At 40.7% G+C, this 222,235-nt stretch overlaps 6 protein-coding genes and 2 long non-coding RNA genes across 8 annotated transcripts; 6 read left to right on the top strand and 2 right to left on the bottom strand.

Annotated features, from left to right (window-relative positions):
- Positions 1-12,228: 12,228 nt before the first annotated feature.
- vcpkmt (valosin containing protein lysine (K) methyltransferase) lies at positions 12,229-14,287 on the bottom strand. The gene is given in 6 exon segments (XM_084742407.1): positions 12,229-12,377; positions 12,379-12,476; positions 12,748-12,867; positions 13,485-13,557; positions 13,686-13,799; positions 13,995-14,287. Coding segments are annotated over 6 exon segments (681 nt in total). The 5' UTR covers positions 14,252-14,287; the 3' UTR covers positions 12,229-12,358.
- Positions 14,288-15,083: 796 nt separating this feature from the next.
- On the top strand, positions 15,084-25,626 carry msh4 (mutS homolog 4). The gene is made up of 20 exons (XM_084742381.1): positions 15,084-15,322; positions 15,514-15,687; positions 15,767-15,930; positions 16,050-16,148; positions 17,468-17,583; positions 17,673-17,846; positions 17,944-18,116; positions 18,206-18,273; positions 18,700-18,774; positions 18,932-18,996; positions 19,391-19,560; positions 19,660-19,796; positions 20,499-20,602; positions 21,173-21,297; positions 22,822-23,022; positions 23,175-23,293; positions 23,385-23,513; positions 23,781-23,955; positions 24,039-24,127; positions 25,311-25,626. Exons 1-20 carry the CDS (start codon positions 15,106-15,108, stop codon positions 25,506-25,508), a joined length of 2,772 nt encoding a protein of 923 aa, XP_084598507.1. The 5' UTR covers positions 15,084-15,105; the 3' UTR covers positions 25,509-25,626.
- Positions 25,627-26,644: 1,018 nt separating this feature from the next.
- ktn1 (kinectin 1) lies at positions 26,645-55,322 on the top strand. The gene is made up of 36 exons (XM_084741867.1): positions 26,645-26,805; positions 33,554-34,278; positions 35,191-35,349; positions 35,457-35,573; positions 35,695-35,825; positions 35,986-36,090; positions 36,190-36,330; positions 36,500-36,606; positions 37,523-37,667; positions 38,967-39,063; positions 39,174-39,358; positions 40,398-40,466; positions 40,559-40,596; positions 40,703-40,793; positions 41,127-41,195; positions 41,316-41,353; positions 42,175-42,265; positions 42,455-42,523; positions 42,619-42,656; positions 43,816-43,906; positions 44,021-44,133; positions 44,220-44,316; positions 45,151-45,191; positions 45,281-45,371; positions 46,149-46,235; positions 48,946-49,035; positions 49,431-49,511; positions 49,600-49,689; positions 49,777-49,869; positions 49,959-50,027; positions 50,151-50,234; positions 51,984-52,067; positions 54,042-54,125; positions 54,222-54,317; positions 54,428-54,538; positions 55,267-55,322. Exons 2-36 carry the CDS (start codon positions 33,555-33,557, stop codon positions 55,294-55,296), a joined length of 3,846 nt encoding a protein of 1,281 aa, XP_084597993.1. The 5' UTR covers positions 26,645-26,805; position 33,554; the 3' UTR covers positions 55,297-55,322.
- Positions 55,323-63,138: 7,816 nt separating this feature from the next.
- On the top strand, positions 63,139-82,339 carry peli2 (pellino E3 ubiquitin protein ligase family member 2). The gene is made up of 6 exons (XM_084741799.1): positions 63,139-63,453; positions 70,161-70,290; positions 74,772-74,873; positions 76,458-76,655; positions 76,832-77,020; positions 78,011-82,339. Exons 1-6 carry the CDS (start codon positions 63,377-63,379, stop codon positions 78,587-78,589), a joined length of 1,275 nt encoding a protein of 424 aa, XP_084597925.1. The 5' UTR covers positions 63,139-63,376; the 3' UTR covers positions 78,590-82,339.
- Positions 82,340-93,658: 11,319 nt separating this feature from the next.
- tmem260 (transmembrane protein 260) lies at positions 93,659-127,791 on the top strand. The gene is made up of 16 exons (XM_084742984.1): positions 93,659-94,230; positions 99,016-99,047; positions 100,575-100,726; positions 113,004-113,181; positions 113,277-113,390; positions 114,545-114,724; positions 114,871-114,911; positions 117,309-117,395; positions 118,962-119,070; positions 120,029-120,201; positions 121,672-121,843; positions 123,085-123,224; positions 123,831-124,007; positions 126,196-126,249; positions 126,507-126,591; positions 126,730-127,791. Exons 1-16 carry the CDS (start codon positions 94,122-94,124, stop codon positions 126,982-126,984), a joined length of 2,058 nt encoding a protein of 685 aa, XP_084599110.1. The 5' UTR covers positions 93,659-94,121; the 3' UTR covers positions 126,985-127,791.
- Positions 127,792-136,360: 8,569 nt separating this feature from the next.
- LOC146310699 (uncharacterized) lies at positions 136,361-151,073 on the top strand. The gene is made up of 3 exons (XR_014772334.1): positions 136,361-136,812; positions 137,028-137,067; positions 150,559-151,073. It is a non-coding gene; the product is annotated as an uncharacterized LOC146310699 (long non-coding RNA).
- A 7,575-nt stretch (positions 151,074-158,648) lies between these two features.
- On the bottom strand, positions 158,649-164,578 carry otx2b (orthodenticle homeobox 2b). The gene is made up of 4 exons (XM_084742276.1): positions 164,268-164,578; positions 161,808-162,022; positions 161,111-161,262; positions 158,649-160,223 (listed from the first exon to the last, which is right to left on the bottom strand). The coding sequence occupies exons 2-4, from the start codon at positions 161,902-161,904 to the stop codon at positions 159,600-159,602; spliced, it is 873 nt and encodes a 290-aa protein (XP_084598402.1). The 5' UTR covers positions 161,905-162,022; positions 164,268-164,578; the 3' UTR covers positions 158,649-159,599.
- Positions 164,579-165,799: 1,221 nt separating this feature from the next.
- On the top strand, positions 165,800-169,135 carry LOC146310697 (uncharacterized). The gene is made up of 2 exons (XR_014772278.1): positions 165,800-166,391; positions 168,852-169,135. It is a non-coding gene; the product is annotated as an uncharacterized LOC146310697 (long non-coding RNA).
- The last annotated feature ends 53,100 nt before the right edge of the window (positions 169,136-222,235 follow it).

Below are 222,235 nucleotides of genomic sequence, written 5' to 3'. Positions count from 1 at the left end.
TTTTTGAATGTTGTGTGTTGGTCGTGAGCCATAGTCGAGTTTGATGCTGAGCTGTCAGCTGTGACTTCCTGAGTCTGCCTTTGGTCGGGACTGGTATTAAAAAGTGAGTCTCAGTTGTTTTTACTTCAGTCAGGATGATGTCTGGTGCAGGGCTGGTGTGAGGAAATTAAAAGGAAATGTGTTCTAGGTTAAACAAATTCCTATGGTAACGCTGTTTTGTAATTTCTTGAGTGAAATGACAGTTTATGATTCACCCAGTTGCTAATGAGACCATTTATGGCACGTCCTAAACAAGGAGCCACACACAGCCATGTGTTACACTCTTTCCACATAGTTATTAGCATAATGAGTGTGTAATGATGATAATGCTACCACCAGTGGTGAAAGAAGCATTCATATTCCTTCTGTAAGTACAAGTCCCAATTTAGCAATATAAAAATACTCCATTACAAGATAAAGTCCTGCATGAAATATCCTACTTAAGTGAAAGTACATAAGTATAAGCAGCAAAATGTAGTTTAAGTATTAAAGTAAAAAAAAAAAGTGGCCCCTCTGACTCACATATGACATCATCAGATTATTAATGCTGAAGCATTGATGTGTAAGCAGCAGGTTCCTGTTTATTTAGTTAGAACTGCTTAATATACAGTTTCATGCACAGTGTCATCTGATCTAATCTTTGATTTTGGTGAGAGATTGGATCAAAAATATTTATTGAAATGAAACCATGTGAGAAATTTAGAGGTAAAAATCAGTATTTGGTGGAGCTGTCTGTGCACTCATGGACATCCAAAATGTGACCGCAACTAGAACCTGCTTTTTGTAAGGCATCAGCCATGTTGCCAATATTTTTTTTGTCGATTTCCAGCCCAATAATTGCTTAAAATATGCTTAAATTAATTTAAAAACATTACCAAATACCATCTACAGTAATCGATACAAATGAATTCATAAACAATAGCAGTTATGTTGTGGTTCATAGTAATTTTTCAATATGACATAAAACAACAATTAAGTGTTCACAAGTTTGCTAGAATGCAGACAGGAGGCTACAATGGGAGTGTAATTTTTTTTTCCATTTCTCTCCTTGGCTTTAAAAATAAAGGGACAGCTCAGAATATTACAATAATATGTTTTTTCTAACTTCAACTTCCTTGGCAGTATACCAAACTAAAGTGTATCTCCCACACATGCAAGAAGAGGAAGAGATAACAGGTTATCAAAACCTTTAAACAAATAATGATACTGTAATGTTACCAACAATTTCTGTTAAAATGAAAGTACAGATTTGATAGCAGCAGATCTCAGCAAATATGTCATATTAAAGTTGTACTGAGTGACTGGATTTTGCTCTGCTAAAATACTGACCTCATTAAAGTCTTGCTGCTGCTGAACAGTGATTTCTTCCTAGCACGAGTAGGTATAACTAGACCACGTTTTAATTGCAAAAACAAAGTTAAGGTATTTTTGTAAAATATTCCATTAAAAGTTGAATTGAATTTGACAGTCCAAAGTCTTGAGACTGACACCGCTGTGAAGGAATGTTTTAGTTTCCGTTAAAGCTGATTAACAAGAGTGTTTTCACTCCTGACAAAGACAGGATTGATGGTGACAAATGGTCTGACTACTGTGTTTAGGGCTACAAAAGATTACTTAGTATTACTCCGCAGATTTTGAAGGATTTTTCCACTCGGCACACTGAAGGGCACTGTGTCTTTGCCAGTGTTTTACACATCCACATAAAAACTGGCACTATGTAAGCTGCTCAGAAACCACAGAGTTAGCATTTTCTTGCCTTTACAAGAATAGGATGCTCAAGTATTTGCAGCATTCACTGACAATCAGACACTGTATACTCGGGTGTACATGCATCCACAGACATTTGGCTGTATAATCGTGCTGTGTGGAAAACGTGGTGCTGAGCAAGTAGCTGTAGAGGCCTCAGGATGTTTGCTTTAGCACCGCAGAGGTTTCCGTCAGACAGGTCAGGTGACACAGACAGATATGACTCTGCTGCTACAGAAGATGCTTCACACAACCCACACACCTCCTGCAGTCGTGATTTAAACGCTCCATTTATAAAAAACAAAGGATCAATAACTGAAATCATCAGCCACATTGCAAGTCGTGAGACCATCCGAGCTTCTGAGGGTATTTGTAAATACTTGCTTTCAGTATAAGGGCTTGGTCATGGGCCTCCATTAAGAGCTGATAGCAGTTTAATTGGGCTGTAATGGCCACTTTGGTTCCCACCACTTCATTACAACCATATGATCCTCACAGCTTTATTGGTAACACTGGGGCCCCTGGGGCAAGGACAGACACTGTAAGCAAGGGTTTATGACCCCCCTTCTCTGTAAAGATGAGACCTCCTGGCCCTTCTGTCAACTCCCTCTGTGCTCGGCTGGAATTCTTTGCACTTCCTGAGAGGAAAGGTTATAGGAATGGGTTTCAGGTCATTGAAGGAAGCTCATTAATAAGTTCTTTGTGTAATCGGTCTCATTCTTCTTGCTTATGCATGGTCAGCTTTGGCAAAGGAACGTGATTGTGTTCATTGCAGCACAGCAACAGGTTCTTATCTCTTGATATTGAGCACTTAAAGGGATATACTTTTAGAAACAAAGGTGCCAGTTAGAACCATAAAGGGGTCTTCAGCTTGTCCCCACGAGAGACCCCTTTCAGTTCATGATATAATCTTTCATAAAGGTTCCAGTTCGAGCCCTTTCAGACAGTTCTACTTCGAAAAACTCCAAACTCCATAGGCAAAATTGGTAATTTTACCTCACAGAATTCAGAAGCTGGAAATCTATCACTACCTCCATTGATTAGTTAATTTGTGTCATTGTGTGACCTGGACTAACCCTTTAAAACATTGAAGTCACACAATGATGCAAACAAACTAACCAATACAGGCAGTGGCAGGCCAGAAACTCCCATGTTCTGTGAGGGAAATTAATGTTTTTGGCAATGGAGTCTGGTGGCCTTGGAAAGTGCAATATTTGGCTTATATAACGTGTTTTTTCCTGCCCAAAAAAGCTGTCTGATGGAAAGGTAAAGTGGTGAAAATATTTAGAGTACACTTAAACTATTATTTGTTATAATATTGATGTTTTAGGTGGGTCTTTTTTTAGGTGGCTAAAATACATTTTTCCACAACAGTACAATATTTAGCCTCCTACACCGGGACTCCTGCTGCTTCTCCAGACCACAATCTACTGTGGGTAATACACTGACCATGGGCAAGGACTTTACACAACCCCACTTCAAAAAATCTGAACTATCCCTTTAATTCAAAACTCACTGGTGTCATAATTCACAAAATAACAAGTTGAATGACTTAAATACTTCCACTGGTTTGCACAAGAATGTGTAGCCTATGACAGATTTGTCTTCGGCGGCCAGAATTCCTGTTTGTTGGGGCCGTTCCTATGGCAACGGCCTGATGGGATCCCTGCCAGTGTGGCCTGGTGTTTTTGGTATCACATAGGTGGCTGACTGTGCTGCAAGTTTCCCGTCAGTTCCTGTGTTCTACATGGAAAGAGGAAGAGTTGGAAGAAATCGAAAGCAGAGACCCCACTCTGTGTGAGTTCTGCAGTATTGGAACCCACTCCTTTTTCCCTCCTGTGACACTGACACCTCGCCCTTCATTAGTCAACTTGACAAAGATCTGAAAGCGCTCAAGAGTAACTGTAATGACTGCTGGTGTTACAGCTGCACTCCTGGCACGCCTTTGGCCTGAACTGTGTTTGTGGTTTTCAGGGGTGTGGTTTGTTTTCCTCACTTGTCTTCACTTCCTGTTTAACTCCAGCTGCACGGTAACGTTTGCACAGGTAGCACTAATATGATACTGTCTTCTGACCATGGGTTGTGAATACAGTCATCGCTGGTTTTAATGCTGGCCTTCAGTTCAGCAGCCACACCCGGCTAGATAATCACTGTAGGATTTGTGATGCATGCAGACAGATATTCTCGTGCACATGGGCGAACACCGTTATTAAAGCGGTTTATTTATCTGCTAAATGGTAGGAGGGGAACACCTACTTCAAACCACAGTTCACACTGCTTGTTTCAGCAGCCGCTTATCCTCAAGGACAGTAGAACAGCCTCTTTGGTTATGAAACTTCTCTCTGTCCTCTGGTTAAGGCCTCTGTACCTTCAGTAGTCTCCTGGAGTGAGCTGTTGAATAATGAACTCACGCAGAGCTCAGAAAATGAGTCCGGAAGTGGCTGAAAGTTGTTTCAGGTTTCCTGCTGAGGTTAACGTTCTTGAATGCCACGCTAAAAGCTGGTTGCCTTTACACGTATGCCCTCTTTTCTATCTATACTGTAAGTGTGACTTGGGTTTGTTTTGACTGCAGGTGTTTCACTGCACATGCTATGGTTTTACTAGGGGCTACGCTGTGGCGCAGGCCAGCTAAATTAGTTGAAAAAGTAAGGTTGTGAAGTCCAAGGTGCACTCTGGGCATCGATCCAAAATACATTCCATTCATATCTGCAGCTGAAGGTTACTTGCTGTGGTGAAATTACGAATTCAGAGAACCAGAAAATTGTTATGAAGTGTTTGGAAGTCCACATGACATAACCAATTTGTTTTTTAATGGATAGATCAAGTGCGCGTACATGCATTAACTACATAATTTAAGCCACTAACCATACCGTTATGTTGGTACAGTTTCACTGGCCTATAATCATGTTTGTTTTTCCACTTTAAAAACCATCCAATCTAAGTCCCATTACATTTTCTAAGCCTCAGGGCTTCTATTTATATTCCATTATGTGAAAACCTGAAATTTGTCCACATGGTTCCTCTTGAGAATTGCAGGATGTTTAACGCAGCTGTGTGAGAGTGTGGACCAGTTTGTCCCTGGGTTCGTAGGCTGTGTTTTTCCAGCTGTAACACAGAGTGTAAAGAGGATCATAGCTGAGCGTTAACTATCTTGCCTTCAGATGTAAGTAATGTTACAGTATAGGAGAAGGAGGGCAGCAAGTATTATAGATGGTGCCGCAGTCTCTTGGCTGCAAGGAACGGAAATGTAAGTGCATCTGTTTCTGAAGCAAAATGAAGTCAGTTGTGTTTTGAGGTCGCCCCAAGGCTTATTCATTCAGTCCACAAAGCACTGACCTCTGCCATGTGGCGACTGTAGTCTGGCTTTACATAACCTCCTCAACACCCACAGAGACACTTTCACACTGGATTAATTCTAATCTAAGTTTAGCAAAACTAGGTTTAATATGAACAAATCCAGATTTAAAATTAAGCAGAGCTCTGTTGCACAATTGAAAACTCTGCATTTAGGAGATACAAGTTGGTGATTTATACTGAAATTAACTAGACTTTACTTGTTAACCCAAATAAAAATAAATAAGTACATTTAGAAAAATAAATTCAAATTTTGTTGGTTGTAGTAAGTATTGAAAAGAGGGAAAAGTTTGAGTTTAATTTAAACTGTCTTAATTTTAAGATAGTTTGAAAGTTTGGTGCAACATAATTTGAAGTTAAACCATGATTTAAGCCAGCCTAGTGGACAGTAACATAGACAGAAGTCATTCACCCAGAATCAGTAACCACCAGCCACATGTATTCATTCACAGCCTCCACATACACTCACTGACAGAATGATGAAGATCACCGCCTAGCAACCTCAAAGGCCTCCTTCAGCAGCTTGCCACCACCACTGTCACACTCCATGACTGACTACATCTGTGTATCTGACAAGATCGCTGTAATTACAGAGGAGTCAGTGTTTCGAGTGACAGTGCGTCTGGATTAGACAACAGTTTGGGGCTTGGGAGGAAATCTCAGATCTTTGGCAAGTAAGGCGCTGCTGCTCTCTCTCTCTCTCTCTCTCTCTCTCTCTCTCTCCCTCTCTCTCTCTCTCACACACACACACACACACACACACAGTCCAGATTCAGGCTACTGAGAGGTAATGACTCAGGGAAACGCTACTCTCACACACACACATATACACATGCTGCTCCCCTCCCCTCTGCAGTTCTCCCCTCTGTGCTGGGCCGCCACACATCCTAATGATGACAAATACATCATTGCACTAGAATGCTGTAGGGACAGCAGTCACAGGCAGTCAAGTCTCCACACAACCTGTGGTATTTCAAGCAGGGGGTCAATATACTATTACATTTTTAACGATACCAGGATTTCGTCCATCCTCCATTGACCTGCACACTGATCCTATATATATCACAAATATTATACACAATGTTTATTAGAACTGCATTTAACATAACTAGGGATAACCATTATTGGGATTACTGATTAATCATTTAGTCCAGGGGTGGGCAATTATTTTTCATGGAGGACCACATGAGGAATTGATCTTGCTCCTTTGGGGCAGATACAAATGTGACATAAGGTGTTAAAAATGCCTATTTTCTAATTGAATAGTCAGAAGTGTTATACTGTATATAGGGCACACCAGTATGTAGATGTCTGTGAGCTAATAACTGGCTAATGCAGTGATGAACTTCTACTGGTGTTCACCCTGTCTGAATTGCCAGTGATGGAATTGTGGACAAGTTATTTTTGTTGGCAGGGTCCAAAACATTAAGTTTTCGGTATGTCATGCATGATAATAATACTATTAAAACATGGACATAGCACATAAAGGTAAGGCCAAAAACCAACATTGAATGCCTGTGACCTTTGACCCCATCAGGCAGTCCTGCATTAAAACCTCACACAATTGTCTAAAGGATACTGCACGGGCTCAAGAGTACTTTGGAAAACTGTTGTCAGTAAACACAGTTTGTTGCTGTATCTACAAATGCAGGTTAAAACTCCATATCCATATCCATGTCGGCAACATCCAGAAATGCTGCCAGCTTCTCTGGGCCAGAGCTCATCTGAGATGGACAGAGTGGAAAAGTGTCCTGTGGCCTGGCTAGTCCACATTTCAGATTGTTTTAAGGAAACATGGACATCATGGTGTGTTCACCCCATGTACTGAGACTGTGAGTCCACTGCAGCGGCCATGGATTGGACTCCTGCCTACAGCTTTGCTGCATATCTTTCCCCACCTTCTTTCCCCCTTTCCTGTCATATATTCAGCTGTCCTATTAATTAAAGGTATAAAAAGCTTCTTCCCATTCTGTCCATCAAAGAATTGATTAATAGACTAATTATTGCAACTCTAAACCTAACACTGCTTTCAAAGACCAGGTTTACATGTTTGTTTTTTCTCACTGTTCTAGTATTTCTGTATTAACAGGAATGGAAGAAGGGGGCAAGTGTGCACAGTCTTCTCACAGTGCTGGATTTGTGTCCCCTCTCAACTGCAGCACAGCTGTCTTAACAGCACCCCAGCCCTCCTCCAGTTCCCCTGCAGGGAGGGGTGGTGGTGGTGGCGGTGGCGGTGGTGGTTGGGGATGAGGGGGGGTGGAGTCAGCATTGTGTTTCTACATGCTAGTTGTCCTGTCGCTGGCACTCTACCACCCCTTGCTTTTAAAATCCATAGAGACAGTGCCACGAATGATCGTTGTTGTACCTCATCATTGGCGAGCTGCAAAACACTAATCACATGCTCTGTTTAGGTCTGTTGTCTCTTTGTGCGGCATAAAGTTCAGTTTGTCATGTGAAAGAGAGAAGGGTGCGCTCTGTGTGTGTGTGTGTGTGGAAAGAGTGATGGGGAGGGGGACACATTTGCAGGATCAGAGGAGATCACACATTTATGCAGCCTTCTTCTTCTATTTTTAATCAGCCCAGTTTGATGTCTATTCTTGAGCCACTCCCTAATAGTTAGTGAGAAAATGAGTCTTCCTTTCTGGAACAGTGTCTCTTGGCTCCAGGCAGCGTGATGATGGTGACACAAAGGATCTTCTGTGTCACTTACTTGGCTGTGATGCAGCAGAGTGGAGCGGCACCACACACAGGCTGCATGGAGTCAGACTCTCCTCCACCCATCTGGTTTGGAGGGGGTGCTGCGCTGTGCCCTCATGTTCTCTTGTTTTGGAACAACCAGGGGAGGATGGAAGCATGTAGATTACAGAGTCCATACAGATGTTATATTGTAAAAATACTCTAATTATATCAATTATTAGTTTAGCCATATGGACTTTCAGCTGCTCTGTATCCCTGAACAATACATTGCATTGTTTGCTAGCTAGCTATGAACAATTTTTTTTGTCAACACTGCTTGCTAGCAACCTAAAAGTTTAACAAAACATTAGGCTGCAGTGTTTCCTAGCTCACTAAAAAGTAAACAAAACATTACATTTTTTGCTAGCTCACTAAAAAGTTAAACCATTACAGTGTTGCTAGCTAGCTAAAAAGTAAACAAGACAATACATTATTTTGATGCTCGTAAGCTATAACGTTAACACAACATTATATCATTTTTAGCTAGCAATAAAGTTAATAAATGTTAGGCAGCTTTGCTTGCTAACTAGTTAAAAAGTTATCAAAACACTGGGCTGCAGTGTTTGCTTCCTACCTAAAAAGTTAACAAAACATTACACTGTTTGGTAGTTAGTTAAAAAGTAAACAAAATGTTACATTTTTTGTTTTGTTAACAAATGTTTGGCAAATTGTTTGATAGCTAGCTAAAAAGTTGATAAAACATTACATTGTTTGCTAGTTAGCGGAAAAGTCAGTTTGCCTAGTTAGCCTACTCATGATTATCAGGGGTGGAAGTAACAAACATTAACTGATAAAATGAATGAAAACATGCAAATTGAAAAACAGAGGTGTAAAAATGGATGTGAAAATTAAAAGATGCAGTGACAAATTGTCAAGTGGTGTCACTAATTTAAAGCTCATTTGCTTAAAACAATTCTGACACAATGCTAACAAGAGCCATGTTTCATGATTTTTCTCATCTTACATTTATCATACATATCATTCATTGCTATTTATCATTTAAGGAAAGTGGGCTCAAAGATGGGAGCAGTAACAACCAGGGAGGATGGAAATGAGTAGATTATGGAGTCCATGCAGATGTTTCAAAAAGACAAAACATCCACACTGTATTAACCTGAGTGTTAAAGCAGTGCACTGTGTGGCCTGTTCAGCTATTTATCAGGCCTGTGTGGGTCTTACTGCAGATTTTCCACACAGGTAAGCGGTATTTCCACTAATAGCACCATCTGTTGGCAGAAAATGCCCCCATTCTGTCTTGATGCATGCAGCATACAGTACAGTACACACCAGTAATGAATGTTTATGGTCACCTAAATCAACTGTAACGTGTAAATGATAACAGATTAGAGACACCACTGCTTCACTGTGGGCTGTCCTCATTTTACTATGAGCCTCCCTGTATTCCCCTGTAGTGCTAGCCTAATTAGCCAACCACAAGAAGACTCTAACTACATTATTTTAATTATTTTTGGTTAACATTTAACACCAGAGAGACTGCAAAATAGATTTGACTGCGAGTTACTGTATGGGTGGGTGAAATGTTGACACAGGATAGTGGAGCTCCCCTTTAATCTCCCCAATAACCCCTCTGGGTCCTGTCCCTGCCACACTGGGGGGACATGGACTTAATACCAGCTGTGAGTCAAATTAATTAGCTGAACACATCCTGGTCAGAGCCAGCGGAGACCTCAATAGTGGGCTGATTGTGATTGTAGCAGTCCAGTTGCCCCAGGCACAAATGAGAGGGCAGAGGAGGGCCACAGGGAGTGATTGTCTTCTATGATCCACTGTAGTAATTTATAGTAGCTGTAAAAGGGAAAAAAAAAGCCAATTAATCTCACTCTATTCCTCTTGTGATAGGTTGTATCATCAACCAAGGCCTACAGGGATCCAGGGGTCAGATTGTTAAACTATGATTCAGCCGGATTTGAGCCAACCACACCTCCGTCTTTCTCCATCATGTACACTTTTCAAACATTTCACAATCACAGCTGGATATTGGTTAATAATGAATCTGTTATGGGACAGGAAGGGCTTTGTTCCAAGTGGCGTTTGTACATAAATGTAAGCAGAAGAAAAATATGTTTTTGCTCCCATTTCTCATGAGTTGAAGTAAAAGACGACTGTATATTCACACAAAATGTTTAATTCTCTCAAACTGTGTTCACAAATATATTAAAATCTCTGTTAGTGCGCATTTCTCCTTTGCCAAGATAATCCATCCACCTGACAGACGTAGCATATAGAGCTGCTGATTCAACAACAGGATTATTGCATAGGCATGTCTTGGACTGGCCACAATAAAAGACCACTGTGCAGTTTGATCTTGTTTAATCATCATTTTTAATCAGCATCTCTATTTGCTACACCTGTCAGGTGGATGGATCATCTCAGCAAAGGAGAAGTGCTACCTAACACAGATTTGTATGAAATCTGTGAACGAAATTTGGAAGAAATACACGTTTTGTGTGCACAGGAAAAATCTGAAATCTTTCACTTCAACTCACGTAAAAGTGGAGCAAAATCAAAAGCGCAGTGTTTATATGTTTGTAGGGTGTTTTCAAATGAGAAACAGCTGATAATGTTGTCTTTAAATGGCAATTTAGTGTAAAAAGCCAAGGCATTTGCTGAAAATTGGATTATAATGAGATTCTTGTGTCTGTTTAAATACAAAAGTCTAACCATTAAATTCAGGAATATTCATGGGTCTGAGGCACGGTGCCATCACAGATGTTCATGCCTCACAGTATCAGCAAATTTCAGGGAAGCAGGTTAGCTCTGCACTCCTGGATCCCAACAGATTAGGATGAGCAAGAGAGGCATTTTATTATTAATGCATAATGAAAACTGGTTCATTGTTCCATCTATGAAGTGATGTGATTATTTAATGGGACCTTCAGTGTGAACCCCACCCTGTCAACTTCAGCATTAACATTTTTATTTGGTCTGAGCGCCGGAGGCCACCCTGCTCATTACACTACAGCTCCTCTGTGTAAACAGAGAGCAGCATGAAAGGCTGTGAGGGGCCCCTGCATGCCTGTGGGAGTATGGGGCGTACTTCATGGTTTATGCTTGAAAAAGAGCCGTAATCTTCCAGCTAATCTGGGGCTTGGAGTGGAATTCCCCTCGCATGGAGGGCAAAAGCTTTCAGGAGAGCTGGCATATGCTATGTTAGCTTCTGTTTTAAAAACTGGGTAATCTACATAAAAATAAACATATGGATTGAGAATTTTAGTCCTGATTTGTTTTCCCACCTGTCAATGCAGTGAGTTCTAATAATGCAGTAACAACACTGGCCTCAGTGAATCAATATTTATTTCTGAGATAACGGCTTCAGATTAATAATCTGACAAGTTACTAAACATTTACACATAGTTTGATACCTTTTTGTTTTTTGGATTTTTAACAACTATTGCCCCCTAGTGCTCAAAATGGGCAATGACTGAATTTGCATTTAGCATTAACAATTAGAAATAATTCTGTAAATTACAGTGAAAACACCTGTGACAGGAGCATATGACTGACAGCAGGGGCTGATTTCTATAGAACCCAACCTCAACAATTTCAACATGTGTATTTTCCTACCTACAGAACTCAAACTGGGTCCTGACTGGGATCATTTTAAACTCAAACTGAAGCAGTTTTTGAAGACAGATCAGTTGCTGGTTTATTTTGTTATAGCTGGTCTTGCATTGTTCTCTGTATTTTCTTGTTGAGTTATGAGTTATATTTGCATTGCAAATATTGATAGTTGATTTTGTGTTTTGTACTGTCTCTTGTGTATCTGCTGCTGGCCCATCGAGAGATGAGTACAGCAAATTAGTTTAGGCTATGGATGCTGTGATGTGTGGCATTGGTTTATGCTACATAATTGTCCCTCTACATACAAACATTAAAATGTGATTGTGCATACTATCCTTATGTAATGACCTACTACACTGCATGTTTAATCATGTACAGGACAAAAAAGTGCCATGCTAAAGAGCTAAAGCACAGTCAGTCTCATCTTTGTAGTTTCTTGCTATAAACTCTGCATTAACACTGTGTTTTGCACGAAAAACATTTGCAAGGCTGCTCTTCAATCTCTGCACAAACACCATTTTTAGTCCTCTCTTTAGTCTCAGTTTGTGACCTCTCAGGCTTAAGCAACTCATTTTATTAAAGATAAGCAGTCTGTCATGTCTGTGCTTGCACACGTCTGCCATCTACCTTCACAGTCCCACAATTACACAGACAATGACACTGATGATGTCATCTAAACTTGATTTATGGTGTGTGAAAAAATAATTTTCACAATGAGCTCAATCCCTACAGCGCACTCATCAGGACAGTGTTAAATGATACATCAGAAAATAGTTTTCTTAAAAAATGTTTTTAAAAATGTGCAGGATCAAAGGTACACTGAATATTCCACACAGGCCAGTAGAGACCATAAACTGTCTCTTTCACAATCTCATTTTCATGATTACTGTACACACAACTGTCACCACACAAACTCAGACTTTTCTTCGGATGTGCAGGATGCGGATGTCTGGACTACTGAACTCTGGGTCTTGCTTCTCTGAAGGGATCTCTTCACAGCTGAAGTTTTGTTGCAGCAACTACAGGGTAACACAAAATACAACAATGACTCACTGAGAGGTGATGCCAAATATATATTTTATGTATTTTAATACATATTTTGTTGATGTTGGAGGCCCCAGTGGATAAGACAGAGAATACAGAAATAGCTGATCTTCTTGCATATGGTCTTGTTTTTTTATGAAAGTAATGTAGAAGCATCAGTATTAAATTGAGATTGTTTCATAACCAGTTAAAATCACCTTGTAGTCACTTTAAAATGGAACCGTGGAACACACAGTTGGGTCTCACCTCAAAAAACTGCCTTTCCACTTTTGGGTTGATGCCCTCGGTTCGTTGCTCATAGCAGCAAATAATGCAGGTCTCTGGTCCAGAGAGCAACTTCAAGCTCTCCACCAGTGGAACAACAGACTGTGTAAAAGAAACGATAAGTGACAAAGAGAAATACAATAATACCAGGGATGTAACAATACCAAAAACTAATGGTATGATATTGCCATGATGAATTATTGATATTAAAAAATAAAGAGAAGTAACAACTTAAAAAAAAGGCCTTTATAAAATAATAAATCAGATATGTATAGCATTTTTTTGTTTATATAAAATTCAGTTTTCCTTTTAACTAATAGTGCTTCTGCTTTCTTTATTTAATGAAATAAAAATAAAAGTAGCCAGTCACGACCTCAGCGTGTGCAAAGAACTGTCATGAATTGTCTTGGGCAATGAGTGTTTGAATTTTGAACAACGGCAAAACAAAAGCAATGCAGCGGTCAGTAGTAGTTATTTTATAGAATAAAATAAAAAAATAATAAAATAAAATAATTAGCCATGTAATATCATGGTAGATACTGTCACAGTCCAGTGTAGTATTGATATTTTTTTTTATTGTGATATTGCAATATTAAATATATTATTTAATCTCTGAGTGATTCATTTCAAGTTTGTTTTGTTTTACTGTGATGGTGATATAATGCAATTTTGCCCAGGTTTAGAGTTAATAAATAAAAATATAAGGTCTAGTAAACTACCTGCTCATAATATATGCAATCTGCCATAAGGACATAATGTGGGGGAGGCATGAACTCAGACACATCTTCACCCCTGTAAGGAGAGTAGAAATCAAAAAGTTAGCAATTGGACAAATATTATAACATTTTGAACATGCAGCTTGGATACATGACTACAATATGGTTTCATAGACTATATAAAATAGAAATACATGTACAAACCATTTCAGTACCTTGGCAGTAATTGATCCAGTACTGATGAGAGCCTGGTTTTCCTGGATGTTCACCTTCAGGAGGGTCTGCAAATCCTCCAGGTCTGTCACAGTAACCTGCGCTCTGCGGGATGTAAAACACAATAATAACTAGTTTTGGCTTTGATTTTAATTTAAAGTAAGAAATTCACTGGACATCAAGGCGGTTGTCGTAACACTGCAACCCACGTGGACAAGCTAGTAGTTCAACTGGAATACGCTGGTGATAGAAGTACATATATGAATATTTACATGACAAACTAACCAGCTGTCATCTCACCCCAGTGTTGCTGCCATCAAACCAACGACTCCTGTCCCGGCTCCTAACTCCAGCACCCTCCTGCCAGCCCACCGGTTCACTCCGGAGGACGGATCATGAAACTGTTTCGTCTCTAAATATTTAGCTAAAACTATGGCTGCATCCCAAACGACACAGCCAACGTCTCCCAAGTAGCACTGCTTCAGTTTCAAAGAACTACCGTCGTTCTTCTCAATTTTTCTCATAAAATAATGACCATCATCGGCGTCAGCCGCCATGATGACCGCGACAGGAAGTGATAGAAGACTTCCGGTTTGACTTTTCCAGCGTAAAATACACTAGAGAACAAAATTAGAGAGCAAATAGTAAAGAGTACAGCTATTCGTTATGAAGAATACTGTCTGTGATAATAAATATTAACATAAAAGTCATGGCAGACATTTAGTTGCACTGTACAACAGATTTTAGATAAAGTGATACAGTTTTTTAAAATTTATTTTTATGTTATTTTATATGGCAGTTAGACCCCTGAGACAACCCCATTCACTGGTCTGACGTTGCATTATAGGGACATTTAGCTGTTCTTTTTCTAAGGTGTATAATGCCATCATCCACGGCAAGGGTGCATAGACACTCTGGATATTAGAACAATTATTTTCTCCCAATATCTCCCCCCACCCTGTAAATATATAAAGCAAACGTGAAGTGTGCTAGCTGCTAATACTAGGATGATCCTCGGTGCCCGCGCACAAAATTTGCAGGTCGTGTCCAAAACATAGAAGGGAACCTCAGCCCCGCGAAAGCTCTCGCGAGAGTGATTATTCTAACCCAAATCACTATCTATCCCGAACCCTAACCGTGTGTTTTTTTTTTTCCTTAGACCTACCCGGATCTGAACACCAGTGTTTTCACATTATTCGTTTGTACAGCGTCCAAACTGAAGAAACAACACGTACACTCGCGAGACTTTCACGCATATCTTGGGTTCCCTTTTAGACACGGTCAAATCGGGACAGAACGTTCGGTATGGCGGTTTTTAACAGCTAGCACCGCAGTCACTGAATTTTACAGATGTAGCTACAAGTAATTTTGCTAATACAGGTCTACAAATCTTCCTTTGCCAGGTTTTAAAATGTTTCACAGCAGCACAGAGGAGGTAACGACCGGCGGTGACACCTCAAAATGTGGACATACCAGCGGGGTGTCGCCACTGGACAGAAGTGAACTAAACGAAACCACCACCTCATATGGCCCCGCATCATCTTCGTCTGGTTCATCCCACCAAAGTGTAGGTGAAGGCAGTACGAGCTCCAGCCGTGATGGTCCATCACTGCTCCGAGGGGCCTCAGGTGAGTTTATGGCTAACAGCCAGAGCAGTTTAAGCTAACACTAATGTTGGCATCTTTGACTTCATCCAACAGAAGTGGGAATCTCTCAATCCATAAATGAACACTTAATCTTTCTACTTGAGTCAGTGTAATTTGTTACATCCCACCCCTGAATGTAACTCATGCCCTGCTCATATTTTGGCTTGTCATAGGTCAGCACCATCGTAGCTTCCAGTTAGGTAGGACAAGTTCATCACTCCTTGCATCTACCTCAGACAGCTCCCCTCACCGCAGCCATGGAGGAACACCCAGACCGAGGAGGCCTCTGGGACCTGCTGGGGCCCCGGGCTCACACCCTGCACGAACACCACTGACTGATCACACTGGTACTTCTGTCCCAAATGTTTCAAAGGGACAATATGGCCGAAGCTGTGTTTCTAATATTGATTTTGTCTGCTTTTGCAGCAACAAGTTGCTCCTCTGTGACCACGACCTCTGGTGCTTCTGTGATTGTGGCCATGGTTGAAGGGCGCGGTTTGGCCAGGGGAGAGATCGGCATGGCCAGTCTCAACTTGAAGTATCCAGAGTTGGTGCTCTCTCAGTTTGCAGACACTGGGACATATGTCAAGGTAACCCACCACGCATTGTCTAAAGCTATAAACTACATGCCTGATTGACTGTTAATTACAGCTGTGCTCCAAAATAGAGGGAACTTTTCCTGTTTCAGTCATATTTTACTCTTTTGCAGGTTATAACCAAGATTCACGTCTTGGTGCCACTGGAAATACTGATGCCAGACACAGGGAAAGGGACAAAACTGTTCAATCTCATCACAGAGAACTTCCAGGTAACAATGCAGAATAGACATTATGAGTAAAACACACACTTCATTCAAACATATAACCCTTACATAGGCAAGCACATATAAATATTTTGGAAAATTAATGACTTGTTGTTTCCTAATATGTCTTTGCTAAAATTATAAAATCTAAAAAAAGTGATCTTTATTTTCCAATTTATCTCCTGACATAAATTGCCTGTTTAGAGTATAGATGTAACATTTTCATCTTTTTGTAATAGTTAATGTTACAACTTTTAAAACAGTTAATTAACGATTATTTTCATTATCAATTAATGTGTCTATCATTTTCTCGATCAATTGGTTAGTTGTTTGGTCTGTAAAATATCATAAAATGGTGAAAAAATCTTGATCAGTATTTCCCAAAGCCCAAGTTGTTGCTATAAAAGATATTTAGTCTTATGCCATAGAGAACTAAAGAAACCAGAAAATATTCACATTTGAGAAAATAAAATCAGAGGATTTAGAAATGTTTGCCATGCCTTATATCGATCAATCGATTATTGGGAGTTTAATTTAATTTGTCAACTAACTGATTAATCAAGTAATTAAACTAAAACTCACAACAAACAGCTAATTAGCTGTTGTCTTTAATGTTTTGCATACAAACTTTTAAAAAGTGAAAAAAAAAACTCAGTCACATATATTTTGAACACTGGAAATAAATCCAATTTCTGAATAAACAACCAGCTCTTAACATTTATAAAGATTTAACGTATACTATTAACTCCTGTTTCTACATGTGTCTATCTCTCTACACTGAAGTATCGGCCCTTCAGGTGGCAAAACTACAGACTTCAACTCTTTTTTCCCTGAAAACATCTGTACACTTGTGAATTAATCAATAACATACATTCAAGAATAAAATAAAAATTAATCAATATTCCACACCAATATATTTAGTATTATCTGTAGAGAATAAGCCTCAAAACAGAAGTATTTCTGTGAGTGATTATCCCTGTTGTGAAAATGTAATTCATTGTTTTTCAACAACAACATATAAAATCATCCTTAAAGAACAATTTTCTGAAACAAAATCCCCCCAAAATATAATAAACATGAAAAGAAACAGACATACATACATAAAATTCACCCACTTAATGCCACTTAATGCCACTCCCTCAGCCTGCCAAATAACCGTATCCCGGAGGATACAGGAACCATTTGCTGATTCATTCACTCATTCACTCACTCTTGGTTTGCATTACTAGGAACTTTGTATGGTGTCTCTCATCTATTGCACATTCTGTTCTTGTTAACTGTCAGTGTGAGGCAATACGTGTACATTATTATTTTTTTATTGTAAGGGAGTAGGTTTCACTGCTATCCAAAGGAAGTATTTTAACGAGAGGAAAGGACTGGAGTACATTCAGCAGCTGTGTGCTCCAGAGTTTGGCACCGTCCTCATGGAAGTGCAAGCTAAGTACGCCGCTGAGAACAGTAATGTATAGAAATAGCTATACTCTAACTTCTTTAAAAAAAATTGATTACCGAATGTCATGATTTGTGCAGGTATTATTGCCTTGCAGCAGCAGCTGCTTTACTGAAATATTTAGAGTTCATCCAGAGCTCTGTCTATGCTGCCAAATCCCTCAAAGTGAGCTTTCAAGGCAGTGAACACACAGCGATGATTGACTCAGCATCTGCCTCCAACCTGGAGCTGGTGGTCAATAATAGAGACCGTAGGTAAGAGAGCCAGACTATGACAGCATTGTCTTTGTATGTGCTGTACTTGTATAATCACACAAATGTTCAGTCTCTCTGTCTGTTTATCTGTGTATAGGAGCAAACACAGTCTTTTCGGGGTACTTAACCACACTAAAACACCTGGTGGTGCTCGGAGGCTGCGTTCCAATATCCTGGAGCCTCTGGTTGACGTGGACACCATCAACATCCGCTTGGACACCATACAGGAGCTGTTGCAGGACGAGGAGCTCTTCTTTGGCCTAAAGAAAGGTCAGGAACAGGCACAAATGATTTTTAAATACACAGAGAGATGAGAGCGTGGCACAGTGTTTGAATATTTGCTCTTTTGTGCTCTTTAGCCATCGGTCATTTCCTCGACACTGACCAGCTGCTCTCTGTTCTTGTCCAAATCCCAAAGCAGGAAACGGTACGTGCAGTACATCCATTACCCACTACACTTTAAGATGATTGTATTGCCATGGAATGTCATGTAGTGAATTTATGTGTGTATGACTTTAAATGCTTAAAGGGACAGTTCATCATAAACCCCAATAACTGCGGTTGTAACTGCAGCCCCTGCATCACTACCACAGACCTTGTTGTGAGCAGTTTCATGTAGGAACTACTTTGTTTCTACTGTAGAAAGAAACTAGATCCTACTTGTTATTGTGTATTGTCTTTTCTAATTTTGAATAAGTAAAACATTTGAGACGTTGCCATCAAGTGCCATCTACTCGATAGAAGGAGATGGTCCCTATGGCCGATATCTCCAAGTTTCAGCAGCTTATAGCTCATGTTGGTCTGTTTTTCTCTGTTTCATGCTCTTTTAAGTGCTGTTACTTTATTTCTACAGGTTCAGGCTGCTGAAGCAAAAATTACACATGTAATTCAGCTGAAACACACGTTGGATCTGGTGCCACCGTTAAGGGTCTGTGTCTGTTTGTAATGAGTTCAAAATCATCCCACAGTATGAGACAGAATGAAGAAACGCTTTTTACGCCACAAAAAAACAAACAAACAAATAAACAAAAACCCTAGATATGATGCAAATAGTAAATCCTTTAAACATTATACTTTTTGAACAGATGGTGTTAAAGAACTGCAACACAGCTCTGCTGAAGGCTTACAGCGCCTCACTGGAAGACAACAGGTACTAAACCTTGTGCTTATGACATTCACTATCATGTAGGGCTGCAGCTAACAATTGTCATTGATTAATTAATTGTATTTTTCATAAATTGATTAGGTGTGTCTTCTATAAAATGTCAGAAATTGTTGAAAAATTTTGATCACTGTTTCCCAAATTCCAAAGTGATGTTCTCAGATGTCTTCTCTTGTCCACAAAGATATTCAGTTTACTGTCATAGAGGACAAGTGAAACCACCAAGTTGAAATCTGAGATTTTTTTTCCCCCGAAAATGACTTTAAACAATTAATCGATGATCAAAATAGTTGCCAGTTAATTTAACACTTAATAATTGCAGCTCTACTATCATGTACTGTCTACAGATTCCTTCCACTGTATGTGTCTGTGTCCACCTCAGGTTTGACATGATACTCGAGCAGATCAAGACAGTGATTAATGATGATGCCACCTACCTGAAGGGAAGCCTGAACATGCGTACCCAGAAGTGTTACGCTGTCCGCCCCAACATCAACGAGTTCCTCGACATTGCCCGCAGAGCTTACACGGAGATAGTGGACGACATTGCAGGTGTTTATTCTTGCTGTTCAGTTTTTTTGGTTTTGGTTTGCAGTGTCTGTATACAGTGTGTATACAACAAAGCTGACTGACTGGTATTGTGTTGGCCAGGACTGGTGAACCACATTGGGGAGAAATATGGTTTGCCGATGCGAACCAGCTTCAGCACAGCTCGTGGTTTCTTTATTCAGATGAAACTTGAAGGAGTGGTCTTGCCTGAAGGAAAACTCCCAGCAGAGTTTATTAAGGTATAGTCCACTAAAGGCAGAGCTAACAGACTAATTGAAGGGATAGCGCTGCTTTTTTTTAAAGTGGGATTGTATGAGGTACTTATCCGTAGTCAGTGTGTTACCTACAGTAGATGGCATTCAGCATGACCCCAATTTTCAGAAGCAGCAGGAGTACCAGTGAAGGAAGCTAAGCAATGTACTGCTGTTGACAGTGTCAGCAGCAAAACAGATTTGCTAATTTGTATGTGCATTAGGGCTCAACTAAAAACAGGCCCACCTAAATAAACATCAACAGTTTTAAGTGTGTGTTGCATCTAGAATATTTTCACCACATTGCCTTGCCATCAGACAGACTTTTAAGACAGAGAACCTCCGTTATATGAGCCAAATATTGCTCTTTCCACTCCATAGGTGAAAGAAGTCATTTTACATCCTGATCTTGACACAGTGAAAGTGAAGTCACCCTGTAAAACACCAATATCACGTAATAACACAAACAACTTGATTGAGGCAGCGGTATTGGTACCGCCATCTACAGTAAGTAATACACTGACCTCATACAATCACACTTCAAATAATCTGAACTGTCCCTTTAAGAACAGAGATAGGATAGCTCTACATCAGATTCAAATTAAGGAAATTAAATTAACCCCATGTGGACAATAAAGTTTGAATCATTGAATAAACATAAATGCTGGGTTTCAACATCTCCCACCTCAGGTTACAAAGCAAGGGAAAAACTACAGCTTCACCACTGTAGACCTGATGAAGATGAATGATCGCTGTGATGAGGCGCTGAGGGAGATCTTTCACATGTCGTATGTGTAAGGAGATCATGATCCTATGACTCATAAACATGCATTAATGCACTTTATGCATCTACACTGTACTAAATACTGAAAGAAAGAAAGATTATTTTGTACAACAGCTATCCTTGACTAAAGATTTTTTTTGCTGAGTAATCATGGGATATCTTTGAGTAATTAGTTTATTCAATCTGTCAGATTGTGTCTTTGCGATTTTGTTTTACTACACAGATGATTATGATCATGCAGAATTGTGCCTTAATTCAAAACTTATCTTAAAATATTGTTTTGATTGAAGAGATGGGTCTATTATTTTTCTGTAATGACTGAGTTAATCCTCAGATAAAAAGGCACAAAAATAATTTATTAGCGGACAAACACCTTAACAACCAATTCGTCAACTCAGTCATTTGAAGGGGGCTCTGCAAGTTTGTACATTTCTCTATTTAAGTAAGTTTTCATCTTAATAACAGCTCATTTAGATCAATTTATTTTGTACTACTTTGTGTCCACTAGAGGGTGCCGTTTGTTAGATATTATTCTCCTCCAGTGCTTTGGCCCTGCAGCATCTAACCTGTCTCCATACAGGGTGATATGTCAACTGCTGCGCACCATCCATGAGCACATCCACTGCCTCTACAAGCTCTCAGATGCTGTATCCATGCTGGACATGTTGCTGTCATTGGCCAATGCGTGCACCATCTCAGACTACGGTAAGTATGAACCACTGTTGATCTCACGTCAGTCAAACTGTCAGATTAACCTGGAAGAAGTCTGATGTTGTTTGACGGAGTGCTGCTGTATGCACATAAAGCAGCACCCAGCCAGCGTCACACATGACAGCCAGAAACTGCTCCACTGAGCTGGCAGAGCTGCTGTCCTCACTTCTTCTTTTTTTTTTTTTTTTTGCGAGGGTCGTGGGCAGCACCACAGCAGCCACGTGGGTGGTGAGCGCTGGCCCTCAGCTGTCTGAAAGCGTATCTCCATAGACATGTGCTGAGTGCCTGCCCCCTTCTATCCCAGCCAGCTTGTACTCAGATTACCCTTGTTACATAAGTGTGCACTGGTGCGGCTGTATTTACCGAGACAAATCTCCCCGGCAGAGGAGCTAGCTGGCTGTAACCACTGCACACACCTCTCTCAGAAATCTATTTTCTGTTATATTGTGGCACGTCTTTCAGTTAACCAACCAGGAAATAATTATGCAAGAATTTAATTGTGTGTATGAAATCATATCCATGTGTTTTAAGACATAAAGGACACTTTATTTGTCATTGTAGGCATACAATGAAATTATGTTTGGTGAGACCAGCAGCAAGAGAAAACAAGATAAAGGATAAAAACATGAATAATACGATAAAAAACAAGATTAAAGCAGAAAATTAGAAAAATGATGATAAGATATTGCATGACAGTTTAAAGGAGAAATGTAATATATTTAATGTGCTAAATCATAAAATGACCATGATATGTCATCAGAAATTAAGGAAACATGTTCAGTTGGAAATATTTGCTTTGGTGACAACAATGCTACAGCCAGTATGTTCTTTAAAATTTCTACTCTGGTCTAGAACAACTTGTTTGGCTGTTTCAGGTTCGTTAGAGTTAATATTGATGCCAAATGTTCGCTGAATGAGTAAGTGTCTGTTTCTGTTTGTAAGAAATCATTAATAATCATTTTAGAAGGACTAGATACAGGCTGCCACTGAACTCAGACTCTGGAGTGTGTATTTTCAGAGCAGTGGGCTTTTGTTTTCAGGCTAACAAGCTTAGCTTTACACTGTCAGACAAGTAACAGTTATAAACAGCTGATCAACTTACAGTGTTGGACTCGTCTTCGCTTGTCAGGGCCTGACCTTCGGGTATGGGGAGGAAACTTCAACCACAGATCGTATATCAAATAAGGATTCAACCTATTTAATATACTGTCTATGGCTCCAATTTGCTATTTGGACTCCAGTACCCTAACCCCTTTAAATTATTAAAACAATAGTGAGACATGTGATAATAGCTTGGATGGACTGTGTTACAGTTTATGTATTATATGTGATTATTATGAAGTGTTATGAAATGTCACAATGTACTGACTATGTAGGTTTATAACAAAATGGCCAAATACTAACTCATACTATTGAGCTGCATGGAGGTACATAAAAGAGAGCTGTTATATAAACAAAGTACCAGCAAAATGAGGTATTTTTGATTGTTGTTGCTTTTTTTTCTGCTGTGTCTGCCAGTGCGTCCAGAGTTCACAGACACACTGGCCATCAAGCAGGGTCGTCACCCCATTCTGGAGCGAATTGCTGGACAGCAGCCCGTGTCGAACAATAGCTACATCTCAGAGGGCAGCAACTTTGTCATCGTCACTGGACCCAACATGAGCGGCAAATCCACCTACCTCAGACAGGTGGCGCTGTGTCAGATCATGGCTCAGATAGGTCAGCAGCAAAACCTTTCAGCCTCACATAAACGGGACAGTTCTGAATTATCTGAAGTGGGGTTGAATGTGGTATTTATTCATAGGCAGTGTATTACCTACAGTAGATTCCAGTCAGCACATCTAGATTAAAACCCTGCATTATTATTCTAGGCTCCTTTGTCCCTGCTGAATATGCTTCTTTTCGAGTTGCTGATCAGATTTTCACCAGAATTGGTGTGGATGATGATTTTGAAACCAACTCTTCCACCTTCATGTTGGAAATGAAGGAGGTATGTACATTAGGGCTCAAGTTCTTAAGTTACATTTACGAGTGGAGAAAATCATTAAATAATCATTGACTGCATATGTTCTCCCCCAAAGATCTCTTACATAATCCACAATGTAAGTGACAGGTCCATGATCATCATAGATGAGTTGGGGCGGGGCACCAGTGCTGAGGAGGGCATTGGCATCTGTCACTCGGTTTGTGAGTTCCTCCTTAGCCTCAAGGTAGAGTATGCTCCAATATAGTCCTGCACTGCCACGCCTTTCCTTAAAAGGAAAACCAGATGAATCAGATTCCTTTGCTTCATATTAATCATTTAACTTGTGTTGTTGTGGTGCACCCTTTAGGTCAACAGTAATATTCTAAGATAAATACAAGAACAACATGTGCTTTCCAGTGTTTTAATCTTTAAGGTGTGTACCATAGATATAGATAGAATTTGTAAATTTATTTAATATCAGTGGTGTGTGCTGTTTCCCCACTTTTTGCAGGCGTTCACCCTGTTTGCCACACACTTTCTTGAGTTGTGCCAGCTAGAGTCTCTTTATCCCAATGTGGAGAACCAGCACATGGAGGTTCAACACACACGCAGTGGTGACACCGGCGCTGAGAGCGTGGTGTATACATACCTGCTGAATCGAGGACGCTCTGAGGAAAGACACTATGGTACAGGAGTCAGTGAAACCTAAGTACAATCCTGATGAAATTCATCAAGAAAATGGTCACAAACCTTGTTTTTGCTGTTCTAGGTCTGAGAGCAGCAGAGATGACTGCACTACCTTCAAGCATAATCAAAGAAGCAAAGACGAATGCCTCCAAAGTTAGCGTGCAGCTTTTGGTATGGTTCATAAAGATCAGATTTTGACTTTTTTGTTCTACTGTCATTGGTGCCTTAAAGCTGTGGAAAGCAGCTTACATTTGGTCTCATTGGGTAAAGTTCCATAATAACCTTCAAAGGAATAGTTTATATTTATTTATAGTTTATTATTTGAGGTGGGGTTGAATAAGGTATTTATCCATAGTCAGTGTACTACCTACAGTAGATGGCAGTCGCCCCCAGTTTGGAGAAACAGTGAGGGGCACCAGCATGGAAGCTAAGCAATGAACTGCTGTGGACAGGGTCAGCAACAAACGGTATTTTAGCTATTTAAAAAACATCAGTTAAGTGACCACCTAAAAATATCCATTGGTTTATTTGTATGCTATATGTAGAATATTTTCACAAATTTGCTTTGCTGTCAGAGAGCCTTTTCTGACGTGAAACCACTGTTAAAAAAGACTCTCCAAACCAACCAAATGGGCATTTTACTTTGCCAACACAGGAGTTGTTGCTCTACTACTGCTTCCATTTGCTAGTTTGTTTGTGTTATTGTGTGACTTTTGTGTTTTAAAACGATAGCTTGGATTTACCAAAGTCGCACAATAACACAAACAAGTTGACAGATTGAGGCAGCAGGAGACCAGCAACTCCCGTGCTCTGCGAGGTAAAATTGCTGATTTCACCTAATGGTTATTAAGCATGATGTAATTAAAGTGTTCACAGAGAAAACAAGACTTCTGCTCCTCCCATTGGCTCTGTCTCCATCATGGAACAGATTTTCTAAAGCCTGAAGGCCAGTCATAGGTCGGTAACATAGTTGATTGTCGAGTCTCATTCCCAAAATTCACAAAGGTATTCGACAACCTGGGAAATCTCTGGACCCCCAAATCCAAAGCATCAAAAATGACACTCAGTAATCAGTTATCTTTCCCTAATTTGCTGCCCTAGCTTTAACGGGTGTTCTCTTTATTTATAGAACATTTTAGTGCTTTTGCAGCATGTCTCACATTGTGTGCACAACAGTAAAATAAGCTTTTGTTTACAAGAAAACAATATACGACCCTTTGAGAGTTAAATGCTGTGCTGTGCTGTCATGGCAGATAGCACAAATATTGTTGTGAACCATAAATAATCCTGGTTTATATCAGAGAAATGCTGTATAAAGAGACAGGACCCATATTGTGTTTTATTATTGCTCTAGGCCAAAAATCACAGTGATCCGGAAACACAGAGGCAGAGAGCAGTGTACCACCTGGCCACCCGCCTCCTGCAGACTGCCAGGAACTCCAGACTGGACCCCGACAGCTTGCGTATGTATCTAAAGGGCCTGAAGAAGCAGTATGAGGCAGAGCTGCAGGCAGCAGGGCAGCCAGCGACCATCGACACAGACGAGGAATGACTGAGTCAGCCTTACAGTAGGGAGGGGCAGTGACTGATCAGTGTCTGATGATCATTACGAGGCATATTGTGCTTATACAGTAGGTAAGCTTATTTGATATTAAATTGATTCAACTTAATCCTCGTGTTCATGAATTTTGCTTTTGACCATGCTGTTTAAAACAACATCATGCCACATGGTAAAGGGAGAATTTTTATTTTTGATGTCATTGTATTACCTACAGTAGATGCCAGTCAGCATGCCCACTGTTTGGAGAAGCAGGAGTACCAGCACAAAAGCCAAGCAATGTACTGCTGTGGATGGGGTCAACAATAAGATATTTTAATTACTGAAAAAAAAAAAGAAAAAATCAGTATCAGTCTCCTACATTTCAAATATTTTCACTGCTTTGCCTTGCCATCAGACTGCCTTTTCTGGTGGCAAATAAGACAAATATTGCTCTCTCCAAACCAACCAAACTCACTATTGTTATTGTGTGACTTGTGCATTAAAAACAGCCCTTTAAAACCCTGAAGTCACACAAAAACACCAACGAACTAACCTATCGAGGCAGTGGTTAGACTGGCAACTTTCACCCACTGCAAAGCAAAATGACTGATTTTGCCTATGGAGATGGGTTGGTATGGAGAATGATATTTGGCTTATGTAACAGCAGTTTCCTGACAGAAAGGCTGTCTGATGGCAATTAAAATACTTTGAATATAGTCTACACTTTAACTGATAATGATCTTTTTATAGGTGTAGTACCTCATACAACCTCACTTCAAATAATCTGAATTACCACTTTGATTTTTGGAAATATTATGAAAGATACTGTTACAAAACTTGTGTTATGATAGCCCTGATACTATAATAAATTAAAATAGATGTGGTTAGATCAGTAGATAAAATAAATATCCTGGAAGTCCCCCAAGAAATATCAAATACTAGAAATATGAAAGTACTTTCTGTACTCATGTGTCTAAGGGACTTGGGGGAAGTGCAATGACCACTCCCCTCTATGCTTTTGTGAATCATACGATTTATATAGCGAGGCTCTCTTGAACAGGCGGGGTTATATCGTCTCTTGCCTTATGTAATCACGTCTCCGGTCGGTACGCCCAGAGTCACAAAACAAGCGTTCCCCAGCAGCCTGCCTATGACCCGCCCCCGCGAACCAGAAACAGGAGATAGTCTGACGGATAGCGCAGAAGAAAGCCAGGCTGGAGCTGCCCCGGGAAGTCAGGAGTCTGCCAGAGTCAACGCAGAACAACGCCATTTCACCACACGCTAAGGGAACAACACACTGAAGCTACAGGTATACTCTTAGCAGCAGTTTTGGGGCGATATTGTATTTATTTTTTGTCAGAAAGCCGTTCATCCCGGTCTTAGCCCAGCTAAGCTCTTTACCCGGGCCTAGTGACGGCCCTCAGGACTTCAACGGAGTAATGAAGCAGCAGACCGGGTCAGAGATTTCAGGAGAGAGGGAGGCTGGGTCACCAGCAAGACAAGGCCCATGCAGGCAGAGGTCCACGCCTCCAGACGGGCTGGGTGTTTGTAAAAGATAAACACACTTAGGTGTCCGTGTTAACATTTTAGGTAGCTGGTCAGTTTTATCGCTGAAGACTTCCTCTGTACTAATAATTGGATTGGCCGGCTAATGTTAGCGGGTAGTACCTGGCGCACGTTAGTTGGCTAGTGATATGTCAAGAAGGGAACCCTAGATTTTAAGTCTCGCGACGTTTGTGTCAGCTGTCTCTTAATTGTGAACGTTGAATACATTAATTATGTTTTACAATGTGACACTGGCGTGGTTCAGGCCTGGTCAGAATTAGGAATTAGTATAGGTTAGGGGAAGATTATAATTTAATTTAAAATAATCACTCTCGCGAGATCTTCTCCGCGTCTGGGTTTCCCATTTAGGTACGGTTATGTTAGCTAGCTCATTCATAGTCCTGAGCTATAGCCATTCAGTGAGTGTCGTGTCAAAAAAGGAACCCTAGACCCGCGAAAGATCTCGCGAGAATAGCACAAATGATTATCTTTCCCAAACTGTGATCGCTGTGTCTTGTCCTAAATCATTCCCAGATTTTAACCACAGCGTTGTCACCCTTTAAATGTAATTAACTAGTTTGTACAACGTGCACAATGATGAAACAAGTCGTATAGATCTCGCGAGGGTTTCGCGAATCAAGGGTTCCCTGCTAGACACAACCCTGAGTGAGGCGAACTTAAGTGGCGACAAGCATTTTCCTGTATGGATTTAACTATTATAGCAACTACTTGTGGTCATGCCAGACTACTAACCCCTCGACTTTTAAATAAACATTTTTTTTGCATGTTGATGAAGTGAGTCGGACATCGACATGTGTGCCTCCTCTTTCGGTTTTGGTCTTCATATGACTATAACGTGTGACTGACTGGGAGCTAGCTGAGCTAAGTTAGCAAGGGCGATTAACGCTAGCTACATCAGTTCTGCTTTTTCTTTGCTTACAGGCTATATCCACAAGCAGTTAAGAGCAGCTGCCATTACGTATCTTGGTTCAGTAGTCTGTGCTCGGCCTGCGATTAGACATGACCTAGCATGCTGGGACATTTGGTACTCAACCATAGTGAACTGCCCCTGTTGGGTGGTGAAGTGGCTTGATGGGCATCACTATATCTTAAAGACAAGTCGAAGTGTTGTGACTCTTTTCTGGTATGTAATATTAAGAATACATGTGGCAGCCCCGCCACATCTGCAGTGAGGCATTGACTACAGATATGACTGTATGACTGTCACTGGCCCCACTTAGAGACACCTTAGTGTAGAGTCCATTAATATATTTCCAAGCTTCTCCTCTCTTGTGTCATGGTGTCAGTTCTGTCTTGGTGACACGTTTGGCAGTTTCTCTGGAGGTCTATTTGTTGATAAGCTCTTATCTAGAGTGTCTTGGTTTTACTTAATTTAATATGTACCTCACTCTCAAGTTTCCTTATTACAGTCTGACCAGGGTGAGCAGACCATTTCAGAGGACCAATACATTTTTGGTTCTTACTCGTTAATGTTTTCCAGTGTAACCAGATGCCATACAGTGTACTTTGCCACTTTCTGTTTAGTTTATTACCAGAGAACTGATAATGGCAGTGAGTTATCAGTTAGTTATCTTGACAGCTCACTATTTAGGCTGGCCAATCTTACAGTTGGCTTACCACTCTAAACTAAAATATTTTTAATTACCTGCAATCACTGAAACCTACTGGGAAAAAATGAAGTGCTTTGAGACTAAAAGTATTCCTGTAATTTGAAAGTGGTCACAGTATTAATGAAAGGGGATGGCGTGGCTTTCAGTGTAGCTCTTATTCATTTTATTTATTGGTTTATTTAAAACTGGGATGGGGTACAATAAATGTACTGCACCAGATGTAGCACAATGTTGTTGTGTTGTCTCTCTCTGTGTCCCTGTGTGTGTACAATGTACATACTTGATAGCCACATAGAACATATAAATACATTGACAGACCAGTGTACATTCAGGCATTACAAGAACTTACACAGTTAGTTACAACATGTTTTACTACCTGATTTGAAATTTTGTGTGTTTGTAACACTAGCACCATCTAAGTCTAATTCTGAGCCAGAAAAACACTGGTTACATGTAATTTTCATGTCATAAATCACACTTAATTACACAAATTACACACTAGAGCAGGGGTTCCGAAATTTTTTTCCAAGTAAAGGACCCCCACAGTGGATGCACATTTGATCGCAGACCACCAGTTTTAGAGGATTCTGTCTTTAGGATTTTTTTTATTTTTAGGTTTGAAGTTATTAAACTAGCATCACTATAAAATTACAATCAATCAAAATGTCCTATCCTAGCCTTTCTTTATTCTTCTAGCTTAAAAGTTCAAATCTTTTATTCCCCTTTTTGTTGGGGAAATCCTCCAACCCACTCTAAGGTCTCTGTTGGTCCCCACACCCTAGTTTGAAAACTATTACTCTAGAGAAGTTGTTAACTTGAATAACTTCAAGTATCTGTGCATTCCTGGGCAATTGATGTGCTTTTTAGTTAATAGTTGCTGTCTTAAAGATGTTACGTGTAGAGTGTTGCATGGCCTGGGTTGCAAGTACTGTCTGCGCTGCTTTTTGAGCCTGATAGTTATCAGGAGTTCCCTCTCTGTCCGGGCCTGCCAAAATCAGGAGGGCTAGCCAGCCAAGTGACTAGATTCCGGGGAGCCAACAGCCCGAGAGGGCTTTGTCCTCCAGGCTCATTTTGATGCTGGGACAAGGCTCAGGCTGCACAAGGAAACTCATGCACCTTCCACTCTGAGGCCTGCTGGGACTGAAAGAAAAGAAAACAAGCAGGCTTCAAACTTTTACACCACTTACTCCACCCATAGAAGCAATGTTGCTTTAAGAGTAATTTCACAGTTTTGTTTTTTCTGACATGGGAGTTTCCTGGAACGTACAATGAATGTGACATAAAGAAAGATTTCCTGATTGGTAGCCACTGAATGGTAGGAGTTAAAACCTTGTACTCCCACAGTGTTTATGTAGTACATACTGTACTATTGCTTCTTTATGTCTTTGGTCTTATTTGGCTTAGGTAGTTCATGTCGGGGTTTTACACAGGCGTAATCTCCAGGCCACTGAAAGGCCTTTTTTTAATGTTTGCATGCTGCTTATTAGACACAGTTTGTGGTTTCTGTACTGATATGGTACTAATGCTAATTATGAACGACACATTTTCTAATGACGTTCTTAGTAAGAAAACTATACAGTAAACAAGGAGAAAATAACAAACACTAAAGTAAAGTGAAGGCTATTATGTTGAAATCATTGTATGTTGTATGGGTTTTTGACTCTTTGCTGAGTTTGCACAGTGCTCTCTAAACCAACAGCTTGTTCAGCAACGTATTTTTGTGAGTTTGCTCTCGGCTGTAACCTATCGAGTGTAGAGGAAGACATGCTCTTTGACACAGATGCCATACAGATGCATCAGAGGAATGTACAAGGAAAACATACTTATTCAGGTAGCAAGATCAGCCAATCAGGTATATTCGCCAGGGCCAAAGCTCTTCAAAAATGTTATATAATGAAAACTGTTAAAGAATAGTGTCAAATGTTATATAATATGTGTTTTAGTTTATTCTCAGAGGAGAAGCTCAGTGCTTGAAAGGCAAAATAATTTTTCAGAACAAGAGCAGTCAAATATATAATGGGGCCGTGTGTTGTGGAAAATGTAATGGGGTTTTCGAGGTGTGAGTGAAACAGGGTCAACATATACACTAAGCCTGTCAGTCCTCAGGAAGCGCTGCTGTGGAAAGTTATTCTTAAATGTATTATCATGGGTAATCTGCTTAATCCAAATTACTAAAGAGGTCTGCTCTACGACACTGACTCCTACGCTATATTACTGCCACAGATCTTGGGTATAGGATGGGATTGTGCTGCACGCCAGCCAGGTCACTCACCATCAGGTTGACAACACAATGCTGCCGTCGTCACTTGGGGCTGAACAAAACAGTGGTTTCAGTTTTGTAAGAAGTGCACAAGTTTGCACAAGACATTGCTGTGCTGAGTTGGTTTTTGCTTGAAAAGAGTTGTACGTAGGCTATTTTATCAGAATTGTTTGCACTACTGCATTATTGATTGGCTTTTACTTAAGTGATTGTCACATCAAACATGCTCTTTAGGGTGTTGAGCGTTTGATTAAACTGGGGAAAAAATGCTGCAACAAAATATGCTAGTGGTTTTAAGGGTTGAAAAGTGCTTGAATTTTGGATAAAATGCTTGAAATGACTTGAAACTGTAGTTGTATTGCTTTCATTATAAATCACTAACTGACTGAATATTTCTCTGATACTGACTGAATCTGATACTGGCTTTTCATGATTAATTGATTACTCATTTAGCCAATAAATTGTCAGAAAATTTTCCTTCCATTAATTTCTCACCCTTCTGTAGAATGCTATCATGAAGCATAATTTTTTAAAGAAGCCATGTTCATGTCTGAACTGGGTGTGTGTGGTGTGACAGTGTGCAAATAGCATGTCAAGAATTAAGGAGACTTGGATTACAGCAGATAAGCAGTATGGAGGCCTTTTGTGTTTTTTTTTTTTTCCCAGTTGTTTTTTACATTTGAAAACTGGTCACCGTTCACTTCCACTGTTTGCGAGAGTCTGGAACTCTGTTTTCCTGTGAAACTCCAGCAGTGTTTTGTGGATTAGCAAAATAAACCCGACCCACAATCGGCATGAGGGTGAGTAGATAATGACTGAATCTTCATTTTTGGGTGAACTATCCCTTTAACATGGCTGCAATCTGCTAGAAAAGCTTGAAATTCTTGAGGTGCTATAATTTGACTTAAGAAAAGGTGAAGTAACCCTTTTAGTTTGAAAAAAACAAATATGAGCAAAGAAGAGGAAGATCAGGAAAAATTGCAAGCTCTCTGCCTCCCACAAAAATATATATTTTCAATAGTGCTTTGTTGGAATTGTTGGCAGTGTTTGAACATTTTTTTATAATCAGATTACTTGGCTGAGAAACTGCATTAATTGATATTTGTGCAAAATACAAGAGTAGGCTAACTGTTGCTATGACAGATAAGTCAATATCATCTTCCCAGTGTCATCTATGCATCATTTATGCCAAGAAATGACGATAACGCTTTATAGATGGTTTGGTTTTAGTGGCTTCTCGTGAGCAATAAACTTCCTTGTGTCTCATATTGTTACTGCTTTATTTTCATTGATTCCACCCCAGTTTATTCTCACTGCGTAGCCTTGAGGAGACGACACATTGTTCCTAAGAATATCTTGCTGAACAGATGCTAAACTGTTGAAGTCTCTGGACCTCTTTGACTCTGTAAACTTTGCCTGTGACGGAAGACAAACCTCTTCTCCCTTGGCTTAAAGTAGGCAGGGGCCAAACTGCAGCTGCAGCAGACCTCAGTGGGTGACACTTGCACGTGGGTGTATTTTTGCCTCTTGCAAATCCATCCCGATATGAGTTTAGAATGTCGTCCTTGTGGGGGCTGATGGAGGGAAGTGACTAAATGAGACAGTGAGCCATCTTCCTTTTTAGCCCAGTTGTCTCTCTGATGTTCTTGACCTATTTTATCCCCTTTTAAGCCAATGTGACTGAAGTTGGTGGCTTTTATTCTCCTCTAATAACTTTGCTTACCAAGCCATGTTTCAAGCAGATACTCTTTATTCTCTGTGAGCCTGTTTTAAAGTAGGAAGGATTTTAAGCTGTGTAGCAGGGGTAGTGTGTTGTCTAATTGGATCATATCACTTGGAGAGGACAGGGTGTCTGTAAGAGTGCTCTCACTAGCACCCTCTCAACACTGTTGGTGTACTAACTCCTCCTTTGCTTCCTTTGCCACTTTTGTTGGTAGAAATCACTGTTGTTGGTAGAAATCTGTCACCATAATGTCACACATACAGTCTGCGGAAAATATCGGCAGATTCATTATGTGGAAAGAAGCAAGTGTTGATGTTGACTGTAGGCCCTTTTCAACCAAAATAAGATCTGGTTCCTGAATTAGTTCTGTTCAAGATTCTTGGAAAATCACCAAAATCACCTATTCCAGTCTTTGTGCTGCTATAGCAATAAGCACTGCAAGCACCAGCAGTTTTGACCATATCCTCAGTCCAGTCAACATGTTTATTCCTGACAGAATCCTGTATGGCTTGAGTCAACCAGTTGAATATCATTTTGGTGCTGGTAAAACATGAATGTTTGCAGCTTGATAACTCGTCTGGATGACTTGGGGAGACCACTACTTACATTGCTGAAATGTGTGTGCTGCTTTTTGATGATGTTGGCTGTAAAACGGTCTATGTCACATGCCCACTTCGGTTCCCAAGGAAGACCTGCTTTTTTGGTTTCAGCTAGGAACCTACTTTTCAGGTTCTGAACTGATTTTTATTTTTGGTGGAAATGCTCTGAACTGGTTCAAAATTAGGTGACTGAACTGGAACAGGCCCAAATCTGTGTTGATGGAAAAGGCCAGTGTGTGTTTTTATGAATTTTTAGTGGCCTATACTAAACTTTTTTTTTTCTTTCCCATTGTCTTCAGAATGGCGGTGGATATCTACGACTCTCAGTACCTGCTCATCCTGGCCCCTTCCCTGGTCATCGCCCTCATGTTCCTCTTCTTCTGGCTCTTTATGAAGGAAACTTCCTATGACGAGGTGCTGGCCAGGCAGAAACGCGACCTCAAGCTACCGCCATCCAAACCAGACACCCGTAAGAAGAATGAAAAGAAGAAGAGCAAGAAGAAGGAGAGTGCCAGCGGAGGAGGAGGTGGAGGCGGCGGGGGTGGAGGAGAGTCGGAAGAGGATCTTCGGGATTTTGACGTGGCTGATGGTGCCAACAGCGCCACTATGGAGGTAGAAGAAGAACCTGCACCAGCAGTAACAGCAGATCCTTCACCACCAACACCCACTGCCTATGTGCCTGTTTCAGCATCACCTGAGGCTCCTGCAGGTCTGAGGGAGAGAAAGAAGAAAGAGAAAAAGGCCGCTAAAGCTGCCGCTGCAGCAGCTGCTGCTGCTGCTGCTGCCGCTGCAGCTACAGCTCCAGCTCCAGCTCCATCTTCTGAGGAGCCTGAAGTGAACGGCTCAAAGCCGGTCAGCCGCAAGACAGAGCCACCTCTGGCTGTGAGCAAACAGGCCAGCCCTCCCTCTCCACAGCTTGAGGTCCAGGTCCAGGTCCAAGCCTCTCAGGCTCCTGTTCAGGCTCAGACGCCTCCTCCAGTCTCTGGAAAGAAGAAGGAGAAGAAGAAACAAAAAGCAGAGCCTGGTGAGTAGCCAGTTACAAGTGGTTGAGTCACTTAGGAGGAATTTATTGAATTGAAGAGTTAGTTTCTCTTGGACAACATGGAACCTGCTAAGGTACAGTGGAAATTGGTAGAAAAATGTGTGACAAAAATTGCCACAGTTGCCACAAGGGATTAATATTTGTTCCCCAGATTTGACCTTTTCTATCCCAGGAACTGAAGCACACTATCCCACGAAATGCTGTTCAGCTCCAGGAGAAATGTGGGTTCCCAGCCTTTAGTGTATGCTATTGTTGTATTAGTAATTGATGAGGCAGAAGAATGCCATTTTCGTTAATCAACATTAAAACAAGCACAATATATACTTTGCATGCAGCTTGAGCTTTGCCATAGCTGCAAGGATGAAATACCAGATGTATTGCCTGTGATCTCTCACTGTCTGTCTGAACACACAGCATCACAAAGCAAGATGAAGTAGGCCCATTAAAGTCAACAACCACTCAAAAGCAAAAATCTAAAAAAAAAATGCTCTCACTCACTTCTTTCTTTGGGGGATTATAGTGTATTTTCATACAAAGCTGGTGGTAGAAATTGTGTTGTGTTCACCATCAGAGGATTTTGAATGCATGGTGCTTTGTGTTTATTAAATAATTAATTAAAGCCTTCAGTGTCATCTACTGGTTTGCACACACACAGCTGTTGAATATGTTTTAAGAAAGTAAACTAGGCCTACATGTTGTCTAAATATATTCCAATATGTTCTAATGTTTTTCCTGTTTTCAAGTTACCTCCTGGTCAACAGGAAATAGTTGTGATGGCCATTCACAAGAATCCTGTTTCGTGGGATTAAATCCTATTTGCCACATGATAATTGAATGTCCTCTATCAGCAGTCTCAGTGCAGACTGAGTAACAATATTACCGGTCCCTTGTCAGTGGATGACCAGCAGCCAGAAGTTAAAGCTGAGCAGGCTCCAGCTCCAGTCAAGAAGGAAGCTCCCATTGTGGCTGAGACCAAAGTTCTGGATGGCGCAGCTCCCCCTGCAACCAGTGGCAAAAAGAAGAACTCCTCTAAGAAGCAGAAGACCGAGCCTGGTAATGATGATACTTTGGTCCCACATGCTAAATTATAGCCCAATTTCTTTAAAATATCAGGACGTGCTCAAACTGAAGCCTGAAAGCCTTTTTTTCCTCAAATCCAGTAGATGAAGCCCATGTTCTGGCTGAATCTGCAGCTTCTGCCAACCACCAGGCAGCCCATAACGATGATGTACCATCCAAAGGAAGTGGGAAGAAACAGAAGAATGAGACTGACAAAGGTAAGAGGGGAGAGCAACAAGTCTGACCCAGTCTTTATTTCTTTTTGCTACCTCACTGCTATTCTACTGTTCAGCGTTATAAATAAACATCATACCCCCTATCTTGTGTGTTTTTTAACAGAGAACACGGAGGTGAAACTGAAGGAGCTGCTGTCTGGTCTGTCCAGCCTGGCTCTGTCAGAGCCCGAGGTCGTCAGTGTGATGACTCTCCTCCGAGAGAAGAGCCCTAATGCCTTGGATGCCTGGCATAAAGTGAGAGATTAATAAATTATGTGTTTGAATGAGGTGTTCATGACATTTCACATTATTTGCATTTGGCAGGAGACCTGGTATTTGTAGTTGGGCTTGCCATACCTGTGTTGTTGTTTTTTTTGTTTTTTTTTGTTTTTAATGCCATTTATCTCATCACTAGTCTGCAACTAGGCCTGACCCAGCTGCACAGGAAAGAGAGAGACTTCTCACAACCCTGCAGGAAGAAGCCTCCATTGCCAAGGACAAAGTGAAACAGCTCAGCCAGGTCTAAATCCTAGATTAATGATTTATTATTTGTGTTTCTGGAATAATTTCATGTGTTTGAGTAAAGAGCTTCACATACCTTCCCTGTTCTGTATTTCAGGAGCTTCAGGTTGAGAAGCAAAAGACAGGCCGGGTGGAGGCTGTGATGAGAGAGCAACGTGCAGCCATGGAGAAAGAACTGGGGAGCATGCAGGCCAAAGCACAGGGCAGCTACCAGGAGCTCCAGACCATGCAGATAAAGGTGAAGGCTTTGATTTCTTGCAGAAGTACAGAGATTAATTCACTTGTATCAAAAAACAAACACTCTGCGTCATCAGTGGAAAAAATGTGGAACAAATATAAAGCACCCCAGACTTTTTGGCGTTCTTCTCAAGACTGCATGGAGACTGAGTCCTGTTGTTGTTTTGTAGTTCCAGCAGGTGAGAGAGCAGCTGGAAAGCCAGATCACTCGACTGCAGCAGGAGAATGGCATCCTGAGGGATGCAGTCAGCTCTGCCACCAACCAGATGGAGAGCAAGTGAGTGTTACACCATAATACCCTGCTGGTCATGCTCTATAGAGCTTCATACATGTCTCCTCTACTCAGCTTAGTGAAACACTCCTTCATATTAGAATTTCACCTTGTTGTCTTTGCATTGCAATGTCACTTGCAAACAAACTTCCTGTTTCAACATTATCCTCCGTTTTTTCAGAGTGCTATTTGCTTCTTCCACATATTAGGCCAGACATATTCTGCGTTAACAGGCAACATAACTGTGCTCAACAGCCTTCCAGTGAACAAGGCCAGACTGTGACCAAACACTGCCTCTAAGACCATCTGAGGTTTGACGACAGGGAATACAGTATAAAGGTGGTTTTCTTGCTGGGTTTTGCTCCTGGCACTCGGGATCTGAGTCAGATAGCTGCATGGCTAAACAAGCTAAGTAGCTCACACCACTACAGTTAGCAGTCAGGTTAAGTTAACTGCTGAAGCAACAAGTAAGTCTTGCACATAATCTGTTATCACAGATACCACTTTCCCCAGAGGTGGCGAGCACCTGCGGGCACACTCACGTACCATGCTGTTGTGAGCTGGCAAACTAATGAATCTTAGCTCTGCACCACTTAAAGTTGGAGAATGATTGATGCGTGGATATCATGAAGTCAGTTGGTCCTAGCAAACATAAGCAGCACATGTCATATTTTGTTTTACAGGAGGAAAACCAGGTTGGAAAATAGGTGCACAGTATGACTGGAGATATGACTTAAACGGGTTAAAAGGGATTTTTTATATCAGAGGGGTGTGAAGGCAGAGATCCATCCTCATGCACAGATACACAATGTGAATTGCAACATACAGGCTATTTGTAGTTCAATTCAACATCTCACAATAATGCCTCTTCGACTGTTTCCACAGCTCTCATTTGTGCTCGTGTGCATTTGTTGCTTGATAGGAATTCAGCAGAGCTGAACAAGCTGCGTTCAGAGTACGCCGGGCTGATGAAAGAGCTGGCAGACAACAACAGCAAGCTGCAGCAGGAGGAGCACCAGAGGAAGTCACTGGAGGTCAGCTACAAGCAGAACGTGTCCCAGCTGGAGGTACACTAATCCAGATGCACAATGTGTTTATTTAGCCTGCGCTTCAGTTTCCCCCAGCCGAGACAAAAATGAACTGAGCTGTACAAAACCTGGGCAGTGCTGCACAGCTTCAGATCTGGCTGGCGGGGTGTGGTAGCCTTATCGGGGAAATGGGAGGAGGTTGTAGTGGAAGTCCTGGGGAGGGGTGTGGGAAATAAAACCTGGGTAGACAGGATCGTGTTGGCTTTGGAAGCTGGAATGTTTGAGGCTTTGTGCTGTGTATAAACAACACTTTTCCTGCTTGAGTCCCAGATCAGCCTTTCCTGTCTTTCCTCAGATTTTCATGACAGAAATGTGGTTTTCTTTATCGATCAGACTAGAAAAATCAAAGTCTAGAAGATGTATTGTCATTTGAGCTATCCATTAATGCCCAGTGTTTTCACACCTGTAGTTTGGTTCATTTGGGCCAGACACTGACTTTTTACAAATGAAACAGAAGAAGATACTAAATTTTCAGAATGACAGGTAGCTTTTCGACAGTTTTTGGTGTTTGTCATCCTGCATCATCAGGACTCATGTGGGGAAATCAAAAATTTCAGAGCATATTACAGCAGGATCGCTGTCATACATTTTTTACTGGACTTAAAGAATCTAAAAAGTATACAGTATGATTCAAGAACAGCAGTTTTAACAGCTGTTAGTCAGGGAAAATACCTGCACTGGCATGCATACACTTTACGCTACTAAATGATGTGCATTAAATATATACATGTCAATACGATTGCAGATTTCATGATCAGCAGATTGATTTATTTATAGTTTAACATTTGAAATTATGCTAAAATCATTTATCGGCTATAATAAAATCCTGTGGTTGGTTTATTTGCCTTCATACCACAAATGAGCTGCATTCTGCTTGGAACTATGTTAAGATCACCCATTTCTAGTGGTCTCAGTTTGGTTGTTTGGTTCGCACCAGGGTTTGATTGGCAGCCAAAATAAACTGCACTAATGTAGCAAATGCAGCAGGGTCCGTTATTATGGAACCAAACGGGTTATGTGTGTAAGCACTCTTATTTTAAGAGACTGGAGGGTCATAGGCTTACAGAAATTCAGGTGCCCTCAATATATATCGTCCTCCATCACTGACCTAAAAGTAATTATCCTGACTGTCGGAGTAAAGATGTCATGTGTTGTCTTTTCCAGTGAGGTGTGGCTGTGCACTGCCAAGCAACAGAATTTCATAAGCTTTTTTTCCCAGTATAATGTTTGGAATGATGTATTCAATTTGGTGAACACTGTTCTCCCACACAATCTCAGGCCCAACTGCAGGATGCTAAGCGTCATTGGGAAGAACTGCAGAATTTCCTTCACAATGTCAATGCTGAGAGAGAGAAACTTCAGGCCTCAAAGCAAGGTGATTAAAATTTAACACACAAAAAAAAATATTCTTTTAACTTCTACTGCATCAAAATGAATTGTCAAGTTACATTCAGCAACTAAATGTGTGTTTGTGTGTCGGTGCAGAGCTCCACAGCCAGCTGCTGGAAGCAGAGACGGAGATGAACAACAAGAACAAGGAGCTCCAGACCCTCCACAGCAGTCTGACTGAAGCCATGGTCTCCAAAGAGCGACTGGAGCAGAGAGTGAGGGAGCTGATGGAGATGTCCCAGCATAGCATGCCTGATGATTCACTGCAGGCCCGCGTTCAGGTGAGCCGCCGCAACATCAGTCATGTACACAAAATCTGTATTTTAGTACATGGGGTTCTACACAGTGTAATAAAGTATGGGATATGATTAATTTTGAGGTCTAAATAAGTATGGAAAAAATATTTGTTTCCAGACAATGGTACCTTTTCAGTTTTCTAAAACATAAAATTCATTTTTTTTTTTTTTTTTTTTTCAAGATAAATTGATCATACAGAGTTTTAATCTTCTTTTAATCGTCTAATCAGTATATTATAACATTGCCCAACTGGGCAAGTGAGTTGCTAAATTTACTAGTCTGACATGGCATTTTACTTGCCCTGGGCAAATGGACAATTCTTATAATATTATTTATTCAATATGTTCATTTACTTCCTTGGCAGGCTGAGATAATCACAAATAATCACAGATTATTATTTGACTTAATTTATAGTTATTTGTTAAACAGTGAACATGTATGTTTTACTCCATCTAAGAGCTAATGAATCAGTGTCAATGGACCTCTAGTTTCCTGGTTAATTGTACATGAACAGCCCTTCTGTTACTTTAGGGCTTGAAATTTGGTTATTTAAAGTTGCATGAAAAACTGAATAACATTGCACATTGCATTGTTTAAGAATTGCAACTTGGATAAATTGCTGTGCACTGAAATTGTCTGTAGCCAGGCACTCTCAAACAGGTAAATCAATAACACCAAACCCAGTCTTCTGGAAGTTATTTGGCAGCGTAATGTCATACATTTGTCAGTTGGATTTTAAAACCATTTATTCAAATAATTTGTTTTCAGATGTCAAATATGATCTGAAAAATCTGCCAAAAAAAAAAAGTGTGGAATCTTGAAAGGGAAGATGTGTAGGAACCCTGAGTACATGTTTGCTTGATTCAGTGTACTGGATCAGATTATATGGAATTATCTCAAATTGATTGTCACATATTTTGTGCTCTGACGTGTTAAATCCACATCAAGATGCAGAGTGAATTTCTCTGTGAAGCAGAGCAGCAAACAATTCTTGTAAACACTAACACAGTCTGTGTTTAACAGGAGCTTATGAATGAAAACAAAAGTCTTCAGGTCCAGAATGAGAGCCTGCAGGCCCAGATCTCTTCACAGGTAGATTTGTCAGCCTCATTTACCTACATTTAGTCAGATCAAGATAACAGTGTGTGTATGTAGGCTAATAAGATTCTTTTCTTCTCATTTAGGCCACCCAGGTCTCCCACATTGAGGAGATTCAGAAGCTGTGAGGATGATTTTTTTCTTTTTTTACCATTTCAAACACACTGATTGCATTAAAAGTGTTGAGCCTCTTTATGTGCTTTTTCAACTGTTCCTCCTGTTCTCTGCAGATTGGCTGACAAGGAGCTGCAGAGGAAGAGTCTGGAGGATTCTCTGAATGCAGAGAGAAGCAGTGGGGCCAGTAGAGAAACTAACATGCAGGTATAGTCACACAGAGCTCTTCCTCTACTATACTAACATCTACTTATACTAACATCATATTGGTTCATTAGTCTGCAGGAATTTAGGGTTAATGTGTTAGAGGCCTCATGTGTTGAGAGGAAATATGGTTTGAGAACCATGTACTAGCGGGAGGGCATGTTGGTTAACATTAGCAGATATTTTGGGTTCAGAAGCCAAATGGATGCAATTTACTTTATAAACAGAAGACAGAATTATGAGTGCTCTGTCATTGTTCAAACTGTCAGATCTGTCAGAGCCTGTATTGTCTTGGTATAATTGTGTTGTCTGTTTGTCTTGTCTTTTTCTGTGCAGGCCTTGCACAACGAGAACATGTCACTGAAGGCAGAGATTCAGAATCTGCAGGCACAGATTTCTGATCAGGTCAGACATGTTCTACCTTGACTGTTCTTCCAAATTTAAAAGCACCGTACAGTACATGTTTGTGTGTTCTTCAGTTTGACACTCCCTCTCTGTCTATTTGCCTTTGACTCTCCTGTGCAGGCTGCCTCCCAAATGGCTTTGGACCAGTTCCAGAAGAGGTGTGTGTGTGTGTGTGTGTGTGTGTGTGGGTGTGGGTGTGGGTGTGGGTGTGTGTGTGTGTGTGGGTGTGTGAGTGTATGTGTGTGTGAGAATTGGAACATATTTTGAATACGTCAGCTGGTTAGGCATGTTACTCCTGTTGCCTTCATGAGCTTGCCGGATGATCCCGTTTCCCTAGTTGGGAAGTTGTTATTCCAACTGCTGTGTTGTCATGAGCTTTTAAGTTGTAATGTGGAAACAACATGGACGCCACAAAGGGTAGGGTGCGGTAGGGTTGTTGTTGTTGCTGGCTGAGACTATTGTCCCAGTGAGGGGGTGTTCATGTGAAAAGTCTGGAACTCAGAAATGCACAATACCAGAAACTTAGTAATAGATACCAATACCAGTGAAATTCCACAATTCTTGATATCCAGTTCGATACCCAAGTAATAAATATTTATCTAAAATGGTAATATTATATTCTGTTGTCAGATGACACAGACCGAATGGTAAGAAGTCAGGACGGTAGCCGACTACTAGGAGCTATGGTTACATTACGTTAGCCTAAACCTTAGCCTTTAGCGTTTAGCCGTTGCCAGTGTTGTGTATTTCAACAACAATAGTGCTTTGTAGACATTAATGTAATGTTAAAGTGAAACTCACTGTACTCACACTAAAGAGGAAGTTTCTCGGTTTTCATGATATCCCCATCTGAAACAAATTTTTCCAATTATTCTGACACCACATGAATGACTTTGTGAGTATGACTAATTTATGAATAGTTCATAATCAGCCACAGTCATTTATCAAATGTCATTCTCAAACATTGTTTCCTACTCAGTGTCCTGGAGAAGGAGGAGAACATGAAAACTGTGGAGGGTCTGCTGGAGAAGGGGCTGATAGAGGTGGCTAACAAGGAAGAAGAGCTTAAGGTGTGTGTTTTCTCTTTTTTAGAAAGAAACTGCCTCACACACACACACACACACACACACACACACACACACACACACACACACACACACACACTTGACTGGCATCAGTCTGCTTTAAATGACTCTGCATTTCTCTGCTTGCCTTGTAATCACAATCCCTAATGGGCCAAAAATGTTTCCCTGACGCAGACTGTAAGAGAAGAGAATGAGGCACTAAAACAAGAAATAGAGTCCATTAAGAGAACGACAGCAGAACAGGCAAGTTGTCTCAAATCTTTCTTTGTAAAGGCGTCTCTTTTTTCCTCAACTGATTCTGATTTCATTTTTTAAAACTGTCTCTTCTCCTGATACAGGCATCATCAGAGTCGACAGTGGAAGAACTCCAGAGCAAGTAAGATTAATCAAGTTGACTCTGGTTCAGGGGTCATTTCGTTATAGAAGTTGTGTGTTCACCCTCCTATCCACAACACATTTCGTTGCCGGTCTGTGGCAGTAGCTTTGCCGACTAGCTGAGATGAATTGAGTCATAATTACATGTTATAAGTCCAAAGGTTATGACTTACTCTGTTGTGAGTCCTCCTGGCACTCCAGGCTGCTCCCCAGACACACCCCTGATAGTAAGTCTTTCAACATGTGTTTTCCACTGACACAAGAGGCTGTGAATTGTTAAATGTCCTCTTGTCTCTGGGTTAATTTTAACAGCAAGTTTTGATTTGGTTTTATTTACAGGCATTTGACTGAAATGCAATTTAGTTTTAGTCATATTTTATTCAGTCTGAAATGTTTTTAGTTTTAGCGTAATTTTAGTCAATTAAATATCTGAGATTTTAGTCGAGTAAATCTACAGTAGATTCACTAAAATGTAAGGTCAAATGTTAATATATTATGTATTATAGACCCTGCACAATGCCCAAGTCTTATTCTGTGTATAGTTCCAAAATCTACCAACAGACCATTTGCACTAAAACTTTACTCCAGTAAACCAGTCACTTCTTTGCTTGGTGCATTGTGTTCACTATGGGCGCTTTTCACAAAATTTACAGAGGGAGTCGGTGTGCCTTTTTCACTGGCTGGTCTGTCTGATGTTACAGAGCCACTGTACTTCAGAAGTGAGATGTAGCTAGTGCTGGTGTTGGCGACACTGTTGAATGCACAAGTTGAAAATATTCAGGGAATAAGTCACATGAGGACGAGGCGGAGCGGAGAGACGGAGCCGCCACTCGCCCACAGACAGCTGCTGAGCTCTGGGGAGCTCTGGAGGAATCAACGCCCCGAGTCGTATCAGATTCTTCTCATTTCTCCATAACATTTTTGTCTCATTTTTATTCATTCACTAAAGTCGATCGATTTCTTGAGTTTTTTTTATCATCATTTATTTTTTATTTAGTCGTCCTCATGTCTTTGTCAGTAAAAAAAAAAAAAGCTGTTGATGGAAACTATTATGAAAATTTAGTCAACAAAATTAACACTGTCTTACTGTGGAAATATCAGCACACTCTGTGTGACTTCAAACCACTTATGATGAACCCTTGTTTCACTTTGCTTTATAGGATCCAGGAGAAGGATGCGCAGGTAAAATCAATGGAGGAGAGTCTACAGGCAGCACAAGACATCAGCTCAGCCAGAGAGAAGACAGCTGAGGTGTGGGCTTTTCTGTATTAAATATAAAAAGTACTGAGTTCTGCTGCTCCTTGTATTGTTCATGTTTTGTTGTCCTAGTTTGAGCTCTCGTCTGAAGCAGTTTTTGTCTTGCAGGTTCTGGAGCAGCAGTTGGCTGCCCTGCAGGCAGAGATGGAGCAGCTGAGACAGAAGGAGACGCCAGAAGAGCTGACCAGTTCTGGTACCCAGCTCCAAGAACTCCAGGCTCAGTCAGTAACACACATATTTCACCACGCAGTCCTCCAGCATATCTGCCTTAAAAATCAGACTAATGATGAGCACATCTGTCCTGCAGGCTAACAGTGAAGGACCGGGAGATCCTGATACTGCATGCTGAGCTGGAGGCAAGAACTAAGGAGCTGAGTGAGAAGGTGGAGCAGGTACAGCAACAGGTGAGGAACGATCTCAAAAATGTGTTCAATACAAAGTGAAGATGTGGTATGTTTGAATCTGGAAGATTTGTCCAGTAAGGGTGCTCCAATCAGGACTTCGAGGATTTTTTTAATAGATTTTTTTTTTATCTGCCATATGTAGAAATGAATGGGATATTATGATTTTAGCATCTATTAAAATGGTTTAGTGAAAGAACAAGAAAATATTGACAGATGTATGTCTCTGTATTTCAGCAAAGAAAACAAGAAACTTTTCTGTTTTAAACAACTTTTGTAGCCATTCTAGTACAGATTTGAGGTTACAAGGTGCACCTTGAATGCACCATAAAGTCGCTGTCCCTGTGTGTGTCAAACCCAGACGACAGAGGACTGAAGCAGTGGACCCACGAATTACACTAGAACACGGTTGAGACTCAAAGCATAGTTTTTTTTATTACATGACTATTTGGTGCAAACATTTATCCGCTTGTGGTGCAAATAACCTTCCAAGATTTACTCGTCAAATGGAAAATCTGCTCACATTTGGCGCTTGGTGGGTGTTAATTTCAGACCCTGCTGCTTTGTCATCTGACTGGCTCTTCTGATTGGCTGTTATAGGGATCCCCATTCCAGCTATTTAGAACAAATATCAGACAATAACAATCGGTGGCCGGTTGATTAGAGTATCCTTATTGTGCAACCAGAAAAAATTAGAAGACCAAACTAAGTTGGAGGAAATGTGATGCAGAACAAACAAAAAAAAATAGTTTTGATCTTTGTGTCTTTGTTATGGGGCATTGTAAGAGATAAAATCTCAAAAAATCTCATTCATGCCTTTTTCCTGTTTTCAAATAGCAGTCCCAAACAGCAGTGCCAAGCCCAGAGCTTCTTACAGCGTGAGTAATGTTACATTTCATATGATGACATATTTCAAAAAGGACCCTTGAACTCTATAATAATGTTGGTAATTATTGTTGTCTGTCAGGTTGTCAGAGAAGGAGAAGCAGGTGTCAGACCTGCAGGGTGAGCTGGCTGAGCTGCGGGACTCCCTGGAGCTTCATAGGAAGAAGAACAACGTAGGTTTCCTACAACGATGACCTGAACTGTACAACACCAGTAGCTGCTCTGGTCTAATGCGAGACATCGCATCCCTCCCCCTCTTGTGTGGTACCCGAAAACACCCCCTTCACACCGGAGTTGCACACATCCATACCTCCTGTTGTCCACTGCCACTTAGTCTCACTTGTTTTGCTTTTTGTTCTTTTTAAACAGAAGCCAATAGAACGCTTTCTTTAGCTTAGGTTGTGTTCTCAACATGATTAGGCACATCAGTACAGATGTCTATTTTGATTTGGATTGCTCAAGCTGAGTGTTGCATAACAGGGCTTCCAGCCTACTCTTGTTATGCTCGCCGTTGGCCACGACTGTTTCAGCTAGCTTGTCTGTGCTTGTGGGTGATTCAGAGCATCAGAAACTCGCCTACCTTTTATTTTTCAAGAGAGGCATGTTTGATTATATAGATTTATGTGGACTTTTTCATTTTTGTATCTACCATAAAAATATCTAGACATTATCACCTTAATTTGAATAGAAGGTACTCACAGACCACTGTTACTATACATAATCTTATGTACTGTGCATGTTGCTTTTACCCACACGAGGTGCGAGACAGGGACTCTCGAGGCTATTTGTTCATACTTATTTTTAGCGGTTGGAGCATGGGTGAAAAGCAGAGTGTAGTCATTTTAAGATGAGAAATGCATTCGGTTTGTTCTGTCACTCTACCAGTCTTTATTTGAGGGTCACTGAATGCATTTCTGAAAGTAGTATCTCTCTGGAACTGACCAAAACAGGAGCTTCGGGAGAAAAACTGGAGTGCTATGGAAGCTCTGTCAGCCACCGAGGCCATGCTTCAAGGGAAACTCAGCAAAGCTGTCAAGGTTCGACACCCCACCTCAGTCTGCTTCACTCTAGTTCCAATCTGATGCATCCCCCCCAAAATGCTGCCGTTTTTTTGTTTTGCCATAATTGACCCAGTGAGATTTCTTTTTCCACCATCATTCATAACAAAGCTGCATACTCATTTACCTCCTTGTTGCTCCTCCCCTCTGTTGTTTGGCCTCAAGTTTTCAATTGGCTGTGCATTGAGCTGTTGAACTGTGCTACTTACCTTGGGAATCTCAGAATTTATTAACTTCTTTTACAGCTATAATTTTGCTTTAAGCTCAGAAATATAAAAGATTCTATGTCCTTACCCAAAGCTCAGGCTAATTCTTGGAAATGAGTGTGCAGTGAACTAGAAATGACTTCACTAGATGTCATTAGATCAAGATTCATGGTAATCATTTTGCAGCTTCCTGTCTTTCTGTCATGTGACTCATTTCTAGCATGTTCCCCCCCCCATTCTGCTTTGTGACCATACTGTCAATATCACAATTAATCATGATAATCTGTTTAATTTATTTCGATTTTAATGCAGTTTATTCCTTTTTTAAGGAAGTGTGATCCTTCAAAATGTTTAATGAATGTGTAACAGACGGTGCTCTTAATGTTTCTCAGTGATCGGTATTCACGGCTGACACATCGTTGCTCTCCATCAGGTCGGGCTGTATCGAATAGTTTGAAGCTTGAATGCTGCACAACCTTTTTTGCTTGTCTATTCATTCATTTTAACCTGGTATTTCTGCACAGCGGCAGGAAAAGAATAGTCGAAAATCCAGTAACTTGGATTTTAGGCCTTGAAATGTTTTAAATTACCTTATTCTTTTAGCTGGTCTTAAAAAATTAGCCTTATGAAGTAACGTTTATAAAATGTTAAATGTTTTTTGGGAGAAAAATTGATTTGATCACACTGCAACAAAACAAACCTTGATGTGAACCAATAAGCTTGAATGCAAACTGCATTGTTTTTCCCCAATTCCTGCAATGGAAGTCTGCAGACCAAAGACTGCAGTAACCCTGCAGTTCAGCAGTCAGTTCATACAGCAAGTTGAGTATAGCTTATACCTGATTTGCATCACCAGAGATGAACATTAAATATAAACATTTTTGTTGTTGTGAAAAAGATCTTAAATTGCAAGCTTTAAATTTGACTTGTAGAAATCATATAAATACAGTATTTGTGTGATCCAAACATTTCCAGTAACTCCAGAGCATTGTAATTTTGAAAAGTCAACACATTAAGCATTCACGGGGCGGTCTAGCGGCAATCTAACATCACCTTAAATTTGATTTGATTGATTCATGTTGATGAAACTGATGAGTTATATTCATTAAAGTAAGGTGTTGTAATAAAAAAAAGACTAACATTTAATCTGATGAATCACTTTATTAAAAATGAGGATATTGTCAGGGGCTGCAATTAACAATTATTGTCATCATAGATTACTGCTGATTATTTTCACAATTAATCGGTTTGTCATTGAGTTTATTAAATGTCACATTGTGAAAAATGCTAATTACAATTTCCCAGGGCGCAAAGTGACATCTTCAAATTGCTTCTTTTGTTCAAAACTGAAAGACTCTTCATTTACTGTCAATAAAGCAGCAAATCCTCACATGTAAGAAGCCGGAACCAGCAAATTTCTGATATTTTCGCTTGAAAAATGAAACAATTAATCAATTATCAAAATTGCTGGCAACTAATTTTCTTTTGGTCAACTAATTGATTTATCAATTATATTGCAGCTCTGTTGTTACTGTTTGTGATTTTTTTTATTTTTATTTTTTTTTTCAGACTGGTGTCATAAAATATGACAACAGACATTCGATACAGCCCTACCATCAGGACAAACAAATGTAACTCAATGTAAAGTCAAATTTACTGTGCATTTCATGTAGCTGCAGGTCTCCTCATGTAGACACAGAGTGGGCTACCAGATAGCAGGTCTATTCACAGTTAGAGTGACGTGTGTATATTTTTGCCCTCCTCCCCCCACATTAGGGAAGAGAACATGCTGAACCATCAACACAGCAGCTGCTCTCCTGCCATCTGAGTACAGTAGAAAGCACCTACTCTCCACTGAGCCAGGGAGTTCCTTGGCAGCTGTTGTGTACTGTCAGTGCATACCGGTTGTATTCGACTCTCAGAGCTGCCTCGTGTGACACAGTGTGTTAATGTGAATAGTGGTTAGAGTGCCAGCTGGCTACTGCTCGGCATATGTTCTCCCTTCAGGCCTCAGAGTGACAGTGCATGATGCTAGCCTATTGTGGGAGGACTGATAGCTACCTTTTCAATTTATTGAGGAGTTTCAAGGTACTTTGTACAATCTCATGAAAGCAGATTGATGTGTTTGTGGTTGCAGGAGGACTGGAGCGTGTGATGCGCTCTGAATCTGAGGTGGCTGACACTTGGTGTAGGTGTGGCCTGTTGAAAGATGTTTTCTCGGGGTAATTGGAAGTAGGAGTGAGACAGTGTTTATCCTAATTCTCTAAAAATCACGATCCAAGATGTTAAATGAATCATGTCTGTGACATTGATTGGAGCGTCTCCTGATAAATGATTCATAAGAAAGAAGGAAAGGTGGTGGTCGTATCTGCTCTAACGACCACTGGACCTTGTCTTCGAAGTGACTGGACTGTCTGACCAGTCGATACTGAACCTCCTCTCCTTTCTCTTTGTCCTCTTTGCTCCCTCCTGTCATCTTGTAGGAGAATCAGGCAGCACTGGCAGAGTCTCAGGCCGAGTGTCGAGATGTTCTGCACAGACTTCTGCCCAACGTGCCTCTGCCCACTGACCAGGTAGGGTAATATTGGATTTTTACCTTCATGCAAATTACGGTTTAATACCCTTCTTACCCCATCACCAGTCAGTTTCTGGTTTCGCCAGTCCAGCCTGGCGTACAAAATTAAACTGGTTTAATTGTAACTGACTTAACTGCCATTTGTTGTTATGAGACATTCTGATGTGTTAGAAACCGACATGAGTATTTCTGGCGTGAATCCTTTAAAGACATTTGTTATTGTGGACAAGAATACCTGTTAACTACATGAAAATACAGCTGGAGTCAAATTTAACAGCCACCTCACATGTGTTTACTATTAAACTGTTGGCCCAAACCTGTCTGTCATGCTTCTTCTGTGTTGTGAAGTTTCACTGAAGTTTCTCTTTACTCTTCAACTCCTTCCTCTAAAAGAACCATCAGGAGTGGCTCCACAGATTTGAGATGGCAGCTGCTGAAAGCTCAGCTGAACAATCCACCCCTGCATCAGGGGAGGTAAATAAAGTGGAAATGTAAACAACAACACATTTCCTGTTAATCTGAAGCTTTCTTTAGCTACAACTGCTTTCCTCTGTCTCGATAGGCGATGGCTGAGAAGCTGAAAGAGGCCGAGGAAACCCAAAGGATTCTGCAGAAAGACTGCGAGACATACAAAAAGGTTTTGGCAGAGACGGTGAGATAAACTTTTCTGTTTCAACACTTGTGGTTCAATGGTGGTATTGCTTGCCAAACTGAGCTGTCATTCCTGCTGCGTCCACAGGAGGGCATCCTGCAGCGCCTTCAGAGCAGCGTGGAGCAGGAGGAGTCTCGCTGGAGGGTGAAGCTGGAGCTATCGCAGGGAGAGCTCAGAGAGGTATGTATTCAGGTTTAACAGGAAACAACAGTCATATCATTGCACTGTGTGTACTTTTCATTGCATCATTCTCCTTTCTCTTACTTTAGATGAGCCAGAAAGTCACAGCTCTGGAGCAGGAGATTGAGAGACTAACTGATGGAGCCGAGCTGGAAAATGTCAGTTCTCCTGAACACACAACTTAAGCCAACACTGTCACATTTCTTCTAAGACGTATTGTAGTTCAAACTTCAGACATTTAAACTTTTGTTTCGTCTCTGAACCTCTTTTATTCTCTGCAGCTGAGACGAGAAAAGCAGCACTTGGAGTCTGAGTTGGAGCGAGCGGAGCGTGAGAGTGCCACCTATGTGACGGAGGTCAGAGAGGTGAGACAGAAACACGGCATCCTCAGCCAATTGTCATGTGATCCTCAGTCATGTCATGGCTGTTCATCCTCCTGTGGCAAAAGAAGCCCTGCTGTCTGTCACTTTCATGTTCATGGTGTTTTTTTCTGTTCTGGTGTTTTTGTGACATCCTGTACTCTGTTTATTTGGGGCATATGAAATTCACACAACAGACATCAAAGGGATAGTTCAGACTATTTGATGAGGTATTTATTAAATATATTACCTACTGTAGATGGCAGTCAGCACATCCCCAATTTGGTGAAGCAGAGAGGGACGCCGGCATCGAAGCTAATGAATGTTGTGGATGGTCAGCAGCAAAAGCCACTTAGCCACGTTAGAAAAAAGTCCCCCTAAAAAAAAAAAAACAATTTAAATGTATGCTATATTTAGATTAATTTTATCACTTTGCCATCCAACAGCCTTTTGGTGACTCTAAAATAGCCTTTTAACTGAAGGCACAAACGGTCATGTCTAGTAGGGAACCCTACATTTGCAAAACTCCCACACACGTGCACTTGGATTCAGCACAGTAGTGCTTGACACACTAGTGGAGGACATACAAAAAAAATCTTCTTGCTTCACAGAGTTGGAAATGTATCAGCAGTCATATGAGGATAAGTCTGTGTCTGAATTATTTTTAAGTACTGTGCATATGTACTCTAAACACTTGAGATCTTCTATATATATCTGCTATCTCAAGACAAACATAAGCAAATGCTGTATGGCATTGACAACATAGCATGACAACATTTATAATAACAGAAATCAGTGCACACCACTGTTGTAAATAAGTCATAAAGTGATAATCATGCTGCCGTAGGCTACTTGGCTATTTTACAAGATACAACATTCATTTATTTATTCTTTTACAACACAGGGTTGTATAATGAGATACTAGTTGTAGCCCCTTTATCCTGATCGTAAAACAGAAATGATATAAATAGATGAATAAAAAATGGTCATGGTGGAGGTGTAGTGCAATATGAGACTTTGGATGCGCCAGCAGCCTGAGGAAAGTAATGCACAGTGAAGAAAAAGCACGTACAAATCTTGTGAGTTTTGCAAATCTAGGGTTCCCTTTTGTTCGCCAAGGTATAATGAGTGATTTAGCTTATGAAGTTTGGCGGGTTTGGAGAGAGCAATATTGGGCTCATAAAATGCTGGTTTCCCAGCAGAAAAGGCTTTCTGATGGCAAAGTACTGTGGTGAGAATATTCAAAATATAGCATACACTTTAACAGATATAGACAAAGTTTTTTTTTAAGTGGCTAAAATACCTCTTGTTGCTGACCTTGTACAACACCAATACATTGCTTAGGTTGCATGCTGGTACTTCTACCTGCTTCTCCGAACTGGAGGTGTGCCAACCAGGATCTAAAATACTTAATACAATGACTAGTAATAAGTACCTCATACCACCCCAAATCAAATAATCCAATTATCCCTTTAAATATTATTATACTGAACGTACACACACTTCACATAGTTAGCTCTAGTTACACCACTGACCAGACTAACTTAATAGACTACCTTTGTTAATTTACAGTCATGCACAACAGGATCCTGAGCTTAATTTATCACCACACAGCTCTACAAATAGAAAATAGCATTCCCTTTTTGTTTAATGGCCCGATCAGGTCATATCACTTCGTATAGACTGTGTGCTAGTAGTGCTGTCCTGGACCCGACTCCCACAGACTCCCATTAAACATCTCAAACTTAATTTCAGCTCAAAGATCTGTTGACTGAATTGCAGACCAGACTTGATGGCTCATATACAGAGGCTATCAGACAGAATGAGGAGCTGAATTTGGTAAGCGGTGCTCACCCTCTAGCTAGAGCTCCTTTTAAAACCTATCCCTTATTGCACTGAGCAGTGGCTCCGGACGGACTGCCACAGAACGGGTCAGGGATTTCTGGCATCTTCTGCAGCTGTGGGTCATCATCCATAACCTCAGTGAATGTGCTCACTCAACCCTTAACTTCAAGAAGGTTTTCTCTGATTTTCAGAGCCAGGAACTTTTTTAAAGTAGCAGAAATCAGAGGTTGAGAATGATGACTCACCTTCACACTCAGTGATACTAACAAAACTAACTCTTCCTTCACTACACTGGCACGTAACCACGTCTGGCACCTAACAAATGGCTCACTAGTCACCTTGCCTTCTGTCTGCACTGCAGAATCCAAATATATGCTCCATTTTGTCCATCTTCAGCTAGAATTTTACTCTACGCCTCCAACTACTCACAGTTCTTCCCTTTCAGCCTTCTTACATACCTCGTCTGTGTGATTTGTCTCACTGTCTTTGTCTTGCCATGTCACTGGCCTGTGGTCTTTGTGAAGTGTTAGCACTCAGTAGTTTGTTTTAATAACATATTGGCTGTGTTCAGACTGACAATAGCACCATCAAAAATGTAGTGTTGGCTGCAACGGATTGCTACAAGGGCTCGACCAATACTGGCCCAATAACAATATTAGGAGTAAAAAAATATATATAATGAGTTGATACTGCAATGATCCTTAAAATGTAGTTATCTATTGCTTTCTCTCTCTCACACACACACACAGCACTGACTTTGTACTTAATAAGGCACAAAAATAAAAACAACACTCTTTAAAAACAGGAAGTCTGTATTTAGTGAGGAAACCGCAGAGGCAGGATAAAAACTCAATAGAACAAATAAGGTAAATAACTTAAAAACAATCAGTCAGTAAATACATTCCAAATATATTAATTAAAGGTTAAGAGCACAGGATAAAGTAATGAAATTGTAAAAGAGGAGATTGAAAGGGAGTGTTTCTTAAAAGGAAAACTATCCAGAAAATAAAAGACAATTAAATAAGTAACTTATAATAAATAAGAAAAGGATGTGCCAACTAGTTAAACACACTGAAATGTATAAACTCTTGCGACAAACACATGTATGTAACCGAGGCAGGATATTTTAAAGTTTAACAATAAACTTAGTAGGGTATTTAAATTTAAATCGGAATTCACATAAATTGAGCTGACCTCCGCTTTGCCAAATGTAATTAGTTTATAGTGGAGACAGATTACCTAAACAGCCAAATAAATTGGCTTAAAAATCTAAACGGTGACAGAAATTCAGTCTGAAATTCATCACTTTAAGATTCAACAAGGTAGTTGTATCTGTCATGTTTGTCCACTTTGATGGAGGCAGACTAAAAGATGCCTAATTGACAAATTTTTCAGTCTAAGAGCATAATTGTTCACATGACTGACCAGAGGTTTTGGCCTCCTAATAGCTAAAAAGCGACACTAGTTTCTTAGTTTATGCCTTTAAACTGGCAGAGAAATCAGAATTTGTATCTCCTCCTGCGTCATGCCCCTGACCCTTTCTGGTAAAATAAAAACAACTACCCTGATTTGCCTGGCAGTAAAGTACCCAGATGGACTGCTCTCATGATTGTCCACCAATAACTCGTCAAATCCTCTTTAAAAGGATCATAAACGGCATGATGACATCTGATAAGCATTAAAGCATGAATTTATTACTCAAACTGGACTTCCCAGATCGTGATTCATCTTCTCAGCAGTACCTGCAGCAACATGCCCACACCAGCGCAGCCCCTTGTACTCTTTTACACAGTGCTATTTTTGGTTTGAACATGGCCTAAGTAGGAGAGAAATGTGTTAAATCTGAGCACTTAAATGTTGGCAGGAGGCTGTGAATAAATGCTCTCTTTTTTTTTGGTCTTGCAACACTAAATTATAACGGGGGTTTACAGGTATAGAACATGTGCTGAGTGTCTGTTTTGATTCCAGTTGAAAACCCAGCTCACAGAGACTCTGTCCAAGCTTGAGACGGAAGAGAACGAGAGACAAAAGGTGGCTGGTGACCTGTATAAGGTAAGAATGAGCATTTCTATTTTATTACACTGCCGATATGAATCCAACTGCAGGACACATTGTTAACAAGTAGAACTTTCTGGTCCCTTACTCCAGGCCCAGCAGTCTCTAGATCTGATCCAGGGAGAGCTCTCAAAAGTGACGGACAATGCTGATGACCTGATAGAGAACAGCAGTCTGACGTCACAGAGAGTAAGTCTGGGACACTTTGGGCGTTGTAGCAGTTTGTTGTGGATGTCTTTGGATGTGCAGTAATTAGGAGGTTACTTTGCACTTTAAACCAGCCATTCTGTGTCTGACAGGAAGAGATTGACAGAAAAGAGAAAATGACTGCAGGACTGAACCAAACAGTCAGAGAACTGCAGCAGCTGCTACATGCCGTCAGCCGGCAACTCGCCAAGGGACAGGAAGAGGTAAGACCTGTTACTGTGCTGTTTTTATGCATATAGATATAGAAAGTTAGATAACCTCATTGGCTGCTGCTGTATGTCTCTGTAATGCAGATCAAGATCTGCTACTTAGCAATACAATAACTCACTAAATTCTGATTCATGAAATGTGTTTGTTATAAATGTGAGAAACTGAACATGATAGTCACTTCTTGGAATTAAGTGTCACTATGTGCCATTGTTCCAACAATCAGAAACTCTGCTTTAGTAATAAATAAATCCTTAATTCATCAAGTTAGATAACTTGCTAACTACTAAATTTTTTGGCTCCACATGCTGTTTTCCTCTCACTCGTACTCTTTCAGTGAGTGTGTACTTTGCCAGTGAATGAGATTGCATCGCTAAGCTGTGGCTGTCACGTGTTCTTAATGTTTTTGTATAGAGCTGATTAGATCGGCCCCAGTAACTGAATGTCATTCCAACAAGTAATCAGTATCATGTTCAGTTTTCTGTTTACAACAAACCACATTTCATTAAAACGGGTTCACTATTAAGCGAGTTACAGTTGATTTTGTAGTGAATCTCTCGATGCACATCGTATTTACTAATGGATCTTGACCTTCCCAATATGGCAGATGGGCAAACGCATGTCAAATTGTGAATGCGCCGTCTATGTTTCTATATTTGTGTTCTTACAACATTATAGTATCGTAGTTCTGGGTCTGATTTGACTTTTGTGTGATTTCCTGCAGGAGGCTGACAAAGATCTGCCCAAGGTATAGTGAGAGGAGGACAGACCCCCACGCAGCCACCCTGACTGCACTACAGAGACCACCTTTGACCTTCGGTCTCATCACTACCACCGTCACACCATACTGTCACACCCAGCCACCCCCCCTCTTTTCCCCAACCTCCATCACCTCACCTGTACTGTAGGCAGCCTCCCGCTGGCAGACTACTCCCAGTCTCACTGAGGGAGCAGGCAGAGGTTACTGTTGATTCCAAACACTCCAGACACTGTACCAAAACACACTACTCCACTCCCACCACATTCCTCTTCTTCAGCAGCATCGCCAGTTGATTTTTATTCTAAACTTATAAATGACATCCAGCATAATTTAAACTGTGTGGCAACCATTCCTCTGTTGAGAACACCTGTATTTTTCGGTGAAATCCTTTTGAATACTGCAGTAGTTTGTTGTTTATTTGTCATGAGAGGGCAGTGATACATTTTTCCAACTTGATGAAACAAACTTTGGGTTTTCAGTCCTTTTTTCTTAACTTAAAGACATGTATTGTTTAAATGTACCAGTTAGGACCTGCTGAAATACACTATGTTGTTGATCTGTTTGCCTCCTGACCAGAAAACTATCACAAACTGTGCATCATCGTGCATTCATGAATTCATAGCTCCATGCATCGCATACCTTGGCTCAGGATTGGGTGGGAGAAGGGAGATCACAAGGGGTCTCAGAATATCTGAAGGGTCACTACGTGACTGCAACTATGGAGATGCATGGACAAATTGTAGACAAGTCTGTACTGCAGCTCCAGAGAGAAGGGAGTCTGTGACCCTGGCTGTGGAGAGAGAAAAGGCCAGGTTGACAGTGTTAGAGGTTTTTAATCCTACTGCAACTACTCTAGGAATAAGCGTCCCATATCATCTGTAATCAACACTCGCTATATTGTTGCTAAGTTCATTAACACTGAAGATTTTGTTCTTTTTGTAACAGGTGATGTTAATAAAAGGGATGCTTGATAAATCTGTCCGGTGTCCTGTGCTGCGTCTTTTCCTTCCGCTGCACTTCTTTCTACCAACCACTGTGGGGCAGCACAAAACCTTAAATTGACTGGAAAAACCTGGATGTGCACAGGGAAATGACAAAGCTCCTGTTCATGAAGCTTTTGCTGGCAGGTATATTTGCTCAGCAAAATATTCATCTGACTTCCCCGCACACAATAAACATGTTTGTCATGCGGTGGTGTTATTTTAGGTAAGTGTTTTGTATGACTGTAGAGAAGCTGACACTGTGCTGGGGTGTGATCAGTTTCCTGTGATGCTTCCATGCTGTATAATCCCTCAAAACAGGAGAGTGTTTCTCAGCTCCTGCATGAGGTTTTCCAAAAATATTTCCCATCAGTAAGGAGATGTGAATGAAAGTGAGAATGCGGCTGGCAGCTGGAATAATCAAGCTTTTGTTATCCCAGCTTCCAGTTGCATTCTCACTTTCTCCATGGTTGTGATTGTTTTTTTGTTTTTTTTCTTCACCCCCTGCCAGCTCTCTGCTGGACTGTCTGGATCTGACTTGACTTTTGGTGTCTCCACAGAAAGCTCTTGCTCTCATCTTTTGCATGTTAAAAGGGCCTTTAAAACAACAGGACTGTTGTGCTGGGGGGGGGGGTGGTTGTGTTTCAGGTCAGGGGCGCGAGCAACATGGGATCAGCACATTCCTCACATTCTCCCACACTGTCATGCTGCTGTCAGCTGATTGGAGAGCTGGCTTTTACCTTCATGGAAACCTCGCGACAAAACGGGCACCGCTGTGCCTTCAATATGCTTGTCATTAAGAGGGTAATAATACAGGGAGCTACTTTCTCAGCTCACTGCTGGAGGCTGCTGCTGTATCATATGTGCACGCTACAGTCTCCTATGAGTAGATGATTATACAGCCATGGGTTTAACTGTCTTGTTTTTGGGTCTTGGAACATTGATTGAATATTCCTGCACAATGTTACCTGGAAGCTAGAGTGACAAATTCTTCTGACATAAAACCAACTAGCTAACCAAGCTAACCCTCGCAGAATATTCTGGAAAACTTAGCTTACTTCTTCTAGTAAGGTTACTCCTTTCCCTCATAGTTAAAGTCGCATAGTTATAGTTGGCTAGTTTTGTAAAACTAGCATGGCTTTGGTAATATTTCCTTTACATTGCATGGATGTTTTTATGTTATTAAAACATTATTGGAAGGTTGGTTGAATGTTTCCCCTTAATGTTGCCTTGATGTTAAAATGTCAAGTTTTTCTGACATAAAACCAATGTTACTGTTACGTTATTAGAGCATTCTTGGAAGGTTACCTGAGAATTTCCCCTCAACATTCCCTCAAAGTTATAATCTGAAGGTTTTTTGACATAAAAGTAACATTGCGATTATTGTCCCAGGATGTTCTCATTATTGTTATAATAAAAGCAGTTTTGGGATGTTACATTACACAAAAACATTTGCATGATGTTGCTCAACAAATAGACACTTGTAAGGAACATTCTGTGAAAGTTATGGGAACATTGTGTGTAAACCGGGCTGTCACTGTCACCTCCTATAATGTGTCTCACAGTTCTTGGAAAACGCTGATATATCATCCTGTGTTGGTAAATGACAAAAGATTTCAAACTGCGGGGGAAAAGCAGCAGTAAAGTCTGACTGAGGTTGCACTTCGTCAGACACTTACTGGTAGTCTCATGATTCCCGTTGAAAGTGTGACATGTAAAGCCTGCAGAGGAGCAGTGAGGAAGTTAATGGGGGCTTTGTCTTTCCTATGTCATCACTGCTCACACGGCAAGGCTCAATTGCGCAATTTATCCTGTCGCAGTAGGCCTTGGCTCTGCTCTGCATGCTTCTTGCCTGGTAACATTTGACTCCTCCTCCTAAACATAGATTTGCACTCGCACTTACACCAGCACAACTTCAGCGAAACACCCCACTCCCTGCATCTGCTCTCCATCAGTGTGGTATGTGCTAGAGCCTTTGATCCCCCCCCAACTTTACTCTGTATGTGTGTGTGTGTGCGCGCAAGCGGGAGGGTGAGTCAGACAGACAGAAAAGACTGTAGTGCTCTTTTTCACAGACAATGCCCACTGGATGAAAGCAAGCGGAAAGAGACAGTGACACAAAAGAGCAGTAAACACTCATTATACCCACAGCTTTAAGGCCAGCCCCTGGGCCTGCAGTTAAAGGCCCAATGCAGTTTGATCCTCGTGCGCAACTGCTGAAGAAGCTGGAGTTCACTCTTCTGTACTATTAATGGACAAGTATGTGCAGCTATGAACGGAACCAACAAATGCCACGGATTAATCTGACTTATGCTGCTGTCTGCCACTTCAACTGAAGATTTATATTTACTGTTTTTTGTTGACAAAATCAACAGTATAAGGTCCAACTTTGTGCCCCCATTCCACCCTTCCAATCTCTCTAGTGGTATTCCAGATTTATTAAGCCAAATTGCTCCAATTTTCATGCACAACCTTTGAGAGACAATTTCTCATCTATACCTGTCCTCTTGCCGACTTGCATTTTGTCCTCCAAATTTTTTAAAGAGGCCTGTCACAGGGACTGCTGTTCTCACTGTTGTTAACCTCTCCCTTACCTACGGTTGAGTCCCTAAGCACAAAAACGTCCTAGACCCATCTCAGAATTACCTTTCATTTGACACCCTTATGCAAGCTGACAGGGTGAACACTCTTTCTTGGCCTTCGCCAACATGTCTGCTGCCTTTGATACCATTGACCATACCATTCTCATCAATTAATTGAATAGATGTATGTCAGATAGCCACTTCCTTGTATCTATGCATAACCATGGGTCCTCATCTGTTCTGCTGTTACTGTATATGGGGTGTCTCATTAGTCAATACTTAGTCCTGCTCTTTTTTCCTTCCTGCTATATAAAGGACAGGATGTCGCTCAACTTCCTTCAACTAAATTCCGACAAAACTGAGATGATTATTATTGGGTCTGAAAATGCTACAAATGGAATTTTACAATCTATTAGTCAAGCACCCTTTGTGAAATCACAATATTAACAAAGTACTTCAATCCCGTTTTTCCAACTCAGGAATAATCCGATCCTTACTATCAGGTTTTTATTTAGAACATGTTGTTACGCCTTCATCTTTTCCCATCTCGACTTCTCTAATGGCCTTTTCATTGCCTTAGTTAAGCTGCTCTGGCATGTTTTCAGCTTGTTCAAAGTGCTGCAGCCAGGCTATTAACCACAACTGGCCATAGATCACACATTACCCCTATTTTAGCTTTGCTGTATTCATTACCTGTGAAGTTCAGGATTGATTTAAAGATTCTCGTGATTACTTACAAGGCTCTATACAGCCAAGCTCCTGCTTATATATCTGAGCCTCTCACCCTTTACAGCCAATCAAAACTGTTGCCTTTACCATGTGCCAAATGTAAAACTAAAAGGTGACTGTTCTTTTGCTGTCTTTGCACCCAGACTCCGGAACAATCTCCCCCTTCCTATTAGATCAGCTGAGTCTGTCGACTGTTTCAAACAACATCTGAACCCGCTTTTCTAGGCTGGCTTTTCAATAGTTCCAAGGTTGTGATCTGGGTGGATCTTATGCTTTCTGCTCATTATATTGTCTGTATTTTCAGGAACAGCTGCTGGCATTAACACTAAGCGGTTGCTTAGTGCCACAACCATCACCGGGGAGCACTTGATCAGTGTGACTTTTTGTTTTGCTCCCTCATATGAACCGCTGGGACACTTGGCAATTTGGTATGATGGAGACTTGCAACAGACAGAGAGCAGGAGAGAGAAAGAGCCTGTGTAGACCAGCGTGAGAATGTGTGAATATGGACAAAATGTAGACATGACATAAACTTCCTTGGATCATGAAACCTAATGTTACTCTACAATTCTGTGGTTTACACAGCAGACTGGCGTCTCTGTTGACAGTGACAAACAGCTAGATTCATATATACACTCATCTCGTCTATGAAATGCCTGTATTTTCACTGTACTGCCGTCCATGCTTTTCCACCAATCTGATGAAAAAGATCCTGTAAGTCATCATAATAAAAAACTTTTTCTCAAAATAATGTTTAAAAAATTCACAACACGAAGGCCAAGTGGCCTTGCCTCTGAAATGATGAAATTCCAAGCCTGCTCCCCACACTTTGTATGGTTTTAAGTTGACTTGCTCCCTTTAATAACTTAGTGTGTAGCCATGGTAACACAAGATAGCTAGAAAGTAAACAGCAAGAAATCAAGCTCTTTCTATTGAAAAACATTTCAGTGAAAATGAATAATCCATTTATAACTTCCTAGCCAGCTTGCCAGGTTAAAATTATTCTGGCTATGTTCAGTCTATTTCATCCAAAATCAAAACATGACTTTATTGTTGCAAGAAAAATTGGAAGGAAACATAACTAACAAGGAAAGTATGTGTGTTCATTCTGTTATAAACAGTGTTTTTCAATTTGCTAGTTACACATCTTTGAGTGTGCATTTGTACTTTGTATGTGCTGCGTGCTTTGTGTTATATTTGTCCATACTGATGTTGGTATAACTTTGTAACCTGTGTTTTAAAGGGTAATATAGAAATTAATTTTTACTTACTTACTAACAAGTAGAATAACACATCAGTGTTGTATCTTATTGTACCGTAGAATTTAGGTTGTAGTGCATAAGGGTGGGGAGGCAAGTACCTTCACAGGCCCCAGTGACCCCCTACTACCTTTTGTTTTTGTGTCAAGTGTTATTGCACTTTGAAACTGAACACCAGTTCAAACAGGAGGCCATAATTGCAGAGGCAATAGGACCAGTGAAGGGGGCCTGAAGCAGTGAGGGTGCCTCCAGCCATGGAGCTTCTTGTGAAAACAAGACAGAGGCAGTAAAATGTTGATGGGACTGCCAGACAAAAGTGGAGAAGTGGCACATTCATCAGAAAGGCGTGAGAACAACTGGACATGTGGGATGTTGGAGGTTGAGAAGTTCTTGACATCCTCACTCACATGAGGTGTGGACGTTTGGTTACAGTCAGTAAGTCATTCTCGGAAGAAGCAATTAAACAAATCATTGGTCCTTGGTGTTACTATTAGACTGATTTGCATCTTCTCACATGGAGCCAGTTGACTAATAACACCTTACAGAAAGAAACAAGCATATACCTGCAGCCAGCTAAAGGAGAAATGAAAATATGAGGCTAGATGAAAAAATTTAATCAAAATGAGAAATGGTGATGTGAAAATAAAACTTCCAGGCATATATATAAATAGTGATGTCATTATGTTGCAAAATCAATCACATGCATTATCCTACTGCAATAAAGTCATAATCAAATAAAGCTCTTGAAAGGGCCCAGGGGGTCACCGATAAAATAAGCAAATCTGATTTCACCCTCTCACTGGCTGCATGTTATCTCAGTCAGGAAATGTACCAGCATGATTATTTTCACTGCCCCACCTTCTTTAGTCTCTCTGTGTAACTTTATACAAAGTCGTCACATCTGATAACATTATGTGATCCTTGATACATTTTTTTCTCCCTTTATTGTGCAAAAGAACTCATGTGAACAAAACTTGCACGAAGGGGAGCACATAACATTACAAAAAATACATATAAAGGAAATTTACAGATAAAAATAAAATAAAGGTTAAATATAAAATAAAATAAATAAATTAATGAAAAGTGAAAAATAAGTTTGCATCACCAACTTGCTTATGCTGGGAGGCATGAATAAAAACTAAAATGGAAGCTTAAAAAAAAGTTTTAAAAATATATTACAAGCTGTTATCGTTCTGTTTCCAAAAGTGTTGAACTGAATAAATGTTTTGCTATGGCTATGGAATTTTGTCATTGTAATAATAAGATTAATCGTGCATACACTGCAAGTTCAAAATTGAAATTTCAAAATTCAGAGATGATATTAAACTGTTTTGCAGTGATGAAAATTAGATTATGTGTCATTTATTTTATGAATGACTATGTATAAAATTATTTTGGTTATATATATACATACATATATATATATACTCATAAATGTAATATAATGGGCTAAAGAAACCACAAATACAGCCATTCAAAATAGATATGAGAAATTATGTTGGAACATTACATGAACTGATAGACTAAATACTACATGAAAACAACAGAATTTGTAAAACGTTAAATATGCCTACCTTTACTGATTGTTACCTGGTACCGCTATGTATATAGTTTGCCCGATTTTTGTTTAGATACGTTGTTCATTATGATATTTTCAATATTAAACGGCTTGAAATTATACAATAGAAGATTTATTTAAAAGGAAAGTACACTAAGTGTCTTCTGTGCGCCATCTTCCAGGAGACCAAACAATACACTCATAATAAAACAAGACAAAACCCTTATCAGTACTTTCAGCGATAAAAACACATTTTTGCCAGAAATTCTTCAGAATTGGGCAGTCCTCCTTGATACATGTGCTAAAAATAAGCGACCCCTATGATGCCAAATATTTACAAGATGTTGTAACAAATATCTGTAAACCCGTTAGTAATTTCCGTTAGATATGGGAAACTGGAAACTTTGCAAATATATCAAGAAAAGTATGATCCCTTTAAGAATTCCCAGATTGTACTCTTTGTTTACATAACACAGGGTGAGATCCATGGACCATGCGAGGTGGAATAAGTAGGTAGTTATACTCCAGGTACGATAATGTTGTCTATTTAAGAATAAATTAAACATGAGATACTCTCTCCTAGTGTAATTAGCAACTTTTAAGAGCTAAATCCAGTACATTTAAGTCAAAGTACCAGTTTAAACGTAGGTTTGGTATGTCGTCCCCCCCTACACAAAGTAAAGAAGAAGAGAATGGTACAGTCCGGCCCTGCTCCTCGCTGTTTTTGTATGTGCTTCAGAGCGGATTCAACCGCCAAGTAAGTTACATTTTGCTATGTCACGCTAAAGAAGTTTGGGACCAGTGTATTTATAGAAAGCTGGATTAGTGTGGCCACAGAAATATATGTCGGCGGGATATATGATCTGAAATGAGAGCCTGTCGTGTTTTTTGAAGGGGATTCCTGGTGATTTTTGAGCCGCTGCTGTTATTATTACTGTAAAGCTAAACAGTGAAGCCAGAAGCCTCATGTTTTCGTCAAGCCAAGAGGAGCACTGCGCCCCGTCCAAAGACCCAGTGAAATACGGGGAGCTGGTGGTGCTGGGGTAAGTTTAGCACCGTTTAAACATATATTTTCGGGTTATTTGACCTTATTATACCACACAGACTCTTTTACGTCAACCTGAAAGCGAGTATTTGTCTTGAGGAAGTTTCACAAGAGACTCGCGTAGCTATCTTAGCGACGTGACTGTTAGATTTTCAAAATAAAATACTACCACTTCTAGAATTGGGGTTTTAATGCAGGCGAACGTCGACTTTTCCATATTTGTTTATGAAAAACGTCCAGCCCGTGGAGATTCACGCTCTCACTCACGTTACTCCACTAATCAGACACGTGCCCAGTCACAAATGTGTACATTTTATTTTTACAGAGTTGGTGGCGACGTTTCATTCCCTGGATAGAAACAACACATTTTAATCAACTCATGTCCACCAGATAGACACATTACGGACAAATTTAGATAACCGAGTTGAAATGAATCCCATACTCAGCACCTCTGTGGCCAGCAGGGCGCTCCTTCCTTCCTACCTTAAAGTTGGATTCATGGGGTTTAAGGAATTCGGAAGTGGTGATGGTCCCCTCCCCCAGTCCCCAGGCTTCTTCCTATTTTCAATACTATCTGCAGGCCGCACAACTTTACATCTGCAAGATACACAAGTCACACATGCACTACATGGCCATGGTTTGTGTTATTTCCAAGATGCAAAAATTTGCCCATAGATTATTGTTGCATTAAATAGTTTGAAATCAGACACCTTGCTTATCTTAATGCACACTGTCCATTTCTTTACATTCTCTAATGTCTGCTGCTCACATGGTCAGGTAAGAGACCTCTGTCAGCAAGCTTTTGAGCTACTGTAGACCAACACCAGTGTAGGAGTTGAGGATATGGATGAAACACAATCACAATATCTCTGTGTGTCCATATAATACATTTTCTCTGTAAAATAAAGCTCTGAGGGACAAATTTTGATATGGGTATAAAAATTAAATTGGCACGAAAATTGACTTAACATCACGTTGATGCAAAAGTCATATAAAAACATTGCCATAAAATTGTCCTGCTCACTGATCGACAATAATTCACATGATGCCCTGATACAACCAGAGGTATAAAAGGGAAAGTTACCACTATGCATACATTTATAGTGTCTCAGACTTTATATTAACCTGAAATCCTAAACTCTGAGTACTCTCAAGATAACATTTCTGAACAGTTGTGGTGACAATGATCAATAGGGATGCACAATATGGATTTTTTTTCAACAAAGAACGGTTCTGACTCATATATTTTTGTTTCCAGTAAAGTTCACCAAAAAACTTCAAAAATACTTTGGCTTATATAGAGTATTTTTCCTGAGAATTCAAATTAAATGCTTTCTTATAATATATCAAATGAGATAATATTTTAGCTGATATTTATCAGCTAACTTGCGCTGCTACCAATATAGCGATATGTCTGTGATAGGTCAATATCAGCAGATAATTTATCAGTCCCTGATATTTATCGTGCATCCCTACTTTACGATGACAATTTTAGTTCATTTTTTATCTCAGCGTGTTTTTGTTCATATAACTTGTCAGTGCTTTTTGTCACAGATTGTAGCATTTTTATGTTAAAATATCATAAATTTTGTGGCACTTAAACTTCTGCCAATAATCTTTTCTATGGCTGGGTAATGAACCTCAATACTTTTGGTACCAAATAAATTGTGCCCATGGGACAGAGCATTGAAAACTGTAGAGCTGTAATTTAAGGATTATTTGCTGATTATTATCTTGATTCATTCATTGTTTGGTCTTTTGGTCTGTTTTATCATTATGAAATGTCGGAAAATTGTGAAGAAGGCCAGAATGATATCTTCAGATTTTTTTTGTGGATGACCAGTAGTCAAAAACCTAAAATATTCATTTTACAAATATATAAAACACAGTGAAGCAGAAAATCCTAAGAACAGAGAAGCTTGAATCAATGACTCTTCAGCAAAAATGACTTAAACCACTGATCACATTAAAAAATGGTTGTCAATTAATTACCTGTAGATCTACCACTCAGTTAATCTCTTATTTGTTTTGTGTGTTTTAGATCATTGTTTTCAGATCAAGTACCAAATGTTGATATCAAAAGCCCTTTCAGATTTTGTTTTTTCATGATTTTATTAAATAAGTCCTGATCAAAACTTGCCCTGCCCATTTTTGATTATTTTAAGATGACAAAGTTCCTGCCTTCTGTTTATTGGAGCATTTAGCATGTGAGTACTTGGACTTCTTATGTTAAATAGAAAAAAAGGCTTAAGGTTTTAATATTTTTGGCATGGATACTGAAATGATCATATTGGCACCTGTATTTCAAAATTTCCAACAATACCCTGCCCTAATCTGTTGCTATAAAAACACACACACACACACACACACACACACACAGGGCAGTGGCATTAGTGTACGTGTCTCATCCTGCCACTGAGTAAAACCTGGTGTGGCCTTTTTTCATTGTTTGTCAGAACGATTTCAAAACCACGACTGTGTTTTTTCAGGATTTGTTCAGGTGAAATGCAGGCAGTTATCATTCTCAACAATCATGTTTATATTTATGAACTGTCAAGGGCAACAGCTGCCTGCCACAGATGATGGAAAACACCTGCTGTGTCATTACTGATTGGAGTTTGGCCAACAGTACAACTCACTTTAAAGTTATTTAACTTTAAAATTTAGATGTATGTAGAGTTTGTTTGGAGCACTTGAAATGCTCATAAAGGTTATATCCACACAGACTGGTGGAGTGTGGTTTGTCCCCTGCCCTCCACCCATCCACTCACTGCTTATTATAAGGGACAAAAAGTGCTGACTGCTTATTACCCCGGGCTGAGCATGTGGCATGTTTGAAGCTGATACTTTTGTTCTCTGCCCTGACATAAAGACACATATTTGAATCAGATGTGACGGGTGTATAATCACTACCATGACATCACATCCCATTGATAAAACTGATGGTAGACAAGATAGCTGACAGCATGGAACAAAGCTTGTTTGAGCAGCAGTTCCCTCAGTGGTTTGTTGCCATGACCGTGGTGGCTCTTATTACTTGCATGGCTGCCCCCCATCTCTGCCTGGGCGGATTGGCTTGGTGCTGGTCAGTGAGGAGGGGAGCGGGGAGGTGGAGGCGAGGTGAGGGGGGTGGCTGCGTGGGTATCCTGGAAATGAAAGGATGGATTGATCAGGGCCCAGCCTTTGCCTCTCCTCAGCTTCCTCTGTCCATTGTGGTGGGGAGACTGGGCCTATTGATTGAACTTTGAACATTTCTCCTTTTTGCTCAGTAAAGGAAGTGTACAAATCAAGTTGGGGACGTTTTTGGTACAAACTGGCACTGATTGTTGAGATCTGATGCCTTAAAAAAAACTTGTTCATCAAGAAGGGTTTTTTTTAAAATAAAGGGCATTGAATCTGTATCAGTTACTGAGTAGGGCTGGGCAACTTATTGATATTTTATCGATACCGTGTTATGAGACTAGAATATTGTCTTAGATTTTGTTAATTGTTAATCGTGATATGGCATTTCATGGCCACCAAGTTTGGTCCTCATACTGCGAGTCTTCGCCAACACAACGTTAAAGTTCCACAAACATCCTGGTTCTTTTGTGCCGTTTTATTCAACGTTGTACGAAAATGGCGTTGCTCGCCAGCTACAGATATGTCAAGGCTATTGAAGTAAGGGTCTGCTAAGCCTGCTCAAACTGTTAACCAGTCAGTCCCAAAACCAGCAACACAAAAAGGTGGACTATTTAAAAAAAAAACAAAAAAACAAAAGACAACACAATGTGTGCCACCTGCTTCCTCAATTATTCATGAAGTCTAGCACGTTTTTCATCATAAACAATGAACAAGTGTACAACAAGTGTCAGAGTTAAAAAAGGCTGTGTCAAGTTGTGTTGAATACCCTTTTCTTTATTTTTACATAAATTTGCATTTGGGCCACCAAAAAATGTACTTTGACCAGCAAACCTAGGGGCTTGATGACCAGTGGGGCCAGTGCTTGAAGATATTAGTGTACATCCCTGATTATCTAGAATATGTACAGTAAAATGGTCCCTGTCAGTTTTTTACTATTATATATGTTTTTGGATTAATACTACAGCTGCATTAATGTGTATGCTGCATTTTACTGCTGCTAGTTTAATCTACAGTGAAGCATCATTCTATAAGATCATCATATTTGAGAATTTATGGTATGCTATTTTAGACTAAATGCGTATATCAAGATAAATGTCGTATATTGCAGAATAGCCTAAAATTAAGGTACTATTTATAAGCCATATCGCCCAGCCCTAAGCAGTTTCTATTGATCTATCTGCAGCACAGACAGCCTGTAGTTGTACTCTGCAGCATCACATAACCTCTGTGCCCTTTTCTGTGACCCTTTAAGGCCCACCCTGCCTCTGTGTCATGCTAATGAGGGTTATAACAACTCAGCATATCTCCTCCTCATTCTGCGAACACTAGCCTTTCATGTTAGCATAAGAGGTAGGAGGTGCTGTTGGCTCCTAAGTGCAACCCTGGAGGATAGGTGATACGCCAGTGTCTTCTAATCCCCGCTCCTCAGTATTGGAAGGTAAATCCGCTGTCTGTCTGGCACAGGTCAAAAGGGAAAGCGATCACAATTAGTTGGAGCACGATTTTAAAGAGCCTGTCCTAGCCAATGTGACGGTGGCGGTTCCTAGATGACAGAATATTGTTCCTCGACGTATCCATGAATAAAAAGAATGTGTGGCGTTTCTCAAAGAGCCAGGGTTAAATTCTGCAGCTGTAATTCATCGTGGCGAAAATGCTAAGCTGCATGTCATCTTTTTGTGTGTTGTATGTGAGACATCCAGGCAGGCTCAGGTACCTAGCAGATAGTTCCCCCTCCACCCTGACTAAAAAGAAATCTGAATAATATATAGGCCTGGCTGCTCTTTATTTAGGTGGGAAGTTTCTAGGACAGGTCTGATGAAACTGGAGTAGAGAGTCAGCAGGCACACTGTTAAATTAGCTTCAAAAGTGTGTTTATTAATGAGAGATCATCAGTATTTCTGTCCCATATGGATCCTCTCTAGAGACCATATAAATTTGCTTTCTGTCCTGTACTCTGTTACCAGAGTTTTTAAAGAAAAGGAAAACCAATACTAGACAATAATCAACAATAGGAGTTAGGGCTGCAACTGATGATTATTGTCATTGTCGATTAATCTGCTGATTAGTTTCTTGATTAGTCTGTAAAATGTCAGGAAATGATGAAAAATGTTGATCTGTGTTTCTCCCCTATGACAGTAAACTGAACAGAAATCTTTGGGTTGTGGATGAAAGAAGACATTTTTTAACCATTTCCTTTTATAGACCAAATAAATAATTGATTGATTGAAGTTAGAAAATAATAATCAACAGATTAATTGACAATGAAAATAACCATTGATTGCAGTCCTAATTGAATTAATCAACCACTACAACTAGTCTGACAATCAGTTTATCAGTTTGAGTAATTTTTAAGAAAGAAAAGTCTAAATTCTCAGATTCCAGCTCCTTAAATGGGACTTTTTTTTTGTTTCTTTGCTTCTCTTTGACAGTAAACAAGATCTTTGGGTTGTGGACAAAACAAGACATTTGCAGACAATTAAAATAATTGTGAGTTGCAGCCCTAATTTTCCTCCTGCTGTCAGTGTATTAGTTCTAGTTTTGTCCACAGTTTCATCCACCGCCTCTCTGGCTCTCTGTGGGTGGCTTGTCCTACAGGCCAGCTTTGTGCACTGTGCTGACTGGGACCATGTGTTTCCATGCCTGGCCAGCCGTGTGGAGACATGGGACAGGTGGACTAGCTTTGGAGGGAGGTAGCGAGGAGCAGAGAGAGGCTCGTGGTGCTACTGTTGCATTTGTGCTGAAAGAGCAGAAAGGTCAGATTATGTAGCAGTTGGCTGAAAGTGGTAGTTCATTCCCTCATGATATGCAATGCAATGAAAACCTGAGGCTTTGAATAAAGATATTTGCGTTGTGCAAAGTGCCTGTTCAGCACACCGTGGTTACATGTGAGTGTGTGTGACAGAAGGTCTGTGTGTTGGATGGGAGTAGAGCATGGGGTGTCCCAGCTGTAGGAACCAGCTGGTGGATGGGGAGAGGAGCAGTCCTGCCGGAAGGGGCTTCTTCATTCACAAGGAGCTGCCTTGCAGCAGAGTGAAGGGCAAAACTGGATAAGTGAAAACAGAGAACGCTCTTAGATGCTCTGCTGTTTGTGCTGAGGCTTTGAAATCGATATCTTAAAGCTTTCTGTAACAGTGTATGAAATTCAGCTGTGAAACAACCGGTTTCAGTCACGTGAACCACTCCTCCACCCAGACAGTGTGTTTCCAAACCTGACGTGCATCTTAAAACCTGCTCCTGCCTGGGACGTGGAGCAGAAGAACAGCTGCAGTTTACACAGAGTTGGCTCGCTGAAATCACAAGTACCAGAGTGCATTATGTAATAAGAGACATTATCCAAGGTAACGCTTAGTTTGCTAATAGGGTGCATTAGATTGCCGGTGATGTAATGCATGGCAAAGCTCCTTTTCAAAAACGCATGAATGTTTCTAATTCCCCTTGTGCACTTGTTACATGATTACAAGAATTTCGCCTGTAAAATCACATTAGACACATCTTTTTTGCAGCTGGAAAAAACTGTTTTCATCAAATATTTAACTGTGAATTTGCTGTCCTTCCCTCCACCCCCAACCCCCTCTGTGACAGGTACAATGGCTCCCTGCCCAATGGCGATCGGGGTAGACGGAAAAGCAGATTTGCGCTATACAGGAGGACCAGAGCCAATGGTGTTAAGCCAAGCACTGTGCACATCCTCAACACACCACAGGCCAGCAAGGTACAGACGGATGAATTATTGTAAAATGAATAATCGTCTGCTTGTCTTTTGATGTATGTTTTAGACAAAAATGTCTAAAAGTATGCAAATGAAGAGAGTTATGAGTAATTTTGTCAGTACATTTAGGCAGTTTTGAATTCATATTGTGACCCAGGAACTCTGAAGAAAGGGTTTTTCAGTGATTTCAGTAGCTTGTGGAACGTGCAGTAAACTCCTTTACATTATTGTTGGCAGATCTTTATGTTGACATTTCCAGTACAATAACTCCAGTTCCTAGTCAGGCCTCATAGCTTTTCTTTGCAGTGAGCGGTTGCCAGAAACTGCCCCGTCGAGTATAACATGTCTGCCTTCCTGCATTCCTGCCATTGGTTCCCCAGCAAAACTGCTAAACAAGCCAGAGAGGACCTGCTTACCTCGGCACCTCTCGGGGGCCAATATTCCAGACATTTGTTAGGAGTTTAGCTTGCCGGCCACAGGCTCTCTGGTTCAGGTTACTCTCACCTTGTGGAACTTGACTCCTGATATCAGCTCAGAGGTTTTTCTCTGACAGAGGAGGAACAGATTGTGCATCATTACATTCCTGTTTGAGCTGAATGTTTTGCTGCAGTGGTCTATGAATAATGGCTAAATGGTTCTGCTGCTCCACACTAGAAAGTGTTTATCAGACAGTTTGCTCAGAAAACCATGTTGCATTGGACTTGCCTGTTTTTACTGTCATTTGTACAGTTGGTCACTATAGCTGCATATTGGTATTTGGTATAGACTGACATAGACTCTGTTAGTCTAAACACTTTGCTCAGTGCTTCTCCTGTCAAACAATACCTTGCATCCAATCCTTTTTGTACCCCAGTGTAGACATAAATTACTATTTGTATGGTTTTGCTCATAGTCATTGCATGCGTTTAATGCGATGTGGCTCACACAAGCAGCAGCTACAACCCATTAGGGATGGGGGATAAATAGATTCTTACATGCATCACATTTCTCACTTGAAAGATTATGAATCGATGCAGAAAAGTCAGTAATCATAAACGTAAAACCTGATTCTCAACATTAAGATCACCTGGCTGTAAAAAAAAAAAGAAAGAGGAAAAGTAATTGGCATAAACGTGTGCGTTGTGTTAATGTCCTAAGCGAGGCTACTTCTTGAATTTTGGTGAGGATGGCTGAACCTGAGCAACTGCAGATTGGTACAATCCAACTGTACCCCTGACTTAAAAGCTGGGGTATAGAAGCATTCTGGCTTCTGTGAAGTTGAAGAGAAAAGGGACCTGAACTAAAAGTAGCAGGTAGTCATAGAAAAAACAAACAACAACAAAAACATGTATGGATATCAAAAAGTTTGATGCAATGTGCATCGATAATCGTTTTGTAATCACATTGTAGCCCTCTGAATCAAATCGTGAGGTGCCAAGGGACTCCCACTCCTACAACCCATAGTCTGTGGTGTGGTGAAGTCGAGCACAGTGTATTTGACAGTTTGCAGTCCAGTGTGCCATGATGCCACCAAAACATTGAAACATATGGATCATCTACATATCTGTGGCATCTGATAAAAATAAATGCAGAAAGTGTGTAAGGATTATGTCAAGGATGCTTCCATTCACTTGATGGATCTCAAATGGAGTTGAAAAAAGGTAACAAATAAGAGTAAATAAGTACTCTGTTATCATTCACTTGGAGAGCACTGGCATTGATACTGGTATGTTTATCAAATCATACCCAGCTCTGTTATTCAGAGCCTGTTTCAGACATGGGAACTACTGTTCTTCTTCCCCTTTCACCACTCTTCCGCTCTCTGTACCACCCTGTAACCAGGCCTGGGATTTAGGAGGGTGAACTAAGGAGGAAGTTGTTGCAGTTGCTTGACCCTGCTCTCCCAGCTGTACACAAGGTCAAAAATAGCCATTCCTCAGAGACAAACATGGTGGTGGTGAGCTTAATTTGAGGAGAGCATTTATTTTTGCATACGGAGTACAGCGAGCCAAGCCATCTCCCCTCTTTTTTTTTTTTTTCTATTATTTTCTTTTCTACAGCAGTCCCCCATCCTGCTCCAGCTTCCTCACAGTGCAGCAGTCTCATACGAATGAACTGAGAACGCTCTGTGGCTCAGAAGCTCACGTGTCTGTGCACACTCTGGTGTTCATGACAGATAATGAGGAGCTCCCGTGATGCCACCGCCAGCCTCATATTCAAATCCTGCCCCTGCTTTCTCATCTCCCCATTTGATCTCAATTACTGCATTTGTGCATGTGTGAATGTTTGCTTTGGCAAACGTTCTCTGGGGGGTCGGATGACCCGTGGCTGTGTTTTTATTTTCACTCCTTCAACTGGGGGGGGGGGCATTTTGGGGGTGGGGTGTTGTGCTTATATAAATATATGTTGCTGTTTGGAGTGTGTACGAACTTCTCCGAACAGGTGGAGCACCATTTGTTTGTAGTGGTCGAGCAGTCGAGACAAGACTGCATGTGATGATGACATTTGTCCCCGTCTGTCTCTGAGGTTACAGCAGAGTGCTGATGACCCACTTTCTCTCTCCCTGTTTCCCTCCTGCACGTGACAAAGAGGGGAGGGGAGGATGGGGGGTTGTTTTGGAAATGGAATTCGCAGATTAGAGCAGGATGATAGTGGCATGTGGTAAAGTGTTGATGGGAGCTGGGCCTGAGTGGCTTTAACCCACCCTCAGTCACTGCACTGACTGTCTGAGGCGGTGCAGCTGGTTGGCGAGCTTGTGTTAACTCAGGCCAGTTTATGGTCAATGTCATAGGAGTGTGAGTTTGCACGCTCTTCTCTGATCCTCTGCCAGAAATTCTTGCGACAGATCTTGGGTTTTAGGAAACATGAGGCAGAAATGTTACTGTTTTAAAGTGTGCTGCAAAACAGTGAAATCCATGACAATGACCAACGACCATGACTTGTTTTAGTTGCAAATTTGATCATTCATATCATTCATAGCTTTCAGCTAGTTCCACCAATCATATCATTCCCCTGCTCCTCCTTTACTTTTTTATGTCAAGAGCAGAAGTTTTTGCTTCTTTGTGGAATAGCCCCAGGTACACTTCTTCATTTACAAATAAAGCATATTTTGTTAGAATTTTTGTAATCATGAGCCTTTTTGGTACAGCTATTTATTGCAAAAATTGTATGAAAACATTGCGGCATGCAACACATTTTTTTTTTTAGAAAGGCTGCAGTGAAATCAGGAATTAAAGGCCACAACAATTCTCAAAATAAGCCTGCGAAGTCCTGGACAGACTGAACTGATATGGAAAGGATAATGTACAATGAGCAGGTCATGCAGGACCCCAACTCAAAGCTGCTCCCATAGCAATGGTCTCTTTTTCATAGCAAGGGTCTGCTGTACAGAAATATCAGATCCTAACCGTAACCCTTAGAATGCTCTAATTGACCAATCAGGATTGAGTATTTAACAAAGTTGTGTAATAATGTTAGTGTTCGTATAGGTCATGGTGGTATATCACACTGCTAAGTGTAGTGCTCACAAATGGGAAACACGCGGCCAATACGTGACATTGTGAAATTTAGATTGGAATGTGCATCAGTGTCGCAAAACCTGATGAGTTCTTTATGTCAATATTGGGTCCTGATACAGATATCGGATTGGATAGGTCCCGTCTCTAAACACATGAAATAAGTCGTACGTTTTTGGTTTTATACACGTATAAAACAACTGTCACTATTTACTGATCATGTCTACCTTCACTTTATATTACTTTGGAAAAGTATATCACTTTTTACTCACTGAATATGACAGGAATCTCTGTTTACAGTTCCATTTGATTAATTTGCAAAAAGCCCGATGTTACAGAGCAGACAACAAGTGTCAAATAATACATTTCCTCTATATCTGAATGTACAGACAAAAACCCCCTCCTAAATCTTAGACTTTGTTAGTTTTACAAGATATTTGTTTGATTTTTTATTTATTTATTTTAATGACCTTTGGGCCCCTTGGCATGTTTGTAAGTTTAATAATAATCTTTATTGTCCACAAATCTGGAAGTATGCCTTTGGCTTCATAGGTTGGTTTAAAAAAAATACATCACTTTAAAATTACACTACACACAATAATAACAGAACATGCACAGTACAGACAGCAATAACAGGCTGAGCTCCAGTCTGAATCTTGTTAACGAGTTTAGCAAGTTATTGCATTAGCTATGAAAGTTTGTGTATATCACTTGAGTCTACGGTAACAAACTACGGTAACTATCTGTTGAAATAAGGTTGATTTAAGAAAATCTCCTCTAACTAGCACTGTAGTTGTTGTTTTTCCCTGACCTGTAATTTAACCTCAGCAACAATGATTGCATAAGGCTCACGGTAGTAAATAATAAAACACTCCTTTGTTGTTGGTGTGCTTATATTTAACCTGTTAAAATATGCATTTGCTGTGTTTAATGCTGTATGGAATCACAATGGGCGGCATGTTTTGTAATGAGCTGTTTGTTATTTTTCAGGCTGTGAACTGTAAAGGCCAACACAGCATCTCCTACACGCTGTCCAGAAACCAGACGGTGGTGGTGGAGTACAGCCATGACAAAGACACAGACATGTTCCAGGTAAAAACACAGCAAATGACACTGTTACCTTTTATGATTGAATGTGTACGGTGCTTTTGAATGACGTGTCAAATCCCCCACATTTAAGGGCTCATTTACTTTTATCCATTATAATTTCCCAGAGCACAAAGAGGTGTATTCAGTTTTATATGACTTGATTTTCTTACTGTACTCTTTTTTAAACGGTTCTTACTACAGCTGCAAGGATTTGTCAGTAAATAAAGAGAATTAGTAGCCACGTATTTTCATAATTGACATTTTTGCTTGAGTGAAACAATCAATCAAACATTTTCCCGTTCCAGCTTCTTAAATGTCAGGGTTTGCTGCTTCTCTTTAGCATATATGATAGTAAACGAAGAGTCTTTTGGTTTTGAACTGCTGGTCGGACAAAAGAAACACTATGAACAGAGCTTGAAATTAACTTTTTCTTCACAGTGCAATTGTCCCGAATTCTACTTTTAACTGTCCCAGACTTAAAAACCATTGTCCGGTATTGAAGTACTTTTGTTCATTCTACATAATAAAATAGTTTGGTTTTCCTTATTTTGTTGGTTTATTGTTTTTTCTAATTTAAACATCTAAAAATTCTAATATCTATTTCATAATGCATAAACATATTTTAATTTGTAATAATAATAGATCGTAGACCAAATGATGAATCATGAAAATGATAAGCAGATTAATCAATGATGAAAATAATCATTAGTTGCAGTCCATGTCCTAACCCAAATGTATATGTTTTAATAATTTATAATGTGAAGAAAAGCATAAAAACCTTACATTTGATTATCAAAATAGCTGCTGTTTTATTCTCTAGCTGTTAAATTGACTGAACTGTTCGATTGGCATTTAATTAATAATATTTGCAGCTATGCCTTCAACATTTTATTCCCATCTAGTTGTTTGTGCAGACAAACTCCACCAGAGTGCATGTGACCTGCATGTGTACTGTCAACTGTTCTGTCTGTAGCATTAATCTGAATGTACAGCAAAGAGATGATGACCAGAGGGAAGTCAGCACTGCAGACGTGAGCTTGTGTCCATGTGTTGGTGAACAACACTAAATAAATAGAAACCGGCGGAGCAGAGAGGGGGAATAACTATTAAAAAAAATAGGACTTTAAGACAATTTGAGATGAAAAAAGAGGAAATGAAAGGGGAAATGCTTATTTTTATCTCTGCCTGTTCAGCTTGAGAACTATTTGGACATTTTTCACTGATGAACTCTGTGGAAACTTGGATTCTCTTCAGATATGATATAACAACATTCTGTTTTATGGAACTTTGTGTACTGAAGTGTGTCGTGTCTTAGCATTTTTACCACACGCACACACACACACACACACACACACACACACACACACACAGAGCTATGTGAGCTTGTTCGCTGTCATTCAAATGCCAGACCGCCACAAACTGGCAAATGAACTGAACTGCCAGGAAGCAGAGCAGTTCAGAGTTCAAATGTGTCCAGAGAATTAAAAAGAAACTTCTTTTCATTCATGCCAATAGAGTTACAACAGATCATAAGAAACCATATAATAATATAGCATGATATTGATTAATTACTGTGTTGTTTCGTAGATTGGGCGTTCCACTGAGAGTCCCATAGACTTTGTGGTGACCGACACAATAGCAGGAGGCCAGGAGGGAGAGGAGACTCCCATCACACAGAGCACCATCTCCCGTTTTGCCTGCCGAGTTGTCTGTGAGCGCAACCCGCCCTTCACCGCTCGCATCTACGCCGCTGGTTTTGATTCTTCCAAAAACATCTTCCTTGGGGTAATTACTATTTATCATGGTAGATATACAGTGTCTATATTTACACTGCTGTCTTAATGGAAGGATAGACGTCCATTTTGTGCCTTTAAAAAATTCTAAACAGATAAACGGTCCCTTTCATTGGCAGTGTTGTGTTGTCACACAGTTTGCATGATCATGTTCTGTCTCGCCTACAGGAAAAAGCTGCAAAATGGAAGAACCCTGACGGTCACATGGATGGGCTGACAACCAATGGCGTGCTGGTGATGCACCCTAAGGGTGGGTTCACGGAAGAGTCAAAGCCGGGCGTCTGGAGAGAGATCTCTGTTTGTGGGGACGTGTACACACTGAGGGAGACCCGCTCAGCACAGACCCCAGGCAAACTGGTCAGTAGTTTCATACATATAGCAACTGAAGAATGACAGTATTAAAGGGATAGTTTGGATTATTTGAATTGGGGTTGTATAGTCAGTGTATTAGCTGCAGTAGATGCTGGTCAGCAGACACCCCTAGTGTGAGAAGCAGAGTACAGTACCAGCATGATAACTAAACAATATACTGCTGTTGACAGGGTCAGTAAAAAATCGCTTTAAGTGTACGCCACATTAAGAATTTTCCCGGCTTTACTTTGCTGTCATACATACAGTCTTTTCTGATTGGAACTGGCGTGAAATAAGCCAAATATCACTGTCTCCAAACCAAACCAAACTCCACAGGCAAAAGCAGTAACTTTACCTCGCAGAACACGGGAGTTGCTGGTCTACCGCTGCCTCCTTCTGTTTGTGTTTTTGTGTGAATTTGGTGTTTTAAAGGGTTAGTTTGGATTCAGAGGTCACACAGTAACACAAACAAACTAACAGAAGGAGGCAGTGGAAGACCAACAGCTTCCATGTTCTGTGAGGTAAAATTACTGATTTTGCCTATGGAATTTGGTTGGTTTGGAGCAAATGATATTAAGCTTAATATAAAGGTGGTTTCCCAGCAGAAACGGCTGTTTGTAAAGCGGTGAAAATATTCCAGTATATTGTAGACTTAAACTGATATTGCTTCTTTTGTTTAAGGTCAACCCCTTTTTACGTGACTGAAAAACCTTTTGTTGCTGACCCTGTCCATAGCAGTTCATTGCTTAACTTGCGTAATAATAATCCTCTCTGCTTCTCCAACATGAGGGTGTGTCCACCACCATCTACTGTAGGCAATACAGTATCGACAAGTCCCTCATATAACCCCACATCAGATAACTGTCTCTTTAAGCAAATGTACATGGTTCCCAAACAGCATGTGGTTATGATGGTTAGATGGATGTCATAAGTATTCATTTATTTTCTTTTTGCTAAGTAAAACTAAATGTGTGTCTGCCACAACACCCTCTGCAGGTGGAGAATGAGAGTAACATATTGCAGGACGGCTCCCTAGTGGATCTCTGTGGAGCCACGTTGCTGTGGCGTACAGCAGAAGGCCTCTTCCACACTCCCACCCAAAAGCATCTGGAGGCTCTCAGGCAGGAGATCAACGCGGCGCGGCCCCAGTGCCCCGTAGGCCTTAACACGCTCGCCTTCCCCAGCATGCAGCGCAGCCGCGCCCTCTCCTCTCTGGAGGACAAGCAGCCTTGGGTCTACTTAGCTTGCGGCCATGTGCACGGCTACCACAACTGGGGCCACCGTTCGGAGCAGGAACCCAACACCCAGCGAGAGTGCCCCATGTGCAGGGTGGTCGGGCCCTACGTGCCACTGTGGCTGGGCTGTGAGGCGGCCTTCTATGTGGACACAGGTGCACCCACGCATGCCTTCGTGCCATGTGGACACGTGTGCTCTGAGAAGTCGGTCAAGTACTGGGCGGAGATCCCTCTGCCCCACGGAACCCACGCCTTCCACGCCGCCTGCCCCTTCTGTGCCACCCAGCTCAGTCTCACTCAGGGCTGCTCCAAGCTAATCTTCCAGGGCCCTGTGGACTGAGCCGAAAGGTCCTGCTCCGGCAGAGGAGATTAAACAGGAATGCCAACATGCTGTGAAACTGTTCGATTATTTTGTGCTTTTGTTTTGTTCGTGTACGCCAGCTGTGGAAAGTCTCAAGTTCTGGTCATATACTGTGGATTCTGCACAACAGAGAGCCATTACAGATTGTTCAGGGCGTCTTGTGGCTGTTTGGATGGCCACCGTGGGACACAGAGATGTGGAGCACACCGGACCACAGATGCCTGGCTCCTTCAGAATGAAATACTGTTTTAGCTGTCCTGCCAACCAACCGCTTTAAACCAGGCTCCAGCAATGTGCTGTTTCAAACTACAATGGCTGCTGGTTTTCCATCAGAGGGCTGTAGAATTGAGGTTGTAGAAGGAATTTTACTCGTGAATCAGACTGAAGCAGATAACAGAGGTGTAGTTGGGAATGCAAAAAGGGGGAAGGTTTATAGTTAAATTCCTGGTGGGTCTGAGACAATGTTTTTACAGAGCCAGACAGCTGGACTGTTGGCTGGGAGAAAAGCCAGGAGAAACTTGGGGCCTAACTAGTTAAGTGCTCCCCATTGCCCTGTCGGCCCTGAACCCTTAATGGCATCTAGATCACATAACTCTCTGGAATTGGCTTCCATTTGCTGAACAAACTTTTGAGGAGGGGGGAGGAAAAGACTTTTTGTGTATAGAGATATAATCCAGTGCCTCAAATCCCATCAAACTGTGGGAATATTTTTCATAAATGAGAAAAGATATTTTGTTGAAGGCAAAGGGAGAGATAGTTTTGCAAACAGAAGACATAAAGATGATGACAACCCACATGGATTCTTCTCCACATTTATATCTGACAGAAGAGGTATTTTACTACACTGAGGCCCTTGTACTGTTTTGTAATGCAAATGTTAATATATTTTTCTCCTGCATAAATAATGTGTGTGAGAATGTTTGAAAGCGTGTGCATGCATGTGTGATTGTGTGTGTGCGTGTGGGTTGGACTGTGTGGGTGCCCTTGGGCTTTTGTTGAAATCGCCCTGCATCATTTCACCCCCAATCCCCTTTTTTATGATCTCGCCCACCACCCAAACAGCTACCAGAGAGAACACAGGAATTAAAGGCATAGTTTGGATTATTTGCAGTTGGATTGTATGAGGTACCTATCGATAGCTACAGCAGATGCCGGTCGGCACGACACCGGTTTGGAGAAGAGACGAATGGTATTTTAGCCACTCAAAGAGGTCCACCCCAAAATAATCGATATCAGTTAGGTTTACACTATATTTAGATTTTTTTTTACAGCTTTACTTTGCCATCACACAGTCTGATGGGAAACCGCCATTATTTAAGCCAAACCAACCAAACTCCATCGTGAAACTTAATAATTTTACCTCACAGAATATAGGACTTGCTGGTCTACTGCTGCCATGATCAGTTAGTTTGTTTATGTTTTTGTGTGACTTTAGTGTTTTAAAGGGTTAGTTCAGACTGACAGAAGTCACAGAATAACACAAATAAACTCAAAGACTGATGCAGCCGTAGACTAGCAACTCCTGTGTTCTGCGAAGTCAAATGACTGATTTTGCCTCTGGAGTTTGGTGCACTATTGGGCTTCTATGCCAGTGGTTTCCTGTTGGAAGAGACTATCTGACAGCAAAGTAAATCTGTGAAAATAGTCTATATATAGGGTACACCTAAACTGATATTATCTTTTTTTTAAAATATGTACCTCATGTAACCAAACTTCAGATAATCTGGAGTATCCCTTTAAACCGACCTTGCAGGGTTTGACAATGAATGTACTGACATACATCGACTCTCCTCACTGGTGGTGCTTCAGTTACCTGCTTTCTCAATGGCTGTTCTGTTAAAGGTATAGGTAAGGCCATCATTGGAGCTGTACTGCCATTATGCATCAACTGCACCTAGCTCGCTGTGTCCCTGCCCCACACATGTGTACTGTATTCAATCTGCACTGTTGTTAGCTTTATCCCATGCTGGGCCTGATCCAATGATTTGTACGCTGTCAAACCTGGGCACAGTCTCAGCAGCATCCAGAGATTATACCAAATATAAGGAGGAGCTGTTTTCTCTCCACATGCAAGATGTAACGACCACTCTCTCCGATCCAAAGTGTTTCTGTAAACAATCCTAAACCCAAACTGCTGCTATGGTGGAATGTTGACAGCTCTGGATTACAGTCGAGGCTGTTCAGTCGCTCGCAAAAACCAGCTCCATGGGAATAATGATATTATCACACGCCATGCCAAATTTGGTAAGTTCTGTTGTGTGTGGATGAGTCAAGTTGTCCAAAAGCAAAGTAGCAGATGAATTGAAACTAAAGAATCTGGGACGAATCTGTGCATTCTTCTGTGATGTTAGCTCACCAGACTGTGCCCATATGTAGAGTGTAGTTGAAGGCATTAATTCTGCCACTAGCTTATCCAATAGATATTGAGCATTAAAATTATATTATGTTGAGGGTAACGTTCCTATAGCATTCAAAATTTCTACCAGGTTGCATTATGATGAGTAAAGATCAGGTGTAGAGTTGAAGGGGGGGGGGGTGTCCACTTAGATTAAGGGCTCCCAGGGCTGTGTTACAGAAACTTGCAGATCCTATTTTAACTGTTTGGTAAACATGGTGATTAGAGACCTGATTCAGGAAAAAAAAAACATTACAGTTCCTAAGTCAATGTTCCTATCCTAACTTATTATAGGAAAAGTGTATTACACAAGCATGCCAGCATCCCAAAATCTTAAATAAACTCTCCTAACTTAAGGATAACCACAAAGCTGACCTAATTTTCAGTTTTCCCCTTTGTTAAAATACTAACAGTAGGCTTGTGTTTGCAAACAGTAGCTAATAATAGTGTTTGCTAACAGTAGTAAATGGTAGTGTTAGCTAACTTAGCCTACTCTCGTTCTTTTATCTCCCAAGTTAGCAATGTTGTAAATTTCCCAAACAGAAGCATCTTTGGATTTCTCTACAAATGTTATCAGAACCTCCAACTCATGTGTCTTGAAATGAATTTTTTGTATGTTTCAGAATATTTCAGTGATAAAAAATCAACAGTTAAAAAGTTGTTAAGCTTGGCAAGATGAGAAAAGTTGTGTTGGATGCTAGGTAACAGACATAAACCTTGATAAACAATGTTGGATTGAGTATGTAGGATTTCCTAACCTGAGAAAAGATAAGATAGGATTCCTAAAATTAGTTATGATCTGTTTCTGTAATACCAAATTAGGAAAAATCCTATCTTCTGGACGTTTCTGTAATACAGCCCCAAGACTTCATAAAAAAAAGCTATGATCCCAGCAGCAGTGGTGGACTGCCTGGAGTATTTTTCTTTTTTTTTTTGGTTCCCTCCTAAGTGAAACATAACTAGCATTCTTAAAAGCATCAGCAGCATTACGCTTCACTCATACCACAGAGTATTTTTCTGAATGGCTTGATTTCTTCAGATTTTATGTAACTGCCAAGCAGGGTCACGTACTAAAGCCACAAACTGTACAGTAGCATTCCTTTCCAACACTTTGAGCTCAAACACTGTGCCCATTGCTTAAGACCGTGTTCTGTAACAGCTGCGGTGTAGCTGCCTCAAACATTCCTCCTTGGTAAACATGGGTGGGGCCCTCAGTTCACCCAAGGGCTTGTTCTATGATTTTGTCTCCTACAGGAACTCTGTACACAAGCCATAGAACGCACTGATGCTCCCAATGCCTCCTTTGCGAAGAATAAAATATTTTTTAAAAATAACTTCAAAGTGACCCTCTCTGATTTTAAGACACCTTTTAAATCTGTTAGATTTACTCCCCCTGTGATTGTGATTCAAGGATTTTAAAAGGTATGATGAGAATTTATTCCTTTTGTGAAGCCTTTGAACTCCAGATGTCTCCTCAGCTGTGTGTGCACAACATAGCAGTGATGTTTAATCACAGTTACATATGTGTTTCATCATTCCTCAGTGTGAGCATTTCTCTGCTATCTTGGTCGCCAAAATGGCTCTGGGTTTTGATAGCTCTATCATACACAGTATTTTTTTTTTCTTTTGAGATAAGGGACACATTTTTCTTGAAGTCTATTTTACTCACATTCGATATTATATCTTATCAGCCTCATCATATTATATTTACCATAGAAAATGACTGCATGAGCAACATAGCCTGGTGTTGAGTGGCTACAGAGTGTAGTTTCCCTCTGAAGCCACAAGAGGGCACTACTTCCTCAACAATGGAGATGTTGGCACCAAGCCCACTACACCACTGAGCCTGCGGCATCCAATAGCCACAAACACAGAGAAGAGAAATGAAAGTTTGATGTTTATTATGAAAACGATTCAGTATTAAAGCATCACAAATGTATATGAAACAAGATAAATTAAATTAACTAAATTGGCATGCTCATAGATGCCTGAAAATCCTCTATATGAGCAATTACACTGCTACAGGAGATGTATGCAGGCCATATATTTAAAGTTGGACATTTACTGATTAATCTTTAACATCCCATATGTGTTTGCTTTTGCATTTTTTTTTCAAATTAATTAGACTGTTCTTAGATTCATTTCAGATTTAAATCCACGGCTGACAAATATGCACTGTTGTGAGCAATTTTTAGCTTTTATTTTTGTGTGCATGCAAAAATATTGTACGATGATGATGACATTTTCCATCACTCGCATGTGACTTCATCTCCGCTATAATAAGGGCACATGAAAGGGATTTAAATACATAACATGTCAGTTAGGCGTTTGGAGAGGAATGGAGCCGTGGGATGCCTCGCTTCCTAATTAACATTTCTGCAGTAGATGTGAGATGGGTTCATGTGTCTGCACACTCGCCTGTTTTTCTGAATGACAGAAGAGACACTGAAGGTGACAGCATGCTAATTTTGAGATCACTCGGTGGCTCCCCTGCCTTAAGCAGGGCAGGGTTATGCAAATAAAGTGGAATGATACAATATTTTTTTTTTTTTTGAACCAGCTTCCTGGATGAGGAAGTAAGGTTCATGTGCCATACTGACGCTGGTCTCTGGAAAAGACTGACACAAACCTTAGTAACTTCTATCATCACCTTTTTAAACCTAATTAACTTCTAACACTTAACAGACACTCCATGAAAGTTTTACAGCGTCGTATTTCTCAGCTGCATTATAACTGTACTAAAAAGTTCCTCTTTGGATAAATAACACACCGTAATGCGACACAAAATAGCTAACCGACCCACAGCCCACTGTGCAAGAGACAAACAACCATTGTCTGCTCTTCAAAAACTCCACCTCTTGTCCATTTAATCAGGACAGATCAAGAAAATAGTGCAAGAGATACACAGCTATTTAGCCTGATAATTTTCTTTAGGAATATATAAAATGTTGAGAGGAATAGTATGTGAATGAACACAGTGATTAATCTCTTGATATTAAAGGAGTACTTCAGCAATCTAGCATTGTGCTTCCAAGAAAGATGTGGTAAGCAATTCTGGAGGAAGATACTTCATTGCTAAGTTTGATTTTCAGGTTTTGCAGATACTAGAGGGAAATGAGATTCCTGTCAGGCTGGATTTTGCAGAACCTGAAAACAGAGCCAAGAGCAGGGGCAGAAATTCAGTCTTCTCTTAAACTGCTTGAATTAAAATATGCTAAAAGGTTATAATGGAACTTTTCCTAAATTATGCCAAAAAAATTAACTGCCCCAAAATACACGACCCCAGCTTTAAGGTGGGGGACTTAAAAGAGACAGTTTAAAAAAATAAAGTTATAAGTGAATCAGTTAGGAGAGGTTGAGATATCTTGACTTTTTGTTCCTATAGTATAGACAAATCTCCAACGCAAAATCCTACATTTCCCATAATGCAACCCAATCACATCTTTCATTAGTAACCGTCTTCCATGATGACATCATTATCGTTAGTTTTTAATCTTAGGGCTGTTTATGATTAATCATTAATTGACATTTAAAATTTAATTGATTTAAAATATATTACTCACAATTGATCAAAAGTCTAGAAATTACAGTAATTGTGTCTCATTTGACACAGTTTTCTCTGGTGGAGCTATTTGTTGAATAAGGAAACTTAAAATGAGCAAAAAGTTGTGTTTTGTGTCTTATTAATTCTTAATGTAAAATCAATCAATAGAGGCACAAAATAAATTATACAACTGGGGCACGTTCAATCTGAAAACAGTCTGCGTTGTTTTGCTGTGGTTTACAGGATGAAGGAGATGTTTCCTCTAAATTGTGTCCAACAGGCTTTGAAGTGTGTCGGGGGTGTTACCCACTGAGAGAAGTGTATATGAACACCCCCATATTACAAGGTGTTCAACATACCACCACCACAGCCCTGTTTGCACTGGTTTACTAGCACTCCTCCAGAAGATTAAAAGTGCCCCTTTACGTAGTCATGTGTCTTCCCGAAATTAAAAGCATGGAGGAAAACAGTTACCTGCGTAGTGATAATGATGCGATAAGTTTTGGAATTATTTGCACATTCCAGTGGTTTTAAAGGGACAGTTCACCCCAAAATCAAGTGCTATTTATCCGCCTACTTTCTTTACACCATAGAGAGAAAATAGTCCGCACATGAAACTGCTCACCACAAAGGCTGTGGATTATCTTCAGTAACTGGCTTATTATTTTTGCAATGAGACGTTGCTGTTGAGTTTTTCAAATGTGGTTTGTTTGTTTTTTTGGCACTTTGAGGACCACAAGCCGAGTGCCGTCTAGTTCCATTATATTGGAGAGAAGACAGACATCTCTTCAGCTGATATCTCCAAAACTTGGTAACTCACACCAAAACAAACCAGATGCATAAATCACACTACAGGTAAGAGGAAAAATATGTACTTTTGATTTTGGGTTAAACTGTCCCTTTAACCTCTGCTCTATGAGTTGAGAAAATCTATAAGACTTGCATTATAAAAACATACATTTTACAGCAAAATGTAGAATAGTGACCAAGCTATTTCCTTATGTAGACATTTTTTAGACTAGAGATTTTCACCTGACAAAAGGCCAGCAAAATGTAGGCTGGAATATAATGTGTGTTACTTAAAAGGAGATACCTTCAGTTTGCTGTTTTACAGGCTTCTGCCTCAGTTCTATGTGTTTTCTTTGCTTCCTGTCTGCCCCCAAGACCTAACATGAGAAAATGCCACAGGTGGCTGCGGGCTGCGCGCCAAGCTATCAGCAGGACACCTTAGCTGGCAAGTTGAAGGCTGTGATATTTACCTCAATTACCCAGCATGCAACTGAGGCAAATTATATGCAGATCATCATCTGTAAATAAGAGATAGTGCTCTTCCCCTTGCGTAAATTAAGTAACAGCACATACAAGCCTCAGAAGCAAACACAAGACACATTTGTCTCCCCGGTTTTTAATATAGTAAACTTGGCAGCCATGTTTTTTTATCTCCCGGCAAATTGGACCGCCATGGCACGGTGGCACATGTTGGACGGCGATGTTAATTCCTCACTATTTCTGTCTCGTGTGGTTAGTCACTATTTGTTACACTGACTGTTTACTGATATTTTGCTGTAAGTTGGGCGCACCTTTCTTTATCCACGCCCAAGGTCAAACACCTCCCTTTTGATTCTCGTCAAACAAAATCATCACTTTTTTTTTTTATGGAGGGGGGGTTATTTTTTCTGCTTTAGCTGTCAGTGAGCTTTGCAGGGGTACCATTACACAATTCAAGCTGTATGCAGTGCAGTTTGAAGAGGATTACGATTATATCAGGGCCTATTTACTATTTCATGTGGCTCTTGATGATACTTTGTACTCAGCCTACTCAGCTTATTACTTTCTCAATGAATAACAAATGAGTTGTCAAATAATAGGCAAATAAACACGGGCTAAAGAGAAGCCGATACAAATATTTTATTAGAACATATGAGGGGAAAATAGGTTTGGAGAATGAAGCATTAAATTCCAACATTAAGAGTCTACCTCCTTGAGCCTGTGATGCCCTCTTCCTCTCATCTGAGGCACATGTGGCGTCTTGCCTACTCATCCAAACAAGGGGACAAATTACTTTAATTATGGAGTAATTGCAGAGTCTTGTGTTAATTAAATCTTTATCAGTTCAAGTAAGTGGATTTCTCCCACATGGAAACCATGCAGAGACGTGCCGCTCCTCCACCCCCTCCTGCACTCTGAGAAGTAAAGGTTCCAGAAGGGTTCTTCCTGCAATGCTGAGGCTCAGGTCAGAACCAGTTGCTTGTCAACAATATTTCTTGAAGATCGGGTTCATCAAGGGTGCTTTTGAGAAGGGCTCTCAGTAGAATCACCTGGATAGGTTCTTGACAGCACCCTTAAAAAGTGATAGAACCCAGAGACAGGGCTGTGAGTGGAACCATCATACCCTTTTCATCCAAAGAACGGTTTTTGGAAAAATGTTCTTCAGGGATTGTTGAGATCCTTGAAACTCTTGGGTCGGTTCTAGATAAAACCCTTACAATATAAAAGGGTTCTCTGTAGAGACCCTTGGGTGGGTTTCTTGTTTGCACCCTTTTAAGGTGGAAAGTTTCTGGATAAAACCCCAAGACAGGGTTGTGGGTGGAACCATGACACCCTTTTCCTCCAAAGAACAGTTTTTGAAAGGAGGAGTTCTTCAAGGATTGTTGCGATCCTTGAAGAACCATAATTGTTTTTGGGTAGAACTCCCTGGTGGGTTCTATATAAAACCCTTGAAGTATAAAAGGGTTTTCGGTAGAAGTCATTTGGTTGGCTCTAGATGATACGATATAAAAAAAGATTCTCCCTTGGTGGGTTCTTGTTATCTTTATAAAAAGTTCTGCCAGGAATCAAAAAGGGTTCTCCTAAGAGAACAAGCTGAAGAACCCCTTATGGTTCTCATTAGCACCTTCATTTCTCAGAGTGTGCTCTGTCTAAATGTTCCAGCAGCACCACAGTCTGAGGCCATCTTTTCTTCTCAGCCTCACCCGGCTCTCCCTCTGCCTCACCCCTGGGTCTCACGCTGAAATGATTGGGATTAGTGTCAGTCGTGGAAGGGGGTCGTTTTACCAACTCTGTCAGTAGCCAGCTGTTTCTTAAAAACACCATAACAAACATGATAGCACCGGCGCGAGGGAGTGTCCTCCGCTGGAAAATGAGATACAAGATTTATCTGAGGTTCCTGGTGTTTGACAAAATTGAATCCTCTCATTTTAATTGCTCTCGACTAGGTGTGCTGCTGCAGGCGATGGAAACACGAGCTCTGTATGTTGTCCCTTGTTCTCCTCAGACTATTATGTTCCATTGTGCAAAATGCCGATTATGATTTGCTTTATCCTTGTCATCTATCTTATTTAGGATCATTTAGGTAGCCACATGTTACAAAGGAACAGCGGTGCGCCCTGTTATTACGTGTGTTTGAGTCCCCTGCTTCTTGTAATCAGAACAGGATCACAGAGGAGAATTAATCTCTCTGAAGACTTACTCACTGGTTCAAGGCCTCGCTATGTTTTACACAAAATGCAGGAAAATTGACTTGTTTTGTTGATTTTTGCCGCCTGAGCATTTGATCCAAAGGGTTGGAGTATTAATATAAACATTTGTCATGTGTCTTGCAGTACTTCACTTGACAGTTTTTGCCCTGAATATTGCTCCATGGTTTTCTGAGTTAAAAGAGAGGGCGACAGTTTTACAGGATAGAAGCAGAAACGCACAATACTGGATTGTTGCCTATATCTAATATGCTTGATATTTTCCAACTCATCTTGGCCGATTGCTGAAACGTTCACACGGTTTTTCCATTAGGTCTCTCCCGTAGCGCCATTAAAACATTATTATGTCTACTCTTATCGTGATGAATGAGTTCAAAATGTACACATTCACTGTTTGCCCGATGAATGTGTACATTTTTTGTATTTTATTTTAAACTGTTGCTGTCAGTTTTTCCCCACTGGTGCCAGTTTTTCTTGGTCGTAATGATCAGGATGACAGCTCTTAAGATGGGCGATCAGATTTTTAGTGTTGAAGGAATGCAACATGGTTCCTCCTCCCATGACGAACGCCAGGGGTGCTGTGATTCTCCAAATTCACAAATCCATTTGACTTTTAAGGTCACAATTCGACTTTTGATTTAAATCTATTTTTTAGCAGTGACAGCTATATCATCATTAGACTATAGAGTTTTAATTTATGTCCTGAAAACTGTCTTGCAGCTGCAGACACGCATGCAAGTACGAGGGGGTGGGGAAAATGCCGTGAGAATTGCAATCCTGTGTTTGATTTCAATCCATCTTTTGATTGAGCTCATTTTAATCAATTTTTAATTTAAAATTGAGACAGTGACACCCCTAACCGACACTGAGCAATTATTGCAAATAACAACTTTGCCATCCACTTCAGACACTTGAGAAAAACCTCCACACCAGAGACATGCAGACATACTTGAGTTGCATGTACAAAATTAAAAGGTATTCTTATCTGTCTGTCAGATCAGCAGAAATGTTAATACCAGGCTGATACGGTGTTTCATTGAGCAGGGGTCATTGAGTAGGTTGTAGGGGGTCCCCGCAAAGGAGGACTAGAATATTTTAACTTATTTTTTGGAAGTTGGAACAAGGGATGTAATATGGTTGGACATTTTGATTGACTAATTTATATGATCCTAGTATGAAGACTTTGTCATCATCAAACCTATTTTTTTTAATTACTCAGAAGCGGGGCTAGCCAATATATCGATATTATATCGATACTGTGATGTGAGACTGGTTATCATCTTTTGATTATTGTTATATCATGATATGGAACAAATAATGTCTTTCCTGGATTTAAAGGCTGCATTACATGCAGTAATGTAATTTCCTGAACTTACCAGACTGTTCTGTTCTATTATTTGCCTTCATTTATTTAGTCATTACAGTATATATATAAAAATCTTTCTGTATTGATAAATATCTATCAATATATTTGATCAAAAAACATTGTGATTGGCTACTTGATTATGTTCTATTAGAGGTTCCTTGACAAGAAAAAGTTTGGGGACCCCAGAAATAAATAACATTATTATTATCTATCATGTTTGTTATTAGTGCTAATAAAACAAAATTTGCAAATGGAATTGACTATTCTAATAGTCTACTTTATCGTATTGTGCCTAAAATGCGTGAAGTTTTGTTATTTTCTAACCAACTAAACACGGTGTCTGTTTGCAGTGGCTGCGTCACACATACACGAATGCAAACACCGCCACTTTTCATCTTTTCACATGAGTACAGCATGTGAATTTTGGCTTGTGGACACTCAGTGAGCAACTGTTTAGTAGTGAGACTGTTTACGGGACGATGAACGGGTGTAATATGGCTGTGAAGCAGATTCAAAAGGGCTTAACTGGATTACACCTCATTTCAAGGATGCTTAAGGTAAGATTAAAACAGATATGTGGTAAGTGAGGAAAATACAAAATCAAATAGATTGAATTTCACTCAGTGGTCTCTGTAAGCCACTTGTTCATGCATGTGTGGCTATCCTGTGTGTTTGTGTGAGGAAAATATCAGCAACAATCAGATGAGACAATATGTAGATTGTTAGTGTAAAAAGGATTCAGCAAAAGGAAACATACGCACATTTCAAACAACAGTTTTGCTCTGCTGGACCATCACAATTCACCATTAATGCCCTTTCTTATCTCATGCTACAAATCCCCAGAGCTGGAACATTAGAAGTCTCTAATCACACACGCTGGCACACACACTAACTGTGTGTACATGCAATCACACACACACATAATCACACACCTCACATACAATCTGAAAAGATAATGAATTTAATACCACTGCTATTACAGTCAACTAATGTTTGTTAATAGCTTGGTGCCATATGGAACGAGGGCCTCGACCATGTGGGTAATTCCTCTGTTTGGACAAGCTGTCAATAAAAAGGCCTCGCATTTTCTGCATGCATGGGGTAGAGGAGGGGAGGCTGGAGGATGTGCTTAATCCAGCAGACTCTCTAATGATTCCTCTGTGCCGGGAATAGCAGCTACAGGCCTCTGCGAATGTACCCGCAGCTGTTTTATCTCCCCTATCAGAGCTGAAATATGTGTTCATATTAACACTCCATTGAGCATTTGCGCACACTGTTCAGTCTGGCTGGGTGGGTCCAAGACTTTGGTTTCTACACTCTTAGAAATAAAAGTTCCAAAATGGTTCTTCCTGAAGGCCTGAACTTCTACCCAGAATAACTTATTTCTAAAGAACCAATTTTTTGAAGAAAGGGTTTTCCAGTTCTTTGTAGCAATTTCATTAAAAACCATATTCATTCAAAGAATCATTTTTGGAAAAAAAGAAGAGTTCAAGGATTTCAACAATCTGTTAAGAACACTCTTTTGTCAAGGACTCGTCAAGTGTTCTTTGAACTTTAATATAAAAGGGTACTCTGAGTGGATTCCTGGAATATGAAAGGGTTCTCAGAAGAGCCCCTTGGGTGGGTTCTAGATAAAACCTTTGGAATATAGAAAGGTTTTGTGCAGAACTACCTTGGGGGGTTCTAAATAACATCCTTGGAATATAAAAAGGTTCTCAGTAGAATTCCCTTGGTGGGGTCTAGATAAAACCCTTGGCATATAAAAAGAACCTCTTGAATATGTTCAAGTTAAAACCCTTGGAAATGTTCACTGTAGAACCCTTAGGTGGGTGGTTGTTAACACCCTGAGAAGATGGCAAGATTCTGGGTGGAACCATTATACCATTGAAGGGTTCTCTGTAAAACCTCTCATATAGTGGGTTCTGGATGAAACCTGTCACAGATGGTTCTGGGTATAACCCTTTATGTTGGTTACAAGGTAGAACTCTCTGAAAGGGTTCCAAATGGAGTCTTTATAAAAACTTCAACCAGGAACCAAAAGGGCTTCTCCTGCGGGGATGAACCGAAGAACACTTTATGATTCTAGTTAGCACCTTTATTTGTCAGAGTGTAATGGAAGTGGTGGTTTTAGTGAGAAGACTTTATCACGTGCCTGATTACCCCCCTCCACCTCCCCAAACTCACTCCATCTCCTCCCCACATCCCTCTGGCAGCACTGCAGCCCAGCGGATAACCAAGCGTGGATTAGCAGTGACATCACACTGAAGAGATGGCTGAGCCCGAGTGTGAGGAAGGGTGAGTACTTGGGTGTGTGTGTGTGTCAGACGGGTGTGAGCGTTGTGTGTGTGTGTGTTCAAGACTGATTAGACGATGAGGGTGGTGGTGAGAGGGAAGCGAGGATTAGAGAGCCATCCGAGAGTTGGCTAGGTGCTGACACCACTCCACCTCACCAAGGGCTCAATTTACTGAGGGATCAGACTCATTTACGGTGGGCTGGGATTATTATCAGTTCAATAGGGCAATTTCTTTATTACAGTCACCCTTCAACCTGGGAAATATGGACACTTGTGAGACATTTATGGGTGCCTGTATCTTGTTTAACTTATAATCTGGTGCTTTTCTGCTACAATTAATTGTGTATTAGCTGCTGAAACTAGTATGGTAATGTTTAAATGAAGAAGTATTACTCTTACTATAATATTTAAAGTGTCTTGGCTGCCAGTATTCCACAAAAACTACCTTTTCTTTGTTTTTAGAAAATTCTGGTCACATTAGACATCTATTAGGAATTTCAGATTAATCCCTCCATCATTCTTCAACTCGCGGGAGTTTAAACAGGACTATGATGACCATGGCGTGGAGCTTTTTCTTTTTTTCTAAAAGCTCCAAATCGGATAAGACAAGCAGCTATGTTTGAGTTTGGGTTTACCTTGGAATGTCAACACTCTTAAGCTGGCCCTCTGTATTGAACCCCTTGTAATGCATCGAGCATCACCTGATTCTTCGACAGCTCAGTCTGCTGAGAAAACAGGTTTCGCCGGCATCTGCAACAACAGAGCAATAGTGCGAAGAATGAAGGACACGTTTAGTCACAGTCAAATGTGAAAAAGTGTGGGCTGCGCCACGGTGGTAGGTTTGGACTGTGTTCACAGCAGCCATTTGACATGAAGTAGCAGAGTAAAAACAGATGTTACCAATGATATTAATTAAGATTTGGTTCCACTCAGGACAAACTTAGTCAGGGTGCTGCTGTACTGTCCATGTTGGCTCACTGGAAAGGCTCTGCTAGTTGGGCCTGAGCTCATCGGAGATGGACAGATCGAAAGAGTAAATATGTCCTGAATCCACATTTCAGATTGTTTTTAAAAGTCCTCTGGGCTGGGCCATCCAGATTGTTACCAGCACAAAGTTCAAAAGCCAGCATGTGTGATGGTTTAAGGGTGTATTAGTGCCCATGGCATCATGGATAACTGTCACATCTGTGACGCCCCGTTCACTCAGCAAGATAATTCCAAGCCACAGTATAGCTTCATAGTAAAGTCGCAGCTACGAGACTGGCCTGTCTGCATTCCAGACCTGTCTCCTGTCGAAAATGTGTGGTGCGTTATGAAGCAAAAAAATACAACAAAAGAGCCCCCAGACTGTTGAGCAACTGAAGCTGTATGTAAAGCAAAAATAGGAAAGATTTTTACTTTCAAAACTTCAACAATCACTGTCCTTATGAAATGCTGTTAAAGGAAAAGGTGATGTAACACAGTGGTAAAGATGCCCATGTCCCAGCTTTTTTTGGAAAATGTTGCAGTCATCAAATTCAGAATCAGTGTTTATTTACAAAAACAATAAAGTTTATTAACATTAAATATCTTGTCTTTGTACTATATTCAGTAAAATATAGTCTGCAAATAATTGCATCTTGTTTTAATTTACTTTTTTGCCTCCAGGGTTATATAATAAATCTGTTCTATTCTGAAATGGGCCATTCAGCATGAAAGGTACTTTTATTTTGGTATTTTAAGTAAATGTAATACATTCATAGTTTGAGTAAGATGTTGAATTCATTACTTTACTTGTAATATTTATATTTTTACTTAGATAAAGCTTCTGAGTCGTGTTCTTCTTCCACTACAGGGTATTTTAAGATGAATGTACAGTACACACAGCAGTGGTTGTGCCTGCAGGCAACAGGTACAGACCCTCCCACTTTTACTCATGTGAACAGAAAGATGAGAGAAATCTCAGCTCTTCATTCCTCACAGTCACAGTGAACCAGGATGTGCTGTCAGTGGGATTTCACAAACAACACATCCGGTCTGAGGAGAAAAACACTTGTCTTCCACCGTCGCAACTAAAACAAATTGTTATATAATCCGGCTACATTATAAATCTCACTGCTGGCTGTAACTTTTAGGAATGGCGCGTCCGGTAGTATCGCGAGTTTAGCTCGTTGTTGGCGAGACTTTGGTTGCACTTCCCGGGAACAGAAAGGTTTTGATTTAGCTAACTGTCGAGCTTGCATAAATAAGACCATAAAGCTGCATCTTTACTTGGCTTCATATCAACTTTAATCCAGCTCTAAGCTGACGTCTGTTTTCAGGTAACTGGTATTTTGCAGCTCTAGCTGCCGTCCTCATGGAGCGCTCACAATGCATGGATGCTAATGTTAGCTAGCTCGCTAGTCAGTCGGCAGAAGCAGTTGTTTGGAAACCGACGGTATTTATCCAAAGAGAAACATGTCTGCGGACCAGAGGACGAGCTGGATACTGACAGGCGCTACGGTCGCTTGTGTCACCGCCCTGTATGTGCCCTGTGTGCAGAGGACTGTCCCCGGTGGAGACTCAGGTTGGTGCTAACCAGCAGCTAGCTAACGCTGCCGTGGTCATGTGGCTTTGTTGTGTTGTCAGGCAGCCAATCATGTAGCGCTTTGTAGCGGCTGCAGCTGAACGAATGCTGTCCGTGGTGCTGCTACAGGTGCATCAGCATAAAAAACACTTGTGCCAACATGAGAAACGTAAAAAGCTTGCTTGAAAACAACAAATGAAGTAGGTTGTTTTCAAGCAAGCTATATTTTGATTATATTGATTTTAAAGTACACATACTGATTGACTGAGATGCAAGACATCCTCATGTTGAGCCTTCATTAACAGCTTGAATTTCACCTGCAAAAGCATGTGCTTGCAGTGTATAGTTCACACCACATTTACTGCTAATGATTGAATTTTGAAAGCAGAATTGAGTCTAAGTATTTTTAAGATAATGCCAGTGTCCGTGTCAGCAACGCTGAAGTATCCCCATGCAGCGAGATGTAGTTTGATCAACTTTTAAAACTGTCTTGAAAGTTGATTACAGTGCATCCGATTTTATTTCCATGTTGATAATGCTTTTAGAAGGATTTTTATGTTACTGTACTGGGAGGTTTTGTTGAAATCTAAAATTTTTTTTAATGAGACTCTGGTGTAAGAATCCAAAAATTTAGCCCACTGGATTAAGATGATTTAAGTCACCTGTACTGAAACCAAACATCTGATATTCAGTCAGTAAAATATATATAATATCAAACATTTCAGCCTGTTTCATATCTACAATAATTCCTCATTTTGCTTTGTTTTTCCTCAGAAGCCACAAGGAAAATAAAAGGTTGTCGTTGTTGATAACAGTGTTCAAAATCATACAATATTCATTATAGTATCAAAAGCAGTGAGTTACATGACACAGTAGGCCAACTTCCATGTTAGAATTTCCACATATGCTTTCACATTGTGAGACCAGTAGAACCAGTGCAATAGAGATTTCCTTCTAACTAACCTCTGGTTTAGCCTCTGCTAACTTGAATGGGATAAAATGATTTAATTACTTGGCACTTCTAGACTTCATAAATATTGTTGGACTGGATAGGTCAAATCTTGATAGTGAAACGAATCATTTCATGGTGGTTGTGATGTGTCTGTTATTTTACAGCCGTTTCTTTCACAATCTAAGTCTATAGGGAAAAAGTCTTTTGAAATGTAGAGCATTATGTGATGTTGTCATTACACACTTGGGCCATTATGGCAAACTGGCTTCAAAGCCCAGCATACCTCCCGCAAACGTGGTTAACATGAGCGCAATGACATGGGGCTGAGAGGGACTCTGAGGCATGGTATTTTGCTTGAATTAAGCTTTTTTGATACAATTTTAGCATATATGTTTGTTTGTTTTTTTTAGAAAGAAATAATTAATTAGCGAAAAGTTAAAAAAAACAAAAACAAAAAAACAACAACTTCTTAATCCTATTGGGGGCCTTGGTAGCTTGGGAGACAATCGCTGACTGTGCCTTAATGGTAAGTCTGCCTCTGACTAAAAAGGGCTAAAAAAAAAAAGATCTAAGTGCTCATTCAAGAGCTCAGTTCAGTTCAGTCTTCAGTTCAGTATTGTCCTGCCCAAAATATGGCTTGCAAGCAGCAAAACCAGACAATTTTCAGTGAAGTTTTCTGTAAAATCACTGTTGTTAATGTAAAAATAGAAAAAGAGATCTTATTTTGTTAGACTAGGGTTTTTTTTCTTTGCAATTGCATTGAAGGAGGTATTGATTTTTTTTTTTTTAATACTCGTATTGTATCAAAGTTTAAAATTCTTGTAAAACTTTACACAATCATGTTGGGTAATACAGACACCATTTCTAATGACAAACTATTGTTAACAAGCCTTGACTTATAAAATAATATGGGTTGTTTGTTTGAATTGAACTTAGTGTGTGTATGCATAAATTAAATTTGCACTCTTTTGTAACGAGGCTTAACAGTGGACCCAAATGTGTTTCACTCAGCACCTTCCTCCTATGCTGCAGACCAGTGTGTTTTCCAACATTCTTGTAATGCAGTTTATGAAGAACTGCCTTGCACAATTACAAACAGTGTTTAGAAGTGATAGCTAGGTTACAAACTTGTAAATGTGGACTTGAGGGCATGAAGGCTCTGCTTGTTAGGTTTGCGCTGCTCTGGCATACAAGCTGCTGTGCAGGGGAATGCACATTTTGCAGAATGAAAGCATATGAAAAGCTGGGCCAGATATGAGCGAGCAGAGACGAGCCGAGAGGGAGCAGGCAATTGGAGCGCTGAGTAGCCCAGCTGGTTGTGCTGCTGTCTAGCGAACGAGGGCCTTTGAAAAAATGGCCAGCCCCTTCTCCACAGTGTTTAGGGACGGTGCAGGATGCCCGCTCTGATAGTGCCAGCTGAACACCCTTCCGAATTCTCCAGGTCTCCGTCTCTGTGTCCTAATCTCTTTAGGTGTGATGTGCCCTGGAGAGGCTTGAGCACAGCCCCGCGGGTACGCTGTTGTCTAGGAATGTGGAGTGTGGAAATGATGGGGATTATGGGAAGACTGGTGTGGGTGCCCATGCTCCACTATCACAAAGACTCTTGGCACCCGTGCTGCTACCCCGTTGAGTCAATATTTTCCCTTTTTAGTATTGGGGCTGCAGAACTGCATCTCTGTGGCACTGAGATGGATGTTTTGGCTCCATATTAGTTTGAGTTTCTCTGTGTTGAATAGTGTAAAAGTGTGCCACCACTGAGGGAAAATGAGTGAAATTGAGAAAGCGATGAGGGATGAGAAAGTGTGATGTAAAAATGATGGCAGGTAGCTGGCGGCTCATGCCAGGTGAAATGGAGCTGTGAAAACATTTAAGCTGTGCAGGTGGAGGAGTTCTGACTTCATGGTCCATTAGACTGATAAGAGTTAGGGCTCCTCGTGTGGCAGAAATTTTAGGCATAATAATTCACTGTATCGACAAGGTTGCAAAATACGTGATGCAGCCAACGCCATCTGAAATTCAGCCGTTCAGTTCTATAACGGTTGATACTGGATCGTGCCCTGTGTTCTTGGTCTTTAAATGTTTATTTTGAACATGTAAAAACACTTATAGATGCTATGATCGAAAATAACCAGCTGTACATATATTTGTCAATGTAAAAAAGTAATAATAATAAAAAAAAACATTTTACATTTTTTAATGTAGTAAAACAAGTGGTATTAATAAGGATGGAAAAAATTAAAGACGTTTTTGTAGTGGCCAACTTATTTAAAATGCCAACATGTTTCGACCACTGTAGCTCTTTGTCAGGGCTTTGAACAAACATGGGCTTAACCACACCTTTATACTATCACTAGCCAATGTGAGGCAATCACATGAACCAGATGAACAGGTAAAACAAGTGAAACACAAACATGAGATAACACAGAAAAAGGACACTGTAAATGAATGATAAAGTGGCTGTGAGAAAAACAGGGAAGCATATAGAAACAAAAATAACAAATAATTACAAGCAAAAAAAAAAAAAACTTTTCTTGCAGAGTTTATATGGGTGTGGTGCTGGAAATCCTTGAAAAACTTGAAATTTAAGGTAGTGTACTTGGACTTTGGGTAAAGTGGTTGAAACTGCTCTGCACTGTAAATGCATTACTTTATTATAAATCATTACCTGACTGAATAGTTCACTTAAGATGAAGAAATAAAATAAGACATATTGGTTCAGGCAGGTTGTATAAGATGCCAAGTCTGCTTAAATACTATATATGTATATATACTACATACTATATATGTATATATGTATATATGTATGTGTGTATATACATATGTGTGTGTGTGTTTACACTGAAGGACATACTATCGTGAAACAATATCCCCTGGTTTAATGTGAAAAAAATATATATTCTGAGGATATGTAAACAAAAATGTAATTTACATCAGCTATAAGGTGCTAGAAAAGCTTGTAAATGCACCTTGAAAATGTTTGAAAAGTGCCTGGATTTGACTTTGGAAAAGGTGAAGGAACGCTGTGTTGGGTGTATTGGATGGATGAGATGACTACTCATCTAGCACCAGTAGAGGGAGCTGTCTCGAACCCAAACATTTATCAATGTCATTTAATCTGAACCAAATTTCAATTTTCATGAGTGGGAGATGCAAACATTGGGTGAGAAATCAGTCTAATTTGAAACGCTCTGGGTGTATTCTGGCACAAATGGGTTTGTGCCCAGATACATTAAAGCTTCCTCAAATAGCTTTTAGGGGTTTTCTTTTCACTTTGTGCTGTGCCGCACACAGAGCTTGTCAAAAAATTGTGCAACCGGCTCTTATTTTTACAGCTTACCTCATTCTGTGACTGTCACCAACGTTGCCTTTTCTGTTTGTGCCCAACGGACTAAACGAGACATTGAGACACTGGGAGTGTGGGAGCAGGCGGAGAGGCACGTAGAGCGGCAGAAGAAAGAGGAAAGGGAAAGGACCCTGATGCACGGGGAGGATGGGACTGGGAGCATTATTCTCAGATCAGCATATGTGTGTGTCTTTGTGTGACAGAGCATTGGAGAGGGAGTCTAATGGTTTGTGTGTGTGTGTGTGTTTGTATCTGTGTGTGTATGTGCTGGAGGAAGGGAGGGAGGCATCAGGGGAGAAGCGAGAGATGAAGAGAATGAGCGTGCCGCTTAGGAAATGTCACACTGGGAAGATTTGTAGGTTTTGATCCTGGCAAATTAATGCAAAACCCCAGTGCAAGTATTTGATTTGGGAAAACTTTGGGAGCAGACTTGTCTCTTAATAATAATTATTGGGTTTACATTAATTTCCTCCCCTATTCTCTTCCACAGGAGAGCTGATCACCACTGCTTGTGAGCTGGGGGTAAGTATTAGCTGTATTGTTTAATCAATTCACTCATTAACTCTTATAAGCATTAAGGAAGTTTAATTAAGCATGGGCAGAAAGCAGATTAATTTACTTTCAGTCCACAGGTTTTCCCCCTTCTTTTCTATACACTTATTTTACTAAGTTGCAAGTAGAGAATGCTATAATTTGCAACCCGTTTTTCAAATCCAATTAAAGTCAATGGTAAGGCGATGGCTTTTGTAGGCTTTGCCTTATGTACGGTATAAGGCTTATTATATCCACCCCTCTTTTTTTTGTGTGTGTGTAAGCCGCGAAGAATGAACTAAATCGGGTTAACAGTTATAATAAGTTTTATTATTTAATAAAGTTTATTACGCCGCTGTGATCCTTTTAGGGAGGCTGTGTCGGTGTCACTATGCCAGTAATCCTGCCGTTAGTGCTGCAGTCCGTGTGGCCTGCCTGTCTGCCTTTCAGGCCTCCCCAAGGGCCTCACAGGCCGTCCCTGGGCCCCAGGCTGCTGGCCCCCCCTTCTGATCCCCAGAGCTCCAGCTTCCCTGTGCTCCCGGTGGCCTTTGTCCCTCAGCTGTCCTTTTGCTGCACGTCTGTCCATGACACAGTCCTTCCTCCATGTGCTCTCACCTGATGCTCATGTTGGAGGAGTTACCCACCTGTCCGATGTTAAAAAACAAACAAGCTGCCTCGTTTCTGTCTTTGATTCTCTGCATTACTTCTTGTCTTTTCCTCCTTGACCTTCATGCTCCATCACCATCCCACCTCTCTGAATTGGGTGAAGTTGTCTCTGTGTTCACCTTTGCTGTGTCTGAGGTGACCGTTGAGGTAGTCACACTCTCACCTTTCAGCTCTGTTCACTTGAATCGCTGCCCCTTCTACCCTGCCTGCATGGCTCGTGTTATCAGTGCCAGGGAATGAGTCTCTGTTTAATGACTGAGCCCTTATCTGGGTGGAGGAGACTTAGCAGCTAATTGCTGTGATTGCTGAGATCCCCCAGGCGAGAATGACTGCGGCTCGGAGGTGGTTTGGGGGGCTGGGGCTGGCGAGCACCACGTGCTCTACCGCGGGCTCCAGGGAGCTGCACTGTCCTTGGGAAGAGGCCAGAGGAAAAGAAGAAGTGAGGAGAGGGAGGAAGAAAAGGGAGGAGAGGAGCGGAGGGCTCCGGTATCGTAGCAGAGTCAGTTTACGGTCATGCCAAGTGGGGTGTGTCTGCGTCTTCTGTGTCACTGCAGATCTACAGCACACCCATCTACTGAGGGCAGAAGAGCAACTATTGTATGCCACTGAACCAGAGGGGGCTAATAAACATAACACATCCTGCTGCAAATCATCCTTGTTTAGTGGTTACCTCTTATATTCTCACTCCAGTTTTGTATTCTTACTTTTATCTCTAATAAAACATCTGCACTTTGACCTTAGCCTGCCGACCAATCAACCACATCTTGAATTCTGTTCTCTTAAGCTGTGAATCAATCTCTCAGTGCATTTCTACATTTGGATTTCATACTTTGTCTTTCATTTTCTTCTTAGGTGGCCCATCCTCCAGGATACCCTCTCTTCACCCTACTAGCTCGCCTGGCTATGTATCTTCTGCCCTCATTCTCTCCAGCCCACAGTGTCAACCTTATGAGCAGTCTGCTGGGGGCTGCAGCCTGTGGTGCCCTCTGCATTTCTGTCTGCAGGTAAGCACATGCAATACCAGTTGCTAATGTCATTTGCCACAATTTGTTAATGTGTTTTTGTTATTTCTCTGTTTTGAGATTGCTTTGCTTTGATTTTAAGGAATGCACTTCAGTAAAACTTAGGGCTGTACCCAATTCAGGATTTTGTCAGATTGGATTTAGCTGTTCATTTTATTCTTTTTTTCAGTTCAGCGCCACACTAAACTCCTATATCAGCCTACATGAGTATGTTTTACTTGTAAGACTCTTCTACTGCTGCTGTTATGCTGCTTATAGTTCAGGTATAAAATCCCAGCACACTGCAGAGTGTCTCCCTGTCCTGTACAATCAGTGGTGCACTGGAGTGGCTGAAGCTGCTGAAGCTGCTGGCAGGGCATCACCTCTGCTCTTTTTCTGTCATCCCTCTCTGCTTCCATCACAGTTAGTTTTTTTAACTTGTGGTGAGTTTGATATACGTACGCTAGCTAATATATATAATAATATATATGTATGAGTCCTCTTATTAGGGCTGCACAATTTTAAAAGTATTATTATATACACTGCAGTATGACCCAGTGAAATATTCAAATTGCAGAAGCTGCATTTTTTTTGATAAAGGAAAAATGTGTGACAAAACAGCATTGTAATGAAGCACTGCAGTACTGCAAAGATGCCCTGGCCTACAAATCATCTTCTTCAAAAAAATGTTTCTTTGGTGCACTTGCCAGCAAGTGTTACATCATTATGATTTTAATAGTTTTTTTTTCAAAATTCCCACTAATTTTGAATAATATTGCAAAATCTGTCAAAATAATTTGAATATAATTTTTTTTCCCATATCATGCAGCCCCAATCCTTATAATTCTTCACTGAAATCTTATCTCTGGGCTTTTTGGCAAGCTTCTCTGTTTTATCCTGTTATTGCAAAAGCACACTGACTGACAAAAAACAACAAAAACAGCTGCTCGACTTGAAGAATCTGAGGGGTCTCTGAACAATGACTCTAATCTTCGACTTAGTAAGCCCCAGTAAAAATAACGGTGGTCTAGTTCTCTCTCATAAATGGCATCTACTCACAAGATGTGAAAATTGTGCTGGTATGTGCATGTCTCAGACTTGGATTTCAGGAAAGCACAGAGAAGCCTTCCCCCTTCAGCAGAGAAATCTGACAACATCCTTGTAGTGACATATGCATCAATCTGTATAAGAAAAGGCAAATATCTGAGGAAAGTAACTATAAAAAGAAGACATTTTTTTAAGTGGAGGGGGTCTTAAAACATTCCCCTACTGACTTTTTGCATCTTGATGCTGTCTGGAACAGAGAGTGGTATTTTTGGGTCCTGACAGACTGGCAGTGTCGTCCCTGATCCTCTGCTCAGTATTCAGGAGCAGAGCCCAGCCGCCCTCCTCTCTCCCACCGCCCTGCCCTGCCTGTTTACCCATCAGCCACCCGTTGTGAGCGTGCGTGTGTATGTATATCACAATTATCGTGCCCTCCAACCCCCACCCCTGACGTTCCTGTTCTCCTGCTCCCCCCACTGCCCAGCATGTTCCCAATCCTGACATGGCACGATTTCTTATCTCCCCCTTCTTGCCTCCTGGGTCTGAGAGAGACGGGATCACTAACTCCGCTCCTCCCTCGCCCCTCTCTTCCACCATCTATACTCTCGCTCAGTTGTGAGCACAGTTTATGGTCTCTGCACTGCCATCTACCACCCTGCAGATTCGCCTGCTGCTGACCCTATCATGTAAGGAGTATTTTACCCCTTCCCTCTTTGTGTGTGATTATCCCCCTTGGTTGGCCGGACTACCTTACATCACCCTTTTGCTGATCTTAGTAATTTTCCACATTGCATTGTTGGTGGCAGCTTAGTGTCAACATTTTTCCTTTTTGTCACTGTTTATGCATACAGGGGCATTTCCAAGCATGTCATACACTTCTAATTTACTCTCTCAGAATGAGAATTGTTGAATATGATGTAATTTCTTCCTGCTGTACACCCCAGCAGCTTGTAATAGTGGGAGGAAAGCAGGTGAAAATGAAGTTGTGTGTGTTCCCAGGTGCTCAGTACTGGGCGTACTTCCTGTGTGCTTGGCCAGTGTGTGCTAGGTGGCAGGTGGTCTGGAGTGGGTCGGGGTACTGGGTCATCCATCCCTTCTGCACTAGGGCACGGACTGGGGAGGAAGTGCTCCCCAGGGGGACTGGCCCCAAGCCTGGACTGCATCAGCCTCAGACCCTGCCCTGCCTAACTGCTTCTCAGAGGTGAATCATGACCTGCAATCTTCAACCACTCTACCCAGGACAGGACACAGGAGATTAGACCATATATTACATAGTGGACAGAGCTTCCTGATGTGAAAAGTGAAGTCAGTGTGGATTTGCGTTAAACCTGTATTCTTTCTCATGGTCAACAGGGGGCAACTCAGTAAATAGTTTCTTAATGAGTTAATGGTCTCAATTGTTAGTTTCAAGTCTTCATCAGTACAGCATGCTGCTGGTTTCTTTAATTATGGACCCATTTAGAGCACGATAGACCATAAAACAGCGTCTGCTTTAGGGCGGGGTCACGGTGTGAGGGAGTCCGTCCAGCACGATGTTCAGGGTTCATGAAACTCTGATCAAACTGTTTAGCCCATAGACATATACAGAGGTGGATGACGTGAGAGCTCCCCAAAAGTGTAACCAAAACATCGCAGTTGCTCCCTAGTTGCTGGCTGCAGTATAGGTCATAAATTAGACAGGACATGCCAAACTAAACCATCACGCACGTCCCACAAATTTTTCCCAAAGATAGTTGCTGTCATTTTAGTTAGAAATATAAAGTCAGAAACATGTGTTGGTGTACTGTTTACCTGTAAAATGAGAAACTTTGAGGCCAAGCAGGCTGCTATTATCTCCTCCTGCTGAATGGACGAACCAAAATCAAGAGCTGCCCAAGTCGCAGCTCCATGCTTTCTTTGGTGCTGAACATGCTCTGGTTGCAAAAAACCAAGATGGTGATCCCACAATGCCAAACTTGAGACTTCAGGACAGTAGAGTCGCAACAATTGGGTGACATCATTAGTCTTAATGCATTTGATGAGTTAATGGTCAATTGGAGTCAGCTGCTGGCCAGACGTTTATTTTGAGGCCAGAAAATATCCATGCAGTCTGGGTGATATTTGGCTCACAGTGTGCATGTTAACTGTAGCCCTGTTTGTAATCTCTGGGGATTTAGATCCAATTTTGGATTATGGTCAAGTAAAAAGTCATTATGAGGACCTCCAACCCCACCCACACCCCCCAACAAGGGATGATGGGTAGTGAGGACTTCAGCCAGAGCACACAGTCACACCATATAAGCTCTTAAGTATGAACATATAATCTATGCTTTCAATTTGAAAAATAAGCATAAAAGGTTTTAGTCATTATCTGCTCAGGGCCGAGTTTGGGATGAGCTTGTGGCTGTGGATCAGTTGGCACAGTCTGCCTGGTGAGGGGTTACTGGAGAGGGCAAAAGATGAGGAGGGTGAAAAAGGGGGGGAGGGCTTCTGGATGGTCAAGACCTCCCTCTCGAATCTGGCACAGAGGGCGTTGGGTGCTTTGACCATACCAGGAAGAGTGGCATAGATGTCATGCCACATCCCTGCGGGGATTCTCTGGCCAAGCCTATCCGTCAGATGAAATGCCAAAACGGACCAGTTGACACACGCTCATACCTGCTCTGTCCTTGCAGTAACAGTTTTCAGAGTTTTCTAGGGCTGTACCTGGTTTTTATTTCATTGTGCCACGCTAAATTCTGTATCAGCCTACATTAATATGTTCTAGTATGTTTTTCATCACAGTTTTGTGGTGATTCAGAGACTCAGTTTGTAAAATTTACAGCCTGCCATACTGGACAGTGACGCAGCTATAAAACAAGAGCAGAAACTTGTTTATTAACCACGTGTTTTACCTTCTCTCATCAGCTAACCATCAGCGCATGTGGTCATGTGGATTTTTTTTTAAGTGTGCCAACTAATATAAAAATATATTAATGATTCCTCTTATTTATCATTGTTCATCTTCATCTTCTGTTATCACTGTGCTTTTTTGTAAGCTTATATCTGTTTTATCCTGTTCTTCTAATGCACACTGACTGACAAAGGGAAAAAAAGACTGCTCAACACAATTAAGCTCTGAAATGTCTTTTGTTGTTTTTGTCCCTTTGAGACCGCCGTAAACTTTTTCACTACTTTTTATTTTTACGTTTTGCATCAGCTGAGAAGTAGACTTTTTCTTCCAAAACAAATCATCACTTTGTGTGATTATTTTCAGATGGCAAAATATATTGAAGTTAATACGGGTACTTGAAGGCAGTTTCTCTCAAATAGTAAATTGTAAGACCTTGAAATTCATCTGGAGTATACCCAACATGGCAAGCCTTTGATGTATCAATTTAAATTAGTCGGCCAGATTGCTGTGTTTAATGTGGGGGAATGTAAGTTGATAGGCTTGGAAGTCACTTCTCTCTCTTGCATAAGTTTAAATGTAGCACTTAGCCTCCCTTTGATTTGTCAATTACAGTTCTCTTGGCTTGATCATATGGTTTGATGGCCAAATTGCATGTCTTGTTATGTTTTCACACCAGGGCCTGACAAGCCTTTGAGGATGGTGGACGTAATGATAATTACTATCGATTGCACTCAGAGGTTTCACAGAAAGAAATGTTTGGCCCGTGGAATGCTAAAGGCCTCAGCCGTGAGTCTCTGGAGGAATGCACCCTTCATAGTGGGATAATCCAGACAGCTCGGTATTCTGTGCTCTCTCGTTTCACAGTTTATCTGCTAAAGCTGCTCTGAATCTCTGCTACCTGCGAGGAATCTCTCTCCATTCTCCGAGCTTATCCTGAGAAACCGGGAGCAGACACGTTAGCGCTCTGACAGCCATTGGAGCAGAAAAACAACCTCACAACGCTCAGTCATCAGCACTTTTTTGTTTGATCACATGATTACATAACAGGACTGTTGAGGCACACCACAACGTGTCTTGTCGTCTGGCCTCCACCCTTTTTCCCTGGCGGCCCTCGAAACAAACTGCACACCTGCGACAGGCTCCCCTGCCAAGAGCTGGCCCATGTGGCACAGCTGATACCTCAGTGGACCGGAGGGTGGGCGTGGTGCCATCGCCAGCCTTGTGCTGCGTCTCCAGCTCCTTATAAGGACCTCCACCATATGGTCCTGATGGCGCTTTCCCTCCTCGCTCAGGTGGGTTGTTTTTCCACCGAGGTGGGGTTGCGTGCATCTTGTCGGGGTCATGTCAGGAGCAATGTGTGTGGGTATTGTTTTGTTTTTCTGGACATCTTTACTGTAAGTTTTGGTATCTCGGAAACAGCTGAAGAGTTGTTTTTTGGATAAGGTTCTCACCTCTAGCTGCAGGTGGCAAGGCTGCCCCTCCCTCTCACATCTGCTATGGTTCGGATAAAATCTTCATCCCAACCGGCCATAGAGAAAACACCCATACCGGCTTCCCTCACAGTTTTAGGTTTGTCTGTTTAAAAGGCCCCAATCTCTGGACCTTTTGTTCCATTTCTGCAGTATCTCATCCGTCATATTGTAGTCCAACAGACCTCCTTTACTCCCCCCCCCCCCCCCCCCCCCATCCTCAGCATGACCAATGGTTCCCCCAGGACTCATCCTCTAATACAGTTAAACAGATGTCTAATGAAGATGTTATTTCCTCATTACTGGCTATGGGATGGGGATAGAGAGGAGGAGGGAGGAGGGCTAGATAGACAGCAGAATACAGTACCAGTTTAATATTCCTTTCGCCCGTGGGCCCGAGATTGTGTCTGCCTCGGACGTCAATATTACATTCCTCACCCACCACAGGCGGTCTTAATAAGGCACCAGGCACGGAGACGGATCAGACTCGGCAATTACAATTCACCCAGAATTAGTTAATGGAATCTATACAGCAACATTTATGTATCACTGGTGTGTGCCTAATGACTTTGTTGGAAAAAGCAGCAATAAAAATGGCATTCAGTGAATTGCATAAACACAGGATTTTTCTAAATTGTTTTTTTTCCTCCCCTCTTCCTGTAATTTTTGTGTGTTGGGTGGAGATTAAGATGGCATTCTGGGAGAAATTGTCATGTCAGTGGCTGCATTGTTTGAGCAGAATTGTGGTGATTAATTTTACACGCACTTGGAGCACTGGAGCGCTCTCCTGGAGGAGGGGTGTCTGAGCGGCAGAGCCGGGACCCTTATTTACCCTCCTCTCTGTTCGAGCAGACAGACTCCACTTCGCACACCGGATGAGGCAGGAAAGACGGGGAAGTGCTTGGTTTGGTGACTAGCTGAAAATTAGCCTGCGGCATCCCAGATTCAAATACACTGTTTTAAAATCGGTTAGGAAAAAGGATCGGGGCTGGGAATTACTGAAAGAATCAAATGATGGATATTTTTTTTACCTCAGAGTTAATCATGTGATACAACAACTGAACATTTTATTGAACAGTTTTCTTATTGCTATTGATGAATTGCTGATACATATCACTGTTGTCACCCAGGCCTATGCTGGACATTATTTACTGTGAATTTTTCAAAGAGTACTTATCAAACACGGTTATAACCGTAATTAAAAATTACAATGGTAACACTAACTGAATTTTTATTGTGAAGCCAGTTATCTTTTTATCTCTACTCATGATATTAGTTAAGAAATGTATTTGATATCAATAGGTATCACCGTATGCAAATTTGCTTAAAATCTTTCATTTAAAGCGTCACTGCAGTAATTTAGTATTGCATTTTCATAAAATTAGAGAACTTACAAGCGATATGTTTAAAATAAGAATTCAGCAGAATTAAAGCAACTGAAGCCACAATATCCTTAAATCTATTGTTAATAGTACAGAAGATGCCAAAACACAGGATCCTACATTTCCTGTTATGCAACTTAACTCTCCCTCCCGAGTAAATGTCCATGTCTTTCCAGCTCATGCCTCCAGTTTTGTTAACACACCTTCTGCTTCATATTTATAATCTCCAGTCCCAAGCAGAAATGATGATGATATAATCAGGGTTATTGGAAAGCTGCTCCAAAACCACAGAACACATGATACATCTGTTTTCACAGACTGACCAGTACTTTGTGCTCTAACAAGTAAACTTAACTTGATGTGTAAAACTGGACAAGTGCCTACTTAAAAAAATGAATTCTCTAAAATGATAAGATATGATCATATTGTAATTACATAGTTCCCCTGAAAGATGATAGACAATAATACAGAAATATTCCTTAGCCCTAGTCTATACTTTGACTGGCTTTTAAAGCACTTTGAACAAAAGTGTTTGATTTCCTGACACACATACATAACGTATCATTTAAAAGCTTAAATGTGTATATCAATTGCTGCTTGAAATTTCAAAGCAGTGCATCAGACACTTACCACTGTCATATAATAGCTACTAAGTACCCTGCCTGGTGTCCTGGCCAGAGGAGAGCCCTGGGGTGTCGGCGAGGGCCAGCTGGAAACCTCAGCCTCAGCCCGAGCAGGCCACCTCCTCTCTCGGGCTCTCTACCCTCTTCAGGAATGTGTGATTCTTTTCCAGCGCTGCCTCCCCAAACCACTACTCGGTTAGAGAACAGTGCAGCGCTGATCCGCGATGGCACAGCTGTGGTATTGTCTGCTCCCCGGGGTGGTGTGTGACAGTGGCTCCCTTGGCCAGCTCCATTGTGAAGCCTCATTCAGTTCAGAGTGCTGGTGTCGGCTTTTTGTGTGCTGTTATTTAGCACAGGCGACTGCTGCTGGCACATCTCCGGCCCGTACTGTAGAACTGAGGGGGTAAATGAGGCAGGTCCCATTCTGACACTTCAAAGTGTTTTTACTGAGCTTTTGTTGTGTCCTTGAAGGGGACATTGCTTACCAGAGCCTGTGATATCATTGTCATGTATTCATTTGTTATTTACCTTTCATCTTTCCATTTGAACCTGAATCATTTTAACACTGCAATGATTAGTCAATTAATCGATTAGCCCAGGGTTCAGTTTTTTTTTTTCTCTGTTTGTTTTCACTGGTATGTTCGGGCAAATGGGTCAGAAATCAAATTGCCTAAAGTTAATTTGTACTTGCATCTGTTTTTATTTATTAGTAGTTCTCAAATGACAACAAAGACTAAAGTTAATTGTCATGTTTAATCTAATGATTATTTTCAGTATTGATTAATGTGGCCATTATTTTCAGATCAATCAATCAATCAATCAATCAATCATTTGGTCTTCAAATGACAGAAAATAATCCAAAAAAACGTCCAGTGTAATGAATGTCTTTACATGTCTTGTTTTGTCAGAGCAAAACAAAGTATTCAGTTTAATATGTTAATAAACAGAGAAAAGCCTGAAATTTCCATATTTGAGATGCTGAAAACATTTTCTGCCATTTTTGTGTGGAAAAATTACTTTAACGAATAATTGATAATCAAAATGGTTTTATGGTTTACCTCTTTCTTAACCACTTTCCTGACATGGTATTTTACTTAACCCCATGCAAGAGTTTAATTCTTATTGTTAATCCCTGTAGTCAATCAAAAGAAAATAAGTTATGCACTAGAGCTGCAACTGATGCAATGCAATCAATCATTTATGAATTGATTCTCAAAATAATTGCCAATTATTTTGATAATTGATTCATCGTTCAAGTAATTTTTTAGAAAAAAAAGTCAAAATGCTCTGATTTCAGTTTCTTAAATGTGAATATTTTCTGTTTTCTGTGCTCCTTTGTGACAGTGAACTGAATATCTTTGGGTTGTGGACAAATCAAGAGATAAAGATTTTTCAGCAAGTGTGGACATTTTATGGACCAAACAACTAATCGATTAACCGATAAAACGATCAACACAACAGTCGGCAGTGACAGTAGTCATTAGTCATAGCCCTACCTTGATGGTCAATTTGCAACCCCACAAGGAACAACCACATCCTCCATTCTCATCATTATTATTATTTATCATCACGTATCATTTATTAATCTCTCTCCCTCCTTGTCATTATTCAGTAGCTGTTCTCTCTACAAACATACCCCATCTAATCTTACACATCTCACCAGGTTTGATTATTATTGTTCTAACTTCTAAAATCTGTGATAAAAGTTAAAATGTTCTGTTCCTCCTTTTGCTGCCCCCCCCCCCCCCCCCACAACCCAAACAAGGTCCCCTTGTAGTGGCATTGCACCATTTGTCCAATGTCGTTTTGTATTGTTATATAACACCTTTAGAAAAGGACGAGAGAGAAAACAGTTAAATGTCTTTTCTCATTTTTCCTATTTCATCATTTTCATTCTTTCATGTTTCTAACAAAAAATAAAGTTGAATCATTGGTCATTTTCTCTTCTAACCACTTCCATTACTTCCAAGTTTGTGCTTCATTCCAGGCTTTATGCATATTTGTCAGTCAGTTAATTACTGAAGTGATGACGCAGACGTTTTGGCAGCGTGGATCAGTTTCAGGGTGGAATAGTCTCGCTGTCAGCTGTGTTATTCTGCCACGTCTCAACCGGGCCATTGTCACTGAGCCACAACATTTCAGCACAGTGGCAGCATCCTGCACCGCATTGAGTCGCGATAACAGGGAACACGGCCACACTGGTGTCAGAATGTGTCCTGCTTTTATCTGCGCGCCCTGGGAGCAGCCAGCCTGGAGAATGAGCTGTGGAGAGGCTGGAAAAGGCTGAGCGGGACCCAGGTGGTCCCGCGCAGACAGACAGGTCATTTACAGCCCGCACTGTACACACATCGCTGGGCTCTTACACACTGACAAGCTCTAACAGAGAGATTTGTCAGGCACTCAGGGAGAATAAAGAAGTTGAAGGAGAGGGATGTGTGTGTGTGTGTGTGTGTGCATGCATGTTTGTGTGTGAAGATGTGACGAGAGCTGCCTGGCGATCAGACGTACTCGGTGTAATAACCTCGTCCGTGGACCCCCACGACTGCCCCAAAATCAGCCCCCCTGCTAGGTGTATGAGCTCCGGGTTAATTGTCATGCAGGGAGGTAAAATTATGGGTGCGGGGGGTCTCTGCACCTCAACAAAAAGTCCCCCATCCCACCCCACCCCGTTTTTTCCTCATCCTTCCTTCAAGTTACAACTAATTCCTGGAGCGGTGCAGTGAGAAAGACGCTGCTATCTCTTATTAAGACCCACTCCTAGACGCCCCATCAACACCCCCCACCCTCTCTTTTTTTTTAAGTGCGCGCACACACACACACACACACACACACACACACATGCATCCTCATTCACCGAGCTCGCCTTACAGTGAACACAGAGGAAAAATAGTGGCGAGAAGCAGAGAGAAAACCCAAGAAAAAAAGGGGAAGTAGTCAGCAAGCAGAGTTTTTTTTTCCTCCCCTACCATCCTCGCGCTCTCCCTCTTCCTTTTTTTTCCTGATTTACCGCGCTTTCCTCAGAAAGCTCCATTGTTCCCCTAGCCTAAGTCTCATCAGGCCTTTTGTGGCTGACTATCACAGCGGCAGGCAGAGAGCTGGAAATGTATAAATGGTATCATGCCTTGTGATTAATGGCGGTGCTTATGAGTCAGGTCTGATAACGGGCCTGCTCTCTACTCAATTTCAGATACCGTTAATGGAATCTGTCTTCTGCGATTGTAATGTGAGAGCGCCTAATTTGCTATGGAGCTTGAAGCTGTCACCGGCAAGGGATTGTGGGGTCATAAGGGACCTGGCAGCCGTTTGGCCTGCAGCTTGTATCTGCGGTGCTGAATAGAGCAGCTCTCTGCCTGTCAGTTAGCTGATAGGCTGATGAGGACTCTAAGCCACTCCACACAATGGCGGAAAGGGCCATACTGCCTGACTTCCCTAATTGTCGAGCCTGCTCATATTTCAGAGCCAGCATGCCGGGGACTGGGCTGCGTTTTTTTTTTCTCCTCTCTTTTCTCTTTTTTCCCCTTCTCTCTTCTTGAACTTTTTTCTTCCTTTTTCTTTATTTCATCCTTTATCCTGCACACTGTCTCACCCCTTTAACGCACACTTCTCTGCACTATTTTTCCTTTCTTTCCCCTCTCCCCGTCATTTGTCGCCTCTCTCCCCCCTCTCTGTCTCTCATTTTTAGTAAGTGGTGGGTCTTAGCGTATGACAGATTATCCCAAGTTTGCTTCAATTACTGCAAAGGAGATGGAGACAGTACAGGAGAGGAGGAAGGGGGGAAAACTTTTGTGCACACATTATATTTAAGAAGCTGAGGATAAAGTGCTATCTCTACCACGGTGGTTTCTGTGCCAGTCTGCTCGAGATCAACCGGCTGCCGGGGAGGGAGTTCTCATGATATGTGAATGGCCCCAATTCACTGAATGTTTTTCAAGGTCTTGTCCGAGAAGCAAACTTGGGTCGAGGGAAGATTATAATGGGTCTCCAAATTAGTCTGGGAGACGTGGTGACTGCAAAATCTTAATTTTGTGTGAAGCTGCTGACTTTGTTGTTTTGCCTTTTTTGTGTCAGTGCAGTCTAACTTGGGTCAAATAAAATAATGAAAAAAAACATATGAAGTTCTGTAGCCTTGAAAACTGACTAAGAACAAAAAGTGAAGCTAGGATTGGTGTATTTTTGGAGAGGGGCACAAGTACAGAAGCTAGGGAAATGTGCTGCCACTTAAAATGGTCCATCTAAAGAAAATCAATACCAGTTTAAGTGTACAGTATATTTGTAATATTTTCATCAATTTACTTTGCTGACAGGCAGTCTTTTCCGAGGGGAAAACGCAGTTATATTTGTAGAAAATCAGTCTCCCCACACCAACCAAACTCTGTGGTGAAATCGGCAATTTTACCACACAGAACACAGGAGTTGCTGGTTGATCAGTTGGTTCATTAGTGTAATTGTGTGACTTTGGCATTTTAAAATGATAGTTCAGATTTGATGAAGTTACACAATAACACGAACAAAGTAACAGATCAAGGCAGCGGTAGAACTGTGTTGTGTGAGGTAATATTACTGATTTTGCCAATGGCGCCTGGTTGCTTTGGAGAGAGCAATATTTGGTTTATATAACGGCAGTTCCCCGTCAGAAAAGGTCCACAGTAATAAGTTGTTTAGTTCCTGTACTGGTACTCCTCACCGCTTCTTCGAACCTACTGTAGGTAATACGTTGATTATTGATAAGCACCTCATACAACCTCACATTCAATAATCTGAACTATCCCTTTGAGACATTTTTATCACATTTATTTTAGCTTTTTAAAGTTTTGATGATTGCAGAGACCCCATAGTGAAATATTACACGTCATCAAAGAAAAATGAAGGCCAGTCCTCTCTCACTTTCAGGTTGGCAGGTCCTGGTCCTGGTGCAGTCCTGGCTGGGGGGCTGTTCGCTGTGTCCAGGCTTAGCTGGCAGTGGTCCATGGTGGCAGAGGTCTTTACCCTCAACAATCTTTTTGTTGGTCTGCTCTTCTTCTTGACTGCCAGCTTCCACTGCGCTGAAAATGCCACCCAGAGGGCAAAGGTATCTGCAGCACACTTACACTCCTTTAGATGCCTTGTTAAGATTACGTCAAAATTTAACTCACAGTGTTGTACTAAAATCCTGTGCCTTGTCAGGTTGCAAATTGGGGAGCGCTGTGCTGTGGCTTGGGGCTGTGTAACCAGCACACCCTGGTGCTGTACGTACTGGTCATCATTCCCTGGGTCCTTCACCGACTTTACTCTCACAGGGTAAGTTCTGGAGTATTTTTTGCAATTCTTTATTTAAAGGATAGTTGAGAGCATTTCACCACCTGCAAAGAAATATCCTTGCAGTGACAGTGACAAGTCTTCATAAACTGTATGACTTAAAACCCTTCCCTTTTCATTACCGTCACTTTTGGAGCAACATGCATCCTATAAAATTTCCAGTAACTATTTATGTAAGAGATAACTGAAAGAGGGTTGTATAGTAGCAAAGATGTGCATTGAGAGATAATCCAGTAAGGAGACCAGGCATAACCCATAAACTCCATAAAGTATGGCTGTGATGTTCATACATGAGAAACACATTTTGACAATAACTTAGTAAATGTATTAATTTGTAGGCAAAGTGAAAAAGTATTTTTTCCATTATATATATAGTTTATTAACTATACTTTTCCATTCCTCTGTTGTGGGGGAGTCAGGAAGCAGCCAGTGCCCAATACTGGTTTTCTTACCAGCAAATATCACAGCACCAAATAAATATTTGTTAAAGTGTCCCTTTTGAAGTTCTGGGGTTTTATTTATAAAGGCTCACATAGAACAGATTCTAAATTTGTGCTTAAGAAACCTCAAGACAGGCAAAAAAAAAAAACTGGTGTATATTAGTTGTTCAGGCAGCAATTATAGATCACACTGGGCACAAGATTTTGCAAATAGTAAAGCATAAACACCTCAGCATACTTCTAAAACTGTAAATGTAAAACGTTTATCCAAGAAAAATAAGCCTGGGGGCAGTTTTTGTGTCAGAGATAAAAAGATAAAACAATTCTTGATTTTAAGCTCAGTCTTTTCTTTGCAGACCAAAGTGGGATCAAGAAACCACTTGGTTTTCTCAGAGAGATCTGAGATGTTTCAGAAGGTTCCCAAGAAACCTCAGAGTAGTTTAATGTCTGTTTTAGTCTTATTATGGGAAAGGATGACTGTGACAATGGAGTAGGTTTTTCTATTCGTCTCCCAAGTTTTGTTGCCATCCTATCTACAGTGTCAGCATTTACCATACTGCATATTAAATATCAAGTCATGTCTAAATCTTAAATGGAGTTTCTTGGGATGCTGAATTTTTGAATGTGGGTTAGTTTTACATTCGTTTTGGAGAACATGAAAAAATAAGAACATCTCTTTTCCAAACATCTCCACAGGAGCTGTCTTTACGCAGCCTCGTGTCTCTGGGAGTGTGTTTCCTCACTGGATTTCTGCCATACATCTACCTGCCCATCTCCTCCTACCTCAACACAGCCCGCTGGAGCTGGGGGGATCAGACCACCGTGTCGGGCCTGCTGACCCACCTGCTGAGGGCTGAATATGGCACCTTCAGTCTGGTATGCGCTGCTTGTCTGGCTATAATGAAATTATAACACACCACTCTAGATTTTTTAATCGCATCTCATCAGTTAGAATATGTGCTCTGTTGACATTTTTATCTTGTGCACCAGTGATTTTTATCGTTTTTTTCTTGTGTTTACAGGCAAAGACAGAGAGCTCTGTAAACTTGACCACAATGTTAAAGTGAGTCCACTTTTGTCTTTCATTAATCTGATTCATAAATTTGCCAGTTGAATTGGATTTGGCTGTTCAACATGAAGATTCATCAGTTCATTCCTTATTTTCAGCTCAGCACCACACGAAACACCTATACTGACCTAAATGAGTGTTTTACGAATAAGATTCGTATTTTAATGCCTGTCTTCACCATCTGTGATGTGAAACATCAGATTTCCACAGAGTCAGAGAAAAGTGTACATCCTGCTGCTTATAGTTCAGGTATAAAATCCCACCGCACTGTGGAACTTCTCTCCTGCCAGGCTGCTGACAGCGCTGTCAGCCACTGCAGCGCGTCACCTTCACTCCGTTTCTATCAATCTTCTCCACTTCCATTCCACAGTTCGAGGCGATTTAAAGACTCTGTTTATAAAGTTTACAGTCTGACACACAGTTGCATTGCTCTGTGTACAATGATGCAGCTAAAAAACAAGAGCAGAAACTTGTTTATCAACCACTCGCTTCGCCTTCTCTCATCAATTTACCACCGGTGCATGTTGTCAAATGGATTTTTTTAATAAATGCACCAGCTACTATAAAATTATATTCATGATTTTCCTTATTTATCATTCCTCGTTGAACTGCAATCTCTGTGCATTTTTGTAAGCTGTTTTATCCTGATATCGTAATGCACACGGGCAAAAAAAAACAAAAAAAACTTGAGGAATCTGAAATTGACTGAGGTGTATATGCATAATTTCTGTATGCTACATTGCATTTTAGTGTAACTTTGTCTTTTAAGACTGCAGCTAATGTTTTTTATGGATTAATCTATTAACTGTCTGTTGGCAATATATTTAAGCAATTATTAATCTGTCATTTAAGCTATAAAATCCTAGTCATCACTATCAGTCTTCCAGAGTCCAAAGTGTTGTCCTCAAATTTCTTTTTTTTTTTTGTGACACATAGATATTTAATTTCTAATGACATAGTGATAAGAAAGGTGTGGGTGGATGGCATTTACGACAAGCAGGGGTTTTGTTTTTGTTTGTTTGCTTGTTTTTTTAGACTGTTTTTTGGGTCTTTGTTGCCTTTATTATAGAGTGACAGATCAGGACAGACAGGGAAGGAAGTAGGGAGGGGATGACATGCAGCAGAGGGCCTGAGCTGAAATCAAACTTGGGCTGCTGCAGTAAGACTTAGCCTTGGTGCATTGTACACTTTCTCTACCAGGTGAGCCACAGACAGCCACTTCTAAAGTAGTGTTCTGGCCTCTTTATTGAGTCTCTATGCAAACTTGGTGCTTTGTTTCACACTTAGACAGTAGATTCTGAGATGGAGTAGAAAAGAAGCACTATAGAGGAATGTTGATCTGAGGCACACTGAGGGCACACGTGGTTCTAGAGATGGAGGACGCGATCAGTTTTTGCGCTGGTTCTGGTGTTTTACACTGGTTTAACCACAGACATTCCAATCTGTTCTGCGAGCCCAGAGTCATTTCTGCAGCCCATCATCTCCCTCTGTCTCTCCGTCTCTCTTCTCTTCTCTCCAGCAGCTTTTGTTCTTCCGATGATTCCACTCTCTCCCATCAAAGCAGAACTGAACCTGCTTAGAGGGCCAAATCGCTGTGTTCTGTTTCTCCAGCAGTTTGAAATGATCACTCAGCTCTGGTGTTTAAGCGTGACAAGCTGTGATGACAGACACTGCAATAGAGCTGGAGAAATTGTATTTTTCCACTCCAGCAACCCCCCCACCCTCCACCACCACCTCCTCCACCACCCGTTTCCCTCCCTTTCTCCCCGCTTCCACCACCACCGCCACCGCAGTAGTCATCCCACTCCTGGTATCTTTCTCCAGCTGACGGGATGGGGGTGCATGTGCGTCTTAAGACCCCCCACTACCAGCCCCCCCTCTGCCAGGCACCCACCCCTTCCCATCAACCCCTGCTGCTTGATGGACAAGCACACCTTCAAGATGGGGAAGAGAGGCGAACATGACAGGCATGTCGCACTGGAGACGTAAACCCGCCGGAGAAGCTGACACACACACCCGCAAACACACGCCGGCGAGCACATTCACACATAGTGTACATTGGGAGATATAGAGACTCAATAAGCTGTCAAATAGAGATGGGTATTAAGGAAGAGGCAGGAAACTATCTCTCTGCTCTGAGCAAGCGCTCGGTGACTGACAGGCGCTGTGAGGAGAGGATGGGGCAGCGGGGGGCGGATGACACAGTCATTCGTATCTGTCAATCCGATTGAAAGGAGGAGCGTGCAGTCCAAGGAGTTTGTTTTGATAGGGGATGGAGGGCATTTAATAATTGCTGTCCTTGAGTTCAGTAGCAGGGAGGGTAATTGAGCTCGTCTTTGGTGTCCATCACGTATGTTACGTGTGTGTTTTGCGTGTGTGTGTGCACTGCAGGGCCCAGTTGGACCACTGCCTGGCAGACCTTTCGCTCCCCGCTCTGGTGCTGGCAGGAACAGGCCTCCTCCTCTCCTTCTGGGACAGGTAGGATGAGACAAGACGCCGGCGCACAAAAACACCAAACTCTGTCACACACATCTCAGCAGCCACTTCAACCAAAAATCTAATCCCCCAGGAGTAAAAGACAGCGAACAAAACCACTGACAAAATGCTGATCTTCGAGAAAAAGAATACAAAAAAACACTGAGGCACCTAACTGTCAAGCTGTCGCGATGCTCCACATTCAAATCAAGAGAGGCTGATGATGTGCATTTTGGATTTTTCAAAAACATGTTTGTGTGTACAAGTAAATCACTTCTTGTATGTATCTGCATGTGGCAGTAATTCATTACAGCAGCAGGGCCTTTTCTGGGGGTCTGCGGGGTGGAGCTGATAAAACAGAGTGGAGCCCGGGGGCTCTGTAGGGCACTGGCCACCCCTGCCTCCCCATCTCCTGGGGTGGCACTTTGATAAACTTGGCTGTATGCACACACAGATGAAAAAGAGCAAGGTCATTTCATACTGTAGGATGCCAAAGGGAAGCCATGCAAATGCTAATTTACCTCATGCTAAAGGGATTGTATAGATTATTTGAAGGCTAGTTGTATGGGGTATTTATCAATGGTCAGTGTATTACCTACAGTAGATGGAGTACCAGCATGGAAGCAAAGCAATGAACAGCTGTGGACAGGGCCAGCAACAGGGCGTATTTAGCCACCACCAACTGTACGCTATATATAGAATATATTTTCACTGCTTTACTTTGCCATCAGACATCCTTTTCAGATAGGAAACCTCTGTTATATAAGCCAAATATTGCTCTTCCAAAGCAACCAGACTCCTTAAAGAAAAACAATAATTTTACCTCACAGAACAACTGACTGATGTACTGATGACTGGGATCTAAAGGGTTAAGTGGCTGAAATGCATTTTGTTGGGACCCTGTCCACAGCAGTTCATGTCTCTGCTTCCATGCTGGTACTACTCCCTGTTTTTCCAAAGTCGGGGCATGCCAACTGCTATCTACTGTAGGTAATATAGTACACTCAATAAGTACCTCTTAACACCCCACTTCAAATTATCAGAACTATCCCTTTAAAAAGTTGAGTGGAGCTGTTTGCATTTAAAGTATTTATTTTCACTCATTGTGCATAATGTGAAGAAAACACACAGACAAAAACAGAATCTTCACAGTCTGTGTTCAGTCAGTGGAACCCAACAGATCAATGTGTTGGCAAGAAAACCAAAAGTCATTTTCTGTGTCTTGAAAGTGTCTCTTCAGGTTCAGATGATGATTTGTTATTGCCATGAGGGTACCATGTTTTCTTTTTAGTGTATAAGTACATTTTACAGCTGTACTGTAATGAGTTTGTGATTCAGCGGTTGGCAGCAGCTCATTATGACTCAGTCTGCATTAGAAAATCAATCATGCACCTCTTAGCTGGCTGGCGTATGTATTTTGCTCTCGGGCTTGTGATCTCCATCCCTGCATTAATATTTTTACAGACTTCATCAAAACAAGTATGTTTTTTTTACAGAGTAAACAGACAAATAATAAAAATGAGAACAATATTTGTTTATTGAATAACTGGTGGTGTTTTCCTATCCTAGGACGTGTCGTTCAGTGTCCTGGCTGCTGATCACCATGCTGGTGGTCTACTCGCTGTTTTTTGCTTGGAGAGCAAACCTGGACATCAGCAGACCCCTGCTGCTCGGAGTGGTGAGCTATGAGATTTCAATTCATTTTGACATCCTGTCTCAAAGCCAAAGTGTTTCTGTTGTTTTAATTTGTCTGCAGTGGTCTGAAAAGTGTACTCATACTTTATATTTATAACATTACAGTTGCAGTTAAATTTTCAGTATACGAGAAATCTGTGTAGACAGGCCACATATCCTGAAAGAAAAAAATACTGGTAACACTAATCCCTGTGAGCATTTTTCTGTTGATAAGGCATTAAAAAAGCACTATGGTATGATTGAACATGTTTTCACTTGACTATTTAAAGCCATTGTTCAGATATTTACATTGAAACCATATTTCTCCAGGATTTCCAGTAGTTCATTTTTTCATCTTTTACAATGCAAGCAATAACCTCTTGTCACTTTGGACCCTCACTAAGAAACTACAGATTTCTCAGTTGAAAAACAGAAAAAAAACACTTTTTATACTGCATCGCCTGACTTCCTAAAACCTTTCTGCCAGAAAGCTGTCTGGCACGTCTGGCAGGAAGCTTTCTCCCAGAAAGGCTTGAAGAGTTACTTTCCTCAGTACAGCAAGTTCTGGATGGTGCATATACCTTTGGTGTCAAAGCTGTAACCAGTATACCGTTCATACTTGCACATCCATATTAGGCTACAACAGTAATGTACAGACTCATTACAGTGTACTCATTATGATGTCCTGTAAGCTTCTTATTGGCAGCACACAGCCTATATAGTTCATCTAATCTGCTCTCTTTCAGCCTACAACTGAACAAATTATCAGAATGATCAAACAATTTTGTGTTTTGTGACATGTTTAACCATATTTTAGCTTGTTGAAAAGAAGTCTTAGAAATTCACACTGAATATCATCCAGTTTTCAACTAGAAATCAACATTGGGACAGCATGTCTGGTACTCACTGGGATATATGTGTGTGTGTGTCTGTGTGTGTATGTGTACGCTCTCTTCCTGCAGGTTGAGCGTTTCTGGCTGCAGAGCGATGCTGCAGTGTGTGTGCTGGCAGGCCTCGGCTTGAGCCGGACACACAGGGAGCTGGAGAGGAGGCTGGGCTGTGGGGGGGTGTGGAAGACCACAGGCTGGGTCCTCACCACAGCTCTGCTGGCACATATGGTGAGCACCAATCACAGGTGAGTGCTGCATTCAGTTTCTGTAACAAACTTCCTGTTGAAGTTCCTGTTGAAAACATAGAATACAGTCCATAAATATTAGAACAATATTGTTCTGTTTTTCATTGTTTGGGTCTGCACAGTGATCTGTGTGTCACTGGAAAACTTGACTTTGTCTTTCCTGATGCAGCCCCTCCCAAATGAAACAACAAGCAACAGATTGACATGCTGACTTTAAGTTTTAAGATATTGCATGCATTTTGGGTGAACACTGTAGGACTCACAGTCCTTTTTGCCCTTGAGATTGAAGCCAAAAAACTGCCCAAATACTTAAAGTTCCACTTCCACCATTGAAATGTTGCAGTTAATCAGCCCTTATTCGTTTTTAGAGCTAAGGCATGAAACATACTTCTGAATGTCATATTTAATTTTTGCCATATATTGCCAATAGATCCCAATGAATCTTACACACTGGACCTTTAAAAGGTTCATCCAGCCTGCTTGAAAAAACAAACTGGTTTGCAGCTGCAGATTTTTTAAAATGATGGCAGACTATTATAAAACTAAACTATAAAAACTAATTCTGTAACAGCAAAGATTGTGATCACACTACACTAGTGAACATAAGTCAATACAGATTTAAATGTTGTCTTCCAAAGCCATTTTTTTACACATCCATTTCCCTCTGAGAGCTTTATATATATTCAGTGCCCAATACCGTGAGTGAAGATTTTCCTCCATAATTATGGTAGCTCGATTGTGTTGTGCTATTATTCAATGGCTAACAGTGTTTTTGTGTCAGTTTCCTTTAGTTCTTTAGATTTCAAAAAACAATCTGAGTCTGCAGTAACTACACTGGTCCTGAATGCGCCCTAAGTTACTTTTCAGTAGTTCTCTGTAGTAAAGTTAAAGTGAAATAAGAACTCCTCTCTCATTCGTAGTTCCTTCTAAAATCCCCATGCATAAGTTTTCCCTGAGTCAACCTGATTTGTTTCTCCTCTGCGCTTCATACCGTAGGTCTGAACTCCACATGTCAGGTTTTTTTCTCTGCTCACCCCATGGTAGGGGCTAAAGAGAGGCACGGTTAGCACATAGATTCCACTCACAGAGCTCAGTCTGAGATGTTAGCTGTCCGAGAAGGCAGATTACACCAGCGTAGTGCTGGGGAGTGCCAGACAGCCATCACTGAGCGGCTTTGATCAAGGGGAGAGCATGGCCTGCGCTGTCAGACCCATCACACCTGTCTCCCCACGATTAGATAGGCAGCCAGAGCGCTCTGCAGAGGGGAAGGGGCGGGGGCACTGACAACTTACCCTCAGAGCACCTTGAAAGCATACCTACAAACAGGGACTCACACACACAGTTGTACACACACACAAACACTTCTTAGCAGGGGTAAAGATGCACTCCAGCCCCTTTTTAAATTCAAGTAAACACAACTTGTGGTTTTGATGACATACAGTATGATGGTGTCTGTGCTGATGATCCTAGGGAGTGTGATCAGAGCAGAAACAGTGTGGTGGAGAGGTTCGGCAGGGAGCTTCTGGCCTCCATCCCAACAGACTCCATCATTCTGACCAGAGGAGATCTGCCTGGAAACTCGCTGCGCTACTTATACTACTGCCAGGGTGAACGGCCCGATGTTCGTCTGGTCGACCAGGAGGTCAGAGGCGTGATTTCTCCACTGTCTTGTCTTTATTGAAGATTATATACTTGATACAAATCAACAAAAGAAAAAAAAAAATCAGCACAATTAAGGGCAGGTCAAGTTTCAGAAACAAAAAACAACTCAAGTAAAAGTTCCATCTGAACATCAGTGTTAATTTTGGCAGCAAACTGATTTAGTTCTGGCTTTTAAATCCCATTTATGAATATATTATCATCTGAATTGCTTTAGTTTTTGTCTAGTTTTAGTTGACTGAATATCATAAGCTTTTAATTTACTTTATCTGCAGTAGTTTTACATTTTAGTTAAAGTGTAATGCAGTTTTTAAATGTCTCTCTAGAATTTCCAAAGTCAAACTCCTGAAAGAAGCCCGTTGTCAACATTAAGGGAGAACAGTGAAACATAACACATCTTTAGAGTGTCAGTCAATATATATAGTAATATATATAGTAAGAAGTATGGTGTGCGACTGAAAACACACTCCTGCAAAACAAGCCTTGTAACTGCAACAACCATGACCAAAATAGTTTGAAAGAAATGTGGCAGTATTGTTGAATTGCATGTGTATGTAGCATCACAAATAACAAAACATTAAGCTTTCTGAACATGTATGAGTGATGCAGTAATGTAGTTATAAGAAAAGTACTCAAACCATTTTTTTCTGGTAATTATTCGACAACATCATAACATTCAGAATCTACACATGTTAACAGTTGAATTTTAAAACACTACAAACATCTAGCTATTTGTACTCAGATGCCAAATATGGTCTAAAAAAATCTACAGAGAACTCTGGAAATTTGAGCCTGGAAAAGTGTGGAATTTTGAAATTGAAAGTATGTAGGAAAAATGGGCAAAATGGCAATTTACCACGGCTGTGATAACAGACTGAAATTCATGCAAAAAACATCAGTTAGAGCCTGACATCTGGAAGCCTTTTGCAGGCTTTCTGAGTTGAAAACGTAGTCATAATGTACATTATATGTTTCCATATCTCTTCAATATCATAATCATTTAATAACAATAAGGAGTGAGAATAAGAGCCTCCAAATTTAGACTGTTCACTAAGGACAGAAAAAACCCTTTGAGAACCTCAAATATGGAGGAAAAGCCACTGAATTAGTCAATAAATCCTTTTCTTTAAGTGAATTGTACACTGAGTGGTAATTTAACTGCTAATCACATTGTAATACAAAGACTTGAACAGAGTTGGTGGTGCTCTTCTTTCTTCTTTCTAGATGATGACATACACGTGGTATGTGGCCAAGCTGGCACAGCACCACCCTGGGGTCCACTTCCCCGGCCGCTGGTGGGACCCGGTACACCCCGAGGAGAAAGACACCTTCAGTCTGGAGCAGTTTCTGTCCCGCAACACACAGTGAGTCACACAGGGAAGGAGCGGGGAGAGAATAAAGGGATGAGCAGATAAATAGACGGCTGTAAAATGGAGAAAGAGAGTGAATCGGAAGAGCAACAATGGTCCAAATGAACAAGTGGGTGATCTAATGAGGCAGAGATCAGTGGGACGGTCGACACAGCGGTGAGTGCAGGGAGGAGATAAGCCCGGAGAACTGTTGAGGCCATTAAAGGAGTTTGATGAACTACAGAAGTCGTCTAATCTACTTGATTTGGTTAAACAGTCTCTGATGGACTCGTTGCTGCTCCCTTCTCTCATCACTCACTCGCTCCAGGAGGAACTGAGACCCAGAAACTGTCAGGAGACCTGTTAATACCAAGCCCACCAGGGGGCAGTGTTTGCCAGGCCAACATGCCTGGCTCTCAGTGGGGCAACACTGACCTGTGGGATTAACCCTCAGGGCCTGAAGCCTTTGGTGAGCAGCCCGGTGGCTGGAGGGAAGCTAGAAGGTGTTGGGATGTGAGGAAGTGCTGGTGTTCCTGCAGCTGCCTGGGAGCAGAAACAGGGAGGATGGTAATTTAGGATGTGAATAAACCTCTTTTTGGTTGTTTTTGGTTTTTTTTGCAGGAGGGAGATGTTTGCCTGCATTGGGCTGCCTGAAGGAGACCCAAGCTGGGAGCGTACTTTCTCTCGTTGGCCCCTGGGTGTGTGTGACTACCTGGTGCCCGTCAAGAGGCAGTTTAACCCCAAACAGTGGGCCCAGCGAACTCGCAACATCTACAACTGGAGTGAGCCACACAACAGGTGCGTACACAAACGCAGAGTATCATTAAAGGGGTAGTTCGGATTATTTGAAGTGAAGGTTTATCAGGTATGTATCCATAGTCAGTGTTACCACCTGCAATTGATGGCCATCGGCAAGTCCCCAGTTTGGAGAAGCAATAAACATGTTTTAACCACGTAATAAAGCTCCACCCTAAAAATCAATATCAGTTTAAGTGTATGCTATATTTAAAATATTTTGACCGCTTTCACCGTCAGACAGCCTTTTTTGATGGAACACTGCTGTTATATTAGCCAAATATCGCTCTCTTGAAACCAGACAAACTTTAATCAGATATTTCTTATCAAATATTCCAAATATATTGAACACTTAAACTGATGTGGATTTTTTTAGGTCAACCTTTTACACATGGCTAAAGTTGCTGACCCTGTCCACCTCATTACTTAGCTTCCGTGATGGTCCTCCAGCTGCTTCTTCAAACTGGGGATGTGCTTTTACTAAGCAGAAGTACTGTAACTAACACACTGACTATTAATAAGTACCTCATGCAACCCCGCATTAAATGATCCAAACTATCCCTTTAACGTCTCTGAACAGGTATGTGTTTAAATCCTTAAATATACGGTTTCCCCCAGCTCCTCCTCTAATGTAGCTTTAAGGTAGAAAAAAACCCCACATTATTCTAGACTGTTTGACAATTACACATGTACTGTCTATCAGCTTGTTGCAGCTCTTCATTGAAGCTCTATGAGGTTTACACTGAAGGAAATATTCAAACACAAGAGTCCATGTTTTTATAGCAGCACCATTCTATCAAATGGAAATGTTTTACGTCTTGTGCATAATTTTACACACAAGTCTCCATAGTTCAGCCTGACATACTTGTTATCTTTTGAAACTTCTCAGTTGGAATATGAAATAAGATTCTGTGGGTTTGAACAATGTTTAGCTCCACAGTATGCGTTTGTTAGGACTGGCCCTGTGGCAAGTCCGTGAGGTTTAAGGGGCTGTATCAGCAGGATGTCATTTCTGGGAGCCCTACTGGAAGAATCCTTTAAAACAACTCATGATCTTTAGATGAAACTAGAAATTTTCACTCCGAAAGATAAGCAAGTGCTTCATCACCAACATCTGCTCGCCCCCTCGTCTCTCTGTGGTCTTCAGTCTTTGCTCCGCAGACTCCACAGAGCTTCCCTCAGTGAGGTTGTCCTCTGTTCTTCATGCTGTGATCCAGCTCTTTGTGAATTCAACCAGAGCAAGACATTAGGCCCTCAGCCATTTGAAATGAGACTGAAGATGAAAAATAATGAGTTTCTTATTGCATTTTGTCAATAACTGTGTCAAAAGTGGAATTAGTCAAAGCTGCATATTCTGTTGCTGTTGCCAGCAGCCCTTCATTCACTCAGATATCCACGGCTGAATACTGTGACATTATTTCCCGCACCCTCACGACAAGCGTGTCCGCCGATGCCCACAAGCCAAATATTAGCTCGGGAACCCTACTAAAATATTCTTTTGAAGAAGAGGTCAAGTGTTTACAGTCAACAAAGTGAAAAAAAGGGAAATGTGGTTTTACTCCATGTCTAATGTGCTGCCTGGTATTGTTGCTCAGTCATTTAATGTTTATGCAGCAAACATTGATGTTCAGTGTATCAAAACCTGCACTGCTGAGTGGAACAATATATTCACATAAATAATCATTTATAGTTAGTGGAACTGTGCACTACGCCTCAAGCTGTTTACATAAAGAAATGTTGGTCGCACTTTGTTTTATGGTACATGAACAAGACGTTCTTTGTATCAAATTAGACAAATACTAAAAGTAATTTATTAGACAGTATTAGACCCTTTATTAGACCCTTATTAGACTTTATTAGAGGGTAATTAGGGTCAAATTGTGCTGTAAACTAAAGTGAAATTACATATCTGCTAATTGAGTCTCCCTTTTTTTGGCTGGTCCCATATATTTGGTAGAGTAGTCAACACTTGTTTAATTAAATGGGGAAGTAGCAAACATGTGATTTCACTTTAGTGTGTAGTACAGGTCTCTTGTAATGTGTCTCTAATTTCCCTCTAATGGGGGTCTAAATAAAGAACATTACGTCTAGTTTTTGTCTAATTTGATACAAAGTGCTGCTTGTGGTGTCTCATTAGTGTACTGTAAAATAAATTGTGACTGAAATGCTTTTTCTTTTCCTGTGTAAACAGTTTTCATCCTGCGTCCTGGGAGCATGTCGCTAATGAGGAGATGTGGCAAGCCAGGTACGGTAAACTTTTTATTTCCTCCTTTGGGGAGGTTGTATACTTTAGTGTGCATATAAAAAGCTGCGTCACGATTCGTACTAACCCGCTAGAACATCTCCATAAACCAGTCTTGTGTGGTAGAGCATCTACATGTACATTCTATTTGGTATCGGCATCTACATAAATCACTCCATTGGAGTGGTGCGTCTGTGAGTGTGGATCTGCATGGCTCATCCATCCAGCACTTAGCCCTGAGCCTGCGTGCTTTGTTTCAGGATGAAGACGGCTTTCTTTCTGTTTGACCTGGCAGAAAGGATGCAGGGAGAGGGGAAAGCTCGCCTCTTTGAGCTGTCTTACACTGTGAGTCTGACCTCGACAAACACGCAACAATGCTGTTACCATGATGGGGCAGATTTAAGTGCCACACAAGGCAATGGATGACATATTCAGGGGCTTTGCGGTAACATCTGCTTTTATGTGTTTGTGTTTGCTGGGCAGCTGTATAAGGAGATTGTGGAGGCCCACACAGACTACCCTCCAAACTGGGACAAGAACTTGGCACTGGCCTGCGAGAGGCTGCTCCGTTCAGGTCACCACGGCTACAGTCCAGACAGCCTGCTGACCTGCAGCACCCAGCACTTTAGTCTGTATTTGGAGAAGGAACCCACGGACCCTCAGACACCCGCCATCCGCTCGGCCATTACCCACCTGCTCAAAGAGAGAGACAGACTCCGAAAGAGCCAGAAGCCGTAATTAAATCCAGAGGGCTACACTAAGAGTGTGCCGCAAGCCCAATCCGAAGAGCGAGACACTGAGGACAAAGTCTGAATATGCCTCCTCTCGTTGTTTACAGGTGGTGCTCCAGAAGGATAGAATGGGTTAGTGGTGTTTAGGTTTTGTCTAATTGGACTTTTGAGTGAGGGTGTTAAGAGCAGAGCTGGGACGATCCAATCCAATAGTGGTATCAGGTGTCAATACTAAAGATGTTTCAGTACCATTTTTCCTTCCTGATACCGATTCAGATACCTGAACTTTGCATATTAGCTGATGCAGGATATTGATCCAATACCAGTGTGTTAAAAAAAACAGATATTCTATTTTTACAGCTGTGTAATACTAACACTGTATGGACGTTTTATGATTGCTGGCTCAGGTTAAACCTTTTGTAAAACATGAACAAATATGTACAGAGAATGAGTGCCATAGAACATGACTTCACTATCCTAGGACAAAAATTGGTGTATATGGTGCTGCTGGGAAGTAGCAGGGTCCCGTTTTGGGGCCAATAAAATGTAAACTGTAGTAGAGAGCTGCTACAATTAGTCGATTTGATCCAAAGAAAATAAGTTGCCAACTATTTTGATAAACAATAAATTGCTTCAAGCAAGCAAGCAAGCATTTTTAAGCAAAATTATTAAATATTTGCTGGTTCCAGCTTCTTAAATGTAAAGATTCCCCACTTTTCTTTGTCATTTATGATAATGAATGAAGAGTCGTTGGGGTTTCGACTGTTGGTTGGACAAATGAAGCAAAGTGCCCAAATTAGTCACTTCCGGCACTTTGAAATTGTGATGAGAATTTATTACAATTTTTTGATAATTTATAGACTTAATGATTAAATGATAAATCGATTAATCATTAAAATATTCAGCAGATTAATCAATGATGAATATAATTGGTAGTTGCATCTAGAGCTGCAGCGATTGATCAGTTATGAATCTATTATTAAATTAATCACCAACTATTAATGATGATGATTAATTAAGTAATTTTTCAAGGAAAACGATCCAAAATTCTCTGATTCCCTGATTTGAGATATTTTAGTATCTAAACACAGAAAAAACAGAAATACAAGACGGTAATTTGTAATGTGTATTGGCAGAAAGCCAAATTCAGGTATCGGAATTGGATCAGAACTTTAAAAAAGTGGCTTGGTGCCTCTCTTGTTAAGTGCTGGTGCAGAAGTACTGGTTTCACAAAGGACTGAGAACTTTGACTCAGCCATGCTTCATTTGATGAATGTTTACAGTCGACCAGGGACAGAGCTTGACTTTGGGAAGCCTCGTCTGACCCCAATCAAGCTGTGCGTGCTCCCCTCAAACTCACACATTCGATTGCTTTATCGTTACATCTTGTTCCTTTTTTTTCCTCTCCTCTTCTGCTCTCACAGTTTTTAACGTGCTGATTATTTTGCCTTAGCCACTGCTCCAGTTCTCTTTTTCTCACATTAGGATGGCGAGGCCGAGATTGAGGGAAAACCAATTTGGGGGCAGAAATGGGGGATTAGAGCGGCTGTTTAATCTAGGACAGACTTGTGCTGTGCCACACAGTCCTCACTCCGCATAACAGGCACTACCCACCCACCCACCCCTCTATCCTTCCATCAGTCTATCTTAGATGGTCCTTTAAATGTTTAAAACTAATGGATTCAATGAGTGTTTTTTTCCTCTCTCCGTTCCTAACAGGAGGGCTGTAATCCCTCATGGATTTAAATGAAATGTGAAATGTCACAATGCCAGGGACCCTTTTAGAGGTGCATCTTCTGTGTGGAACTCGTGTGTGTTTGTTGATTTGCGTTTGCATGTTGACGTGTGTGTAAATCTCCACCCAAGCCTTTTCACTGCCCGGAAACTGCAAATAAATGTAGTCAATAAACAGATCGGCACACTGGAAAGAGAGAGAAGCACAGAGTCATGCAAACTCGAGGGATACACATAAAACACACAAAACTGTCCCAGCTCCCAGGAAAATGGACTTCTGGAGAGACAACATAGCGTGCAGACACTACGAGAGGACAAGAGTCACTTGTCTTTGACGTGTTGTCAGTGTCCAAAACCCCAGATACATGCTGTTTTTGTAAATGCTGATGTTAATGAACCTTGTGCCATGAAATTTGTCACACAGAGGTCAAACCAGTGTATTGCCATAAGCTGTATAAAACACTGCTGAAGGAGCCTGCTGTTTGAGATACCACTAGAAAGCGAAGGACAGTTAAGTGCATGTGTAGTTTTCTCAGAATGTAATCTGCCCTCTCTGTTCGCAGGCCTGGTTAGTGGCTGTCAGCTGGCTGGATGATGAGATTCAACCTGCTGTAGCACAGATGGTTTGGTTTCTCATAGAAAAAAAAAAAGGGGAACTGTCACTCTGCTTTCTACAGATTAAAATATTTCAATAAAGATTCTGTTTATTTTTAACACTTTTTGGACCCTTTTTCCCACAGTAGAGTAGGACTTTTGAGTCCCATATATTGATCATATTTGGTCAACCATTTGTTTTTGCATTTACAGTAGAGCTGCAATGATTAGTTATCAACTGTTAAATTAATCAATTAATCAACTATTTTGATAATCGACTAATCAGTTTGGGTATTTTTTTTTTAAGGAAAAACAGTCAAAATTCTCTGATTCCAGCTTCTTAAATGTAACCATTTTGTTTTTTACTCCTCAATGACAGTGATCTGAATATCTTGCTGCTGTGGACAAAACAAGACATCTGAGGACATCACCTTGGGATTTTAGAAACCATCATCAACATTTTTCAGCATTTTCTGACATTTTATTGACGAACAGCTAATCAAGAAAACGATTGACACCTAAATTGATGATGAAAGTAATCGTTAGTTGCCTCCATAATCTAATATGATGCCTTCTAAATCTGGAAATTTTGATTATAGCCAATACGTTCAAGTATCATCGCTGGTTTTAGGACTGGATACTGAACTGCAACATTTTTCAGAATTTTCTGTCATTTTATAGCCAAACAATTTATTGATTAATTGAGAAAATTATTTCCAAATTATCTACAGTTAAAGTAATCATTGCAGCCCTAGCCTACATCACAATTATTCAGTCTCTTGTCTCATGCCCTCTTGTTATTTTTTTTACTTTACTTTCTTCCTGTCCTCCCTTTTGTCATCCCTCTCTTGTCTCTCACCCTCTCATCCCCTCTCACCCTGTCTTTCCCTAACCCCTCTGTTCCTCTCCTCTCCCCTGTCTCTGAGAGTCAGTTGCCCACCCTAAATCAGCAAGCTGCCGAGGATTGTGGGAACCCATGGAATCGCCGTGACCAGGGATGCAGGCAGGGAGCCACGGCAACGCTGGAATGTGGGGCGTCTGAGGAGATAAGAGCTGTGAGCCCAGCCAGGGAAGAGGGGAGGGATGCAGCGAGGAGGGGGAGAGGAGGACGATGAGGCAGAGTGAGGAGGGTGAGACGGAAACAGGGAGAGCAGCAAGTCTGTGAATGGGAGAGACAGAAACACAACACCATAAACAGCCCAGAGAGCAAGACAGAGTGAGACAGAGAAAGAGGGGCGGAGGACTTAGGGGGGCACACACTGGAGATGGGAAGCCAGCCTTATTCCTCTTTGCATTTCATTTACATCCCTGGCCGTATCGACCAATCGGATTGGGAGCAAAGCCCAGGGCTTAGGAGGGGAATAAAAAGACAAAATGCCTTTGCTGCTCTCATCCCTCCCTGATAATACCCCTTCTGTTTTTCTTTTCTCTTTTTCTCCCGTCTATAAGTAGATACTGTCCGAAATGCCAGCGGAAAAGCGACACCTCCGCTTGCTGTGTATCTCAGATAGACCGAGCGGGAGCAGGGGCTGAAAAGACAGCTTTAGCAACTGGGCCTATCTCCTCTCCTCTCCTCTCTCTGGCTGGATGGAAGCTTGGAGTGGAGGGAGGCGGAGGGCCGGGGTGTGTTGGTTAGTGTTTGGGAAGAGAATAGAGGGTGTGAGAGGCATGATATACTGAGCTGGCCACAGATTTTGCAGAATCTCACACTCTGGAAAAACTTTGCCTGCAGATCCCTTTCCTAAGCATGAGAAACCTGTTTCAAGGGTGTTTATGAGGTGCCACCCATCTTTGTGACGGGTGCCAATGCCCGCTACCAAACTCCACACATATTTTTAGCCTGGGATTGTTGTTATTCTAGTGTACTAAGTTGCAGGTTTATCCAAAATGGTAACTCTTTTCAGTTGATTGTATGGAGATTTTCAACACAGTTGAACCTTAAAGGGATAGTTCAGATTGTTTGATGCAGGGTTGTATTACACACTTATCAATAGTCAGTATGTTACATACAGTATATGGTGGTCGACACGCCCCCAGTTTGGAAGCCGCAGGAGTATTTAGCAATGTCCTGCTGTGGACAGGGTCAGCAACAAAACCCATTTCAGCCACTTAAAAAATTTTGATATGTTCAGATATTGCTCTCTTCAAACCAACCAGACTCCATTGGTGAAATCAGTCATTTTACCTTTCAGTTGCTGATCTACCGCTCCCTCGGTCTGTTAGTTTGTTCGTTCTTGTTCTTGTGTGACTTCACTGTTATCGAAGGATAGTTTGGATTCAGTCACACAATAACAAATAAACTAACAGATCGAGGCACTGATAGACCAGCAACTCCTGTGTTCTGTGGGGGAAAATTCATTTTGCAAAGAGAGCAATTTTTGGCTTATACAACAGTGGTCTCCTGTCAAAAACCATTGTCTGACATCAAAGTTAAGTGGTATAGTTTAACATAGTATAAGCTTTTGGTTGTAAATACCTTATTTATTTGTACATCTAACCACACAAGCGCGAAAGAGCGATCATTTGGGTTATACAACGCTGGTTTCCCACTGAAAAAGGCTAACAGCAAGGTAAAGCTGTGAATATTCTACACATAAACTGATATTGATTTCTTTAGATGGGCCTTTATTACCTGATAGCTTGATTGATTAGCTTCTCTACTGGTACTCCTCTCTGCCTCTTCAAACCGGGTTAGTCCGACTGGCATCTACTGTAGATAATACACTAAATACCTCATACAGCCCTGCTTCAAATAAGCCAAACTATTCCTTTAACTAAGGTATTTAAATTATTTTTGTTTAAATAACAATTAAATATTTTCCTGTAGACTTATTAATGTGTACTGGGTGGAATTAGGCCCATTAATGTCAGGCTGTGTTGACATGATTGACTCGTCTCAGGTTTTTGTTTGCTATCACTCATGATGTGTGTGTTTCTCAGTGTGTGGTCGCTGCTGTTTGTGTGTGTCAGGTACAGTATGTTTGCAGGTTTACTGAGTGTATTTGTCCAGGTGTTTGTTGTGCTCTCCATTGTGTTCCTGTTTGTATTTGGGTTGCTTGGCATCTATTGTGTCAAAATGGACAAAGTGTTTTCTCTGTCAAAGTGTCTTTCTGAATATAAAGGACTGTGCCATTGTCTTGGCGCTGACGTCTTTGTGTAGGCGCACCCAGACTATTGTACTCTTACTGACTGGACCCGGTGCTGGCATCGCTGCTGATATAGAGCTTATTGAAAGTGATTGTTGTTGCACGGATGAGAGTTCGTCTCAATAGGGGTTCACTCAGACACAGAGAGGGTCCTTTACCTGCCTCCACCAGACGCATGTGGGAGATAAGGTCACCTTAGGACCCTGTGTGAACCCCCCCTCCACCTTCACAGCATCCTCCTCCTCTTCAGCCTACAAAACCTCACCTCTGTAGTAAAACAAACCAAACAATGGAGGCAGACATGTGAGGGATTAGAGGTCAGAGGGCTGGGGAATGCAACATCTCCATTTCCAGGATCAATCTTCAACTGCTTGGTAATCTCTGGCCCTGGGCCCCACATACCTCCAGTGGTCTCTCTGGCTGGGAGCTGGCATTGCCAAGCTGTGGGAGCTGGTTTACCTCCTGCTGGGTGTGGAGTGCTGATAGGATAGTGTGTGTGTGTTGGGGGGGTATGATAGTGTGGATGGATGCAGGAGCAGAGGGATGAGTAAGAAAAGGTCCTTCCTTTATATTGAAACTAGAACCCAATCATTGACATATATAGAGAGAGATGGACAACATTAGAGCACCCCAAAAATGAAGCAGCATCTCTATGGCCCCCTGGTGGCTGGCTGCAGTATAGGTCATAAATCCTGTACCCTTCATTTTAGCAGATAGGACATGGACCGAACTAAAAGTATCAAAGTACATCTCAAATAAATGCTCCTCTTCTTCTTTCTGTCATTGTAAGTAGTTTTTATCACACTGATGTTTGTTCACATTTTCATTTTTCTCCTCGGTTTGGTTTTAATTAGTTGTTCGATGACATGATTGACAGCCGAGCCCTGCTCATGATTGAGTTGGCCTGTTGTTTGGGCAGGAATTTGAAAGCGCAACTCCAACCCTGGTCAATCAATCTGCACTATGTTCTGTTAAAAAAAAAAAAAGTTTCCATATCACTGTATATGACAACATATATGCCGATACCTGTACAGATCTATAAAGCTGTGATAAGCCAATATTGGACCTATAGTTGCATATTTTGTGCATTTTCCTTAATCAATACTTGAGAATGCTAACAATCGATTAATCATTAATAATTAATAAGATACAAAACACATATTTTCTCCTTTTCTCATTTTAAGTTTAGTTTCCTTATTCAACAAAGGCTCTGCCAGACAAAACAATGAGGCGTAATTACTGCCATTTTTAGACTATCGATCAGTTATCAATCAGTACAATTTTTGATCATTCAAATTCTTAACAGTAATTAATTTTAACATCCCTAGTTGGGCTGATAATATTAATTGGCCAATATATCAGTCGGGCTCTATTCCAAACCTCACCTAAATCCTCACTGACAGACGTGTAAATGCATGTATGTTTGTTCATGTATGTTACACACACGATGTTAACATGTCTTTGTGTGTGTGTACTTTTTGCACACACATTTGTAAAGTTTGTTTTAATCTGTAAATTTGTAAATGTGAAATAACTTTGAGTTCTTCAGAGCGAGCTGAATATTATCCCCAAGTTGCCGTTGTTATCTTGTGTACACACATTTGTTTATTTGATACAGCCCCTCTCCACCACTGCACTTCTGTATATCAAAGACAGGCAGTGCAGAGCGCAATTGAAAATGGCTACCGTGGAGAAAGGTCTCTCTCTGCTTTGACTGCGAAGAGGCAGTAAAAAGCCCCATTCTACGCTCCCTTCTTAGATCTATTTAAATAATTGAGGAGTAAACTGACAAATTAGGCACCTTTATGGACGCCCCTGGGCTCTCTCTGGGGTCCTTCAGTTTCCCCCAATACAAGAGAGCGCCACCAGCCACAGGATAATATCTCTGTATGCTTTGAGAGGAGGAGGAGGAGGAGGAGGAGGGTAGTGGACCAGGAGGGGTTTCGCCAATCAAGCGGGCCACACTACCTCCCCCAGGTTCTAATTTTGTGCCACATTAAAGAGCTCGGCCTCCATTTAGGACACAGAGAGGCATTTTCATAATTTGCCGGGTCTCTCGACTAGCTCGGGGTGCCTTTTTTCCTCCCTCTCCTCCCTCTCGCTCTCACTCCGTGTCTGAATGGAAGGCCTGGGGAGGAAGAGGGGTAATTCATTCGCCTCCTTTCAACCAACCGGCTTCAGTTCTGCATAATGTTGCTGCTAGGTGTGTATAGCAGCTAATATTTATCTCTTTAATAATTCTGTATTAGACCTGAATATTATTTGCAGCATAAAAGCTAACACTGCTTATTGTGAGCTGCACAAAAATGGTGTCATTCACATTTTGTTGCTGCATTAAGGCTAATTCACATGCCTGTATTTAGCATTTAAAGACTATAGTGGATCGAATCTGTGACCACGCAGCCGTACATGATAAAATCTGCAGTGTAGTATACATATGACACATAATCTAGGTTAAAGTTGTTTCATTTCCTCTCGCTGACACCATCCATTCATGCACTCGAGCATGCGTAAGCATTGATTCATATGTGATTGGTCACATAATTCACAGTCTCAGGGGGCATTTCATCGCTGACAGACAAGCTAATCTAAAATCCCCCAATTTACAAATGAAAATCCCACCATCCAATTGAGCTAATAGAGGGACTTGAATGGGATAATAAGATGTGGTGTAATACTGTGTAAAAAGCCTGTAATGTTGTGTTGGTGTAAGAGCCTGTGTGACTGGATGTTTGACTGTTTGCAGTGATTACAGGGGCCTGCGGGCCTGGCGGCGGCTCCGTGGCTGGGACAGGGAGCTTCTCCCTGGGCAAGGAGATACGCCTGTCTGCCCCTTCTGCCGGAGCTACGGGGACCAGGATGTCAGGAGGGGAGAGTGCTCCCAGTGAGCTCCCTCTTTCTCTCTCTTTCAGTCTCTGTCTCTGTCTGTCTGTCTCTCATTGCCGGTCTCGCTGTGTCTGTACTATTGCAGTGCTTGCAGATGTGCACAAACAAGGGAGGATTAAAGCAAAACGAATCTAAACAGACAAATGGAATTAGAGTGATGGGTGTCGGTGGGCTGGTTCACAGTGATAAACATAATGATGCTCTGTGTGTGTGTGTGTGTGTGTGTTTGTGAGAGAGTGTGTGTTTCTGTGTCTAGGGGATTATCAGTGGTTAGGTGTGTGGTGTGTATGGCTGGGTGACTGCTTCTGGGTGTCTTTGTGTGTTTGCCTATCTGTCTATGTTTTTGTAATTATGTGTGTGTATATTTACTCGGTCTCTACTTGTGTGTGTGATAAATGTGTTTTCTACGTTGCCTCACAAACACAAGCCTGTGCGCCCGCTGCATGTGTGTGTTTATATGTTTTTCTGTGTTCTCCTGTTGGTCGGGGTCACATTTCCTTCTCCTCTTTCATAGTGTGTGTGTGTGTGTGTCTGTGTGTGTCTGTGTGTGTATAGGTCTGTACTGTACATCGACACTCTTCACTCGGTGTTGACACAATCACACCTAGAAAGATGTCTGTGGTATGTGACGTCTCCTAAACTTGTGTGTCACACCCCGCAATGTATGTGCTGATGTTGTGTGTGTACACTACAAATAAAAGTGCTAACAAGAACCATATAGGATTCTTCGGCGTGTCCCCATAGGAGAACTCTGTTTGGTTCCTGGTAGAACCTTTTTTTATAAAGCTTCCCGTCTCTAGAAGCCTTTGTGAAAGGCTCCATCCCGAACACCCTATGAGAGGTTCTACAGACAACCATTCTGTGATGATATGGGTCTTCCACAGAGAACCCTTTTATATTCCAAGGGTTCCATCTAGCACCCTCCCATGGGGTCTAAAAATATATTTCACCTGTAACTCTCTTGTCTTCCAAGGGTTCTACGGAGAACTATATAATTTCTAATATTCTTCGGAATAGACAGATTTTAACAATATATTGTTTAAATTGGGAAAATATCTCTTAACACCCATGGTTTCAACAATCTTTAAAGAACTCTTTCTTCCAAAAAGGGTTCTTTAGATGAAAAGACGGGTGCTTCAGAAGCAAATGGTTCTGGGGAGAACCTCAGTCCTTTGGGAAGAACCCTTTAGAACCCTTATTTGTAAGAGTGCGGACTTGTTTTCTTGTGGCAGGGGTCTGTGTGTTTGTGCGTCGAGGAGGTCAGGAGTGTGGAGGAGCCAGCAGGGGGCCAGTGATCAACAGCCTGGGGCTCCCCTGCCGAGGGGCTCTGGGATTAGGGCTAAACCCTGCCCTGCCAGATGGGCACAACACATCCCTAACATCGCACACCAGCACCAGCACCTTCAGGACCACGCTCGCCCTGCCCCCTTCTTCTGTGGAAACGAGGCGACTGGAACCGTGGTGGATGTTCACTGGTACGTTTCTTAACGGACTAAGAGGTCACTAAAAGTGCACCAACATGATCACAATAAATTCTATATGATGTATACCCAGAATATCCCTTCCCCTGTTAAAGAGAGTGTATAATTCCCTGTTCTTAACTTAATATTGATATGATTTTTTTAACTGCTATTAATGTTTGTTCATAGCAGCCATGTTAGTGAACGTATCATCAATCATCTCTTCTCAGGACCAGACAGAATGGCGGCAGGAGAGACGACTGAGATGAGGTACTCTTCAAAGTGTCAGCTAGTGGACAGTTTGGCCCAGTCAGCATGTTCAAGGCTATCGGAAATGAAACTTACAGGTTGTTTTGATGTGCTGTATTTCAGAGCCACAGGCAACACTGAAATGATAAAGTGTGCAGGTACATGTGTGTGGGGGTAGATTGGTGGCTCAGGAATCAGCAGTGTGTTGATTGCTTCCTGCTTGACTTTTATCGCACACAGCTGGCACTAAATTGTCTCCAATTTGGTTCATGAACCATTAGATTTGGGCATTTATCTCTTGGTTTATTTATGCATCGTTTTATGATCTTTGGAAAGCATTCATGTTGTTTAATCATACTCGAGTTGGTATAACATGGCTATGGGGTGTCGCAAAATCGATTGAAATGAGCTTTCAGTTTCAATAATTGAAATATTTTTTTCCCCAGTGTTTGTTGATCCCAATTAGCTGGTGCAATAAGCTGCATTTTTTAATTAACTATTTAAATTTGACCATTGGTACTTGTGCACATAAAAAAAACAACTGTGACAGTTATATTGCCCTTGATACCATGTAAACTTTTCTTTTTAAAGAAGAATTTGAAAATGTAAACGACAGTTGTCAGGATAATAAAACCAAAGATCTGTTCATGTTTACAAATCAAGACTGAGTAGTCTTGTGGGCTTGAAGGATCATGTCACTCCTACATGGCTATAAGCTATGATTTTATGGTTGCAAGAAGGTCTGATGGTCACTATGGTAACCTGTTGTCATATACATGGGCTTTGTGTGCTTTTTCTAAGCAGACAGAACTTAAAAAAGACGCTCCCACATAGTCAACTTGCTTAGTTTCACTCCTGGATTCCTGGATGCTTATGGGATCACGATTAAGCCGTTTTTATCACAGACACTCAACAATTGAGCCAATATAACTAAAATTTGCTGCTTTACATAACTTCAGGCGGCACCAAATACATAACAAAGGTTTGTACAAAGGCATTTATTACTTTCTTATTCTGAGTAAAGTGAGGAAAACTGACATATTCCCCATTACTACTGTATCCTTGGACTATCTCTGTAACCAAATCACAAACATTGAAGCTTTTCTATGTGATCTCCATTTGATAACTTCACACTCACCGAGTCTCCCCTGAAACTGTTCGGAGCCCCTCTGGGGAGGCGCACCTCCCACTTTGAAGATCTCTAGTTTAAACTTATCTGTCCACATTTCCAGTTCCACACTCTTGCTAGCAGACAAAAACATGTAGAGTTCAGTAATATGCAGCATCAACCTGCCATCAGTCTTTGTGATTCTACCCCACCTGGATCTGTTATCCACAGCTCCCCCAGCTTGACTTAGGAAATCGTCTCTGCATTAGTAGAAAGCAGATTACATGAGTAAAGTGTACAAACAAATAAAAGATTACAGGCTGTGAACATGTTTCAGTCTAATGCCCTTTCAACAAGCAGTGCTCAGCACAATGCCTTTCTCTCCCCGAGCTAAATTTGGATTTCCCCTCTGATGTGAAGGCCTGCTGGCCAGCTATGTCTTCCACCAAGAGCACAACCTCTGTAATGACAGTGTTCCACACGACTGGCCTGTCTCCTCCGCTGGTATTAGTTAGGCTTTGGAGTTCAAGTGACTACGGGGTTTAAACACGGATTTTTTAAAAAAAAGGGGGGAAGAAAGACTCGCTGTTGTTCTTGAAAAGCTGTGTTTATCCAGGATTAGAGACACCAACATGTTAATAATTGTTTCTCACAGAACTGCAAAGAAGCACTTTCCTGTAATCCCCTAATCAGGCATTACACCTCTGAGCGAAGCCACAACGCAGGCGCGTGGTGTCTGTGACGCAGCACGCCCACACTGTGTAATACACCCACGTCTTCACCAACACCACACCCACCATGTACAGAAGCACCTGCTCTATTCACTTCATCTTAAATCTAGATCCATTTACCACCAAAGAGCTGTAACAGAAACAATAATATGTTTTTCTGTTGTGCTGTTTTTTGATGGTGAATCTGCTGTGAATAGTAGAACTTTTAGCATATAGATTTGTCATTATTTTATGGTCTAGTAAGAGTATATTTTGTTTTTTTTAACAAAAGTAGATGACATTGTTCTTCTCACCCAGTGTGTTGATAACGTCTTTTACTCCAAAGGTGGTGTGAAGCAATGACAGCTTACAAATGAAGCTTTTTTTAACCTCTTCAGGGTCATTTGTTTTGCTTTAGATAATGAGTTTAAGTATAAGGAGTAAATGCTAAAACCAGTGCAAAATTGAATAAAAATGAGGGCAATACAGGTTAAGTTTAAAAAAAGTAAACTGAAATAAACTAAAATAGAAAAGTAGTAGTGGCAATAGTATTGAAAGTAGTATTGGCAGTGATATAGAAAAGTAATAAAAAGTAATATTGCACATGATCTTTTAAATTTTGAGTCAGATTTTATTTATATAGCTCAGTATCACAAATCAAAATGTGTCTCAGGGGACGGAGGTCATGTTAGATGTCATGTGTACAGAGCAGAACAGCAAAACTGCCTTAAATGCAAAATTTGACTAAATCTTAACTAAATTTTAATAACAAAATGAAACAAAAATTAAAAATATAAAGGGTTGATGGTTTCTTTCAAAATAAAAGCGTATAAAAAAAAAAGAGAAGATTCTGCTTAGGCCAGTTTCAAAGTGTTTTCTGTGCCCTGTACTGGTGAGATGGTGAAGAGGTGGAATGTTTCACCTCCTCTGATGCTGCCAAGGTCACATAGTTTGCTCCTTGCTGGTCAGCATGTCAGCTGTCCTCTGTAGTACAGTGGCACAGGGTCAGACAGAAGGCCACTGTACATGCTGAGATGATGACAGGCCCGAGGCTGCTCCTGGGAATGTGAGGGCACACAGGTTGTCAACATGGAAATTGTTGGTTAGCTTTCAGTCTTTATATTCAAGAAAATTCTTTAATAAGCAGAAGTTTTACTTTACATTTATTTTTTTTAAAAATTGAAGCTATAGACTGAAGATTAATTATCATGATGCGCTGTGAGGTTTCTTCTTGGGATGCATTTGTGTTCACATGTTTGTTTGGTGATGTTAGCGTCTCCCGCTTCAAACAGATGTGAGTTTGTCCACATATTTGTTTGTTTAAACCACCCCCCACCTCATGCAGTGTTTTCATTTTCACATTCAGCCTCTTTTTGAATTTTTCCATGCCCATTGTTGGTGTTGAATGTTTGTTTGTTGTTCCCCCGGTCTCTGCCCCCTGTCTCCTTGCAGGGCCTGGTGGGAGAGTGCGATGAGGGGATCGGCAGGGATTAACCTGGGGAATTTAATTAGTGGAGCTGTCGTCCCTGCCCTTAACATTTCAATCTCCCTGGGCTGGCTGGCGATGCTGGAGCTGGACCTGTGATGGCCAGCAGCTGGGGAGGGAGGGAGGTGGGGAGGGAGGGAGGGAGCGGGTGGTGTAGGGTGCAGAGGCAAGACACGTTTTGACAAACAGATTAGTCTAGCACCCTGAGTGTTCCTGGTGGGGGAAGGTGATGGAGGAGGGAGAAGGATGGAGCCGAGAAGGGCTGAAAACATGAGGACTGTCTTTTGGCCTGAACACACCTCGGTGTAGGAACTTCATCATAACTGTACATCTTAACTTTATGGCCCTGAGAGGGAGCACAATGTGTTTTTTTCATCTCTTATAAAGACTCAGTGACCCATAATGATAGTGAAAAATTGAGATTTTAATATTGCTTATTTCTTTAAAAACATATGACATTGTTTGGTGTTGTGGTCAAAGTGTCTTCTACACATGATTTTAGGTTAAATCAGCCCCTCCAGGATTTCACTGGCTGTTTTGGGGGGATTGTTGTGGCCTGAAATGCATGATTTCATGGCAGCATTGTGAATTGTGATGCATGTTACAATGATTGTAGTTGTGAGTTGTGATTTTCTCCTATTTTGTATAATTCTTTAAAAGGCATCTTATTCCCGGGAGTGTGTTCCAAGAGTTCCAAATATTCTTCCCAAAAAGGCTCAGGATTGCAAAAAGTCTAACCAAATATGCTTTATTTGTAAATGAAATAGTGCATCTGGGTGGTATTCCACAAAGAAGCTAAACACTGGAACACTGACAAACCTTGTGATTTTTTCGGTACCCGTGAGAAAATGAAAAAAAAGAAAGAAAATGCTAATAATAATATTGAAAACATTAGAAGTCGGTTCATTGAGATGTGGGATATGAGTATGCGTGGGAGGTTGTTAAGACTGGTGGAGCTCAACGGAAGCTACACTGATTGGTCAAATTTACTGAAAAGTTGCGGCGACTGGACAAATTTGCAAGGTTGTGCAAATTTATGGGGATTGGTTGAATTTGCATTAACTGTTGTGATTGCATCTTACTGGAGGGCCTGTTAAATTCATAGATTTTGTTTTTTAAATGGTCCATTTTTTAGAAAATATGTACTTGTAGAATAGAATATTGTATTTTCTGATAATATTTACTGGTATAGTATTTTGCCAGTTAAACATTAAAATCTTATTTATTTGTACATCTAACTGTCTTGTTTGCCTCGAGGTGGTGTTGGTGAGCAGTAGACGGGGCAGCCAGTGTAAGCGTGGGGTAATAACTACTCCATCTGAAGCCTCACTGTTGCATTGTAATCCTGATGCTAAACTCCCCATTAGCCCATCTGGGACCCCACCCCCAACACACATGCCCTGCAATCACACACACACACACACACACACACACACTCAGAGCTACTGTGGCTGTATGTTAAAAGTGTTGTCTGTCCCGTTTGCGCCTGCTAGGAGGGGGGTCATGTCCAGCAAATTAAAAAAGCTGCTGTAGGAATGTCGCCAAGTCCCACGGGAGCCACCAGCACCCGTCCCTCTTCCAGCGCTGACTGACCCACTGGTCACTGGTGAATCCCCTGTTTGTATTCCACACACACCCCCGGCTCTGGGGAGCGGTCCCAGCAGCCTCCTGTGGGACTGCTGATAATTTAAGTCAAACATTATGTCCCCGCTTGTTTGACACCCATTTAAAGCTTTTCAATCACATGTGTTTGCTACAGTCCATTGCCTAGCCGTGAAGTGCTCTCCATGTCACACCCTTTCAAAGACCTAATCAATTCTGTTTGATCAAGTTCCTCATGTCAAAACTATTGATTTTCTTTTGGAATCCAATCGGTGGACTAATAATTCAGAATAGGTTAGATGTCCCTTTTGATTTTTTAGCAAGATGTATATCATTGAACCCAACGGTAGGCTTATAAACTCCCCTCCCCCCAGTGTGTGTCCCCGTCTTCCCAGCATGCCCCTCCTGGTGCATGGCTGGCCAGTGTCAGTGTGTGCCACTAATTAAGGACTCTTAAAAAGCTACAGAGCACACTCATTAATGAACTGTAGCATCCTTACTGTCTACGCAGTGAGGAGGGGAGGGGAGGGAGGGGCTGGTTCAGTCTGAGGGTCTGCTGGCCTCGTGGCACGCCGTTCAGTTGGTGTCCAGAAATGAGGAATAAAGTTTCTCCTGTTGATTGTTCCAAATATTTTGGCTAATTTTAAGTGCAGTTTTAACACTAATTTTATAATTTAAATTGAATTCTTTATTCTTTACAGTTAACATTTAACAGGCGGGGTGTTGCCGTGTTTACTGTGAAATTGAAAAGATTGAGAAAAATGTAACTTTCTTCAATAGATTTTTAAGTTTTGAGACCAACTCTTAAAACTACTAGAGTGGGTTTTTAACTGGTTTTGAAACAGTCTGTTTAATACTGACCTACATAAGTTAACAAGACCATCAGTGAGAAGACTGATTATTTCTTTATAGTGATTCTTAATGTCTGCCACCTAAAGTCTCCTTGAAATCAGATGAAAGGAGCCTGTATTTACATTTTGCCACGAAGAGTTACAGTAAAAACATACGTTAGCCAATAAAAATCAATTGGGAGGACTTTTTTTATTCAGATAATTCATTTTTAATGTTATATGTTGTGGTTATTACAGTGGACATGCTACTTCTTTTGTCCACAGGAGCCTCCAAAATCAACAAAATATCAAAGTTCCTTGTCGGAGTTTTAAGTTAAGTAAAAGTTTTACCAGCTAAAAATATTTTGTTGAGATAATTTACTTTTCTTCTTCTTTGGACAAACCTGAATCTTTGAGTTTTAGTTCTTCAGTCATTCTACATATATTAATTTGACTCATAAATGCCTTATGTTCTCAATATAAAAGTCAAATTTTCTAGACAGACATAACAAAAATCCAAAACAAAACAAGACAAAATCAAAAACAGAAAGAGTCAGTTAGCTAAAAGATTTTACAGATGCACCCATATGTACTTGAATGCAGTGAGCCCTCAGTGTCCCCTGACTTGCTTCTCTTTTGTGTTCAAAGTATTGCTTATTCAAAGGAAGCAGTTACTGTCAAAAGTTTTTTTTTATTTATTTACCAGGAATTATTATGTATCAGGAGTGTCCAGAAGTTGCTCCTCTCAGTCACGTATTCCCCCCCACCCCATACACAAAAAAAACCTGCTCCAGCTGTCCCCCTCCCCGTCATTTGTTTATTCCATTTTCATGGAAATGCACAACAAAACAAATGGCTGTGTTTGTCTTTATGAAAGTAGGCCAAACAACCACTGACAAACAAGAGGGGGAGTTGTAGGTCAGGGCGCCACAAGCCATGTGTAACCGTGCCTGACGAGAGAGCATGACACGATGTAGTAAGCCACAATAGACACAATAACATACAAACACCCCTGCCAGGATGATGTAACATTGTCTAGACTAAACAGAAACACACACACATGAATAAATGAGCTTTCAGAGCGGGACAAAATAACAGGAACACCACATTATAAAAGACTTAAACGGTTACAACTGCAGCCATTAAAATCATTCTACTTCAACTGACTGCTGCTGATATTAAAGAGGTTGAATAATAAACTGTTTTGTAATAAATAGTTTTATAATGAATAGTTGTATAAGAGAGATTTCAAAGGAACATCAGGCATCTAACTTGAATCCCAAGAGGTCAAACAGGGTTGATAAAAACAGAGTTCATGAACCAACAGCAGCTGAGTCACCGGGGAACAGATGGGAGCTGCTTGTTTGAACTGATCAATTTTATTGATCTGTTTTATTGATATGAATGAGCAAGTACTATAGCTAGTGCTGACCAAGAGAAATTATAGAAAAAAAAAATTAGAATATGTTAATCATAGACATATAGTAATCACATTCAGTGACTTTAGTTTATTGTGAAATAGTGGAAATTCAAGTTGGTGTGTGGTGTTTAAACTACAGTGCAGAAGTCTAAGCTACATCTATTAATCAATTATTAATTGACTGTTAAATTAATCGCCAACTATTTGATAATCTGTTAATCATTGTGAGTATTTTTTAAGGAACAATGATCAAATTCTCTCATTTTAGTTCATCAAATGTGAACATTTTCTGTTTTATAATATCTTGAAAAAGTACTCGGCTTGGTTTAGGCAACCAAACTACTTCCTTAACTTTAGGAATCAAAACTACTTGGGTAGATTAAAGGCATAATATGCAGCATTTTCCTAAAAAATGTGTATAATAAATATCTCTACTCATCATCACTTACGACCGACTACAAGTGTGTAGTGGTGGTTATATCTGCAGAGACCCTGCTCTCTGCCTGTATTTCTTGTGCTCAGGACGCTTTACCAATCCAGTTTCTCGGGATTTGATGTCTTGGGAATGAGATTCAATAATCAGGTATCTTTCTGGTGAGTTTACAGGCAGCTCAGACAAATCCTACTGATTCTACCGTTGATGAAAAGATCATGCTTTGGGTTAAAATAAGTACGTTACTCATGTAAGTTTACGCACGCATGTAAGGTAACTTGTTTTGGTACATACATAAGTATGTAAGGTATTATAATCATCAGTTGCAACTTTATGACAACCATTCAAGTAATGTTTATGGATGGTTTATAAACTAATTATTAACCTTTAGCAAAGTGTTACAAATATATGGTCCATCGCACTATATGATGATTTTTTTAAGTGTTTACTAATCAGTTGGTATTCATTAACAAATATGTACTATTGTTTGTAAACAGTGAAATAACCCTAAACTTTACTTTACTAAACTATCAATTTACCATTTATTAATGATGGTTTATATTATTATTTTAAAGTATTACCAAATCGTCAACTACAGATTTGGATCCGTTTGTCAAATTGTGACTTTGTTTAGTGGAGTTCTGAATGATTTTTTGGGGCTTTTATTTGGACCCTGACACGTTACAAATACTCAAAAGTGCACCATTGTTCACTGTAAGGCTCAGCCAAGAGATGTTGAATAGTGAGTGGCACATTCTTGCACGTTAAAATCAGTTAAAAGCATCCAGTATGAAGCTTGTAAGTGCTTCAGTATGAATGTCATTAGCAGCTGAAGTTGACCTGTTATTAGTCAGACCACAATGTATTCAAGTGTAGACCTCATTTAATTATAATAGATGCAATTGTTTTTAAATACCCCCCTTCGTCTCACTCACACACACGTCATATTCTTTGTCCCCTGCCCCCTCGTCTGGCATAATACCTCAGGTTAGACACCCGCACACACTCAACAGATGCCCCCTGACGCTCATTCACATAAAGCGGGCACGTGATCGATGGCCCCGAGTCCACAGGCCTGCCAGCCTCATGGCATTGTGTTCCCCCTGGGCAGGCAGCCGGCCTCCCTAAATACCCTTTTGTCTTGGGTGGGATAATAACGCAGTGGCCAAGCCGCTGGTGTGGCACGCGCACAGCCACTCATCCCCCTGGTCTGTGACCTAAACAGGTGGATAGGAGGGAAGGGCTGGTCGTGGCGGGTGGATGGAGAAGAGGAGGAGGAGGAGGAGGAGGGTGGAGGGGGGAGGGGGGGAGGAGAGGCTGCATCTGTCCCCACACTCAACGACTCCCTGGGTCAGCCACTGCCCCATATGCTCTCAGGAGAGAGGGAGGCACGCAGTCAGACCCAGACTAACAGGTGGAGGGGGGAGAGGGGGGATTAAGAGAGGTAAAACTGATCGGGATGGAGGGATTTTAAAAACTGTCAAATTAGCTGTATAAGATGAAAGAGAGAGAGATTTGACTATCCCTGGAAGATTTCACTTAGAGGAGATTCTTAACCCTTAAGCCATATTAAATGTTTGGCCTGCATTATCAGAAGCACTTTTCTGGCTCTGTCTAATGGGCATATTGGCTCTCGGGCCCCAGAGCACCGTCTCTTCAACAGGCAACTGTTGCTGCGTTCATGCAGTTGGCTCCGTTACAAAGAAAGAAACTCATTTGATTTGTAAAATATGATGATTTTCTTAGTAGCCTCATATTAAGTTGTGATCTATGCAGTTTCTCTGTGAGTTCTACCTCGCTTAATGTGTGAATTTAAGCCTGGGATATTTCAGGAAGACAAATAACAACAGTGAATCATCTCCGGGCCTTCGGATGTTCTTGGGCATTTGTGAGTAAAGGTGCCAGAAGCAAATGTGCGAAAGAGTAGATTGTTTAGTTTGAATCTCAGGTCATCAAATTATCAACACTTTTGACTGGTGGCTTGCAGATGGTTGATTGTTGAGTCTCATCCCCAGGTTGTCAAATACTTGGGAATTAGAGTCAATAATCAACTAACTTACTGGCCTGTGATTGGATCTAGCAGCACCCACAGTCTAAATCAGGATCAGCAGGATCCTCTGAGCCATCAGTGGTGAGACATCAGGCTTCCATACTGAAAGTTTTTTCACAACAGACACCGTGCTTCATCATAACAGGATGCACACACAATGTTAATAACATAAAAAAAAGGGTCTGTTTCATGCACAATACATGGGTCCTGCAGCCATCATTGATTTTATTGACACCTTGCTTTTCCTGATATTAGAAGTCAAAATTTCCACGTCCATACTGAACATCTAAGTGGGCGTTCACACTGAAAATGTGACAAAATGATCCACATTGAAATATGTTTGTATGCATGCAAATTTGACTTGATGTTTAGAGTTGTTTGTCCTACTATTCAGTGCAGAACAGAAACTGAGGAGCAACTCACAGCTGGAAGAATGAATAATTGTCTTCGAAATGGTAATTTTTGCATCGCTTTTTGCCTTTTGTATACAGTAGATGGTGGAGACAGACAGAAAGCCAAGGGGGAGAAAGAGGGGTATGACATGCAACAAAATTCCTTGGCCTTGTGCTGCATTCAGGTGCTCCTCGGATGATCCCACTTCCTGAGTTGGGAAGTCGGTCTGCCAACTTTGGTGTGCTTTTAAATTGTAATGTAGAAACAACATGGACGCTACAAAGAGGGTAGGATGGTTGTTGTACTGGGTTGACTGAAACTAGCATCCCAGTGAGGATTGATGTTGTTATCCAGGTATACTGAGAGTTTGTAGCTTTATATTACAAAGTGATGTTGTCCCAGACCCTTTTGCTGAACCAATACATCCCCTAAAACCACTACAATATTGTTCTACCATACTTTTTTCAAAGTTACTGCTAATAAATAACTTTGTTCTAACTAATCTAGGTCACTCTATGTGGACAAATTGATATGCAATACGTGAATTATTGTCAACTTCCTAATTTTATCAGTACTTTGCTTGCTGGCAATATCTTAATAGCTTACGTATCATTTTCACCCAATTAGTCGTCATGTACTGTATTTCAAACCTAAACAATGTTGAAATTTGTTGCCTGTCTTTAGAATCACGGAGATGAAATACACCTCTCAGTGTTAGTCTCTGAAGTTTATGTGCTGCTGGTTGGAAAGTGTTTCAGTCTTGTGGAGGTGCTGTTCCTAGAAGTGTTTTGAACTTGTGCGATAGAGACGCCTGCAGCTTTCATGTATTCGAGGCACGTTGGATGAAGGCATACACTTGCGGGGCCGTGAATTCCAAAGGCTTAGCTTCTGCGCGATGACACCCTGAAACAGTTCATTGATGTATAACACTCAATGAAATATTGAAATAAGCAAAGAAGAGATTCTGCCTTTGGGCTGATTTGCCTTTCCTCCCTCTCTGCACTCTGCAGTCTAACTAACTGCTGTCCATTTAGGGAGGAGGAGGGAGGGTCCCTGAGCTCTAATCTGTTGGATGCAGCTAATTAATTTTGGGTTCCTCCTATAGGCCTCCTGTCTCACAAGAGAATAGTGTTTGCAGGAGATTAAGAGATAGAGTATTTGTTAGAAAGGTGTAAATTATCAGTGATGCCTCATCACATGCACCTGTGTTAATTGTTCTAATGAGGAGTCTCGTGGGCTCCTGATGAGGAGGAGAGAAGTGGGTCTTTCACAGGTAACTGCAGCAATTATGTGGCTTAGTAGGAACAGGGGAACCACATGAACTTCTAAACACATGTTAAAGAAGATATGGTAACATGTTATTTGAAGGGGTTTGCATAAGCCTGTCATTACACTTTCACAGTCATGTCATGATGCCTGTCATGAACATGTCTTTCTAAATGTTTATGACTGTTATCATTAAATGTTATTCAGTCAGTTTTGTCATTTTAATGAAAAATGAATATAGTTTAAGATGTCTTTGTTATGGCAACTTGACATGATCAAACCTTTGAAAAACGGTTTAATATTATGTTTTAACATGACATTATACTGTCACATGTGGTTGGTTTTGACACTGACTATCATGAGAGTTGCACATGCGCAGTACGAAGCAGCACTTTCCCCTGCCATGCTAGTGTTGTCAGCATCCAGCGGAGTCCTTAATGGAGATCTGAGGCCCAACCGGGACCAAACACAGCCTCCAAGACAGACAGTGGCCAGTTTCACAGGGAATACTGCACCAAAGTGGTTTCCTTGCTGGGTTTGGCTCCTGGCTCTCCAGGGCTGAGTTAGCTAAATAGGTGGCTAGCTCCACGGCTAACTAAGCTAACCTGATAAGATAGCAGCGGACAGCGGTTAGCCTATTTTAGAAACTAGTAAAGCAGCTAATCTCCATCTGTACATCAGCTTATTCTGTACGTTAAATCACTTTGGTTCTGTACTCTGTTGTCAAACTGTCCTTATAACATTTAATAACACCTTTATGACAAGTCTTACCACAACAGCTGAAATGAAGGATATGATTCATGACACCATTAAAAAAGCATCTGACAGTGTAATAAAACTTAATGACATCTTTATGTTTTACTTTATCGTCAAACTGTCCAAAATGTACGACTTAACTTGAGGTCATGGACAATATTCCCATTTATAATAGTCACATTACAGCCAATGTCACCAACCACATGTGACAGTTTAATGTAATGTTAAAACATAGACCAGTTTCCTTGTTATGTCACATTGTTATGACAAAGACATTGACAGGTTATGTTGGCTTGGTTAATGTTAAGTTGTCATAACAAAGACATTTTTGGTTTGATTAATGTCGAATTTTTATAACAAAAACATGTCAAACAATGTCAACTTTGCATCAAAGATGATGTGTTTAAACAACAGTTAAATCACTTGTAACGTAATTGAATCACACTTAATGACAACAATCATAAGCATTCATAAAGATCCTCACATTTTCATGACAGGTCCTGATATGGTTATGATAGTGTAATGACAGTCGTATGCACACCGCTTCAAATAAGGTGTTACTGAAAAACAGCATTCTTGTTGCATTATGTTGCTGGTGATGGTGAATTACTCGTAGAAAAAGCTCGCCTTTTATGAATTAATTCATTGACGTTGCTGAATTCACGCGGCCAGGGATTAATGTGAATTTAATAAATTATATTGTTGCAGTACTTTTTCTCTTTTGAGATACACTGTGGCTGTTTTTGATATACCGTGTGTAGCCTGTGGTGAGAATACTGGCAGAATGGAGAGAAATTGGCTCCGTTCACCATGAAGTCATTAAATTTGTAAGCTATTTGTGATCAAAAGGTGTGTTTGAGGCCATTAACTATGGAGTTTGATCATGGCTTACATGCAGTGTCAAATGTCAGTTGTTCCTGCTATTTCCCCCAGTTTCAGTTGAAAGTGAGTATTAAGCCACAAGAGAATATCAAAAGCTCGCTATGTAAATGTTGTTAAATACCGCTACTGAAGTTTGTTGTATTGTTGCTGACTCACATTTGATGCCCAAAATCCTCACTTTGCAGAAACTCAGTGGGATTTCAAGTGGGTTTACACAGTGGGTTATGTCCATCAGTTGTTGGCTCAGACCACACGCCCTGAAAACGGTGAAAAATGTTAATCACTGTTTACCAAATTCCAAGAAGACATCCTCAAATATTTTATTTTGTTTACAACCAACGATATTTGGTTTACTATCATAGAGAAGTAAAGAAACCAGAAAATATTCACATTTCAGAAACTGGAATCAGAGAATTTGGATATTTTTTCTTTAAAAAAAATAATCAGAATGATTAGCGATTAATTGATTATATTAATTGATCGCTTATGATTGCAGCTTCAATTTTCAATGACTTTGGAAACAGCAGCTTGAAAAAAAAATCTTGACATAAGATCCAACTTACTTTTTGTTTCCAGATCTTTCGACTGCATCTCGTCTTCTTCCTTCAACCGAAGTTGGGGGGGTAACAGCTGATACCAAGACAACTGACGAGCTCCATCCACTGAAGACGGCTGTGAGATGTGGTTGAAAATTTCAGAATCCAAATGTAAGTTGGAACATTTTTTGGAGGATTTCTTTGTCAACTTGGAGGCATATTTTGAGTTGTAAAATGCTTTATTAGCAGCAGAAATAGTTTATTCCTCTACACATTTCCACTGCAGGAATATTATATAACATATTTATTATATTGGTTGAGGGAGAGCTGCAATGATTAGTCGATTAATTGAGTAGTTATCAAATTAATTGCCAACTACTCTGAGAATCAGTGATTTGTGATCAACTGGTCACCATTTTCTTACATTTTATAGACCAAACAACTAATAGATTTGTGACAAAATGATTGACAGATTAATGGATAATGAGAATAATCATTAGCTGCATAACTGATATCTCAGACAGTGGATTTACAAACCACATGTATAAACAGAAACCAACGCGATAAATAATGAGAACTGTCCTTTGATTTGAAGCTTCATGTGGCTCTGTTTAATATTGAGTGGCCACATTGTCGGTTTGTGGACTTCAGCATTATTAATGACCATTAGTCTTCAGTTAGGCGCGATTACACTTTAGTCTTTACCATCCTGTTGTGTGTGTGGGGGGGACATCACCATTAGAACGATGCTTAATCCACTCTGAAAATATGTCCATTTTTCTCCATAAGGAGATTTTTTTATTAATGGTCGGGGAATATTTAATCCAAAGAGTTTGAAAGATCTGTCATTTTAATATGTGACAATGTGGTCCTCAAAAACATAAATTTACTGAATATATCTGTTATTTTTGTAAAAAAAAAAAAAAAAAAAGTTGACATATACTAAATGGTTTGTCCTAAACTGTCAAAATAAAACAAACTCTTAAGCTAAAACGTCCTTTTAAATGGACAGCCTCTAACTAGGTGAGCTTTAACTAACTAGGTATTAACTCGACCCATAAGCATAGTAATAATGTGTTTTTTAACATATGCTGAGATCTGGTAATCTTCTTATGGGTTTGAGGGGTTTTTTTTTCTGTGCCCCTGAATAGCTTAACAAAATATGCCTCAGTAATGGATGGTGGTATCCTCATCCATCGCCCTCCTCCCACCTACTATAACTTGAAATAGGCCATCAAGTGGCTAATGAACTGATAAGCCCTCTGTGTCCTGTGGGGCTTATGAACATCATAAGCCAAATGTTTAGGCATATTTGGTGAGACAGTTTTTTTTAAAAGAGCACTTAATGTGGGCAAAGGAAAGAAGTAAAGTCCCTGCAGTTGCAACAGGATGAGAATGTGCTCTCATGTGCGTGTTTTTTTTTCTTTTTCTTTTTCTGAGGGGAAAAAGTGAAATATTTTGAGTATTTTTGAGGTTATCTCACAGGTTCTGTGACGCTTGCTTGCTTGAAAGAATGTGTGGCCCTTTTTGCTTCATCAGACCTGCAGCTAGTCAAGCTGCTCGTATCATTATCAGTTTTGGATCTCTGTAAATCCATGGATTTGTGTGAGCAGTCTGAGAAATTAAAATAACATGCTTTTTACTGCGCTTACTTCAAATCTCTTTAGACTTCATTTTTTAAAACATCTAAATCTGTTATTATGTGGGCTATACAAAAAACCCTTTTAATTTAATCTTTGACAAGATTATCAAATTCATTGATGATGTCACAAACTTAAATAATTTCGGAAAATGTCGACTAAGCCTGGATAAGCACTTTCAAGGGGATACCGCTGGATTAGCTTAAAAAATATTATTTATTTGTGTTTTTTTTATTAGTTGTTGGCACATTTTTCCACATCGTTATGTTGTTTTGCTCTTAATTTTTTATTTTCAGTACAATTTCTAGCAATAAATACACATGCATATATCAAGTAGTCCATCAAACAAGTATCTAAAAGCAATGGGGTCTTTTTAAACTTAATTTTTATAATTTTGACAAACTGTTCTTCATTCCTGGGAAGCAGAGTTGGCCTATACATCGATATTATATCCATATCGTGATATAAGACTACATATTGCCTTAGATTTTTGATATCATTATATTGTGATGTGTCATAAGTGTTGTGTTTTCTTGGTTTTGAAGGATGTGATACAGTAATGTGATGTAATTTTATGAACTTACCAGACTGCTCCAGCTGTCCTATCATTTGCCTTTACCCACGTAGTCATTATATCCACATTACTGATGATTGCTTATCTAAAATTTCATTGTGTTAATGTTTTGTAAAAGCACTTATAGTCATCTCTATCATCAACAATATTGCTGTTGTGGTATTTGGTCAAAAATATAGTGGTATATTTTATTTTGTCTAACCCATATCTCCCAGCTCTACACTGTAAAAAAAAAATCACACAGGAATTTATTAGAATCAACAAATCTTTTCTCATTAATTTTTACATAGATTTACGAGTTTAATTTAACTTAAAATTTCTTTTTATTTTCAAAACTTATAAACGAGTTCTTCTTACTTGAAGTGTTGAAGTGATGAATTAAATTAATGTGCTGTACAGAGTTCAGTCAACTCATTAGGCTTCTAAAGAAACACAGTCAGCATATTAGCAGACTTCCCAGCATGCATTGTGTGAGAGTTAATCCTGGGACCCTTCTTTTTTTTATAGTGTGAAGAAAACATACATGGAAAAAAAACTTGCCGTGTGTCTCTAACACACTTTAAAATTGTTGAAAATGTAAAAGGAATCAAATTTGGTTGTAATATTCATCAGTGTGATCAAAAAGTTGTTGGTCCAAATTAATATCTTAAGTTTATCTGACTAGAAAAGTTTGTTTTGAATCATTACAGAAGTAGCTGAACTTGTCTCATTAAATTCAGTCAACATAAATTTGGAAGGCAGCCTGGACACTTACTTTTTTAAGTTAAAACAAATTATTTTTACAGTGCAGGTTTTTTAAATAACCCCCCCTCTCTGTTTAGCCTTCTCTTTCCCTCCAATAGTAAACTAGTTTTATTTGCCTTTTCATCACCAATACTTATATTCATCAAAACTTCAACAGCAAAATCAGATTATAGTGTGACTTGGATTTCTTAGTTTAGGGGGAAAGACATGCTTTCTCGGGGAAAACCTTGAGGCACTGACGCTCTGATGTTTGTGAATTTCTTTGCGATACTTTGTAAATCTCTTGTTCCACCTACTTGCATATAATTTTCAAAACTGATGATCGGACCACATACCCGGTGAAAAATCCCTCTCCCTGCAGGCGTTGCGGCCTTATAACCAGCAGCTTTTGAACAACAGGCCGGCGGTTGCTGAGGGAGGATGACTCGTGTTTGTGACCGACCGGACAGCCACCAGACCAGGGGACAAGGGGCGCTGTGCAGCCCGCTGTTAGACAAAAAACCAAGAGGGATTAATGCAGCGTCTGTTGGCCCCATATGCTCCTCAGCACTGCTCTGGTCTTGATTAAAAACTCATTGTATGTATGAAGTATTGTGGAGGCCGCATGTCTAATCCTCCTCATGACTTGTGCACTTTGAAGACACGAGGAGGCTCCAAGGTTACAATAACAAGCGGGACGGAGCCATTGTGTGTCATCATATTGGATGTATCAGTGAGCATTGATCAGGGGCCAAGTATGTGCATTGTTCAGAGCGGAAATTTAAAGTGACAAGGCTGCCTTAAAGCTACCACAGGGAGTTTTAACTAGTTATAAAATAGTCTCAATTAATACTGATGCCTCTGCATGACCTCCGCAAGCAAACAAGAACATCAGCGAGAAGACTTGTTATTTCTATATAGTTATTCCTAATGGCTGCCACCGGGTCGTACTCCCCATGAAATCAAATGAAACGTGTTTACATTTTTCCAGCCAAAATTACACTGAACAGCTCTTTATTGCCGGGTAAAATGAAGGAGGGGGAGAATTGTTATTTTGATAATTTTATTTTTGAAGTTATGGTTTGTAGCTCTTGTGGAGGACACAAAAAGCCAGAATTAACGAAATATGAAAGTTCGTTGTGATGGCTTTATACTTTTAAGTAGCTAGTCAATAGTTTAGGATGAACCTGACTGTGCTTTTATTTTGAAATCACCACCTAATAATTAGAGGGAAATGTTTGTGCCACTTTGCGAGCCGCAGTTTTCATACGAGATTATTATTGATTTATAGCTGCAACATTAGTCAATCAAATCACTCAATCGGAAAAAAATGCCAACTATTTTGATAATCGATAAATCATTTTAGCAAGTCAATTGATAGAAAAAAAAAGTTGCCAAGTATTCTGATAACTGTCTAATTGTTTTAGTTGTTATTTTTCAGCAAAAATGTCACACATTTGCTGGTTCCAGCTTTTCTTTGTCATTTAGGATCGTTAATGAGGAGTCTGGAGTTTAGACTGTTGGTTGGACTAAATAAACAGTTTGAAGATGTCAGTTTGGTCTGGGAAATTATAATGAGCATTCTCCACACGTTTTTGACATTTTATAGAGCAAATGATTAATTGAAAAAATATCAGCAGATTAACAGGTAATGTAAATAATTATTAGTTGCAGCTCTCTGATACTTTCAGCGAGTGTGATTCAGCTCCAGTCCAGATTTAGAGACAAATCTAATCATTTCAGTCATTTTAAGAAAAAAATTGTCAAACATTTGCTGGTTCAAGCTTCCTAAATGTGAGGATGTGCTGCTTTTCTTTGAATCTTTGGGTTTGGGACTGTCGGTTCGATAAAAGACGTCACTTTGAGTAAACTGTCATGAGCTTTTTTCACAATTTCTTTGACATTTTACAGACTGAACGAGTAATCGTAAAAAAAATAATCAATAAATTAATTGATAATGAAGCGAATCGTTAGTTGCAGCCCTAAATAATGATACAAGACTGGTGGTGGGGTCCAGTTCTTGTCCTCAGACTTTCCTCTTGATTCTTCCTCCTTTTCAGCCTCCACGTCGTTAGAAATAGGACTTTTTTTTTTCTTTTCTCCAGCTGACATTTGAAAGTGACCCTGCAGTCTGAAGAAACACTTGTTTTTTTTTCTCTCCCTCTCTTCTTTTGCTGCAGCAGTCTGGCTGGAGGAGTTGTTGACACTGAGAAGGAGACGCACCTCATGAATATTCAGGCTTCTGTCAGACTCAACTATTGTTTCCAAGTTCAATTGTTGCATTGTTTATCGCCACAACGACGTATATGCATGTTGCTAAACTTGGCGTTGCATTGCGGCGATATTATAATTGATTCTTGAACGTTATAACGCTACAAATCGGCCATGTGTGATAAAATAAATTACAAGAGCGCAGGATATAAACAGCTATTTCTGCTGCTTCACCCTTGAATAAGTTATGGATACGGGCTATTGTATAATTAAGTCTTTCAAAACTACTAAAACACACACACACACACACACACACACACACACACACACACACACACACACACACACACACACACCTATTTTTTCTGTCCACGCAGGAGTGGAATCAAAGTCGCTCTTCTCTTTAACGCTTCGATTATTTCAAGCAACGCTTTTAATTAGTGCGCTCCTTTAGCGGAGACTCCAATGAAAGAGAGATTATTGGCAATGTCAAGGATGCTAATTGAATGTTGGACTTCTAACAATTAGCCCACTGCAGAGCCATGTCGACTCATTACAGAACCCATAGCCGCTCTGACTTTATTATTGTCTCCTGTCGTCAAGCTCACAGTAAAACGGCGGACTTCAACTTAAGAGTTGGAGCGACAACAAAAAGTAAACACAAACAAACCCTCCTTTAACCGCAGATTTAACCTTCTGACTGCTCAAATAGGCTTGTATTTTAAGGAATGTGATTTTCAGAAGGGTGCTATACGCAAATAAACCCATTCATCTCATGCAGCATGTAGGTGGAAAAGTAATAATCCTGCATGTTACATAGAATTCATGTGTTTTAAGTAGACATTTGATGGGCCATATAATGTTTTTACATGAGTATTATGTGAGTTTTTTTCTTGAGTTTAAACAGTTTTAGTGCCGAGTTTCAAACCCTTGGGTGACTTTTTTTGTTCGACCTGCATCATATGCAGAAATCACCACGAACACTGCCAGCTACAAAAAACAAAACAAAACAAACAAAGAAACCCCTCAGCAATGATTTTTAGTTCATTTTTTGTTATAATATTGCTTAAGATTTAAAGCTTTCTCCTTACAGTGCGTTAAAGGCCTTTACACCATGTAATTAAAGCAAGATTTGTAGGTTTTATTCACCGAGTTTCTCCCTGGGATGACTTTCATTCATGACCCAGCATCATATTTACAAAAATTATAACCTGCACTGCCAACTGCAAAAAAATCACCAGCAAAATGACACTCAGCAGTGATTTTTAGTTCATTTTTAAATATTTTTTTTCCTACTAAAATATAAAAGATTTCTCTTCAGATGCGTCCAAGGCCAACAAAACTTGTAATTAAAGTTGATTGATGCCGTTTTGACGCAGTTTCTATTTGCATTTCTGCTTTTCGTTACCTTTTTATATTGACTTGGTTTGTAAATGTTTCCAGTTAACTCAAACCTTTGAACGAATGTGCTTTTGGTGCAGCGGTCCGTCCAAGCTGTAGTTTCACTGACTGTTTACCGTTTGTCCGCTCTTATGAGCATCTCAGACTATACTTTGGAAGATTGAGACATGAAACGATATGAAAATTTTATATTACATTTTATATGATAATAGCCCAAATTACCACGGTTATTGGAGGTATTGTTAAAATGTGCTGAAAATGTTCAAAATGTGCTCATACACACTGAAATAATTTCACCAAGTCATATTAATAAAATAATTTCTTTAAGATTAATAAAAGATCAAAGTGTGAGTATACATTATTTCTTGTGAGATGAAATATTAGGCTTCAGTATTAGAGCGCACATTTGGGGATCAGTAAGCCCACGCGGTGTGGGCTGTGAATGGGGACCACTGCTGCCCCTGCGCCCCAGAGAAACCCCCGCCGGTAAAATATTGGGATTAACATCTCTTGTTGGAGGCCGCGGGATTTAACACTGCTTTCTCCTACCGCACTCTCTTTGTTGGGAATATGTGAATTGAACTACCGGAAGGTAAAAAAGGAAGAAAACGTTAATTCCACCACCTGAGCAGAGTCAGGATAAACTCTGACGCCCATATTCATTTTTAAGAACAGCATTGCTCTAATTCGATTATAATTTTCGTTAACAAAGTTTTTGTCGCGTGTAACTTCCCTTATTTCTATGATCACTCACTATAAAAACAATATAATGTAGTTTAAATCAATATTTTTGATTATACCACATTTGTTGGAGTGACTAGTGATGCATGAGGAAACAGTTTTGTTGCGGCTGAGAAGTATGGGATATAAATATTGGCTCAATTAAGACACCTACAACAAAAATAATAGCCTATATGAAAATCAGTGAAATTATTTAGAGGTAGAATCGGTAGATTTTATTTTAGTTTTTGTTTGTGAACGCACCAGAAAGATTGTTGATTGTTGAATCTTATTCCCCGGTCGTCAAATACGGTGTTTTTGGTTGGTAATGCATCTGGGACACCGTAAAATAAGGTGCGGGGATTAAGGTAAGGAAGGTACGGGCGGAGGGCGGGGTCTCTGCGGATGCAGGTGCACACACACCTCTGGTTGGATCGCGGGTGATGATTGAGAGGGTTTATTTTCGGATGAGTCTATGCATTGTTTTTTTTGTTTTGTTTTGCCTTGTTTTTCCTACAAAAAAACCCCAAAAAACCAAAAAAACGAGTAAACTTTAAATCAGTGGATTTTCCCCCTTTTTTTTCTCACCAAATACTGAATCAATTTTTTGAAGTTAGGCCTGTCTGAAATAAAAATTAGGGCCATTACCATAGTTTTTACTTACTATATATATTTATTTTTTGCACTATTATTTTAAGACTAATTCCAAATAAACCATCTCAAAAACTACCCACGATTGGTTTTGCACACATTAACTGTCACCGTGTTCATTCTCCATTTCCCCCCTCTTCACCACACACACGCCCTCACACATACACACCACATGCACACACTCACAGATCGTGTCTTGATGAAAGAGTATAAGCTCACAGGACCTTTATTCATGTCTTTTCAGCGGTGAGGTCACACCATCTTTGGAGCCAGTAAAGGATCCACAATCACCGTGTGTTGAGATCAATGGAGGGGGAGCAAAAGTGTGGAGCTCTCAGCAGCCGAGAGTCATTTCCAGTGGGGGCTGTAACCCAGCTTGATTATTATTACTACCAATGTGCTTGGAAAAGTCTCGTCTCTCTTTGTGACGCCGCGGTAATTTAACCATCAGCATCTTTTCCAAAAAAAGTTAGAAATCTATTAAAATCACAGCAGAGAGTCTGATGCGAGGGGGGCTCACAAATTGCATACAATACAACAGATCACAGTTTCGAAGGCTAGCACAGATAAAAAAAACACATATGTACCATTTATATAAGACACACACTGATTGTCTCTTAGAAACTACATATTGATTCCTTATAAACACTTTTTTTCTTAAATAAAGTAGTGCATCCATGTCCAACACACCATCCTCATCGTCTCTCTGCCAGCAGGTGGGCAAAGTTGTGTAAGAAGCTTTTTAAAGGAGGTCTGTCCATCCCGAGCACTTCACCAGAGTTTAGTTCTTGGATAAACATTAGTTCCGTGGCTGTGGTGGACTTTTCTTTCTGTCTTGTCCTCAACAGGTGTTTTTTTTTTTTTTGACGCATAGAGGCACACACTGACAGACATGGATGAGGGGCTACAACCTGTGAATGAACGGAACAAAAAGAAAAATCTCTTTGCCAGTGCTAAAATAAATTAAACGTCTCCTCTAAGGAGGACCATCATGCCAAAAAAAACCACCCGAGGCCCCTGAGAGCCCTGAATCGCCGACACTTTGAACCAGTCCTGATGTATTTTATTGAGGGATGGCAGCAGCGCTGTGCATGTTTGATGTGATCGTCACTGTTTGTTTGTGCACTTTTTTTTTCTTTTTCAAACAGCTGATTGCTCTGTTCACAGGACCTGGAATTTCCAAGAGGACGTTTGATCCTTATAATCCAAGCAATCGGCATTGAAGTTCAGCTTCCAGGACGCCGCTTGGTCCTTATAATCCAAGCAGTCTGCTGTGGAGTTGAAGCCCAGGCTGGACGTGCCGTAGCCCTGGGTGGACAGGGACGCCGGGGACTGGTTCAGATGGCTTGTGACCGCGTTCGTGCTCATCGGACTGAGAGTCGAGCCGGGGCCTGACAACTGGTGGTGCATGGGGGTGAGGTAAGAGCCGCAGTCCATGCCGCCGAAGTAGGACGTCGAGCCGGCGTAGCCCTGGCTGTAGCTGGAGGCCTGGGTGTAGGTCATGGGGTAGGACCTCTGCATGCAGGAGGAGGAGGTAGACAGAGGGTCTGAGAGCGGAGAAATGGACGCCGGGCTCCAGATGGACACCGGGGCGGTGCTGGTGGAGATGACGGGGACCGTGGTGGTGCTGGTGGGGGGCGTGAACTGGCCGCTGGCCCCGCTCTCTGAGCTCACTTCTCTGGTCGGGGAACTTTTCTTTTTGGCAGGTCGCACCTTATTCTGGCCCCCGTTCTGCTGCTGTTGCTGCTGCTGGCGACACTTTGCCCTCCTGTTCTTGAACCAGACCTGGACGAGATACAGTTGGTACACGTTATTGTATAAATTACAGTGAAAATACAATGTTTTTCCATTAAAGCAGAAGAACAGCTAAAGATTTCCCCACTGCCATCAGCCTTTTAAATAATATATGAGGAAAGGCAAGGCAAGTTGATTTGTACATCACATTTCACCAACAAGCATTTAACGTGCTTTACATAAACTATAAAATGAATCTAAACAAAATGTGTCAGAAACATAGGACAATGTAAAAATACATTTCCAATACAGAAAAAAAGAGATAAAATAGAAAAGCAAATGTTACAGTTCAATTCAAGATATTAATCAAAAGCGTCAGACTTCATTGATTTTTTTTAAATTTGTTTTCAATCGAAATCAATATGCTTCTAGAGTTGTGCTACTGATTTAGGTACCAGTGGACTGATCTGGTCTCATTTCATTGCTCAGATTCTCGAAACAGGAATCTAACGTTAAGTGGAATTATCTCACCCCACTGGCAAAAGTTTTCCACTTGATTTAAGGCAGACAAAATGCTAAGCTTCAGATATACTGTCAGTCACGGGTTAAGATCAGTGTTTCTCGCAGTGCAGATATCAAATAGATTTTTCAACAGTTTCATTCAGCTTTTTTAAATTTTCGTATTTATCCCTCTTAAATGAGATATAGGTGCAGCCTGCATACATTTTTTTCACATTAAGATTCAATATTATTTATTGGCATTGTACTGCTACAGAAAACAACACCACGAAATTATGAAAACTTAAATTAATGTAAATTTACATAATAAATCACCGTAAGTGTCACTTATTTCTTTTGGTGTCTCTTTTTTCATACCTAAAATATTTTTACCTACATCGATCCATTTCCAAATACATCAGATGTTCTGGTTAACTCACCTGTACTCGGGACTCAGGTAGATTTATTTTCAGCGCCACCTCTTCGCGCATGAATATGTCCGGGTACCGAGTTTTGGCGAACAACGCCTCCAAAACGTCGAGCTGTGCCCGCGTAAAAGTAGTCCTCTCTCGCCTCTGCTTCCGTGGCGTTGCTGCGAAAAAAGTTGAATGTAAATTCATTTAATTATTTGTACTTATGAATACATTTGAAAAAAGCAAGCAAAAAGATCAAAAATCATCGAAAGCAGATCTGTAACACAATATATTTTTTGTGTTTGCATAATTACGCACAAGTCCCGTGAGACTTGGACGCCGGTGGCAAATTGTACCACTTTAGGATAATGTGCCAAAAAATGATGCAATTTGAGCAAAAAAAATTAAAACCAATTTGCCAGTGGTTCATTAGAGAGGGACATCTAAAATTAAAATCATTGAAGAGTAGATTTCAGTTCTCTTCAAGTTGTTTTGTGCGTTTGCGCAAGAAGTTTGTTAAAATAGCACATATAATCTATTTAATATTAATAACTAATACATGGTCTTTATTGTGTCCCACAATTTTAAGCAATTATTAGATGAAGAAGTTTTTAAATAGGTCCTGATTAGACACGTTAATATCCTCAGTACATTAAATTTGTAGCCCCAAGCCATAGCTGTTTACTTATTGCTCCTTATTTATTCTTCAAAAGTTTCCACCCACCTGGATAGCCCACTGATGGATGCAAAAGATCCATTCCGGAAGTAGTTAAACTGAGGCCATTGACTGTGTAAGGTGGTTGCTTTAGATACGACATCATGCTAATGTTTGTCTGTGGGCTGAAGTTGGAGAAAATTTTGAAAATTGATGGAGCTCCCGAGGTGTACTTGGTTGGTGTCCTCCTCTGTTCGCCGTGTGGTCCCTGTTATACCGAGCACCTGTTCCAAAAAGAGAAGAAGACATCGATGAAGATGACCAAGACCTTGTGAAGACAGTTTTAGGTCTGTTTACATGGCAGTGTAAAAATAAAGCCCTCTCCAAAACGCACGGCGCTCCTCAAAAAAAGAAAAAAAAAAAACCCACCACATCTCCAGCTGTCCCCAGCCCCTCCTCCCACAAAGAAAAAAGCGATTCATCGGCGACTATAACTGCAACAAGTCTCTTGAAACTTCAATTAAAGGCACTGGTTCCTGTACAATACAAGTCTATTTAATATTAAATATAGGCATTTAAAACTGTCCGCGCTATTTCAAATAAAACAAATAAAAACACAAATTATAATAACTTAAAACATTCAAAACTCTTATTGCTAAAACACAATTTTATTTAATTTTCGCTGTGTTTCTGTCTTTACCTCAGTTATATAATCTGTTCGTCCCTCTATTTATATCAAGTTTTCTTTATAAATATAAACAGAAAATCAGAGGGATGTGAGAGAAGAAACTGATTTTTTTTTTTTTTTTTTTTTAAATATAATGATTCTATAAAACAAGTTGAGTCAACAGATAATAATCTTCCTAATTTAAGATGACTAACCTTTTACATACTTTTTTCTCTATCCATAAGAAATCCTGAATAATAGTCTATTTTATGATGTATGATATAAGATTGACATGAATTTTCAAGGCAATTTAGAGTGCAAATTATTTGGATTTTTTAATTTTAAAACAGGAGATAATATGATGCAGAGCAGCTTTGATTCATTATGAAAAAGACACGTGTAGCACTAATAGTTCCAGATCTTTAAACAGATACATGTGCTCCGTGATGTTGATTGGTAAATGTGTGATTGCTGTCACTTCAACTTCAGTGACCCTCACCCGTCATCCCCACTGCGCGTCTTGATTAGTTGCATTTTTTTCCTCCAATATCCAACGGTTTTAACCCCCTCATCCCAATCTGTCACACTTAAAAACACACCCCGTCTACCAGTTGCACACACCCGCTCAATAATAATCAGCCTGCCCGAGAATTAATTATGATAAATGTTTTTCTGTTGATGAATTAACGAGATAATCCGAGTGGCATCTGAGTGGAGCTGCAGTTTGGTATCAATACGGTCCAATAAAGTGCTGCAGGCTCCTAAAAATGATGGCTCTTTAATAATTACTGCTGCACGTTTACGTGGGTGAATTATAATCATATTATTTTTTTAGTCTGACGCAGCACAAATAAAAAAATGAACCACAGGGGAGGAATTTAATTAGTTGAAATGTTCATTTAATTGAGCTATAAACGCCTAACGATCTGTCACCAAAACCCTGAAAACACGGGAGAAATATACAAAAAGTGTCGTGTTGGTTTATTGTCCTCTGCATTATTCCTCAGCGGAGGCTGAGCAGAGAAAAGGCCCCGGCACATTTCTCGATAGCAGGCCTATAAATCCTCTGTCTTTTCAGTGCAGCTTTCAGCCTCACACACCTCCACAATTATCCGTTTTTGCTGCATTATATAGTCTTTAGATTTATGTCCAGGAGTTGATGTGCTGTGGGAAATAAATTAGGTTTTCGTGTCAAGTGGAAACTTCGCTCAGTGGATGTGGACTCGGTGTCCTCGGTATAGCAGCACTGGCTCCACTCAATGAGAGTGTCAGATTTATGAAATTTTACCTCCAGAAATAAAAAATATCTTAAAACGACAAATGTGATATTAGAAAAGCTTTACTGTATATTTAAGTGCGCCTATATTGTCATTAGCAGAGAGAATTATAATGTAACTTAATGAGTTTGCTACTAAACCTATAATTACTGGATGCCCTGTGTGCATTTACATCATCATCATCATCATCATCATCATCGTTAATATTGATGTTAATCTAAAAGGGTTTGGTGAGCAGACGATCGCTTAGAGTCTCTTTACTCTGCTTAAATAAATAATAAGCTGAGTTTTACAGGGTTTAGCCTTCATCTAAACAGCCCAAAGCCTTCTCACTGGCATTCCTTTCAACGTTTTCTTCGTGGGTTTTATTTTAGCCCCCGTGCCACTGTGGAAACATTGTATTTCCTCTTTTAAAGAAAATGGTTTTGTTAGCCTTTTAAACGTGGTTTTATACCAGTTGTGATTTACTGATTTTCTTTAGCCGACTTAATTGGCTCTATTTCTTATTTCAATATAATTACTACTAATAAAATGAATAGTAGTCTAATAATAAATGTTAATAATTATAATAAAAGTAAAACTTACCCTGGTATCAACGACTGCAAAGTTCTTTGTCTGCTCGTTTTCCTCCAGGAGAAATAATAAAACTCAGCGCAGATTAACGTCGTCCTGGCACATAAATAAAAAACAGAAAACCAGCGTAAAGCAGGAGCAGAAGGGGCAGCCGTCTTCACCGGCAGAAAAACAACAGTGCGGAGAATGAAAGTTAATAAACGTCGAGCATCAGGTTCAGAAGCGATGCGGCAGCGGCGGAGTGATGGAGGAGGCTGCATGAACGCCTTTAGGATTTGTTGGTGTGTTGTGAGTGAAGTGCTTTGAGTTGGATTTTGTACAAACTGCCAGCCAATGGGAGCCGCAGGACGGAGCTGAGGTCTGTCTCTCTGTCTCCTCCGTCTCTCACACACCGGTGGGGAGGAAGAGGGCTTTTTTTTTTTCTTTTTTTTTTTTTTTCTGGGAAACAAATGTCTCCAGCTACTTTTTTTTTTTTGACGCACAGTCCTCAGCCAATGGCAGCGAGAGGGCGACTGACAACATCCCCATCCCACCGCAGAGAGGGTGCATTGACAATAAATAAACGGTATATGCCGGTGGATGGCGAGAAGTGGAGTTTAAAGCGAGGAAAGTCAGTTTTAGTCATTTTTTAAAAATTACATTTTATATTTGCCATCGCTGTTATGGATATATTAAACTGAGGGAAGTTATGAAAAATGCGGGAAATGTGCGCAAATAAAGAATTTTATGAAAATAAAATATATCCGCAGTATAATAGTGGTGTCATACTTTTAAAATATTTTCCAGTGCATTATTTACATTCATAAAAATAAACTAAAATGTTATTTTCTGTTTTTTCTTTAATCAGAAAATTGAAAAACTTCCAGACAATCGAGGAATATTAAAGCATCTTAGTATGAAATTTCAGGCTTTTTGAGAAAATAGTTATACGATTTTCGTGTGTATGCGCCTGGGTGTTGTATGAACGAGTTAAATATCGAAAAGAAAAATATATCAGTGACAAAAAGACAAGGAAAAAAAAAATCGCCTGCTCTCCATGTGAAGGCTGCACCGTCCTCTCACATTCCAGCGCGTCGCAAAAAAGGGGATTTAGAGCGACTTATTTTCTTAAAACTGTCCTCCCGTCCACAGAGCCAGCCAGTCTGCTCCCATCAGCCTCATACAGGCCTGCTGCTTCACCAAAAAAATTCACCCAGAATATTTTTACAGGAGTTTCCCACCGAGAGACGCCGAGCAGCCGAGGACTTCTTACAGACACCGGAGTAGCCAGAAATAAGGATAAATGACATGACATGAGGGAAATAAAGCCAAAATACAGGCCGGCTCTGCGGCTTCACTTATTTTATTTCTGCAAGAGGAAGATGTGACAGACGACAATATACAAATATGAAGGTAGGCCTGTTTTATTTCAGATCTAATTTACAAGAATGTGCATTTTTGGAAGTTTTTTGTTGCAATATTGTAACATTCATAGAAATAAAAAAATATTATAATGATAATACCATCATTTTATTTAATTTTAGTGACATATTAGTCATTTAGTTCATCTTATTGCATATTTACTGGAGGACCGTCTAAGCTACAAGAGACAAATAAGCCTCCTCTCTATGTCACTTGAATTTTGAACCTGCGTGCCCATCTCAAAATAATATGCCGAGGGTTTTTGTCACGGCTTGGTAAATGTATCATCTTAAGAGGCTTTGTGGAACACCTACACACACTCACACACACATACACACACACTTACAGCTACACACACACACACACACACTGTCAGCGCGCCTGCACGGACACACCCGCTCACTTCAAACAGATTTGAATATTGATTTAGATTTATAAACACAGGCAGACCGTGGGTTTTATGAATCGTCATTTGCCTCTCTCTGTGGCTCTGTGTGGAAGGCCAGAGAGAGTCAAAAGGTGCAGTGACAGCAGGCAGCTGCTGGGAGGACTGGTTTTCACTCTCTGAGCTGCAGCCTGCACAAACTGGTACACTTTAAATCAACTTTATACAAACTCAGTGACATCTCGTTTGACAGATTTCGATGGATGGACCTTAACCCCTGGATTTCTTTTAACAAGCAAACAGAAGAAAAGTTTTGCCCGTTTGGAGGAGAGGAGCAGCAGCACATGCAGGTATCCCTGTTTGTTTATTTTATTATTATTATTATTATTATTATTATTTTTTGTTTATGTTTATGGTTTTTTTTCCTGCTGGATAATACAGATGTATTTTGTCATCTAATATGTTGGGAAATGTGGAGTAAAATCACATGAACTCACCTGTTAATGTTGATTTTAATTTTTCTGGAATAAATTCACGTCACAGATCATAAAGGCCAGCTTCAAACGGGTGTAAAGATTAAGTCGTAATTGCTGTTTGCTTTATGAGCATCGCAGAGGTCACGGTTTAGCCTCCCCACATGTTACTGCAGCAGACTCCACCAAACTCCAGTCAAAAATCATCGCATTTAAGCTCAGGGCGTAAAGTTTAAATTAATAGAGATTTATTGCTCCTTAAAAATGAGCTCTAATCTTCTACTTTCACTCTTTCACACGTCGGCCCATAAAATGAACTTTTTTAGTCTCAGAATTTATCATAAGAATAATGAGCTTGCGGCTAAAATTTTATTTAAAAAGATGCGAGTGTTTGCTCATATTTTAGCAGCTGCATGGTAAAATGCGCCCTAACGCGAGACTTTCAAACTGGCTGCGTGGAAAATCCTGACGTGTGATGCTGTTATCTGCTGGATCTCACCGTTTAAATTGCTAAATAATTTATTAAACTGTAAAGCCAGGCCCTCCGCAGGGACTTTGTATCTTAAAAGGACGTTTAAAGGGAGAAGGAGTTAAACGCCTCTGGCGAGCAGCGCTCCCACTGACTCCCGGCTAATTGACGACGACGGCTTTTATCTCCGCCTCTGCTACACTCAACCTGAGGGTGAGGATTTCACCAGGCCTGCTCCAACCTGTGATTTCTAGCCTATACATCTTTACTAATACATTGGACAGGCCTGGCTGTTTGACCCTTGTTTGATAGCCTTAACAAGAAAAATCTTATTTCAAGATTGGATAATTACTGGGCAGGCAGGCAGGCAGGCAGCCCCCCCTCTCCCCTGCTCTGCGCCTCATCTTGCAGGCAGAACAAGAAATAATCAACACATTATAGAATGGATAAATTAATTAAATAGAGTAAATAAAAACAGAATTTAAATGCTAGCTGCTTTTTTTTAAAATGCAAAATGCTTTTGATTTGTCTGAATTTAAAGCTGTATATTTACCACCTATACATATATATGTACATTTTACAGGCAGCTTCTCTCTCCTCTCCTCTGCCTCTTTCCCTCCTTGTTTGATATCCGCATGGCTGAAGATGAGGAATGTGTTGGTGGAATTCATTCTGAGCTTTAAAAAGAGCAAGAAAAAAAAGAGGGAATAAAATCCAATAAAGCCAGTTCATATAGAAATACTCACAATCATAATCTGTACTGTCAAGGAAAGCTTTTCCTTCTGGATTTTGGATTTAAATTAACCTCAGTCAATATTACTTTCTGACTATTAAACAGTAATTTACTTTAGAGTTACTTTTATCAACTGTGTTTATTTTTTCTTCTTTTATTTTTTGTCATTAAACACAGACATTTATTATTACTACCTCAAATATTAGGTGATAAAATCTTTATCTTTGGGCGCCTCCCGACTGCTTTTAAACTAACCTCAAATCATATATCTCACTCCTTATTTTGCCTTAAAAAATGAACTTGAAGCTGTCACACATAAGTAGTAATAATCTTGTTGTTGTTTTTAATTCTTTATTATTTAATTTAGACTTGTGTGTATGTATAGCACTAAGCAAAGTTGAGGTTCCAATCCTTTTTTTCAACATGGATTTAGATTTTAATTATTTTGGATAGATATGTGGTGTGTGTCTGTGTTTGCTTGTGAGTGTGTGGGTGACAGAAAGAGAGGGAGAGGAGCTGAAGTAGGATAATCACAAGCTGTATTTTAATTAGCTTGGCAGGTTTGATGGATACGTTGCCACTGCTGCTGCTGTTGCACTGCGTGGAGAGCAAGGTGTCTAAACTGAGGGTTTTCCCCATGCACACTCTTCCCTTATCACAAAAGAAGGCTAAACCTTTGTGTAATGTAACATGTAACTGACCCCAGAGGTCATCAAAACACATTCAGACTCCTCCCCGGGGATTAAAGGGGGACAAACCCCCATTCATTGTCACTTTGGGAAGAGTTTTGTGCCACAGAGGCAGCACACACACACATCTGGGATTTTATCTCCACAATTATTCACAATGTTACTAATTTTTAGTTTTGGTTCAAAAATCTGCTTAAAATTATTAAAATGCTTCTTTAATGAGTCTGCTATCTAGTTTTTAGGCTGTTCTCACTTCTGTAATGAAAAGGTGCGCTGCTGATCATGAAATTATGGGTTTATTTTCCACACACATCTGCATGAATTCAAATGTGGTGCCTCGATAATAATTCTGCGACTCTGTGTGTGTGTTTGCCAAGTTTGCTCTTTCCATTAATATGACATGCCTTTTAATTAGTGCCATAATTGTTTGTGTTGTGTTTGTGCAGGAGTTCGCCAACAAACAAACGGATGCAATTAAACACACACTCGCCTTCAGATCATCAATGAGGAGGCAAAGTCAGGACTGACTGGTGGTGGAAAAAACGGCAAGGACGAATATAAGACGGAGGAAGAGTCTGCTGCCTCAAGGTTAAACATGAACTGTGTAAAGAGTCTTCTTCAAAGACACATCACTGGCTGTTTTTATATTGAATGTCCTCATTTTACAACTTGATATAACTCTTAATTCATGTTAAATTTTGCTGAAGAATAAAGTAAATTTATTTATGATAATTTTTCTGTTTCTTCTCTGCATACACATTGTCTTGTGAGTAATTTAAGGGACAGTTCTCCCCTAAATCAAAAGTGCATATTTTTTCCTCTGGCCTGTGGTGATGTTTATTCACCTATTGTTTTGGTGTGAGTTGCAGAATTTAGAGATATTGGCTGACAGTATTGGGAGAGTTACTTTTAAAACATATTCCACTACAGATTATTAAAAACATGCCCTGACATGTAATATGTAACATATTCTATTAGCGTACTTAAGTTAAGTAATGTATTTAAATACTTTTGATTCCTTTTGGAACACTTCAGTGTTGTCTGAATTAGTTAATACTTGCTTTAGGGCATGACCCCAATGTAGAGATCCTGTTATTGTTCTCACAAGGTCACATACAGCACTAATATTTACTAAAATAGTGCTTAATGTGAATTTTATAGCAAATAAAACAAAAATAAATACAGACAGTCCCTTTAAACAATCTATTTTAAAGTCTGGAACTGTATTCACAATACCATCAATGTGATCTGTAACAGTTACTCATATTTTGTATTTTAAATACGTGTTTTAAACCCTTGTGTTGTGGATACTCCTCAGCCCTGACTGTAGAGATGTCTGTCCTCTCTCGAATAAAATGGAACCGGATGACACTCAGCATTGTGGTGCTCGAAGCATCAAAAAAATATATTTGAGAAACTCAACAGCGATGTCTCTCTCCAGAAATCATGACCTGGTCACTCAAGGCAATCTACAGACCCTGTGAGCAGTTTTATGTAGGAGCTACTTTCTGTCTATGCTAGAATCTTCCTGAACTACCTTTTTTTTTCTGCAATAGATTCTACCGGAACTACTTTCTTTCTATTAGAAACTACTTTCTTTCTATTAGAAACTAAACTGCTCACAAAAAGGGCTTTGAACAACTGGGTTATGATTTCTGAAAGAGACCACAGTGATGAATTTTTCAGTTTTTCAGTGTTTTTTTTTATTTATTTTTTTTATTTGGCAGTCTGTGCCAAACCAGAAGTCGAGTATCATTTAGTCCCATTATATTGGAGAGAAGGCACACATCTGTATGGCTGATAAATCACACTAAAACAATATAGATGGATAAATAGCACTACAGGCTAGAGGAAAAAAACATATTTTTGATTTGGAGGTAAATTCTCCCATTAAAAAACAGTCATTTTAAGATCACCACCCTGCTCTCTGACTCTCCTTCTCTCCACCTTTAGCCACCAGTAGCCTCCTTCTCCTCCTGTGTGTGCTGAGGTGTCTGCATGACGTGGTAAAACCTGCCCTGCAGACCGGACCTCTCAAGTCTTCAAAGGAGGAAGAACTCAATGTGGGGGATTTGTTCAGGCTTATTTGGTAACCTAGGATTTGAATTGGATTCTGGGAGGCATTCATAACACATTTGAAAATGTTACATTGTGTGATTTTGTGTGTAATCCCCATAATAAATTTTAGAAATGGTCACAGCAACTTGCACAACTGTGACTATTCATGATTTATCAAATGGTTTTCTTGTCTTGCCTCTCGGGGGTGAGGTGTGTGCGTTGCCAGCAGGGAACGGGACGATCTCAGACATTGGGTTGGGAAAGGAGGCAAATTCTTCCGTTTTAACCTTTCTCTCAACACTTGTTTTGTTTATTTGACCTGAATATGTGATAAGGTCAGCTACCGTGCTTCCAGAGGGATTCTCTCAGACCCCCCAACAGCTCTGGAGCACTACAGCCTCCAGTGGATTATACCTCCCTGGGAGGAGGGTTAGTGAACACACACACTCACACACACTGTAGGTACACTTTATCAAACTCAGTGTATATTTTATCAAAGCCACAGTCATAGATTAATAAGCACTTTTCTTTGTCCATCATGCCTTTAAAGTCAAATTATACAAGACTTTCTAGAAAACAATGTATAGACTCATAACTGCTCCACTGCAGATGTTGATAATTTTATTGTGCTGTTTTCCTGAGCACTGCTGCACTTTGGGAACTGACCACCGTTTTATTTTAAGTTTGTACAGTTTTTTATATGTGTACTTATTGATTTACTAGTATTAAGGTGGTTTTATTGTGTGCATCTTTTTTGTGTCATTCATACTCTTGCCTACACTGGGACCTGAGTGCCTCTGTCTGTTTCTGTCATGTTTAACATGTCCATCATTAACCTTATAAATAATGCCTTTCAATCATCAATTATTGCCAACCAGGAGTGTGTGCTGGCAGAGACCCTGCCCTCTGCCTGTATTTTCAGATTTTCTCATTATTTTGCTGTGCTTAGGATACTTTACCAACCCAAAACGTTGGTGTTTGACATCCTGGGAATGGGACTCAACAATCAACTATCTTTCTGGTGTATTTACTCAGCAACTGTCAAATCCTAATTCTACGTTTTAAAGTGCTTCATACTTTGCATTAATTAATAAGTAGAAATATATTCAGCTATATTATTTTTATATTTGTTGCAAAGTATTAAATAATATACAAGTCTAATGAGTCCAGTTCTAAAGGCCTTTAGATAATATGTAAATAATTCAGCGCCTCTAAACATACTGTAGGCTCTAATCTTCCTACACTTGTATTTTGAGTGTATTTAATTTGCCAAAAAAGAGACAAAACACACAATAAACAAAATTAAAGATGAATCTGACTGATAGCATTGTTATTATTTTCAAATATTATATAGATATCAAGATAGTATCATTATCATGAATTCTGTCCTCGATAATTGTGTAAGAAGAATCTGATATGTCTGATATGGTTTATCCACAAAAAATGTTAAGTCACCTCGGTAAAAATTATTAAAATTACAGCTTCTTCTTCTCCTTCATTGAAAAATAAAGAAAAAAGTCCATTCTCAGTGTTTGTACACTGGTGCCTCTAAGTTTTCTTATCACACTTGTATAATTTGCGTAATGTAAAAAAGGAATAATAGAGTCTGTAAAACTCCCATGAACATTGTGTCACTATACCGCCATGTTATGTTTCAGGCATGACCCCTTCTTAAGACACCTAAAGTACCCATCCAAGGGGTCATCTGAAAAGTCATGTGAACCAAAAAAAGTGCAATAAATATAAGTGATCCTGTAAATATAATTCACATAAACAATTTACTCTGAACCGTCTAAGTCAAAATCAAACTTTTTGCATAAATTGCACTTTTGACCATGAATGGCTTCCAGACATCTGATCATAAAATCTTAAACTCAGATTTCATGTGAGCACAAAAAACTTCCCCCTTCAGCGAGCAAATTTGAAACTTTGTGTCAGACTTTGCACATACATCATTCTGCACAGTGACGCTAAAACATCCAAATAAGCAAAACATATTTTTTGACTGAAGGAGGACTTTAAACACACAATATTTAAGTTGTAGTCACACACAATTTAGGTAGAAACGAGGTTCATAGGCAAGGTAATGTTTTAAAGTTTTATTCACGTTAAGTTTAGTCACGTTCTCCGACTTCCTTCTTCACTCTCTGATATATGTGATGTATCCCATTTTTGCACTGAAAGTTATAGCAACTAGCAGCTATGAGGAAACGCACTGTTACCTTGAATAAATTATGGATTTCTTTGCATTTGAAGTTTGTTTAAAACATTTGGTATGATGTCAGAACACAACTAAACAAATATATAACATAGGTCCAGTTGTTTTTTTTATAAATCATGCCCATATGTCATCAAAATGAGTGATGTGTGTTCGCAAAACTCCTAAATAACTGTGGCACAGGTGCTTTATTGAAATAGCAAAAAGATAAGTCAAACTGCAGCATGCTGTTTTAGACAGTCCAAAAGGAGAGAATAATGTTATCCAGTGGATTAACTTTCTTTACGAACGTGCTCATCACATGGTTTGGTGGCTCCACTGCTTGGATTTCTTGTCTGCTACATGAAACTCTCCCGCCTTAGTTCGATAAGAGCGAGAGCAATGTGTGTGAGTGTGTGTGTGTGTGTGTGTGTGTAAATCAGTGTTTGTGCCCTGTCCAAACCCCACTTTGCTTTGAATGACACTTTGGCGATGCCCCCAGCTCCCCACTTCGACTTCTCAAGCGTTACCCCCTGTTAGTGCCAACTCTGCCAATTCCTCTCATGTCTTTAATATCTCTCTTTGGGCCCTTGGGTTTTGCCAGTGAAGGCTCCCCCGTGACAGTTGGACATTGCCGTCACATTTGGGAGACAGCGGCGGGTGTTTGTAGCGTTCCCAGCCCCAGGCCTGTGGGGAATCTGTGATGGCTCGCCTGTCAGCCGGCCCCTCCCCTGTAATTAGGAGAGTAAACACAGCGCCTGGCTCGGCTTGGGGGAGAAGGAGTAGGAGGGAGCGGAGGAGGGGACCGTCCGGCTCCTGTCCTACTGCTACTTGAGCTGTCCATGAGCAACTTTGGACTGACAGACTGTGATGTGCGCCCCATCACATCTCTGTGGAGCAGAGTGTCGTCTGTTCACATGCTGAGAAACATCACACTTCCATTTGTACCTTACTGAGCATCAGTGAACTGAACCTTTGTAGAGAAAATACAAAGAAAATGGATCGCTCTTTATTTTACAGTACACTAATAACACATAACTAGGTGTACTTTGTATCAAATTAGACAAAAACTAGAAATGATATGTTCTTTGTTTGACAGTTAGACCCTTATTAGACTTTATTAGAGGATAATTAGGGACACATTACAGCGGAAATACTGTAAACTAAAGTGTATTGTTTCCCACTGTTGGACCTTTATTACACTTTAATAGATGGTAATTGGGGACACAGTATAACTGTCCTGTAAACTAAAGTGAAATCACATATATGTTACTTGAGACACCTTCTTTAGATGGCAGCCAAGGGTCTAACAGTGGGCAATTATATTTTACTTTACAGTACAGTTCTGTTGTAATGTGTCCCTAATTACCTTCTAATAAAGTCTAACAAGGTTTTAATATAGGGTCTAATAAAGAACATATTTTTAGCTTTTGTCTAGATTGATACAAAGAACAGCTTGTTATGTCTTATTAGTGTACTGTAAAACAAAGTGCAACCAGAAATTGATCACTCAAGATGATCTGGGAGCTTGAAGAAACAAAAGGGGCTAAAGCACAACTCATTCATTTACAGCTTTATAAATACTAACAGAAAATTATTAAAGCTGTAAATTAATCAGTTGTGCCTCAGCCCCTGTTGTTACTTTAAAGTCTGATGTCCTCTAACTTAGAAGCACCTGATTCAGCTGCATTTTGCTGGAAGATGTGCAGAGAATCATATTTCTATGATCTGAGAGCTATGATACACGTTGATGAGTAAAAGCTATTTCCTGCTGGGTATTTCATGTATGTGTTCCCCACTACTAGGCCCATATAGACCCAGCAAATAATATAAAACAAACCACCACTAAGCCTCCGTCCCTCCTCTCTTCACCTCTCTCCTGGTTGCTTGGGGGACTGGTCAGCAGCTGGAGGAATGCGTTGTGGGCTGGAGCTGTAGCCGTAGCTTGGGACCAGCTCGGGGGGAGCGCCATCCCACCCAACCCCAGCCACTCCACTCCACTCTGCCCAGGCAGGGAGGCTGGCTGCGGGAATGCCGAGACCAGGAGGGGAGGAATTTTTCACTGGAGGACCTGCCAGAGAAATGCCATGCGGGGAGCGATGAAGAGAGAAACCTAGATAGAGAGAGTGGGAGAGAGGGAGAAAAGGAGATCTCAGCCAATTGAAACGCAGCCTGTCAGTGTCATTTTGGTTTTGTAGGATGCTTACTGATGATGGGCCAGTTGCTGAACGAGCTGGTTGCCACACAGACACAGTGGCACCGCATCTGACTCAGATCTGTCTTCGATGGCTTGGCGTTCAGTGGGAGGTAGCTCGAAGTAAAGTCGGTGTATATTAAATATTTTATTGTTTCACAGTTTCACAGTGTAAATCTTCCATCTGTATTAACCACCATCTGTCTCTCCAACACATGAGCACGATCACATGCACTAGTTTTTGTGTAAGTACATTTTAAATCAGATGGTGTGCATCAGTGTGTGCATGTGGCGGACAGGGAGAGTACAAAGGGAGGGGTGCTTGAAGGCCCAGCGTACTTGCCAAAGTCTTTACGGCGCCCAGAGAGCCATGCTGCAGCATCATGGTCCACAGCATGGAAAGACATGGGGCAGATGGGTGCAGTGTAGCAGCACAACCTCCCCCCTTCTCCTCCCAAATGTGAGGCAGCAGTGGTGGGAATGGCACAGTGTGAGAGGGAGCCTGGGTTCATGGCTGAAACAGAAAAGCTGTTGGAGGGGCATTTGGGGGCTGGGAGAGAGTGGGGGCTGAAAGCTGTTTGAGGTGGGGGGGGGGCTTTGGAGAAGTTGGTGGGGCAGGGATCCTGCGATGGAGAGGGAAAGCCAGTCCCCCCCCGTCACATCCCTTTGAAATCCAAGTGCAGGGGCACGAGCCCAGGGAGGAGTGGCAGCGTGGCCCAGCGCCTGGGCAGACAGGCAGTCACCGCACTGGGCCGCAGTCCAGCTCGCCTCGCCTGGCCCCTTCCCACCCCAGCCCACCCCGTCTGGCCCAGGCTTACGGGAGTCAGGCAGCCGACCCCCAGTGGACAGGCCGGAGCCCTACACTACTGAGCCCCATCTCGGAGCCTCTGCTGGGTCCGAAACAGCGGCAGCATCCATCAGGAGAGAGGCCCTGTGGAGATGAGGGGGAGGAGGGTGGGGTACCTCCGCTGCCTCACCGCTCCTCCTGCACCCAGGCCTCTGGATGGGGGCCCAGCGGAGTCTGCTGCTGATGATAACCCCCACCTCACCACCAGGCCATTCTGCCTTCAGGGCCTGCGCAGGTCCACACATCCCCATGGCAACAGTGGCAGGGCCGTCCACACAATGTGAGTGGGCAACAAGCCAAGAGCTGCCAAATTGGGATGAGGGAAAGACATTTTGGGAGAATGCTCAATCCTGAATCTTTTCACCTTTATTTTGTCTCTGGGTAATCGTGTTTCTGGCTCCAGTGATCTCATATCACAGACTTGGACTGTATTTGTTATTTGAACAGTGGTCAGCAGCAGCAGCAGAGACAACCACACTTTCTTTTGTGAGCTTCTCCACCACTGCTCCATGTTACTTCAATGCTTCCACCTCTCTGTAGGCCCTGGGATCCCAAGGGGGTCCTCAGAGTTACTGTGGGGCAGCTGCCAAATTATTGTTTAATACATTTTTTTTTGCAAGTTTTTTGTTTCAAAAATTTAATTAAAATAAAAAAAATAGGCCTGTGTATCGTTAGTTTCCCCCCCCTGGTGTTAAACATTATACTTTTAAAACAGTACTGGCACCTAAATGGTGCCTGAGCTGATCAAAGAAAAACTAAATGATGGTGGATGGCATTGAAGAATGTCTTTTCTTCATTACTGAGGCAAATTAGGACTTGAAAATGAATGATATATTAACTGTTAAAATTATAAAATAAATATAAAGATTACACAACAAATTCACATTTTGAGTTGGCAATCTTGACATCATACAAAGTCCACTTCCAAACTTTAGCAATTCTTTTGCAGATATATTCACTAGCCTGAAGAAAATCTTCTGTTGCAGTGTTGGAATCACTTTGAGTTAAACACAGCCACAATTCAACCCATTCAAGTCTGCATTTTAACTTACAGTAGCTACATGTTTTGTTATTGTTTTATTGTGAGAGAGATCCGTAGTGGCAGAATTTATATATGTGTGTTAAATAGCAAAGATAAATCTGCCCATTCGTATAAAACAAACCCACAACATTTAATTTACACAACATAGACACGAGGCTACCCATGAATCCTCGTGCAATCATGTGAGAAATCATCGTGCAGCACCTATCCATACTGATGAACTACTTGGCTGCATTGAGACATATTGGCCAATTAGCTGTATTATTATCCCAGGTGTACAGAAACTGCTGTGAGCTACAATTTGATCATTATGTAACTTCACAAGTAAGAGATTCTGTTATAACCTCCACGTCAGAAACCACCAGCGGAAGCGTAGAGGATGAGGCTAATGCAGCTAACATGAGCCACGCTACAACTGCTGCTGATTTAGCACCCGAAAATATTAAATTCAGTATATATAGTAGGGGGTCCCTGCCCCATCTCTCTATCAGCTCTGGGGTCCACAGCTTGAAAAACGTCCAAAACTCCTGCTTTAGGCACTAAAAATTTAGATGTACAATATATAAATTCTGCTGCTTGGGACAATAACAAATAACAACTAGCGGGCAACGGCTAGCAGGAAACGCACCATTACCTTGAATAAATTAGGGATTTCTCTGCATTTTATGACTAAAGAAAATATATAACATAGGTCTAACTTTTTTTTAGATATTTTAATGAGGAAATGTTACATATTATAGCTTAAATTGTCAATTTTTTTTGACAGGCATTTATAAAATTAGGCCCTTGGGCAGAATTGACCCGATACGTTCTGAAGGATGCGTTGTGTGTTTAAAGAGACCTTGTCATGGCAATATTAAGCCTGCGTAAACACAAGTAGTTCAATGACATTCACAGCAGCCACCTAAAGTTGATTCCCCACCCACTCTAAGCCACTGGGAAGATACTGTATAAGTGGTTGGGTGGTGTTTACTGAAAGTGGATATCTGCTGTTTGTTTTGTTGTTCTGCTTCCCGACCGTAAACACTGCATAGATTTCCTTGAGTGGTGTTTGAAACGCGTATGTGTGTGTATGCCATGTGTTATATTTGCTGATAACAGGATTTACTCAAATTGCGAATCACCAGTTGAGAAAGGTTAATTGTCAGTGCAACTGGTAGAATGGGTACACGCAATAATTATTAGTCTAAGTTGCTTTATTATTTAGGGACGCTAATTAGGCATTAACTGTGGTCTCCTTTTTGGATCACGACTTCAAATGCATGTCAAATTGCATTAAGTTCACTTTGACATCCATTTATCAAACTAAAGGAATGCTGTTTTGTAGATGTCCTTAGTGTGTTTATTATTATGAAACTGATCTGTTCTTGAGGTATTGATCAGAAAATTAGCAGAGGGATTTTCAGAAATTGCTCAACGCAGTGCATTCTCATTTTACTTGCTGCGAGGACAATGCAGTGTGTGACTGGTGTGTTTTTTTTTGTTTTGTTTTATAAAGGGTGTGCTGGTGGTTTTAGTGGTTTGGTAATTTAAGATTGCCTTAAGAAGGGTATTTGATACTTTAACAAAACACCACAAACACTTGAGCAGAGTTTTGAAGTGTATTTTCGGTCGCAGTAGTTATTAGTCGTCTTAGAAACACAAGGTTTATTCTGTGTGCCACCCATATGGACGAGGCTGGCATGAGGCTGGCATGAGTCTGGCATTAAGGTGAGGTGGAAATTGACAAGAAGAGAAAGAGATCAAGTTGTGAATGCCAGTGCATGTAAAATTAATGTAAAATTGTAATGTGAAAACTAATTATAGTTATAAATCTTATGCTGCAAAAAGTACAACAATTTCCTCTGAAATTGAGCATAATAGTAGTACTAAATAATAGTAGTACAGCAATAGTTGGACATTTTCAGAAAAGTTTATTAGCTTTCAGGTGCAAAGTTAGATGAGAAGACTGACATCATCTTTCATCTTATTGTCTATATGATAAATAAAGCAACAATCAGTTTCGTGTCATAGCTCCGACAGCCCATTGCTCCTGAACCCCAATAGTCCAAAAAATGTCCTACTGGACTGAAAGCGAGTTTGTCCAAAAGCGTCTTATTCTAAAAACAAATGTCTATTGTTCAGAAAATACACACTGTGGTATCACCAACTTATAGACATAACTAACGTAACGTAGCAAACATACTTTTTCAAAACCAGTTATAAAGTGTATTTTCAGTTGCACCAGCAGAAGTGTCAAAAGTCTCTTCTTTACTCAAGTAGAAGTACAGTGTAAAAAAGACTCACATGAAAGTAGAAGTGCTGATTAAACTTCTTTACTCAAGTAAAAGTGAAAGGGTACAGGCTCTGAAATGTACTCAGAGTATAACATTAAAAAGTCACAAAGCTAACTGAACCCCACCTTTCGTCCACACTCAAATCTCTGTTTTTGTTTCGTCTTGTTATGTCTTGTCTATGTCTTTTTGTTTGTCTATGTTGTCTTTCGTTTTGTTACACCTTTCATGTTGTTTTCATCTTGTTGTATTTTACATCATCTTGTTGCATCGTTTTCCTCTTGTTGAGTTATTTTCTTCTTTTTAGAGACACAAAGTTTGGTCTGTGTGCCACCCATGTGGATGAGGCTGGCATGAGTCTGGCATTAAGGTGAGGTGGAAAGTGACAAGAAAAGAAAGCAAGAGATCAAGGCGTGACTGCCAGTGCATGTCATTGCCCTACACTCTCATCAAATAGCCCCGTGCTGCTTATGTTGCTGCCCAGACGCAAATTAATTTGGACGCCTGGAAAGACTGCAGAGCCCAGGACTCATCTCTGCCCTTTAAAAAAGAAAAGACACCAGCGGAGAGCACTCTTCCAACAAGGGAGGGGGGCAGGGGCCAAGAGAGGGGTTTTGATGGATTTCGGTGGAGGGCAATACAGTGTCTGGAATAAGATGGGAGGGTACAGAGGACACGGTTGAATGTGCTTGTCCTGCTATGATGACAAGATGGCTCAGCCACCACTGTGCCACTGGCCTCCCCTTGCTTTCTTCCTCCCCTCTCTCCCCCTGGTACTCCCCCTCAGGACACCAGTGAAGTAGAAGGGAGTGTTGAAGGGGGGGTAGAGGAGTACTGACGGTTAGCCGCCGTTTAATCTCCTCCTTGGCTCACTGCAGATTCTTTCACTACATGCCCCACTCCCTCTTCTCCCCAAATCTGTACCTGCTCATCCCTGGGCCCGCTTTACAGGGGGGCTCTTGATCAGTGAGGTGATGGAGAATGGCCCTCGTCACACACTCCAAATAGGATCGGATTGCCTGGGAGTAAAAGGTGAGAGCTTCATGGAGCTTGGTAAAAATAGAGGAGGTGGTGGTGGTGGTGGTGTAGGGGGGTGTTTCCGCAACCAGACACTACCAAGAAATGAGCTCTGTTTGAGATGGAGTTTCCAGGGCTTGAAGGTTTTAGTGGGGTTTGTTCTGGTGCAGAACAACCACAAAACCCCCCAATGCATGTGTGTTGGTGAGGGGGTTTGGCCGAGGCAGGAGGGGAGTGAGGCGGAGGTCTTGTTCTCCACTGGCATGTCGTTGGCATGTCGTTAACCTCCCAGGGCTCAGGGGAAAATAGGCAAGCCTCTTGTGTGTGCTTAAAACTCAGGCTTCGTTTGTAAGGTGCCTGGGGAGAGCTGGACCCCCGCTGGAGGACAAGGTAACAAAACAGCAGCATGCTGACTGGAGGAGAGATGGACATTGAAGTAAAGGGTTAAATAAAAACACATGCTGAGTCACAGTCCAGCCCCCCGGGTTCAGTATTATACAGTTAAGTGGCTCAAATGAAGTGTTTCAATATGCTGGAGATCCTTAACCCTTCACCTTAATCATCATTGATCTTGTCTTATTTTTATCAGCAGCATTGGAAGTATTCAGGTCTTTTACTTAAGTAAAAGTAGCAATACTACAATGCAAAGTGAAAGTCTTAAAGTATTATTGGAAAGGTGTACTTTTATTATGTGAAAAAACATTTTCCTTTTTGAATATGTAATTAGCATTTGAAGAATGGCTGTGTTTTTGTTACCTTAGAATGAGCCGTTTTTTATTTACATAGACCTAACATCCTCTTCTACAGCCACCATGTTGCACCACCATGTTTTGGTTCCTTTAATAAATATCTTATAAGATGATAACATGTTTTGTGTGTACATTTATAATCTCAAAACTAACTATAGCAGTCAGATGAATGTAGTGCAGCAAAAAAGCTAAAAATATTTTTACCTTGAAAAAAATAAATATAAGTATTAAAGGGAAATATGATGGCCCATTATTCTGAAACCCTCCATTCAAAAGCCCATTTGTCTGATAGTGAGTTATTCTGAACACAAACATCTGGTGTTTTTAAAACACACCCCCTGATATTACCAACTTACGTTTGTAACTTAACTGATGTAACCAGTGTACTTATTTTAGCCTAAACCATGATCTTTTACTAAACATAACCAAGTAGTTTTGATTCTGTAATCTAACCAAACTGCAACAGTTTTGCAGCATGAAGCAGGTTTTTATTATTGCGATGAAGGTCACTAATAAGAACGACAAAAGACACCAGGTGAAAGTTACCTGACTTTGTTCTTTCCTGAACGTCCAAATACACTAAGATATAAAAGGTAAAAACTCCAGGGATAGTATGTATTCTCAGAGCAACAGGGCTTCAGTGCAGTGGTCTTTTTTAGGCATAACGAGTTGTTCAACAAACAGGCTTTCAGTCCAGCAGGACATTTTTTGGACTGTTGGAACGCCAGAACAACGGGCAGTCCCCCTGTAGCAGGCAGCCAGTTCACTTAGGTCAGCACAAAAAAACTGGAAACTGCTAGCCAAAGGTAACCAAATCCAACTACCAACACCTCTACATTAACCCGTTATATCTCATTTGTTAATCCAAACAAAACAAAAGTCTAAGTGCAAAAACAACCAGCTGCAGTTCTACAGGTTATGTGCCACACAATTTCTTGAATGGCAGCATAATATGCTGCAAATTTTTGTTCTTATTGAAGGCATTGTTAATTAGAGCATTTCAGAGGTTGGGGTACACAGATTTGGACAGAGTCTCCCTGTTTTCAGTCTTTGTGCTTAACTACGCTAAGTGGCTGTAGCCTAAAATTAATGAACATATACAAAGAGCACCATCAATGTCATCTAACTTTCCACTAGAAAGAAAATTAATGTATATCCCAAAATGTTGACCTGTTACTAGCAGTAGCATGAAATTTTAATACCTAAGCAAACTGCAAGTACTTAAAAATTGTACTTAACTAGAGTACTTGACTCAATATGGATAAGGATGCTTGTTCACTGGTGCACCGTTTGCACCTGCATACTGCTATGTAAAACGTTGCAGTTTGTTTAGGTTTATTCACAAAAAATAGTGGGTTAGGATTAGGAAAAGATAACTAACTAACAGTAAGCAAAGGATGAACATAATGTAAAGGAGGAGGGAGGGTTGGATACAGGAGTACACCAGAGGATGTTCAGAAGAAAGACTGGGGTTTGTTTCCCATGTGAAGCCAAGTTATTTTTATCTGGACTATTATTTCTTTCTCTTTTCTGCAATTCTTAAATATCTGGCGATTGTCACAGGAAATGGAATCTACTTGGTGTCAAACCAATCACACTGATCTTTTACATATTTTAAGGTAGCATTAACATGTTCTCATCCCAGAACAGGGCTACAGCCAAAGCTCATTATGTATAGTTGCCTTCTGCCATTTATTTGTATCTGTTTTGTATATGCCACAATATAATCAATGCCCCAGTTGTTTACACTACACACAATAAATTAAGTGCTATAGTCAGCTGTTCTTTCTCTTACCTCTTAACTAACAGGATAATGTACCAAGTATTGTTTAATTCTTCCGCATAAGGTTTTAAATGCTATGAACAAAGAGATTAGAATAGAAACTGTACTTTGTACTACAGCCTGTCTTCTAATATTGTTACTTCTAATAAGGCATGTTTACCACCAACACATAACTGTAATTAGTGGAAAAGGAAAAATAGCATGACAATTCAGTCTTTGTTTTGAGGTTCAAAGTATGTGTGTGTCAATGTGAGGCGAATTAATGAGATGGAGGCTGGAGATGGAGCGCAGAGGGGAAAGAAATGGGCAGTGGGAGTCAGAACAAGAGGTTGGTAACTCTTGCTTAGTCTTGTGATCAAACACAGTGGTGACACTACAAACTTCTATCCCCTCTTTTCAGCATTTCTCCTTTCCACCCCCCTTCTTTTCTACAGTAGTAATGCCCCTCACTATTTTTCTACATCTTATCCCTTTTAATTAGAAAGCAAATTCTGCAGCCTGGAGAGACCTAATCCCCTACTACCCAACAATACACAGAGTGGCTTTGAACAGCCGACCTGCAGCCCTCAACCCCCAGTGCCTCAAATTCCCCCCGCACTGCTGGACCTTCTAGGGGGGAAGGGGGCCTTTTTCTTCCCAGAACATTATTACTTAAGGATACATGTGCTGCCGTGTTTGCAGAACTACATATTTGCATTTTAGGAATGTTAACAGTAATTAACAACTAAGTGACACATGTGACAGAAATGATACAAGTGTATGCCAACTCAGTCTATCTCCCCCCCGAGAGATGCAGCCTCAGCTGATTTGCATATATATTAATGTCCCTTATTATATAGATTAGATCCCATTAGTTGTGGTGATTCTGGTAGAAGGTGCAGCCACTAGGATGCTAAAAGTCAGCCTGTTATTATGTTAAAATGGTGTTTAAATTGTTGGAGGGCAAGGAAAAAGAAGGGGTTATGGCACTGATGCAAGGTTAAGGGTGATTAGACACCCTGACCATCCTGACAATAGGCTGAGATTAGATTCTAAAAGCCCCAAAAAGGAAAAAGGCCTGTCTAAAATGGAACTCCATTAGCTGTCTGTGCATTTACACTGCTTGTATCTAAAATTACCAGCTTTCATTTCTTAATAAAAGTATATCTAGATGGAGCACACAGTCTGCTGAAATTAAATGTGGGCTTCGTTCCTGAGTGCCTTACATCCACTCCGGCAGTTAACATACTGTCGGTCGGGGCAAAGTGATCATTTACTGAGCTGTTTGTCAGGAGAATTATGAAGCTGTCAGTGGCTGCTCTCGTGCCATCCGTGGAAGAGAGGTCATCTGATAGCGCCAATGATGAGAGGGAGGAGGAGGAGGAAATCAGGCACACAGACGCTGACAATGGCAACAGTTTAATCTACTGATTGCTGCTCTTGATTTACAACAGAGCAGAAACATTGGAAAGTTAGATTTCTAGTCTTTGTCATGCACTGCCTCCAGTGGCCGATGCTGCTCTACCTATAATGTACTGTCTTCATTACTACAGGGCCAGCAGTCTAAACTGTTGGTAGATGTCAAGTCAGGAGGATGATCTTGCAAGTGAGCATAAGGTTTACTGGTCAAATGAAGCAGACAGTGAGGGTTTTGTAAAAGTGTTGTATTATAGCTGGTGAGTTTTCTTGTTGGCAATAACACCTTAAAGGAGAAGGTGCCATTAATGTTAGAAAACAACGTTCATTAAACCCTCTGGAGTTGTCTGATACGTATTTTTAGTCAAAGTTATCTCTGTGTATAAAGCTACACTGATCAATATTTTTACTTTAACAGTGGATATAACTGAGTGTAATGTGAAAGACCTCTGCAACTCTTCAGACCATTTTAGCTTCTTTCAGCTCATTGTTGTGGTTTTACATGCTGCAACTTTACTGTTTTAGTTGACTTTCACCACGCTCAACATGATAGTTTCCAGCAGCAGGCAGCTGTATTCAGTGAAAAAGGCCTCAAAGAAATGCTACACTTAAGCTTGCTGTGATTTATGGTACATGAGACTACAAACAAATAGGAAGTGGCATATCACCAGTGTAACCGCTGACTGCTGCTAACTGTAGCCTTAGCTAGTTATCTCAGTTAGTCATGCAGCTAGTGGCCTGGAGCACCAGGGGAGTGTCAGTGTTTACACCACAAGAGCAGGAGCTTTAGACCACAAGGAGAAGAATATTTTCAGGCCTGGTACACAGTGGGGATACAGTGGGGAATGCTGGTGGAAAGCAGCATTGAATGAATGCCAGAACTGGAACCAGGCAAGCCAGTAATGGTCCTTAGCTCAACAACCTCCCACAGGCTGTTTCCACCAACATGGAACCGGTCCTGTTCTGGTTCAAGTGCCTGTTTTGAACGCTTCAGAGCATTTCCACCAAAAATAAATTGGTTCAGAACCCCAAAAATACTAACTGCAAAGAATTTTGCAAGATTTTCCTTGAGAAGCACAATGTGCATTTTGCAGTGCCCTCTGTTGATGGCATGTTTCATTACAATGATTCCACTCAAAACTAGTGGAAATGTAGGCTGGTTTACTAGATAGTGAAAGTTCCAAGAACCTTGAGTGGAACTGGTTAAAAAAACACAGAGCTATCTGGGACTGAGCGTAGTCTCTCTTTAACTTCAGTTAGGATTGTTTTCTGCATGTGTTAGTGGGTTAAAAGAATCATGTTAGTGACAAATAATTTGAGTGCGGAGATGTTATGATGAACTTTATCATGCTAATTATAGGATACATCTAGCAATACCAAACACATGGATGTACTGGAGCTACTTCAAGTACTCATGTGAACATTTCTGAATCATTGTAAGTCAGAGATAAACTGTGAGAGAGAACTGTGGAGAAGGGCATTTTAGTTCAAATGAAAAAGATGAAAGAAAATCTCTGTCATGAATGAATAAATTGGACCTGTGTGGAGAACTTGGTAATTTGCCGACTACATTCTTCATAGCTGCGTTTCTTCATTTTCAGTCTTTCAGCTCCGTCACCTCTCCCCTCTCACTGTAACAATGTTGTCTTTGAGGAATTCATACTGTAGTTTTATTGACATAATGAATGATCTTTCAAAGGAAACACCGATTACATTAAATAACTTCATTTGGCTTCCATATTAATCATTGCTCAGCTAATTAACATTGATAGAGATGCCCTGAGCAGGGATAGTGCTCTGTGTGTGTGTGCGTGTGTGTGTAGGAGGAGTGGTGGGGTGCTGGGAGACGAGGGCATTCTCCTACTTCCACTTACTTAAGGCTCAGAGGATCTCTTTTGCATCCCGTCTCAATTAGTTACTCACGCTGTCACTCTGTCTGTCACATCCTGGTGTGTCACACTGAAACAACTGTGGAGTGGGCTGTGGCAACGAACAAACAACAAGTCTGAGTGCGAGCATTCAGCGGGAGAGCGTGGGTCACACTCTTGCCTAAGGCCACCATATTCCTTTCCTACTCAAGGGTTCAATTTTCAGAAAGCTACTTAGGTATTATTCTAATCCCTACCCAGCTTTTTTCCCCCTCAAGGCCAAAAACTCAGGTTACCAGTTTGGACACTTGATCAGACGTCGTGCTAAAGTTTGAAGTTCTGGTTTAGTTTGTCACAACACTGTGTGTGGCATGAGAAAACAACAATGGCAGGTTTGAGGTGTTCAATACATTCCTGTTTTTTACTAATTCTGTTGTCAAAATACAGGGCTGGGCTGCTTAAAAATGTACTCTGATACAGTTACTAATTACCTATTAAAATAAGCTGTCAGTAAATTAATCTAAGTATCACAATATTAAAGTCATGTTATTTGATTACTATCCATTACTTTTGGATTACCTCAATATCAAATATGGTGAAAATGTTTGCCTAATATAATATTTTATGTTCATTGTTCAGTTTATTAATTATTTATCCAACTATTCCTTCTTTTGTTATGTGTGTTTAGAGTATTAGTGATAATTATGCACATTTAAATGAACTTTTATAAGTATGTTATTCATTATTCTGTGTAACTAGTGTTAGTAGTTGGTTTGTGTAGCTAACATTAGTGGTTTGAACTGTGTAGCTTCCATCAGCGGTTGGTCTGTGTAGCTAACGTTAGCAGTTGGTCTTGCCTGTAAATGTTTCTTATTAGATGTTGAGTTCTTGAATGATGACAGTACTTTCACAGCTGAAAGCAGATCTGTCACTGTACTGAGATGCTGTTCCTCCTTTTCAGATTTAAAGACAAAATAATGTTGAAATTCCCATCCAGTGAAGAATTTTTTTCACTAGGGGCCATGATAATAAATTGACTGAAAGATTAGCTGGATTCACTGAGACAGAGTGTTGTTGTGAAACTCTTGAAGTGTTGTAATGTGTGCACACTGCACATGGTAGTATATTGTTCTTTATTTTAAAATGTACTTCAAAATTGTCTCCATTTTCACTAGATGTATCTGTAATCTGATTCGGTCTTTTCCCCTTTAACTGTAATAGAATACAGTTATCTTTTTGTATCCTAACTACATTATCCTGTTACATGTAATCTGTTACTCTCGAATTTTGTCTATGGAGCTGTCAATTAATATGTAACTGTTTAGAAGATTGTGGTGCCAATCTATCTGATGGAACAGGCGCCAACTTATTAATAAAACATCAAATCTTAATTTGCTATAACAACACATTAGCATGACAAAATCAATGGCTTTGATTTGGTATTCATGTATTTCTCACAGCATATTTGCTGATCTCTTGGGCTCGTGTATGCTCTGAGGTGGTGTTTCCTGAGGCTGCTGCAGATGGGGGCGAGCCAGCGGAGGTCATGGTGAGGGCTGTTGGGAGTTGTGGGGACGTCCGCCTCTATGGGATGTTTTTCTCTTGTACAGTTTTGTTGTCTAAATGATTTACAAACTTAATTGGCATTCCCGGGGGAAGGCTGCCAGCTGTCTGCCTGATGGCGAGGCTTTCTAATTTGGTGCATGGTGAAGGCTAGCTGCCGGGGTAGCTAGCAGAGCGGAGCAGGGCGCGCAACACGCCGCACACTACACATGGCCTGATCAAGCCCAGGGTTTGTTTGTTTTTCCCTCGTTTGTTCAGCAACAGACATTGCTTCACCAGGAAAGAGTGTAACAGCTGCTATCTAACAAGCAGAGTGCAGAGGGAGTGCTGGGCCGTGATGCCGGGGTGAGGGGCTGGAGAGAGCTGCCTGACCGTTGGTGAAGCTGGAACACAGACAATCATGGCCTGGTATCAATCCTAACTTAATCTATCCATTTCAGTTACACTTAAGTAGGATTTAAAAGTTACTGACAATGTTTCAGCAATGTCCCTGAGCTGTCACTTTCTCTCCACAGCACCTTGTGTATAACTTAACTTTTTACCTTTCACTCAGGTGTAGCTCCAGCTAGGTAAGTCTTCTCCTCAACTCCAGCCAGCCCTTTCAATTTGACAATCTGATGCCACCGAGGGATTTCAGAGGTCAAGATCCTAATTTAAAAAGTCAAACTAAGCTTGATTTCTGCTTTAAGCACTAATTCATATAATAGAGTGGAATAAAGAGCTTGGAAGTATTAAAGGTTTAGTTAAGGAATGATAAGAGGATAAGAAACTGCTGACACTAGAGTGCACTTTAAACAAAGACTTTTATTTACAACAATATAAATGCAAAGACAAAAACACATTCTATATATCTGTTGTTTTCAAAGTTAAAATATCCACATAATGAATTTATTACAAAACATACAGCACAATATTAATGTTTCATTATGCAGGCTTCTTAGATTATGTTAAGATCTTAAACTTTTTTGGGGGCCATTTTTGCCTTAATTGGACTGTATGACAATTAAGAGACCAACAGGAAACCTGTGTAAAGAGAAGAGGGTATCACAACTGTAACTTTAAATTAAAAACAAATAGCATTAAAATTGAGATATTTAAGTAAAGTACCATTACTTCAAAATTGTAGGAAATTTTGCAGATAAGTGAAGATATTTTGGACCATAGCACTGGACAGTACTCTTTGCAAATCATATACACCTACTCTATCTAGAAACAGTGGTCGATGGAGTGGTTTACAAACAGGTGGAGTTAGATCCATTCAGATTACAACACTTCAGTGCACACACACACACACACACACACACACTCATGCACACTCGAACACATACACAGATCCGGCCCTGGCTGCTTCCAGCTTAGCTAACAGAGGTGAGCCCTGCTGTAGTGACCTGAGTGGCAGGGTGGGCTGGGGCTTGCTGAGGCCAACCCCTGCCAGTGAGCTCAGTCAGTAGGACATGTTGACTCTGCTCACATTATCACCAATGCATGGCGCTGCATAGTCACACAGGATAATTGGCCTGCAGTGGCGCCACAGCAGCGGGAAATGTAAAAGTTGCTGGTTTTTCAAGGGTAAACAGGACTTTGCTTCCTGACAAGGTGGTGACAACTGAGTGATTTATATAAACATGCTCTGGAGAAGAGGGTCCATATTCATGACGGGACTCCAAGATCTGCACCAGTAGTTGCCAAATCCAGCTTCTTGTGGGAGTAGCATTAAATTCCACTATATATTTCATATATTTATTACAATGACATGACTCTGAGAAGTGCAAACCATGTGAAGAATAGCTTATCTGCAGCAGAAGTGGAATTAGATGCTGTAAATGTGCTCCTGTGGCGCTGAAATTCAAAGACTCTCAGTTTGGGACTAATATGCAGCATCTTTGCAATTAACCCTTCACTAAGCCCTGAACAGCAATTGTCCAATTATAGACTTGCGACCGTAACTAGGTTGCTGCTGCTCTGTCAAGCCTTGCATTTCTCTATATGTTGAAGTGTTCATGAGGCTATAGGATGAGTGTTACTTTGTGTGTCATGAGTTTGGATGGTGCTGTCTTCTTTTTAGTCTTTCAGAAATGTTAAACCCCAGAGCACATGTGTGGGGAATGGGTTAAACTTTTTCTTTATCTTTATCTAACATAAACTGCAAATGTGAGCTTTTCTGGCTAACTAGTTTGTTACCTGCAGTAATGTTACCTCCAGTCAAACTTGCAAACTGCATTTGCTAAACTCGTGGCTTATGCTCAGGGGTTAAATTGGGGGAGGAGGAAGAGGATGTGGGCTGCTGCAGAATCAAAGTGGGTCATCCACACTCGTTATTTTCTGGCTCGTTCTCTTAATACTTCTCTTAAGGTGAGGGTTAGCTGTTAGCTTAGCTCTTGTTCTGCCTCTCCTCCTGGGGTGATCACAGTGCGGCTGGTCTGGCTGGATTACCATCTGAAGGTCTGCTGAACTTGATCCCCATGTTCCCTTTTCTGACACAGGGTTCTCATTTTAAAATGTGTCCAATAGCAATACTAAAACCTCAGTTGGAGACTCAAGGAGTTAAAGCACTATCATTAACAACTACACTTAGAAATCTGCTCATGAGAGTCATCATTGTAGCTGACAAGCCCACTGCCGTTAGCTAGAAATGAAAAGTTGCTTTTGTTTACTTCTCTGTGAAATCAAAGACCTAGTATTTAAAAAATGACTCGAAATTTTGACATTCAATTTGCCACTGCTGTTACTGTAAACTGTGTATGTGCAGTGCAAGAACAGAATGCTTGACAGGTGTAGCAATTGTAACTAAAGAGGGTGGGGCTTAGTGAAGGGTCAGTTCTTCAACTGTCCAGGTAAACAGAAACGAAGACTGCTCCAGTGTATTTCTCTTACAAATGTGTTCCTGTGGGTCTGGGTGGTTTTTGAATTGTTTGACAAATAAGTACCCAATGAAGAGATGACTAACAGCTGCATGGGCTACTCTGCAAAGATCTTGGCTCAGCTACTCATCGACTTTTTTTTTTTTAAACAGAGTCCGGATGTGGAGGCTGTAGAGGATCAAGGGATCTAAAGCTTAGTAAGAGCGCTGCATTCATGATGCATGTGGCTGGTGGTCGGGACAGCAGCGAACATATGCTGAGGTCTTTATTGGCATTCTAGAGGAGATTGGAGGGACAATCAATTAGCCATGAAGCTGTGAGTCCCCAGGGGCTCTTGGGATATCCAAATGACTTAGTGGCCATACACACACACACTAAGATGCTAATTGACTGGGCTTGACTTCATGGGCAAATGCCATTGGGTGAATACTGCATGTATGCTGATTTTCTTGATACTGTTCAGAGATAGTTTGGATTGTTTGATGTAGGACTGTATGAGGGACTTACTGATTGGCAGTGTAGTAAGTACAGTTGATGGCAGTCGGCACACCCCCAGTTAGGACAAACAGAAGGACACTAGCAAAGAAGCAAAGCAATAAACTGCTGTGGACATGATCAGCAACAAAAGTTATTTTAGCCACTTTAAAAAGGTCCACCTAAAAAAAAAAGTGTATGCTATATTTAGGGTATTTTCATCACTTTACCTTTCTGTCAAAAAGCCTTTTCTGATGCAAAACGGATGTCATAGAAGCCAAATATTACTCTCTCCAAACCAACCAAACTCCAAAGACAAAATCAGTAATTTTACCTCACACAACACAGGAGTTGCTTGTTTACCACTGCCTGGATTGGTTAGTTTGTTTGTGTTACTGTGTGTCTTTGGTGAATCTGAACAATCCTTTTAGAACACAGAAGTCACACAGCCACACAAAAAAACTAACCAATAGCAGCAGCAGTAGATCATCCACTCCCATGTTCTGCAAGATAAAATGTCTAATTTTGCCTATGGGGTTTGGTTTGTTTGGAGAGAGCAGTATTTGGCTTTTACAATGGTGGTCTCCTGCTGTCTGATGGCAAAGTAAGGGGGAAAATATTCTAAATGTAGCATAAAATTAAACTGTTAGAGATTTTTTTAAAGTTCATTGTTTAGCTTCCTAGACCAGTACTCCTGCTGTTTCTCCAAACTGGGGACGTGCCAACCACCATCTAGGTAATACACTTCCTGTTCATAAGTACCTATACAACCCTACAAATAATCCAAACTATCCCCTTAAAGGATGACTTGTGTATCAACAGGTGTGGATGGATAAAATGAAAAAGCAGAAGATGTGTGTCTGAACTTGGGTGGTACAGGCAAACCTTGGCGTTAGTGTAGCTGCTCTTGACTTTAATTGGCCCTGTAATAGTCTAATTGATAAGTGTTGTGAGCGGGACAGGGAGGGGGCACAGGGTTGCACTGCACCCCTGGCTGCGGTGTAGACTTGAGAGGAGCATGCAGGGGCACTGCTGATTATTCAACATGTTTCTCTAATCCCAGCCCTTGTGGTAGGAACCTGTGAAAGAGCCTGGTCTTTGTGCCGGGGGGCTAATCGTGTTTTGGAAACGCCGATCGAGGCTAATCTTCTGGCCTGCCTCTAATGTGGAGCCGCTGATATCCTCTGCTGCGATAAATTAAGCTACTTATTAATCTAATTATGGCACATTCATCCCCACAAACTTTCATGTGACTTGGAAAGCCCCCTTCACCATTAACTCCCACACCCCTCCATCTTCCTCCTCTCCAAACCCAGATCTTGAGACTGACTCCCCTCTCCCTCTCCCAGACTGCCTGGCCCTGGCCGGCCCAATTAAGAGCCCTCAGGATCTCGCCTCTAACGAGCCTCCAGGCTCCAGTCGGCCTCTCCACACACAGACCGGGGTCAGTCTTACTCATTCTCTGCCACTTTCCCCCTCTGCCAAATCTCCACCTGCTTTATTCTGTTCTTTCATTAATCATTTTTGGTTCCCCCACTTTGTAGGGCAACTGTCTCAAGAGTTTACTTTTGTATTTTTACTTATCATACTTCTACTCATCAGTCACTCAACAAAAATATAGAGGTAACAGTTTTGTTTTTGCTCCCATGCATTATGAGTTGAAGAAAAAAATTTAAAACTTCTTCTATGCATACAAAATATTTATTTCTCTCAAATATTGTTCACAAATCAGTGTTAGTGAACAGTTCTCCTTTGCCAGGGTAATCCATCCACCAGATGTGGCATACAGAGATGCTGATTAAACAGTAGGATTATTTCACAGGTGTGTCTTGGACTGCTCTCAATAAAAGGCCATCGTAACATGTGCAGTTTTAAATTTAAAAAAAAGTTTATTAAACACTGAACTATGGTTATTTCACACAGATAACATTTTTTCCCCAGGAGGGCAAAGTCATGACCTGCCCTACTCTGCCTGATATTCTTACCCAAAACCTAACCAACCCAACCAATAAAGGCAATGAGTGGCCAATCAGGGGTAGAGAAGGTCATGCTGTTTAATCAGTAGTTCTATGCCACACCTGTCAGGTGGATGGATTGTCTTGGCAAAGGAGAAGCACTCACTAAAATGGATTTTTAGCAAATTTGTATGGCTAGAACCCAAACAGTTGACTTAAATGGTGATCAGTGTCAAGAGGCTTAGTCAACCAAGTTTTCATTTATCTGTTGGTTGCAGAAAAATAAATAAATAAATAAAAAAAACCCTCAAATTTCCATTTGGGGGCTATGCCTTGTAGTTAGGCTCAGGGAGTTGTTGCAACACAGGCCTTTTTTCCTGGTGCACTGCTGCTCCCTGCGCTGTAGCCGCCATAGTAGGTTAGCTCAGTTAGTGCACCTGTGGGACACAGCTTGAGTTATTTATTCCTGTGTTTAAACAACAAGACGTGTGTGCGATTATGCTAGTTATTGCTTAATTAACAAAATGATCAGTATCCTTGCTGGTTGTTCTGACAGACTCAGAGTCATTACTGTTTTGGCCTGTAGCATTTAACAGTGGGAGTTTTAAAAATTACATTAATATCATAAATGTGCAACGACAAGTTGACAAATAATGGCTTTATCTGACTGCTACTGGTTGACTAGGAAAATCTTTGGAGCCACCCTACAAAAAAATGTGAACAAATTGAAGACTTAGACTCAAATAAAGACTTATTATTTCAATGTGTTGCACTCATATGTTTGTTGAGTATAAACACACAAACACACAGTTTTGCTTTTGTCTTCCTTTTTACTCCATCCAATCATGCATTTCGGCCCTACTGTGGACCCCTTTGACATTTTGACTCGTCCTAAAGTAAACTTCTTAATGGCCTCCCTTACTGTGAAAGCAAAAAAAGGCCTCTTTCAAACCTGCCTCAGGCCATGTGATGCCTTAACTCTCTGCTGCACGTACTTCTGGCTCTCAGCTTTGGGGTGATGTTGCCCCTGCTGCGTTTGCCGGGCCTTTCACAGGGTGCCGTGGCTCTGTTAGGTGGGAATCTTGAGGAGCTGGGAAGCTCACTGTGGGGAAGTGAGAGCAGGATGACAGGACCCTTCCCTCCATGGACAGTGACCCTGAAGGGAGATGAAAGAAGTTCACGTCTGCACTTTAGCAGCTCAAACTGGGCTGCAATCATCCGTGAAGGCTCTCTTACCCGTCCAACCCCCGCTGTCTCTCTTCTGCACCTCTCCTCTACCCCGCTTTCTTTGATTTTAGGTGAGGTGGAGGAGAGTGTCTGCGTACCCTGGTGTTTCCTCTTTTTCTTCATCTCCTCCTCATGTCTCTCATGCTTTTCTTCTTGTTCTTTCTCCCTGAGGCCAGTGGGAAACGTTTCCTTTTTGGTATTTCACTTGCAATAACAGAGCTGACTTTGTTGTCACCAAGAGCTGTGTGAACTTCCTCTTTGTTGCAGTACTATAGAGAAGAAATACTGATTGTTCATACCATTCAAATATAAGTCTACCTTGTTTTGCTTTTTCTTAGAATACAACAAAAATTCTCTTTAATCTAATTCTCTGTCACAACTCCTCTCTTTATTGCCGCTACAACATGACCTGACCAAGACCTGTTTAATTTTCTTATTCTTTTACATTTGCATTTTAATATTTTCATGCTGTTTTTTTCTTTCTTTTTTAAAATGTTATGCATTATGTAAAGCACTTTTTGTATGTAAATGTGCCATTCAAACAGGGCTGGGACAGTTACTTAAAAAAATGATAATTACTGATCACCTGTCAAAAATTAAAGTTGTAATATTGTGTTAGGTTACTGTCAGTAACCTAACACAATATTAAAGTAGTGTAACTTGATTACTTTCTGTTACGTTGGATTACCTCAATAGCAAATATGTGGAAATTGTTTAGCTTAATACAAAATTCTATGTTGGTAATTAACTGGATTCGTTTGTAGCTAACAGCACATTGGTCTGTTTAGCTAGTGTTAGTGGTTGTTTTGTAAAGCTAGCATTAGAGATTGTTCTGTGTGACTCACGTTAAAGGTTGTTCTGCATACCTAACATGCGTGGGTTTTTCTTTATAGCTAACATTAGTGGTTGTACTGTGTAGTTAAAGTTAGTGATTGGTCTGTGTAACTAACGTTAGCATACTTGTAAAGGTCTTTGTAAATTAGATGTTGAGTTCTTGGATAATATTGATTGATTTTTCCATACAGTGAAAGCATTTTTTCACTAGAGGCCATGATAATAAATTGACTGTAAGATTAACTATAGTTTCACTGAGACCAGAGTGGTGTTGTAAGTGAAGTGACGAGATGTAATGTGTGCGCTCTGCACATGGTAGTATATTGTTTGTTATTTTGAAATACATTTTAAAATTGTTATCCTGTGAGTAATCCCCATTTTTACTTTATTAATGTATCTATAACCTGATTACGTCTTTTTTTGTAACTTTAATGAAATACAGTTACCTTTTTATGTATCATAATTACATAATCCCATGACTCCACAAGCCTGCATACAAATAAAGTTTCCTTGCCTACTGTAGCACACCTTCCACAGGTATAATCTGTGTGGCATTAACCTTCTAGTGCTCCCTTACTCGAGTGATGATGTGTATGTGTTCTTTCCTCAAAGCCAAGTGGAGGGGCGAGACGACAGGGAGGCGTTCGCTGTCATTTGTTCTTAGAAACAAAGGTTCTGCGCTGCTATCAAACTCCCATTAGATATGGAGAATTGAGTGTGCGGTCTGCACCACGTACCAAACAGCGAGGTGATAACACAACGCAGAGGCAGGCCAGGACGCTAATTGCATGCCGAATATTTATAGTCCAGACAATTAGCTGTTGCCTTTTATATGCTAAATAACAACAGCAGCAGTGGCAACAGAGAGAGGGATGGGTGTGTGGGGGGGTAAGTAATTAAGATGCTCAAAACAGGACAGGGACATGCAGTCTGTTGTGCTCTGATTTGTTGCTAACAAACACAATAATTAGCCTGTTATTGTGGGATAATGAAGTTGCCAGTGTCCTTTTCCCTCTGCCAAGTGCCATCCTGAACAAGGACGTTCCCACCACTGCTGCTGCTGTTACTGTGGACAGGGCCCCGAGGACGAGGGTGTTGAGAAGTTCAGAGGTCACAAAGTGTGTCATATATCTGTACAGGAGCTTTTGTCAGGGAATGCTATGTGGTATAGTCGTAGCGTGAGGTTTTTGTCTTGTGACAGTGGTGTAGTGGTAACAGAAGAAGTTACACTTTATTGATATGATCAGCAGATATATACATCAGTGGCTCTTGAGAAGGCAGTCAGTACTTACTAAGACTGGGTACTGTTCACATTTGAACTGATATGGTAGCAGTGCCCAGCGCTACACGCCACAACGTTAACTGCGGATCCTGCAGGGCACTTTGCCTTCTGGCCATCAAACACAGAACACTCCTTGGCTTTTGTTATATATTATATATTGTTTTGTTATATATTTTGTGTTTGACATGTTGCGCTGGCCAGCTTTACATTTCACATAACAAATATTGTGTTCTGTTCTGTTCCTGAGTCACTGTGACTCTAAAGAGATGAAGGGGTAACAACTTTCTCCCTCCGAAAGCTAACGTTATCCAACGAAACTATTATAGCTGTGTATTTTCCTACAGGAATGTAGTCACACAACAGCGGGTCTTACTTGTCCTTTCTCTGGCTGGCTGGTAAATGGACCAGGAGTCTTTGGATGAAACGTATCAGGTAAGATAACATTACAAGAGACAACAATATTTGCGTTGACTATGTATATTGTGCGTGAAGAAAAAACCACAACAAACGTACCACAAATTGTGACTCTCTTGACTTAGTAAATTATCTTTTAAATTGACAAACATCATATGTGTAACTGATGGCACAAGTCAAACAGGATCAAAAAATTATTTGTCTCTTGCCATTAACTACCATTCATTATTTATTCTAAAGTTAGGTCCCCTGGGGCACATCAGAAAGGGAGTGACTGCAAACATGTTTCCTGTAAAAACACACAGATAGGGACTGACACTGACTGGTGCTTACAGTAGTCAATAGATGTGAATGTGAGTTATGCCGTCCTGCCATGTTGCAGAAGCGGCCCATGGATGTAGGAGGTAGCGCAGTCCTACTAGCTTATTTTTCCTGGACTGAGAACTAACAGCTGGGACAGGTTAGCTACTTCAGCAAAAAGTAAGCTAGAACCCTCTCCACCAGTTAACTCTGTAATTAAATAACTGAGAGTTGAAGCTGAGCAGCCGGAGGACATCAGAGGGAAGCCAGAAGATATTTTCTCTATAAAAACAGGGTGCAGTTTCACACAAATCAGTGAATAAAGTCGTAAAGTTGTGCTTTTGTACAGTGAGGCTCGTTCCTCAGAAACTCTCGAGTCCGCTCCTTCTGTGCTCCGCTGCACAGCAAGAAAAGTGTTTAATTGGATGCAAATTTAACGCATGCCCCAGAGTGCAGGATGAATCATTGACAGTTTTTAATTGTTTTCCAGGAAAAGACAAACTCTGAAATACTGTTAAAAGTAAACCTGAGAATATCTACAAAATGACTTTTCTGTCATTGTTGGATCAGATACCACATTTTAACATCAACTTTATGGGAACGTAAATTGAGAACGATAAATGTACTTTCTGTTGTTAGGCATTTATAATAATTTGGTAGGTAAACTGCCAACATCTGTATGAATGTCTGCGTATATCTCTGTGTGTGTACTAGTGTGAGTCAGTGTGTGTACCTTCTTTGCACATATGGCTGTGTATGTCTCTGACCGCAGGTTCATTGAATCAACAATGCTGTCTGGCAGGATTAGGTGCAGCTAGAGCTGATTTGATATTTGTGGCTGATAGTGCTTGTAAGTACGCCTTTGTTCCCCTCCATTGTGGTTGAGATTAAGGCGAACCTCCTCTTCATCATCCTGCTTCAGTGTAGTAATAACCTAGATAAAGCTACTCTTTGATTGAATCATTTCTGCCCACGTTCAGGACCTGCTCTCGCTCGTTCCCTGTCAGCTGTCGCTTGTGCATCAGACGGCTCGTCTCTAGTTTTTCTTTTCCTTCATAACTCTGTCAGTATGTCATTCATCTCTGTTTATTTTCTCACTTTTTATCTATAATACCTGTCAGTCACAATGTGAGACACTAATGAGAATGTTGATTTTTCACTAATGATGAATGTGTTTGAATATTATTTTTGTTTGTTCAAGTCTAAACTGTATCTAACACACAGAAAAGAACTTTTGCTGGAACTTTTAATAGAATTTAATAGTCTAACTTTTAATTGCATCAAGTTGCTGATTTGTTTGGGTCCACTTTGGATCCACGGATGCTTTAAGAAAAACCAACTAATTTGAGCAGTTATGCTCGTGAATGTCTGAATGCAGGATTATTTTGTAATGTTGGGGGCTGAGTGGAGGTACAGAGTTGCGTAGGAGACTTTAGTTGTGTTTGGTGTCATGTGGGAGTCGACAGGGACTTATTGATGATCGCTCTGGAGGTGTTGTGGGTCTTATGCAGTGAATGTTTGTATTGATAGGTGCCAGCTTCATAAATATATACCCACACACACACACTCATATTCAAATTAGATTTGGGGGGTTTTGGCATCTGCATTGGACTTCTTTATGAATGCTAACTCTGAATTATGGTACTCATTTACATCACTGCATGTAAATGTTATGTAAAAAGTGAGTTATTTGACCATATTATTCCAATCCTTCTGTATGGAAGTGAAATAGTTCCCTCAATCTTGAGCAAATTCAAGTGTTTCATGATAAAAAAAGTCCTGAAACATTTTTTGCAAGTATACAAAAACACAGAAACCTGTATTTTGTAGATAGGTGACATTCCTGTCTTTCCAGTGGATCCAGTAGATGTTTCAGAAAGTTGCAGTTTGCCAGAAAACTGTTGAAATATAAGACCGAAAATACGTAATTAGAAAGACTATGCACCAATAGATTTTTAAGGTTAAACACATTATTCTTAATGAATGTGTATATTTATGGCACAATGGTAGAAGTGTGACTCTAGAATACATAAAAAATGAAGGCTGACCTTTGACTCAGGGATATGGTTGTTAGGATTGGCATGAGATTTTATGATAATACAAGTTGCCTACGACTGATTTTGTTTTTAAAAAATATCTTATATTGCTTATCCCTGTGCACAGAATTAATCTGTCTTAATTCAGGTTTAGTCATTGTAATCTGCCAATTTCAAAATTAGATATTTAAGTGATTATGCCCCAAGACCTTGTACTTTGTTTTGTTTGATAGGAGACTGAGATGATGAGTGTCATTATACATTAGTTTTCCTGAGTTTTGACAGACGTAATAACAGATAAGTGGCATGATACCATTGTTTCCAAACTTTTTCATGTCAAGGACCCCCACAATAGATGCACATCAACTCACGGACCACCAATTTAAGGATTTTGTTCCATTTGAGTCATTTTTTTAATTTCAGGCTTGATGATAATTTCTAAATATTAATAATATGTAATGTGTTATTAATAATAATATCCATATAATTATATAACCTCATAAAATCTTCAAAGTCAATCAGTGATCAAACTAGGATCACTATAAATGATAATCAATCAAAATGGCCAACTCTATTTCTGTCCTTGTTATTCCAACGTCCAAAAACTACGATACAAGTGAAAATATTCTATTCCTCCTTGCAACCCACTCATGGACCAGTATTGGTCCCTGGACCCCAGTTTGAAAACCAATGCTATAAAATTAACCACAGTTAAAGTTGGAAAATTACTCATCATTAAATGTGTCAAAGATTTAAGCGATCTTGTTATGTTAGTGAAAGTAAGAATTGGCTATTTGTATATTTGTTTATTAATTTACCTACAAGTTTCCATTTTCTGTCTTTATGTTTCTTTTCTTTTAATATATGTCCATATACAATCCTTGAGGTCATCATGGGATAAAAAAGTACCAAAAGTTTCAACCAGTCAGCACTTTTAATGAAGTGATTCCTGTGCAAAACCAGTATCTAAACCTCACCTGAGCTGGTAGTGGAACTACTCTACGCTACTATGGATTGTGCAATTGATACTCTGGGTTCAAATGCATCAATCAGTGTGTTTGTGCAGTCATGACCTGCTGGCACCATTTCTCTCTCTCTCTCTCTCTTTCTCTCTCTTTCTCTCTCTCTCTCTCTCTCTCTCTCTCTCTCTCTCTCTCTCTCCCTCGCACACACACACACATACACACACACACACTCCCCTTATGGAAGAGTTACATTCATGGTCACAAACACACCCTTCCTGTTTGCTTCCCCCACTGAAGGTTGTCACATGACAAAAGGCGTCCAAAGTCATTTATATGATTGTGTATCTTTCCTCCCTCACACACACACACACACACACACACACACACACACACACACACACACACACACACACACACACACACACACACACACTAATCTCTACAGGTATTTCTCCTCGGCTGCTGTTATTAGAATGCAGCAAATGCTCTCTATTGATGCATGTCAGAGCCTCATTCTTTCATCTCCAACATTTAATTTACCGTCCTGTTGTGCCACTAATCCTGTGTCGTGCCATTTCCTCCGCTCCTCAGATTGCTCTCTCAAAGCCCCCTCTCCGCCAGATAAAGAGGAAGGTAATCGCCATTGTCTGGCTACAGATACACCAGCGCTGGCCCCCCTTCTCTCTGCAGCCCCAAATTAAAGGGCCGTCCTGCCCTCACGCCCCCTTAATCACTGGCCTCGTCTCTCTGTGCGAGTGGACCCCAGGGCTGCTGCACTTTCATCCACAAATAGGCTTTCAGTGAGAACCACCCAGGGCTGGCCTCCTCGCAGGAGATCCCCACACACTCCTCGGCTCTGCTCTGCTCCGTCTTTCCTGCAGCGGTCGACTCACTTCCAGCCTCGCACTCTTGCTCTTCCTCAGGCCCCCCTCCAGTGATTGGACATGAAGAGTATTCTACTTTCACTTCTATTGCACCCTGATGAATTGAGTCTTTCTCTCTCCTCAGGAGGTCTGACCCACAAGTCTGTTAAGGAACTTCAAAGTGAGAGCGCACATAGTCATTTCAGCTGTTTCAGCTGTGGGTGCAGCCAGAAACATCTTCCACTGTGTTCCATGCTAGAAACCACTGCTATAATATTGCTGTAATATATTACCTTAATATTACCTTTAATTCTTGAGTGTTCAGGTTTACTTAATAGCACACAGAACTTCTAATGTGTCTGTCTCATACACTGACATGCATGTAATTATGAGGCCAATCATACGTTCAAATAATTTCTCTTGAGTTGAAGCAAAACATCTCAGACTTCTTCTACGCAAAAACAATGTTTATTTTTCTCAAATTTGTTAAAATCTGTGTTAGTGAGCACTTCTCTTTTGCCAAGATAATCCATCCATCTGACAGGTGTGCCATACAGAGATTATTGCACAGGTGTGTCTTGGACTGATCACAATATAAGGCCACTCTATAATGTGCAGTTTTATCTGGAAAAAAGACATTTATTGGACACTGAACTATGGCTATTTCACAAAGGGCTACAAATACCAATTTCTTTCCCAGTAGGGCAAAGTTGTGACCTGCACTACTAGGGAAAAAAATTGTTCAAGACTTCAAGTCATGCCCTGACAGGCTTGCCCCCGATAGTCTTACCATAACCCTAACCGTTTCATTCCTCATGCTAAATTGGCCATAACAAAATCATTAGGGTAAAAAAGATTTTATATTATTGTGATATATTGCGAGGAGAAAAACATACCCAGCATGTTAGAAAGATTAAAAACACACGATTCATAGTGAAATGAGTGCAATCTAAATATATCACATACTTACATTTATTTATCACTTCAGATACTTTTATTTGTCAGGTCAAAATCCCTTTATGTTACCATGAGCTTAGTCAGAGATGTCTGCGCTGACATTGATGTTATTATGGAGCCAGCATTTGCATCATGCATTCATATCTCTTCAGGGTGAACTGATGATGAGGCAAAAAGCAACCAAACCCCTCACAGATTATCGCTAACAGCTATTTGGATAATTGACTGCATGATTCTGCCTCATGCTCACAATCATGACGTTGGCCTGCAGCAGTAAAAATATAATTGATTGGCAACACAGTGTGGGGTTGTTAGGGTCAGCACCCTGCCCTCAAATATGCAGAACCACTCAATAGCATTTAGCTAATTTCTGTTAATTGTGGCTCTTACTTCCCTCGGCTGAATTGACATAACGCTGGAGGGCTCAGCCAAATCATCACCATTATGACATTAGCAAGGGCTTATCCAGCGCTAAGAGCTTGAGCTGATACTAACACTAAGGAGTTTAGGATGCTAAGATGAGACCCAGCAATTGCAGTAGCTGCCGTAAGACTGATGGACAACAATGAAAGTTTACAATAAGGATCAAAGATCCTCACAGGGTTAAGGGAACTATCCAATTAAGAAAGCGCGCCTTTCAATGCATTCACACAAAGTTGGAGCCTGGCAAGAGAGACACTGCTAGAGCTAATGCAGAAAAGCTACACCCCCGTCTACTAATAACAAGCCGTTTAGCTTGAGCGACTGCTGCCATGTACAAAGGAACAACTGCTCTTTGCCACACGGTTAGCCTCTCTGCCCTGGACTTATTAAGACTCCTGTAAGAGGGATTCTCCTCTTTGACTTGGGTGAAGAGGCTGTTTAATACACACACAGCAAATTAGTGGGGAAATAGTATTGTGCCTTTCATGAAACAAGGATGGAGGGGGGGGGCAGCGACCAAGGGTTTTGGGGCTGTGGGGGAAGATGATTGCTTGTGATGTATCCCAGGTTGTAATCCTTGGACAAGAGATTGTGGGTTCCCTTTTAGCCAGCAGAGGGGCTCTGGCTGGGGAAAGGCGCTGGGCTTAATTAGACTTGTCTGGGGAAGAGATGGGCTTTAGGTGTAGCTAATTAAGATCATAGCTGTGGCTGAAATGGCTTAAACTGCACTGCAATACCAGTCAGGTCCCAGAGGAACAGAACAATGCCAGTGAGACGCCATCTCTCTGCAGCCCATGAATGCACATATTGGTGATTAGGGTGAAAGCACTTTTTGACGAGGGTGTCAGTGAGGCAGGGCGCATGATTACATACATTTTTCTTTACATTTATGAAAGTTAATAAAGCATGAAGGAGAACTGCTCCCAGTGCGTTGGTGTGATGACATTTCATATAAAGTCAATGTCATGATACGTTTTAAAGGACCCATATGTAGGATTTAGTGGCATTTACCTCACCTCCTTCCCAGAAAGTACTACTAGAAGAAACTACAGTGGCTGTGAAAACGCTAAGGCTAATGCCAGTTTTTTCTGTTTCTGGCTACTGTAGAATCATATTGTGGTGTAACATGGTGGAGGAGAGGACTCGTGCTCTCAAACCTAGTTATGCTATGTGCTGGGCTTGTCTGTGTAGAAAAGGAAGCACAATTTTGAAGACTGTTAAAAGATGTTGTTTGCGGACCTGCAAATGCAACATATAGTCACATCTTAAGTTAGCCAATATTAGCAAAACACTGCTTAACTAGCTACCTCATGACTGGCGTGATTAGATCGGCTAGCCAGTTGGCTGTCATTTTGCACACATTAACTATCAAAAAACCATGATCTTTTCCTAAACCTACCAAAGTAGTTTTTGTTTCTAAACCTAAACTACATACAAGGTCAGTTATGACTCTTTGTATTATGGATCTTTGATTCATGGGGGTTTTATACTTGTCAGACTTTCCTCAAGCCAAAAAAAAAGCGATTTAAAAATCAGTGACATCATCATTATGTAAAGTCTATGGGTTAAGCAGGCAGGGGTAAGGGGGAACATAGCACTGTGCATGTACAGTGGGCCATATAACCTGGAAGTAAGCCTGGAAGCTAGAAATTTTTTTGGCTTATGCACCAGGTGAGCATCTCTCATTGGAGTGTATGGGCGCCATCTTTGCATTCACCATCTAGTTCATTATAATATATCTATGATTCATCACCACAGTCTCTTTGCTGTTTCTCCCAACTCCCAATACACTTGTACTCTCAGCCAATCAGAGCACAGCAGCTGCAGCCAATCACAGTGCAGTAGGGCAGGACTAGACAAAACAGTATTGGGATAAAAAATAATGTACAGAAAACAGGAAAGGAGAAAGCTGACTGAGGTTCCAAAAGGTCGGATTTAGGATTGATCAATTCTGCCAATAAATCTCTGTAAATCTTACACACTGGACTTTTCATCTTTTTTGTTTTAAACTGATTAACAATTGAGCACACGGTGCTCTACTGCTTATTTAAATGTTTATACAAAAAAAGACAAAAATAACAGTCTGAGTCATTGCAATTCAGTAGGTCAATCGCCAAATCTCTGTCAGTCTGTCTGCTAGCGCCTGGGCCTGTTAGCGCCAGAGACACTTGACAATAAGAGTGGAACTGAATCAAACTGGAGCCCTCTTGTGTCTTCTGGCGGGCAAAATGGTTGGAGGCCAAACAGCCGTTCCCATAATCCTCACTATTGACAGGGCCTGCTCTGTTCTCCGCCTGATCTGTTTGGTCTGTCAAGTTAAGGGAGCCCCTCTAGTGCTTGTGGGAACCAAATCTATAAACAAACCCTCAACTGATCTCTGAGCCTTTCCTATGTATTGTCCTAGTCGACCATCATCCATGCTCCTCAATGGGAATCATTATTTAATTGGCTCCTACAACAAAACGGTCAGTTTTTGTTCCATATTGCAGCAGGGAGATTATATAGCACACATGCATTTGAGGTTTGGCAGTAGCTCTGTAATAAAGTTTGAGGCTCCCTTCATATTGTGAGAATGTGCCTCAGAGCAGAATAAAGGTGTGAATGAATAGAAATACATTAGATATTTCCCCTGAGCTTTTCACTCCTTTCATCATTTCATTCATCTTTGTCAGGAGCAGACCTTTCTCGCTGTGACTTTGTTACATTTCAGCATTTCCTCTCTTGTTCATTTCAGCTAAGGGTGAAATGGGGAGGGAGAGTTTTTAAATGTAGTCACAGAGCTGTGATAACCAGGCTCTCTCTGTCTCCCTGTCCCCTCTGACCAGCCGTCACCTTTAAATCTGCCTTTTCATATTCCTCTCAAAGCATCTTGTCCATAGAAAAGGCGCCTGCCAGACCGGATCTCTGGACAAACAAGAGATGTGGAGAAAGAGAGAGATGGGAGACCTATTGGAGGCAAATTATTTAACCACTGGGGAGGAATAAGAATAACTCCTCTTATTTCTGCCTCAATCTCCCACTTTTCCATGTTGCTACTGGTTGCAACAGAGAAAAATATGACTAATTTTAATACTAATGTGATATTAAACAGGCTTTCATGAGACTATAACTGCTTTTTGTTAAAGGGTAACTGGTATTTTTCAGCCTTTTCCCATGTTTTTCTGTCAAGGTAAATATTGGGGACAACAACTCTTGAAACTGGACCAGTATTCAATTAAACAAATGTAATGCTGGACCAATTTTGTGCCATTTATTGTTTTATTTATTTATTATCTTATTGTATTTCTATCTTAAAAGTAAAAGTGTAAAAGTGTTCCCGTATTAAGCCAGACTACAGCCGTGAAATGGGCTGAAATGTAATCCTTATAGGCAATTGTGAACCATCAAAGAACTAAAAGTGCTTGTTATGCTTCTGACAGGCTCAGATTATTGTTAGAGGTGTCTGACAGCATTATAGAAAGGATCACTACAGAGAAAGACCTTTTTTTATATAGAGTGAGATACATTTGTTTAACCACAAATAGGTATGTTATTGCTCTTGGCAAGTTAACCATGCTCCCTTTAATGTTAACGTCATTTTCATCGCCTATCGTATAAACTCACTCAAATAAAACTCACCGAAAACATCTTGGCTCATCTTTCAACTCCCCCAACAATCACCAACTCTGGTTTGGTCAAAATAAACCCTGAATTCGCTGCGCTAGATGAGAAAATATCAGGAGAATACAATAAAAGAAAATGTTTGGGCTAATGCATGTAAAAAATAGTGTTTTATAGAATTACTATGATTTAATAATGAAAAAAATTAAGTGAATAAATTGCTTGCTACTCTGTGGCACCTTCTTGTTACAAATGGTGCATCTTGCTGTATTTTTATCTGCAGAATGCAAAATGCTACGTTTCCTTTCTGATATTTTCTCACAACTTTAATGCAGAAGTGTTGCGACTGTGTGCACTCGGTTCTCATGTCTCTTAGGTTTCCACGGTCATGTGACGTGGGCCGGCTAACTGCTGTATGTCAGCGCTGTGTTGGAACAAGTCCATTTTACATTTTTATTACCTTATTATCAATATATTTTTAAAGTAATTGATACCAAATGAGTAGCATGTGAATATCGAAGTACTGACTATGCAAGACTGATCCACCCGTTGCTCCTGAAGGCTGTAGCGCTCTCCCTCAATACTGGACTTATTTCAAAAATTGTTGTTGCCATTAGTCACTTGGGCACAAATACATGGGAAAATAGGGTCCAGGTTGAAAAATACCCTTTAAAGACTCCTCAAATTGTAAAGCATCCATCACACCTGAAAGGCCACTGATGCGTGTTAAACAGTTTGTCTTGATGCTTCAAGTTTCTATAGGCTGTGACTGACAAATCCAAACAGCAGATCTACCTGGGTGGCTGTCCGGTGACGGGCTGTGGGAGAGCACCGGCCGGCTTGACCGACAGGCCTGCGATGGGTGACGACAGCCTGGCCTCCTCGCCCGTGAAAAGCGGGGGGCCCTGCAGCACCTAAAACTACATCTGCCAGCGTTTCGGAGAAAAGGAAATATTCAAATGGTAATCGGAAGGCCGTGAATCATAAGCCCAAGGTAAGCTATGTAATGCTGGTAAGACAGTGAGTAGTGCTTTATTGGTGGAGAGGGAAATCCTTTCTGCCATTCAGGAGAAGAATTGCAACAGTAATACCATTAACTTGCACCCTGGATCGCCAAATGCCATTTAATTGCCAGTAGCAGCCCATTGTTTGGAGTGAGTGAGTTTAGGCTTCAGTGTGGCTGTGTTTATATATGAGGGTGAGAGGGTTTATGTTGCAGGGGGGGGTCACTGGGTGTCATAGTGTAAGATGTCTGAAGAATGATGGCCCCTCACACACACACAATCACACACAAGCAAACCGACGCCTAACTAAAGCTCCGCAGTAACTAGCTTAACTAAAGTCTTTAGGGAAAGTAAATTCGGACAAACTCCTCTCTCCTTAATACCTGATTTGTTCAACAACATGATTTGGGGCGCGTCTATTCAAGACCCTTTTGGGCCAAGCTGAGGTCTTAAGGCTCAAGGCTTGTACCTCGCGGTTATTGTGGGCTGTTTAGGGTTTGTCTCAAATCTCCTTGTGCGGATGTGTGGACGCTCCTAATGCTGGCTAATGGGCTTCAGCAGAGTAACAGTCTCCCAGCTCCCATTGAGGACCCCATGGAAAGCAGCATAAGCTCCATCGAATAAAGGCCCTAGCCAGACCTTTCTTTTGGAGTTTTTTATTATTGGGAAGAGGCCACCCTCCATCACCCCCATTTTCACCCCAAATCTCCTGTCCATTCTCCTTGGATCTTCAGTCCCCACCGACCTCCCTCCATCCTGACCAGCACCAGCTCCCCTTCTCTGGACTATGAGCCCAAACCCATCAGCATTGTCATTATACGCCCCCTCCTCCCCTCGAAACCTGCCACAGTCCAAGACATTGGCCTCCACCCCCCAGCCTTGTCTCATACCGCCGATGCTGACCCTGACAGCCATGTCCTGGGGAGGGCTAAATTGAATGTGAAATGCATGGTGGGTCCTCGCAGACTCCATTGTGCAGAGGGGGAGTCTGGGAGGCGAGCAGCGTCACTGCTCCTCACTGCTGATCGAGTTTGACAGCACGACGGGAGGAGGCAAGAAAAACGTACTCTTGCTCTCATTCAAAACTGAAAGAGGGCCTTTTTCAGTTTCATCCCCCCCACCCTCCACCCTCCACCCGACCAAGCACCAACCACTTCTGCCTTCCCTCCTTCCCTCCATCCTCTCGCCCCTCGTCTTGTTTTCACCCTGCAATGAAACAGGCCTCAGCTTTCCCTGGACCACCAGCTCCCCTGAGATCACACTGCCTTTCATTGAGCTCATCCTTGGAATGACAACAGAGGACCTACATTTGGAGATACTGTGATCATGTCATTGTAATCTACTGTTATTCTACTGCAAACCCCAGTAAGGGCATCACTTTATGTTGAAAAGTGGTGGAGTAAGGACAGACATCTTTTTAATTTAAATATGCAATTTTAGGCAATGTTATTGGGGGTTTGGTATGAGATGAAAGTAGTGAACTACAGCCTGCCCTCTAGGTGTTTAGGGTATAATATGTAATGTTTACGCATTAAAACACCGAAAAATGTTTGACATACAGTATATTGGTCATTTTGTTAAGCACTTACATGATCCCAAATGTTTCCAACAAGGTTCAGACGCAAGGAAATACATAATTTATTCAAGATAACAGTGTGTGTCCTGCTAGCCCTGGCTAGCTAGTTGCTACTTGCTAATCCTTCTGTTAAAAAATACATCAGATACACCAGAGAGTGAAGAAGGAAGTCAAAAGTCAAATAGATTTTCATCACCTATGATGGTTGTTTAACAGGGAGGAGAATGGCTCCCATGATCCCAAGCCATGTCACAACGCCATCAAACTACGTCTTTTGATATTGTATTAATGCACAAGAGACCCAAACAGCATAACTTACATATTGTGCATTTAAGTTTAAACTGCTGTAGACTTAGAGAGTTAACAAAAGCACATGAGAAAAAAGTTCAATGAATCACGACTTATTGTTTTATTATTGTGCAAATAAACAATTCTCAAAGTGTTATTTTTCATGAGTTTACATTTCTTGGTGCAAGCTATTTTTCAGAACATTTTTAAACAAATTATACATCAGGGACATAATCAACTGTTTCAAAAAGTGGTGGGGACATATCCCCATCATACCCACTGTGAATGACACCTATGAACACCTCCAACAAACCAGTGTGGATCATTAGAGTAAGACGCTTATAGTGATATAGTAATGAAGTTGTTCACTTACAGTGTTAATTTTTTGTATTTACATATATAATAATATGTGGAAAACAATGTTTAAAATGCAGTAGGCTAGATCTTCTTCTTCTTTTTTTTTTTTTAACTTTACTCACATAATGTTTGTGTGTGTACATTGAAATCCTGATGGGAAAAAGTTTCTTTCTTCTTTCTTCTAAATGAAAAACTTAGTTTTTTCATAGTTTTATGATGACAAACTGCCGTAAACGAGACACTGAGAAGCAGCAGTGAAACTTGACATTCCTCAGGCTACCTTATCTACTCAAATTACGAGAAACGGTGTGCTAGTGATGGAAACAGTAAACAAATGCACAGCAGGAAGCCCAGTCACAGAATGCCTCCTTAGTGAGTAAAAAATAGCAAAGCTGACAATTTTTATTACTTTAAATCCATGTAATAAGTATACAAATGTCAATTAGATGGTAATCTACATGAGAAATAAAGAACAACAACAACAAAAAATGGTTATAACAATCATCCGCTTATGATCAGTTTGACCCTGACAGACTTCATCACTCTGAGAGATTTCCACTGTATTGAATTTCACCCTTTTTGGCTAAACCAAACAATATAACCAGCTGTGTTTATATATTTGGGTTGTAGGGCTGACATGTGCATATGCATACAAACCTGTGTGTATGCTTGTGGTGCATGTGTGCACTTGTGCATGCAGGTGTGTGTGTTGCCCTGCCTACATTATGGAAAGTGCTATTCAGCCTGTTCCGCTTGGTGTCAGGCAGCCCCTCTCCCCTGGATGCGGCAAACCCCTCATTTAATGCAAATGACAGTCATCTAGAATCCAATGCATCTCTCATCGCTGCACATTGCCTAATCAATGTGAAGTGCTGTGTAAAAAAATACATTGCCTCCCTGTAATAGTTGTTTTTGACCGAGTCAAGTGCAGCCCCTAGAATTAATCCCAACCTGAGATTCAATTATGGGCGCCTGGCTAAGCAGAAGAGGGATAGCACTGCGAGCAGGGGTGACTGTGGGGACTGTGATCGTATAGCGGAGCTCGTCTGTGTGTTTCTGTATCTGTGAAGTGTATATATGTGTGAACATTCCTGCTCTCGGACCTGTGGGTGAGTGATATATGAGGGCTTATAATGTGGTGTTGCTTTTGGCCTTTGCTGGCTTGAATCAGGGGCAAAAGGCCCTCCGATCTCCTCCTTCCAGGAGTCGCATCTCATCATTCAAAGGCAGCACACATCAAGGTCCCCGGGCCGTGCTCTGCGTAGCAAAGGGGGATGTGGAAAATTGGCTGGTGGAAATTCAGAGTTGTGAAACCTCATTGTCACCTTTTTCTAATGAGTTCCCTGATCATCAGATGTGTTCTCAGTTCTGACATTGCTTGAGGAGAAGGGGGAGGAGGAGACTTACAGCCTGCTTGTGAGAGGCGAAGGGGAGCTGCAACTGTGGCTTCATCAGTGTGCATGAAAAGTCAGGCTTCCGGAAATTCATTTCTGCCACCGCCGTGCCAGATAAGCATGTTTCAGGTCAATGTTTGTGCGGCGTGTTTTTGAGGAGGCGCTGTGTTCATTATAAGGTGTTAGAGTGGCTCTTGTAATTTTCATTCACATTTACATACTGTTGTTGTTGGGATCCATCAACACCTCAATTGTGTATAACGACCAATTTGAAGATATTAGATTAGCCCACCCAGCATGTTCCTCCTCACAGAAGACAGATGGGAATTTAATTCAGAAGCACCAAGTAAGAACTGATTTTTTTCTTTTTCTGTGAATCTTAGCATTAAAATGAGCAACACAATATGTGATCACAGCAGATGTGTACATATACGTAAAACTACACATCCACACACAACACAAACACATATTTGAGTTGCACTTTATTTTACAGTAAGACTGTAGACACTAGTAAGATAAGTCAATGAAGTTGTACTTGTATCAAATTAGACAAAAAATAGAAATAATATGTTCTTTATTAAACAGTATTACACCCTTTATTGGACCATTATTAGACTTCCTTAGGAGGTAAGTGGAGACACATTAAAACAGAACTCTACTGTAAACTAAAGTGTATTATCTCACACTGTTATACCCTTATTAGACTTTATTAGAAGGTAATTGGGGACACATTACAACAAAACTGTAAACTTGAGTGAAATCACCAGAAAATCTGCTACTTTTAGACCGATGCCTACTTCTTTGATCAAATCACATTATTTGTTTACAGTACTACAGTAAGTCTGTGCAGTCACTCAAAGATAAAATACTCCTGTCCCATTTTGGTCTATACTTGATAGATCTGTGTCACATATTGTTTTTAAATGGGAGAGTAGCAGATTAGTGATTCCACTTTGGTTTACAGTGCAGTTCTGTTGTAACGTGTCCCTAATTATTCTCTAAAAAGTCTAGTAAGGGTCTAATAAAGAGTATGATACAATTTAATAAATAACATGTGTCTAGTTTTTATCTAATTTGACCCAAAATGCAGCTTGCCATGTCTTATTAGTGTACTGTAAAAGAAAGTGCGACCCATATTTGTGGTATAATATGCCATTTACTATACACTAAAAGTTGATCTTCCATCCAGCCCAAGGACATTGCTGCTGTCTCCCATCCTCCCCCTCCTCTACCCTTCCCGACAGTGGGCCAATGACAACATAAACACAGAAAAGGCAATTTAGCTCCCTCTTTTAGAACTACTTTGAAAATAAAGGAATTTTAATTATGGACACAATGAAAAAGAAAAAAGGACTAAAAAGGGAGAAAACATTCACGCACAGTAAACAAAGCTGAAACAATTATCTTCTGGTGACCAGTCGGTGTTTTTAGAACAGTCATTTTAATCTTTTATTTACTGCAAAGAGAGAGAGGGGGAGCGAGAGACAGAGAGGAGAGAAGAGGGTGTAAGAGAGAGAGGGGGAGAGGGGGAAGAGCGATGGGGGGGGGCTAGGGTGAAAGAGAGAAAGATAATATGCATATATTTAAAATATCCCCACCCTCACAATCAAAAGATGCATTTTTTTTTTTTATTAGAGAAACAATTTTGCCACACACCCGGGTGGAGGAGGGGGTAGTTTGTCATTTGTTGTTGGAAATTGCTCGTCGTCAACCCCCAAAGACAACATTGCATTTTTCCATTCATCAGTGAAAGAGAACGGAGTGACATTGTGAGTTTCCTCTGGTGGGATAAAGCCAACCAACAACAACCACAACAACAACACAATACAATGTGATGATGATGGCGGAGTGATTTTACACCCAGGCATAATTGAACCTAGAAGTCGCCTTTTGTTGACTTGTGGTGGAGTCATAGTGCGACAGGCAGGTTATAATAGTAAGGCAATTGACATTCAGATGACTTGTGACCTAGCCTGCACAATACATAACATTACTTTTAAAGACATAGTTTGGATTGTTTGATGTAGGCCTGAATGAGGTACTGATCGATAGACAGTGTGTTACTATTACTGTTTTTTTTTAACATCAAAATTAGTGTGTAAATCCACTAAAAACAAGCAATTAACCCTCCATTACCACAAGATGAGTTTGCCTTTCTTTTATTTGCTGACGTGCGTTGGAAAGCTGAGACTCAGCTCAGCAGGAGAGCTGTGTCTGTGTGTTCAGCTCTCAATACTTTTATAGCTTCTAACTGAATCTCTATGATTTGAGGTTAACTTCTCACCAGTGTTGTTGTTTGTACATTCAGGTATCTGTATATATATATATATATATATATATATATGCCAAATATTGCTCTCACCAAACCAACCAAAACCACAGCCTCAATCTGTTAGTTTATTTGTTACTTTTTCTGAAGTCACACAACACAAACACGTTAACCAGTACCATCTACTGTACTATCAATAAGTACCTCATAAAACCCCACTTAAATAATCCGAACCATTCCTTTGACAGCCCATTTCAGATGGCAAACACCTCCTTCACTCCCTTGCACAGAGATTTACAGTCCTGCACTGTTAGGTGAAATGATGAGGAAGAAATCGAGGTCTGTTCAGCGGTTTGGACACGCTGACTGTTGCCTGGGCCTTGTAATTTGCAAAGGAGCTGTGCAGTGGGACGCCACGTAAGTGAAATATAATTAATCTATCACATCTATTCCAAATGAGCCATTGACACCTTCCCTTTGAAGCTGTGCTGCTGCATGGATGTAGATGCGTATCAGCTGTGTCTGGCCCCTGGGTGCCTCAGATATAAACATTCACTCCACCGGATGCTGTTATCCTCTATTGAGTGACACTGATGCGTTATGTGGGATTGGGCAAGATAGCAAGGCAAAAGCTACAAATCTCCATTTGCAATGAGGAGAAAATTCCATAGGATTAATTTTCTGTATAAGACCCCTGCCCAGGCCCCCAACCCCCCGCCCCGTCCGCAACTTCAGCTGTGCAGCCCGGTGTTAAAAGACCCAGAGGAATACTGTCTTTGTCATCCTGCCGTTTGGGGCCGAAGAATAAGAGAAGTTTTAATCCCCATTGTCCACGAGTCTGGGGGGGGGGGTCGGCGGCTGTAAGATGATCCAACCGGCCACACTAATCCCTCCATACCACTTTCGCCTTCACATCAAAAACACCCCCACCCTCCCACAAAGCAGCGGCCTTGTGCGTTAGACCCCAATGTGCAAATTCTAAAGAGGAAAATGGAGCAAAGAAAAAGTTGCAACAACAGAGCAGAATAGACTTAAAGACAGTTGCACAGAAGATAGGGTGAGCTCTGGGGTGAGGGTGGGGGCATGGTAGGCTCCGTCACTGCGAGAACACACGCTCCCTCTGCTGCCACTCTCCCCCTCAGGTCGGGCCCTGATGCTGCTGCGGTTGCTCTTTTATAGGTCTCCCTGGCAACCGAAATATTTCCCGAATCTTCCGTATTTTCCATTTTCTAGAAAGACTACAAGCTAGGGGGAAGGGGACAGGTGCCACTCAGCCGAATGCACATGGGCTTACCGTTGTACACAAATACCGACTGTGATACACCATATTGTTTCTTTCTAAATCCTGCTGGATTAGCCAGTAAAACAAAAAGGCAGCCAAATGTGAACAACTAAAAAAAAGTGGGGATTGTAGCTTCCAAGGACTCTTTTTGCTAGTGGATCAAAAGTGATTTTTTAGAAATGATGAACAAAAAGTGGATCTCACTTTACGCTCCTTAAACAACACTCACCTACTAGGACATTTCTACATGAGACACACTGGTTATATGCCTTTGAAATCAGGCTGTAGTAGAGGATTTTTGTCTTTTTCTCAAATTTAATGTTTTTTGAACCATCTCTAGAAACCAAATTGCATCAGAAAAATCCAAAATAGGGAACTTGAAAGATGTATTTCATTGGCATCTGATAAGAGTCACCGTGACGATTTTGATGATGATGATGATGAGACTTGCATATGAAATTGACGAAGTGGGTCTCCCTTCTCTTTGTTGTGATGACTGGGTCACACTTTATTGCAGAGTTCACTAATAAGATGTAATAAGCTGTACTTTCTATCAAATTAGACGAAAACTAAAAACAACATGTTCTTTATTAGACAGTATTGCACTCTTTAGACTTTCTTAGAGGTTAATTTAGGACACATTAAACTGTACTTTCTTTTACAGTACAATAATAACATGTAACAAGCTGTATTTTGTATCAAATTAGATGAAAACTAGAAATATGTTCTTTATTAGACTGTATTATATTCTTTAGTAGACCCTTATTAGACTTTTCTGTGGGTAAGTGCAGACACATTACAACAAAACTGTTCTGGAAACTAAAGTGAAATCACATTAGGTGTATGGTGTATAGCTGTTTGTTTACTGATTAATAAAGAACATATTATTTCTAGTTTTTGTCTAACTTGATACAAAGTACAGCTTGTTGTGTCTTATTAGTGTACTATAAAATGAAGTACAACCGATGGTTGGTGTCACCAAGGCGAGAATAGTGAGAAAGTAGATGAGAGATGGAGGGACGAAGCTCAAGGCCACTGAAGTCATCGAGACGATCCAGCATGTGGCCTCTGGGGGCACACACACACCAAACACACACACACACACACACACACACACTGGAGCTGCTCTGATGAAGTTCACTGTAATATAGAGAGTGTGTGAGGAGTCAGGGTGGGGGCAGGGAGAGAAGACACACAGGGGGGTGGTGTGTGTGTGTGTGTGTGTGTGTCTGTGTGAGGGAGCCAGGAGACAGCCGTTTAAAATTCTGTTTCCTGCAAGTGAGGAGGCTAATCCTGCCCCCATAATTCCCTGCAGCCAAAGCACCCCTCCTTCCTCAACATCACCACTCCCTTTTTCTCTATCGCGCTCTCCCTCCATCTCGCTCATTCTCTCCCTCTCTTAGTGCACACTCCATGAGTGACAGCACAATGCCCAGGCCCTCGCACGCTTATCTAACTCTAGCAGATGGTCGACTTGGATCAATGCACACACGCCACGATCAATGGCTGCGATAAAGAGCAGCAGGGATGGTACCCTCTCCCCAGCTCCCTCTCTCCTTCTATCTGCCTCCCTTCATGCCCATCCCGCTGCCCCCTGCCCAATTGTTTCTCTGTGACGCGCGTTCATCTGCATCTGCACTGGCACCTACCCGGCCGCGGGCCCTCTGCCGGTGCCGGGGTCCTGCTGATGGCAGGGGTGCCCGATGTGCTGCTGTCTGCTGCATCCATCCACCTCCCTCGACCTGCTCCCTGGGAGAACTCTGAGCCCTCTTTCTATCAGGCTTATCATGAGATCACTGCTTCATCTCCTCCTCGCCCACCCTCCGCAACTTTTCTCACTCCCTCTTTCTCTCTGACTACTCTGGCTCCGGCTGTATCTCACATGTTAATCTCCCACGGCTGCGCTCATTCTCTTCAGCCATACAGGCAGCTTTCTGCTTCTGACCTTCTGTGCTCTTCTTGAACGCACCGTTTACCATGTAGTAGCTGCCATCCTCTGATGATGACGCAACCTCACGCTCATCTCTTCATTCCCCCAAGGGACGTCAGTATGGAAAATTTCCGCTCATATATCCATATAATTACTTCAGTTTTGTTCCATCCAGTGGCGCCGTGTTCGGAGGTGGTTCTAATGGGACGCTGAGGAGACTGAGGTGAATCAAAGTGGGTCAAAGACGGAACTGTGAGTAGAAAGTGGAGCAGAAGTCTGACTGAGTGAATCCCCATCAGGAACTATGGGTGGAAGTGGGCCAGGGTGCACGCTGCTAAACAAATTTAAACAGCATAAGCAAAGACTGTATTCAGAAACACACAGGGAGATCTGATTCACCAACAAGAGTCAAAACACCAATAACAGCAAAAATAAAACTGCTGTCAAGTTTCAATTTAAAAAAAACCATTGTTATGCTTCTTCAACTTTAGGTTCACTCCAAGTCATGATTTCTTTCTTACATTCTGTTAAAGGGGTGCTCCATAAATTCAGTATTGGACTTCTGTTAATCAGAGTTGGGACCAAGTCATTTTTTTGCAAAAAACAAGTAAGTCTCAAGTCTCTGCACTGAAGAATCAAGCTACAAGTCAAGAATGATAGTCACAAGTCCTAAACTTTGAGTCATAATGTCACAGTGAGTTTCCTGCATCACTGATTCACAAAATTACTTAGCTGTTGTGTTAATGTCAGCTAAGCAGTAGCTCACTAACTATGTTAATATTAGCTTTGACATACCTTTTTTGTGTATTTTAAAATGTTGAACAAAGCTGAAAGTTGCATCTCTGTTATTTTTTTTGACCCATACGTTTTACATTCTGTGATTCGTTTTTTGTTGACCACCGTGTAGTTCTTGTATGCCAAAAAACAAACAAATACAAAACGATTCTTTGGCATAATTTTTCCTAAATGGAGCCCCATTCTGTAACAGTAGTTCTTCATGGTTCTCTCCTACAACTTGAATGCTGTTTGAGGAAACAAAGTGGATCTGGGGAATTAAGTGTTGACTTGTTAAGAATGAATAGTGTTAACGTGGAAAATTGTTTTGTGGCACAACTTTTCAATAATATAGTTTTTAATCTTTGTGCTTAATGTAAGGTATCTAGTATGTTTAAGTCAAAATGCTCAAGATCACAGCTCTCATTTTAATATAGAGTACACAGGATCCTACATTACCCACAATTCTGCTGTTTAACATCATCATTAGACCCTCCCTGGTGGCAAATGCCCTTATCTTCTCCACAACAGCTCTAGTTTGTCACACCGACTTCTAGTTACAAATTTGGTTAATCAAGCACAGCTGAGGAAACCCTGATGACATCATCATCAAGAAGACATTATATACATGTCTGTACAGATTAATTCATATTTCTCATGATAATAAACTAATCTATTTACATAAAAATCATTACAGTAGGGGTAGGCTAGTTAGTTAACTGGTGACTGTAACTGGTAAAATGACCAGATTCTCGATGCTGTTCCCGTGTCTGACGTCTTCTTCTTTGCCTCTGAAACACGCTGTGGCACCTCTGGTGGAATCACAAGCATTGTCTGGAATGGCCACCATCTGCTCTGGCGTCCATGTCACATCTAAAATGTGACGCAGCCGTGTTTGTTGGAATCAGCCAGTAATGGTATCTATTGGCATATCTAATGGATCGTTTTGGCTTGATATGTTTTATGATATCCGAGTTTTCTGGTGTCACATTAACATAATCAAAGTCAGTGGAATTTAATTTGTGGTGTTTTCAGTATTGGACAACAACATCTTTCCAGAATTCATGTCTCAGTTATACTAGATCCACAAAACACAGTGTAAGTTTCAAGTTTGAGTTTTCTAAAATTTCTTCTGTAGAAAGTATGTTGAAACTCCACGGATAAATGTTCATAGTGAGGTCTGTGATTGATCCGGGGACATTGTTTATGGAAAAAGATGTTGCAGTAACAATCACAAATTAAATTCCACTCACCTCCATAGTTTTGAGGTGGAAGCAGAAATCTCACAGATGGATATCACAATACCTGACATTTTAATTTGGGTGGAATGGTCCTTTAAAGTAAAAATGGTGGCAGTGCAGTGGCATTACATTGCAGCCATTCTACCTATAGGACCAATGACTGCTCTTATACCAAAACACGGGGCCATGTGACTTGTCAGCTGCATAAACTTTGCCCCAGAGTAAGCTCTCCCTTTCCTTCTCCCTTAAGGAATTTGTAATTTGCCGTTGGTGATGTAATGCGGTTCATAATAAGCCCATTAAAGCCTTTCTCTGTGCTGATGGAAAACGCAGTGGCAATATGGACACCTCCGCTATTTATACCTCTCAAATCCTCATGCATATTCACACAGTGCAGAGACGGGGAAAGAGCAGGCAGACACCCTGACAAATAAGTGCCTGGATCTCATTTCTTTTGGAGCCTAAGCTATTTCAGCACACTGGGGCCTCCTCCCCTCCTCACACTATGACCGCAGCCTCATCCATTCTCTGGGTCTGCCTGCTTTCATTTGCTCTCGGTCAACATGAGCGAGGGATGTGTATGAGAGTGTTTATGTGTGGGAGAGAGAAAAAAAGAAAGACAGAAAAAGAGAGAAGGAAGGTAATAACAAGGTTTGGCTGAAGGGGCTAATCTGTTTTCGTTGAGGCACAACTGCCCCAAATTGTGTCACTCTTGAAATCACTCTGTACTCATCCATCTTTAAAGTAAATCAAACTATAGGCGTCCTCAAGCAACTGTATCCTTCTTTGGTCACACTGAACATTGCTGATTATTATATACAGCTGTTCTTCCGGCTGCACTTCATTCTTTTATAAACTTTCAGGATTGGTGTAGCTTCAGAAGAACACAGGTATACATAGCTTTTATACATGCACACATTCCTTATAATTCTAAATTATTTCCAAAAGGATTTGAAGGAGCAACAATCACATGTTACCAGGAAGATCAGCCTGGAATTTCCTAACAAAGCTCATTTTCTTGGGGCCTAAGTCTGTTCAGTGCCTAATGTTTTCATATGTAATAATCTGTAATAAACTTTTTTAGTGAGACTGAGGATGCAGGCAATATGTCTTTCAGAGTGACAGGACATAGAGATGGGCACATACTGTACATTTGAGCCCATTTCTGACCTGATTTTGGTGCTGTTTGCTGTGCACTGTGCAGGGGGGGAATGATGACCAATCATCTGCTTCTGAATGGCATTTAGTCGGTTAACGGTTGGACAGAAAATATGGACAGTTAAACATAGGTAACTTCCAATTCTCTCTGCAAAATTGACTAACCATGTTGTCCTCGTCTTCCTCGCCACCTGCGAGTCCATAAATGCCAACACAGTTTTGGTACACAGGATGGCATAAATAATCAAGGCAGCCTGTTTCTACCTTGTTAGCATCATTGCTAGCAACTTCTACCTGCCTCCAATTTTGCAATCTACAATTTAATCGTACAGTTGCAAAACCAAATGAGGGAGTATTTTTTTCAAATACTGGTATTTATCTCCCCAGTCAGGTGTCAGATAGCCTGATTCAGACCTTTGAATATTATAAAGAGCACAGTCTAGACCTGCTCAATATGAAAAATGCCCTGAGATAACTTTTGTTATATAAATAAAACTGACTTAAATCACTGCTCACATCTCAGACTTGTGGCTCGCAATGACACTTGTTTCCACTGATTGATTGGAGAAAGAAAGTTGAGTGATCAGTCGGATTGATCAGCTAGCTAACTATGAGTAGTTGTTCAAAAAAAGCTACAGACAAATTACACCTAGTGTGGATAGAGTTGACACATTTGTAGGTTTATAAATTGTTTTAAGTCCATGCCGCTGAATGTAAACAAATATGGACAACATGACAGCTCCCCAAAAGTGAAGCCATAATTACTATAATTGCCCCCTGGTCACTGACTGCAGTATAGTTCATAAATCCTTTAGTTTGGTGCATGTGCCATGTGGCCACGTTTGTCCACCTTAGGCCTGATCATACACATGCATACAAGGGCATTGATCTCTAAGGTGGACATGAGGTGTAAACAACTTATCTAAGTATAGAACATTATATGAATTTCCATTACAATAGACAGGACCTTGATGATACTGCGACTCCAACCCTGGTCACTACTGCACAGACTCTGGCTCCAAATTATATCACCAGCACAAGAGAACAGCTCTCGTATATGGGATTATTTTGGACTAATTTTGTAGAGTGGGAGAAAGTGGAAAAAACGTCAGCCATCTTTAAACAGTCAGTGACCCACACACAGAAATAAAATGACATATTTCTTTGATAAATGTGAAGAACATTTAGTTGCCACTGCCATTTTTGTGTAAATTGAAGCTGTTGTCCGGAGGATGGATACATCAATCGTTACTGACTGATTAGGGAAAAACAAACAAAATGACCTTCCTTCACAATAAGAAATAGGCTAACATGGACACGATGTTGAATCAATGTTGAATAAATGAAGTCAAGCGAAGCGGCAGTTCAGTCTGATTTTCAGGCGAGGTTTCAGACACTTCTTTTAGAAAGTTTGCCAAAGTTCATTCAAGCTGTACTGGCAGCTCGTTGTGGCCCAGCACCTTATACTTTGACACTTAATGTTGTTGTTTTTTTCTAAGTTTCATTTGCGTCTGTTGATGTTGTGAGGTGGAGGGCGACCTCCCAGCTCCCACGTCTGCCTACTGCCGGACAGATAGTCTGGCTGACCACACTAAGCTATTGTCACATGAGCTGTTAGTCTGAAGATGCCGGTGCACCCCCTCTGTCCCTCTGTGTCCCCCTCCGCACACTCCTTAATCCTGCTTAATTTGAGTGCAAAGAAATTCACATGTGCCAGTAAGAACATTTACAGAGTACACTGCCTCCATTTTCCTCCCTAAAATAAAACAGAGCTTAAGCACTAAGCTTTATTGATCTTACAACTTGATAGTGTGATTAAGGGGGAAGATGGTGCCTCTAAAAAAAAGTGCACACTTTTAGATTACAGGCTACGCGACACAGCTTTTAATTGAAGACTCATTAACATGCACTGTAAAAATAAACTTTGTTTTAACTTAAAAAAGTTTGTGTCCAGGCTGCCTTAAAATTTCAAGCTTATAAAGGACTCTTGAGGTTATTTTGTGGTGATTCAAAACAAACAAACAAAAAACAAGTAAAAGACTCTCCCAGTCAAGTAAACATGATAGTAATTTAGTTGTATTTGATAAAACAGGTGCAGTAACCTCTGGAGATATCACACTGACAAACATTACACACTGTAAAAACAAAACAGTTCAGAAAACTCAAAATTTCAGGGCAACTTATTTTAGTAGATTTTTCACACTTGAGCATAACTCAAACTCGTAGCCCTTGAAAAAGTTTTACCAGAAAATTGTTTTGTTCAGATAATTTACTTTTCTTTAGATATACTTGAATCTCTGACCCCGCCTCCTCCTCCCTCCAAAAACATGAATTTAAATAAACGAAGCAGATTGAAATGAAAATAAACATCTTCAGTTCCAATCATTCACTTTTCAAGCACCCGAATAACAACAAATCAGGTCTACGGCTCACGGTGAGCAGTAGCCTTGTTAGTTAGTTACATTTTTTTTTTTTTTTACAGTAAATGTGATACTAATATGCTGATCACGTTTCTTTACAAACTTTCTTTAAAGGGGTGATTGTACTCAGTAAATTCATTTAGTTCATCATTTCAAGTCAAAAGACTTAATGTTTTAAGTTCTGAAGTGGTCTGAAAATAAATGCTAGAAACTCTTAAGTTGATTTAACATGAATAAATAAAAGGGCAACAAGCGCGGATAGGACTGACACAGCTGTACAAGCGGTTTCAGTCCATTAACAGCCTGAATGTTTAGTTACCTGCATGTAGCTATTACTACCACAGCTTCCATGTCAAATCAGACCAACCAGGTAACAAGCAGACGTAAAGTCATTTCCTTTTATGTTTTTATGAGTCAGTGTTCTAAAAATAAGTGCCAGAACTTTTAAGTTCAAGTGACTGGAATATATAAGATGTATATAATCATGTTAATAAGACAAGGATCAGTTGATTCTACTAAATTCTTGTATTTTTTACAGTGTGCCTGCAGACCTTGGGAGAGAAATCCCCCTGTGTTTCAGTGTGGACACCCCTGCGTTATGAAGTCTGTGTGTCAATCTGTTATATGCATTGTTCTATCTTTTTAGTGTAGGGAGGAAGAAGAGAAACAGTAAAGAACTGCCACTTTGGTCTCCCTTCAAAAAAAAGAAAAGAAAAACAGTTTGAAGCGTCTTAAAAGGATAATCTGTAGAGGTGGCGCTAACTCTGGCTGCCATCACTGCCACTTACAGCCATCACTGGGGAGGAGTGGATCTTTGTGTGTGTGAGAGAATGAAAGAAAGTGAAAGAGGAGGGTGAGAGTGAGCCGTGGGCCAGAGAGATGCAGATTTGTCCCAATGGAGATTTGAACACCTCCATACTGTGGGTGGGCAGACACATGGAGCGACACAGAGCTAAGGGG

The sequence above is a fragment of the Lutjanus erythropterus genome, chromosome 18 (assembly GCF_056507025.1).
Source record: "Lutjanus erythropterus isolate fLutEry1 chromosome 18, fLutEry1.hap2, whole genome shotgun sequence".
NCBI classification, from domain to species: Eukaryota; Metazoa; Chordata; class Actinopteri; order Lutjaniformes; family Lutjanidae; genus Lutjanus; species Lutjanus erythropterus.
The sequence above is the reverse complement of the archived record's forward strand: the minus strand, read 5'-3'. Positions and strand labels throughout refer to the sequence as shown.

Coding starts and splice junctions, on each gene's coding strand:
- peli2 (XM_084741799.1), top strand. CDS start 63,377: ATGTTTTCGTCAAGCCAAGAGGAGCACTGCGCCCCGTCCAAAGACCCA. Junction 63,454..70,160: donor GGGGAGCTGGTGGTGCTGGG/GTAAGTTTAGCA, acceptor CCTCTGTGACAG/GTACAATGGCTCCCTGCCCA. Junction 77,021..78,010: donor CACAGACCCCAGGCAAACTG/GTCAGTAGTTTC, acceptor CACCCTCTGCAG/GTGGAGAATGAGAGTAACAT.
- ktn1 (XM_084741867.1), top strand. CDS start 33,555: ATGGCGGTGGATATCTACGACTCTCAGTACCTGCTCATCCTGGCCCCT. Junction 37,668..38,966: donor AGAACGTGTCCCAGCTGGAG/GTACACTAATCC, acceptor ACACAATCTCAG/GCCCAACTGCAGGATGCTAA. Junction 40,597..40,702: donor ATTGAGGAGATTCAGAAGCT/GTGAGGATGATT, acceptor TGTTCTCTGCAG/ATTGGCTGACAAGGAGCTGC.
- tmem260 (XM_084742984.1), top strand. CDS start 94,122: ATGTCTGCGGACCAGAGGACGAGCTGGATACTGACAGGCGCTACGGTC. Junction 99,048..100,574: donor CCACTGCTTGTGAGCTGGGG/GTAAGTATTAGC, acceptor TTTTCTTCTTAG/GTGGCCCATCCTCCAGGATA. Junction 114,725..114,870: donor AATATGGCACCTTCAGTCTG/GTATGCGCTGCT, acceptor TTGTGTTTACAG/GCAAAGACAGAGAGCTCTGT.
- otx2b (XM_084742276.1), bottom strand. CDS start 161,904: ATGATGTCGTATCTAAAGCAACCACCTTACACAGTCAATGGCCTCAGT. Junction 161,263..161,807: donor TCCATCAGTGGGCTATCCAG/GTGGGTGGAAAC, acceptor CTTTTTTCGCAG/CAACGCCACGGAAGCAGAGG. Junction 160,224..161,110: donor TACCTGAGTCCCGAGTACAG/GTGAGTTAACCA, acceptor TATCTCGTCCAG/GTCTGGTTCAAGAACAGGAG.
- msh4 (XM_084742381.1), top strand. CDS start 15,106: ATGTTTCACAGCAGCACAGAGGAGGTAACGACCGGCGGTGACACCTCA. Junction 16,149..17,467: donor TCATCACAGAGAACTTCCAG/GTAACAATGCAG, acceptor TTTTATTGTAAG/GGAGTAGGTTTCACTGCTAT. Junction 21,298..22,821: donor GTGCACCATCTCAGACTACG/GTAAGTATGAAC, acceptor TGTGTCTGCCAG/TGCGTCCAGAGTTCACAGAC.